Source organism: Dermochelys coriacea, chromosome 8, assembly GCF_009764565.3.
Source record: "Dermochelys coriacea isolate rDerCor1 chromosome 8, rDerCor1.pri.v4, whole genome shotgun sequence".
Taxonomy (NCBI): Eukaryota; Metazoa; Chordata; order Testudines; family Dermochelyidae; genus Dermochelys; species Dermochelys coriacea.
In genome coordinates this window covers 61,320,842-61,609,199 of record NC_050075.1, presented here as the reverse complement: position 1 = coordinate 61,609,199, position 288,358 = coordinate 61,320,842, and the positions used below count along the sequence as shown (strand labels likewise).

At 40.4% G+C, this 288,358-nt stretch overlaps 2 protein-coding genes and 1 long non-coding RNA gene across 3 annotated transcripts; 2 read left to right on the top strand and 1 right to left on the bottom strand.

Moving 5' to 3' along the window:
* Positions 1 to 5,168: 5,168 nt before the first annotated feature.
* LOC122455557 lies at positions 5,169 to 25,009 on the top strand. The gene is made up of 3 exons (XR_006273820.1): positions 5,169 to 5,179; positions 6,759 to 6,764; positions 24,012 to 25,009. It is a non-coding gene; the product is annotated as an uncharacterized LOC122455557 (long non-coding RNA).
* Positions 25,010 to 105,966: 80,957 nt separating this feature from the next.
* CDC73 (cell division cycle 73) lies at positions 105,967 to 280,665 on the bottom strand. Its single transcript, XM_038412685.2, is given in 18 exon segments — positions 105,967 to 116,276; positions 119,133 to 119,274; positions 125,343 to 125,443; positions 127,302 to 127,463; positions 145,457 to 145,544; positions 145,752 to 145,787; positions 150,288 to 150,345; positions 231,226 to 231,290; positions 241,056 to 241,134; positions 242,410 to 242,508; positions 261,346 to 261,562; positions 264,598 to 264,686; positions 267,508 to 267,560; positions 267,650 to 267,712; positions 268,493 to 268,562; positions 272,141 to 272,246; positions 280,489 to 280,555; positions 280,558 to 280,665. Coding segments are annotated over 18 exon segments (1,593 nt in total). The 5' UTR covers positions 280,619 to 280,665; the 3' UTR covers positions 105,967 to 116,239.
* On the top strand, positions 184,666 to 194,623 carry LOC119859880 (beta-1,3-galactosyltransferase 2). Its single transcript, XM_038412686.2, has 2 exons — positions 184,666 to 185,258; positions 190,298 to 194,623. The coding sequence occupies exon 2, from the start codon at positions 190,439 to 190,441 to the stop codon at positions 191,705 to 191,707; it is 1,269 nt and encodes a 422-aa protein (XP_038268614.1). The 5' UTR covers positions 184,666 to 185,258; positions 190,298 to 190,438; the 3' UTR covers positions 191,708 to 194,623.
* Positions 280,666 to 288,358: the final 7,693 nt, after the last annotated feature.

The following is a 288,358-nucleotide window of genomic DNA, read 5'->3' as shown; positions in this document are numbered from 1 at the left end:
TCCAAGGTTGCAGCTTCATGGTGCAAACATGTATTATTTAGTTAGCCCTTTTATAAAAGATTGCATAGGATCAATAAACTGTACATAGGATTTAACTCAGCTCTCCAGAGGTGAAAGGCTGGTTCTATAATCCACTCTGCCACCCACATTCCCATTAAAATGTCATTGATAATCAGCATAAATAGAACACCACATTCCAAAAGACAAGATCATAATGAGATATGCACACCTTAAAGGAGTTCAAACTATGAGAGATTACATGGGCTCAACCTGAAGCCATTCAAAAGAATGGGAGTTTTTCCATTGAACTGAATGGGGTTTGGATCAGACCCTTAAGGTATGATTGTAGTGTTGAGTATCCCTTTAAAATCTCAGATCAACTAACAGGTCAATTCAGGCCCTGAAAAATAAAATGAAGAAACCGAACAATCCGCTCTGTTTCTATGTAGCAACAGTCTGTTTGGGGTTTTTTTTACATAATATTAAAGGAGCATATTCTGATACCCTTACTGATATTGGTTAGAACCTAACTCTTCAAGTAACACCATAGTCTTCAATGGGACCTACTTAAGGAGTAAAATAATATGTCAGGCCAGCAAAGACTTACTCAAAATCCCCTCAATGCTCAAAGGGCCAGATTTTCAGTTGGAGTGAAATGGCATCGACTTCTCTCGGTGGTCAAAACAATGAATATAATATGAATTATCTTGACAGCTGTGGATTTGGCCTACACACTTTATGCTAACCAGCAGGCTAGCTTATCATTCATACAGAGTAGTAACGTGTCGGTTAGGTTTGCTCTGAAGGGAATGTGGAAATTTCAGTCTGAGAGCCAGCAGGACAGGTACATTTGTGCAAGCATGAACTCTTAACTGTGCTGCTGAAATGAAGCATCAAGTTTAGAAGAGATCACTCCATCACTAATGATGTCATTCAGAACACATGCTGCAAGAAGAATCTCATCAGGAAGCCCACTCAAAAGAGGGAAAGATTGGGGCCAAGAGAGATTATGACAAATACAGGATGAAAGTCAGCGCTTTTAGGGAGAATATTTTTCTCCTAGAAGTGTCACATACAGAAAGGAGAATGGATTAAGCCCCCATATGGGACTTTAAGCAAAAAAGAGAAAGTCAGACCTGAAGGACAAAACAGGAAAGTGTGCAGTGGGTCTCCCCCAAAAACACTCTCAAAAGGTTGTCATCAACTCAAAAAGCACATATGGAGTAAAAGTGTATCTACGCTGTTATTAGTAACACCCAAAATACTTCAAATGAAAGCGATTAAAGATTTTTTTCTATTTACTCTGTTTGTTTATGCACTTTGTGGTACAGTCAGTTTTGCTGTTTTCTGTTTCGAGTCACTTAAGATCCAGTCCTGAAAAGGAATCTGCTCACGTCTCTCTTTGTACACCTGAAGTCAGAGAATAGGTGCACTGTATGCATGAAGATAAATATACATAAAATCAGTTAAACTTTAAACTCTTGATCACTGGTTCAAATCCAACTCAGGTCAATGGTGAACAAAAATTACCATGTGATGGCTGTTCAGTGGCCTATGTGAACAAACTTGTTGGTCTAAGTCCAGTTCTCAGTGAACAGGTGTCCACATTTCATTGGAAGTCTCAGGAGAAGCACCAAGGGCTGAAAGTTCATGGAAACTGATCTTACTTCTCTCTCTTTCTCAGAAATGGTTGCCCCAGTTTAGGATTGAAGAACCCTGCACTGTCGCTGTCTTTCTGTTCTGCTTCAGTCTCCTGGTACCTTTCACAAGCATTAAGGCTGAGATTTTCAGAGTAGCCTAAGGGATTTAGACTCATTTCAATGGGAGTTTGTCACCTAATTCCCTTAAGCTCCTTTGAAAATTCCAGCCTAATCACATAAAATTAAAACACACAAATCAAGGTGACAGGAACATTATCAGCAGGGAGCTGGAATGAGCAGGTAATTCAAACCCAGCTCATCTCTAATATTGATGGTGCCTGACCACCCCAAAATTTGGAGAACTACAATATCTCTGGTTCCACATTTGTCTATCTCAGCCACCATTAAGTAGTTTTATTTAGCTCTGCCATCTCCTAACCGTTAAGTAAAACTATTACTAATTAGGATAATTGAATTACTTAATTTAAGTGTGGAACTTGTCACTTCTCTGCAAGTAAATTTGTTTTTGCTTTGCAATAAATTAGACAAGCATTTAAAGTAAATACGTTCATGGTTATGTTTACATCTCTAATTTCAAATAAATTACCTACAAATAACTAGAATTATTGCTTCATTTAAAGTATGAAAAATAAGTGTTTAATAAAACATGCATCTCTTACATGTGCTGCTCTCCTGGCACAGTGCTCGTTAGCCTGCCCAGCCCATTTTCTCCAAGACAAGTACTGCTAGCCTTGTCCTCATATATTTTGTTTGTTTTTGTCATTTGCCATTAACACACTGTGATCTTTGCACCCACATGTATATCTGCTAGAGGAGGTGCAGTGGAGTTCAAAATGGCTGCCACATTTGACTGCATTCTAAGGCCCTAATCCTGCAGAAATCACTGAGTGAAATCCTGTGGCACATGTATGAACCTAGGCATCCCTGTATTGACACCCTACACACTGCTGCAATGATAGTTGTACAAAATATGCCTTGTGAGGTATCATATGAAAGCTAGTAACATGCTGGTAATGAATATCATTGTAAATCACATTGTAAATGTGAAGTTATTAATTCTCTCTGTATAATGTTACTGAAACATGTTTAAGACCAGGTAAAAGTGATAAACAGGCCTGTCCTAGATAAAAGAATGGGGGTTTACTCCTAATATGTAAATTCAAGTAAACAATGCCATCAGACTAAACCAGTAGGGATTATCCTGATCCTCAACTCAAGAGAGAGAATTAACCTGCTCCTGCACCCCAGAGAGACACAAGAGACTGAGAATCCCCAGGAGCCTTCCTGATTTGTAAGTTAAAAGACATCCCTCAGGTAGATAGAGCGATTCCATCTTTATCCTTCACCTTAGAAGACAAAACAAGTCATTTGATATCCCTGATGGTTCCTGGCCAGCAAAAGCTTGAAAGGAGACAGAGAAACCATCTTGAACAAAGACCGTATCTTGCTAGATTAAGTTTTAGACTTTTGGGTGAGTGTTTTCACTTTTATTTGCTTGTAACCATCTCTACCTTTATTTCCTTTACTTGGTATGACCTAATTCATGCTCTTTTGTTAATAAACTTGTTTGGCTTTCATTATAAATCATCAGGACTGTGTAAATTCAGTAAAGTATGTACTTCTAGAAAGCTAACACAATGGAGTGTTTTATGGTCTTCATAAAGAAAGAAACCCTAACACTTTCTCTGAGAGAGTCCAGCGAGAGGGACTGGCCCCTGCAGTAGGATGATTTTGGAGCGAATTTGAGGGCTGGAAGAGTACTACGGTAGGCCTGCAAGGAGTAGCCAAATTGGGCAACACCAGGGTAAGCCTTGTAGTCTGCTGTCAGGTTGTTGGGGTCAGAGCTCTGAACCAAACCTGCACAGCCACAAGACACTTGGGGTTGCAAGGCAGATAGTGACCAAACTACTTACTGGCTAGGCAGATCCCAAAATGACACAGCATGTTATGCAAGTTAGATGAGATTAAGAAATCGGTCCCTTCTAGCCTTAAATCTATGAGTTCTATTAAGGCAGACCCTTATGTTCACACACAGCACCTTCGGCATCTGGCTGTGCAGTGCATCTTGCAGAACCAAGCCCTAAACTGGTGGCATCTCATAGTTCTCTTCTCTTCAATTCACTATCCTCAATTCTCCTATCAAAAATTGTTCAAACCCAAAAACATTTGTTTGCTTTCAGTAAGATATTGCTAATTCAATTATGTCAAACAGTTATGTGTAATGAATTACATGACAGTTTACTAATATAAGTAATTCTATGCTGAAATTACCTCCATTACTTAAGCATAATTACTAGGGTAGCAAGGTTTTCCCCCCCCCCCCTTTCTTCACATGATTTATTTCTTAAATTAAGTAACATTATTTAAATTGACTAAGCTAGCAAAAAATTTCAAGAATATTTTAATGTACTTATGTTTTCTATTAGGTGCTATCTTCATTCCTTTATTATTAAAAAACACAATAATTTAAAAAAATGAATTTAACTTTGTTAGGCTCCTGAAAGGTACCAGCCTATTTAAATCCTGGGATTGGAAGGCAGAGCCCACCAAAGCAATGAAAGGCCTGCGTCCTCAGATGAGGGACAGGCCAAAGAACATAACTGATTATAGGACGCAAAGAATGACAACAAAAAGATGGGGGTACAGATCCAGAATCAAAATGAGGGATCCAGAAAGAAACCCTAAGCAGAGAACCCCAGACTATGCTCCAAGAAGGAATCCAAGGAGTTAGTGGACACTGCCCAGTTGAACTCTGGAAGCCTATTTATTTAGATTCCATGAACAGTGGGCCTAATCCCACCAGGGACAAAAGGCCAATGCCCTCAAACAAAGGAGGAGCCACACAGTCTCAAAATCAAGTGAAGAGGGGGAACCACACACACACACACACACACACACACACACACACACACACACACAGAGGAATGGAAGTCAGGGTCAAATGTATAAAACAAGAGATCCAGAGGGGCCAGAGTTTTCTTGGGGACCAGCTTAAAATTGTTAAATAAACTCCCACAGGAAATAAGGACCATCAGAAACCTCACCACCTTTTGCTCCAAGTGAAAGGTACATTTTGGTGACCATGCCTTCTTTGACAAACATATTGCAATGTACATCTGTCTAGAAAAATTCCAAAATAAAATACTGCCCTGCACACATTTTTCCTCCAAAAACAAGGAGAGGATGAGAAAACAAACACATGACTGATATTAGTGATGTTCCATAACTCACTACTGGAAGATGCTCAGATATTATGGTGATGAGCGTAGTATAAGAACCTGAATAGAACAGAACTGAAGGAGCTATTAAGCCCAGAAAACAATGTATTGTGTGGGACAAAAAGAAAAAGGAAAAAAAAACAGGAACAGGAGTGGACTCAAAGGTTTAAAATGAGATAACCAGATGGCGACACTGATCAGACAACCCCAGACAGCACTCACTGCTCCATGATGCAGTTCAAGGAGTGAGTGGATGTCACCCAGAGGAATTCTGCCAGCTAGACAGTCCTGGAGTCTGAGGTCCTCTGCTTATCTACCTATTCCCTCTCTCAATACTTGCACCTCTGCATAATACAATAATTCAACCACTTTTAAATGAGATAAAAAAAAACTTAATACAAACTTTTACTGGAAGGAAATGCAATACTCTCCCCTTCTCTGGTGCTCTAGCAGATGCCAGACTACAGTACCCTTTGTACAATTATTTAACTAAAGGAGGTCCCAGTCATACTTCCATTGATGTCAACATTTTCTCTTACTTCGGTGGAACCAGGATCTGGCCAAGATTGTGCAAATGCTAAACCAAAGTGCAAGTGCAAACCAAAGAAAGGGCCAAATTCTCTGTGAGCCTTTGAAGCCAATGGAGAGCAGATAATTTGGTCCTACACGTTTAAGTTTTTTTTGCCCTGCTTTTATGCCACTTGAAAACATTAGAACCATTACTGTTTTTCAGAATGTCTGTTTTGCTGGAAAACATTAGCAACATGTATTATCAGTAGCAATTCCCTGCCCTGTGTGGCTGGAAAGCTCTTTGATAATTCATTGCTTCCCAATGATTTTGCCAACTAGACAGGCCTTGATAAATTTCAATTCTGGTCTGAAACAGCATGGTCTGTAAGTAGGTATTGAACAGTGCAATGGTCTTACCTCATTACCTCATTACTCTGAAAAGTCACTCATTAGATAAAGAATTATAGCTTTAACAGCCATTTTTAAGGCAGTTTGGAAATATTACTTCTAAAGGCAAGCATTTTTTGGCAAGATGGTAGTTAGTTTGCTTGGGTTATTGATTCTTTTCAGCATTAACGATCTAAGCAAATGGTTTATTGTCACAGAAATTGTAAACTGTTTTCAACAGTTAACATTAGGCTCCACTGAACAAATAAAATCTTCTGACTGTATTATTAGTCAAACAATTGTTTCTCAGCAGCAGAGAAAAAGACTATTTACAGTTATATCTTTGAAATATCATGCTTAATATATTTGTTGACGATCAGTTGACAAATGAGTAGAGCCCTTTCTTGTTTGCACATTTCATCTTGACGGATAGTATAGTCAACCACACAAACCACCACAGACTGTTGATGTGAAGAGAAGAGGTTAAAAGGTGTTTATTAAGGTCTTCTGAGTTTTATATTTTAGGGCAATTCTACACTACAGTGCTACATCTGCGCAGCTGCACTGATGCAGATGTGCCGCTGAAACACGTCTGGTGAAGACGCACTATGCCGACAGGAGAGAGCTTTCCTGTCGGCATAATTACTCCACCTTAGCAAGAAGTGGAAGCTATGTTGGTGGGAGACGCTCTCCTGCCAACATAGCATCAGTGTGAACAGTTCAAAACTTGCATCACTGGAGTGAGGGGAACCTTTTCACGCCACGGAGCAATGCAAGTTAGATTGATTTAAATGATAGCATAGACCTGCCCATAGTGTTTTGGCTCAGCCAGCCATTATAAAATTACAGGCCATTTGTAAAATTCAAGTCCAGAACAAGGCTTGGATTTCAAACATACAAACATTCCCAAAATGTTGCACTCACAGTTTTGGTCAGAACCCATCTCTAACTTTACTTACAAATACAAGTATGTGCCCAAAAGAACCTAGTTGAGACATTTAATCCTAGTAGTATTTTAATTCATCAGATTAGTGGGACTACATACTCCTCTCTGTCACTGCCTGGGGTTGAGAGGTAGGGGGAGAAGGAACAGTGGAGTAAAACAAGAATACAAATCTATAGTCTTCTTTTCAGTCCAAAGCAAGAACTTGTGACTCAATGGGTCATAAATAATTTTACCCATTCCATATTACATGAAGTCAAATTTACATAGTTCAGAATGAACTGGTTGCAGCTGCCTCTTGTGAAACGGCAATATATTTTGTAATTTAGGTCAAAATATTTTCAGGCACAGATTAAATCCAAATGCAGGGATATATATCAATAAAGTCTGTGTTTTATCTTCCATGCTTCACAGTAATACAGTCAAGGAATGCAGAGCTTGTCTCAGACACCTGTGAAAGACCTTGAGGAAGCTACTAGAATAGGAAATTTTTTGTAACCAATATTAATTGAAACTCAAAAAGACGGGTTTTTTTTCCTATTTCTAAGAAATGGCACAAAAGCATGACTTAAATAGGAACTAAAATGAACACGACTGAAGCTTTAATCTGTCTCCATACTTAACACAGCTGTGGTATAATTTGATTTTCATGATAATGATGCCATTTAGACATGCCCTGCATAGTGAAAAACAGAACACAGTACATAATTATTGATTAGTTATAAACCCGTTGTGTTTTATGTTTATTTCTTCTGGTGCTCATCATCATACATTTGCACTAATTAATCAATCAACTTTTATTATCGGACTGAAAAGGTAACTAGTGTAGTGCTGGGAAGAAAAGCAGGAGGCCTCATAAAGCAGAAGAATTATTTACAATGAACCTAGCTTTTTATTTTAAAGACAGGAATGATTTTTGCAGCTCAAACTTATTTTCTTAGATTTGCTGGTAAAGTACTGTGCAAAACAAGGAGGTACCTATTCTGGAGGGGAATTCTGCAAGCGCCTGTCCTATTTGATGGATATATTGACCTCTTTCTCAACTAATGTTAATACTTTTTTGTTTCATAAACATCTCAAAAAATACTGATCAGGCTTGGATGCATTTCAGAAGTTCCAGAGGAGAAGTTTTGAGTTGGGAGTTGAAGTGCTCAGACCACATGTCACTGACATTGTATTGCAAACTTTGCAAAATAGACCTGCATAAATCATTTTAGACCCAAGTCAGCTCCTAGCATGTGAATTTCAACTAAGGCACATTCCCCTACACCACTCATAGCTAAGATGAACTTTGAACCTTCATTGGTAAGTGATCATGCAACCCGTGCATGAACAGGAGGGGTCTCCTTTGCATAATGTAGTCACACAATGGAGGCAGAGCTAGGGACCATTCCTAAGCACAAACCAGAGATCATTATGCAGCCACGCAAGAATAATGCTTTGTGGGTGAATGGAGAACAAACAAAACAAAAGTATTCACTGTAGCCATAGGATTATTGTTATGTCCTTTACTCTTTGTATACTTGTGTAACATGAAGGAACTGCATGGGCATAACGGGGTCTAAATGGATTTATTAACTATATGCAACATATCATATGTGGACTTGCTACATATGTTGTTGCTCTTGAAGGGTTCTGGTGGCTTCTGGAATGCAGAAAACATCGAGAGCTACTAATACACCTACTGAGAGCATATTTGCAATTATACCTGTTTTTATTTTATTTTAATACATGGTACAAACAGGATCCTAAAACTGTTCTATGCCTTTTCAAAGATTTGGGTTGATATTTTGCTGTCCAACACTTTAGCTACCTGTAGTGGGTGATGGTACCTTTTTTGCCATATTTCCAGTCAACAGCTAGCAGCTAACGGCCAAGTTTCTGTGGGAGTTTGGCCTGAGAGAAAAGTGGCAATTTTGTGTTCTGTTCTGGAATTATTTGATTCAGTGCTTGCTGTTAACCCTTAATGGGGGGGTGGGGGCACAGACCTAGTTGGGGTAGGTGTAAAAGCCAGTCATTAGCATGCACGAGTGCAACAAACAGCTGGCAGCTAACAGGAGAGTTTCTATGGGAGTATAAATAGTGTCTAGAAAGAGAAGACAATGATGGCTACGGAGGCAGCAATAGAAGTGACCCGAGGACAAGAGGAGAGAAAGAAGATGGCCAGATGCAGAAGTTTAGGATGAACTTCATCCTTGAAGGGGTATCTGCTGGAAGCTACTTATGCCTGAAATTTCATCTGATAGAGCTCATGGCAGAGTAGATTCCAGGATTAGAAATGCAGCTGGAGACAATGATGGAATCCAGATGACGATTTGAAGGTGTAATGCCAAAAGAGAGAAGGTGGTACAGACAACTCATGATTTGCAGACACCTGCCAAACAAAAGATCCTAGAGGGAGGACTGCCAGAAGAGGAGGGTGATTGATGGAAGAATGTGACCACAAGGACAAGGCGGAGGAAGATACCAGCTAGCTAGTGGTGGTGAAATCGAATTGAGTAAAAGATTTGCTGCACAGGGGAATGAGGAGGAGAAACAGACAGAAGAAGGGATTATGAGGAAGAAAAGAAAGGAGGCCAGTCCCTGAACTGAAGAAGAAAAGAAGAGATGATGGAGATAGCCAGGAATAGGAGCTTAAGGAAAAGTGGGGATGATATATAGGGGAGAGAGAGAGAGAACACGCAAGCATAAAACAGATTCATACCAATACCAGGAAGAGACAGGTCTATGTGATTCAGGCTTCCATACTCAGAAGAATCAACAGGCCTGTCAGAGCACACCAGATCCAGGGAACAGAAGAGTGTGCTCTCTGCCAGGAGCAAGTATATGAGATGCAGACATGAAGCAGAAGAGGATCCTGATGGGAGTGAGGGAGAAATCCACCAATTATGCTGCATGCTGGGACAAATGACACTGCTAGATTTCCAGGGGAATAGATCAAACACAACTATCCCCAGCTGGGTAAGATACTTAAAGAAGTGGAAGCTCAGGTGACTCCCTGTGGAATACTTCCACTCCCTAGAGAAGGCAGGTGCAGGTGTCACAACGTAATGAAGATCAACAGATGGTTCAGGATTGGTGCTAGGAGGAAGGTTTAGGGATCAGCTATTGGAAGGCATCTACAGAAAGAAGACTTCTTAACTGATGAATGCAGTATTAATTTTTTGTGATTAAGGCTAGAGCTATTGATAAGAAAGGCTTTAAATTAGGACATGCGGGGAGAAAGTTAAGAGAGACTTGTGAAGTCTTCAGGTCTGGTTTCAATTCATGGAAGCAAGAAAATCAGCTAGAAGATGTAATAAAGTATAATGGAATACCACAAGAAATACCACATCCCTTGGCCAGCGCCACTTCCCGCAGCCCCATTGGCCTGGAGCGGCGAACCGCGGCCAGTGGGAGTTGTGATCAACAGAACCTGCGAACATGGCAGGTAAACAAACCACACCGGCCCACCGGGGGCTTACCTTGGCGGGCCACATGCCAAAGGTTGCTGATCCCTGTTCATTATCATCCCCCTTTAACACCAGTGCACTTGGTCCAGTGCAGCTGCAGTTTGGATATGTCCATCTTGTAGAAGTTCTTTTCCTGCATATCCAGAAACTACTTTACTACTGTGATCTCCTCATTATCACCCTTGAAACTCTTCCCACGCAGATCTTCTTTCAACCTAGAGAACAGGTAGAAGTCTGAGGGAGCCAAATCTGGTGGATAGGCTGTATGGGAAGCAGTTGAAAGTCACATTTGGTTGCTGTGGTCACTGTAACCCGAGATGTGTGAGGTGAAGCATTGTCCTGGAGAAGCAGCTCTCCTGTAAAAGCTGAGTTGAGCACTTGTTCTTTATGGCTTCTCGCAAGTGAAGCAGTTCATTAGCATAGTACCCCCTATTCATGGTCTCGCCTCTTGAGACATAGGGAGTCATGATCACCCATTCCTTTCCTGTGCCAAAAACTGTGGCCACGTCCTGACAACTGATGCCATCTTCTTGGATTTCTTGGGAGGTGGAGACCGTGTGTACTTCCAGTGCATGCTCTGCTATTTGGTCTCAGGATCAAAGTAGTCAGCCCATGTCTCATCTTAAGTCACAATTCTGCTCATGGATTTTTGGGGGGTTTGCTTGAACCCTCCCCCTGGAAGTTCCCTGGAAATGTCAAATTGCTCTTTCTTCTGATCAGCACTTAACTTTCTGGGCACCCATCTTCTCTGGCCCAAGTCTTCATTGAGGCTGATGTGCACTGACCCATTGCTGATGCCTATCATTTCAGCTGTATGGCTGACTGTTGATCATCTCTCATTCATCACCATCGTGTGAACTGCATCAACTTGTTCTTGTGAGGTGGCCTCTCTGGAAAATCCTGACCGTGGCTCCATCCTCAGTGCTGATTCTCAGTTGCTTAAGTTAGCAGCCAAGTTTTATCCTATGGCATATGAAGGAGCATCATCCCCCATTGTTGCCACTATGTCCTTATGGATTTCCTTGAGGGTCAAACCCTCCTTATGGAGATTCTTGATCACCGCTCTGATTTCAATCTTTTCTATTTTTCAAACCTTTGGTGACTGACTCACTTCAACACATCCTCATACTAGTTCTGCTGAGATTAAAAATGGCTGCTAACAAAAACAACAAATGTATCAGTACTTTGATCTGTTTAATCTGTTAAATCTATATAAATCTATGGTGTGCAGTAGTGTGTGCACTTTGGTGTACATGGTGTGCACTTTGAGTAGCGTGTCCAGTTTTGGTAACACCATCTCAAAAAAGTTATAGTGGAACTGGAAAATGTTCAAGGAAGGACAACAAAGATTATCAAGGATATATGGAACAGCTTTCATGAGGAAAGATTAAAAAGATGGGGATCAGTACAAGCACTGTAAGATGGATTCAGAATTGGCTAAAGTGGAGAAGGCAATGGGTTGTGCTGAAAGGTGAATTATCAGACTGGTGAGAGATTACTAGTGGAGTTCTTCAAGGATTAATCTTGGGACCAATCTTACACAATCATTTTATTAATGACCTTGGGACAAAAAGTAGGAGTGTGCTAATGAATTAGCTTATGGTGCAAAGTTGGGAGGCATCAAAATTCAATAGTCATACTCTTAGGGTCTAGTAATAAAAATGTCTACCACATCTGGGGCTCATCCACTGTAAGCAACAGAGGAGGCGAGAGATCTGTCTGCGTGAGCATATCACAGAATGACTATGAGCCACCAGCGTGATGCAGCTATGAAAAAGGCAAATGCTATCCTAGGATGCATTAGGCAAGGTATTTCCAGTAGAAATAGAGAAGTGTTAATGCCACTGTACAAGGCACTGGTAAGACCTCACTTGGAATACTGCGTACAATTCTGATCACCCATGTTCCAGAAAGATGAATTTAAACTACAACAGGAGCAGAGAAAAGCTAGTAGGGTGATCAGAGGAATGGAGGGCTTATTTTATGAGAAGAGACTAGAAGAACCTGACTTGTTTAGTCTCTCAAAAAGAAGGCTGAAAGGGTATATGATTGCTCTCTATAAATACATGGGGGGTGCAAATAAAAGGGAGGGTGAAGAGCTGTTTAAGATAAAGGGCAATGCTGGCACAAGGAAAAATGGATATAAATTGACAGTGAAGAAATTCAGGCTGGCAATTAGAAGAAGGTTTCTAACCATCAGAGGGATAAGGTTCTGGAACAGCCTCCCAATAGGAACTCTTGGGGCAACCAATTTATTTAGTATTAAGAGAATGCTGGACAAATTTATGAGTGTGATTGTATGATTGAGGTGTGATGTATGCCCGGCTACATTGTGTGATGGTGGGGGCAGGGCTCAACAACCCTGGGGCTCACCTCTAGTTTATGTCTTATGTTCCTAAATATCATGCATGCTTCACAGTTTCAGCTGGCCACCAGCGGGGGTCAGGAAGGGATCTCCTCCCTCCCCACTGTTTTCTGGAAGGGTTTTTTAATCTCCTTCCCCTGAAGCATCAGAGATAGCTATGGCAAGAAATGGGATATTGGGCAGGGTGGCCCAGAGCTCTGAGCATTCTCCCTCTCTCGTGGTTGGCTGGCTAGTTCTTGCTCACATGCTCAGGATCTAATTGATCCTGCTACATGGGATCGGGAAGGAATTTTCCCTGGGTCAGATTGGCAGTGATCTTGGGGGTGGAGTTTGCCTTCCTCTGCAGCATGTGGGTGAGGGTCATTTGCCAGGATTATCTGCATATGGCTCATTTAAACATTTCCCTGCCATGGCAGGGGCCTCAAGCAATGGTGCACCTCAGTCTTGCCTATTCTCTGCCAGAGGCATAATAATCTAGCCTCCTGTGAGTCTCATTTCCATTACTGGGGTTAGTGTGTGGGTGCTGGCTAGTGGGGAGAGGGGGAAACTGAGATACACAGGTCAGACTAGAGCAGAGGCCCGAGCCGCTTCCAGCAGCTCCCATTGGCCTGGAGCAGCAAACCGCAGCCAATGGGAGCCACGATCGGCCGAACCTGTGGACACAGCAGGTAAACAATCCTGCCCGGCCCAGCAGGGGCTTTCCCTGCACAAGCAGCGGAACAAGTTTGGGAACCACTGGACTAGATGATCCAGTGGTCCCTTCTGGCTTTAATCTCTATGTCTCTAGGAATACTGATCCAAAAATAATGATGAGTGGATTGCATGAGATTCTGCTATTTGGTTTAGCCCTCAAATTCTGGTTTACCTATATCTTGTGTGTGCTTTCATCTCTTTTTCCTATCTTTTCCCTCTCAACTTATTCCCCCTTTCACACTCCCCCTCTAAACTCTGATCCTCCTTCCCCATTGCTTAATGTTCCTTTTCTCATCCACAGGCTATTCCTATTTTCTTTCTATGCCCATTACTTATGGTTAGTTTGTTTTTTACACCATCTCCTTAGTAATGACTCAATAAAGATTTGTTGGCATTCCTAATCTATAGCGAGGTCTCAGGAAACTGATTGTGTCTACTGGAACAAGTGAGACATTAAGACACATTTTCTGAGTTAGAGGCAGACCAAGCCCATAATGCATTACATGCTTCTGATCCAGGGCAGAACAAAGGCATATTAGTTTTGAAAATAGCAGCTGGGTTGGCAGCTGGACCTAGTTTGACACCATCTTGGTTGCTGTGTGAGGCCCAGAGCCTGGATAATGTCTTAGTGACCCTGGAACTGACATCAGTTGTACATGGACAAGGATTTATCTTAATAGAGTTAAGAGTTCAATGTAGCTCTGAATTTGAACATATTCATATTTGTTTTGTGTCTGTACAGCACTTTGAAGTGAAATGCCAAATACTAGTATTGCTGTTTCTAGTGACTATTGCTTTTCAATGATACAAAAAGAGAAGTGAGTTGAGTAATTGTTAAATTCTCACATTTGGATCACCTCTGAACCTTGTCATCAACTGCTCAAACACAGGTTTCAGAGTAGCAGCCGTGTTAGTCTGTATTCGCAAAAAGAAAAGGAGTACTTGTGGCTCCTTAGAGACAGTCTCTAAGGTGCCACAAGTACTCCTTTTCTTTTTGCTCAAACACTACTCAGTAAGGCTATTTCAGTTGTGTTTCTAAACATAAAACACACTCAGCTTTTTCCTATACCTTGTAAATGCTTTAATGCAGTGAGTTTCCTTTTTTGGCTTGTTTTACCTAACAGCAGTCAAAAGAACACACACTGCAGTTATTAGGCAGAGTGGCTGTAGCCATTATCATAACCTTTACTATATCTGCTGATGTTCTAGTTTTGTTCCTAACCTAGATGTCAAGTAAAATGGCAAATATGCTCTCATTAGGTGCATTAGTGTCCAAGAATGCCAACACAATTCAATAAAAGGTCAGCTATTTTGAGAAGGGGACAACATATTTCTAAGTTCTTCAGAGTTCCTACCAGTCTTCCATAAACTAATGTTTTCTCCATGTCCATCTTTTACTGTGCTGAAGTCAAATACAATCTAGTCAACATTTTAAAGTCCTGAGATCGGACAAATTATTTCACACTATTGAAAAACACTTGCTTTAGTCAGGGTAAGTTCAAACATGCTTACAGAATTATAGTAGGTCACCCAAGTGAGTAAGGCCCAAGATGCAGTGTGTGACCATCTAGAACAGGGTGGTGGCGTTTGCCTGAAACACCCTACTAGCAGGCCTAGATCTTACTGGGGAATGTTAAAGAATTTATGCTGACTCACTGAAGCAGGTGGCTTTTTATCCTGACCATACGTAAGAAAGTCAAGTCTCTCTCCAGAGAGAGAAGCAGCAGAGCGTAGGCTAAGCAATCCTGAGATGCAAACCCCAGAATCAATCGAATCAGTGGAAGACTTGAGCTGAACTTTGTTTTATTATTGTTAATTTCTGCATTAATAAAAATCTAACCCAGGAAGAAGGTGAGTTTGGAGTTCTCAAGTGTGGACTGTGAAAAGGAAGTTGTGAACAGCCCCTGGTCCCATTTGTCTAATTCCATTTGGGTTAGGAAATATACTAGGAGATGTGCCTAGCTCTGACATGTGTGGTTCCTGGAGAAGTTAAATTAATAGTCAACAGAAGTTTCTTAAACCAGGAGCAGGGGCAAGCGGGGAGGAGTCAGGGTCAATGCACCAATTGAGACATTTGAGTCTGCATTGACAAAAATAACTTGCACTTTGACATAACTAATTAGTTATGTCATCCCTCGTTACATAAAAATGGGAAGTTGTAATCAGGAATAGAAATGTGCAGAGCTGTGCAGAATGCTTGCATAATATTAGCAAGAGCAAGAAAGAATATAGGCAAGCACAGTCAGATACTTATTTTCATAAGCATTTAAATCTAATATTTAAAAGTAATTATTCCTTGTATGACAGTAGCACTTAGAACCTGCCAGCCAAAATCAGTGCCCCAAGGTGTTAGCCTCTATACAAAACACAGCAAAAGACAGTCTCCACCCTCAAGAGTCTGCAATCTAACTAGAGAGATGGAGAAAGGGTGGGAAAAATAAAATATTATTGTCCCCATTTTTTTCATGTGAGGGAACTGAGGCAGAGAGATTAAAATGACTTGGCCAAGGTCAAAAAGGAAGTTTGTGACAGGGCCAGGAATTGAACCCAGATCTTCTAATAGCCCAATATGTTCACCACAAAGACCATTAGTCTTCCCTTAGAGAGGTATTCTTTCTTAGCTGTAATGAAAAGCCATTTTAAACAACAGAATACTAACAACAGTACCCTCAAAATGAGCTGCCTTGGCAACACCCTGATCTGTAAATAATAAACTGGACCTGGCCATCTGGAGTGGCTGAATTACAGGTTCCATTGACCCTTCAGCAATCTTGTTTGCTGTAGCTAGACTCCCTGATGCTACAATTGTGCCCATACTACACATAAACCCTGGTGTAGTGTTTTAAAGGTGACTGAGGCATATTTTAGGATAAACTTATTTTACTTTAGGACTTGTCTACATGGTCGGGGTGTCATTTCTAAAGCACACTAATGTGTTTCATGTTAATTGATCTGTCTAAACCCTAATGGTGGACTTTAAAGTAGTGCTGTTTGAAACACTGTTAAAGTGCACTACAGAACTTTTAGTGCACACGAACAGGGTCTACATGGCCAATTAATATGCAACACATTAGTTCACTTTAGAAGTCACACCCCATAAAATACATTACCCCACTATGTAGACAAGCTCTTACCGCTCCAACTGTCTAATACACTAGTTCGGTTTTAAAAACAAGACGAGTTTAACAGTCAGGCTACATTTCTGAAGGAAGTCAACTGTTTTGCTGTTCTCCAGGTCAGAAATATTCTTTTATATAAGGCAGAATTCAGCCCATAATACTTAACTATCAGAAAACAAAACGAATGCCACTGATGAACTCCAAAAGGACAACCTGTTCATTCATCAAAGTTGTTGCTGACTACAAGCCTTGGAGATAGAGTATGGATTACTATATGTTTTGAAGGAATATAGTAGAAAGGTTTTATTTATATAGTCATTATATGAATAAGAACACAACCTGGTTAACCAAGCTAAAATTACAAGAAGTACTAACCTTCATATTCTCAGACCTCAGGACATAACATGCTCACTTTCAGGAGTTATGAAAAATAAACCCTATGTTAAAAGTAACATTCAGTTAGGCATGCAATGGGGTGAAATATCTTTTCAAGCATCTGGTTTTCGCCATTTAAAATACAGGACACGAGAATAGATTGCCATACCAAAACAGAACAATGCTTATACAGTTTGATAAAGCAATTTTGTGAACTAAACAAGGTTTTAAAAATAAATATGATTGTATGAGAGAAATATCTAGGCTTCATAAGTTAGTAAACTTGCCTCCAAGAAATTACTACATATCTATTGTGCAGCACCAGCCTACAACATTTTGGCACCCGAGGCGGGGAGCTCAAATGATGGCCCCCTCCGCGCCTTGCTTGGGCCAAAACTTTGAAAGGTCTCAATTCTACTTTCTTCCTGTTCTACTCCTCTCATGGTACTGCCCTGCTACCTACCTCAATAAAGGAGAACTAACAACTTAAAATGCCTTGTTCAAAAATTTTAAGTAACACTTAACTTTCAAATGCCTGAACAGCAAATGTAACTTTTCTTGTCTGCATAGTAAACACTGGCATTTTTATCTGTTTGAATAATCAAAGTAGTGCTTTCCATACCTTCTTGGTTGCAAAGATTTGATCTGCTTCCTGCTGAAGGTCCACAGTCTGGGCCAGCTCATGCTCTATTGAGATGGTTGCAAGGCCAACCAGCCTCTCCTGTGTCATTGTGGAGCATAGATGTGTTTTTATTAACTTCAGCTTGGAAAAGCTGCGTTCTCCACTGGGAACTGTTACAGGAAGTGTTAGAAGTATGCGCAGAGCAACAAAAGCATTTGTGTGTGCATATATTCCAGAAAAGCCTTTGGAGTTGATCCTGCTGAAATGTATCTTGAAAGGGCTTTCAGATCATCACCTAAATCACTCGCATCAATATCACGCATGTCATCATGTGTCACTATCTCTAGTGCCCTGAATTGCTCGTGTAGGTCTTCTTCAGGTATAGTGAGAAGTTTTGGAATATCATACAACATCCCAAATATACTGCTGAGTTCCTTGAGCTGAATGAAACATTCAACTGACTGTACTGCACAATCTAGAATCTGGTTAAAGAATTCAACTTTGAATTGTTTTTTGGGGCTCTCTTATGGGACTATCCTGTGCCTCATAATAAAATTGTCTTCTACTTCGGTGACTCTTGTATTCTTGAATGGGTGGGAAAATAGCTTCAGTGTGAAGTTCCTCTGCCAACTTCTATGCACTCTTCAGAATGTTTTGAAATCCCTCATCTGACTGGTAAGACGGTAAGACTGGTAAGACGATTTTTCTTTGTCCAGTTGTTCCATTGCTCCAGATATATCAAGGTCAACACCTTGGAGTCTCTTGCTTACAACATTTATTTCAAACAGTACGTCATGCCACAACACTAAGCCACACAGAAATTGGAAGTTATGTATGTTTCTGGTAATTCCATTTCCCTCTGCCATTGGTCTCCCATGAACAGTTCCTGTCATAGCATTATCCTCCATAATGGCAACTTTGGCATCATCTATCTTCCCAATTTGGTGTTTGATAAGCTTTATCGCCTCCACTCGACCTTCCCATCATGTGGCACTCAGTGGTTTCAGTGTCAGAGAGGATGTTCCCAGATGTTGCTTCGAAATTTGCCATTGATGAGTTGATGCAGAGAAAAATACATAGATGCTTTGAATTGCATTAAAAAAATTCAGCAGCCTCAATAGAAACTGATGCTGCATCACTGACCACCAAGTCCAATGAATGAGAACTGCATGGAACAAAACACACACAAAAAAAACAAATACAAAAAACAACAGCTCTAGGGTTTAACTCTCGGATCAGTGTCTGCACTCCTCTGTTCTTTCCTCTCATGTTGGCACCATTATCGTAGCCCTGACCTCTCATGTCAGCTATCACAATTCCTCTATCTTCCAGCTTTTTAAGAAGCACATTTGTCGTACCAGCTGCTGTAGTATCATCAATGTCAATACATTCTAGAAAATACTCTCTGACAGTCACCATTGCAGGGATATTTTCACTAGGTTCTCATGGCATGCGATATTTCTAGCCAGACGTTTCCAGTCCTCCAGTCCTGTAGAACACAATGTGGCTGTTTCAGGGTTCCTTCCCCACTCTGAACTCTAGGGTACAGATGTGGGGACCCGCATGAAAGACCCCTTAAGCTTATTTTTACCAGTTTAGGTTAAAAACTTCCCAAAAGGTACAAACTTTGCCTTGTCCTTGAACAGTATGCTGCCACCACCAAGCATTTTAAACAAAGAATGGGGAAAAAAGGCCACTTGGAGACATTTTCCCCCAAAATATCCCCCCCCCAAGCCCGATACACCCCCTTTCCTGGGGAGGCTTGAGAATAATATCCTAACCAATTAGTTACAAAATCATCAAAGACCCAAACCCCTGGATCTTGGAACAATGGAAAAATCAGTCAGGTTCTTAAAAGAAGGATTTTATTTAAAAAAAAAAAAAGTAAAAATCATCTCTGTAAAATCAGGATGGAAAATACTTTACAGGGTATTCAGATTCAAAACACAGAGGATCCACCTCTGGGCAAAACCTTATAGTTACAGAAAACAGGAATAAACTTCCCTCCTAACACAGGGAAAATTCACATAAAACCAAAGATAAACTAATCTGCCTTGCCCGGCCTCTCTCAGTCCCAAGAGAGAACAACCACATAAACAAAGAGCACAAATAAAAGCCTTCCCCACCCCCACCCCACAAGATTTGAAAGTATCTTGTCCCCTTATTGGTCCTTTGGGTCAGGTGCCAGCCAGGTTAGCTGAGCTTCTTAACCCTTTACAGGTAACAGGATGTTGCCTCTGTCCAGGAGGGATTTTATAGCACTGCATACAGAAAGGTGGTTACCCTTTCCTTTATATTTATGACAGGCTGGAATATTAGACTGGAAGAGTTTGCAACCAAAACAGTATTCAGCATTCTGGGTTTTTGAGTACATAAACAATGGCCTCTCCACTTTGTCACTGTTTGGGATTTCACGTCAGTTGGATAGAAACTTCTATTTTCATTGTCTTTGTGGAACATGAAGTTTTTCACTTGCTGTGTCCCATGAGTACAAGGAAGTCCCCCAGGCTACTGCTCAAGTGGGTCCACAGTCCTGGATCATCTAGACTTAAGGAAATCAACTCAGCAGCAGCTGTTTCTTGCGCCTCCACCACACTCTTCTCTGATCTACACTTTTCTTCAGGAACGTGCATGGTTACATCCATTTGAGACGGAGATATGGATGCTGCACTAGCTGCCAGGTCACCTGCACTCTAACTGGAAGATTAGGCATCTCCTCACCATTCACATCCTCACTGGGGCCGGAAGGCTCACCGTGAACATTTTTGTGTCTGTATCAGGAGAGCTCAGTCCTGCTTCGATAGAAAAGCTTCCTTTGTTTTCTTTCTTTTTCTGAATGCTGCCCCAGAGGGGCGATTTCTTCTTTCACTCATGACTACTGTTCTGTGCCAGCTATAATGGCTCTCAACACTCAATTGAAGGGGACAAATAAGCAGGCTGGTAGCAGGGCCTGAGGGGAGGGAAGATACCAGCATCTTATGCTCAAATAAATTTGTTAGTCTCTAAAGTGCCACAAGTACTCCTTTTCTTTTTTGCGAATACAGACTAACACGGCTGTTACTCTGAAACCAGCATTTTAAGGGGTTGACTGTCTGTTCTCCTCAAGTGGGTCCAGGGAAGCAGCAGGGAACAGGAAGCTCCATGAGAAGCTGATGTTAATCAGTCCAGGCCCCTGGGGGTGCCAGAGAGGTACATAAGAGGCTCCTCCTCCTCTCTCTCTCTCCCCCTGCAGGTCCTGCTGCTCTCTGTTATTCCCTCTCACCTTTTCTCCTGCCTGCCTGTTATGTCTCTAGTGCCCTCCTTCCTCCAGCCCAGCACGCCACCATCTCTGTGCATCTAGAGCAGAGAGAATACATATGCACCAGCAGCAGACAAAATTTTCTGCACTCTGGGTCCTAGTGGCGCCCCCACCCCTACAGTCTGACACCTGAGGCGGTGTTTGCCCCATGGTAAGGCCAGCCCTGGTGCTGTGTTTCTAAAGGTAAGTGTGGGGGCATCAGTGATTCCATTCCTGACTATTTCTAGCAATTATCATCACAATTACAGAATGAAAAAGATTTTTAAAAGAAGATAAAATAGCGTCATTCCAATATTGTAGCAGAAAAAAAGTATTCTGTTAGATAAAGATTTAACTTAATTTTCTAAGGATTAAAATTAATGTGGTGGTGTATAGTTCTAGTTTTGTAGCAATCTGTACTCAACTTTTCACTGGGGAGGGATGTTTTGTTTTTGTTGATTGGGAGTTTTTTATTATTTAAGATTAATGGATCAGAGCTTGCTTTACGCAATTTTACTTAACTGAAAAACATCCCTAGATTATTTACTATGTGTAAGTGCTATTATTGACTGTGCCATTACAGGTTTATTATGCTGTTAAAAGTTAATGTTGTAATTGCTTCAGTTTTCCTGAAGCTAAAATGGACCAATGGTGTTAGTAAATAAAAGAGGCCTAAGAGAGTTCTAACAACCTCAGGATGATAGTCACATGTCTGTCAACAAACCTAACCAGGAGACAAAAAATTAAAGTGACTGTAATACATGGGAGCACATATTTAAAAAAACACAACAAGAGGGGATGCATTTCTCACACAGTTTGTGTGCACACATCATAACACACTTATTATAGATAAAATCCACCCCCCAAAAAAATCTTTGTTAAAATGAAGTTATGGTTAAGAAAAAAAATATTACATCTGCTACTTAAGGATAGCAATTTTTTGAGTATACTGAAGCTTAAAAAAATTGAAAAGAAAAACATTCAAAATTAGGTTTCAGAGTTGTAGCCGTGTTAGTCTGTATCAGCAAAAAGAACAAGGAGTTCTTGTGGCACATTAGAGACTAAAATTTATTTGGGCATATGCTTTGGTGAGCTATGACCCACTTCATCAAATGCATGGAGTGTAAATACAGTAGGCAGGTATAAATATACAGCACATGAAAAGATGGGAGTTGCCTTACCACATGTGTGGGGGGGGGGATCAATGCTAACGAGGCCAATTCAATCAAGGTGGATGTGGCCTATTTCCAACAGTTGACAAGAAGGGGTGAATATCAACAGAGGACAAATTACTTTTTTGTAGTTCTAGCACCTTGACTGAATTGGCCTCATTAGCATCGACCCTCTCCCCCCCCCCCCCACTTGGTAAGGCAACTCCCATCTTTTCATGTGCTATATATTTACCACTGCCTACTGTATTTTCACTCCATGCATCTGATGAAATGGGTCATAGCCCATGAAAGCTTATGCCCAAATAAATTTGTTAGTCTCTAAGATACCACAATTATTACTTGTTCTTTTTATTCAAAACTAGGAAATTCCAGTTCTCATCTCCACTGCCTTTTCACCTTGTCTAGTCTTGACTTGGAGACTCATTACTGAAGAGAGGTTATAGGGGGTTCTTCCCTCCTTATTTCCTCATCATTGCCTCACCGAGAGCCACCACTGTGTAACTGAGAAGTACAGTGAGAAATTCTCTGTCTCTGCCTTTCTGCAGCTGCTCAGAAACAACCCCAGTGGCCCCCCACCCCAAGTGAGTGAGACAAACTGAGTTACTGAGCAAAGGTGGCTTTTTGTATATGTGCACATGCGAGAGGAGATAACCACCACAATTGCCCAGAGATTACGTCGAATGTCATCTCAGGTGCAAAACTGCCTAAAGGTAAACACTGAAAACTTGTTTCCAGAAGAATCCACACAGTTCTAAAGCAGTGCAAATACCATTTGTAACGGATACAGGAGTGATTCTGTCTCTCTCTCTAATTCTCCAGTTACTAAAACTTAAGTAACTGTACAAGTTTCAACCTTAACTTCTATTCAGATGAGCAGGTTTTAGACACTATGTATTGTCTTCAGTAGGAAAAAGGTGTATTCTTAATATGATTTGGCAGGTCCAGGGCAAATCTAGGACTCCTCCATTAGCATTTAACTGGAGCTGCTAGCTCATGTGAAAACTAAAAACTGCCTTGTGTTCACTACGATTTTACCCATCGACTAACTCCATAGTGCTCCAGGGCTGGAGCACCCAGGGAAAAAAATAGTGGGTACTCAGCACCCACCGGCAGCTCCACCAATTAACTTCTCCCCATCCCTCCCCAATGTTTCCTGCCCACGCTGATCAGCTGTTCAGTGATGAGCAGGAGGTGCTGGGGAAGAGCGGGGCAGAAAGAGGTAGAATGAGGGTGGGGCACACTTGGAGAAGAGGATGGAACAGGGCTGGAAGGGGCAGGGTGGGGGCAGGACCTGGAGCAGAGTGGGGGTCGAGGGGTACCCCCAGTGCCTCTGATTTTACCTTGTTAGTTAACTCAAGTTAAGATCCATGAGGCAGAACTCTATTTCACACACAAAACAGCAAGAACTTCTGTTCCACTTGCCTTTAAGTTATCTATACAACCTTGAAATCAAACATTTGGGGCCATCAAAGTCAAAATTTGTAAATCAGCAGGATAATTTATGATGAATTACTCTAATATCACCACACTTTAGGTGCATATACAAAGTCCAATTGTGAACCTCACACTCACATGGCTGAGCTTATTTAAGCCAAAAAGGTTATAGGCGTTCTCATGGAGAAACTGCTCGTTAGTTCAACTAAGGGGTCTGTAGCAGGGTGCTGCTGCAAAAGCACCTAATTAGCCCCTGCTCAGCCAGCTCCAATCAAGAGAAATAAATTGGGGCTGGTGTAACAGGTATGATGCCTGGCCTGAGGATTGCCTCCACCTGGGGGCCTGACAAGCCAGCAGTTTTAAAGAGCTGGGAGCCTGTATGAAGGGGAGCTGCCGGAAGAACGCTGACTGCTAGCCAAAGAGGGAACTAACCCTGTAAACAGCTCAACACTGGTGGTGTGAGAACTGTGTGTGTGTAAATAAAGCCACGGGTTCTGTCTAACAGGAAGTCTCTCTGAGCTTTACTGGGGCAATCAGCGGGCCCCAGGAAGAGGGGCAGGCAGAGGATGCTGTTACAGGTTCATATTTGGACATAAAGTTTACAAAACAAATTCACTTGCCTAAAAGTTGCGATGAAACTTGGCTCCTGTGCAGGGTTTATTCCTGCCACACTGTCATTATTTTAAAAATTTCATCTCACTTTGCTAGCTGATGGAATTTTTTTTTTAATTTCCAACAAAAGCAAAAGTGTTATAGTTTTCTCTTCAAATTTTCCACTTACAGGACAGGACCTTTATGATGATAGAACAAGAACTGCCATGCAACCTCACATCCTCCCTTGTCTCTCTGAAAGCCAAGGGAGAACTGGGATGAGAGACTAGGAATCTTCCAAAACATGAGCAGGGGAGAAAGAAAATAGACCAGACTTCCAACCAGTCCATAGGGCTTTCTACATGAAGCATTTTTTTTGTTATTACAAGCCAAAGTGAAATCTAGCTCAGAGCATAGAGTTATCAGCCTCATTGACATGATACTTAAAGCCTACTAGCCGAATGGAATGGCACTAAACTCTTAAAGGAGGCTGCCTCCTCTCCCAGCCACAGGATCAATGTAAAATGAGGAAAGGTATGGATTAAGTAAGGGAGCAGGCAATTGACAATATCTGAGGTTAGACCTGAAGGAGCAGAGGGACTACTTGGCATTTGTCTTTCAGCAGAGCTGTTGTTGCCAGGGAAATACGTTAGAATGCATGAGCGCCTGCACCGTTACAACATATCAAATATTTTTAATTAAAAAACCTACCAAGAATTAAATTAAATTCAGCTCCACAAACAATTTATAAAAATCAATTACAGGGTGAGCTGCTTAAAATGATAACATTGCATATAATGAAGATTCTATAGCTATAATTTAGCATCTTCCCCATTTTCCCAGTTATACAGACTGGAGACAGTCAATAAATTAAATATGTACTGAGACAACATACTTTACCTACATAAACTGCAAGACTTTTATCCCAGGGATCTGTGACTTGGGTGGTCCATATTTTAAGTGTGGAATGCTAAATAGTATGGTAACTTGAAGGCTCTGACAAGAAGGTCAACAGATTCTGCTTAGCATTCTCAAACGTGTAATTAGAAATATATTTATACTGGAAGATTCAGCCTTACTGAATCACACACTGGGACCAAATTAAATTATCTCAAACATGAGAAGCCATTATCAGATTTATGTCTTTTTTCTGCTCAGTCTAGCCTGGCATAACCACAAACAGAGTTTAATCAAGGAATGCTTATTAAACTGCAGGTTTGTGCAGTTTCTGGAAAATATAGAAATAGAAACATTTTCTGTCAGTCAAGAAGGATTATTTTAACTCTGCCACTTATATTTTAAAAAGGTAGAACCAGCCTGAGCTTGAGTAAATACACATGGCGAGCAAATTTACTATGCTTTTGTGCCTTGTTAACTTGCCCTCTTATACTGAAGTTTGTTCTATTTTCCCTGACTGTGTGACCCACCTCTAATACTTTGTCCATTGTTATAGAATGCTAATTATCTTCAGTGATTACATCTATATTATTTACCCTATTCACTGTTCTTCTTAACCTGAGAAATAGGTTTATTTAAAAGCCTTTCAAGTTTGACAAATGGCTAGATTGTCACAGCTCTTACATGGCTGTGCCAGGGAGGAAAAGGGATTAAGGTAGTCTTCCTTGTGCCCCTGTTCAAATTTTGACTTTGGCTATGGTGGGAAGAGCAGACAGAAACAGTGTGGCATTATGTTGGGGAAACACCACCAACAGGATTCATAATACAACCCATGAGCAAAAAACCCACCCCAAGCAAATTGGGGTGTGTCTTTTCCCTTTGGTTCTTGAGTCCAGCAACCCAAAGTCACCCAAAGTCCCACAACCCAAAAGTCTCTGCCCCTGGTCAGTGCAGTGCCAGAGAGTTTGAAAGTTTATCTGTAGTTTTACCTCCCAACCTCGGTGGAGATGGGGGGACGGGGTTTAAGGGGCACCTTACGTAGTCCAAAAGCAAATTTCCCCACCTCTCCATGGGGCTCAGCTCTGCTCCACTCTACTTGCCGTCCCATGAATTGCTCTGCTGTGCCAGCCGCCCCAATGAGCTGCTCCAGCTGTCCCGCAAACTGCTCCGCAATACATCTTCAGGCCCCCTACCCACTACTTAACACAACATTCAGTGATTTCAGCTCTTAGTAAGTTTAGCTCTTTTGTGATTTCAGCTTGTAGTAGGGGAGCCTTAGTGCTGGTGCACCATTGGTCCAAAGTGAATTTAGCTCAGTAGCCTGTAACTAGACTCCTAATAGAATCAAAATTAGCTCTGATATTCAACAGTGGAGAGAGGAGGCAGTGCAATTAGCATGTAAGGCCCTCACCAGGGAGCCCATACCACCAGTATTAATACCTGTCCCCCAGCCTCTCTCAATTTACTGAGTTTTGGAACCCATGTCCCTTGTCTAGAGAGTGCTACTTAGTTGATGGCGAGTCCCTCCATCATAACAAAAGGCCAAGTACAGTTCCACTATCCTTGATTCACATAATCAGGATAACAATTTATTCTTCCTGTCCCAACAACAGAGAAACTGGGGATCCCACAGCAGCCAAAGTGACCATTTGGGCAGCTATGGGCTCATGCTAGGCGGGGTGGGTGTGCCTATGCAAATGAGATCAGCCCCTGAAGTTTTCTTCCACAACTTGCCACAACTCACCACCAAATGTCAGGGTGGAGCTCAGCCTGACTCTGCTTACATGTATATTGGATGGAACAATATAAAGTCATTGTGCACAGCTGCAGCCTTGCTGGGAAAAAAAAAGTCTAGAAGTCTCCCTGGATAGCTCAAAGAAGACATCCATCTACTCAGCATCCATCAGTGCTAAATGGAGAAAACAGAGCATAGGCTGCACTAGGAAGGGGCAATAACAAAATAATCCCTCCTCAAAAAGTGGGTGATGCTAGCTGACACCTGGTGAGTAAAGTTGCCCTCCCCAACAGAAACCCAAATAGAGGGTAGGCAATGAAGACATTATCTGGGCTTCTTCAGGACTGCCAGGCTAAACTCGTAAAATTTATATTTCTGTACTCCTGCAAAAATGAATCTCCCAATCCTCTCCTGCTACTAGAAAACCTAAATAAATGCCCGATCCTGAAGAGAAACACCCTGTGCAGGGTGACACACTAGTAAACTAAGTGCTAGCTTTGGCCAAGGCCATAGGCATTAGCTAAGGACTGACAATCTCTTAGCTGGAAACCAAACTTAGTCTTAGAATAATGTATTTAGATTCTGAAATGCTTGTAAATTGCTACATACATTAATCTCTCAGGTAGTGTCTGTATTCCACTCTACAAGGTAAGATACAAGATTGTTTTATCATCGTAAAAATGCCTGCTCTGAACTTGTGAAATCAGATTGGAATAGCAGTTCCCCCTGCCCATCAACAAGGACTATCAAGACTTAATGGGCTATCTAGGACAAAAAGCTTTGTTGATTGTCCCATCCACCCATGAAGAGGTTACATGCAGGAGCCCTCCTCCCATGTGAGCTTTAGGGGGAGGTCATATAAAGATGCTCACAAGAAGTGAGCTGTAGCTCATGAAAGCTTATGCTCAAATAAATGTGTTAGTTTCTAAGGTGCCACAAGTACTCCTTTTCTTTTTGCGAATACAGACTAACATGGCTGCTACTCTGAAACAAGAAGAAATGGTTCTCTTTGCTATTTGAGCTCTCACAGGGCGAGGGACACTAAACTAAAAAGGTATCCCTGAGTCCACCCTGAAAGACTTTTTAAATTGCCACGTTACTACTACTCTGTTATCTTTAGGAACCATCTGTAAATAACTCATTTATTTTTCCTAGTTAATTTATTACAGGATTGGCTTCCTTCAGGTGTTCTCTTTGGTGTGAGATCTAAGGTACAAGCTGATCTGGGGTAAGTGACTGGTCTCTTGGGGCTTGGAGCAACCTGAATACTTACTGATTTTTGGTGTTAGTGACCATTTATCATTAAATCCAGCTTGCCTTATTGGCAAGATAGATTGGAAAGCCTAAGAGGACTGACTGTGACTACATGGTGAGACTGTTATAAGTGACCCAGGAGTTCACCTTTGGTACTGGGTTGGGAAAATCGGATTCTAGAACATACCACCAGTTTGGGGTGTCTGCTTTGAGATAGGCACTCTCAGTCATGAGCCACTCCAGATAAGGTGTTCGTTGTTTGTCCTCACCCCCTATGCTGCCCATATCAATTAATGTCCTTCAGAATCCTCAACTCTAATTCATCATGTGTCCAACTAGGTGCTGAAACCAGTGACCATTTCACCAGGATCCAGTCAACCTAATTAAAAAAAAAACCAAAAAACAAACAAAAAAAAAAAAAAAACACAAAACCCAAGCAAATAATGCCCATGTTAAAAACCTGGGTCCCTGACCACAGATCCCCAACACAAGGCCTCGGCACCACTTTGGGGCTGTCGCTGTGTCTGCATAGGCAGGTAAAACTGCTATTTGTACCTGAGCTAGAAACCAGGGTAAACTGCACAGGTGCAAATAGCAGCTCTGCCTATCAACCCTAGCATTTGCATCAGTGTAGCGAAACTATTTGCAGGCTGTTTTCAGCGCAGCTCTCTAGTGTACAGGCAAGGCCTAAATTCCACTCAAGCCCTTTGTGGACCCTCATCATAGGGTGAAGCCTGTTGTAACAATAGTGAACTTGGTCTGCTAGAAAATGAGTGAAGTAGGAGTGGGGGGATGGTGATAAAACTAACAGAAAATTCAGTATAAAAATGACCTGGGCTAGAATAATTCCAAAACATGGGAAGTCATTTGTTCCCTCAGCTAGGAAGACAGTCAAGAATTTCTCCTTTGTCATCTCATTTGTAGAGCCAAGGTATTTTAAGCACCACATTTTAAAGCCAGGTGATGCTGTTTGTCAGACAGGACCTTCTTAAAACAAAAAAAAAAGGAAATATAATTGAGAAACTGCAGCTTAACTGTCTGCATGAGTAACAAAATGGTTTGTTTTTGTCTCTTTCTGCTCATTGGGAGATGCTTATTTATCAGAAAATTTAGAGCAGAGGGGCACTAGCAGCATGGTCACATCAACATATTTCTTAAACATTAACATTTTCTCAAAAAAGCCATTTAATTTGTCCTTCTTGTTTCTTGTACAGATGTGCAGCTACCCAGCAACAACAAGATGAGTGGTATTTACTCATTTCCCTTCATCATTTTAACTATCCAGCTTGGCTGCTTATAGTATAATAAAATGTACACGATAATTGCTAGAGTTTACACACAGAATTTTTTCTTTATTCAAACTGTAAAAAGGATAAATTATGCTATGCTTTCCAGCACCAAGACTTCAATCCATTTCTAGTTAAATATTACAAGAAAAATAAACTATAAAGCATCAACTAGTTTAGAAAATGTGTCATTGTTGCATTAAATCCACTGACATCGTCATTGCAACAATTTCATAACTGGGCAGCTAACTTGATTCTCAACTAACCCAATAGATTACAGGCACATATTGAAAATAACATGGCTGCAGTCTGAATGCTGCTCACCTGGAGCCTGAACTTTGAACTCGTACTAATACAAGTAGGCCTTAGGCAGCAGTCCTATTGAAAATGTGGGTTGAAGGTGGAAGACCTAATGGTGCAGAAATACCGGGTCAGTGTATAAGCAGGTCATACCCCTTTGGCCAACATATGCAGCATTGTCAATTCTTGCCATTTTATCATGAATCTTGTGGTATTTTGTTTTCCTTAAATCTCCAGTAGTCATATGATTACATGAGAAATTAATTTTTCATTTAAAGTATATTTCTAGCCCTCATGATTGTAAGGGGAAAAACTTGAAAATATGACCTGAGAGTACATTAAAGTCTCCATAACCGGAAGGCAAAGGAAAAGAACCCAAAATGTATTTTTCTTGAATTTCATGATTGTTCAACACTTGGGACTGAGAATGCTGCATACAGGATTAAAAATATGTTTGGAAAATAAAATGAAATTCATTGTGGAACAATACAACCTAAGACATATGGAGAGAGGGAAATAATTCACAGGCAAAATACCCAGTAGAAAAAGATATACCCAGAAAGCAGTAATATCTATTTTTTGCCAAATGCAACAAGGCAGGGGGGAAAAAGGCCAGTGCAATTTTGGGCGGCAAACAGACAGCATATCAGAAAAAAGGGAGATGTTTGTCCATCTTTTCATATTGCTTTAATGTGCCTGAACCTTGTTATTAATTATGTTCTGGACATCTGATTACCACAAAGATACTGGTAAACTACAGAAGAGCAACAAAATTTTGGGGATGCCTAAGAGACTGAATTATGAGGAATGATTAAATACACACACACACAGAGAATGTGTGCGCGCGCGCGCGCGCGAGCAAGCTTGGGTAAATAACTATGAAGGAGATAGAAAGAAATTATACATTTACACATAAATCTGAAATACCAAGAAAAGGAGAGCAATTTGTGGTATTTGGGGTTATAACTAGGGTTGATGAACTTGAAGGAAGGAGAAATTATAAATATTACAAAAATAATTTGACTAAGCTCTGTTAGGCTGTGAAATTGTTCCCAAAGGGAATTGATGGGGTCCTCTTCACTTAAAACTACACTGAATACTGTGGGGTTGGGGAGGGAGGAAAGCACATCAGGAAACAATCCCTTACAGGTATGAGGATGAACTGCATGATTTAATAGGGCTTTTCAATCTCTAACTTCTAGGATTCCATTAGACTGGATGAGTCTTAGGACCCTTTAGCTTATTTTTCAGCTAGAAAGATGTTCAATGAATTAGAATGTATTTGGATGCCCAACCCAGTGGTATCACATCCAGCCCTATCTTCTACACAACACAAAAAGAAACACTGAAGAGGATGGGAGTAACCAGCATCCATTAGTCACCTCTTGCCCCTACAGTCACAGAATAGAATGTGCAGAACAGATATTACATGCTCACTGGATCCAAATAGATGATCTTTGTTTGATGCTTCATGAAGTGAACTACCAGCTTGCACTGGGGGGACTATTCCTTCCTCACCCCAATTGGGCAATCAGTTTCTCCCCGTGAGATCAATAGCTACACAGACACCTCTTATATACTCCAGGTAGCCATGTGGTCAGCTGATGTAAAACAGCATAAAACCTCTGACCTCGATGGAGCTATTCCAATTTATACCAGCTGAGGATTGGGCCCGATTATTTAGCCCTTGAATTCTAGTGATGTAGAGTCTGAGAATATTTATAAGGCCATAGAAAGAATTTGAGATGGGGGGGGTGGGAAATTGACCATAGTTTCCAACTCCAGTGAGGTAATTAATGAATGTACTTCCTCTCAAAAATAAATCTATCACCAATGTTAACTATGAAACCAATATGTTTCAAGCAGGCTTAAGAGTTAAAAGTAAGCAGCTATAAAAATATCTAGGACAGCCATATCTCTCATCTCCAAAGAAGTGCTCAAGTTCAAAAGAGGCTAGCATTTTTGCTTTTAATTAGTTGCCATTTTGATGTCAACATCTAGACAGCATGAAAGGGCAGATAAAACAAAATCTGAGACATCTCCTTTCCTTCCAAAATTCCTAATCATCTGTGTCGTGTTCAGAATGGTGGGTGAGATTCAAGTAAGTTACAGACTCACTCACTACAAGACTTTTTCTGTCTTTAAAGCTGGAGTGAGTTTGTTCACCAGTGATTTGAGCTCTAGGGAATAAGCCCCACAAAGCTCAATCAGAAAAGCGTATGCACTCCCTGAGATGTGCCCCACAGGTTCGGAGATGAAACATAAGCCTACAAGCTGCTGGCATTTCTATTAAGAGATTCAGCTGGTTTTTTTTTTTTTTTTTTTTTTTTTTTTTTTAACAAGGAGTGAGAGAAATCGAGAAAGAACATTTGTGAGAGCCAAGAAAAAACATACATTTAAGTGCTTTTTGTGGGGAGGAGTGAGAAGGGGAGGGGAGAAGGGAGTTCTTCCTTTTGACTTATTTAAGCTCTCTCCCTGGGCTTATATACTTGGAAAGCTTTTAAAAAGAGAGCAAGAAAAACAGCCAACAGTAGTGTCAGCTGAAGGTAATAAACAGGGGTCAAAGGGGCTACTATAGAGGCATCTAGATAGAGAAAGATGATTGGACAGTGATCAGCTGTATTTGAAGGTAATGAAGGATAGAGAGAGAAAAAGCCAGATACTTCTGCAGAGAGGACTCTGGAGCAGGTAGCCTGAGACAGATGGACTCTAAATCAAGTATGAACCTTGGTGGACTAATCTATAATAGCCTCTGACCAATAGTCATACAAAATATATCAATAATTTTGCTTGAAAGACAAAAAACTGAGTCTAACTGAGTCAAGCTCAGTCTAACAGCTCCAGCCAGGAACTACTAACATACAAATCAGGATCCAGTCACCTTGACCCTTTCGGCTGAATAAGGTATAGGCAAGTTCAAAGGGGCATTTGAAATACTGGATTTTGACAGAAGAAATTGAAAAATACTTGCAGAACAAGTCAGGGGGATTTAGCAGAAATAAGAGAAAATAATCATTGTACAGAGAACATTCCTGTACCCTAGATAGTACACCCGAACATTACACTGTTGAAAAATGTTAATAAGCTTAGCCAGAATGCCTGATGTGATACAATAATGAATTCAAGCAGACTGTAAAGGCCATGGATCTGAGTTGGAGGTAAGATCCAAGACCCTCAAAAGCATAGGCTGTGTCTGTAAGATGGACCCTGTCTAAGGGTACAGAAGGATGTGACTGACAGGCTGGGCAGTCTGAGTTGGGGGGAAGAGGAGTGCTCCTTAGAAATACTATATTGTGTACACACACACACACACACACACACACACACACACACACACACACAGTGGTGTCCCAGTGTAGGCTAGTCCTGATGTGTAGCTGGCCTCACTCAGCCCTACCAACTCTGCCTAGAATATCCAGCCCCAGGTGATGGATTTGGACTTGATCTGGTAGTTAACACCAGGTGACCAGGCATCATGCAACAGTAGCCCAGAGGCAGGGCTTCCTATAAAATGCATATAGATATTCCCATTTAGAGTGTGTGACCAGCATGGGATCCAGCGGGACCAAGGTAGGGAATCTCCACATCAGCTAAATGAGAAGGCCTTGCTGAAGATGCCTGCAGTGAGGGGCATGAGCAAAGCCTTAAGTCAGAAGCTTGAGGAAACACCAAGCAGCAGGATCTGTTGAGCCCACAAGGGGAAGAAGCAACTGTGGAGTGGGAGAAAGACTTATTTTGGTTTTAGTTAACATTTGAACTGTAATGTTTTAATATACCAGACCCAAAGGAGGGGGTCTGAATTTTCATGACGGCCTTATCCCACCCATGGTCACATTTTGCCCTTTACACTGCATTCTTATCCATGCTCAGTCCGTGGTCCCCCATTTGTTCCTTGGATCTCAGTGTAGCAAAAGAAATGCCTTATGGAAGAGGTACTCTAAGTCTGTGCTCTTTTGATTGAGAATCCCATTTCCAGGCATCCTCCTTCCCTAGATCAGAGAAGTTGAAGATTGTTCCACCTCTCCAAGCCAGTCTGCATGAAATTATCAAACAAGAGTCTAGGTTTCAAGTTGTCTAATTAAAAAGAATATTTCAGAGAAGAGACACTCGGATTAAAACAAGAAGAGTCTGTGAAATATAGCTAGCCTGACACAGGTTCCATTTAAGTGTAATTACTGCAAGTTAAAACTGAGCCTCTTACCTTATTAACCTTTCCAAAATGTCACATGGGTTATTTACACTCCCTTTCCATCCATCCAAAGCTGGCCTTTAGCATCCAGGGCCCCAGTCCCTCAATTTCTAGGGAAGGTGATAAACCAATTCACATCTTGAGAAGGGTTGGGTGCCCACACTGTGGCAGATGATGCAAACTCCATTCCAGTTAGGTACCTGCAGCTGAGTCAGCACATCTACTAAACAGGCAGCGTGGTCTTGAGGCACAAGAAAAAGCTCGAGCTGAGCAGTGAGAGGTGGCATGGGCAAGTAGACAAAGCACAGGGCTGAATACAAGGGTTTGGCTTCTAATCCCCACTCTTAATTGTAGCTCCCTCTATACTTTTAGTCAAGTCACTCCAGAAAGAGAGAGAGAGTTTTTCCCCCCCATCTTTAAAGTGTAAGTGAAATGTCATTTTCTCCCATCCCTGAAGGGGGAGGAGGATTCTGATGATTAGTTAATGTCTGTACAGGGCTATGTGTATACTAAAACTCAGGGGAATGCACACAAAAAGTTGAAACCTAGAGACTCTTGAAACCCCCAGTTTTGGCAATTGACCCCTGCAAAAATGTTAATAAAGCCATAAATCCTAGTACTGACAGCAGGGCTCACTTGTCCTGCAGCAGGATATGGTCGAAACTTCATGAACCCTCTCCCCATCTTCTAACATACGATGAGTCAGTTAAGTTTAAGGGTGCCCCAAAGAATAGTCTTGCAGACCTTTCTCAAACTCCAAAGACAGCTCTGCATACAGTGATGTGATCATGATGGACAGTCTTGATATCTTGTAGACTTACCGCTCACACAGACATCTCCATGTCTTCTTCCATGCTGCCCACTCTGGGCATGATCCAAAGCCCACTGAAATCAATGGGAGGCTTTATCTATGGCACAGACAAAATATAATAAAGATCCTATGACAGAAGGAAGACTTATCTGACACCAACGAAAGGAGCAATGTACATGATGCCTCTGCTTCATTAAGCAATCAGCAACAGCATCTTGCAATATGATAGCCATGAATATGATTAGCTGATGAACCTTTGTACTGATGATGTAATTTCCATAATTTGATATCTGACTGGGGAACTCTGCTGGTGTTAAAGGTTTCTGTGGAACCTGACAAAAGTGGATTTCTCCCTACACGTTACCCATACAAATGAATCACACCCCAGTTCAGCAAAGCTCTTAAGCACATTCTTAAATCAGTGGGACAAACGTATGCTTTGCTGATCTGGGGCTTTAATCTCTTACTATTGATAACATATTAGCTTCCAAGCTCTCAGATATGCTATTACACCAGACACAATAAAAATAGAAAGGGAAGAGTTTTAAAGAGTTACAAAAGGAAAGAACAATTTGAATAATCCATGCTTCTGAACCTCTGATACTCACTGAGCATGAGACCCAATGTCAAAGTCTGCTTATAAAAATAGATTAAAAGGAGCAAACTAGCTAGAAAAGCAATTCTGCTAACTCCTCTCATAGAAGATTTTACTGTACTTACCTGGGTTCTCACATTTATTTCATAACTTCCAAAGCCATGTTTCACCTGAAGACAGTCTTTGTCTGCCTTCTCCCCAACCCTCCCCCCCCCCAAAAAAATCAGGAAGATGAGCCTAATACAGCTGTCAATCAATAGTCCATTAATTTAGTTCCAATTTAAACTACACTTCATTTATTGTGATTGCCAACGTTAAGTAAAGTCAACCCTTAGTTTAATTGCAAGAAGCACTAAAGATGAAGAAAACTGGTGCTGCCTTATCATTGTCTTTTATAATAAGACCTCTGTAGGATAATTTACCACCATTAGTGAATTACATAAATAGCAAGAATGGAACCTGTTGTGTAGATCACTGCTATTCCAAACTCCGCTTGCACACACGTTCCTGGATGTTTCCATAAAAAAATATTCATTTTAATTCAGGCAATTACTGTGCCTCACTGTATATTTTAAACATTAATATTCAAGAAAGCCAGTAAACTCTGCAAGAAGTTGTTATTGCAGCATGCGTTGCATTTAAAAGCATGGGACTATTTTCTTCCCAGCAACTGGCAGTGGCTGTAGTAATTTCATGACACCTAACCAAGAATGCCTCATGAGATGCATCTAATGTTGGTTTCTGAGACATCTGTTTCAAAACAATTACACTGAAGAGGTTTCAAATCATCTCATTGCTACTGCTTCTGCCCATTCCCCCACTTGCATTGCATGCCAAGTCTCAGAGCTTCTTAGGTCTGAAATTGATCCACAGTTATTCATTTAGGGCATGCTTTTGTTGCCTGGCTTTGCATAGCCCATATTATGTAACCTTTCCCAGACAAACATGCCTGTGCCCTGTGGTATACATTTCATTAATTTGGAACAGAAAAGTTTGTACAAAACTGCGCCACTGGTCCCTCTTATTATAAAGCAGGTCACTTGGCTGATCTGATGAAGGCCCCACTAATCATTCATGAAGAAATTTGAAATGATTGAGCACAGCCTTAAATGTTTCAGAAATCTGTTTTCCAAAGCAATTGCTAGTATTCTGACAGCTATACTTAGGCTTTATACAATATCTACAGGTAAGTACATTTCCAATATCATTATGGAGTGATCAACAAGAGCCAAACATTGAAAATATTTTATGTATTGGCTGAACTGAATTTCAGTTTGGAAATAACAAGAAAGATTTGTTTAATCATAAATTGACAACATTACTTTGATTTTAAAACAAAGTAAATATTGATTGCTACATTCCACAGCTCCCTACTAATAATTAGTGAAACTAATTTAAAAACAGGTGGACTTTCTCACTTTATTTTTACTGCTTATCCAACATTTCCTGGATTCCAAATGTAAAAGACTGTGCTTGTCATGTCTGTCTGTCAAAATAGAAGATAGTAATAAATGAGACTTTACCCTGCAAGATCACAGCAAGATTTCAGCTTCTTGACTAAAAAATGCAGCTACAATTAGGTCTGCTCATGGCTACTCACATGCCATGGAAGATAAATCTTAAAATACACTAGGTCATAGCCAATTTATAACGCACCAGGCCCACTCCATTAGGCTGTTGCAGTGATTAGTTATTTTGAATGCCTCAGTTTTTGAGTGACCAACTGGGAACACTCTATGGCCTCATAAAATGCCAAACACCTGCCCTCTGAAATATCAGGATCATTAAAACTCTCTCAAACCCCAAACCTAGCCGGGGGAGGGGGGGGAGAGAAGACAGATAAAAGCAAAGAATGGGAGAAACAAAAGCCCCTATGCCCAGTTGTAGTCAATAAATCCATAGCCCTAACGTGAAGGTAAACTGAATAACTAAAATTAAACCAGTGTGTCCATTACACTTTATAAGTTTTAATTTGCTCATATTCAAAATACAAGTAATTAATTCTGATCAGCTGCAACAATCGACCCACTTATGCAAATATTTTTCATTTCTTGAGAATCTTATGCATCAACTGCTATTTACAAAAGCCTTCTATGGACAGACCAAGGTTGTACCTAAAGCAGCTGTCAGAGAGAGAGAGAGAGTACAGAAATTATGTGTTTCAATTATTAGCTCTGAATGAAAAAATTAGTCCGTCATATACAGAATAAAGTTGTTCAAAGTGTATTTTTTTGAGTCGCACGATGTGTGATGAGAGTGATGAGACAGGCTTTTAAAAAAAATCATTCTAATGATCCACTGAAAAGTTTGTGGGTTATTTTAATACAAAATTAGAACTTTTATAGACAAATAATGGAATATTGCTTTTTGATAAGTCACTTCACAGAACAGGGATTAGAATGCAAATTATCGTTATTTACTATAAGTGGTTTTCCATTAGGATTGCATCAATATGAAACATTTTCTTGTTCTTTTCCCATCAAGAGATTTCACGGTATTTCTGTTAAATTAATATACCGTGTTTTAAGTTAACAAAATATATATAATCTTGGGTGTATTATGCATGATTCATTATTTTCCTTTTCTTTGTCAAACCTGTCAATTGATAACATAGCTGCCTCCTTTCATCAAGGTGTCAAATCAGGGTTGCCACGTCTGGCTACAACAAATTATTATAGAAAAATCTAAGTTTTATTAGATGAAAGGACCACACACATTCTTGGGTTCAATAATCCTGAAGTCCTACTAAGGAAAAATTTTGTTAAAGAAAAAAAAAGTTTCTTTAGCTGCTAATTTAGACTATTGATACAGTTTTACCTTCTCTTCCAAGAAAGTGTTAAAGGAATGCTAGCACAATATTGCTGTAGCATGTGGAATATGCAATCAGAAGATTACTGGTGAAAGTTGTTTATGAGGAAAAAACAGAATATATTATCTTATGAACTACCCTTTTCTGCATGAGGTTTAGCCACAAGTCAGATGGAAACTTGAGTATTTTCTGGCTAGATTTTAGTATAGCTTTCAGAGTAGCAGCCGTGTTAGTCTGTATTTGCAAAAAGAAAAGGAGTACTTGTGGCACCTTAGAGACTAACATTTATTTGAGCATAAGCTTTCGTGAGCTACAGCTCACTTCATCGGATGCATCGATATAGTGAGCTGTAGCTCACGAAAGCTTATGCTCAAATAAATTTGTTAGTCTCTAAGGTGCCACAAGTACTCCTTTTCTTTTTAGTATTGCTTTGTGATACCTACAGTGCTGCAGAGCAGTCAGACATAGTGGATCCAAGACTCCTCTCTGCTTAAGGGGATCCCATGATGTAGGAGCCATCAAAGCAGTTACTATATCACCTTTCCTAGTCCCCCAGCCAACATAGGAAGCATAGCTGAGGGAAAGGGGACATAGCCAGGAAATATCTGGGCACTCCAGATATCTCAGGCTGCCAGAATTTGGTACATTTGGGAAGCCAAATGTAAGTTAGATCAGGGCAAAAACCTCTCTAGCTTACACGAGGGACTGGCCTTGTCTACCACTAGCCCTAGGATCAGGGAAGCACAAAAGGTGTCCTCATCTCTCTAAAATTTTGCACTAAGTCATACTTAAGGATCTGAGCCAACACATTCAAAAATATATAATTTAAAGACTACTTTACAAAAAGTAGTAGAAAAACAAGGGTTACCCAGTCATTGTCCCTGACCAACATAAGCATACTCATACTTAGCACATAGGGATAAGGATTCAGTAACAACATACATAGAAAAGACAGAACTAATGATCTGTTTTCTTTTTTTTCAATTCAGGACCAATATAATGATCATATGTAATGGGAAAGGTTTTCTGTCTCTGTCAAATATCGCCACTTACAAGTCATGTGTATTGACCTGCAACCAGTAAACACAGCATTTAACACATTTGGACTGAATTAGTTTTTAAAAAAAAAAAAGTCAAATAAAAAAGAAATCTTTTTACTTTATTATGTTATGTTTCCTTGTCTCAACCCAGTGGATCTGCAGCTTGATGGAAATTCTCAGCACTGTAGCCTGTGAATCACAGTTCTTGGAAGCCATTAGAGCAGTGGTTCTCAACCAGGGGTATGCAGGTCTTCCAGCAGGTACATCAACTCATCTGCATATTTGCCTAGTTTTACAACAGACTACATAAAAAGCACTAGCAAAGTCAGTACAAACTAAAATTTCATACGCCAATGACTTGTTTCTATTGCTCTATATACTGTATGCTGAAATGCAAGTACAATATTTATATTCCAATTGATTTTATGATATGGTAAAAATTAGAAAGTAAGCCATTTTTCAATAGTAATGTGCTGTGACATGTATTTTTATGTCTGATTTTGTAAGCAAGTAGTTTAAGTGAGGTGAAACTTGGGGTATGCAAGACAAAATCAGACTCCTGAAAAAGGTTGAGGGCCCCTACGCTAGAGGGCCCAACAAATACTACAAATGGGAACTTTCCTATGCAAACCTCTCTCAATATATATATATATGGGCAGAGTCTGTAGGGGAATGGTAATCCCATGAAACACTCATAACAATAGTAGGCTAGGAAAAATTGGTGACTATCAATGAAACAAAAGATAATCAAGTAACTGTCCCACTGGAAATGGAACAAACAAGCAGTAGCTGCATCTGCAGAATCAGAATAATCCAGCCAATGTCAGTAAAGTAGCTAGGCCAGACAGACAAGCAAGATGGGGGAATTTTCTACTCTTATCCTACACTGTCGTTACAGAATCAAGAAAAAAGAAAAGGAGTACTTGTGGCACCTTAGAGACTAACTAATTTATTTGAGCATAAGCTTTCGTGAGCTACAGCTCACTTCATCGGATGCATTAATAAGGTGCCACAAGTACTCCTTTTCTTTTTGCAGATACAGACTAACATGGCTGCTATTCTGAAAAAGAATCAAGAAGGGAGATAGGCTATGAGACAAGAAGAAGGATGCCAAAAAAATTAAATTTAAGAATGGTTAGCAGAGGTCAGTTTATTAGTAATTAAGGGAAAATTTCCAAGACAGTGGTCATTATGAACAACTAATTACTCATTATTCATTGTAATTACTCACCCATAAGCCAATCAGCATTAAAAAAAAATCACTGTATGTGGTAATAACTAATCCCCTTGGAACAATGTGTTTTATAAACCATGTTAGCTGGTTTACAACAGCAATCTTGTGCTTTTAAAGATATTGGTGAATGGTCTGCTGAGAAACTGGTCTCTTTCTGCCAGTTGACTATTGATTTTCGCTCCATCCAAAGCGGTATACAATCTTGCAGTCACTTAACATTTTTCCATAATGTTTTGTTAAAATATTGCACATGTATAAAATAGATGAATGTACATTTGAAGTGTCACAAATGGAATCAATGTGAATGACCTTTGAAATCTATATTTTAAATAAAGAGTGGGCTAAATGATTCAAGCCCAGTCTATACTTTAGGGCTTTTACCAGCATAGGTATATCGGTAAAAAAATCACACCCCTAACCAATATCCTATGTGGTAAAAGCCCTAATATAAAAGCCCTTTATTTATGCACTCTTGGGGAAACTGGCATCAGTTATACTAGTATAAGCACTTTTATACCAATATACCTGCACCCATAGTAGAGGGTTTTTGCTAATACAACTATACAGACAAAACCGTACTTGAATAGAAAAGGTCTTGCTCCTTACTCCAGCCAAACTCCTGAAGCCAAATTCTCCACTGGCTTGTGCTTTTTCATTGTCATTTACATCTGTGCACATAAAAATATCAAATCAGAATAGTAGCATTTTATATCCCTTTGCACACGACAATGTAGAGGAAAAGGCAGAACAGAATCCAGCCAGCAGACTTAAGAATTTCCCCCAATATATTTTACATTAGAAAATATTCTAGGACTAATGTAACAAGTATATCTTTACTTCAATGGCAGCAGTATGTATGCATGCAAGCCAGAGCAAAATTTGGCTCAATTATTTAACACTATAAACTTCAGCTAAATAATATACTTGTATCTAAATTGCTCAAGAGCCAAAGATAGAGGCATGTATGCGCGCGCGCGCACACAGACACACACACACACACGTACGTGACAGTGATGAGCAAGAAAGCCCATCCCTCCCAAGTAAACAGTTAGACCTGATCTCACTTGAAAGTCACACTGGTATAATATGTCAATTAGGGGTTTTACTCATACAGTTATAGCAGTACAATCTCTAGTGCACATGCAGTTAGAATGGTATAAAGGTGGCTTATACCCATAGTTAGTCCCCTTGTATACAAGGAAAGGTCTACACTACAAACTTTTGCCAGCATAGCTATGTCAGAGATATGACAACATGTGATCTGTGACCAACATAGCTCTGGCATCAAAAGCCTAGTGTAGATGCAGCTAAACTGGTAAAACTGCTTTTGCCAGTATAGCTTATTGGGCTTGTGGAGGAGGAAGAGAAGCTTTAGAATAAGCTCAGTTTTGCCAGTAGAAGCTGAATCCACACCAGGAGTGATTTCTAATATACTGGTACCCAGAGTGTAGACATGGCCTGAAAATAGCTGTACAGGTATGGAGTACCTTTATACTGTGTGACAAAGTTCCTGTCTACTTTGGTGGGTCTTGCGCTTATTGGCAGATTTGCTCACCTTGGAGCTTCACGGCAGCCCTCAGCTTGGCCATTTTTCTGAATTTACAGTCCAGGTCCACTCCTCCTGTGTCTGACCAGGAGTTGGGGAGGATTTGGGGGGAACCCGGGCCCGCCCTCTACTTCAGGTTCCAGCCCAGGGCCCTGTGGAATGCAGCTGACTAGAGTGCCTCCTGGAACAGCTGGGTGACAGCTACAACTCCCTGGGCTACTTCACCATGGCCTCCTCCCAACATCACAGGACCTTCCTCCTGGTGTCGGATAATGCTTGTACACCTCAGTCCTCCAACAGTATACGTTCTCACTCTCAGCTCCTAGTGCCTCTTGCTCCCAGCTCCTCACACGCACACCACAAACTGAAGTGAGCTCCTTTTAAAAACCCAGGTGCCCTGATTAGCCTGCCTTAATTGATTCTAGCAGCTTCTTGATTGGCTGCAGGTGTTCTAATTAGCCTGTCTTAATTGTCTCCAGAAAGTTCCTGATTGTTCTGGAACCTTCCTTGTTACCTTACCCAGGGAAAAGGGACCTACTTAGCCTGGGGCTAATATATCTGCCTTCTATTACTCTCTTATAGCCATCTGGCCCAACCCTGTCACAACTGATATAGCTGCACCCCCACTGAGGGTAAGCTGCACAGACGCAGCTGTAGCGTGTCTGGTGAAGACACGCTATGCCGATGGGTGAGCGCTCTCACGTCAGCATAATTACTCCACCTCGGCAAGAAGCGTAAGCTATGTCAGTGGGAGAGTGTCTCCTGCTGACACAGCACTGGTGTGGACAGCACAAAAACTTGTGTTGTTCGGGGGAAGGCTTTTTCACACCCCCGACAATGCAAGTTAGATTGACTTATATGGTAGCATAGACCTGCCCTGAGTATGTGGGAGAAAGGCTAGGAAGTGGTTGAAGCTCTATAACTATACCATTATTATTAAAGCAGTACCACTTCCTAGTGTGGACAAGGCCTAAACTATATAATACGTGCCTGGTACAGCATATAAAATGGTTAACGTGTTGACATTTTTCAAACTTTAATTAAACTTCATTTTGTTGTGTCTGCCACATTAATTTGAGAAACATTAAATATGAATGGAAACAATTTGTACGGCTGCACCTGTTTTCCTCTTCTTCACCTGTTTTAGTTGGATACAGCACAGAGCTGTTTCATGATAGCATTAGTAGTTTGAAATGAACTATACCATTGTTCGGGGAGGGAGTGAGAATAAAGTGATTGAACAGCAATTTTGACCACCAGCTCATTCAGTTGCTACTCCTAAAATAATTACCTTTGCTGGTAACCCAGAGGTGGATTCGAATACCCTTACTTACATTGGGTAGCCCCATACTCCAAGAGTGTTCCCACTGTCTTCAAACAGGACCACTCATGGAATAAGGAACTATTCCTCATCAGTAAGATCATCAGAAACTGTCCCATACAAAGACATTGCCTACCACACAATTACCTTATATTATCTGGCTTTTAAGGGATGGAGCTGACCAAGTAACTCTGAGATGTCATCAGAACTACAACAACTCTACAGACTCAGTTTTCTGATGCCAAGTTCTTAGACGTAAACAATTATGAGTGTTTATATTAATATCTACATTAATTTGCAATTTTAAGTGCATTCCTATGTCAGTGGACCAAACTCTGCTCTCTACACATCTAATTAAGCAGAATTAGGTCCAATGATTTCAATGGAATCCTTTAACAATCCCAGCCTAAATCCTGTCCCAATCTACCATGTGCAAGTTTAATTGCAGTTAATTGCCCAATTCTTATTCAGTTTTAAGGGAGCTAGGTGCCAAACTCCCATTATGTGTCTTTACCCATTGTCATGAGCACATAATACCGTTGGAGAGGAAGGGTAGGGAGAGAATTATATTGAAATATCAACTCAGAGCTAAAATAAAAACAGCAGCCTTATGGTGGAGACCAGTATTCTAAAACTTTGCAATATTACAAGGACTTCTCACAGTCAAACTTTTACGTGATTTTTTTTTTTAGTTTCCAATTACAAATGGCACACGTAAGCCCAGTAGTGAAGGAGGCCAGGTTGCTAAAATGTGCTTTAATAACAGAAAAGACTATATTAATGATTAATATTTACAAACTTTGATTCAGTACAAGAACTTATACTGTTAGTACAGTAGATTGTAAAGTAGTTAACATCTTTCATCTCTCACACTGGCACAAGTGACACACTTCAGCAAGATAGCTGTCTCTAACTCTAGAGCCTCGATTCAGCAAAGCACTTAAGCATATGTGTGTTTCATTCAACAAAATGGGACTTAAGCATGTGCTAAACTTCAGTGCTTTGCTCAATCAGCACACACAGACTTAAATGTAAAATACAATGTAAAAACTTTGGGGAGAAAAATACATTTCAGAGCCTGTTTATAGTGACAAGCACTTCTTGCTCTGTAAACTTTTTAGATAAGTTAAGTAAAGCCAGTGCAGTTCTCCTTCCAGAATTTGCATTTCTCAGTTAGAATACAGTTCTTCTTGACATGATAGAACTCTAAAGATGTCAACTTGTTTCCATGTTAAGAGATGCCAAAACCAAGGTCCATGCCAGAAAAAATCATCCAAATGCAACTGGCTTCAAATATGAACCATTCAGCTTCAAGAAGTATCTAGACACACAGAACACTTAACTGAAAAACCTAATTAGGAGGAGGAGGAGGAGGAGATGTGCAGAGAAAGCCACTGCACTTGTCAGACAGAATTACTCTTAATGGAAGAACCAATTGGTCAGACCCCTAAACCCTTGTTTTCAAACACTTTATTGAAGGGCAAAAGTGAAAAGGAAGGAAAATCCCATCCCTAATGCAATGTTTAAGAGAACCAGGAAGAACAATGTCAGACTTTTCGTTTAGTAAAGCACAGCCTGGCTCAACATGCGAGTCACCCTACATGATACATTAAGTGAATCACAAATCACCTCAGGACAGCCAGTGGTAAGAGAACAGATGAGAAATGCAACCAGTCAACTGTGCTACCAAAGGGTGCATGAAAAGACGACAAGACAACTGCAAAAAAGTGGCTGGGAGGGGGAACTTAGGCTTAATACTTAGCAGTGTATTAGAAGAATGAAAAACTGTAAAAGCTTCATCCAGTTAAACCACCAGGACGTTATTTAGAGAGAAGGAAATGAAGAATTCCTGAAGAACAACGCACTGATACATGGCAAGATGAAAACACCAGCTGAGGGCTATCGGCTAGAGAAGCCACCATGGATTACAACTGTGAAGCAGCAAAATTGACACTGTAGTTAAATTCTGAAGTCCTAGTTGCCATACCTGGCAATTGCTGTTGCCAGGGAGGGAGAATGTTGATCACACAGGGTGGAATTTCATTACTATTTTTTAGATAAAATGTCCTGTCAACCTCATACTCCTCTGATTAGTTTGAAATAATTATAGTACCCAGGAGTGCCGTTTTACTACAGCAGCAGTCTTTCCGTTTGTCTCTCACTGCTCCTTATTAGGCTGCCTTTAATAATGATAATTTTACTGTAAATTCCTTTTATTCTGCACTCCTCCATGCAAATTTCACTTGTAATGATAGATAAGCAAATATGCTCCAATAATCTCTATCATATTAGCCATGGGAAGATACTCTCATATGGTGGGAGGCAGACTAAATTCAGGAGAGTCTAATTGTCCACACTAATCTACTAGGAAAAGAGGAACATAAGGGACTTAATGAAGCCAGACAGGTAGGTTTTTAATCTGAAGATTCCCATTGTGACTGACCATATCATTTTGGCATTAAAACTGCATTTTATTCTAAGTTTTGTGACAATCATCTACATGCTAAAAAGGGAATTAAGCCTGAAATAAGGAGGGTTTTTTTTCTGATGATTTAAAGGGGAAAGATAAAGGAAGATTTCCTTTTTACAATTTGAGGAGATTTGATTTATAATCTGCGTTCAAATTTTCCTGCCCTGTTCCTCCCCTCAAGTTATTAACTCACCTGTATGCATTAGTGTGGTAAGTTTATGCAGTAATTTATAAACATAGTGAGACACATTCCTATGTAATGCACATTCCCATGCTAATACATTGTGACTGTGCCCCCTCTAGTAGCAAGACTACAAGATGAGTTTTACAGACACTGTATTGGAGCTATTGGAGTTAGTCCTTTAGCTTCAGCAGTAGAGATCATTTTTTTAGATCCAGACATTCCTTACAGCTGCACCAAAGAATATACAATCTAAAGACCTGACTCCAAGCATGTGCTGAAAATCTACAACTCCCACTGACCTCAGTAGGAGCTCTCTACTCACAGCAGGCGTCTCACACCTCTCAGAATTGGGTCCTAAATAAAATAAAATGACTACAAGGTAAAACATGTGATGGCAACTCACATAAGGAAGGATGGGGGATTATTGATGTGAAGAGGAAGGATATAAGAGAAGGTGAGGAAAAAAGTGTAACAAGTTTTTCATCAGTGGAACATAATCCTTGGGGAGTTTTGCCTTCTAGCATCAGAAAAATGCTATGAGCTTTACTTTAAAAAAAAAGTCTTCCATGTTCTTCATTTTCATCCAGGAAGAGCAGATGTACGAATCTGCCAGGAGGAAACCGAAATGCGCACACTTATTCAGGATGAATGGGAACCAAAGCTGCAACATTTTCCTTCTTTATATAACTGACTTCAGAGTTGATACAATACAGCTGAAATTCTCCATTTATCCACATAACAGGAAATAGCATTGACAGCAGTTGGGCAGTTTTCCCCCATATTGCCACATCCATGGGCTTCAACTTCGACCTGGACAGACTATCACTATGAGGAAAGAGTAAGAACCATATCCTCTTTTGAGGCTGACAGCAGAAGAGCAGCAAAAGTTAGTCAGTCATTTACTTGGCTGCTGGCCTTATCTTATCCATGCACCCAGGACATTCAAGAACCACATTGCTCTGGCCTCCTGGCGTCTTGAATGCCAGCTAATTACCCTTTGCCTTTTAATTTTCTTGTGAGCACAGGCTTCATCAAGTCAGTTGGAGTTTTGGAGTATGCATGACCCCCTCTGTTTGTGTATGTTCGCTTTACTGGGGTAGGAAAATGGTTGAAAGATGCACGGAGGCATGGTAGACTGCTGGAACTTGTGTGTAGATAACATGCTACCCCATACAACCAAATACTATAATCTCTAAAACAAGCCCAATCCTCTGTACCTTTGCTTCACTATTGCCCCCATCCCACATTTTCTGCCTGATGTATCTGAGACTTACCTATTTCGATGCTTCAGTGGTAACACACTGTAGGGAACTGGCTCAGGGCATGATAATCCACACCTCTTCTTGCATTTGATGTAGAGCTCTACTCAGAGATTTTGTTGTAAACTGCAACTAACATATAATACATAAGCAAAGAAAACTACATTTCCTTGGATCTTCCTGTGTGCACTCATGTACAGTTACTTTACTAGAATATCCATGCAACAGCAATGGTACCCTTTTTCATAGACTCACAGTCCTGCAGGCACCCCATCAGGGAGATACTCAACAATACAATAATTCTATCCTGTTTCCTCCTTCAGGCTCCAATAGTCTGGTGACATGGCCCTCTGGCCAGGACACACAATTCCCTCCCAAATTCCAAGTTAACCATGTCCAAACCAAATATCCAAAAAAACAAAAGTAACAAAAAGATTGGAGACTACCCCAGGTGGAGTGGACAGAGTCCAAAGCAAACAAAGGAACCAACTTTACCACCCTTCTTGGGATCCTCTCTCTATAGACTGGGCCTAGGTTCTTCAGATTTCTTTGTTGCTCTTTCATAGACCACCGTCTTCCAGGAGTCCCTGTAGGCCCAGTTCACTTGGAGTTCCTCCCCTTGTTTGCCTCTTCACAGGCTTGATCACATTTGTCTAGCTGGGATTTGGCCTTTTTCCAGGATCCGTCTTCTCCCTTCACAGCTAGCCCCATGAACTCTCCCTCTGAGAGCTCTCCTATCAACTGAACCTACTCCTGCAGCTTTCCGGGAAAATCATTCATCTTTCTCCCAGCTGAGCTGCCTAATTGTCCCAAACCACCAAGTCACCAGATGATCAGAGTCAGCTTGGGAGGGTAGCTGACCCATCCCAGGCATTGCTAAGCCCAACTACCTTTAAGACAGAGGTGGTCAAACTACGGCCCGCGGGACTGTCCTGCCAGCCTTTGTGCACCTGGCCCTTGAGCTCCCAGCCCAGGAGGCTAGCCCCTGGCCCCTCCCACGCAGCCTCAGCTCACCATGCCACCAGTGCTCTGGGTAGCGGGGCTGTGAGCTCCTGCCGTGCAGCGCAGCAGGCTTTGGCCGGACGGTGCAGCTGCCAGTCCTGCTGCTCTAAGCAGCATGGTAAGAGGATGGAGAGTGGGGGGGGGGGTTCTGGGGGGCAGTCAGGGGACAGGAAGTGGGAGGTGGCAGGGGCCAGGCTGTTTGGGGAGGCACAGCCTTCATACAGTTTTGGAATCCCAATGTGGCCTTCAGGCCAAAAAGTTTGCCCACCCCTGCTTTAAGGGCTAGGCAGCTTGACTCACCCCACATACACCCACACTCTCGCGTATACATTAATCTAAAAAAATTATTTTATAAAACCATGAAAATAACGGGCAGCATTATTCATGTGACTGTCATGAGTGCAGCTCTCATTGTGACATATGGAGAAATAGGCACGTAGCCACATGCAATGCTATTCAAAGGAACACTGGGGAATACAAAGATAGAATTCTAACACCACTGTGTATTGTTACACAGGCAGTGAGGAAGACTGTTTAGACCAGCCAAGTCAGAACTACTCCTATTCTTAATTTTGCCCACGATTTGCTCAGTGGTGAATCACAAGTCATAGCTTCTGTGTGCCTTGTTTTCTCTGATCAGAAATTCAATATAATGAATAGTTCAATAGCACATTGTGAATCTTAATGATTTTAAAGCACTTTGAGATGCATGTATGAAAAGCTCACAACTGCAATTATTGTTTATCACAAGGTACATCAAGGAACCTATATTTATACTTTATAATTAATATAGAACATTTGGACACTGATAAAAATGGACAGAGTGACACAAAAACAATGCAGGAAATACGTTTTTCAATAATATACAAAGGAAGTAACACTCAGTACCCAATTTAGGCAAATTTTCTGTGACAAATATTATTTGCTGAAAGAAAAAGGATGACAAGGCTAGGGAAAATCGTATTTAATTTAGGAGACACAGATTGGTTAATTTTAATACTGAAGGTGGGGGGAGAATTGAATGTTATTGTTATGGAAGTAAACAATGAAGGGAGGAGAAAAAATGTGAAAGAAGGCAGTATGAAAAGATGTAGCATTAGCAAGAGCTGGAGTATGAAGAGATGAGAGCAAAGATGTTGGCAGGGAAAGAATCAGGCAGAACCTTGAGAGGAGGACAAAAGGTTTGACAGCAATATGGAAGGAGAAGGAAGGCCAGGTAAAAGAGAGAGATTACACACACATTGGGCATGTCTACATCACAAAAAAGTCAAGTCAACTTTAAGTCGACATCTAGCAGCTGCAGTAATTAAGTCAGTCAGGTGTGTCCCCACCACACATTGTTTCACCAGCAGTGCCTGGATGCATAGATAAGTGCTCCGTGGGTAGCCACAGGGGGCTTTGAGAAAGGTTTGCAATGCCTGATGGGACCAAAACATTGTCACAGGGTGGAACAGGAACATGGCTTTGAACATGCTGCAGTTTCCTCTCTCCCTCCCCTGATATCAAAGGCAAACAACCCATACTTTTTCCATGCCTTTTTTTTGAAAGCCTGGCTTAGCCACACGTATGCCATAGCCCGAGAAGCATGGGCCCTGCTCAGGTGTGCACTCTTTCTCTGAGCATTACAAAACACCTCATGCCTTGGGCTCTGGAAATACTACAGGGTAAGACAGGAGCTGCTGTGTCGAACATTGTGATGTCCTTTAAGCAACCCTGCTGCAATCCATAGAATGAAACAATTCCTCGTTGCTGCTGGCAGTCAGTCACGCAGCAGCTGAACATGGTGGAATGCCTTTTCTGGTCCCGTAAAACAAAGCACTGACTGCTGGGATCGCATCGTTATGCAGTTATAGAATGACTAGCAGTGGCTGCAGAACTTTCCAGTGTGGAAGGCCACTTTCCAGGAACTTCGTTCAGAGCTTTTCCCAGACCTAAAGCACAACAACACTAAAATGAGACCTGCTCTGACTGTGGAGGAGCAACTGGCAATTGCCCTGCAGAAGCTTGCAACACCAGACTGCTACCCATCAGTGGGGCATCAATTTGGAGTTGGTAAATCCACCATAGGAGCTGTTGTGATCCAACTTTGCAGGGCCATTTATCGACTTCTGCTAAGAAGGATAGTGACTCTGGGAAATGTGCAGGACGTAGTGGATGGTTTTGCCATGATGAGGTTCCCTAACTGCAGTGGGGCCACATTTGTGCCTTCCTTGCTCAATGCACAGAAAGCAATAATGTGTGCTCATCCATCTGAGCATCTATCATTACCTCCTTCCAACCACTTCCTGTTTCACTTTTACAAACTGTGAAATAAATTGTACCATCTTAACAACTTTGGAAACGCATATAATCAATTTACTTCTGTGAGAACTGAGCATATTATTCACCTCACCAGAAGCAGTAAGTGCCTGGCAGAATCAAGCCCATACAGATTATCTTCAGAGGCAGATTTAGAAAATGTTTTGTATGTAGGAAAAAGGTGGGTTTGCATATTGGGCACTGAATTAATAACCTGCAGCTTTTTGTTATATAAAGTACTCCATTGTTTTTAATTGTACAAATGAAAATTAACATTTTAACCCATCATCTCCCTTTTTTCTTTTCAAGCTTTTTATTTTATGATTAACAACATACATGAATTTTCCAGAAAGGTATTAACCAATCTTATTCATAATCTGTATTTATCCTTTAAAAAGGGCCATTTGCTTTTGGTCAGCCTCTTATCTGTGTATTTATTTTGTTCCAATTCCAAAAATAAGCATATACACATTATGAAATCTACTGGATCCTGATAAGGTTGTTTGACATATTTTGTATTCTTAAGATTCACCAAATTTTATTTCTCCATGCCTCTAACATTGAGGGATCTATCCTTTTCCAAAAAGGACTATGATACATCTGGCTGCTAGTAGCAACTGTGTTTATCAATGGGTCTTCCCCAGAGTCAATCAACTCCTTAGGAATATTTATGGTTTCCCCTCACCTCCCACCTGCTCGCAAATTTGGGGCTGGAAAAAGAAAGGCTGGATAAGATAAAACTCACTCAGGTTCTTGGTCAGTGCTTGTGAGGAAATAAAACATCCGACATACATTTTCAAATTTGTGTTTCCCCCCCACACACACACATTTGACAGGAAAATAGATAGACAAATTACTAAAATAAAAAAAAAGTACTAATAATTTTGAAAAGGTTATATGGAAATTGTACTAACATCAAGAATCAAACTTGGTTAATTTTATGATAGGATGTTGGATAATTCAAATTTCTTTTCAGAATATTATATAGTTTGTAGAATAAAATATAAAAGTTTTACATTAAATATTACCTTACACATCTTGTTTGGAATCTGTTCAGTCTTTGGCAAGTGAAATGTTAGTAGGCTTCCTTCACAAAGCTACACTGAACTTTAATGATCAGTCTGAAACTGGCTTTTCACAATGGTTCTGAGGAGAGGTGTGTAAAGCTTATCTTGACTAAAGTTACATTCAGAATCTTATACAGAGATCTGAATCACTCCTATAATTGCAACATAAATATTAAAAATATAATTTCTATATCAATTAACTTTGAGGGGAAATACAAACTAGATGTATTGGAACCATTTTCGTCACATTTGTGTATGAAATTAATGGTACAATGAGATGACTCCAGCGCAGCTAAAACATATAATGTTATTAAAACTGAGTGAAAGCAAAACATTAATGAGAATTCATTCACAGAGATGGTCAATGGAAAGGGACTTTTCCCTCTCCTATTTAAAAGGCCATTGTAGTATGAAAATTATTCATTGCATAGTAGAGGTGCAGAAACTATATGCACAAGAAGATTCAGACAGTATACTCTATCAGTAATACATGAGATTCAGATGGAATATTGATAGCATGTCAGACAAGGTGCAAAAATATGCAGAAATATATTAGCAGAAAGAGATAACACATTGCTATATCCACATAATTTAAGAGACAATTGTTAGACCAAGTCACCAAATCTATATACGTTCCCTTTTATCTATTAAACTGTCTCTAGGCATTTATAAAGCACTATTCAGCATGGAGTAAAGGAACACATCCAATTAGAAAAACAAACAAATGATCTGGCATTCTAAAATGACAGAATCTGATGAACTCAAAGTGCTTTAATTTATCCTGAACTCTTCCTAATTTTCATTTTTGAAAGCTAAAACATAAAAGCTTTTTTCCCTTCCCCCAAAAAGGGACAAAAAGTGCAAATGACCTCTGGTGCACTTTATTTATTCTTGTCCATTTTTGCACAACACCAATCTAAATTATATTGCAAGTTCCTCACAGCAGATATATTGTCTTCTAATAAATATGCAAAATCCCATTTACATCTACAGCACTACACAAATTAATACATAATCATAATCAGTTAGCCAAGAAATTCATCAGTATTCAGAAGACAATATAAAATGGTTGACTAGGAGAATAGGTGTGAGAGTATTTAGAAAAGTATAGAAGACAGGATATTGCAAGGAGTGGGGAGGTCCCAGAGTTCTTAGGAAAGAACAGAAGAGTGAGAGTAGGGAAGTTTAACAACATGCGACCAAAGGGGAGCCCAGGGAAGAAATTAAGAGAGAAGGAAAGATAGAAGAGAATAGAAAGTTATAGTGGGAGAAGCAAGAAACACCATCATTGTGGAGGCACAGAGTAGGGGAAGCATGCACGAAGTTGCCACTATACCAGCAGACAGTCATCAAGTACAGCCCTTTCTAATTCTCCTTTTATCCTTCACTTCTGGGTAGTTTTGTGCTTCATTTGTATTTGTTTTTGCTTTCTTGGGGCTTGATACAACAGGAAACTTTCTATTGATATCAAGGGGATTTGGCTCAGGTCCTTGTTTTGTGGCTTCCTCTTACCAGAAGTCAAATCCATTGGTTGCTCCCTAGGCTGCATGTGTTCTTGCAGCTGAACTGGGTGCCAGGAGAATGGAGAAGATGAGTTTATCACCTATGCAACATGAGCAGCTCCTGTAGTTCTCTGTGTTATGGGCTGATGCAAGAGTAGTTTTCAAGAGCCACCCACTCCTATCCACAGCCACAGGAGCACACCTGCATTAGGTCTTGAAGTGAATCTTCAGTCCGGCCACATTTCCCATTGCACAGCTTTCCCTCCACCCCTTCTGCCCTGAACCACCCCAGATTTTCCTGAGCTGTCCCAAGAGAAGCCCTTCTGCAAAGTGGGGCAACACTGTTAAATGGTTTAATACTTGTCCATCAAACTACATTAAAAAAAACAAACTTCCACTCTGCCTTGTCAAAGTCTAACCCCAGTGACCACAGGAAACCTGTTACACTGGCCACAGTTTAGTTTAGACTTCTTGGCATAACCTGTTGTAGCATTAGTCCAGAGTGTAACTCACTCCAGTCTGACACATTGTTCTCTGTACCAGATAATGCTCCCCAGCACAATGCATCCAGTGAAGAAAGATCGAGAAACTTTTCCACACTTTTTTGCACACTGCTTATGCCTGCTTGCATGAACACTTCAGAGTTAACGTGAGGAAATGTTAGGGATTGCACATGTGAACTGACCATCTTCCTTCTTTAAATGCCTGAAGAAGCCAGGACCTAGGCTACCGAAATAAAACAAAATGCCTGAATTAACAATTTAACAAGTTGGATCCATATGCCTAGTGACAGATATGGCAATTTTCTGCACAAATCCTCAGGGGACCCTATTTCATTAAATTTAAGTATAGTCACAGGCCACTTCTCAACTACCTGGTGTATTTCACTACCTAACCTGTTTGTCACCTCCCAGTCACAAACACACCCAAGCGGTTTTCTTTTCACCATAGATACCTTTCATTCCTCTGCTCTTTTACACCCAGAACATAACACAGGCATCTTGTAGGAGAAGCTTCCCACACAGCCTTCCCCTCGGCACAGCTCACCTGAGCTTCTCCCTCTTTGCTCTCCCTTGCCTCCTGTTCCTTCTATTTATATCCTCCCAGTTACATCATTAGTCTATTAATTACCTCACAAGTGCTCAATCCCCCCAACAAAACATGTTTAATTGCTCATAGCTGAGCTGCAGCCTTCAGCATGCTGCAGCAACCTTAGTGATCAGGGTGCTGCTGCTGCTAGCACTCTGTCACAGGTACCTTTGGGGTCCATTGTATTAAATGAATGGTTTATGTATTATTGTGGTCCAGGATGTATGTTATCTCTTGAGGGGGGAGATGTGACAGATGTGAGACTTGAAGGTTCAAAGGACTACACTGAATGGCGTGTCTGACAAGGATGGACTTTTGGAACATGTGATTTTCCTAGAAAATATCTAGGGGGAGGTGAATGCAAATTCCCCACCCCCAGTTATGCAAAATCCCAGCCTGTTGAAGCTATGCCCTGAGGAATGGCCATTGTCTGCTGATCACCTGTTACATGAGGCCAAGTTCAAAGGCACAAACTATACAAGGAAAGACAACTGTTAGTGGCTGTTCTGGTTCTAAATCTGCAGTTGGCCTGAAACTGTGTGTGACACTCACACTCCTTCTCTCTGACTTGTGGACTACCACCATAGGAAAGATCACTTTCATTTTTTACTCCTTCGTTTTCCACATGACAGAAGTTTTAACATTTTTGTTTCCATTAAATGATAGGTCCAAACTAAGCTATAGATCTGGACCCACCTGAACTTTATGAAAATTAAATCCCAGATCTGAACTTTGATGTTTCAGCCCCTCTCTAGCTAACATTCCCCATCAATTAGGTATTGTGGCAGGTGATAATATAACATTAGACAGCAGATTTATTAGGTGCTGACACTATAACTGCAGGTCTTGCTACTTACAGATGCTCCTCTTTCATGAAAAAATATGCAGACAATTTGACAGCAAAGGGATTATTGAAGAGTATAAATGCAGTGTTGCAAACTCTCAGGATATTTGGCACTTTTCCTGTAGCACTTTCCCTCTTAGAATAGGTGACTATGGGAGAATCTCAGCTTCCATTTATTTAAAAAAAAATATTTCTAGCCCTCATGCTTGAAGAAAAAAGCATGAAAAACAGGAACTCTAAAGGCTAAAAAAAATCCAGTACAAAATAAATGTACTGAAAAGCATTTTTAAATCCTTATGATTTTTTTGAGCAAAATTTTTTTTTTTGGTAGGGTTGGGAGTCAGAGTCATAAAAAAAAATTAACACTGAGGTTGATAGTGCTACACTGGTAGAGAAATGTTTCCCTATACATAGTCAAATCTGTAGAATGGTTGGAAAGAGAAATGCCTTTTCAACATTACACATTTAAAAGCGAGAATCGAAAACTATACCTTTCTTTCGGAAGGACACATTTCTGGAAAGATGCTCACCTTATAACTATGTTAGTGGCCTGGTCCTTCTGCTCAGAACCTTTCAAGCCAAGTACATCTCATGAAAAATAAAGCAAGATATTTCCTTAGTTACTTTCTAAACTGGAGATACTGAGAAATCCTGAGAATGAATGCAAAATTTGGTGAAAGACATAGGTGCTGCCTCCATGGGTACTTAGCACCCACCAACCACAGCTGTTCAAGGGCATCGCCAAACAGCTGATCGGCGATGCCACCAAACAGCTCTTTGATTGGTCAGGAAAGGGTATGAGGGAGTACAGAGAGCAGCAAGCGACAGGTGAGGGCCTCGGGGATGGGGTGGAATGGGGACGAGAAGAGGTGGAGAGAATGCAGGGCCTCGGGGGAAGAGGAGCATCTCCAGGGGAAAAAGTACAAGTCAGTACCTATGGTGAAAGATATGTCCAATGAATGCTTTGGGGTCTGTGGGAAAACAAATCAAGCCCTTTAGCAGGTATTTTTGTTTTTGTTTTGGTTAAATGTCTTCCAGGTCTTTTTTTGCATAAGACCCATAAAGAAAATCCATGGAGAAAAAACATGTTCACCTTCTTAGTGCTTTTTTTGCTCACTAATCATTCAATGCTCAGAGAAAACCTAGAGAGTCATTTCAGGTATCTAATTTGATTAGTGACATAATCCACAAGATATCAGCTGGGTCATGGTTAGGTTAGCACCATTAGTAAGAAAGGATGACAGGTTTCAGAGTAGCAGCCGTGTTAGTCTGTATTCGCAAAAAGAAAAGGAGTACTTGTGGCACCTTAGAGACTAACAAATTTATTAGAGCATAAGCTTTCGTGAGCTACAGCTCACTTCATCGGATGCATTTGGTGGATGCATCCGATGAAGTGAGCTGTAGCTCACGAAAGCTTATGCTCTAATAAATTTGTTAGTCTCTAAGGTGCCACAAGTACTCCTTTTCTTTTTAAGAAAGGATGGATTACCAAGGGTAGATATCCTGCCTCCAGACCATCTCTAATGCAGGGGCTACAAAAAGGAAAAACAGATTTCATGGGTTCAAAAAGCAAGAAAGACTTTAAGAAAAAGTATAACACTATAACTCTTTTCAGACTTGACCAAGTCTGAAAACAACTTCTGCTGAACCTTCTGCAAAACTAGTTCTGGAAAAGCATTGACCTCAAAAATTAATTTTACTAAAGCAAGTTAGCATTTTTTTCTCTTCATCTTTGCATGAAGGTCAGCTTTAGACTGACAAATTAAACCCCAGGTGGGGCAATAAAATTTCAAGAGGCTTGTCTTCAGAGGTCAGCTAAGGATAACATTGATATGCTTAGGAAACACTGTTTTTGTTAGGAGGGGAACAAAGATATCAAGATGTCAGAAGAGGCTGTTAAGATGGTTAACTTCCTTTCAGAGGAGTAAAGAAGTTTCAACTGCAAAGTAAATAGATATTCATGAAAGGGATTGGGCCATGGCATGAATTTCTTTGATTAAGACAAGTTTCCAATCCACATTTTGATGAGGCTGTCACCCTAAATATGAGGGAAAGGGCAGGAGATAGAAAGAGGTTTACTATCAGAAAGAGGGGAGAATATTCATGAGAGCCTTTCATACCCCTTTGTTCTTCTAAAGCAGCACTCACTTTCTTTCTGTGGCTGTCAATAAGGAAGAAAATTCTTTCCCATCTCCCCCATATCAAAAACCTTAAAGGAAGATTCAGAGATGCACTTCATGCATGTTTCTTGTCTTGTTTTAACAAAGAACAAAAGTTTCGTGCCTTAAATTTTTGACTCTACAAGAGAGGAAAGATTTTGTCTTTGCCAGCATCCCAAGGGAAGAGGATGCTTTTCACAAAGACTTCTTTTCCCCTTCCCCCTCTAAAAGCCACAGGATTTGAAGAAATATCACAAGGAGTCAGAGTAAAAAAATCTCCTGCTAAAAGAATGGTCAGGGCGGGGGAGGGAGAAGAGGGAGAGAAAGCCCAAGTGTGCATGGGGGCAGGGGGGGAGGAAGTGGTAAGACAGACAGACAGACAATAATATCAAGTTTAAAGAAAAGAAAAAATCAGTTTAGCCAAGACTCTAAATCCATTTGAACAACTTCATGAGAAAAGAAGCTTAGTAAAAAATTTTAAAAATAAAAAAATCAAATAAATATAGTGATAAATGTATGTGTTTCAATGATTGCCTAGTGTAGAGCAATTGCAGGGCAAAAAATGAGAATTATAAAATGTAGGATGTATATGCTAAAATAGGGTACTACAAATTCGTCTCAGAAGTCCTGCTTAGTATTTTCATTTATGCTATTTATCCCTATCAGTTCATTAATTTGAATGAAGTTTAGCATTTTATTTTTATTAGAAGGCTAGATTCTGCCTCCTTCACTGAGGCTGAATAGTAGCTTCCTCTTTGAGCAATCCCATTTATTTCAATGGAACTTACTTACAAAGAAAGGGATTCCTCAGTAGGGGGCAGAAACTGGACCATACATTTTAAGGTTTTGATGGATACAGACAAAATACAGACGAGTGAGTGAGTGAGTGAGTGAATGCATTCATCGCATAAATCATTCTGATTTATCTCATTATAATAGATACTTTGTTACAATGTCCAAAAATGTATAGTACAACTTTTTAAAATCATAATGCATAGAATATTAAAATGAAACAAAGGTTCTGCTCTATGTTGAGGTTTGTGTTTGTCACTGTCCTATTTGTCCAGCTTTTGAGATTAAACAGAGTCTAGAAAGGAGCATCATTTTGATCACCTAGTCTTACTTGCATAACACTGACCATAGAATTTTCTCCCAATAACTTCTGCATCAGGCTTCGTACCTTCTGTCTGAGTACAGTGTTTAGAAAGTTATCCAGTCATGGTTTAAAGATTTCAAGTGATGGAGTATCCACCATATCCCCTGGAGTAAGTTGTTGCAATATTTACTTACTCTCGTCATATAAAATGTGTGATTTCCAGTATGAACGTGCCCGGCTTCAACTTCCAGCCATTGGATCTTGTTAAGCCTCTGTCTGCTAGATTAAAGAGCTTTGGGTGTTGTCTCGTTATTATATATTCCCCTATGGGTATAGGATAAGGTAACAGGATTACCTGGGCCCCATGAAGCTGTTTCAGGCTCAATATTTTCTGATTTTGCTTAAAGTACTCCAAAGCCTTAACTGAATTTAAACACTTACAGTCTCAAATATCAGATATGGGCACCCAGCCTGCAGTATTCTAAGAGTCCCAGTCTCCTATCGGTGTGGGCTGGATTACTCAGGTAGTACTAGGCATAATGGAACAACATTTCAGGAGATAAGCCCCTCCTGGAAGTCTGGGATGATTTCCTGGGGTACCCAGGTTTCTGAGGCACCTTGCTACCACCTGCTCTTAATTTTGCTGTACTCCGTGTTGATTAGAATCACAGAATATCAGGGTTGGAAGGGACCTCAGGAGATCATCTAGTCCAACCCCCTGCTCAAAGCAGGACCAATCCCCAATTTTTGCCCCAAATCCCTAAATGGCCCCCTCAAGGATTGAACTCACAACCCTGGGTTTAGCAAGCCAATGCTCAAACCACTGAGCTATCCCTTCGCGCAAATGACTCTTGCGGCTCATCTCCCTGCCTCCACATACAGGCTCTGCTATGCCTCTGCAGGTTTGCAACAGGCAAACTCCAATCCCCAAGCACTCTGAGCATTCCCAGGAGTGTCCAGACCCTGGTCCACTGGACACTCACAGAATCACTGCTCCCAAAGGAACACTAGATCCGCCAGCTTGCCTGTTACACCTCGGAGCACCACTCGGCATAACACACAGCACTTAGATATGTTTATAGTGAAAAGAAGCAAAATTTTATTTAACAAAAAGAAGAGATTCAAATGGCATCAAGTAGAAATATTAGAAACAAATGGTTACATATTAAATAATAACCTAACACTCATTTGAGAGCCTAGACTTATTTAACTACTTACTGTCCTGTTTTACAGAACAAAAGATCACCTGAAATCCTTCCAGTGTATTACAGTCACACTTGGATGTGACCTTCTATTCATGGGACAAGTCACGCTGTCAGCTTGCCTCCTCTATGGAAAAGATCAACAGCGGTAACACCTCTGCCTTGCAGAATGCTCCTCCAATCCATTGTCTTAACTCATAAAGAGGATCCCCTCCTGCTGTTTTATTTCTACCTGTAAATTTCCTCTTTCAATTAGCATTTTGGCTCCATAGACAAATAGACCTATACTGTGTAGCAGACAATACACAATTCCCAGATAGGGAGATAAGCATATAGTAGTCCCTGTCTGGAAGTAACCGGTGTGAGGCATGTCACCTTCTGTCTACCTGCCTTAACTCCAAGTGCCTGAGAACATAACTGCCAGTAAAGATACATAGCTCCTTAAATATTATGCATCCATACATCTTGAAATGGTTATGTTAACCAAGGAGCTACTGGCTTTTGAGAGCCCTCAGATGCCACCTTTGGTGAATTATTATATATTTATCTGACCCAGGAGATGCCTGTAAAACTCTGTGCATTCCCTGGGCCCTCTGCCAATTGGCATCAGTAGGTCCCTGAGTCACATCATCTTGTTGGATTTTCAGTAAGCCCTACTGAAACCTAAAGGCTTCTCCCAGACTATTTTTTTAAGCTTTACACTTAAAAGGAGGGGGGCAAAGAGCAATAGCTTGTAGAGTTCCCATGGAAGACTGTTTCTAGCTTTCATCATTGTTAATTATGGATTTACCTCCATTCCTTGGGTGGAGGAATTTCCTAAAACAGCCCCTAAAAGCAAAATGCTTAATTAGAGTTACTGCATGAAGTCAAGGATAGTAAAAATTTGGGTGGGATTTTCAGAAGCTTTTGTTGATAATGGTAAAATTCCATTTGGCTTCAGCAGGGGTAGAGAAAGACTTAATGCTGAGTACTTTTGAAAATTCCAGCTTTTATATTCACTGATCACTGTGATAATAGCCGAGTAATTTGCCCCTAGATGGTAACTTCACATCACAATAAATTGAGAAACCAGTAATCTCTAATCTGAGTCTACTTTTGTGGTAAATGTTTTCTGAACAGACTCCCATTCACCTAAATAAATTAGGCCCAAAACACTGGGAATGGGTTTTCCCAGATCTCAGCACTAGTAAATTCAAATGGAATAGCACTTAGCATCAAAATCTCCAGATCACAGAATATCAAGACTAATTATGTTTGCCAGTGTGCCATTTGTCCCAGGTTGAAGAGGCAGCCCATTTCTATTCTGTGTGTTCAGGGAAGTTTTGAATCTTTATCCGCAATGCTGTTGTAAGGGGAGGCTATATTTGCATTGGTCTGATTATAAAGCAATTGCAAGTATGCAGTGTACGTTGGTGAAAATTGGATCGTGAGTGAATATAATTATATTATAAATCAAAGCATGAGAGCTGGCAAGAGGGCAGGCTACTGGGGTGAAGGAAAAGTACCAGTTTAGAATTAAGTTAAACTTCATTTTTTCATGCTGCTGTTGTTACTGTAAGTACTTTTCTCCACAACACTCCAATGGCTGCCAGACAGACAGATGTGGTGCTACTAGATGCAAATCTAACTTGTTTAATTCCCCCAACCCAGACAAATTCCAATAGTAAAATGGACTCCAATATTGTCTGTCAAACAATATCCTCCCCCTCCCACCGCAAAATCACTAGACCTACATAGAAAATTGTGTTTCTTCCACAGTTTCCAGCTGACATTATACTGAGTTGTGCCAGTTCACATCCCACTGAATGAGAACACAGTATGACTGATGTAACCCCACAACAAAATTCATCACAAAACAAAGTACCAGTTAGAAAACCACATAAGCAGCTATTTTCATGGATAATGAACATATAAAAAAGTAATATTTATGTTATTTGCCATGAGACAGCCTTGCAAGCTTTTGCAAACATACCATTTGATTCCATCCCTGACAAATGTCACTGGGCGATTCTTTCTTAGTGAAAGAATTACGATTGAACATCTAGTAGCTTCAGATAATTTCAATGCACAATGTTGTCCAACACTTAATACCAGTGACAGTCTATCCATTTCGAGTGAAGCCTAGGCATGCCCAACCTTAAAAAAAACCCTAAAACTTTACAAAGGGGAAAGAAGTGTCCTTCTCACCATGACAAAAATTTCCAATTTGAAAGCAATTTTTCAGTAACATTGTTTTGCCTTCAAGTGTTAGCCTGTGGCCCATTTACAGTAGTCAAAAAAATTGGTTGGAAAATTTTGAGCTTGTGCCACCCTATGCAACATCTTACATCAACCACTGCCACCATTCTTCAGGCTGTTTTAAAGTACTGGTTGCATCGTGTGCAACCAAGTTTTTAAGCTCAGGTCCAGCTGAACTGATGCAGGCTACAGAGGAAACTCCCGCAAGTGTTAAAGCTGCTCAAATTTAACTGGCCCTTCTAATTCCATTTCATAAGGGTGCCTCAGTTTTGGAAGTTACCAGAAATTCCTTGCTAAAAACAATGCTATGCACTGTGGGGTAGGTGCTTCAGAAATCCTAAAATGAAATGGTACAGTATGGAGTTCAGATCTGCTAAAACAGTTCTGTCAAAAATAGTACCACCAGGTAACATGCCAACAGAGCTACAAGGACAAACGTACCACCTACTGGTCTATACACTATGTTCCTGCAATGGGTTCCTTATGTATGTCCTACCTGGATTGAGGGGGGAAATATTGCATAAATAAGTTCCTACTATAGCAAGTAAGAATTCTGCTGTCTTGTCCTTTGTAATATCACAATATAGATCTTAAGACTTTTGCACCTGAAAAAAGCTGTTCACATGCAATAGGAGCTGGGCATCTCTCTCCCTTAGAACAAGTTGAAATCCCAGCCTCAATTCATAAAATGACAAACTCACAAAATACAGTATATAGAAACAAGTTACAGCTCAATCTATTCAACAGAGTGTGCATTCTCCAATATCAATCTATTTTAATGGACCGTAAAACAATATTCAGTCAAAAAGTGATTTAGTATTTTTCCCCATGGGCTTTATGACAATGACAATATTTACAGCTCACACTTAAGGAAAAGAAGACAGGCAAATTAATCTGCCAAGATAACCTATCCAAAGCTCTTGGTGAACTTGTACGAAAAAAGGCCTATTATGGTATGTTCAATAAACCAGTAAAATACAGGGCCAGATTCTCAACTGGTGAAAATCAGCATAAGTCCATTGACTTCAATGGAGATACCCAGATTTACACCAAGCTGGCCCATAAACTATAACAAAAGTTGCAAACTAATCAGCAACCAACCTATACAGTGCTAGACTTTTTATTAATTCCTACTACCACATACATTCCAATTTTATACTTTGAAGGTCAGTTATTTCAGTCCGTTAAAAAGCAGAAAAAAAATACAAAAAATTGCAATTTCCCCCGCACACACCATTATTATGTCATCTCATATTGAATGTTACAGATTTTCTAGAGACACAACAAGTCCTTCTACCATTTATCCCTGGCAAACAAATACGACGGGATCTCTCAATGCTGCACCATTAGGTTTATAAAAAGCCACATGTGGTGTTTAGATGTTGCTTGTAATTATTAGAATTGAGAGCACTGGCTGTTGGGAGTCTGAAAGGACAGGAAACAGGAAGGAGTGGGGAAGAGTTGAGAGGCTGAGAGAAAGCTACAGAGGGTGCAGCCGCAGCTTGGTAAAGAGGTTTCCACTTTGAAAATAAAGTCCTGTTGTATCAACCAGACAAGGTACTAACAAGCTTCAACACTATCCTAACAAATTCACCCAAAAGTGTGTTACTACAAAGGCTTCATATGATGGGTTTAGATGGGTACTATAGTAAACAGCTTCCAGTTTCAAGATACTATATATTCTCTGACCCCGTGATTGATAGTGTAGCAACCTACTTTCATAAACTCATTCTCAGGTGAGGCCACACTACAACAAACACAAATCAGCATATCTACTGGATTCTTCTCACCACAAAAAAAGGAAGATTAGAGACAACCTTTATGACCATAACCAAGTTATTCAAAGGATGAAATCCTAGAAAAATGCATGAATATTTAAACTGCCTATTTCAACAAAGTATTCAATAATAAATTTGTCACAGTACAGTAATGTTCCTTCATGGATATTGGGATCATTAGGGTGACTTTTAAAGCACTATTTTAATGTAAAAAGGAAGGTAGCCTGCATAGGAACTTCAGAGGCAAATTTCTCCATTGAGGTCAAAGATAGCAGGTGAAAGATAGGATTAAGTAGTGAGTGCTATTGTAGCCTGCAGATTTTAAATTTCTCTATTTTTTTTTTTACAACTACTGTATCTTGAAAAAAATTGGCATAAAAATGTTAAATAAAAATCTAGTGCAAACTTGGACAAAACAGAAGCATTTGGAAGGATTTTGGACATCAAAACAACATTGACACATTTGGGTATAGCTCCATTTCTTCTCTCTGCTGCCTCTGCCCAAACTTTGTTAAAAAGTGAATAGAATTACACCCGAAGATGATTTATTGATTTAGCAACTAAGAGAAGTGAATTTAAAGGCAACTGATCACAATAGACAGTGTAAGAGCCATTTCACCAATCCAGCGGGGGAGGCAATGCAGTACAGTGGTTAGAACAAAGGACCAGGAACCTTGGGTACTAATGCTGGCTCACTGTGTAATCATGGCCAACACAGTTTGACCCCATAGCAAAGATCTTAAACGCATGATTTACTTCAATCATCTGTTTCAGAGTAGCAGCCGTGTTAGTCTGTATTCGCAAAAAGAAAAGGAGTACCCGTGGCACCTTAGAGACTAACAAATTTATTAGAGCATAAGCTTTCGTGAGCTACAGCTCACTTCATCGGATGCATTTGGTGGAAAAAGCAGAGGAGAGATTTATATACACACACACAGAGAACATGAAACAATGGGTTTATCATACACACTGTAAGGAGAGTGATCACTTAAGATAAGCCATCACCAGCAGCAGGGGGCGGGGGAAAGGAGGAAAACCTTTCATTGTGACAAGCAAGGTAGGCTAATTCCAGCAGTTAACAAGAATATCAGAGGAACAGTGGGGGGTGGGGAGGGAGGGAGAAATACCATAGGGAAATAGTTTTACTTTGTGTAATGACTCATCCATTCCCAGTCTCTATTCAAGCCTAAGTTAATTGTATCCAGTTTGCAAATTAATTCCAATTCAGCAGTCTCTCGTTGGAGTCTGTTTTTGAAGCTTTTTTGTTGAAGTATAGCCACTCTTAGGTCTGTGATCGAGTGACCAGAGAGATTGAAGTGTTCTCCAACTGGTTTTTGAATGTTATAATTCTTGACGTCTGATTTGTGTCCATTCATTCTTTTACGTAGAGACTGTCCAGTTTGGCCAATGTACATGGCAGAGGGGCATTGCTGGCACATGATGGCATATATCACATTGGTAGATGCGCAGGTGAACGAGCCTCTGATAGTGTGGCTGATGTGATTAGGCCCTATGATGATATCCCCTGAATAGATATGTGGACAGAGTTGGCAACGGGCTTTGTTGCAAGGATAGGTTCCTGGGTTAGTGGTTCTGTTGTGTGGTTGCTGGTGAGTATTTGCTTCAGATTGGGGGGCTATCTGTAAGCAAGGACTGCACTGTCTCCCAAGATCTGTGAGAGTGATGGGTCGTCCTTCAGGATAGGTTGTAGATCCTTGATGATGCATTGGAGAGATTTTAGTTGGGGGCTGAAGGTGATGGCTAGTGGCGTTCTGTTATTTTCTTTGTTGGGCCTATCCTGTAGTAGGTGACTTCTGGGTACTCTTCTGGCTCTGTCAATCTGTTTCTTCACTTCAGCAGGTGGGTATTGTAGTTGTAGGAATGCATGATAGAGATCTTGTAGGTGTTTGTCTCTGTCTGAGGGGTTGGAGCAAATGCGGTTATATCGTAGCGCTTGGCTGTAGACAATGGATCAAGTGGTATGATCTGGATGAAAGCTAGAGGCATGTAGGTAGGAATAGCGGTCAGTAGGTTTCCGATATAGGGTGGTGTTTATGTGACCATCGCTTATTAGCACCGTAGTGTCCAGGAAGTGGATCTCTTGTGTGGACTGGTCCAGGCTGAGGTTGATGGTGGGATGGAAATTGTTGAAATCATGGTGGAATTCCTCAAGAGCTTCTTTTCCATGGGTCCAGATGATGAAGATGTCATCAATGTAGCGCAAATAGAGTAGGGGCATTAGGGGACGAGAGCTGAGGAAGCGTTGTTCTAAGTCAGCCATAAAAATGTTGGCATACTGTGGGGCCATGCGGGTACCCATCGCAGTGCCGCTGATTTGAAGGTATACATTGTCACCAAATGTGAAATAGTTATGGGTCAGGACAAAGTCACAAAGTTCAGCCACCAGGTTAGCCGTGACAGTATCGGGGATACTGTTCCTGACGGCTCGTAGTCCATCTTTGTGTGGAATGTTGGTGTAGAGGGCTTCTACATCCATAGTGGCTAGGATGGTGTTTTTAGGAAGATCACCAATGGACTGTAGTTTCCTCAGGAAGTCAGTGGTGTCTCGAAGATAGCTGGGAGTGCTGGTAACGAAGGGCCTGAGGAGGGAGTCTACATAGTCAGACAATCCTGCTGTCAGGGTGCCAATGCCTGAGATGATGGGGCGTCCAGGATTTCCAGGTTTATGGATCTTGGGTAGCAGATAGAATACCCCAGGTCGGGGCTCCAGGGGTGTGTCTGTGCGGATTTGTTCTTGTGCTTTTTCAGGGAGTTTCTTGAGCAAATGCTGTAGTTTCTTTTGGTAACTCTCAGTGGGATCAGAGGGTAATGGCTTGTAGAAAGTGGTGTTGGAGAGCTGCCTAGTAGCCTCTTGTTCATACTCCGACCTATTCATGATGACGACAGCACCTCCTTTGTCAGCCTTTTTGATTATGATGTCAGAGTTGTTTCTGAGGCTGTGGATGGCACTGTGTTCTGCATGGCTGAGGTTATGGGGTAAGCGATGCTGCTTTTCCACAATTTCAGCTCGTGCACGTCGGCGGAAGCAGTCTATGTAGAAATCCAGGCTGCTGTTTCGACCTTCAGGAGGAGTCCACCCAGAATCCTTCTTTTTGTAGTGTTGGCAGGAAGGTCTCTGTGGGTTAATATGTTGGTCAGAGGTGTGTTGGAAATATTCCTTGAGTCTGAGACGTCGAAAATAGGATTCTAGGTCACCACAGAACTGTATCATGTTCGTGGGGGTGGAGGGGCAAAAGGAGAGGCCCCGAGATAGCCCAGCAGAAGAATCTGTCCTATCTCGGGGCCTCTCCTTTTGCCCCTCCACCCCCACGAACATGATACAGTTCTGTGGTGACCTAGAATCCTATTTTCGACGTCTCAGACTCAAGGAATATTTCCAACACACCTCTGACCAACATATTAACCCACAGAGACCTTCCTGCCAACACTACAAAAAGAAGGATTCTGGGTGGACTCCTCCTGAAGGTCGAAACAGCAGCCTGGATTTCTACATAGACTGCTTCCGCCGACGTGCACGAGCTGAAATTGTGGAAAAGCAGCATCGCTTACCCCATAACCTCAGCCATGCAGAACACAGTGCCATCCACAGCCTCAGAAACAACTCTGACATCATAATCAAAAAGGCTGACAAAGGAGGTGCTGTCGTCATCATGAATAGGTCGGAGTATGAACAAGAGGCTACTAGGCAGCTCTCCAACACCACTTTCTACAAGCCATTACCCTCTGATCCCACTGAGAGTTACCAAAAGAAACTACAGCATTTGCTCAAGAAACTCCCTGAAAAAGCACAAGAACAAATCCGCACAGACACACCCCTGGAGCCCCGACCTGGGGTATTCTATCTGCTACCCAAGATCCATAAACCTGGAAATCCTGGACGCCCCATCATCTCAGGCATTGGCACCCTGACAGCAGGATTGTCTGACTATGTAGACTCCCTCCTCAGGCCCTTCGTTACCAGCACTCCCAGCTATCTTCGAGACACCACTGACTTCCTGAGGAAACTACAGTCCATTGGTGATCTTCCTAAAAACACCATCCTAGCTACTATGGATGTAGAAGCCCTCTACACCAACATTCCACACAAAGATGGACTACGAGCCGTCAGGAACAGTATCCCCGATACTGTCACGGCTAACCTGGTGGCTGAACTTTGTGACTTTGTCCTGACCCATAACTATTTCACATTTGGTGACAATGTATACCTTCAAATCAGCGGCACTGCGATGGGTACCCGCATGGCCCCACAGTATGCCAACATTTTTATGGCTGACTTAGAACAACGCTTCCTCAGCTCTCGTCCCCTAATGCCCCTACTCTATTTGCGCTACATTGATGACATCTTCATCATCTGGACCCATGGAAAAGAAGCTCTTGAGGAATTCCACCATGATTTCAACAATTTCCATCCCACCATCAACCTCAGCCTGGACCAGTCCACACAAGAGATCCACTTCCTGGACACTACGGTGCTAATAAGCGATGGTCACATAAACACCACCCTATATCGGAAACCTACTGACCGCTATTCCTACCTACATGCCTCTAGCTTTCATCCAGATCATACCACTTGATCCATTGTCTACAGCCAAGCGCTACGATATAACCGCATTTGCTCCAACCCCTCAGACAGAGACAAACACCTACAAGATCTCTATCATGCATTCCTACAACTACAATACCCACCTGCTGAAGTGAAGAAACAGATTGACAGAGCCAGAAGAGTACCCAGAAGTCACCTACTACAGGACAGGCCCAACAAAGAAAATAACAGAACGCCACTAGCCATCACCTTCAGCCCCCAACTAAAATCTCTCCAATGCATCATCAAGGATCTACAACCTATCCTGAAGGACGACCCATCACTCTCACAGATCTTGGGAGACAGTGCAGTCCTTGCTTACAGATAGCCCCCCAATCTGAAGCAAATACTCACCAGCAACCACACAACAGAACCACTAACCCAGGAACCTATCCTTGCAACAAAGCCCGTTGCCAACTCTGTCCACATATCTATTCAGGGGATACCATCATAGGGCCTAATCACATCAGCCACACTATCAGAGGCTCGTTCACCTGCGCATCTACCAATGTGATATATGCCATCATGTGCCAGCAATGCCCCTCTGCCATGTACATTGGCCAAACTGGACAGTCTCTACGTAAAAGAATGAATGGACACAAATCAGACGTCAAGAATTATAACATTCAAAAACCAGTTGGAGAACACTTCAATCTCTCTGGTCACTCGATCACAGACCTAAGAGTGGCTATACTTCAACAAAAAAGCTTCAAAAACAGACTCCAAGGAGAGACTGCTGAATTGGAATTAATTTGCAAACTGGATACAATTAACTGAGGCTTGAATAGAGACTGGGACTGGATGAGTCATTACACAAAGTAAAACTATTTCCCCATGGTATTTCTCCCTCCCACCCCACCCCCCACTGTTCCTCTGATATTCTTAAAAAGAAAAGGAGTACTTGTGGCACCTTAGAGACTAACAAATTTATTAGAGCATAAGCTTTCGTGAGCTACAGCTCACTTCATCGGTACTCCTTTTCTTTTTGCGAATACAGACTAACACGGCTGCTACTCTGAAATCTGATATTCTTGTTAACTGCTGGAATTAGCCTACCTTGCTTGTCACCATGAAAGGTTTTCCTCCTTTCCCCCCCTGCTGCTGGAGATGGCTTATCTTAAGTGATCACTCTCCTTACAGTGTGTATGATAAACCCATTGTTTCATGTTCTCTGTGTGTGTGTGTGTGTATATAAATCTCTCCTCTGCTTTTTCCACCAAATGCATCCGATGAAGTGAGCTGTAGCTCACGAAAGCTTATGCTCTCATAAATTTGTTAGTCTCTAAGGTGCCACGTGTACTCCTTTTCTTTTTTCAATCATCTGATTAGTCCCATTGATTTCAATTAGACTACTTACATACTTCCAGCTAAGCATATGCTTCAGTGGCCTGCTGGATCACATAATCTGAGGCACCAGATCCCCGTCTAGAAAGTGGGTATATTAGCGTCTATTGTACATAACTCGTACCCACTCAGTATGGTACTGTCCCCCCTCTAATGCATAGAGATTGATGCATCTGTTTTAACCTAGGCTAGTAGAATCAGATATTTTAGTGCTGACAGTGCAAAATCATGCGTGGTGATCCAGAAGTTCCAGGTTTGATCTCTGCTGATGATGATCCATTACATGTACCTATTGTACCTCATAGGAGTGTTGTGAGGTTTCACTAAGAATGCCACTCTTCATGTGAATACTCTGATATATCCTACGGATCATCATATGCATACATTATTCTCTCCCTGGCGCTCTCTCATACACTATTTGTTCTTCTCACACATTATTGCGTGTCTTTTGCTTTTCTCAAAACATTTTTGATATACCCTTGGTACTACATGTTTACCTATGAATGTTTGGATTCTTCCTGTCCATCTTCATAATTCCTCAAGATCACTGACTTCTAGTATCATCCCATGTTCACCTCTTAATTTTCTGCATTTCTAAACATTTTCTCTGAAGAAGTCAAAAGGGGAAAGAGCTTGGTAAAAGAGCTTTCAGCTGCAACACTCACACTACAGAAATTCTAAAATTTACAAATATAGTTTATTAATACATTTAGTACAGTCACAAACACCCCAAAGCAGTAAGGTAGATAGAGATACTACTGAACATACATCTGCATATCCATATATTCACACTATCCCTTGCAAAACAACCTGTCATCTTCCTCATCACCATCGGCCATCATTCTGGCACCTCCCAAGGACTAAATCTCTTTCTCCTACTGCCTGTAGGCTGGGATGCAACTTTTATAAGATGAAATGCTGATGCCAGTATATTTGATGCATATTCAGTAGGGGTCCCTTTTTTTTTTTTCTCCTTGTTTGTATATGCTAACTTGACTAATGTTGGAGTGTCCTTCTCATATAGTGTAGTATTTCAATGATCTTCACTTATTATCATATATGTCAATTTGTGCTCTTGTGGTTAGGTATCTGCGGACATAATGTAAAACATAATCTGCAGATGCTATGTAAAATTTTATTGCCCTGACACTCCTGTGGTTGTAGTCAGAACTTACCTTTATACTCTATTTTCAGCTCAAAGTTTATCTGTTCAAAGTTCACAGGTCACAGAGTTTTATGTTAACTTGCCGAAGCTAATGGTTTACAGGATACAGGCCTGTAGGTTCTCTGCATTACTGCCAAATAGAATAAAAGCAGATTATAATGGAAAGCAGTGAATATAATAAAGGCAAGCTAGCCCACTGGGCTACAATCTTTTAACCTTAGTGTGGGGTCTGTAAACCCCATCAAATACCATAACCTAGAAACTGAGAGTGAGCTCTGTATGTTAGGGTGTTTTCCACCATGCTAACAATAGCAGGTTCGAATGGCTATTGCACTAGCTTACTCTTGAGAAAATGGGTCACTTTAAAAACCAAAAGTCGGCCTCTATCCAGCAAAGTATTTAAGCAAGTGCTTAACTTTAAGCATGCAAGTAACGTCATTGAAGTCACTCTCCCCTCCCCCCACACACACATTTTATAAACATAGCACTTGATTTCTTCCGATCACTCTTCCTCTACAGACTTGTAGCTACTTACCAACTACAAAGTAACGAATAGCCCCCCTGCTATGTGGGTGTCCAGAATCTGACTTGCATTCTAAAAATGTAACAATCTGAGCACTCACAAAACCCACTGAAGTCAGCAGCTGCACAGGTACAGCCCTTTTGAAAAATCACATCATTGATGCTTAAATATGTATTTAGGACCCTAACTTTAGGCACCCAAATTTGAAAGTTCTGGCCACAGCATGAAACCAAAATCTGAGACTGGCTGCCCAGGAGGAAAGGTGACATGTAGACTGATAGGGTAATACCTGAGTATCTGCTGTGCAATTAGCATGCTCCTGTCTAGAGAAACTCTCTTTAATGCTCTTTATAAAATTTACTGGAACTGTCTGACAGAGTGAATAAACGAACAAAATAACTGCACTTCCACACCAGGTCTTAGAACCCAATAGCCTGTTTAGGTTGTTTTAAAAAGAGAAACAGTGGTTTTCCAGAAGGATTTATTTTTAGAAGGACATTGTTTAACAAGATGGTTTTTCCACTAGTAAATTGAAAGTCTGTTCATTCTAATCAGTTTATTTTAAATTCTTTTTCTTCAGTTCATAATGCCTACAAACCATCACCTCCCTCCTAACAAGGATCTAGGACTGGCAAAACTGAACTTCAAAAACAGGCTGTTTGACAAGCCTGCCCCATCAACATTCTGCTGAGTCAGCATCCACATGACCAGGCGAGCTGTCTCTGACATCTGCTCCTGTTGCAATACATGGGAATAACCCAAGACCATACATCATCTTCAGCTCCAGCACCATCTTGGCATTGAGTGAACTGGTCAAGAAACAGCCAGCTCATTATGAAAGGCATTGATAATCCAAAATTGGAGAGTATTATTGCAAATGAAACAAACAACTATTAGAGAAAAGATACTGTCATTTTCCTCTAACTTACCAATATATTTTGGATTTTCTAGGGAGCATAAGTAGTCAGAATACACCAAGAGATACAAAGAGACACCTCTATGATTTAAAGGATACAGAATGTGTCATCCCACTGAACAATCTAGAAGCAAACTTGCATGAGGCCAAAAGCTTCAGCAGGGACACCACATTGTGGGTAGTTGTTGCCAGGGAGCCTTTGAATGATGAAAAGGAACTTCCAAGATAGTCATCAAAATAAGGATGAATTTGATAAATGGGAAGTGATATCAACCTAAAGTTAATACCATATAATAATCAAGAAACAACCCAAATGGCAGACTGAAGCAGACTCTGTACAGCAGTACTATTGACAGTTGCCATTTTTCTATTTATGAATACTTTACTGATGAGTTAAATGACAGATTTGAAACTTTCCATAAAATCACCTCTCATTTTATTGTTTTTCTGTCGCTATATATTTCACAATTACAGCTACAGTAAATCTCAGAAGTAAGCCATTTTCCCATATTTACCAGATGATAATCATCAGGTCTCTATTGAGTAGTACCAGAAGCACAGGACATACTGGCAAGGAGAAGCAGCTCTCTCTGAAACCATCACTGAAAAACTGTCCCAATGGGATTCAAAATACGCATAATGCCAAGGATATTTGTCACTTTACCTGTGACTACAGCTCCCTTACTGCACATACCTTCTCCGCTCATTCACCTGAAAAACTTTCAGCACACTACAGTGACCAGAGATTGTTTGAATTAACATCAAGGCTAGTCCATTCATTGAGTTACATTTTGCACTTAAAGCAATGATTCAATCCCTATGTTAGTATGAAAAAAAAAAACCCCCACAGAGTAGCCTCCCCAGGTTAAAGCATTTTTGGGGCATAGAATGAATTTTCTGAGAAATTACAAGTAAATCCATTAATCTACTTGGGAGCTAACATTTTTAAAAAGGTCTTCTGATAAATTTAGCCCTGTATTGGACTTTTTATTTTTGGTCCCTAATGATCCTAACACCAGAATAATGCATTCTTCAAAATTCCTATATAATTAAAATTCACTGAAATATTTTGTGCATAAAATACATTTGGATTAATGGTAATTTTCCATCATTATTCTTCATAATGAAATGAAAGTGTATTCTTAAATCTCTAATGTAGAAGAATGATCCAAAGAAAAACTCTCAAAATGGCTGCCATGTTCTATTGTTTTCATTGGTACTGAGGCCACAAAATGCTCTTAGCAAAGATGACGTTGCCATTCTTCACCTCCTCAGAGTGTTCTCTGCCTCTTGACCCTATAAATGAGCTAACATCTCTCCTCAGGGAAGCTTGGCTTCACTCCTCTGGGGAGGACAGGAGGATTTCATGCGTCTTTAAAATCAATTTTATCTGATCTAGAACTGCAAACACTAAAATAGTCACCACAGAGCAGCGTGTGTGCCCCCTAACTGTACATTTCCCTACTTCGGTTCGTTTGGATTTGTTTTAAATGTAAACCAAACCGAGTTTCCTGGGTTTGTTATGCTTATTGTGAGGATAACTGCATCAATCCTGTGATATATTTAACCCTAAATTAGTGCGATAAACTCTTAATCATAACTTTATTTCAATAAAAAGATAAGAAAAGTCTTATGACTAGAGCTGCACAAAATTTTTTGTCCAGAACTTACTTTCACCAAAAAAATTCAGATTCAAGCTGGCAGACATTCTGTGAATTTGTATCAAAATTTGTTGAATTGTTTGTCAAAAAGAAATCCCTACAAAATCCAAAAACACTTGAAGTTTCAAATCAAAATTGTTTCTCATTTTGAAATTTACTTCAGTTTTATTTAAAACATTTTTAAAAGCCCAAAAATGAAACAATATTTTGTTTGACCAAAAACTTGGGTTTTCCTGATGGCCAGTGAACTGAAAAATCAGTTATTCACCCAGCTCTAATAATGACATTCCTTTATTCTCAGCTCTCCTGTCATTTAATGAATCAGCGTTACCAAATAGTCCGATAGGCCACGAGCTTCCGCTGGCAGCAAAGATTTAGTGCCCTTTAAACTGAAGGGCATCCAAAGACTACTGTGAAATGTAAGGTCATATAAAGTGAAATGTTACACATCTGACCAATTAAAATTTAACCCAACCCAGCTCTGTTTTGACAGATGCTATTTTCACACTCTGATTATTAGCGAATTATTTGATTTTAAAAGGTTTTTCTTGCGGGGAAGGGGGTGAGTAGAAAGAAATATCAGGTGCAAAACCACCACTGGAGCTTATTTAAAAACCAAAACATTGAACTGACTTTGATACTAGATGGCTCTTTAATCTAGTAGACAAAGCTGTTAGAAGATTCAGTCACTGGAACTAGAAGTCAGCAAAGTTCAAACTGGAAATAAGTTGCAAATTTTTAGCAATGAAGATAATCAACCACTGGAATCACTTACCAAGGGACATGATAAATTCGCCATCATTTGGAGTTTTTATATAAAGACTGGATGTCTTTCTAAGAAGGTATGCTCTAGTTCAACTATAGTTGAGCATGACATCAATGGCCTGTGTTATGCAGGAAGTCTAACTAGATGATCACAATGGTCTTTTCTGCCTGTTAAAAATCTATTACTTTATATTAATTTTAATTGAAAGTTAAAGCATCATATTGTTATTAATGGGGCTAATAGTCAGTCATTTCTTTAACAGTTCATAGAAATGTAGGTAAAGGGCCTGATTCTTCACAGCCTTGCATCTTATGTTGCGATTCACACTTCTGCAAAGTTCATGTAAAGAGGGTGAAAATTCTACTTTTCTGATTTACTAGCATTTTACACCCACCTTGTAAGAGATTAGGCAAGATGCAAGCCCATGAAGAATCAGAGCCTGTACCTACATAGCTAATATACTTCAATGGAGTGTAGATCACATTAAGACTGGAGTGCAGATCTGCTCTTACAATTTCACCTCAACTCCATGAGACTTGTTAGATTTTATTTCATTTTACAAAAACACATCATACTTGGTAAGTTATTCAGAAGCATGTCCTGATCCTAGCACGTATGAGAAAACTTAAAGTACAGACAAGAATTAAAGCTGACAAACCATGTAAAGGAACTAAGTGTACTGTCATTTTTGTTTATTGCATCAAAAAAGGACCTCTTTATGCTACTGACACTCTGATTAGAAGGCCTATGTGTCACCAAATGTTTTGTGTTGAATGAATTGCACTGTATCATTGACTCTGAATGAGGGATAATTTATCAGTTCTATGTATTTAAGGATGGATAGACTATAACCTAACAAAGTTAGAGCATCACTCCTCTCTTCCATCCCAAATAAAAGCAATGTAGAGATAAAGTTAGAGAGACTATAACAACATCAAGCTACTTTTACTTGTGAATCATTGGAAAAATATTCCCTTAGTAAATGAGTTACACTGAAAAACATAACTATTGTCCCCATTAGACAGGACGTAACTGCCCTTCTAAGGAGTTCAACACATTAATTTGAACAGAGCAACCAGGCCAGATAAGTATCCTAATTTTACACCTAAGAAAATTTAGCCAACAAAAGGTTGAAGTGTTTTGCCTAAAGTCTCACAGGAAGCCTTTGGCAGGCATGTTTGTAAACACAATATCATTGTTCATCCCAGAACACCTTAAACACCTGTACCTTTGTTGTGGCATATTGTTGTGGCAGATAGGAAATACTGCAGCATAGGTTAAACAATGGAGACTATTTGATCAACCCCCAAATTTCCCACTGCTGGACACCAGCTCCTACTTACCGTTTTCCTGATGAAATCCTTACTTTACCAACCAGAGAAAGGGGACTCTAAGGAAACAGGGCTCCTCCAAATCAGGAAGTAGCAACTCCAGCTTTTCCATTTCGTAGAGGACATGAAGCTAAACTCCCTCCACCCCCCTCTGTAGACCTCACAGCTGGGATTAAATTCTTTGTTGCCATTAATTGAAGTTACAATGTAACCCACGCCTCCTGAGTGTGGTGCTCTGTCCCCTTTAGTGGCACCGAGGCCACTTAGAGATTAAGGAGTCTGCTACAGCCTTAGGCCATGTGGCTTTTAGTTCATACATTTAGCTCCAGAGGTCCCAGGTTCGATCCTGCCCGTGGATAACCAGGGTCTGTGGGTGTTACAATAACACTTGCTCGGAGGATGGGAGAAGAGGAAGGCACAAGAAAGTCAGGTTTTTCAGAACCAGGACAAAATTTTTCCCTGACTGGGTAGATTTTTCAGAAGATCATGAGTAAAGCTGCATTTTACCACAGCTGTCAGATTCCTGGATTGCCATGTTATAAATATCCATGCCTTGATATTCTGGGATATTTGCCTGCAGGTGGATGCTGCAGTATACATAGCTGAACCAGTTCCAGTGAAAGTTGTCAAATTCATTCCTGCTACCTAATGCCTTATTTCAGGGGTCTCAAACACACAGCCCGTGGACCTATGTTCTGCAGCCCCCAGGCCATCCCCAGCATTTACCTAGAGCAGCTCTGGCCCAGTGCGCACCGCAGTTCCCTGTTCCCGGCCAATGGGAGCTGCGGAGGGCAGTGCCTGGAGGCACAGCCAGGGCAACACACAGACCCCTGTGGCCCCCCACTCCCCCAGGTCCCAGCCACTTCCAGGAGCAGTGCGGGGACAGGGCAGGCAGGCAGGGAGCCTGCCCTGCTCCCAGTGTGCGCCGTGTCAGAGCCCGACCCCCGAACCCCTCCTGCAGCCTAACCCCCTGCCGCACCCCACCTGCACCCCGACCCCCCTGCTGCACACTGCACCCCTCCTGTACCCCCTTGGGGCAGGGAGGGGATGGAGTTGGGGTGGGGATTTCAGGGAAAGGATTGGAATGGGGGTAGGGAAGAGATGGGGACTCATGGAAGGGGTGGAGTGGGGACGGGGATGGGGCAGCGGGGGGCAGGGGTCAGTGCTGCAGCCTCAGGCCAATGTACTAGTCCTCATGTGGCCCTTGTGGTCATTTGAATTGGAGACCTCTACCCCATTTGATCTCATCTCTCCCAATCACTTGGCACTTCTGTTCTGTTCCTCTGAGCATTTGCTATAGCTCCAATTTTGGAGGCACAAAAAATTGGACCATATTTGTGTTTACACCACATAACTGCCTGCCAAAGGAAGAGGCTCATTAAACAGGCTTCATTTCTCTTGCGGCAAGCCAAAGAGACAGTGGCACACAAGGGAGCTCTACTTAGAGAGACAAACATGCATGCGATACTTTCTGGAACAGCAAGATCACCTCTTGCTTCATCTGTGTATACATCGTCATTGTCATGGAAACAGCTCTGTAGGCCTGGAAGGATTTCCTGAATTTATGATAGTACAGGATCCTACAGGAATGGCAATGGTGAAAACTGAAGTGTTGGAAAGAATATAAGGTAGTCTACAAAGGAGTTTGAGAACTATTCCACTCATGTTAATGACAGTTGAGGATACTCAACCCCTTGGAAACATGGGATTTTAGGCCAATATGTTCAAAAGAAATTAGTGATTTTTATAGCATTTGATTCTGGGCACTAAAAGAAGAGCCTGATTTTCATAGAGCGCTGAGTATCTGGTCTCTTAAAATTGGGATCCAGCCAGATGTCTCAAACTGGGCATAACTAGTTGTTTTTGAAATGCTCAGCCTTAATTAAGACAGAGGGGCTTCCCTGATCAACAGTCCTCTGTATTCATTATGGGCTCCGGGGGAAACGTTCAAAGGCACAAATGGCAATTTGACACATCAGTTTGCCTTTGAAAGTCTCCCCCTCTTTTAGTCCAAAACAACCCAACCCACTAGTTTAGGATGCCTGCTGATATACAGTCCCAATTACCTGGCTTCATAGGGATCATCTAGATCAGGGGTTCTCAAACTGAGCTCCATTAGGTGGTCCGCGGATAGTTCCCTCTAAGGTGCATGCCTGAGTGACCGCACGTGAGAGAATGAAGGGCCACGCACCTAATTAGTGGAGCCATGCAGGCGTGGCTCCACTAATTAGGTGCCTAGACCCTGGATAAGATGCACATGTAAGGTGAGGTGGTCGGGGAATAGGAGGACTGGGGGGAAATAGGAGGTAGTGGGAGGGGGCAGTGAGGTAAGAAGAAGGGGTGGGGGAATTGGGTCATGCATGGTTGCAACGGCCAGAGAAAGATGACTTTCCCCAGCTCCCAGGCTGCTGCTGCTGGGGAGAGACAGCACTCCTTCCCAGCCCCAGGTCGGGGGCTGCCGCAGCAAGGGAGAGAAGGCACATCCATTGCATTAGAAAGGTAAGACTACTGATATTAAAATATGAGTTGTGTGCTGAAGGGCTAAAATCCATATGCTGTTTATGTTACAACCTGACATGTAGACTGTGTCAGCTCTTTTTACAGGCCCAAAGTCCAGAGTTTGATCAAGAAGACAGAGGCCTAGCGAATAGTTAACAATATTAGCTAAGAAGCAGAATAAACAAAGAACAATCTTTTTTGCTAAGATACGCTTGGTCAGCAAGAAGCTAGGTGGAAATTATCATTGGGGGCTTTATCTCAAAGTTGCAAACAGACCTAAGGAATGAAAGGTTTCTTCTGTAGAAGAGGTGCCTTCCTATACACCAGCCTTGAGTTTATGGAAGAGGTTCAAATATGCCAGTATGAGATACGATATCCTCCCTCTCATAGATGTACACCCCTCCTCCAAGCCATTGCCAGTGCCTGCCTTCCAAACACAAATGAACAACTAAAAGACTGGTTTCAGAGTAGCAGCGTGTTAGTCTGTATTCGCAAAAAGAAAAGGAGTACCCGTGGCACCTTAGAGACTAACAAATTTATTAGAGCATAAGCTTTCGTGAGCTACAGCTCACTTCATCGGATGCATTTGGTGGAAAAAACAGAGGAGAGATTTATACACACACACACACACACACACACACAGAGAACATGAAACAATGGGTTTATCATACACACTGTAAGGAGAGTGATCACTTAAGATAAGCCATCACCAACAGCAGGGGGGGGAAGGAGGAAAACCTTTCATGGTGACAAGCAGGTAGGCTAATTCCAGCAGTTAACAAGAATATCAGAGGAACAGTGGGGGGTGGGGGGGAGAAATACCATGGGGAAATAGTTTTACTTTGTGTAATGACTCATCCATTCCCAGTCTCTATTCAAGCCTAAGTTAATTGTATCCAGTTTGCAAATTAATTCCAATTCAGCAGTCTCTCGTTGGAGTCTGTTTTTGAAGCTTTTTTGTTGAAGTATAGCCACTCTTAGGTCTGTGATCGAGTGACCAGAGAGATTGAAGTGTTCTCCAACTGGTTTTTGAATGTTATAATTCTTGACGTCTGATTTGTGTCCATTCATTCTTTTACGTAGAGACTGTCCAGTTTGGCCAATGTACATGGCAGAGGGGCATTGCTGGCACATGATGGCATATATCACATTGGTAGATGTGCAGGTGAATGAGCCTCTGATAGTGTGGCTGATGTGATTAGGCCCTATGATGGTATCCCCTGAATAGATATGTGGACAGAGTTGGCAACGGGCTTTGTTGCAAGGATAGGTTCCTGGGTTAGTGGTTCTGTTGTGTGGTGTGTGGTTGCTGGTGAGTATTTGCTTCAGATTGGGGGGCTGTCTGTAAGCAAGGACTGGTCTGTCTCCCAAGATCTGTGAGAGCGATGGGTCGTCCTTCAGGATAGGTTGTAGATCCTTGATGATGCGTTGGAGAGGTTTTAGTTGGGGGCTGAAGGTGATGGCTAGTGGCGTTCTGTTGTTTTCTTTGTTGGGCCTGTCCTGTAGTAGGTGACTTCTGGGTACTCTTCTGGCTCTGTCAATCTGTTTCTTCACTTCAGCAGGTGGGTATTGTAGTTGTAGGAATGCATGATAGAGATCTTGTAGGTGTTTGTCTCTGTCTGAGGGGTTGGAGCAAATGCGGTTATATCGTAGCGCTTGGCTGTAGACAATGGATCGAGTGGTATGATCTGGATGAAAGCTAGAGGCATGTAGGTAGGAATAGCGGTCAGTAGGTTTCCGATATAGGGTGGTGTTTATGTGACCATCGCTTATTAGCACCGTAGTGTCCAGGAAGTGGATCTCTTGTGTGGACTGGTCCAGGCTGAGGTTGATGGTGGGATGGAAATTGTTGAAATCATGGTGGAATTCCTCAAGAGCTTCTTTTCCATGGGTCCAGATGATGAAGATGTCATCAATGTAGCGCAAATAGAGTAGGGGCATTAGGGGACGAGAGCTGAGGAAGCGTTGTTCTAAGTCAGCCATAAAAATGTTGGCATACTGTGGGGCCATACGGGTACCCATCGCAGTGCCGCTGATTTGAAGGTATACATTGTCACGAAATGTGAAATAGTTATGTGTCAGGACAAAGTCACAAAGTTCAGCCACCAGGTTAGCCGTGACAGTATCGGGGATACTGTTCCTGACGGCTCGTAGTCCATCTTTGTGTGGAATGTTGGTGTAGAGGGCTTCTACATCCATAGTGGCTAGGATGGTGTTTTTAGGAAGATCACCAATGGACTGTAGTTTCCTCAGGAAGTCAGTGGTGTCTCGAAGATAGCTGGGAGTGCTGGTAACGAAGGGCCTGAGGAGGGAGTCTACATAGTCAGACAATCCTGCTGTCAGGGTGCCAATGCCTGAGATGATGGGGCGTCCAGGATTTCCAGGTTTATGGATCTTGGGTAGCAGATAGAATACCCCAGGTCGGGGCTCCAGGGGTGTGTCTGTGCGGATTTGTTCTTGTGCTTTTTCAGGGAGTTTCTTGAGCAAATGCTGTAGTTTCTTTTGGTAACTCTCAGTGGGATCAGAGGGTAATGGCTTGTAGAAAGTGGTGTTGGAGAGCTGCCTAGTAGCCTCTTGTTCATACTCCGACCTATTCATGATGACGACAGCACCTCCTTTGTCAGCCTTTTTGATTATGATGTCAGAGTTGTTTCTGAGGCTGTGGATGGCACTGTGTTCTGCATGGCTGAGGTTATGGGGTAAGCGATGCTGCTTTTCCACAATTTCAGCTCGTGCACGTCGGCGGAAGCAGTCTATGTAGAAATCCAGGCTGCTGTTTCGACCTTCAGGAGGAGTCCACCCAGAATCCTTCTTTTTGTAGTGTTGGCAGGAAGGTCTCTGTGGGTTAATATGTTGGTCAGAGGTGTGTTGGAAATATTCCTTGAGTCTGAGACGTCGAAAATAGGATTCTAGGTCACCACAGAACTGTATCATGTTCGTGGGGGTGGAGGGGCAAAAGGAGAGGCCCCGAGATAGGACAGATTCTTCTGCTGGGCTAAGAGTATAGTTGGATAGATTAACAATATTGCTGGGTGGGTTACGGGAACCATTGTTGTGGCCCCTTGTGGCATATAGTAGTTTAGATAGCTTAGTGTCCTTTTTCTTTTGTAGAGAAGCAAAGTGTGTTTTGTAAATGGCTTGTCTAGTTTTTGTAAAGTCCAGCCATGAGGAAGTTTGTGTGGAAGGTTGGTTCTTTATGAGAGTATCCAGTTTTGAGAGCTCATTCTTAATCTTTCCCTGTTTGCTGTAGAGGATGTTGATCAAGTGGTTCCGCAGTTTATTAATTTGCAAACTGGATACAATTAACTTAGGCTTGAATAGAGACTGGGAATGGATGAGTCATTACACAAAGTAAAACTATTTCCCCATGGTATTTCTCCCTCCCACCCCACCCCCCACTGTTCCTCTGATATTCTTGTTAACTGCTGGAATTAGCCTACCTTGCTTGTCACCATGAAAGGTTTTCCTCCTTTCCCCCCCCTGCTGCTGGTGATGGCTTATCTTAAGTGATCACTCTCCTTACAGTGTGTATGATGAACCCATTGTTTCATGTTCTCTGTGTGTGTGTATATAAATCTCTCCTCTGTTTTTTCCACCAAATGCATCCGATGAAGTGAGCTGTAGCTCACGAAAGCTTATACTCTAATAAATTTGTTAGTCTCTAAGGTGCCACCGGTACTCCTTTTCTTTTAACTAAAAGACTATCTTTATTGCTATATACTTTTCATTTGTCCTTTTGCTTTAACTCGTAGGTGCGTACCTGTCGGACAATCAGGGGAGCTACTTCATTCCTATGGATCCCAAATCAGAATTCAACATATATATTTTATACTAGCACATTATATATTGTTTAAAGGAAATCACCTGTGTACTAATTCAGTGTCATGTGTTAACCTGCAATCATGGGCGGAGATATTATGTAATCTTTTGACCATTGGCTACTATGCTTATCTTGTCTTGCTGCTAGACCTATCCAGGAGTTCAGGACTGCCTACCCGCCATTTCCCTCTGTCCATGGAAAATCCATATAATCCATTGTAACCAATTGTTTGGAAGTGTCTCTGAGCCTAATAAGCAAGGTGACACTCCGCCAACACTGGGTGTAATAAACCCACGTGCTTGATTCTACACAGTGTCCATATTTTGTTCCTTCACATGCTTTTATTTGTAGAACAAAAACAGTTTATTATTAAAGGGTTTTTTTAATATAGCACTTTTATCCAAAGGGCTTTACAATAGTTAGCTAATGGTATAAACAACATATGGAAAGATCATTAAGTGGTCCGCCAAGACCCTCAGAAATTTTCAAGTGGTCCACGAAAAAGTTTGAGAACCACTGATCTAGATGTCCCCTTCTTCTGACATTAGAGATGTCTTAGTTTTTCATGCAAGTTCAGACACTTCTGAATTTGCAGTATGTACTGTAATTTACATTAATCTGCAGAGACTTCAGAGAAATGTCAAGATAGTACACAGCTTTGGCATTAGGAAGCCACTCCAGTGAAACGTTAATATACCCTATGTATCTAAAGACTAGTTGGAGCAGTAATAAGAATCAGAGCTTTTCACAGTTGTTGCTTAAAGGGAAAACTGCAATAAAATAGCTTCCACTGTTTGCCTAAAATATGAATAAGTCACTACATTATTTATTTAAAAAGCCATTTCATATACTCCTCAAGCTCAGCTCTTATGTTGTCTTTCAGTTTATCTGTGGCTCATACACACGCATCCTTTCTAATTAGGATTGCTAACCCTCCCAGATTGTCTCAAGGAATTAAAGATGAATCTTTAATTAAAGATTGTCATGAGAAGATTGTCAAAATGAGAAGAGTTTGGATGAAGCACCAGGAAATTAGTCCATGTTCACATGACTAGGCCAGTTCAATTACAATTGAAGCAGCTCTGTAAATAGATATGTGATGGGGTTGGGACTCACCACTGCAGCGCTTCCTGTTGGTAACTCTGGGAATTAGCTCAGTCCCTGTGGAGCGCCCTCACTGGCGGTGTCCCATCCATCTCTCACCCTCTGTTGGCATCCAGACCCACGTTGCTCCTTCTCGCAGCATCCTCTTCAGGAGGCTGTCCTCCAGCAGTGCCCCCTAGTCCACGCTCACCCCCTTGTTGGGGGGAGGGGGGAGTTTAGCAGTCTTTTTGCTTCACCCCAGCCGCAGTGACCAACCACATCCCCAAAGTCTAACCCCTTCTATCAGGGGTCAGGCGCAGTCTGTTATGTCCACTTTAACAGCCGGGTGTAGTACAAGGCGGGGAACCAGGCCTGCCCTCTACTCTGGGTCCCAGCCCAGGGACTCTCTGGCTGCAGCCTCCCTGTCCTCCTTCACTCCCCTTGTCCGCCTCTCATCCCTGAACCACTTCCCCTTTGGCCCCCTTGCACCTTGTGGACCCTTCTATCAGGACCTACAGCCTGGCAGATATAGGTATAGGGCTGCAGCTCTCCTCAGCTCCCCCAGCACTGCACTATCTTAGGTACTGGTCTCCTTCACTCAGAAAACAGACCTTCTCCCTTGAAGGTCTGGGAGAGACTGACTGCCTCTTGCCTGGGCAGCCTTTATATAGGGCCTAATCTGGCCCTGATTGCTGCCTGTCCACGCAGCCGCTCTGGCCTGCTGTAGCCCAGTCTGGCCTGGAGGTGGGGCACCACCCCACCACAAGACAATTCGATAAAGAGCCAGTTCAGATTTTTAAAATAAATATATTTCTAGCTCTCTCAACTGCAGAATAAAGCTGAAAAAAGTGAACCTTAAAAACAAACTAGAAGGCAAATAAAAAAGACCTCAAAGGAGGAGGGTATTTGTTTTGTTTTTTAATCTTATGTCTTTAATATAATCTCATGATTATTAGGGGGCCTGACTCATGATTTTCTGAATGCTTGGGGTTGCCAACACAGCACAAGAGAGTCTCAGAGAAATGTCAGAAGAAGGCCCATAGTGTCATAGGATCTGAGAGAAGGCCCACTGTAACAGCAGCAGTCTCCATGTACATCCTAATTATTATGGGCCTGATCCAAAGATCACTGAAGTCAATAGAAAGTGTCAAATATAAAGGGAAGTCTAACCACCTTTAAATCCCTCCTGGCCAGAGGAAAAACCCTTTCACCTGTAACGGGTTAAGAAGCTAAAGATAACCTCACTGGCACCTGACCAAAATGACCAATGAGGAGACAAGATACTTTCAAAGGGAGGGGAAGAAAACAAAGGGTTCTCTCTGTCTGTGTGTCTTTTACCGGGACCAGAGCAGAAATGCAGGTCAGAACTCCTGTAAAGGGCTAATAAGCAATCTAATTAGATATGCATTAGATTCTGTTTTGTTTAAATGGCTGATAAAATGAGTTGTGCTGAATGGAATGTATATTCCTGTTTGTGTGTCTTTTTGTAACAAAGTTTTGCCTAGAGGGATTCTCTATGTTTTGAATCCGATTACCCTGTAAGGTATTTACCATCCTGATTTTACAGAGTTGATTCTTTTACTTTTTCTTCCATTAAATTCTTCTTTTAAGAACCTGATTGCTTTTTCCTTGTTCTTAAGATCCAAGGGTTTGGATCTGTGTTCACCTATGCAAATTGGTGAGGATTTTTAATCAAGCCTTCCCTAGGAAAGGGGGTGTAGGGCTTGGGGGAATTTGGGGGGGAAAGTAGTTTCCAAGTGGACTCTTTCCCAGTTATATTTGTTAGACGCTTGGTGGTGGCAGCAATAAAGTCCAGGGACACAAGGTAAAATAGTTTCAGAGTAGCAGCCGTGTTAGTCTGTATTCGCAAAAAGAAAAGGAGTACTTGTGGCACCTTAGAGACTAACAAATTTATTAGAGCATAAGCTTTCGTGAGCTACAGCTCACTTCATCGGATGCATTTGGTGGAAAATAGTTTGTACCTTAGGGAAGTTTTAACCTAAGCTGGTAAAAATAAGCCTGGGGGTTTTCCTGCTGGTCCCCACATCTCCACTCTAGAGTTCAGAGTGGGGAAGGAACCTTGACAGGAAGACTCATTGATTTTAGATCATGCCTTATTTTATTAACAGTGGGACTTTGGCTTTTTTTCTTCCTAGGTCCTTTTGCATGCTGTCATCTCTTTAAATTTCCCTGTCTTTTAATTCTAATTTGTATTGAGAATTTGACTGCACCTTAAAGGGCCTCAATAAAAGCCATATTGTTAAAAAGCATTTTTCTCTTTTTACTTACTGACTCCTCCAACATCTCAAGGTGATGTTTCTTTTCCAGTTGGATATGTCCTTCAGTTCTACCACTTGTTTGCATATGATAATTTCTATGCAGAATGAGGCTTGTTGACATATCCTAGTATTTCAAGTTCATGTTCACAAACAAGTCAGCATCATATGTTCACATGACTCAACATGAATGAGCTCTCAGGGCTTCCACACTATAGGAACAGGGTATGGGGAAAATCAATTACTCCAATCTACATGCGAGAGAGAAGTGAATAGGAGCAAATATTATTTTGTTATATGGCTGTTAAATACTAGTTGGACAGGAACACCCCTCTCATTCCCTACAGTGCAAATGCAGTGCATCTGTGGATCTCAGCTGACAGTAAGCTCTGCAAGCTGTTTGAATTTTCCTCTGGAACAGTGACACTTTCCCACTTGATCCTGAGTTACTGAATTGCCATCTATAATCGTGGCCAGTCCCTTTCTTTGGCAGTTTCAGCATTTACAGATCTTTTAATACCAAATAATGCTTGGCACCAGTAAAGTCTATATTGCCTGAATCTCTCTAACAATCATTCTTAAGGATATTTGCTTCCAACAGTTTCTACCCACACAAGTAACTATTATTGCATGGTGCCAAAAACATTTGCAGTTTCCTGGTAACAGGGCGACAATGGTACTTGCAACCACTATAGAGGTTTTCGGGAGGTTTCCAACTGCTTATACCGAGCATCCTCCTCTTCTTTTCCTCCATGCTAAGGGACATAGATGTGGTTCCCAGGCCTGCTTTTCTTCCCCTTGACCTATCAGGGAAGGGGTTCTCCAGGCCTGATCATCCTACAGGATTTCTCAAGGAGCAGCTCCTCTCATCTATCTGGAGAAGTTCTACAGTTGGCAGCAGCCCAGACTTAGCAGACATGGGTCTGTGTGCATATGCCCATAGTACTGTGTACTAGAATCTTTAAAACTAAAGTACAACAACAAAGTACCTTGTGTGAGGTACTTACCTGTCACAGCCACAGCACATCTTGGAGCAAAATAAAAACTTAAAATTAATCACAGACAGTGATTCTAAATACACATTGTTGGTAATGGTTAAGGCTCTGTGTTTGTCATGTATTCCATGACTTTGTGACCTCTGACTTCTGCAGCAGCCAGTGTAGCTGGGGCAGCCCCTGGGCCAGTCACAGTGGTTGCTTCTGGGACAGTCTCAGTCACCCTGACCTGCAGCAGCAGGAGTTGGGGGGGGAGGGCTCCTCAGAAGGGCAACAGGAACTCCCATCCCTCAGCTCCTAGCTCCATGTGCTGCTCCGCCCACAAGCACCACCCCCACAGCTCCCACTAGCCATGGTTCCCAGCCAATGGGAGCTGCAGAACGGGGATTTGGGGCAGGGCGGAGGCAGCACCTGGAGCTAGAAGCTGCAGATCCCTGCTTCCAGCACCCATAGTGCCCCCCCCAGGCCACACACACCCCAAGCACCCACAGCACCCCCGGGCCAGTCCTGTCCCTATCATCCCCCCTCCCAGTTTTAGTCAGGAGTCTATAATAAAAGTCATGGACAGGTCATAGTTTACTGCCCATGACTTATCCATGACTTTTACTAAAAATACTATGACTAAAATGTATCCTTAGCAATAAGTACATGGAAGTTGTGGTGTCCCTTTAAATTTTGTAAACACACAGGAAAAATACAAGGGGAAATACTGTAAAGTAAATACTGAAGAAAGCATAAGAGAGAGGAAAAGGCAATTTGAATGTACAGATGAAGTATATTTGATGTGAAATATAACAGTCATACCCACATGCATTTCAAAAAGATCCAGACTCCGGTGCAAAATAGACTTAAATCACTTGTCTGTAGTTCCCTCCAAATTTCCCACTTTTTGCCCCCTACACTGTAGCTGCTTATGCCTGCTGTTTTTATTGTGCTTTGTGTATTTTCCATACATGCATCAGTGCACTTGTAAATCACCCACTGGGAACATGGAACATTTTTACATATTTCTCCAACCATAAAATAAGTAAGCATAGAAGTATTGTTCATAAAATAGAAAAAATTGTTCAAAAACCCAAGGTTTTTATTTCGCATAACTACTTATGTGAAGTATCAGGTTATGAACTAGGAAATGTGTTTGTTATAAATTTTGAGAGAAGCAAGCAACTGATTTACCAAGGTTCTGTACAATAAATGAAAGAATTAGAACAAACTTTTGTTGTAACTTCTTCTCTCATTAGTGATTATGCTATGACTTTGTCTGTGTGTGGGTTTAACAGGCACTATCTTTCAGAAACCTTATCAGTATTTCCAATGTAAATTCTTTATCTAAAAAAGAGAACGTGTTAATGTAAAGCACATTCTATGACCATATTTGACAAAAGATATTGGTCAGATAAAGGTGAAGATACGGTATTGAAAGGTTATTGAAACCAAGACTGGAGAAAGTTATCCTGGACATATAGAACCAACAGTATTCAAACTGTAATAGAATAGGGAATTTGGGATACTTGAAAAAGCAGGATGCTTGAACTAGGCTTGTAAAGTGGGAAAAACTTTTATGCAGGAGCTGACCCTCAAAGTGCCTTCCCTCAAACAAAACCTAACTCGGATTTCATTGGCAGCAGCTTTGTGGTCCTCCAATCCCATGATGCTTTAGCACAGAAAAGCACATAAGATAAGCAATTGCCATTTTAAAAGGTGATTTCTGCTTCAAATATGCCCTTTGTTTAATCTTTCCCTGACAACACTTGAGAGGGAGACCTGAGAGCTAGCTTGACAGTCCTGCAGAACTGAAGAGTGAAGTCCTCTCTTTATCCTCAAAGCAGGGACAACATGGGTAGCTATAGAACTGGGGGGCTCATAACAATCCAAAAACCCAACCTCATCTTCGGAGTAGGCTGCAAATTGTATTTGTCCTGTTTTTAGCTTGCAGATGAGGAGAAATATTTTGAAAAGTTATCAGTGTCTTTGGCTGCCCATCCTGAGATACTGAATAGGGACCTGTTTACCACAAAGTGAGTGCCCAGCACTTTCTGAAAATCAGGGCTATGGGTGTTTCAAATTCCAAAAACTAAATCACCCCAGATCAATAGTCACTTGTGAAAATTGTGGCTTAGACCCTAAAAATCTATCAAATGAACCGTTGGTTTTAGTTCAGGGAGAGGTGAGTCAGCATTGCCATCCAGGTCATGATGCACAAAGTACTATAAGTATTGCCATATGCATGCTGCTAAAGCATTTCCCCTGAAAAAGACCTTTTGCTTCTGAACTGAAAATCACCCTCCATCTCTCTAATGAAGTACAAGTGCACCAACTCCCACTATTTCAACAAGTGACCGCCAGATCCCATTACTGTAAAAGCATGCATTACTTTCCAGTACAAAGGGGAATACAAATGATCATTTACCTCGCCAATCATCTTTGGTCTCAGCTGCTATAGAAGCTCTTTCATCAGTATTCAGATTGTAAACCTCCTCTGACCTGAGTAATCAGCTGCAAAATCACCCTCCATGCAAAATGCCAGCTATATAAAAATCTCCCACAGCAGAGTCAGCTGCAAAATATATATTTTATGTCTGCAATTGGATATTATTGAACTCCCATGGCTTTCTTCAGCTTTGAAACCCACATAGGAACATAGTTCTGCCCCCCATCCACCTTTGACTTCCTCAACAGTCATGCAGAAAATAGAGGCAAGGCTGAATAATCAAAACCAGATTTCAGTCACTGAGAAACAAGATCGGTCAAAGATAGTTTTGAGTCCTTCGCATTTGGCAGTATGTGCTTATATCACTTCAAAGGATCTGGCCCATGCACAGCTCCCATATTTATACACTAAACAATCAGTTTTGGGAAGGGGAGGGGGCTGTTTGCACAGGCAGATGTCATTTGTTTATTAAAAATATCCTCATCTACACTTACGTATTGCTGCATTAAAATACAATTTGGACTTTATTGGGCAGGCATCTTAACATAAAAGTTCTATACAATTTGAAGGAGATCTAACACTCAGCTCAAAATTAGTGACTAGTAATATGCAACCAACTGGCCAGCTTTCACTTAGTTAATGCTAGTTTAAAAGTTCTGGTCCATTCTGAAGCACCGTGTATGCAGTGCCGTATAAATTCACAAACTTCAAACATTTGGGTACTCTCAAGGGGTAAATAACCATATCCAGAGGACTTGCTATGTCCTGAAATACGTCCTACTCATTAAAGGCAGCAAAGTGACAGATTCAGGTGGTTTTTTTCAAGATGCTAAGTACAAAACAAAACACACAAGCATTGAAACATTCACTGATCTTTTAGAATATAATTAGAAATGTTTTGCTTTGGTTTGTGGGTTGTTGTTTTTTTTAGTGTTGCGTACACAGAAATCACAACTGCAAAGATGAGGGTAGCCATCTCTGTATAGTTGTTTTGGCAAATAAGGTTCTTGTCTTTTACCTCTGACCCCACCCCAGTGGCATAGCTAAGAGTGGAAATTTGGGTTGGCCCGGACTTTCGGGTGGACAGGCAATGACAGACTGTGCTAGCTCAGCTTCCCACCCAATGCCATGCCCTCTTCCCCCAGAACAGGGCTTCACCTGCAAAGCTGGGCACGTGCATGCATCACCTTGGGCAATCACCGCCAGCTGCTCCTTCATCGCCAGGCTCAGCTCACCTCTCCTAGGGGCAGCCATGGCACCTCTTTGCCCCGCACTCGCAGAAACCAGCTGCAGTGCTCCGTGTTATTGAATGCAGCAAGGACCCAGTGCAGCACCCCATGTGCCTGCTACCTCCTCCCCGCAGAGCAGCTGCCGGGGAAAGGTGGGGTGGCCACCCCTCACCACACAAGGGGTTGATTTCTGAGCACAGACGGCCCATGCTGCGTTCGGGAGGGCTAAGGTCCTGTGCTTCATATGTCAGGTGGTGGTTCCCATCGCCTGCTTACCAATCCTTCCCGCCCCACTGTTAGTGGCCTGACAGTATGGCCAGGGGAAGGGGTGGCAGAGCAGCTGGGGCACTGATTTGCATCCACGACAGTCCTTTGCTGGTTTATTGTGTGTGGATACTTCATACCCCTGCTCAGATTTGGGAGGGTCTGGATGCTAAGTAGGTGCACCTCAGCCCACCCAGGCCCACCTGTAGCTATGCCCCTGTCCTGCCCCTCTCTAAGAGCGTCACAAATCAAATTAAGTTAGCTCAGTCAGAAACTTAACACACAGCTGAAACTGGTGTCTTGAGGATGAATTGACTTCTGCTCATCGATAGATACTGTGCTCTATTATGGCCAGATACCACAGTACTGTGTGTCACCTCCTCTCACTGAAATTCATGCCTCCACCTTGCCAATGGTATTTCCCAGGTTGATGTTTGGATGATTGTATTAACCAAATGTTAACTTTGAAACCAATTCATTATCTTGTTTAGAGGCAGGATGTATGAGTTCAATTTTTCCATTATTGAACTCTCATCAAGATGTCTGCTCCTTATGAAATATACACTGTTGACACACAGCAGACTCTGTCACACCTTACTTTAGAAGTAGTTCCATTGACTTGGGTATGTTTAGCCAATTAAACTTGTTCCGATGATGTAAATGCTACTATTTTCTGCCTCACTTCTTTTATTTTGTCAGACCCCCTTGCTGTCAAGTGATATCTGCTTGATGCTGAGGGCAGACTCCATTTTTACACATGGTTGAAGCAATTTTTCGTAATTCATAGATTTTAAGGCCACAAGGAAACATTATCTACTCTGACCTCCTGCATAATAGATGATAGAATTTCACCCAGTAATTCATGCATAAAAATTATAACTAACGGCTTGATAAAAAGTCTTTCATTAGAGCTCACTGTCTCTGTGAAATGATCTTGAAGTCTCAGTCCAGCTTCTAGTGCATAGGTGTCTACATTGCAAAAAATGTCATTAAAACTAGCAATCTTAGAAAATGCTAAGAATTGAATTGCTATTGTTTGAGCTGTTCTCTCATGCCTGGAAGCGGTCTCTTCAGCACAGGACTGAAATACATTAGTGGGGAAGAGGTTGGAAGCTTGCACTGCCACTGCCCATGTGTTATACTCTCCCAAACAGTGATAACTGTGGCATTTCATCACCATATATTCAATGAACATATGCTCATTCTTTCCCGTCTCCATCTTTTTTGAAAACACATCAAAGGATACCAGTCTTCCAGGAGAATATGGCACTGCTCATAAAAAGCCACCAAGCCGCGCATCGGCCAATGATACAAAATATCTGACTCATTCAAACAATATCCGTGGTTCATTTAAAACTCTTTTTCCTTTCCTGGTTTACCATTATGCAGTTCAATTGCATAAATTTTCTTAGTCTTAGAGATAAAAATTCTAGGTCAGCACTATCTTCTCTCCCTCATCTTAAAAATAAACTAGTTAGGACTCAGGCTATTGCTGTTTTCTATAAACATTCCTATAAACATAAAATCAGGGATAACTTACATTTACAGTACATAGCTACAACTTCATGGTAAGGCTGATGTCACAATGCCCCTGCAGAGGCCACTGAATGTCCAAAACATGGCAATCACTGCTGCTATATAAGTGTCTACATCTTACAAGTATTATCCAGCACTGTCTAGGGCACTTGCCAAATATTTGACAGCTAACAGCTGCTTGATGTCCCATCTGGACAGGTTAATACCGCACAGAATAATATTGAGCTGGTTGTAGTCTGAAGCTGGAGGATGCTTGATGGTAATGGCCAGAGATTTAGTTTTATTTGGATTAATAATCTGACCAATGTGCTCTGCTTCTTGCCTGATCAGTGATTAGCCTGCAATATAGTGGGCTTGGGTTCAATTCCCTGCTCTACCACCAACTTCCTGTGTGACTTTGGACAAGTCACTTTCCCTCTCTGGACTTCAGTTCCCCACCCCTTAAAAGGGGATAATAATACTTCCTTCCAACACAGAACTGTTGCGATCTCTGAAAATCTGTCCCCAATCAGTGGTGCCGGAATGGAGCGGGGGGGGGGGAAGCAGGGGAAAAAGGGGGCCACTTTTAAAAGTAGTAAGGACTAGCAACAGGGGGAGGGCACAGGGCCTTGGGGGGAGGGGCAGTATCAGGGCAGGGACTCCAGGAGAAGAGGTGGTGCCACGGTTCAGGTGTAAAAAAATGTACCATGAGGTATTTATTGGTTTGAGGAAAAAAAAGAGTTAAAGAAATTGTGAAGAATAAGAAGTCTAGAAGGAGACTGATTATCCATACAATGCTGAGATCAATTTAAGAAAGTTCTCTGCCTCTCACAATTGCACAAAGGAGGAAATAACTAACATTTCCAAGAAATAGCATTAATCCACTTTCTCATGAACATTCTATATTCTGGGACAACCTTGCTTTTAAAATGGATTACAAAAAATAATTTATCTGACTTGAATAGAAAAAAGAAACTATAAGAAAGCAACTCTTTCATAACGTGTTCCTCTGCTTAAGCAGAGATCTGTATTATTAAGTGAACATAATAATTGGCACTATTTACAGTTAGGGAAGATGATCAGATAATAAACCTGATTGCTGATATTTGCATAGGTACATCATCCTGGTTATTACTGGAAGATTAGCTTCAACAACATTTAAATACCCTAATCTTTCACTAAATATAAACCAATTATTTAACCTAAGGAGAACAGACTTGACATGCGATACTTATAAGCAAGTTACAATTTTTAATTTTCCCTTGCCCCTTTTCCCCCCCTCCACTGTGTCTCCATCCCAGACCTCAAGCCCACCATCTGTCAATGCTTATAATCCCTTGTTTACTATAGGGCCTAATTCAACCCATTTTGAAGCCAGTGATTGCTTTGCAATTGACTTCAGTTGGAGCAGGATCAAGGCCTCACATTCTTGGAATATGGATCTTGTGCTATTTTTTACTGTAAAGCATAATGCAAACCTCTGTACTATATAAACCCCCGATTCAGAAAGCTACATAAACATACATCTAACTTTAAGTAAATGAGTAGTCTCACTTACTTCCAGGAGATTACTCATGTGCTTAAAGTTAAAATTTCTTACGGAAATGGCTCTAAATAATGAATGGTAAAACACTTTATTTGCCTCCCAGATACTACAGAGGTGGAAGTATCTTGGCTAGGATAGAAAGTGTTGAGGGAAAAGCTAATATGTGCAGAGCTGGCACCTTTTGGCGCCAGCCACTGTCTGTGCAGCACAGACCGCAGCACATTTGGGGAATCGTTTCAGGCCTTGAAACTGTTGTCCTTCCTGTCTTTGTGGTATGCGAGGCACGTGGTGTAACTGCATGTTCTGTTTTAATGATAAAGCTGTTGACATTCTCAGAACACGAGAAAGCACTCACCAGAGAGTGGCTGAGGATGGGGTGAGGATGGAATTCATTGGTTAAGGGTGCCGATGCACGAGGGCAGCACGCGATGTCAGATGGTATATAAGCTTTGCATAAACTGTATACGGAGTCCCCTCCTGACTAGCGGGGGGGGCACCACACTCGAGCGTAATACATTAAACACAGACTGGAAACTCTGCAGATCTGGACCTGGTTTTTGGTGCCTCAGCCTAAAATCTTGAACCGTGCGTGACCGATCAGGTATAATTCGCAACAGTTTTGGCGACCCAGATGGGACTTTAGGCTCGTCACAAAAGGCGTACTGAGGTCGCGTTCCTCCTCGCAGACAGCTCTAGCCGGCAAAAGGTGAATTTACCTTGGAGAATTCCGACTGGGGGAAACACGAACAGTCGCTCGGACGATAAGGTGGCACATTAGGTGTCTCCTCGGTTGCCCAATTATGGGCTCTGGGCAGAGTATCAAGAAGGGGACCCCTTTGGCGGAAATTCTAGAGAATTGGAAGAATATTTCAGGCGCCCATGGGTTAAAGAAGAAGAAAACTATTGTTTTATGTAAAGTAGAATGGCCAGTAATTCAGGCCCTTCCTCAGGAATCTATGCAATGGCCACCTGACGGGTCATTTGTAGGGGAAATATTGACTGCGTTGAGAAAGAGGCTGGAAGATAAGGCTCCAGCCCAGATGGATTACTGGTATGTATGGGACAATTGGGCTTATGCGCGTGCGAAAGGACGTCCTCTTACTTCTTCTTCTGTTTCTTATCTGTCCCAGGGGTCTTCGGCCCCACCCTATCCTCTGCCTACTTCCTCTCCCTTTCCTCCAGCTTATTCTCAGCCTTCTGATTCATGCCCGCAATCCTCCCGGTCGCAGCCTCCCTGTTTATGTGGACCCATTCTGGATCCACCGATTGCTTTGCAAGCCCCTCTTATTCAGCAACCTCTTGTATCCCGTACGGTGGACGGAGGTGAACAAGTTGTTTTCCCCTATGTGCACCGCCCCTTTGGCCCAGGCGACTTGATAACATGGCAACAGCAGATGCCTCGCCTGCGTGATGATCCGGAACAGGTATTACAAACGATTCGATCTGTGTTTACTGCTTTTAATCCTGCCTGGGGGGATGTTCAGGTCATTTTGGACACACTTTTTACTCCCGATGAGAAGTATTCCATCTTGGATGCCAATAGGCGCTGGGCAGGAGAGGATAACGTCCGTAATGCCTGGCCCCTTGTTGATCCTGGTTGTAACCCTAATGTTTCTGCCCAAATGGACCTCCTTAAAGCAGGCAGGGACGGTCTCTTAGAGGCGGTGCGTAAAGCAGGTAGTAAGTCAGCTAATTGGTCTAAAATTCGTGAATGTCAGCAGGAGGTCACTGAGCATCCCTCTGCCTTCCTAGCCCGCTTGTCGAAACGAGTCCGCATATACGGCGGCGGCGTCGACCCAGAAGCAGAGACAAACCGTCCAATGATGGTTTCTTTTTATGTCGATCAAGCAGCCCCAGACATTAGAAAATATTTCTCTAAACATGTGCCTGATTGGCCAGGGAAACGTCTCCAGGAAGTAGTCCGCTTGGCCACTTTCGTGTTTAATGGCAGGGACGAGGAGAAAGCTAAGGAAAAGCGTAAACAAAAGAAGGAAGAAGTAACTATGTTGGCAGCCGCGTTGCAGGTCCCAGTTGGGAGTCAGAATTGGCGGGAGCATGGCGGGGCGAGAGGCAGGGGGCGGGGACGAACAGAGCCAAGAGGAAATTGGGTAAATACAAAATTTGGCACTTGTAACTACTGCAAACAACCAGGACACTGGAAAAGGGAATGTCCCCTCCGCCCAAAGGGGGCCCCTTGGCAGGAGCCAGTGCACAATGGCCTGTCCGGTTTTTCCCAGACTTCTCAAGGGTATCCTCCCACCAACCCTTTGAATCAAATTGACCCCCAGTGACTGGAGGCAGAGATTTTGGGAACTTTGGAAGAGTTGGAGTGGGACCTGGGAATGCAGTTACAAAATTACCTGCAAATTGGGGAACGTTTAGTGCCTTTCTTGGTAGATACAGGAGCCACCCTTTCCACTATAACGTTTGTGCCAGGGCCCGTGTCTAATACTAAGGTATGGGTGCAAGGTATAGAAGGAAACCCCTGCCCGGCTCGGTTATCTTACCCTATCCCCATTAAGCTTGGTTCTCTAAAGCTATCCCATAGGTTTGTTATTATGCCGGAGGGCCCAGCAAACCTTCTGGGACGAGATGTGCTGGGCAAATTAGGAGCACATATATATTGTGCCCCTGAGGGGCTTCGTCTGATTGTTCCAGATTCGACAGTTGCCTCTCTTACAACATTGACTACGTCTGTTCCCAGCGTACCCTTTGAATTGTCTAGTGTTCCCCATTTTTTATGGAGTACAAATTCCACTGATGTGGGTCTCCTTAAATCTGTGGTTCCGGTGAGTCTAACAACTAAAGATGGGCCGCCCCCTTCCGTGAAGCAGTATCCCTTGCCAAGGGAAGCAGAGGAGAGTATCTCACATGTTATTGACAGCTACTTGGCACAAGGAATTCTGGTTCCTTGTAGTTCACCCTGTAATACGCCCATCCTTCCGGTAAGAAAACCTAAACCAGGAACTGACGGGCACCCGGTTTATCGGTTTGTTCAGGATTTACGCGCTATTAATGACTACGTTATAGCCCCGCATCCAGTTGTTCCTGACCCGAGTACTATTTTGACATTAATTCCTCACTTGGCCACTTGTTTTACTGTAGTCGATTTGTGTGCCGCGTTTTTTAGTATCCCTTTACACCCGGATTCCCAATATCTATTTGCCTTTACCTGGAAAGGTCAGTAATTAACATGGACGCGGCTCCCCCAGGGATTCTCTGGATCCCCTACTATCTTTTCTCGCACTCTCACAGCAGATTTGAAGGACATTGTTTTGCCCGGTTCTTCGGTTTTGGTTCAGTATGTAGATGATTTGTTGATTGCCTTTTTGGACTATAGCACATGTTTAACTGATTCTGTCATTTTACTTACTGCATTAGCGGATAAAGGTCATCGTGCGTCCCCATCCAAGTTACAGCTGTGCCTAAATCAGGTAATTTATCTGGGTTTTGTAATTCGGCCTGGGGAGCGTTTATTATCTCCCGATAGAGTGCGGGCAATCCAGGATTACCCGCCCCGCCAACAAAAAGACAGTTACGGGCTTTCTTAGGGGCTGCTGGCTTTTGTCGACCTTGGATCGTGGGGTTTGGAGAACTGGTAAAACCCCTGGTCCAAGCTACCACGTCATCAACCCTCGACCCGATTTCCTGGACTATGGAGAGGGAGACTGCCTTTACAGCGGTTAAAAAGGCTTTGGTTACGGCGCCCGCCTTGGGATTCCCGGACTACGGTAAACCATTTTTTCTTTTTAGTCATGAACAACAGGGAGTGGCTAGTGGAGTCCTCCTACAATATCTTGGAGACCGCCCATGCCCCATAGCTTATTATTCAGTACAACTGGATTCTGTTGTCCGGGGCTCTGTTTCCTGTGTGCGGTCGATTGCCGCAGCGGCAATCATGGTTGAGCGTTCGCGACCCATAGTTCTGGGACATCCCCTGACTGTTTGGGTCCCCCACAAGGTTGAAATTCTTTTAAAACAGCATTCTACCCAGGCGTTGTCTCCACAACGCGCTCATAAATATGAACTAATTTTGTTGGCCACTGATAACATCACTCTACGCCGCTGCAACACTCTTAATCCAGCGACTTTGTTACCCCTCCCAGAGGATGGCACCCCTCATCATGTGTGTATGGACATCGTCACCCAGAATGGTAAGCCCCGCCCGGATCTAACAGATTCTCCTTTAATGGAGTCCGATCTGCTTCTCTTCACAGATGGGTCCTCATATTATTTAGATGGCTATCGGGTTTCGGGGTATTCAGTGACTTCCCAGACCGATGTTATAGAAGCCGCTCCTTTACCACCATCATTTAGTGCCCAGGGTGCAGAGTTGTATGTGCTCACGAAAGCTTGCTTATTGTCCGCGGGAAAAACTGCTACCATTTACACAGACTCGAGATATGCTTTCGGAGTTTGTCATGCTACAGGCCAGCTTTGGAAACAGCGTGGATTTCTAACTTCATCAGGTGCAAAAATAGCTAATGGTCCCTTGATTGCCGCGTTGCTAGAAGCTATTTTAGTTCCACGCCAGGTGGCAGTGATACATTGCTATGCACACAAGCACTCCGATAGTGCTGTTTCTCAAGGTAACGCGTTAGCTGATTCAGCCGCAAAAGTGGCAGCTTTACAACCTCTTTCTGTGTCGGTTACCCTCCCCTTGGATGGGTCTTTCCCACCTGTGGATTGGACATTAATGTACACTGATGTATCCTTGGAAGAATTGGGCGAGTGGAAACGCTGGGAGGGTGTGGAGGGCGCGGACAAAATTTGGCAAATCGGGGGCAAACCTATTCTTCCCCGTCGTTATTTACTGGCAGCTGCTCATTATTTTCATTCCCTGGGCCATGCTGGTATTCAAGGCACAGTGGCTGCCATACTCCAATCCTGGGCGGCACCACACATTTATCCTGCGGTGAAGCGTATTCTTGGATCCTGTTCAACTTGTTTGGCATTCTCTGCTATGACTCGGTCTGATGCCAGTTCGCGGGGGGGGGGGGGAAATTTGGGCGAATTTTCCATTTCAGCGTCTGCAAATGGATTATGCAGACATGCCCAAGTGTTCAGGATTCCATCACCATCTCGTTATAGTGGACCAGCTATCTGGGTGGCCTGAAGCGGTACCAACGAGGAAAGCAGATGCGAGGTCTGTAGTTAAGTTTCTAATGAAGGATATTGTACCTAGGTTTGGTGTTCCTGAAGTTATAGATACAGATCGAGGCTCGCACTTTACTGCGAAAATTTTGGAGGAACTGTATAAATTTTTGGGAATAACTCGACAATTACATACTCCGTATCACCCTCAGTCTGCTGGTCAGGTGGAACGCATGAACCGAACAGTAAAGACAATGATAGCAAAGTTCTGTAAGGAAACTGGACTTAAATGGCCGGAAATCCTGCCAATCGTCTTATGGCATATAAGGCGGACACCACGCATGCCCCTGGGCCTGTCCCCATTTGAGGTGTTATTTGGTAGACCTGCTTTAATTCCAGGAACCTACGTTCCAGCACATGCTAGTCTCTTGGATGGTGACGAAACTCCGGCCAAATATGTTGCTAGGTTACAAAAGGAGCTGATTGATAATCAATTTAAAGCTCAATTGTGTCAAACTGCACCGTTGGGATTGCAAATTCACTCATTTAAGCCAGGGGATTGGGTTATGGTAAAAAGGATTCCCCGCACAGACCCCTTGGAACCTAGGTCGGAGGGGCCGTATCAAGTTCTGTTATGTACTTATTCTGCTTTAAAGGTTGCAGGAAAGAGCTCGTGGATCCACCACAACTACGTTAAAGCAGCGACAGCGCCTCCCCAGGACCCGAGTGATCCAGCGTACGAGCCATTCCACGGATGAATATTACAACCAACCCGTGGACCAAACCCTCCAATTACTGGAATCTTCACAGCCCACCAGGACTTCTTGTATTTCTCTTTTCGACTTGTATATTGGGAATAGGGGTTTTTGTATGGTACCGGGGCGGATGTTATTATTGGTATGGTTGGCCCGGGGGCTTTTCCCCCTACTCCCAAGTCCAGTACAAGGGTGGGCAGGTAATAGTTTTTTGAATTTGACTCGGGCTATTACGCAGAATATAAATCAAAACACAATGTTGGATATGTATCCATACCCCCACATATATTAGTCAGGGAATTCCATTGGTAGGGGTCCCTATCCCTACTAATCAAACACGGTTGTCTACATTATGGGCTAATACTACCTTTCATTGGAATATCACTATTCAAACATGGTCTATTGACATGGTGGCCCAGGGCAATTATGCAATCTGTGTTAGAAGAAATTGGAATCCTGAAAATGGGAATTTTGTAGGAACTTTTATGGGATGCAATCGTACTATCAAAATTAGTTCGGGGATGGCAACCGTTTCAAATTATTCAAGGGCCCCTTGGCCCATCCCTAAAGGATCAGGGTGGTATTGGTTGTGTAACCACACAGCCTATAAAGTTCTTCCAGTAGGATGGTATGGTACCTGCACCCTAGGAGCAATAATCCCTGCTGTAACAGTTTATCAGAGTCTAACACGAAAAGAAATTCACAATATAGTATGGAGGGATCGGCGAAGTATCCCTTTTAATTCCCTTATTGAGCGGCCCACGGGTTTTGATTCCTTTGCACGATGGTTTCTGCCATGGTTAGGAGTAAGTGAGCTAGAAAAAGCTATAGTTAATATTTCTGCTGCCTTAGAGCAGATGGCCAATGCCACTGCAGATGCTTTATCTGCCCTCCAAACTGAAGTCACACAATTATCTCAAACAACCCTGCAAAATCGCTTAGCATTAGATTACCTCCTCGCTAATCAGGGTGGGGTATGCGCTTTAGTTAACTCCAGCTGTTGTGTTTTTATAAATCAACACCATAGGGTAGAGACTGATATCCATATCCTCAAGCAACAGGCAACTTTATTTCATCATATCAGTCTTGATAATACCAGTACTAGATTGCAGGAAGTATGGAATTGGCTCACATCATGGATGCCGGATCTCGGGGTCTGGGGAAGACGTGCTCTGTAAATGTTCATATTGATTGCTGTTTTCTTTGCCGTGTTATTTGTATGCCTTCAATGTTGTAAAATGTGTTATTCGCAGTTATTAGTCCTTCATCGTGGTTACTCAGCTCCTATATAGTGTTAACTGACGTAATAAAAAAAGTGAGGACTGTTGAGGGAAAAGCTAATATGTGCAGAGCTGGCACCTTTTGGCGCCAGCCACTGTCTGTGCAGCACAGACCGCAGCACATTTGGGGAATCGTTTCGGGCCTTGAAACTGTTGTCCTTCCTGTCTTTGTGGTATGCGAGGCACGTTGTGTAACTGCATGTTCTGTTTTAATGATAAAGCTGTTGACATTCTCAGAACACGAGAAAGCACTCACCAGAGAGTGGCTGAGGATGGGGTGAGGATGGAATTCATTGGTTAAGGGTGCCGATGCACGAGGGCAGCACGTGATGTCAGATGGTATATAAGCTTTGCATAAACTGTATACGGAGTCCCCTCCTGACTAGTGGGGGGGCACCACACTCGAGCGTAATACATTAAACACAGACTGGAAACTCTGCAGATCTGGACCTGGTTTTTGGTGCCTCAGCCTGAAAACTTGAACCGTGCGTGACCGATCAGGTATAATTCGCAACAAAAGTAAAATAATGGATCTGGGACAATTTGTACAACAGTGGATAATCAGCTCAACATGAGCTCCGAGTGTGACACTGGCTGAAATAGCTAATGTGATTCTGGGATGAAGAAACAGGAGAATCTTGAGTAGGAGTAGAGAGGCAATTTTACCTCTATATTTGGGACTAGTGCAACTGCTGCTGGAATATTGCGTCCAGTGCTGGTGCCCAGAATTCAGGAAGGATTGTGATAAAGGGTTCAGAGAAGAGCACAAGAAAGATTAAAGGTTTAGAAAACGTGCCTTATAGCGATAGACGCAAGGAGCTCAATCTATTTCATTTAACAAAGAGAAGGTTAAGGAGTGACTTGATTACACTCTAAGGCTCTTCAATCTAGAAAAAGGGACAATGGCTGGAAGTTGAATTCAGATGGAAAATAAGGTCTAATTTTTAATGGTGAGTAATTAACCATTGGAACAATTTACCAAGGATCGTAGTGGATTCTTCATCACTGACAATTTTTTAAAATTAAGACTGGATGTTTTTCAAAAGCTATGCACCGGGAGTTATTTTGTAGAAGTTCCATGTATTATACAGGAAGTCAGATTAGATGATTACAGTGGTCCCTTCGAGCCTTAGAATTTATGAAAGTTATAGATCTTATACTAAAAGAGCTAGCGAGACATTTAAAATATACTATCATTCAACAAACGAGGGTCTGGGATTCTCAAAAGTAAAATGATTTTGGGTGCCTCCATTTTTGAAAGTCCAATTAGGTACACTTTAAAGAAGCTTGATTTTTCAGATAGTGTTGAACACCACCCTTCTGAAAATCAAGATCCCTTAAGCGTTTCAAGTTGGGTACCCAAAATCACTAATCTCTTTAGCCAAGATTTTCGAAAAAAACAAAAAAAGCTAGAATTTCAAGGACAAAAATGGCAACTTGGGACTGGATTCTCCAGACCTTACTCACAAAGGCAGTCTATCTTTAGGAGAATGGTCCTATTGACATCTGTCTGCCTGCTCATGCAAGTAAAGACATGTATTATTGGCCACTGTAATAACCATTAAGTGTGGATTCATCTGATATAATCATTTCCAGAAGGAATTAACTAAATTAAACTAAACTAAACTTAAATTCTAATTTTCCCACAGATCCAAAAATATTTATAGTTGGAGCATAGCAATGTACCAACAAAGCTTCTTTTATTGCCAAATGACTAAATTCTCAAAAATATTGGAAAGAAAAAGAAAAACAAACACATAAATACAATAAATATAATGGAAAATCAGAGAGGGCTTATAGCCAGCATAGGAGAGTCATATCAGATAAATGAGAAATTTAAAGAAGTTGCATCCTGTTTGCTAGAAATGTACTGTATTTTTGTATTGAAAACACTATCTGTAAATAACACACACATTATCTTATTTTAAGCCAGTGGTTCTCAACCAGAGGTACACATACTGCTCAGGGTATGCAGAGGTCTTCTGGAGTTACATCGACTCATCTAGATATTTGCCTAGTTTTACAACAGGCTACATAAAAAGCACTAGCAAGGTCAGTACAAACTAAAATTTCATGCAGACAGAATGAGAGTGTAAGCAATTTTTCAGTAATAGTGTGCTGTGACATTTGTATTTTTATGTCTGATTTTGTAAGCAAGTAGTTTTTAAATGGAGGTGAATCTTGGGGTTGGCAAGACAAATCAGACTCCTGAAAGGGGTACAGTAGTCTGGAAAGGTTAAGAACCACTGTTTTAAACAAAATACTAATTTATTATTTTATATAAATAAAATACAGAAGTCTCATGAAGGGCCCAATCTTGCAGTGCTTGCTTAGGCAACCCTCCCATTGACCATCGGACGGCCCACTGCAACAAAGCATCAAATGCAGGTGAAGATAAATATTAGTTTTATCAATCTATATTAAGGTTTTGGACTGACACCCATCACCATAGTATTTGAATGTCTTTCACATTAGATTGACAATATCAATCTAAATGACTTTGGAGCCTAAGTCACATTAACTTTCAGTGGACTGTGTGCCACAGCCACTATGGAAAATGTTACTTAAAATCCATTGAGACCTTAATGGAATCCCTGGCTCTTCTCTTTACCTAACCTGTGGCTAGGGCTGTGCGCATGTGGCTGGGGTTGAAACCAGGACTGTGTGCCCCTGCCCATAGCTGCAGCTAGCTCTGGAGTGGGGACTGCACACTCCCACTGGAGCTGGGGCAGTGCCCCCTATGGTGGGGGAAGTCAGAGCTCTGTCCCCCCTACCATGGCGGGGGGGGGGCTCAGACTGTCAGTCCCACCCCCGGGAGTCTAGCTGTCATGCCCTCCCCCTCTCCCTTACCTAGCCCTGCCTCCAGGTTATTTTTAGTGAAGTCACTGACAGGTTACCTGCTCCTGCAAATTTTTGTTTACTCCCTATGATCAGTCCATGACTTACTAAAAATAATAGTGAAAATCTTAACTTTAGTTCTAAGCCCCTTTGCTTTGGTCAGTATCAGTGTGAAGACTAATTTTTTTTCTTTGAAACAAGACTTGAAAATAAAAGTCAAACATGTCACCTATTCTGAAATGAACAGAAAGCTGGAAAAAGAAAATTGCTAGGGGTCTGCCAACTAAGAATAAAATTTGTCCATGTTTAGAGAGTGTTGAATTTACATCGGTTATTTAGAACAAATCACTCACGAGTCATTGACCTTCCAGCTTATGTATTTATTTTACTGTCATTTATTGAAATACTTTCACCAGGTCATGGTGCTGGGCTTCTGCATCTGGTTTTAGAATAAAAACAAAATCAGCATATCTGGTAGCATTAGATATTTTTGGATACTCCATATCCACTGAAGGCATCACTTGCAAAATTGACGGCATAAATCACGGTACAAGCCCAATGATTATGTAAAGGCAAAGGGTTTAAGATGCTCATCTTCATGTTTTATGGCAGAGTGTCAAACATTTGCTGGAATACCAACAGTGACTTAGTATTAATTTTGGCTTTCAGATTGTGAGGATAAGAGCACTGTTAAGACAGTCTGTGTGATGTTCCATATCCATATCCTCATGCTGTTCCTGTCTAAAGCACAGACCATATCAAATCAGTGTCATTTGTAAGCTCTTTCTTAAGATGAAGTTTTGACAAGTATTTGTTCTGTTATAATTCTCATAAGACATTTCTCACTTTGACAAAATGGTCAACAGTGACCATAGTTTTCTTCCATCATCTTCCTGGCCATCTACACTTTCACCTTGAAGGTTTGTACAAGTATTTTGAGAAGCATAGCAAAGAGAGCTACCATCACATGCAATTTTAGATCAGATATAGGTCCTACCCTTGACCCTGATTTTAGACCCCAAATCATCTTCCGCCCATGTGAACTTGGTATTCTATAAATCTCTCAATTTGAGAGTTCTGTACTTTTATCATGATATACTGTAAAAATCATCATACTGCAAAAAAAAAGCTCTGAAGTATGTCTTTCTTTACATTAAAATTCTACTCTTGTAGAAAATCTGCACAATGAATTACGTATTTACAAATATTAACTGAAGATGCATTTGGCTGTATAGGTATTTAGGGGAGTGAGAGGTCTCCGAAGGAAAGACCAGATACTGATCCAGGCCAAAAAGAGAGGAAAATATTCAAAAAAGCCAAATATATATAGAATGATAAATGTTAGAAAAGAAGGTACCCCTTATACCAATGAATCCAGCTGACTGCCATTGTAGGATCACTCTATACAGTGAATTCCCTACGCCCCCAGACAAGGCATTAATCAAATTGTAGGTAAAACATTAGAATATTTGTCCACTAAACACCACAGTGCTTTCCCTAAATAATTTTTAAGTGTTCCAAACAAGTGTCTTAGCCAGGTGTTACTGACAACAAGAAGAGCTGGGCTCAAACATCTAGGAGTTTCTTTTGAAATTAACAAATGCACTCGCTCAAGCCCCATCCCAGAAACCTGGGAAAACCTAGATTGCTTTCTTGAATGGCCATACTGGGTCAGACCAAAGGTCCATCTAGCCCAATAGCCTGCCTTCTGACACTGGCCTGTTCCAGGTGCTTCAGAGGAAATGAACAGAAGAGGTAACTATCAAGTGATCCATCCAGCGTCACCCATTCCCAGCTTCTGGCAAACAGAGGCTAGGGAAATACTTCCCATCATAAACAATGGGTTTGTGTATAAAACAAAGAAACCTTTACTGAGAGAGAGAAAGGCATACTATATTAATTCGGTGAAACAATACGTCAACTTGTCAGTTCATACAGAAAGTAAGACTCCCACCCCCAAATTACCTTTTGTCAGTCCTTTGCCTCAGTTTCCTCACCTGCTGATGTGTGTCGGGTGGACAAGTGTCCCATTGACACATTTCCCCTCACCTCCCACTTTCCTTTCCGTCAATCCCACTCTTGCTTTGGTATCAGTGATTAGTGACGGTCATGTCTACACTACAGACGCTGCAGCTGTGCTGCTGTAGTGCCATAGTGTAGACACTTCCTACATTGACAGAAGGGGTTTTTCCCACTCATAGTTAAACCATCCTCTGAGAGGTAGTAGTTAGATCAACAAAAAATTCATCCATTGGACTCACCGCATCTACGCTGCGGGCTAGGTAGAGCCCAGTACATCGCTCAGGGTATGAAATTTTTCACAGCCCTGAACAACATAGCTTAGTCAATCTAAATATAGACTAGGCCAAAATCCAGAGATGGGGAATTTACCAGCACCGGTCCATCTCCAGCCTCTAGGGGAAAATACGGCCTGACTTCTGCAAAGAGCTGCCCTGCTACTGGCTTGTCACCATTTCCCCATGCAGAGTACTTCACAGCCTGACAATTTCACAGTAGGAAATTTCCCCTGCTGTTCATTCTAAATTTTCCCTTTCTTAATTTCATCACATCATTTTCTTTAGCAACCTCTTATACCATCCTAATTGGTTGTTTGTATGATAGCACCCAAACACCCCTATTTCTATAAAGACTTTATGATGCTAGGTATGTATAGAATAAATGGTGACCCCTACCCTGCAGAGTTTACCATCTAAATTTGAGACATAATACACCTACTGGCTTTAAGCAAACAGCTTAGAGAATGGACAGACCAGGGTAAGATTAAGAATACTGCATAGTTACATACGGCACAGATGAATTGCCTGACAATTACCCTTGGATTCCGGCGAACTAGTAATAGCTTGCTCAATAGCAGGAGCTGGAACCTAACGGTACCTGGCAATCACAGGAACATGGAAGTGATACTAGTCCTTTGGACAACTACCCATTACACTGAGCCTATACTTTGCCTTGGTCACTCGAGGCAAGGATTGTTCTTTGGTAAGAAGTTTGTTTTCCTTTCCTTTCCTTTTTTTGGTCAGTAAGCATAAAAAGGGTTGCCTTGTGGTTAAGGTGATAGACTGGAACTTGGAAGATCTGGGATCAACTCCTGACTCTGACAGATTTCAGGTGGTGCTCAAGCTAATCACTTAAGCTCTATTTGCCATCTTTAAAATGGGAGTGAATAGTTCCTGTCCTTCCCTTTGTCTGTTTTATCTATTTAGAACGTACACTCTAGATGGCAGGGATGGTCTGAGTATGTGTATATATAGCACCTAGCACAACGGGGGCTCTAGCTGCTAATGTAATCCAAATAGTAAGTACTAACAAACAACTTTATTTTAGAACCCTGGCAATGAACATGAAGAGAAGCATGACAAGGTATTTAATATGAGCACATCACTTACACATGCAATGCAACTGTACTGTAATTATTGTCAATGGGCAATTCTCTACCCAACTATCTAGAAACATCAATTTTACAGGTAGCAATAGCAAGTGTTTAGTTTTTTTTAATTTCCAATTTTCCTCAACTGTTAGCTTTAATAAAAAACAATTTACACATAGTAAACCTGAGCACCTCACAACAATCTGCATAGAACATTTAACCATAATGCGTTTTGCTGGACACATCCAGAAGTACAGCCAAACAGATGCATTCTTCTACTCTTGTATATGTATAACCATATCAGAATAAGAGCAAGGAATCCTCTCTGTTTCTAGCACATATAAACAAGGTATTCACACACCTGCATAAAACTGATGAAGTATATCCTGGAACATGGCCTCACACCAAGAGAGTTGCTCTTCTCTGTATTTTAGATGCTCTTTTCAATACAAACCTTTCCACAATGAAGTGCTGAGTTTCACCCTCTTCACAGTAAACTATTTTTATATTCTGCTTGTAATATTCTTCTATTGGTCTTCCAGTGGGATAAAAAACTAACAATTTTTCAGCTTGTGAGCACTTAGACGACCATAAAAAGAAGCTCCTTTGTGAAGAGCCAGTACAGGTCATACAAAAAGCTAACTAATCAATATATAACACGTTGGAGATTAGATTTTGACAACTTGGTCACTGTTTTACCACAACTTCCTAAGCAGTAGCAAGAGTGTCTTTTACTGCTGTCAGTATTGCTTGAAATTCGTATACATATACTCCCAGTGGTCTTTTTTCTCCTGTATGGGAAACACTGCATTTCTTTAGAAAGACAGCAGTTGACTTCTGACTGAGTAAAATGACTCTAACAGGTCACATTAATTGATCCTGATATTCATAAGGCAGAAATAGAGCTTGGGATCAAAGTTATAAATATTGCATGCAAATAGGTAAGTTTACAAGTTCCCATGAATTTCAGTGTACAACTCAATTTTACATTGTGTGCAATGTCTGACAATAGCTCAATTGTTGCAAAAATTTTGGTAATATAACTATTTTTTTAATCAACCAATTTGTTACTATGCATCATTTATCTGAAGCAAATTTTCTATTGCGTTTCAGTGATGTACCCATTCATGCTGTCAAACAAGCTGGTACAGCTTCAGTCCAGATCAGTGTAGGGAGAGTGAGATGTTTCCTTATCTTTGTTCTCCCATCCACAATTTGCAAAGTTCATCCCGAATGTTCATGATGTAGGAAGATATTTGTGCTTTGAAATGGTTATTGGGCATTACTTTTAGCTGAGAAATCTTTAAATTAGTAATTGGATTCTAGCTGGTAAGATGCACATTTTGAAATTCTTTATATTAATGTTAAAAATTAGTAAGCAAGCTTGGATAGTCTATTCTGACTGTAGTATAGTAAAAATGGCAAAAATAACCCAATATGGATGCAGTTATATCACTATATGCTTTTATACTGGCATAGCTGTTTGGGAGAGGGGGAATAATAATTCTGGCGTAAGTAACCTTCACACCAGTATATAAATGTAACCACACATGGGATTTTACCAATATAACTATTTTGAGAATTCACACCCCTCTAACCAAAATAATTACACCAGTACAACTTTCAAAGTCTCAGAAGGTTCTTTTCAGTATCGAATGCGAGTTTTAGTGCTTGTGAAAGGTGCTGGATGTAATAATACAAGTTTTCCTATACCAGTCTGCCAACAAGTCTTAACCCTGACCTGGAGGGACCCCTTCTACGAAGATCAACGTTTCACTTGCATCCCCCAGAGGGAGGTTGGGAATGTTTTACTACCTCTGCCCGTGGAGAGGAAAACCTGGCCAGTCTTATAGGAAGACCACAAACCTAAGTCTATATGTGAGAATTTTTTTTTTTAATATAGCTGGGAGACATGCCACAGTGAAAATTAAACCTGTCAGAATAGATATGTGGACAAATAAAATGTGAAGTGTTACTACATCCTCCACCACCGGCCTGAGGCTACACATCTGACTCTGCAGAGAAACCTAAACATAATGCAGGGACATTTCTGGGAGTGAAAGCTTATCCCAGTCTAGTCAAGGGAAAAAAAAACCAAAAAACAAAACAAAAAAATTGGAGGCCACCTAGTTCCATTCTGGGAGGAATGATTTAATGTACCTCTTCTCAGAAAGGGAGACTGATTTAGGGCCTGAGCCGAAGTCCACAGACTGCAAACTCTTAAAAATAAGAGCGAAATATAACCCTCACATCGCTTGAATGCCAACATAGGCTCTAATTTTCAGTCTAGCTGGTGAGTGCTTATATCTCGGTAGGCAGCAAATGGATAGGTGTCTTAAAGATTAGTACCAGGTCTCAAAATTGGACCCCAAAATGAACAGGCAGCCAGTGGAGGGCATAGCTCTCGGCCATCAGTCTGGCTCAGATAGGTCATGCTTCCTAGGTCCTCATCTAAGATGACAGTGTAGTTCCCTAGCAAGCTGGAAGAGTTGGATAAGGGGCAGGAGGTCCTGAAGGGCAGTCAGGGGGCAGTTGAATGAGGCAGAGGTTGGGGTGGGGGCAGTCAGGAGACAGGGAGCATGGGGGATTGGATGGGGTTGGGGTCCTGGGGGCAGTTAGGCACAGGAGGTCCCAGGAGGGGGCGGTCAGTGGACAAGGGGTGTGTGTGTGGGGGGGGGGGGGTTGGATGGGTCGGGGATTCTGAGGGGACAGCTGGGGGGGGCGGGAGGGGGAAGTGGGAAGGGGCGGATAAGGGACAGGGGCCAGGCTGTTTGCGGAGGCACAGCCTTCCCTACCCAGCCCTCCACACCGTTTTGCAACCCCGATGTGGCCCTCGGACCAAAAAGTTTGCCCACTCCTGCTCTACACTTTGCACTACTTTGACTATCAGAGAACACATGTAGTTAAGGGGAGGGGGAAGGTTAATGCTAATTGATCCAAGTACTTCCTTCTTCCTACCAGATGACTTCAGCCTTTCCAGAGTTAGATGCCCATTATCCAGTTTCACGTCTTGGGGCCATTAATATAGGCAGTGTAAATATCGGTAGAAAAGATGTAAAGCAAATTGGAAGCAGTGTAGTCCTTCAAGTCACACGTCTTCTCAGGAATTTTTATGGATTGTGCGTTAAAAAGAGGAGGGAACTGGCTTGCGTCTTAATCCCCTCAAAGAAATGCAAGAGGAAAGATCAAAAACTTTGTAAAGCTTCTCTATCTACTCCCACTGGCTCACATTTGCATTTCAGGACATAACTAAGCATATAAATCTCGTTATCAAAAGGAACTCCTGTCGTAATTACAACAGGACACAATAGTACAGCTCAGGAATAGAATACCCTCCAAAAAAAGAAACTCAAAGTAAATGAAGCATGCTGTTCCCTGACTGAAAACCAGTAAAATATAAGTGGAATAGTCTTGCACTGAAAGGAAATTACAAATTCTATTCAGATTAAATCCATTAAAGCCTGCACTAAAAAGCAGGTTCTAAGGCAAAACGTTTGTTCATTTGTCTATTGATTGAATAGGATATTAATGATCTGTCTGGTGCTTAATATTTGTGGAGGGCAACACTGATTTAGAGCTGCCTGTAATAATTTATGCATGCTGTATCTTGACCTGGTTATTGGGATAAATTAGTGTACGACTATCTTGGATTAAATCAACTGTTGGGAAAACATCCAGGAAAGCAAGACAGTAACTTGACATAAGACATCCACATACACACTTGGGGGGTTGTTACAAAACACTTGAGACATAATGCAAGGGCCTTTTGGTTTGACTCTCTAGCTCCACCATCTGCACAGTTCAAACTGGTTTGCGGAAGCATATTAAAGCTTGGGAATTTGAGAACAAAAGTTTTGACTGGATTTAATAAGAGCTCCTTAAAGACAGAGGGAGAATGTGTTAAGAGAAGAGACAGATCCAGACTCTCAAAGGTTAGGGAGAGAGAGGCCTGCCTAGGACTCAAGGTAAGAAGCATACATGTAAACACTCTAAGTTATGCTTTGCTGCTACTGTTAAGATTAAACAATGCTTTTGTTTTAAGACAGCTGGTATATCACTATATTCACTGTTGGCCACAGATTCCTGAAGGGAAGAACTGCAGGTGCCAATCTCAATTAGATTAGACAGACGAGCAGAGTTGGTACAGACAGCTGTAGTCCAGGACCCCATCTAAGAGAGTGAGAAATCACCCGATTCCCCCCACCAGGAGAGGTGAAGACATTAGGAATGAGAGTTGAGGGGGTGCCCTAAATGAGTCATAGATGCAGCTAAACCTGTAACAAATCACAGTGTATGTTTAAACATATGCACATGTTTAGATGAGTACATGCATTGGTGTGTGCTAGCGCTATCAAACTACTTGAGAACACACACACTAATCCTGTGAGATTAATAAATACTTGCGTGTCCAATTTTCAAAGACAGCTAACTTCCCCCACCAAGTTAAAACAGACAGCCCGATGTTTTCCTTGTAAGCAACAACAGTACTTCAAGTCCCCTCACCAGTGATGTCACACGACCAGTGCCAAGACTGCATGGTAACCTTTTGGTCACACTTTATATTAAGGTGCCATTTATAAATGGCTAAGAAATTATTCATAGCTGTTATAAAGCATGTTACCAACATCAATAGCATGTTAAAAATGATTCCAAGTACATCAGTAAAAGCTATTACAGATCATAAGATATAGTGGATCATAAAATATAGAATAAAGAAAACTATTGACCAGTTGGACTAACAACTAATCATTTATTAAAATATATAATTGTTTACTAACCCTTTTAAAACCATTTTTGGAACCTTTATACTAAGTGTGATCAATTTTTTTCTAAGATCTAATACAATTGCCCAAGATTCAACCCTTACGCTTCTATAAAATGTCTCCTCCATTCCTACTTGCTACTCTTCATTCCTGGAAGATTCTAGAGAATCTCTCAGTCTTTAAGACATTGGGTAAATCTAGGCCTGAGTGAAATCAGTCAGAGTTTTGCCATTGACTTCTGCGTGGCCAGGATTTCAACCCACCCCACATACAATCTGAGAAGGCAGCAGCTGAAACTGAAAAACTCTAGTTTACATAGGGCCACTCAAGCATTTTCATTAGGCAGGCTGGCCAAACTAGATTTAAGTTAAGCTTCATTTTTTGCTGCCTTCATTGCTTGTTATTTTAGACAAATCTGCACTCAGAACTTCAGGCAATTACAGTTTCAGGAAGATTTACATTTGACAATTTCAGGAATGTACACAAGCATGGTAATCAGGTTTTCTGACTTTGGGAAAAGTGAAGAGTAGATGGAAAGGGAATTTACAGATGCAAATAAAATCCATGAACAGTAATACCTTTTTATAGAGATTTTATACATTACCTCAGAACTTTTCCAGCTTTACATGTAAACTAGTTAATGGATTTAAATTTCAAACATTTCAGAATATTCTCTGGATCTGCACTCATTTACAATTCTTAAAACAACTTCTGTTTAAAGAAAAATGAATGCAGTGAAGTCAACTTGGAAACACTGCCTGTCAGCATTTGCTTCTTACCAAAATATGTTCTGCTTCAATAAATACCCATTTCCTCTGAGTTTACAGCAATTATATTTCTCACCAGCAGAGAGAAAAATGAAAGTCATGGAAGTCAACAGCAGCTCTCCATACAAGTATTCTCTTTACTCATTGGCGCCAAGAAGAGGATTGTTGGACTCAACACACCATGCTTATACTGCCAAAAGGAAGGAGCTTCACTCCAACCTCTTCACATTTTAAATGATTTCCTTCCTCTCCTTATTACCTCAGGATATACATACAATGTTAAAGGTCTTCGGGTGAAGAAAATGACTGCACAGCAAACCAAAAAAATAAATGTGTACTTACAATTTCTAATGAAGCATGTATCTGTCCAGACAAATGAAACTAACAGGACCACAGCTCCTTAAAAACCAGGTGCTACATAATTTACAGAGCTACAATTTGATATTCACAGAATCCAATCTATATGGCACATTTTTCCCACAAATTATTATTTTTATTTTTTTTAGCATTCCAGATGAACTTTAACCTGTTAGGCCAACAATATCTTCAGGCAGGGATTTTTAATTTTTCATGAACCCATTGGTTTAATAAAGTAGTATGCATTAGTTATGGCTTTTGAATTAAAATGAGCACAGCCTCACAACATTAAATTTTAAACCCACCATCTAATCCATTAATTTTGACCAGCTTATTTTTGTACAGTGTTAGCAAGTATTAGCAACTAAGTGCATATTTCATTGGGCATGAGAATGAAAAGTTAGACCAATAAAACATTTTTGAAAGTCATTTAAGAGAACAGTAATATTTTATACACTGATTGAACACAGAATGAAAGCCAAAAACAAATGTGCTGTTCAGATAAACATTTATCTGACATCATATATCGCATTATCCTTGATCATAGGTTCAGCTCCTTATGAACTTAATACATAGTACACTTCCCATATATTACTCCTTATCTGTATTCAAAAATAAGAAGTTTACAGTATTGTTGAATAGTTCTATAAATCATGAAGCTCAAGCACTGGCTTTTAGCACATCCTTGTAGAATTATCTTGATAGAAAAAAAATTCCCTGCCAATAACTTTATAGTAGTTAAGCCTATTCAGTTGAAGGTGCTGATCCGTTATTTCTTCAGGTATAACAAGTCTATTTAAAAAGAAATTATCTCTGCATTGACTAAAGAAATCTGCTTCTGCCACTTTGTTCAGTGCAGCATTCAGAAAGCTCAAGTAGTGTACAGACCGTTCTTGCTTTGTATAAATTATAAAGCAGTAATATTTTTAATATAAATCAGTATTTCAAAAGGTAGCTATAATATTGCTGTAATTTTTTTAAAACGCTGGAGATATGGAACCCTGAATATCACATTGTAAGCTAGTTTCCATCTTGCTTTAGTACTTTTCAAACAATGATAGTAGAGGTGTTATTGTTTAGCTATTTCAAAGCAGTTTTGATTATTAAAACAGTACTACACAGAATAAAGAGGAAACAGTCAATTTGATATTTGAACCCCATACTGCTTGTGTCATTTAACTTTTTAGTAAAATGACACTCAGTAAAATAGCTCACATTCTCACTTATACATTTTAATTTTCAATACAGTTTACACAATTTGTACACATCTCAGCACTGCAAGCTCTTAAAACTGCTCACCAGTAGGAATGCAGCTCACCTAAACAAATGGCATATAGTACAGCTTCTTCCAGTTCCTGGTACCAGTTTTCCTTACAATTCATTAATATGTAGAGAAATTAAGCATAAAGTGATATCAAACACCTGATCTGTTGTAAAATGATGCTTATGGCTAAACTTTAAGTCCAAGTAGTTTCATGATGTGTGTATAAATGTATATAGAGAGACACCCAGGAGAGCTATTCTGTGAGTACCTGATCCAACTCCCAGTGAAGGCAACTAATTGCATGACTTAGATAGCTACCTCACTACCTTGATGAATGAAGAGACCTAAAAGTGCCATCTCCTTCATAAATACGTTTTAGATCGTAATCACATATTTTGCAAATAGAAAATTCCAAAATATTAAAAGTCTGGCTTTGAATCCACAAAAAATGGTACAGTTCGCCCAACAGATTTCACACATTCTGCTTTCCTGTCAGTTTCACACCTGCATCACTCCACTGACTCCAATGGATGTACACCAGTGTAAGTGAAATCAGAATCAGGCCGTCTTCCAGTGTGCCACATTGAGCCTAAGCATTGCAGGGTCTGAGACTGACTGATGAGCTATAACACCATGTGCTTTTAACACGTAATGCAACAAACAGAGGATGGAGAAGAGAAAATGTCAATTGGACTTTCCATATTTTAAAAACAACAGTATAATCTGCAAATTATAATGCATGTGAGCAATATATGTATATACCTAAACCTTGTGGGAAAACTGGCTGCTGCCCATTACAGTAGTCTTTTAAAAACCAAGTATGCTGCCTACATACATTGTACTGACTAACTACAAAATTCCCCAGTTCTGAGCAGCAGAAACAGAAATATTAGATGCCCCACAACTTCAGCAGTATGAAACCCCAAATTATATTGATCATTTCTTCACAGTAAAAGTGCTGCGCTACTGACAATTGTTCCCTAGTTTTATCTCAAGGTTAAGAGATACAAAGAAAGTAAAATTCTGGTTAATTCTGTGAATCAAAATTTAGTGGGAGAGTCAGTGACCTGGATCTGACCAAACCTCTTAAACCCGTTAAAGGAACTTTTCTGAAAGGGATTTTATTTAACTACTTTACAGTCTTGAATTGTTTGCTCTTCCCAGTGATTTTTATATCCATTCAAAACTCCACTCTTAGTACTACTGATGTGGATTTTAACTGCTATGAAAAAATGCGAATTGGGAGGTTTTTATTTTGTGTAGTTTTAAATTTAAAAATTGTAGTCTTAGTACAGTTGAGATGAAAATGTTAAGTATCACCAAAGCCACTGGAACCTCAGAGGCCTGGTATGCCAGTGTGGTTCTAAAACTTCTGTAGGAGCTAGGCTGCCAGTTATATTAAAAAAAAAAAAATGAAGATAAATGTGAAATAAAAGCAAAAGAAAAATGAATATGTAGAACATTTTACTTTTGTCAAACCTCAATTGCAAAGCATAAGAAACATGGTTCAGAATTTTAAGAGCAGAAATATAATATGTATGTTATAGTATTTAATCATTCTATTATATCAACTGGTATACTATATTAAGTTACGTCAAAGTAAGTAGTTACCATAAACTCATACAAATACCAGTGTTTTCTTGCCTTAGTTATACTCAATCTAGATCAAGCAAATGTGTTCTTTGGTAACTGGAGTAGGTTTATTTTCAGTACAAGTGCAGTACTGCCGGAAGGCTCCAGCTGCTCAGATCAGAAAACGGCAACTCCTGGAGACAAGGCTTTGACTACTTTTGTCATAAGGGACAACATAAGAGGTTATCTAAATGTACTGGCATCAAAAGTATTAATTCTGTATGGTGACTTAAAAAAAGCAAACTCTCCCCCGTTCTATTCATTGTTTAGTCTATACAATGTTTGAACTCTCATATATAAAGTATTTGACAGGCGGTAGCGTACACATACACACTAAGTTTTAAATTAAAGGATCTGAATGGAGGATGGACATTCTGTGTTAACTTTACTTGAATGTATTTGTAATAAAGTCTGAAGATTTGGTAAACTGGAATATTATAAGCCCAAAGAAGTGGTTCTTGATTTTTCACCATTCCTTTTTCAACAAAACAGAATGTACAGTACATATACAGGTTGACATTTTGATTTATCCAAAACAATTGTCACTTTGCTTAGTTTTGCAAGTCCTATAGACTAAAACATAATACCATTTACAACAAAATATTTTCAGTAAGTGAAACAATAAAGCAAAGGAAACCAGAGCTAAACTCAGAAGCAAAGTCATTTTGAAAGCCTCATAACACACACACACACACACACACACACACACACACACACACACACACACACACACACACAGAGTAACCTTCAGTGAAGATCAACCTATTTTCTAATGAGGAACAAAAGCATACTGCTTAAAAATTTTCCTAACTTAACAAAATGGGGAAGAAACTGCTGCTATCAAAATATACAATTTGATTTGCAGGCTAGAAGGCTAACATTATTAAAAAAATAGTTTTAAGGAAAACACTTTTGCTTGTAGTAACAGCAGGTATCAACCTGCCATAGCACGAAGCATCCGAACAAGATCTTATAAAAGATTAAGCTGTGACCCTTTCTTCATTTGTAAAGTTCCTGACAAATGCATACAGTGAGAGCCTTCATCTCCAAACTGGAGCATCTTTCATATTTCTCAATCACGTTCCAGGAAATGAATGGCAGCCAGAGGATTCAGAATCTCAAATGGGATTTGTGTTTTACCATGTACCTGCAATGTTAACAAAAAACAGCATTAACAGCGTTTTCTGGTAGTTATAGAAAGTGTTCATTCAAGGAACAATGTTGCACAGTAGGGAAAAAAGAAATTCTTTTAAAACCTAATTCTTAGACCATTAACAAATGTTAAAAGATAGAAAAAGAAAGATTCTTCACGAGTCAAAAGTTCTGTACAATGCTATGTTCCACATGCCTGAAGGAAGAACAGTCAAATGTTTCCTCTCAGGGAACTCTGGCTTGGTTTATAGACCTCAGAAATGCAGGGCCGGAAGAGACCTTGAGAGGTCATCTAGTCCAGTCCCCTCCTCTGAGGCAGGATCAAGTAAACCTAGACCATCCCGCTTACAGGTGTTCGTCTAAACTGTTCTCAAAAACCTCCAATGACAGATTCCACAGCTTCTCTTGGAAGTCTATTCCAAAACTTTATCCTTAAAGTTAAAGTTTTTCCTAATGTATAACCTAAATCTCCCTTGCTGCAGATTAAGCCAATTACTTCTTGTCCTACCTTCAGTGGACATACAGAACAATTGATCACCGTCCTCTTTATAACAGCCCTTAACGTATTTGAAAACATGTCAGATCCATGCCCCATTTTTTTTTTTCTCCCTGAAGACTAAACTTGCCCAGTTTTTCCTCATAAATCAGATTTTCTAAGCCTTTCATCATTTCTGTTGCTCTCCTCTGGACTCTCTCCAGTGTGGTGCCCAAAACTGGATACAGTGCTCCAGCTGAGGCCTCACTAGTGCCAAGTAGAGTGGCACTTCCATGTCTTACTTACAACACCCTAGTTAATGCACCCCAGAATGATATTAGCCTTTTTTGCAACTGCATCACATTGACTTACATTCCATTTGTGATCCACTAACCTACAAATTCTTTTAATCAGTATAACTGCCTAGCCAGTCATTCCCCATTTTGTAATTGTACATTCGATTTTTTTCTTCCCAAGAACAGTACTTTGCACTCATCTTTACTGAATCTCATCTTGTTGATTTCAAAGACCAATTCTCCAATTTGCCACGGTAGTTTTGAATTTTAATCCTGTGTTCTGAAGTACTAGCAATCCCTCCCCTCCTTGATGTCATCCACAAATTATATGGGCATACTCCAATCCATCACACAAGTCATTAATGACAATTTTGAATAGTACTGGACTCAGGACAGACCCCTATGGGACCCCAAGAGATGTATCCCCCCCCCCCAGATTGACAGCACACCATTGATAATTACTCTGAGTACAATCTTTCAAATAGTTTTGTACCCACCTATAGTAATTTAATCTGGAGCACATTTCTGTAATTTGCTTATGAGAATGTCATGTGAGACTGTCAAATACCTTACTGAAGACATTAAATTATATCTGAAGTTATAAGACTATAAGAAAAAGAATCTAAAGTCCACTTTGATCAGTCATTTTTGGGAAGCCTTTAGAAACATTTGTGCAGTTATATCTGGAAGATGTTTGTCAAATATAAAAGGAAAGGTAAAACCTTTAAAATCCCTCCTGGCCAGAGGAAAAACCCTTTTACCTGTTAAGGGTTAAGAAGCTAGGATAACCTCGCTGGCACCTGACCAAAATGACCAATGAGGAGACAAGATACTTTCAAAGCTGGAGGGGGGGGGAGGAAAACAAAGGGTCTTCTCTGTCTGTGTGATGCTTTTGTTGGGAACAGAAAAGGAATGGAGTTTTAGAACTTAGTAAATAATCTAGTTAGATATGCGTTAGATTCTGTTTTGTTTAAATGGCTGATAAAATAAATTGTGCTGAATGGAATGTATATTCCTGTTTGTGTGTCTTTTTGTAACTTAAGGTTTTGCCTAGAAGGATTCTCTATGTTTTGAATCCGATTACCCTGTAAGGTATTTACCATCCTGATTTTACAGAGTTGATTCTTTTACTTTTTCTTCAATTAAAATTCTTCTTTTAAGAACCTGATTGCTTTTTCCTTGTTCTTAAGATCCAAGGTTTGGGTCTGTGTTCTCCTATGCAAATTGGTGAGGATTTTTATCAAGCCTTCCCCAGGAAAGGGGGTGTACGGTTTGGGGAGGATTTTGGGGGGAAAGACTTTCCAAACAGGCTCTTTCCCTGTTATATGTTTGTTAGATGCTTGGTGATGGCAGCAATAAAGTCCAAGGGCAAAAGATAAAATAGTTTGTACCTTGGGGAAGTTTTAACCTAAGCTGGTAAAAATAAGCTTAGGGGGTTTTCATGCAGGTCCCCACATCTGTACCCTAGAGTTCAGAGTGGGGAAGGAATCTTGACAATGTTGATGGGGAGATACAAGAATAAAGTTTGGAAATGAGGTTTTTGGAAATGAAATGGGGTTTTCAGAGAAGCCTGAAGGAATTCTAACTTCAAGGGATTTAGATGCCTTAGGCAGTTTTGAAAATCCCAGTCTTAATTGTTTAAGTATTTTGCTGTTAAACAATCACAAATCAAATGAAACTTACACATTGATACAATAGGCTCATCTGTTTACTTAACGTTTATTGAACTGCCACATGGGAAATTGTTCATAAGACTTGTTCCTCAAGCTCCTTCTCTACATTATGAAAAAACTGTAGGCATGGACTTAGTATTAGTAGATGGTTTAGTAGCAGTTTTACTGTCACACTCTTTTGAATTAAACTGACACTTTTCATTCCAAAAAGATTGGTTATTCCTCCTAGGTCTATCTGTACTTTTTCTGCCCATTTAAGGTAGCTCTGCAGCGCCATAATCATGAATAGCAAGCAGTATTGTGTCTCCAAGCTATTGCTTGGATCTTTCTAAGATATACAATTTCCTTGACACCTTACTCTCCCTCCCCACAAAAAACTCAGAGCAAAAGCTTTTCAGCATATTTACCTGTCCAATGTTTCCCAGAAACGTAGGAATACTGGTCTGTCCAAGTGCCGTTTGTGGTAACTTAATTCTAATACTGTCACATCCCATTTCTGTACATTTGGATCTAGACGTACTTCATCATACTTGAGATGGAAAGCTTTAACTACAGGACACAAGGGAGCAACAGTTAGATTATAATCCTGAGTTTACATTATAGGATCATCCTCATTGGACAAAACAAAAATTCTTCACAGTTAAGAATGCACATTAGAAAACGTAATTAAGGACACAGCCTTGTCTACATATGGGACCCATGACCCAACTCTGTATATATCATAATAGCAATGCTATGATTATGGGTGAGGCGGCAGTCCCTAGTTTTAACACGCATAGATTCTTGGAAAAATAGCTCGTTGAGCTGAATTCAAGTCAAATGCAATTTTTGGGAAGGAACTGACATTCTATTTGGCCATTTCTGAGCTGTCCCAAGATGTAAATCAGTTTGCATAAATTTAACTTTGTATTTTACATAAACAATCCTCTGCACAGTAAATCTATTAGCCTACATGAACGAGTTATTTTGACTCAGTGCAAAAGCATTAATTTTCTGAACACTATAGAGGTCAATAAAATAATCTAAAGAAAGGAAAATAGCATTGCTTTACTCAGTAGCCTGCTAGAATTACTTAAAACAAGGATGCAGATCCAGTAGTAGGATTCTTGTTATGTTCCGTGTTCACATTATTTCCCTCCCAAAAGCAAAATCCTCCTCCTTTTCCTCCTCCTATTACAACTGCTCTGTCTTAGGGTATGTCTATACTACCAGCCAGATAGGAGGGCAGCGATCAATCTAGAGAGTCTCAATTTATCACGTCTAGTCTATAAATTGACTAGATTGGGATAAATTGACCCCCCCGAGCGCTCTCCCGTCGATTCCTGTACTCCAGCGCTGCAAGAAGAGCAGGCAGAGTTGACTGGGAAGCGGCAGCAGTCAACTCACCACAGCGAAGACACCGCGGTGAGTAGGTCTAAGTACATAGACTTCAGCTACGTTTTTCACATAGCTGAAGTTGCATAACTTAGATTGATCCCCCACCCCCAGTGTAGACCAGGCCTGAGTGTGTACATTTGAGGTTGAGTTTTTAACTTCAAATACCACACAAATATATAGTAGGATTCCGCCTCCCTCTCCAGGCTGTTGCCTTCTCTCTAGGCTTGCTTTACTTCTTATTACTGATGTCTACTGAAGACATAATGCAGCGTTTATCAGAGCTGAGACTCTTGGACCCATTACAACACTTTGTTACATTGATGCACAAGTAGTGACCACCAGACCTTTTATTCTGTATTACAGCTGTTGCCCCATCCTGTCAAAGAAGAGTACTGCTCTCACACTGCTGTGGTCGTGGGTAGCCACAGATCTGAATAGTGCTACCCTGTTCAGTATCAGTATTCTTGTGGATGGCTCTTGGCTCCTCATGAACTGAGCACTCTGATAATAGTAGCAAAATAATATTCACTGTTTACATATTAAATCGTATAAATGGTATCTTATGCTGTGATTTCATCAGATCTCAAATTATTTTATGTCAGTCCCAATCAATATTATAATAGAACTCTAAGGTAACCCTAAGGTGCTGCAGGAAGTGTTTTTTAATGTTTCAGCGGCTGACACTTGCCTCTGAGTTGGTACTTGGCTAATGCACCAACATGACATTAAGAGACACTATGCTATTGGAAGTGCTGTCTCTTGGGGATTACATAAAACCTAAGAACTGACCATAGTATTAAATACACACACACACTCTCCATGGTATTATTTTGCAATAGTAGGGAAGTTACCTGACTCTCGGACAAATTCCAATTTAGATATTACATCCAGTCTTTAATATTTAAAATTACCCCTGCAACTTCAACTTGATAAGATATTCTGATGCATTTCCTGTCTTAAATGGTCTAACTTTGCTTTCGTGTTCAACAAATGCTGCACTCCAACCCAGAAGGGAATTAATTTAACTGGGGGTTAGGTACGCGAATGGACAGACACATGGTTTTCATACAGTCTTTGTATACTTTGATATGACAGCAACTAAAGTAACAGTCACTTAGATACAGTATATCTATAGTCTACAAATAGAAAAAGTGAAAACTAACGTTTCAGAATCTACAGTATGCTTCCAGTTCACATTTCTTGGTTTTTCAAGAAGATTTTATAGAATTTGATTTCTTATTTGAAATTACAACTAAAACAAAAAGGCTGTGATTCAGAAAAGAGTTGAGACCATATGAACTGCTTATGCTACACTGGATTAGTGGTCCATTTAGTCTATTATCTTGTTGCCAAAAGTGGAGAGAATGTTGGACCCTTCAGAAAAGCATCAGTCCCTGCCTTCCACCATATATGTAACTGTGGAATACAGGAGCAGAGAAGGGAGATTTCTTAGACATGAGAACTGATAACACAGGTCCAGGATAAAATTACAAGGTTTAACTGTACATGCTACTCAGTTCAAATCTCCAATCTCAAATGCCAAAGATACAATATTTGCCTTAATATCCTGCAGTAGGTAGTTCCACAAACTAATAACGTGCATTGAAGATTACTTCATTCTATTTTATTAAGTGTGCAGCCTTGAGTTATTTTCCATGCTTGTAGTATAGGAGAAGAAAAAGAGGAACATCTGACCAGACTTTTCTATGTAATTATTTTATGTAACTCTAGCTTGCAGTTTTCTTGTCCAGTGCACCAGCCCTTAATCTTTCCTTCCCACCCAAATCTTTAACCAAACTGGATTAGTCATTGTCATTGCCCTCCTCTGTCCAGGGGTCATTCTGTAGCAAGATGTATCTAAGCGCTTGAAAAATGTAAACTTACAACACTAATGTATGCACAAAGTAAGTGTCTCAGGTTGGCCATTTTTGTACAAAAGTTCTCATTTCTTTGTATTAGACAATTAAGAAGTTGCTTCAATAAATAAATCACCTTATGTACGAAATTGTGAAGTCAACTTCAAACCTTTTGAATAAAGACCAAGAATGAATAAAGCTAGTTTTTTCATATCACATGATGCCACGCCTTTCACAATAAGCAGATAAACAGATTAGATAACTGCTTACCAAGGCTATGTATTTACAAAGAAAATCTCGAATGTTAAAGAGAACCTTTGAGTTAAGGTTAAAGATTATTGAACAAAAGTCAACCCACTAAAACTGACCTTCAGGTTCAACAGAAGCGCATTAACATGTTATAGCGGGAAGACCTTTAAAATGGCATTCAAATAAAATATGTATGTAGATTAAAATGGCAAAATATTCAACTTTTAATTTGAAATGTCCATTTATGGATGTAAAGAGTATACAAGTAAGAAAAATGTTATTTTTATGTGAGTGTCAGTCTAAAAATAGAGTCAAAACAGTTTCACAAGAAGGGCCAAAAGCTGTAGATTGAAAAGAATAAAAGGGATAAGGAGAGTAATATTTTAAGCTCCATTCATGAAATTTTACAGGATTTTAACCAGCATAAACTGACAGATAGTAAAACTAGTTTGATGTGATCTGGGTGTAGTCTAATCCATGGTTTACTATATGCATTTAGATCTATTTGCTTAGATTTTATGGCAATCAACTTCTTATTTTCCAAAATTTCAATCTACATTAACCAGCTTTAAATCTCTGTTAATCGTCATTCTGGAAGTGGGCCAGGTTGCCTCTGACAGCTTTTAGCTTCTGTAAATGCTGGCAGATTACAGGTTAGATAATGGACTGGTGCAGAAGCTGCTGATTATATTTAGTTAGGCTATTAAAGAGATTGTGTAAGGGCAAAATGATAAATGGAGCCAGAGTAGTAGGTAGAACCAGCCAGCACTCACTCTTTTGAATAGCCCAGAAAATACTAAGCAGCTTGTTTGAAGATGGAATAAAGCTCTTGTAGGAAAATTCTTTTTCAGAATATTTTTGAAATATCTGGCATGTGAGGCAATGTGGTGCATTTCTAAGGTTAAAAAAAAGTTTGCTTTTCAGAAGCACTTTTATGAGCCAGGGAGAAAAGTAATCGCATTCCCCTTTCGATTTGAACACATGTAGGTCTCTTAGACAGACAGACAACATACTGTATTTTGTACTCTCAGAATCCCATCTTAGTTTGTGCCTTCAGACTAAACTCTTCGGGCCAGGGACATTTTTCTGGCATAGTTTACTGAGTTACTCCTTTTCCTCTTTCATTTTCAGTGCCTACTGTTAACTTGTCCCTTTTTTCGCTTTCACACTTTCCTTTCTCCATAATGAGCACCCTTATGTTCTCAACTCTCATTCCCCTCCCTCAGTCTTGCTTCTTTTTCCTCAACTAGCATCCTCTCCCTCATTTCTCTTCCACCAACTCACTACTCTCTTCTTGCCTCGACTAGGGCAGTGGTAGCAGGACCTAGGGATTTTTAACTGTAGCTCTGAAAACACAGGGAAAGACTGAGTGTATGTGTGTTTAGGGGTGAAGAGGAAGAGGATTCTCAGCCTGAAGGCTGTAGCAACAATGCAGGGCGGATATAAAATCAATGATTTGATTGTTGTTTAAATTATAGTAAGCGTTTCTTTTTAAAAATAAACCTGTTTAAAATGAAATATGAATTTAATATGAAATATTTTAAGGCATAAATTTATAATCTCTTAAAATATTTAAATAAAAAAATAAGTATGCTATCTTGTGTGTTTAACTCCAGCTACCATTCTAATACAACTTGACACAAATCATGAGCAAAGAGTTAATTATCCAGTAAATTATCATTCACCACTTTCTAACGTACTAAAAACACAGTTGTTCAGCATCTGAAAATATTAGTTTATATAATTGCTTAAATAAAAGTATATAGTTATAGTGTTCCCTCCTAGGTACCAAGATGATGTACCAAATCTAGTGTAAAGGCTGTTTTTAGCTGTAAATCAACATGTTTTAACAATTATATCAGCGAATGAGAATGCACCTTTCTGTAGAAAATAACTAAAGTATAAATGAAAATGCTGATTAAAACGGATTTAAATTGAGGTTTTCCACCGCAGATTTAAATCACTTAATCCACCTGCAACAGCAGCAAATGAAATGGGAGTACAGATCAGAAGCAGTGGAGGCCTGGGGAGTTTCCTTAGATGTTACTCCATATGTTGCAGTCAGAAGAGTAAGCATTAGTTTGTGCTTGCCCATGTAAGCAAACAGCACTGGTCTCAAGGCACACTAGGCAAATTCCTGGCCGCACAGGGGTCTAAATCCAGGGCCTGCTATGATCAAATATCAGCAGATTAACTGTCTTTCATCTAGCTTGTATCTCAGAAGTAGCTTTGCCTATATCAGAGCTTAAAGTTTTAGGAAGACATCTTATTTTATACAAATGCTGTGTTTATAAAATACACATAGCAAAATACAAATGGACTTATGCCATCCATGACAAGTATTGGAATTTGGCGGGAGGGGGGTGGGGGGGAAGAGAGGTTGTAACCCTGGAATACTCTACATTTTAGGGTGTTTGTCAGAACAGAAAAAATGCAAAGTTGTGCACTTGTTATATCAGAAACAACTGGTGAGTATTGTGAACTTCATGAAGCAGCTAGATTTCTAGGAGTTGCTGAGTTGGGGTGGAGGGATGTTGCTGGGCTGTCTTGGAGTAAATGAAAAGAGAAGTTATCTGATGGTCCTAGGATGGTCCAGACAGCAAAATGTAAAAATCAGAATGGGGGTGGGGGGGTAATAGAAGGCTATATAAGAAAAAGACCCAAAAATCAGGACATCTGGTGACCCTCAATGGTCCCTGCCTGGGTGAAGGCTAGGAGGAGGAGCAGTTCTGTAACAGCAAACCACCTTCTCAAGGAAGATTCGGAGCTCAAACTTAGTGAACATATGTTATCAGTGTTTCTGGGGGTAAAAGAGAAGCCAGAGAGGTTTGAGCCACCTCAAACAGTGGAACAGAAGCCAATTGCTCTGTAGCAACAGCCCCCTCATCTTCAAGAAATCTACTTTTCTGAAAAACTTGTTTTCCTGAAGAGGTGTGGAAGAAGCCCGGGTGCTAGTTCATTTCCTGGAGGAGAGGGAGCTGCAGAGAGCAAGAGCTATACTTGCCAACGGTGCCAAGGCACTAGCTCCTTACCACATCCAAATCCAATAACACTCACAGCAAAACCTGAACTATTGTTAAGTATGCACTGATGATAAGAACATGTAAGAGCATTTATCTGTAAGTAGAAGCTTACTTTTTGCAAAAATATCAACAGGGGATCCATCGGGCAATAGCCATGGCCAGCCTTTGAACTGCCAAGCAGGACCCTGAACAAACACCGCAACTACACGGTCCCTATAAATAAAGGAGAAGGAGACACACACATTAAAGGACTTAAGCTTTTAGTCACTGTAAATTCCTAAAAGGAAAAAAAAATCTCAATTATTTATATGAGACAGATTGCTGTCAACACTACTGTGAGGAAAGCATCATACATTAACATAGTTTCTCTTTATAATGTCACCATTATAGCACATTAATGACTGCTGTACTTCCAATACAGCTGCTTTTTCCACATGCAAGTCTCTTCAGCTTTAACACACTATTTTTGTACGTAATATTTCTGGACCTCATGTCTGCTTTTAGTTGTATGCAGCTCAATTTCAAATTTTGTATTTATCAGAAAGCAAATCCTGTTCATTTCTTGAGATTACTGTTTAGGGTTTTTTTTTTTTAAATGCTTTGGAATTTAAAAGAAAATCCCCTATGAATTGTATTGTAAACTAAATTAGATGTAGCAATTTAAAAATGCTTATTCAGCACATACTTTAAACTTTTACTACAAAAAGTTCATTGCAACTGGATAGACAGCTGCAACAATTTAACCTACATTTTCAAAGTGCACTTTTTATGAGTATATGCAACTACCACCTGTAGTTTAAGAAAAATCTATTCACTGTTAATACAGAAGATGAAGTTCACAAACAGCAAGTTCTTTGGGACAGGTATTGTCTCTGTTATACATTTGTACAGCAATAGGACTGAGGTCTTAAGCACTAGCACTACCACTACCACTAGGAATTGGATTATGGGATTATTTATTTATAAATTTACATTATTGTAAGGATTTCAAAACCCCAAAGAAGAAAAATAATCAGGTCTCTGAAATGATAAAAACACAAGGTTATACACTTAAAAACATTTCTCACGTTAGCTGTTACAAAGTTGAAACAATAAAATTTTAACATTAATTCCCTATCACTGATTCTACTCTGGGACATCAATCACGAAGACGGCTTTACCGTTGTCAAAAATGTTTACCGTCTACTGAAGATGTAAGCTGCCTTTTGGTACTTCAGCAGCTATTATTGTTTTCTATTTGCCTGCTGCTCCCAATAGAGAATGCCTAATTATCTGGAGTGTTAGATCTTATTTCCTTTTAACATCCTGCTTTGAATGTTACAGACCACTAGGTCTTGTACATGCCTTAAATATTCTTAAACTGGGAGGATAAAGAAAGAATATTGGTTATTTGATTAATCAATACTGAAGGGTTGTCTTATTACAAACCCTCCTGGAGTGTAAAAGTACTGACAGATACCGTTTCATCTTTTTACAGGCCCTCATAAACAGGTCTGCAGGTTAAACAAACAAACCTATGACACATTTGCAAAAAGATTCCCCTTGACTGGCTCTCCCCCTTCACAGAGCTCCATCTTGAAGCTTATGTCATTGTTTCCGACCATTATACACATTAGCTTAAAGCTGATGCAATCTGTTTCTAGCTTCTTTTTTTAAAAATTTACAGTCAGAATTATAAGGCCCCAACATTTTCCCTTCCAAATAAAATTCAGAAAGATTGGCTATATACAAGGATTTTTCTTTCAGAGATGCAACATGTTTGAATGAATTAAGTAATCTAGTAGCTCTGATCCTGAACAACTGGAGTGATACTTTCATACTCCTGGAGGGTTTCAAACAAAAAATATGGGATAAGGCAGGAATATTGTTTATATCATTGAAAGATCTTAACCAGAAAGGAACAAGTTGCTATATAATTGCTATCTAGCCATTTCTACACACATTTGTTAATGTTTTATGCACCAATTAGCTTGGAGTTATTTTATTAGCTCATTTCAAGATCTGTGTTCTTGTTCTGAAAAAGAGAACTAAATGTGTAAAAAAATAATTCAAAATAGCAGCTCTGCTTTACCAATCTTGTGGCATAAGTTTCAGAGGCTGGTCTACCACTCGATAAGGTACAGTAACACTGACTGTTGTGCCCCCAGGCTGCATCTGGTCCTTCCTTCTCTGTATTAAAGTTTCATTTTCTCGTTGACAGCCTTGTTTTTTCTTTTCATCTGATGGTACAAACCTAAGGAACAAAGAGGCACTTAGATCCATGTTATTTGTTTGCTATAGTCAAAAAGGAAAGTAAGCAAACCATAACCTCTTCTAATAATGCAAGTAATCTGACAAGATCACAAGAAGTTTAACAGGGTTAAAACTATTCTTTAACTTGCTATACTTTATCTTTGAAATGCCTCTGTATAGCAGAAGGGCATGATAAGAAAGCTTGATCATTAACTAAATCTCCAATTTTACAATAATTTTCTTGGAACATAGGTGATTTAAGTATTTTTAGTAACAAAAAAAATCGAAGTATTCATATCTGGAGCTTTTGTGCTACATATTTATGGATTTAAGTAAGTATTTAGACAGTTTGTGTCATAAAAAAAAAAGTCTATCAGATCTTTGTCCCAGACATGCAAGAAGACAGATAAGATGCAAGCGCTGTGGTTTAATTAGGCCACAACTTTATTAACGTAACTCATATGGGAAATATCCAGCAATAACTTGTTCAATGCACATCACTACTTCCTTAATCATTTCCACCTATTTAAGAACTGCCATCTGTCACCCACCCAGTACTCCTCCCAGATAGTCTCTAGGATTCCACCACCCTCCTCTTATGTTACCATTAACATCTAGGGGAACAAGGTTGTCTCCCATCCTGTTCCAGACATTAGGAGACCCAACCCCATTTCACAGCGTTCTACGGAAGATGTGAATTTAGGCCTCTAAAATTCTTGAAGACTGAGGCATTAACCCAAAATTCCTTTGAGAATCTACTACATTAATTATACACATCAACAGACAATGGATTATACAAATCTTTGCTGACAGTAGGATAGAACTTTGATATACCACCACCTTGTAAATTTATATTGTGAATTCAAACCATGGAGCCATTATGCTCACCTATCAATACATACTGTAGCACAAAGGGTTCTAACATAAATACTGACCATTTCATTTGAATAAATACCAACATCATAAAGGTCAAATTCAAATTAGATAGAACTTCTTTCCTTCCACTAGTTTTAAATCAGTGCTTGCTGGCAGGATGTGGCCTTCCATGGCCAATGACAGTACAACTAAAGTAATCCAGTAGTTATTGTAACTCCTGAATGAAACAGCAGTCACAGTCTTTGTATTCATGTCAGGATTTTTACGTTTTTGAAAACAGCACTCTTAAAACTACAATTAAATTGCATCTTAAATACAAAGTGCTATTTAAACAATTGTGACCAGTCATGGGTCACCCTATGACACCATCATGAGTTCTTATTTCCTGAAGTACAGATGGTTACTAGCAGTTTAACTAAAGGGAGCAGAGCTGATTTTTAAAAATCGAAGTGTGAGTTATTGCCACACCTCTGAGGCTTGCCCATTTACCTACATGTGATGCTCTGGATAGGAAGTCAGAAAGCCATGGCAACAACAGGGGGACACCAGCAGTTTACCCACAACAAGAATTTAAGTAACATCATTAAGCTTGTTGGTGCAGATTTTATAGCTTTTTGGCTACAAGGACTTGATTCTATCCATCAAAATTATGTCTTAGCAAGGACCAAAAAATTTGGATTTTTATCATAATGCTGAAGTTAAAGATTTTTTTTTTATTTTTCATTTAGTTAGATGGTGAGTACCGATAAGATAGAGATGAATTTTTTAACTCAGTACTACAATTCTGGATTTTTGAATGCCTAGTCTGAGGTTTTGGGGTCCCCCCCCAAAAAATTATGCTCAATTATGCATGAAAAACTAAGATGCTATGATTCTCATGTCTTAGATAATCTCTTGAGAAAATAAATCTTCCTAGCCCCAGTCCTAAAAATGCTCCATACATTTGAAATAGTCTCTATCTTGCTGTTAAATAAAATGCATGGAGCAGTTTGAAGAATTGTGGTCTTAGATCCCAATCAAATAAATAAATGTATATAGTAGTAATATATATATATTATATAGTGCTTTTAATCAGTAGACCCCAACATGCTTTACAAAGGAGGTATCACTGTCCCATCTGGAGATGGGACAACTGAGGCACGGAAGTGAAGTCAGGAGCCTATCCAGAGGCCAGTGACAGAGCTGAGGATAGAACCCAGGTCTCCTAGTCCCAGTGCAGAGCTCTAACTACTAGGAAACATTGCATCTCCAAAATATAAATATTTTATACTAGTAATTACAACAGCTGGGAAAAAAATTTCAGTTTTAAATTTGTCTCCAAAAAATGCATATTTGGGATGATCAAAACATTTTGTGAATTGGTGTCAATTTTGGCAAATTGTTTCTAAGAATTTTTTTCATGCCAAAATGAACCATTTCAACATTTTCAAAATGAAACTTTCAAATTTTTGAACTAGATTCACAAGGAAACTTAAGCCCCTTCACAAAGCCCTGAAAAAGGAAGAGATGGTGGTGGTGCCCCCTTAGACTACATAGTCCAGGCAGCATTCACCTGTGCTGGGGGATGTGAAAGATTAAGATTTTAATCCCACTCTAAAGCAGGAACTTGAACCCACTGCGCCCCAGGTGAGCAGGATGGATAAAAACTGATGATGTTACAAACAGAACAGAAAAATAGATTTTTTTTTTTAAATTTAACCCTATTTAACATTAAATCTATGTTAAGGCCTACATATAAAAATAATTAAAATAAAAACAAAATTTAATATTAAAGCATGTTTGCAGTCAAGCTGGAAAGAAGGGGAAATCCCTGAATGGGTGAAAGTCACTAGCTAAGCACCTGGAATTAGAGTTTGTTGAAGTATTAAACCAGCTTTTGACAGCAACAGACTTCTACAGCTGCAGAGAATATCTTCTTTTCAGTTTATTCAACTAGTTCAGCTCAGTGACTAGTACATTTAAAGTTAAGAAACCAGTTGGGAGTTGAAAAACAGGAAAGCTTACCTTCTTCCAATCTACAAATAAGAAATAGGTGTAAGAGGGTGAGATCTGCTAGTTCTAAAATCTTGAAGGACCTAGTGACCAGAAACAATCAGTTCAAATCACTAGTTGCAAATAATACTTTTCTGGTTTTATAAATCAGTTCCTTTTAAATGTAAACATGTTTTGATAAAAAAATTTCTTAGCATGTAAAGTAGTTTTATTTAATAAAAGTCTAAAATGCTGTTTTGTGCATTTTAATGGAATTTGGATTTCTTTAGAGCTTGAAACAAAATCAGAAGTAAAAAATTATTCTGGTCTAGTAAATAAGAAATTCATTCATTGTTCACCATCTTCTAACATAATAAAAATGGTAAAAACATGATAAAAAAATAAGTATCTGAATAAATGTAAGTTAAGCTATACAACTGCATAAAAGAGCGTATAGACATAGTGCAGCTTCCCAGTTAACAAAAAGCAGCATCAAATTTCATATACAGGCTATATTTAGTTGCAAATGAACATATTGTAATGGTTTTCAACTAATGAAAAAAATCAATTTTTTTTAGGAAAATAACTAAAGTACAAATGCAAAACAAAAGATTAAAATAAATTTAAATCAAGGTTTCCATCTTGACCATTTAAATCATGATTCAAATCTGTGATTAAAAATTGCTTCGACCCTGCAGGTATGTGCTCTAACCACAAGGTATCCTGGGGTAGGGGTCTCAATCTCGCTTGCTGGAGTTGTCCTACTTTGTAGACAAATTTAAATTCCATTGGGCAAGAAAGAGAAAGGATGAGACTCTCAAATAGTGGTTAAAGCAATCACCTGGGATAGAGGACACCCAGGTTCCAGTCCTCACTCCAATTAATATTTACTGCTCATGCCCCCATCCCTTCTCGGTTCTGTGAATGATGCCTAAGGCTATATAACACTGCAATTAGATACCAGCAACTGGCCCATGCCAGCTGACTCAGACTCACAAGGCACCAGCTAAGGGACAGTTCATCTGCAGTGTAGACATTCAGGCTCAGGCTGGAGTTCCCATGTGAATGTAGCCTTGTTTCCAAATTCCCTTTGTTTTTTATTAAAAATGGTGAAAACTTCCCAAAATCAAAACAGAAATCCTTTCAGATTTGCTAAAAGTTGCAAAAAATTTTGGTTTCAGGTTGACCCAAAACTATTTCCCCTTTTCCCCTCAGAACCGCCAACAATCTGAAAAATCAGTAATTCAAATACCTTTAACAGCAATTATGGTTGATGCTGGATTCTTAGTTCCACAGCTAGCGAAATACGTATTTTTTGTGTAATTACAAATCTTTAAAAAAAGAAAATCAGAATGTGTTCCACTTTTAATGCCAAGATAAATTAGAAGTTGTGGTGCCAAATTTTAGAACATATTATCATGTACATAATTAGGAAGATAAATAGCTATCAGAAATAAAGTAACATTTAAAAATGGACTGTACTCTTATTGTTTCATGGTGATAGAAGAATGTTATATAAGTTCAATTTTTTCTCCAGCTTAATTTACCACATTTGAAAAATTAGATCCTGCTTAGATTGGAAGACAGTAACTGTAAATGACTGGAAAACTAGCCAAAAAAGCCAAGATAATGAAAGTTGAAAAACTAAGATGGGAAAAGGATTTTAGTTGGACTGATTATAAATTCTAGCTTTTGTTAATACCTATGTATCTTACCAGTGATCTTCAATGACTAACAGTTTGGAAAAGGAAGTTTGCTTCCAATTCAACATTACCACCTCTTTAATTAGGAAGTGAGAACTAATTTTATGTCTATCTCAGACCCATGAATCTTCCAGCAAAGATTGAATGAATCTTCCAGCAAAATTAGGAAAGATCAGACTTGACTTTTGACGTTTCAAGGAGAAAGTGAAAAAAAAAAAAATCTACCTCATGGCCTTTCAGGACTTCTTTAATACATTTTAAAACTGTAGAAAAAGGGCACAATCCCAATTTTTAAAATGTACTTTGCAGGTCATCTTTAACAGTACTTGATTGTACTGGGTAGTAAAAAGCTGGAAATGACTAAGAATTGGGAAGTAAAATTAAGCAGCATTACAGTGATATTGATAAAAGTGTGATTCATGAGGCACAAGACAAATTATAATTTATTTTATCTTGTCTAACACATGTAACACTATAGAGCACTCTAATCAGAAATGGGGATGCATAAGGCATCCTGGAAAAGCAAAGGACAGATTTTAAAAAGATATCAATTTTTATAAATATCTTTTATACTCCTCCAAATAGTATAAAATATTAAGACATACACATTCTTCTGATATAGGCTCTGAAATGATTAAACAATGTGAAAAGCAATATATTAAAATATATTTTACTCACTACATCTTATAAGGAAGAAAAATATGGCATATTGGACAACACCACCACAGTTCTTTATGGAGCAACTCATGGCAACCATCAAATGCTAGAAATGCATTAATAGGCCTCTGATGCAGCCGCTAAGACATCACCATCAGAATCAGTTCAATTTGATTTAAGTTATTCTGGAGAATGCTAATCAAGTAGGTATTTCTAACGAGAGATCAATGACCACCACAGCCTCAAAGAAAGTGACTGCATCTGAAAATTCCAAGGTGGGAATGAACAGGACCAAGTGGATTCCACAGTGTAGGTTACAATATTTAAAAGTCTGCTGGGCTAAATCAACCATGATTATGAGAGAACATAGCAACCCAACGTAGACGACTTCTACTATTACTGGATATTACTTGAAGTCTACACCTCCTTCTCCTTCCAGAAATGAACGTGAAGCCCACAGGAAATTTGAACACTGAATAAAGATATCACAAGTATACTTGGAGTCCTACTGCAGCCATTGTGTGTTGATCCGCTGATGCAATCTGTCTGTAAAATCCAGTGGATCTGGGCATTGGGAAATCCTCTGGTGACAACAATCACAGCAGCTCTCAATACCAGGCACACAGTTCCTGGGCCCCAGGGTAAAGAGATAGCTGAGAGGCCCTTGCATTCAGCTAATTCCCAGCTGCTGAAGTGACTCCCTCAGGGTTGTGGAAGCCAGCTGCAAATTAGGAGCAGCTTTAATAACCAAGCACTAGCCTGGTCAGTCCCTTCAAGCTACCACCATCTTCCCTTTGCCCCCAGGGCACTGTCAAGCATAGCTCTGCACATCATAGGATCTGGCTCCATATTCCAAATAGTTCCCTAAAAATAAGCCATTAACCATAATACAGCTTTCAAACTAGGGTTGGGCCCAAATGATTGGTCAATTCACCACTCAACCATTGGTGAAATTGTCAAATACCAACAAAGTGGTCAAATATTTTGAAGTACTAATTTATCAGAAGTGTAACAAAAGAATAAGACTATGGCCTCAACTAGGATTAGCATTAGAAAGTTATTTATGCCTAATTACAAAAAAAAGCCACCCTAAATTACTTAACTGAGTTTTTTCAGCTCAGAAAAATGTGAAACAATGAAATGAAGTTCTAAACAATTCTTAGTAATGTTAGGTTAGTATTTAAATGTGAACACTATTCAGGACTGACCTGCTACAAAAAAAAAAGCAAAACGAAATAAAACAGAAAAAAGCAGCAACTATAAAAAAAATTGCATTTGTGCTCAGTAGGCAGCAGGCCAATTCAAGCTCCTTGCTTTTCATTATTATCCTTTACCACCCTCAACTGCTTCATCTATATCATTGTCATCAAATTTAATCAGCATCTCCTCCTTCCTCTTCATCTAATGAAATCAAAATTTTGATGTTGTAAAAAACCAAGTTTGCATGGTGAAAAAGTGATAGATTCCCAAAAGGAATCTTATTACTAACAGGTTTTAAAACAATTCATGGAACAAAACAATTCATGGAACAAAGCCAAACTTCACAACACTGAACTTGAAAGTAAAACTAACTTAGCGGATTTTCATTGTTAAGAGAAATAGAAGAAAGTAAACAGTACATATACAGTAAAACTTTAATTTTAAATTAATTTAGTTAGCAGCATAGGACTTTTTGAACACAAGATACCTTTAGTTTAAGGGTTCATCTTCACCAGGGATCGGCAACCTTTGAAATGCGGCCCGCCGGGGAAAGCCATGAGCGGGCTGGGCCCATTTGTTTACGTGCAGCTTCCTCAGGTTCGGCCGATCGCAGCTCCCACTGGCTGAGGTTCGCCGTCCCAGGCCAATGAGGGCTGCGGGAAGGGCAGCCAGCACATCTCTTGGCCCACATCGCTGCCTGCAGCCCCCATTGGCCTTGGATAGCAAACCGCGGCTAGTGGGAGCTGCAATCAGCTGAACCTATGGACACTGCAGGTAAACAAACAGGCCCAGCTCGGCCCGCCAGCGGCTTTCCCTGGTGGGCTGCATGCCAGAGGTTGCCAATCTCTGATCTACACCATATGGTCACACCACATGGTTCCACGTGGTAATGCAATGGGGTATTATATTGAAAATGCTATGTTAGAAGAACTTTATGGTGGCCAACTCAAGGACTCAAAACTTAGGAAAGGACAGTGAAACCTTAATTCAGCCTCCTTGAGAGAATGCATACAACAATTTTGCCCATCATCACATAGGATGCCCAGTACTGCAAACCCTAAGGATTCCAAAATCTTGCTCTCCAAAATCTTAATTTGGCTTAAAATTCATGACATTTTAAAATATTAATAAATGTTAGGTTCATTTTATCTTTGGTTTGTGAGTCTTTATGGTTCACATTCTCAAAGTTCTCTCCCTAACCATGAGGATCAGGAACTTTTTTTTTTTTAATTTTATTAAACAAAATCTGAGATTCTCACGTAACACGACTGCAGGAACTGATACTAGGAAACACCGCCAAATATTGCGAGACTTGATGTCACAAGAGTTGGCAACACTCAGAGAGAATCTAGCTTTCCTAGGTATTAGTCCAGCCCTTTAAATGCAGAACAAGATTATTTTCTTGCTATACTCTGCCTCATTTACTGTCCAGCCTGTGCACTGATGGAGGCAGGATTCCTGCAGAACAAATGTGTAATCAAATTAAAATAATTACAGACTGTATAAAGCAATTTATATCCAATTGCAGTAACCAGATTCTCATATGGATGGTAATCCAAAGGTCACATTTGCAAATTCAGTTTAGAAGTACCACAGACACCCACACTTACACTTGAAATGTATTGTATGGCAAACTGAAATCCATTTAGAAGACAAACGTTGTCCATCTTTAACACTCCGTTGCTGTACTGTACAATAGTGATCAGTTATTAAATTACTACAAGTTAGATGTATGACAGACAAAGTGTGGTTGAAGCTCCATTCTTAATTCTACTTTTTAGGCCTAAAGATTTCTGTGTTTAACAACTCACTTCAAAATTATTTTAATTGACAGCTCCCCCACAGTTGAAAGTCAGCTGGGCTGTGCTATATAATTAATGCGTAATTGAAAGCCTCCTCAATGGCTGTAACCCCTAGCTTACAGTGGCTTCAAATCAATTTTGATTTAATGTAAATTTGAGTAGTCTCCAATTCATTCCTCCGAGAAACCCATAATGCTGCCTTAATATTCTGAACTACAAAAGAGAAGAGAAGTTAATGGACAACACATACTATACAAACAGAAGAAAAGATGCAGGAAAAATTTAGATCAGACACATACAAGCAGTACATGAATAACTGATATCCTGCAGAATGTTTCTTACAAACACTGCTGAATTCTAAGTGTCTATATCAATGCAACCGTTTTCCAAATCTGATCAAAAGCAAAATAAAATGTGTCAAGTGCATGTCAATTAACTTGCCAAGTTAGTTTTCAGGTTTCAGAGTAGCAGCCGTGTTAGTCTGTATTCGCAAAAAGAAAAGGAGTACTTGTGGCACCTTAGAGACTAACAAATTTATTAGAGCATATTAGAGTTAGTTTTCAGTAACCCTTTACCCAGGCTTTCCAGAAAGTAGCACAAACCCTGTTTCCAGTTATATTCTGAAACAATGATAAAAGTCAGTCAGTCCAAGAATCTACAGCTTTAATTCCTTAGACTTTCATAGCTACATAAGATGTGTTCTATGTCAATGTGGTCCATGCAGAAAGCTGGTACTCGTATACAGACACCAACTTGAAATCTATTTTTTTTTTAAATTAATTAGTTAGATACTATACCTGCCCCAGAACTCCTACCCACACACACACACACACACACACACTTTTGAGACTTTAAAAATCTCATTCCCTCAGCTGTTGCTGTCAGAAATACATACAAAAGGGGTAAATAGCCACAGGGGGAAATCAGTTATACTTCATACTAATATGAAGTGTTGTCAGATGCACAAAACAAACTAAAATATACAGCAAAGTTTTTTTAACATCTGTTACTAACAGCTAAAATGTTAGTTGAAATGAAAGTAATACATTTTCAAAGTGAAGTGCGATTTTTAAGCTGACAAACACTTTAAAACCCTAAGTGTTGGGTAGAAGCATATATCTACAGCCCTGCGCTTAGGACAGTGTTGGAATTAATATTTGAAATTATTAATATTAATATGGAATCCAAACACTTAATTTAACCATAAATTCCTTTATTAAACCTAAAGGACTTATACAATTGCATTAAACATGCTTGAAGAGCCTAAATAAGATATTTACTATATCTGAACAGTAACAAAACATTTATAAGCATTTGTTGAAGATACTTGCAAATGGGCTAAACCCAGGATGCTCAAACTCAGATGGGTTGGCTCCAAAATATTCAGAAAGGTTTAAGCAGTGAACCTTTTAGGAGTTTACTTTTTACACCCTTTAAAAAAACTGATGGCATTGCCAATTATGGATTTCAGCTAAAAATCTATTTGAGACAATTCATCCTTATTTTCAGCCTTAATCCAGATAAGATTTACAACCTCCTTTCTCACCAAGGCCTCCTCCCCTCCTTCTTGCTGACCAACAGTTTGTCTTTTGCACCTGGGTTCACAGAGGCTCTAAATTTTGAGATAACACCGGTGTGTGTGGTGGGAAGGGACATGTTGGCTCATTTTAAGACAGATTTATTTTGTCTTATTCAAAACCATCTGCAGTCACCCCTAGTGGTTAGAGGCCTTCTTTTTAGAAACTATCCCTTATTTTATGAGTTATTCTTTGAACCAGATATACTTTCTACTTCACTCCTTCTGGCCTTTTAATTCATTAGTTTCAAGGCCTTCCTTCTACTTGTAAGTCAGGGCCTTTCTTTATAACACATATTTCCTTAAAATAACCTTAATTCTTTAATCTCGTATGTATGCTTTAGAGAGCATGGTGAGGGACCATTTTATATAAGATGCAAGAGGCACTGTGCTCTAGGATTGTTTAATGGTTCCAGAACCACACTGTAGGCTTGGCACGACATGAATAATTAAACATGGGGGAAGGCTTCATTTTTTAAAAGACAGGATTAGGGAGGTAAGTAAATCAGCAGCCTACAAATGGCATGTGTGTGTTAAATTAAGTAAATGGGTCAGCAAGGCAAAAGACAGAATATCTGAGCAAGCTAGGATAAGAGAGGAAACTCCAAGGGAACCTTTTATTAAAAACAAGAAAATAATGGACAAGAGAAGTTGAGAGCATAAAGATGAGGTAAAGAATAAAGCTGAACATGGACAGGGCATGGACAAAGCATGCTTTACATGGAGATTGGTTCCTGCAAAGTAGCCAAGTCAATCCCAAAACTCGTGATACAATGTATAACGAATGTGATGTGTAAATGTATATGACCGTATGGGGTCTCTGTGTAACTTTGGATGTATATAGTCAACCTTAACGTATGTGCCATCTTTCCCTTCCTTGCCAACTACTACACTTAGTCCAAATTGTGTACTTCAAAGAGCAATGCTATTATATGATGACAAATAATCAAACTTTACATGTGTGGTATACTCTATACCCACCTCTACATTTGAGTCTGATCAACTCAGCATGGCTTTGCTTTATGCCAAATAAAAGAGCCTGAGTGACGAGATTGGAGTCAAACTGAGTTCTTGGGGAATCAAATGGAAGAGATCTCGGAGTCTACTCCAACAGCCGCTTCCAATGCCAGATGAATGGATGATAAGGAAGAGGGAACAGAAAAGACTGTGATGGCCCCACTCTCTTCACAGAAGGTAAGGGCAGCAGCAGAGGCTGTGGGATCCTGGCACTCTTGCCCTTCCTTAGGCACCCAAAAGGAGTGGAGCACTCTTCCCCTACAGGACTGATTTCCAAAACAAAGTATGCACAGGGCCACAGAAACCTATTTTGGAGTGGGCCTGAAAACTGATTATTGGAGAAAGCAAGTTGCATTCTCACAAATACCTGGCATTTTCATCCCACTTTGAAACGACTCAAAAGGAGGCAGCTATGATTAAGTCTCATATTATCATGACTGTACTTTTATAAAATACACCACAATACATTTACTAGTCTACAAAATATCAAAACTAGACTAGACTTGACAATGTAAGTGAGCAAGTGCACCAAACCTGCACATACAAATTACTGTAAGCGGAAATGCATCTTCTTCTGTTTTTGCACGCAAGTATTGCTGGGCTGATGCATCCCCAATTTTGATAATCAGTTCCATGTTTATTATTTTAGTATGACTAGGACTTCAGCTCACTACAGTAGTGGGTGCAGTATAAGAACCTAAACAGAACAAAATAAGAGCAGGACGAGGCAAAGAATCATATATATTCACCAAAGAGAAAACCACAGGAAAATATTAAGTTACTAGCTAGTGAGGGGTCTGGAATGCTTTCGTACTTTTTACTTTAAAAAAAAATATTGTCAGGATAGTCCTTTTCTAATCAATCATTTTTGGTACACTATACATGGGTAGGAACTGGAACAGTAAACTATCAAACTGTTCATAACATTATGCATTTCAATTCTATGGTTTCCTACACTTTTAAAAAATAAACTGCAGATGCGCCTGTCTGCAAATGGAATGTTGGCATCTGAGAAGACTTCCAAGGAAGGTTGTTTTAGTATGCAGACTACACACAAAAATGATGCATATTTTACATATACAAGCTCAATTTTAACTCCAATTTATTACAAGTTTAAATGATTCAGCTTTCAATACAAGAAGTAAAACTAAAATTAGTTCTAAAGTAAAGACTTGGACAGGATCCCTCTGTATGATGACCAAATAGGAAAGGCCTAGCCAAACATTCCTGTACTTACAAACAAACTTAAAAAAAAATCTAAACACTGGATAATGCACTGGATCCTTTTAGGGATTATCTACAAATATACAGTTGTAAGCACAGTTGACTACAGCTTGCAATTGACTAACTTATGTTTGGCCATCCAACATATTAAAAGTCTAACTGTTTTAAAGTTCAGACACACAAGGTGAGAGACATCTTGTCTCTCTAATAATCTGAGACCAACACAGCTACAATATCAGTGTAAACAACATGTTTTAAAAATTGACCATTAATAGTCCCTTTTATGATTTTTCAGTTTTTCCTCCTAGCTTTTTTTGTTTTCGTTTTTTTGTAAATCTAATCAAGAAAGTTAACTCTTCATATCTATTCAGAATCCATCACTCCAAAAATTGGCACACAAAGCAGTCACATAAGTAAGCACTGCGTTTTATTCACAAACTTTTATGAATAAGAGACTAAAATTAATAGAGCTTCATTAATTCTTACTTCAATTGCCAATGCCACTCACGTTCTTACAAAAGCCTGGCACTTTTAGGTCTCATATTATCGTGACTGTACTTTTATAAAATATACCACAACACATTTACTAGTCTACAAAGTATCAAATAAAAACTAAACTAAACTTGACAAAGTGAGTGAGAAGGACATTTTATAATGCATTATCCCTGGGACTTTCTTGCAACCTGTTCACTTAACAGCAAAGTTGTAAAGTTTGATAAGCCACACTCTCTCTCGGTCACTAGTGTGAATTAGTACAGTTCCACTGTAACTAGTAATCACTTCAAAGGCCTTGCTTACACTAGAACTTTAGCACAGATTGAAATGGAGTGGAGACTACTGCTATTTGTGGATTATGATGTTTCTCATCACAGAATCCCAAAGACTGATAGACCAGAGGCCAGTTATGAATCTTCAGGAGTCTACATGTTGGGCATATATACCCTTTATACCTTCATATATTACTTCTTCTAGAGTTGATGCTGTGCATAGTCACTCCCCCATTCTAACACAGTCACTCTCTTTCCCTTCCTTGCCAGCTATTACACTCTAGTCCAAATTTTGTACTTCAAAGTGCAATGCTAAAATTATATGATGGCAACTAAACATTTTTTAGTGAATTATATCAGTGTTAGCATCAAAAATTAACATAATGGTTACACTATGGTCTCCAATTTGCATCTTGCAAATACAATTTTAGTTTCATTTCTGTTCTCTATATCCTGTGGCAAAATCTGGCCTCCAAACATTCTTTAGCATTAGCACTTCTCAACACAGAAAAAAATGGGTTAGAAAGCTGCCAAGGGTAATATTTATGGGTAGCAGATTGAAAAAAAATTAAATACTTGGCACTTATAAATAAGCAGGTGTCCTTTATTATTTCTTCTAAAGAGACATGCTCTCTGCAAAGAATAAAATTAAGCATTGCTAACAGGTGGATACAACATGCGTCTCCAGGTGTCCCTCATGAACAGTTACAGCTCTGATAAGTATGTCCAAACAGATTTCTTGAAAATTAATGAAGCATTTGCACCAGTAACATCCTTCTTGTTTGTAATTACTTTTGTTATTATGTTACTCTTCCCATTTTCCAGTTGTTTATGCAAAACCACCAACAACACTGGTTGACACTGCTTTACTTGATAACTTAGTGATAACTATACATGCTATCAGCTAAAAGATTAAGTTAAACGGAAAACCTTAGCTAGCGACATACATGCTCCCCAGAAAACAAGCAACAACTATGGAACTGAACTCCCCAAGCAACCCTAAAGTACATTAACACTCAACATAATCACCTTTAGAAGAGTTACTATGATTCACAAGCATTATGTGGGAGGAGAGGCTGATTAAACTATTAACTAGAGCAGCATGTCGTTGACCAGTAAATTAAAGTATTGTGCTGTGTGAAAGTAGAGTTCTGGTTAAGTCATTTGTATTAAAATATATGCAAAGGAAGCAAGTGTATCCCACTTTTGCTACAGCTGGTCATCTACAAAATTCAATTGTGACAGACACAGTTACTATGGGTGATGACAGCAATTCTGACTTGGCACTGGATTTAGAAGAGAACACTAAAATGCAATAAAAAAAACTATGAAGATAAAGGAAAGTTATGTAAATGAAGATTTTCCCACATATAAAGGTTAGTTTATAGTTAAAGGTATTAAATACAGACCAATACACTTAAAACCAAGGTTTTTATAAATAGAGATTTCTCAGAAATATTTACACAGGCAGGAATTGCAAAAGTAGGCTTATTTGTGGAACCTTGTCAGGGAGCCTCTATTACCACCCTGAATCAATGTAACTATGCTAAAGAAGTGGGGATGATGGTGCAAGCAGAAGAAGAGGGATCGCTAATGGGAAGAATAAAAAAAAATGCTCAAAATTTATGTGTATGCAACTTCCTCTCCATGCCCTTATAAACCATTTTCTTCTCCACATTCTTATAAACCAAAAGTCAGTATGTAAATGAATCAGATATTGCCATTAGATTCATGCTGTGTACAGCTTTACATTCTAGAATAGTATAAATACCCACCTGCTGAAGTGAAGAAACAGATTGACAGAGCCAGAAGAGTACCCAGAAGTCACCTACTACAGGACAGGCCCAACAAAGAAAACAACAGAACGCCACCACCCGTCACCTTCAGCCCACAACTAAAACCTCTCCAGCGCATCATCGAAGATCTACAACCTATCCTGAAAAATGATCCCTCATTCTCTTCGATCTTGGGAGACAGACCAGTCCTCGCTTACAGACAGCCCCCAAACCTGAAGCAAATACTCACCAGCAACCGCACACCACACAACAAAACCACTAACCTAGGAACCTATCTTTGCAACAAAGCCTGATGCCAACTCTGCCACATATTTATTCAAGTGACACCATCATAGGACCTAATCACATTAGCCACGTCATCAGGGGCTCGTTCACCTGCACATCTACCAATGTGATATATGCCATCATGTGCCAGCAATGCCCCTCTGCCATGTATATTGGCCAGAACGGACAGTCTCTATGTAAAAGAATAAACGAACACAAATCTGACATCAGGAATCATAACAGTCAAAAACCGGTAGGAGAACACTTCAACTCTGGCCACTCAGTAACAGATTTAAAGGTGGCAATTTTGCAAAAGAAAAGCTTCAAAAACAGACTCCAATGAGAAACTGCTGAGCTTGAATTAATATGCAAACTAGATACCATTAACTTGGGTTTGAATAGAGACTAGGAGTGGCTGGGTCATTACACATATTGAATCCATTTCCCCATGTTAAGTATCCTCACATCTTCTTGTCAACTGTCTAAATGGGCCATCTTGATTATGACTGCAAAAGTTTTTTTTCTCCTGCTGATAATAGCTCAACTAATTAGCCTCTCAGTTTGTACGATAACTTCCAACAATATATCTTACTACATGTTCCATTCTATGCATCCGATGAAGTAGGCTGTACCCCACGAAAGCTTATGCTCAAATAAATGTGTTAGTCTCTAAGGTGCCACAAGTACTCCAACTACCTTTACTGTCATTAAGGCAAATTAGTTTGGTTACTGTTTAAAGTTAGAAAAAAATAGGAAGTATGATTTAGACTTTTTTTGAAGTTTACAAAGTGTTAATGTGCAGCCAACGTTTCATTTTACAGTCTTTGATGGCCAGTGGAAGGGCAATAGCTTGGAAAGCTGAAAGTAGTATCAAATTAGCTGAAAAGAGGCTCTGACAGTCACAGCAAATTAAACTGTTTTCTTGAATCCTTTTCTTCCACTTCCAGTTTATAGAATTTGCCTTCTCCCTCAATCTTTTTTTTTTTGGGGGGGGTCCCTTTTATACCCTTTTTAACACTAAGGGCATGGCTACACTTGCAGATGTAGAGCACTTTTAGTTAAACAAACCTTCATAGAGTACAATAGGGAAAGCGCTGCAATCTGTCCACACTGACAGCTACAAGCACACTGCCGTGGCCACATTAGCAGCTCTTGCAACGGCCACAGAGAGCAGTGCATTGTGGTACCTATCCCAGCATGTAAATGGCTGCAACGTGCTTTTCAAATAGGAGGAGTGGGGTGGACTGTGACAGGGAGCGTGTCGTATATGTGGGGGCAGAGAGAGTCGGTTTTTGGGGGTGCTGAGAGCATGTCAGCATGCTGTCTTGTAATGGTTGCTTTGTCTCGGAGCAGATAAGCATGCTGGCTGTCAGAAACGGAACTTTCAAAGGGCATATCCACATTCCTACAGCAAGGTCAAAACAATGAGAATAGTGGCCACTTGACTTAAGGGGATTATGGGACGTTTCCGGAGGCTGATCAGAGCGCAGCAATGCAACACCTCGTTCACACTGACGCCCAGGCATTTCAGCCAAGGCGCAACAAGCATTAATCTTCTCGCCAAGGTGGAGCACCAGGAGCACTCTAGCCGTGGAGTCAGAGTGCTCTACGTCCCTTGCCAGTGTGGATGGTTAGTGAGCTAGGGCACGCGGGGCTGATTTAATGCGTTCTAACTCGCAAGTGTAGCCAAGCCCTTAACCTGTGTTTAACCTCTCCCATTAACCTTCACTTCCTTTACTTCTGTAGAAAGCAGATTGATTGTGCTACGGTATTCAGATTACTCTTAGGGCTGGTTTACTTAGAAAAGTTAAATCATTTTAACTATACTGGTACAGTTGAAGTGGTACAACTGCCCCAGTGCGTACACAGTTATTCCTGCATAAATATGCTTCATACTGATATAGCTATTTCCATACACTATATAAAGACTCCTTTATACCAGTATAACTGGATCCAGACTAAGGACTGTACTGGTATAACTTTTTTCCATTAAAAATCACACCCTCTCTAACCAAAATAGTTCTACCAGTAAAGTACAAGCCTTTAGTCCAGATCCTAGGCTCAGAAAATCCACAGAGTATTTCTACTAGTTGCTGCAACACTTCATAAGAGTTTCTGTAGGTTCACTGCAATGAGACATGCTCCTACTGCATCTTCAATGCCAACTACTTCAGTTCATAAACAAATTCATGTTTGGTTTTCTTCAGTGAGCCGTGACTGGGTACATTTGGAGTTCAGACACCTCAAAGTGCACAATGTAGCCTCAAATGTAGCATCCGAGGGCAACAACTTGCCATGTATAAGCAAGGAAAAAAAATCACTTTTAAAGAACAGAGCATATAATTTATAAAGGGCTCCACTAATGAAGTGTTAATAGTGGGGAAAAAAATGTCCTTTTAATTTTTTTAATAGTTGCTATCAAGCTAATTTATGGAAATACATTTCTAAGTAAAAATTACTACTACTTTTAGACCCACGTAAGTAATGGCTAGTGAGACATATGCAACTTTGCACATTACGATCTACTGATCTATTACTTTAACCAGAAGGGTAGTTAATTACACTGGAATAGCAGTTGGTTCAGCTATGCTGAATTTGATTTTAGACTGTCAGCCGGATGTGCTTCTTTAAGAAACAGCTATCATAATACTATAGCATCATGGTTTGCAGGGTATGAAGATGGGAGAATATATTAGTTCAAACAGTATTTCTATGTGCCAATTTACTTTGCTATAAATATTTCAAATTCTTGTTTTACTTGTATTTTTTTAGAAACACATGAACTCACCCATTCTTTGTGTGAATTACAACTCATTCCTCATTTAGCAATGATTTAAAGAATGGGTAAAATTTACCATTTAAAAACAGAGGAGTGAAAAAGTCTGCCTTTAGAAATTAACACTTCCTTCCTGTCAATGTATTTAGTTAGTTCAGAGGTCATCATTCTTGCAAACAACATTCATGCTAATACTTTTACCTACCACTCAAGGATGCCTATGCTTTCTTTACAATTTGGACTGTAAAATTAAAATTCAGTTGTTAGGAGATAATAGATACTGCTTCTTGAATTACTACTACTCTGGCTATATCTTTATATCTGAAGACAATCTTTTATAAGGCATATTTTAGTCAGCTACTTACTTTAAATCCTGTAGAAGGTCTTTTGCATTAAGCATAGTTATTAAAGAAGTTGTAGCTGCTGGAATAATGATTATGGGTGTTCGAGATCCTGTAGAGAGAGAATAAAAAAAGGCAAATATAATTTTATGCAATTAAATGCAATTAAAAAATTTTATCACTTGCCTTACAGCACAAAATTGTGAAAGAACAACAAAATCCGCTCCACCTTTATCATTCTCTATTCAGGATTAAAAAAAAGTATATTTACATGAAGGTTTGCCTTTATAAAAGGGACTTATAGCTATAGGTAACTCACCTTTTTTCTGGTTTGGAGGTGGTCTTGCTTGGGAAACTGTAAAACAGAAAATATTCATGACTGACTGAATAAGGAGTAACTATCTACGAAGGTGAACAAAGGGTACACAATCTAGCTATTTGTTTTTGGAGGATAAACATCTTTGGTATTAATAAAATAATCCTGAAACAGTTAAATCTACCTGCATCAAAAAGTTTACTGGAACTAATCCATACACTTTTCTCTTACCCCTCCCCATCTCATATAAACAGAACAACACACACTACTAAGGATTTTCAATGGCAGAAAGTTGCATTTCATTGTGTATGATGTGGGACTGAGTTGAGGATCTAAGCATGAAGAAATAATCTTCACAGAGCCTCATCCTTTTATTAGTGGCAGTGGTAGCAAATAGCAGTATGAAAACTTGGTTGCTCTTTAATACAGAGTTCACAATTGTCAAATTTGATTGTCAGGGCACGTTTAGTGTCCCCAACAATCTGGATTGGGTGAGCTCCTCAGATGTCAGGTACAATAAAGCATGGCAGATAGGCATAGCAGCCCTCAGGCTGAAAAGCTGGCCGGAAATCATCAAGAAGATTTAACAAATGCATTATGGTAGAAATCCCTTCAATAGATGGGAACATATTCCCCAAGCTTGGACACAGGGTTTTCTCTTCTTTTTAAACTTTTGTTTTCAGGCTTCCAAGTTCAGTGACCTGCTCACGTGGGAGATATTCTAGTTCAAGTGTGGAGTTATTTCATAGATAGAAAATGCATGCAGCCATGGCTCACTTTAAACAACCTGGTGAAATCATACAAAGAGACCCACTATGAAAGTTTTTCAGTAATGAGCTCTCTTCTAATACATGAGTTTTCTTTGGCCATCTCTTCCAATTATGCCAGCTCAGGTCAAGATACAACAGTGCTGGCCTTGGTACTACGAATGAATAGGTTGGCTTGCTGTTAATTAGTACTCCCATAGATTACTTTTCCGCCAAGAGTCCACAACATTTTCAGGACTCCAAACAAACTTGCTGCTGAGGATGAGAATTCTTATCATAAGGGTTTAGCCTAGTTTAGAAATTAGAGAAGTACAATATACCTTCAAGTAACAACTGGTACTAAGCACAACAAATTTCTTTAATTGATTTCCAGTGTTTTAACACACCTATTCATGCTTATTTATGACCAACTGTTTCAAAACCTAGCTGTGGTACTTAAATATGCACCCCCCCACACCCCTATCATCAGAAGATAGAGATAATTTAAAATATGGTCCCTACCTGACACTGTCAAAACCATGGAAATAATTGGTCACGCCACTTTTAACTATAAGGTCCACAATGGTTTAGTAACTTTGTTAATTAATATTAAAAATCTATGCCATTTTAAATGTTAAAATAATCCCAAATAAATACTGTTTCTTTCTGGAAGGCATAAAGCTGTATTTGTCCACCTGGTTTTAACGTTAAACTATTATATTCAACAAATACACTATAAAAAAATTTAAAATTTAAACAAAAAATCTGAAATGATAGGTCTCTAGCTCAAGTATGACAAAATACTTTCATTTGATGGACTGAGCAAACATTCCTATGCTATAAAAGGACAACATTCTCCTGAAGACATAGTCCTGATACCTGCTCTGCTATTAATCTAATATTTTAAAAAGATGAGGAAACAAGTGTCCCAGAATGGGCATGACATGAATCCATTTTGGAGCAAAAATCCAAGAGACATACTTGCTCCAGATCCTTAATATCTCTGTTCTTAATTCTCTTTGCACCTTACAATATATGGAAGGCTAACTAGGGGGCAACACCAACCTAACCTTTTTTAATATACAAATACACATGTGAAATTTCATCTAGCAGTGTGGCCATGTTGATGACAGTGGTTTATCCATTTGGATTTCTACTCTTGCTATTTCTTTCCTTTTCATATCCTTGTTTGTCAATTCCAAATACATTCATATTCTCAACAGTCCTAGTCAGATAAATATGACAGACAGGGTGACCTTTCTAGCACTGAAACAATTGGGAAGATAAACAAGAACAAAAGGAATCACAATAACACAGCACAAGCTAAAAATGATTTAGAATATTATTCAATATTTAATAAACTTTCATGGGGAAACTATTTTACAAAAGCAAATCTTTAAGCATTACTTTCACTAAAAAGATCCCAAGGAATTAACAAGGTATATACCCACATCTGGTGATCTATCCAGGTCACACAAAGCAGTAGTTTTACATTTTGCTTTAGCAACATCACTATTCACTGCTTAGTGAAAAGCTTAAAAGAGCATCACTAAATTTGACAAAGCTATGAAAAAAATTCTTGCATAACACTTCCCAAAACAATATGGCCTTGGCAAACATCTTCACAGTATCTACACCTGACCAAGTTCTGTAAACAAATTTCCCCCAATCTTTCAAAATTTACTAGTTGTAACAGTCCACTTTTCTCAATGTATGTATTTAACATGAGCAAATCAATGACAACCTCATTATGCTAAGGCACTAGGGAATATCACAGATTATAAAATTAAAGGGGAGAAGAGAAAATAAGTATGGTGTTCCTGGGGGCACTCTGCACCAAAAAAATTAAATTTTGTGCACAATATTTTAAAATTCTGCAAATGTTATTTGTCAAAATACTACATAATCATACCAGTTTCAATTATTTTGGTGATTTATTTCAAGGTACCTGTCAAGTATGTCCGATTCCCTCAGGAGCAGAGAGGAAACCCCTATGACAATGCAGTTCCTGTTTCCCTGCCTCTTTCCCCTCACCAGAGCCCAGCTGCCCCCCACCTGCCCCCAAACCTCCACCATGGGGTCCGCTCAGACCCCACCCGAGTCCCAGGATCCAGAGGGAGAAACATCCTGATGCTTGGTCCCAGGGTTGCACGAAGTTTCCTGCACACTGCCCTTTCCTTCCCTCAGGGCATGCTGGGAACTGCAGCTGCCAGGAACCCTCTAGCTCCCTCCCCCTCCCCCAAGCAGCGTCTTCTATGTGTGAGCTGGGCTCTTCCAGGACCCCTAGTGGTGGCTAGCAGCACTGCAGCCATTTCTGTGGGGGAAAGGAAATTCTGCGGGCCCGTTAATTTCTACAAAATTCTGCATTGCGCAGAGGCGCAGAATTCCCCCAGGAGTAGTATGGTTTTCAGTATAGTGGGGGCCAAGTCTGAGACACTGTACTGTTTGGGTTGGGATAGTTAAATGGCTTCTAGGTATACTTAGTCTTGCCTCAAAATGGGGAGATGTTCTAGATGATCTTTCAAAGTCCCTTCCAGCCCTACATTTTTATGATTCTATGATTTTGATGCACAATATGTTGTGTGTTATGATCACATCAGTAATGATTTGGGGGGGGATTTGGGGGTCCACAATGCTAGTAAGAGTTTTTGCTCCTGCCCCACTACACCAGTTTTCGATTTTAGTCAACACCCTTCCACTATACCTCCACTCCCTGAATCTGTCCTTTTCATCCCCCTTATATCCCTGATTCTTCTCTCAAACCCATCCTCTCCCACTCTCACATTCTCCTGTGCTCTTACTCCTCTCCCATCAATTCCTCTGGTCTCCCAAAACACAAAAGCTGTCTCGGCATGTAAGCCACCAATATTGTAAGATATTCGAAGGAAGCCATGATCTTAGCTGGGGTTCTAAGAACTACCGTAACGCTAATTCTACTACTAATAATATCTGGATAGCACCTATCACATTTTGGGATGCTTAGTGAATGCTTAAGAAAGGGAATTTGTGGAAAGGTTCTTGAAAATTAATAGGAGTGCCCAATGCATGACTAAGAAAAAAAATCATGCCAGGATGGCATTTCTCCCCACCCTTATCACTGGGCCAAGACGAGTGCTTGGAAGAACAATACCATCACTGAACGCATTTGTACCAGTTACAGATTTTTCCTAGCTTTAACAGATGTAGTCATATTGAAACTTAATCATGGAAGTGGTGGTAAATAGAATGACTGCTTGATTTCAACATTTTAGCTGCCAGTCTCAAGAACTACAGAAGAGAAATTTAATACTACACACCATTTCAATGCTGGTATTAAATATTTGCAGAAAGCATAAAGCACAGGGTTTTTTGCTTTAATGGTTCATAAGAAATCAGCTGTTAAATTCAACTCAAAATATCACCCCCACCCCATACAAATACCTTAAGTTTTGGGCACCAGTAGCTCTTGAATTGCTAGGTCTAGAAATTAAAGTTTTATGGTGTGCCAAAGTTGGATTTCAAAGCATTCCAAGAGTATATGGTATTTGATTCTAGCTATGGTAGTTCACAAGAAGTCAGACTGTAAAACTACCACTAGTCCATCAACCTAGCAGTGCTATATCTGTAATAGTTCAGGGTGAGCATAGCTAATCCCAGACCTTGGACCACTGCAACGATAATATGTTAATTAATACACAGTGGCTATATATTTCCAATACATAACTTAAAATGTATAAGGATTTTAGCTACAATCTTGTCCTAACACAAAATGCTTTCATTCCAGATAATACACAAATAAAGCAATTCTGTTTACCTGGTCTTGGCACAGGCTGTGCTGCTGGGGTTTGAGTTTTCCTGGCCGAAGCACCTTCCTTTGAAAAAAAAAAAAAAAAAAAAAAAAGTTAACATTTACATGAATAGCTTTCCTCTTATTCAGATTTCATTTTGGTTAAATGTAAAACAGCTTTTTAATGATGTTTAGGACATAACATTCTACCAACAACTAAATATGGAGAAAACTCTTCACAACCACTGTTTTGGACTTAAAAAGTCTGAAAATTAAAAATAAAACCTCTCTTTGCACATTAATGGTCTATCCAAGGGAGGTCAGTGTCATTAGATAGGGCAACTGAAGCAGAGAGGTGAAGTGACTCAGCTGGTGTCAAATATAAAGGGAAGGGTAAACACCTTTAAAATCCCTCCTGGCCAGAGGAAAAACCCTTTCACCTATAAAGGGTTAAGAAGCTAGCATAACCTCACTGGCACCTGACCAAAATGACCAATGAGGAGACCAGATACTTTCAAAGATGGGGGAGGGGGGGGGGGGAGAAACTGTCTCTGTTCTGTGTGAGGCTTTTGCCGGGAACAGCAAAGGAATGGGGTCTTAAAACTTAGTAATTAATCTAGTTAGATATGCGTTAGATTCTGTTTTGTTTAAATGGCTGATAAAATAAGCTGTGCTGAATGGAATGTAGATCCTGTTTTTGTGTCTTTTTGTAACTTAAGGTTTTGCCTAGAGGGATTCTCTGTGTTTTGAATCTGATTACCCTGTAATGTATTTACCAACCTTATTTTACAGAGGTGATTCTTTTACTTTTTTTTCTTCAATTAAAATTCTTCTTTTAAGAACCTGATTGCTTTTTCCTTGTTCTTAAGATCCAAGGTTTGGGTCTGTGTTCACCTATGCAAATTGGTGAGGATTTTTATCAAGCCTTCCCCAGGAAAGGGGGTGTACGGTTTGGGGAGGATTTTGGGGGGAAAGACTTTCCAAACAGGCTCTTTCCCTGTTATATGTTTGTTAGATGCTTGGTGATGGCAGCAATAAAGTCCAAGGGCAAAAGATAAAATAGTTTGTACCTTGGGGAAGTTTTAACCTAAGCTGGTAAAAATAAGCTTAGGGGGTTTTCATGCAGGTCCCCACATCTGTACCCTAGAGTTCAGAGTGGGGAAGGAACCTTGACAGCTGGGAAATCTTGGTCTAGAAGCAGAGCCAGAAATAGAACCCAGGCCTCCCAAGTCCCAGTGCAGGGCACTGCTCTATCCACTAGCAAACAGTGCTTCTCCTTTTACATACATCACTTGGACAAGATATAATATGTGAATGAAAGTGGATGACTGTCCACATCGAAAACCAAAACTGGTATTATTCTCTGAATCTACTCATGAGATGCTCTGGACTGGAATGTTATGGCCAGGATTTTGAAAGGCATTTCTGTTCTGAAAAGTCTGTATATAAAAACTGTACCTTCTTGCTCAGTACATCTGAGAATGTGAGTCTTCCCTGTCTTATCTGTTTACTTTAACATAGAAAAACAAATCTGTACCGCCACTCTTTACTCCTGTTCACTCTGCAGAGCCAACACATTAGCCAAGAGTGAGCCAATTGTAATTGGTTCTGAATCAACATTACAGTAGTTTCAAATGGAAGGACAAATTCTGTTCTCATTCCTGTGAACCGATATTGGATATAAAATCCTTAGATAATGCACAAATGCAACAAGGACTAGCTTAAGTTTACAGGTCTGACTGAATAATCACTTTTTGATATGTAAACTGATCATACACTTGATCTGGAAATCATTGAGACATTAAAAACACTGAACTGCAAAATACCATTGTTATGCAGTGCTCAGCAACCCTAAATGGGGAATGATTTTCAAAAGAGCTGTATGAAAGGGAGGTCATCACATGATTCCCACATGGCTATGTAAACAAGTAACACTGCTCTGTAACTAAGAAAATTCATCAGTAGGAGACTGAAGACCAGGAGCTACAAGATCAATGACACTTTTAAAGTCACACAAACCCTCTAAATCTTAACATTTCTCCCATGTAAGTTAAACCCAAATCTTGATCTACAAAAAACTGTGATATGAGCACAAGGATGCATCAGTTGTCAACTTTCTAAAAGGCTCAAATTCAGTCAGACACCTCTCCACTGAACTTCAAAAGAAAATGCCTGATTAATTACATATGGGTAGGACTCATCTTAGTATACAGTTAGCTTGTCCAACTTCTAAAGCAACTGCTCTGCTGCTGACCTTGATGCAAGGATTTAACTTCCTTCTTAGAAGAAAAGGATTAATGCTGAATTTCTCTGTGCTGTTTTTGGTTTGTTAAAATACCATGGTCTATGTTGGCTGCTACATTAACTTTTAAAATAATTTTTGCAAGACATGCTGCATCTCTGCTCTGGACAAGCTATTTTTTGCCACTGTCCTTTCAGAGTAATTATTCAACTGCACAGAAATTGATACAAGTCAAATCATTTCATTCTAAGAGCAAAGCAGCAAGCCAAGCTGGCAAGAGCAAAGGATGGCTACCTTAGAGAGATCCCTTGCAACTAAAGAACAGATGGAATGCGAGATTCAACACCCCTCTTCTGTTTCCTGAGAAAGTGAGAAGAAGATTTCCACAGTCCATTTTACAGAAAAGTCAATGTCACGGTCTGCATGAAGATAATGTTGCCACAAAGGGGTTTTAATTGTATATTTTTAATACAACCCTTCATGTTGCCTCCCATAAACTTAATGGGAAAAAAAATCCCAAATTAGTAAATTTCCTGAAAGACATGGATGGGGGTGTGGGGAGAGAATCATAGCAAGCACCCACAGATAAAGACAAAAAGCTCACAAACACAGAAAAAGCCATAGCTACTCAGTTTTAAACAGAATTTTAGATCATACCAGAGCACTATTCTCTGACTTTGTACAGAAGTCCATACTGTTTGATTTTCAGAGAGTAAAGTCAGTCATATTTATACCACGTAGCCCTTCCTCAAATTGTTGCCTTGTTTCCCCTATCGTATGAATATAATTTAATTATTAATTGAAAAACTTTTTAAAATACCAGCTAACCAACCTGAAAAAGTCATCTGTTTGTGCATAAGAACATACAGCTCTTCTGATCCACCTGCTAAAACATGGCAATAGAAGTAGTGGAAGGTGGAGAGGAAAGAGTACAGGAATGCAGATGCGACATGCCAAGTTGAAGAAGAAGTCTGCAACCCTCCAGACACATTCTAGCATGAGAGCAGAGTGCAGAGTTTCAGCATTTTGTGACTAAGTTTGAGGAAAATCACTAGACTTCCACCCACAGGACTGGGCAAGGCATACTACATTCTTTGTCCCTGCGATATGCTGAACAACTTGAGTACTTCCAGCCAAATATACAGGAAAAAAAAAAAAAAGGAACTACGTGTAGTAAACTACTCCCATTCATCTTAAGTGTGTGTTAACTCTGAAGCCTAACAAATACTAACATTGCCAACTATGTTCACTGCTAGTCATTTTAGCAGAAGCTTCCAGCTAATGGAAAAGGAGGAAAAGGGAGTTAGACTCCCAATTCCCATTCAGTGAGATTTGGTTACCTAACCTCCTTTGGCTGGCATTTTCAAGGGACAATACATGTTTATGCATTGTAGTTGGATATTAAAAAGTCAGAGAGAGATGGGAGACAATGTCTGAGAGGAGAAATGTCTCTACTACATCATTAGAGTAGTTAAGTGAAAAAAGCCCAACAAAACCTGGAAAGCAGCATCCTATACTGAAATGGATTTGGAATGTATGACAAGAGGCACAATTAGCTCTCATCTGACTATATGTTAATGCTACAAGTGATCACTCAATAGCAGAAAGATAAGAAGTTATTTCCTAGAGTATGAAGCCCCTTTTATACCATGCAATAACATTCGCTAATCTTCCACATTTTAAAGAACCACCATTTAAGCTGCATGGGGAAAATTATGAAACCTGGACGAACACTATACAAGAAAGGACCCGTAAGAAAGCAGTACATACTTGAAATCTTAGATACTACACAGGACAAGCAAAAAGGAAGTCACCTATTCATTAAATAATCACTCTTCTAGTATTAGCACTGGTTAAGGAGGCAATGAGGCATTGCTATCCACACAGCTCCATTCTCCGACATCCCAATTTCACACCTTGTTCTACGAGCCCTGAGCAAATCCTCACTACACAAACGTTATGTTGTAGTTGTCATACTTCTAGCTAGGTTAGACAGGATGGAACTCTTCAATAAAACCACTCCTTAAATCAGTTGTAGGAGCCACTAGAGAGAGGGCACACTCAATCCCAAGGTCTGAGAGCAATGACAGCACCTGCCAGCTACACAGGGTGGAGAAGGGAGATTAGGAATCTAACAGTCAGGCTTGCAAGGCAGTGCTGAGAACTAGCACAAGGCCAGCTCCTAAAAATCCCTCTCCAAGCTACCCTGGATAAATCACTTGTACTTAATGTTAAAACCATATGGCACATTTCCAAAGGACACAGCTAATTCATATTTACTGTAGAACATTATACACCACCTTCGAAGGCTAAAAAATAATTTTTATGATAAATTGTTGTTTTGAACAGCATGCTGTCTCATAGCATCTGTTTTCTGATGGGTAGCACACAGAAATTGGCACTAAGAAGAATTGTACATCTGATTATCTTAGTTTTGTGGTCTTGGCATTATGAATTATAATGGCAAACTTTTGTTCTGTAAAACATTTTTTGTAGTTTATATGTACGTGTGGTTTCTTTCTTCAATAGAATATACATACAATGCCAGAACAACATGTATACAAAACTATCCTGAGGATATTATAATTTCCAAGGGGCACATGTTTTTCCCTGAATTTTCATCTTTATTGTAGAGCAAACCAATGATCAATGATTCACACCTGAAGTCAAAGGAAAAATATAAATACCACCAAATAACTAGAAAATGGAAGCATTTAAAACTGTGAAGTGTCAAGATATCTGATTAGTTGTGCTGTAGCAAATAATTTCAACAATTCTATTTAAATGAATGGATAATATACAAAAGGTGACCAGCATCTGGGACAGGAAAAATATTTGGACTCTTCAGAGAAATGAAGAAAAAAGAATTAAGGTCAAAGTAAGGATTGTAATGAAGGAGAGAAAAGAAGCACAAAGAGGAGTTCAACCACGATTCAAAAAGCCATCAGCAAGCTGAAGATTCATGCATGAAGTAGTACAGAAATACATGGCTAGGAGAGGAAAAGCAGCACTTTTCCCATCGAGTAACAGAAAAAGCCAAGAACATTTTGTGAAATTGTCTTATTCAAAACAATGAAGGAATAAAACTGAACAATAAGCAACTGAGACTCTCCTCAGAGTATGGGATCATCGACAGGAAGATGATGGATGAAATTTACTTTAGACAGCTTACAAAGATCCATCACACCAAGCATTCCAACTTTTCAGTAAAAACAGCTAATGAATTGTTGACAACTGATAAATACTCCTATAAAAAGAAAAGGAGTATTTGTGGCACCTTTTCTTTTTGCAGATATAGACTACATGGCTGCTACCCTACTCCTATAAAGGCATCTTACTTCAAAATTGCTTTATTCCACCTCTTTTCCCTTTAAGATTACTGATGATTTAATCTTTCTGACCCTCACATTAAAAACTGTGCAAACCATGTAGTAGGAGGATTATTAATAACTGTTTAATGAGTACAAGATTTCTTGTACTACTTGTTTAAAATTTCCTGCAATGAGACAAATATATCATCAAGTTGGAGAAAAATACATACTGGCACAAAAGTCATACGCATGATAATTTTGTTGCCCTGAAAAAAAAAAAAGTTGCTGATTTTAAGTAGAGAATAAATAGAATAATAGAATATCAGGATTGGAAGGGACCTCAGGACATCATCTAGTACAACCCCGGCTCAAAGCAAGACCAATCCCCAATTTTTGCCCCAGATCCCTAAATGGCCCCCTCAAGGATTGAACTCACAACCCTGGTTTAGCAGGCCAATGTTCAAACCACTGAGCTATCCCTCCCCCACAAAGGTATTGTGCTCTCCATCAGGGAATCAACCCCAGTCTCCCACGTGACAGGCGGGGAAACTCACCACTAACGGGCAAAGGGGCAGGACCACGCACATTTCAGTTGTTTGCAAGTAAAGGTAAAGATTCTAATGTTCATTGGCTGGAGTTCAGTTTATATGTCAACAATCACTACAGATACGTACTGTAATACTACAGTTTTCCGGGGGGAAGGGGAGAGGCGCTAACTTGAAAAATGTACTTGATATAGTAAGCATCACGTGAAGTAGCAATGATCGCACCTATTGAACGAATTACCCTCATTGCCTCATAAAAGTTTCTGAATAACATGGAACGTTTTTGCTCAAAGGATGACATACCTAATTCTTATGCATTAACTGTCAGATTGGTAAAAAGATTATGAATATTCATAAACAAATTCAGTAATTAGTCACAAAACCTGTATTTTTAAAAGCACAAATCTTCCTTAGACAGACTTCTTCCACAATATTTTAATCACAAACAAGTTAGTTTAGTCTTCCTAATTTACCTTGCAACATTGTATTTTGCCAACTCACGACTTAATCAGCTTTCATTATCTGTTTTCCTGCTCCCAGGTAACTACCATTTCGCTTTTAGGTGTGAGTATCAACCTCATTTATTATTATATATTCAGATACGCAATAACAGCATCCAATGTATGTGTTTTCAGTAAAGAGTCATTAATTCCATTTCAATACTCTTTGCTCCTGTAGTATCAGACTAAACTCAAAATATGCATCAAGGGAACTTTAATCTTAAAGCATATTTCTCACAAACTTCAACTACGTAACAGAGCCTCTGGTGAATGGGCACTGTTGTATAAATTTAGATGTAATAAATGACCAAAGGTGTTAACATAACCCAGTCAATGTCCAACATTAAACTATGTTAAACAAGGTTCAGAGTTTGGTATACAGAGACCTCAGCCTGCTTGGAACTGTGGCAAACACACCATTGAAATCCTTTTAAACTTTTATTAAAGGTACAGAAAAGATGGAGAAACAGTTAAGTATTAAGTAAGGCTTTCATTTTAACATTTCTTTTCCCTTTTAGCTGGAGAGAATTGTAGAAGGGAAAAAAACCCTTGTTTGAGAGCCTCTTAGTGGTATCAAAGATGACAACAACTGTCCTTTTTGGGAAAAGAGAAGTATTAAGTTGAGATGAACTGGAGCTGTTGCTGTTAAAATGTGAAACCCAAGTGGTGTATGGGATTCAGCTGGAGCTGGTAGAGGTGGCAGTATTATCTGCGTCCCTCTTTCTGGTCCAGTCTGGTCAGGACATCTCTCAGGATTAGGATTAAAAAGGAGTAGCGGCCTCAGGTAGCAGCCACGATGGTGAAGTTTGCTTCAGTAGCCTCAATCTGTTCTTCTGTGTCTCCCCCGCCCCAGTCTCTTTCTTTAAAGGACACACAAAGGGAGTGATGAGTAAAATAGCCCATCCACTCATTATTCCCTCCACCAGTTAGGCTTAATATCTGACTCATCAATTTTGGTTCATTAATTAATTGACAGTTTCCTGTCTTCTGTTTTTACCAAGCCTGATTACAACAGAGTTCTTGAATTATATCAATATGGTCTTTTTATTTGGACTAATACAGTCTGTCTGGTTCTCTTAATAACATTCATTATTGAGAGTAACTTGACCTATCTTGTCATCTTTTGTTATTATAAATTGTTTTATAAACGTTTACATACTTTTTACAATTGAGCTCACAAAGTAAATTTATTGGCTTAATTATCACAACAGACCTGTATCACTGGCATAAATACAAAATACAATACATCTAAAAATTTGACTCTTTGCACATAATCAAAGAAAACAAAAGATAATTTCTGATATTCTTACATGTCCTTGAAATTAAGTTTTTTGTTATATTCTACTCAGCTCTTGCTTTTTCAGATATTTTTCTATTTTGGCTTTAAAACTTCCTAAACTACAACCAGTCTCTCATCAATCATCATATGGTACATTCCATTTTCACAGTAAGATTCTGGAACTAGAAGTTAGCTAGTGAGTGAAACTTTCAAAATTTGCATACATTATATCGATGCTCATCGGATTTCTATATGAAAATCCACAATCTGACTGCACTGTTTGCTACTTTTTGAAGAAAACAATTTTAGCAGCAAGGGACAGAGACTTAAATCTAGCTATGCATAAAGCTATTGTTTCTATCTTTAAAAACCATCAAACCTATAAATTGTGCATGAAACCTGTACACACAACTACACCTTCCTGTCAACGTAACTCTATCTTGTCTTCCTCCGATAGTTACACTGCCTTGCTGATCTTATTTTAAGAGATACTAAGTTCTTTAGACAGTCTCTTACTATGCATCTGTACAGCACTCAGCACAATGTGGCCCCAATCTGACTTACTTTAATACTAGTCAATATACTGAGTAGCTAGAAATTTTGAAAAATAATCGTATTTGGGGAATATTTTGCAGTACAACATCACAGTTTATCATTAAGGCTGCAAGTTTGTCACGGAAGTCTCAGATTCTGTGATTTTCCGAGACCTCTGTGACTTTTGCAGTGACCACTAGGGGCGGTCTCGGGCCACCGCACCCCCATCCCCAGAAGCAGAAGGAGTTTGGGTGTGGGAAGGGCTTGGGGCAGCACTTATCTCTAGGGGCTCCCCGGAAGCGGCAACATGTCCTTCCCTCGTCTCCTAGATGAAGGCATGGCAAGCCAGGAGGCTCTGTGCACTGCCTCTGCCTGCAAGCACCGCCCACACAGTTCCCACTGGACTTGGTTCCTGGCCAATGGGAGGTGCAGAGCAGGTAATCGGGCACCTCCGCCTCGGGGCTGCAGAGACATGCCAGCTGCTTCTTGGAGCCACGCAGAGCCGGGAAGGAAGCCTACCAGCCCCCACCCCCACCCTAGAGCACCCGCCAGCCCCCCGAGCCACCGCCCTCCTCAAGCACCCGTGGTGCCCCGGGCTGCCTCCTGCCCCAGAGCACCCAAGTTTTAGTCAGGGATATATAGTACAAGTCATGGACAGGTCATGGGCCATGAATTTTTGTTTACTGCCTGTGACCTGTCCATGACTTTTACTAAAAATACCCGTGACGAAAACGTTACCTTACTTATCCTCACAAAAGCAACAGGGAGTTTCCCAGCTGTCACAGATTTAACCAACTCTAGTCATATTAACTTTTATGAAGGATACTATTTTTCCTCATATTCCTTAATTTAAAATTGTCATAAGTGAATTAAATATTTTGTGATGCATTATTCTTGCTTTTTTGCTGAAATAATTTGCAAAATTCAGTAACTGTCAATGGAATTCCCTGTCTTTAGTCAGGTCCCACTGTACACTTAAATACTGACTATTTCTAAAGTCTGAAGGAGCATTAACATTCAGAGTTTGAATTATATCAATTGACTGGTGAATTGACAAAGTAATTTTCTTTAAGTCTGGTATTGCCATAACATAAATCATTACTACAATTTGGGAAAATACCCCTAAGACTATAGGACAGATATACACTGTGTTGTACAACCTTTTCCCAAGAAGCATATTCTATTTTTCCTTGGAGGAATCTTTTGTGCATACAAGTTAGCTTACACTCTAATGTAGTGCAATTTGGGTGGGGGCTGATTATTTAAAAAGAAATTGCTTATTGCTGCTATTTAAGTCATGAATTACAGCAGAGAGTGAAGCTTTCAAAATTTGTATGCCTTATATCGCTGCTCATCCGCTACCCAAATGGTTTCTATATGAAAATATCACAAACTGATTGCACTGTTTTCTGACCTTTTGAAGGAAACAGTTTTAGCAGCAAGGGACAGAATTGACAATTTGATGCCATCTTGTGGCTTTCCTAATTGTGGGAGTTTAATTCTCAGTCTGATCCTTTCAACATTTTTGCCCTTTATCGCATTTAAAAATAAACTTGTGCTAGAGTTTTACTCAGAAACAAAATTTAAAATACTTCCACACTATTGAAATATAACGCAAGTGCAGATAAAGAGGATAACTTGACAACAGTAAAGAATAATAATTTGCATGGTCCATCTTCAGCCTGGATATATACAATGTAAAACAGTTTTCCATATTACTGTCACGATAGCAAGCCTTATAATTCAACATTTCATTATTAAGTTTTTCTACTTATTAAAAGTTTTGGAATTTCAATCATGGGCAAGAATAAAACACTTCATCTGACAGTAAACTTGCAAACTCCATAAATATTAATGAGGAACATTTACCTATTCAATTTCAGGGAGAACAATGTATAAATACCTGATTTGAAACTACGACAGTATTATGATGGGAAAGCTGTACAAAGGCGCGTGGTAGCAATGACCAGAAAAACTAGAGAACCAAACAAATCAAATCTAGAACTATTGTTGAATGAGCTTCTGTACTTTGAGAAAGTGAGGGTTTACAGTCTATATCAAGTATACATTTTTGTATAAATTAAGTTGTATGCGCTTTAAATTACTATAAAAAAAGAGATACACAATAAAAGGTGTAAAGACAAAAATTGAAAAGACTTAGAGGTGGTAAACATGTGGCCTGCTTGAGACATCCACCCCATCCCATATTAATGATTCAGATTCTGTGAAATGCAAGATGTCATTAAAAAAAAAATAGTTTCTTGTCCTTATATCTGTGGGGGGGAAAAAACCCCATTTTAAGTATGAACCAAGCACAAACAACTCAAATGTAAACTGCCCCCATTCATCTCAGTGGTGTGTTCTCTGTTAAGTCAAATGATTCTGTCAACCACATGATTTTTAAATATTTGGGGAGTGCAACTTACATAGCTTGTCTGTACAGTTCTGTGCAAACAACTTGCATGTGCATGTAGTCAAAGGGCTGAAATAAATTCAAGTCAGAAAATGCCTACCATAATTTTACATTATATTTTTCTACTGAATCCACCGTTTTTTTTTGTTGTTTTTTTTTTTTTTAGTTGTATTCAGGTTCTTAGGCCAGTCTCCTTACTGTGGTAACTGAATGCAATTGGCTAGGGGTGGCCAAACTTATTGGCTCTTCTAGCCGCATCTGATAATCTTCAGAAATCAGAGTGCCGGATGCGCCTGCTGGGGCTCAGGGGTTCAGCCCCGCTCCTGCTGAAGCCCTGAGACACCACTCCCTCCCCAGAGGGCTGAAGCTCCTAGCCCTGTCACCCTGCTGCAGGGCACAAGCCCTGAGCTTTCCCCCACTCAAGTTTGGTAGGTAGAGAATGGGGTGAGGGTATGGGGGGGTGCACAGGTAGATACCACTAAACAATTTATACAATTTCTTCCTGTTCAGATCAGTAATTCAAAGATAGATTTCAAGACTATTACCTGACAATAGACAAGGCGTTTGACATAATTTCAATTAGAGAGCCATCAAAAGTTTGTTTCATCTTTGTCAAAATGCAGATAAGTGGCAACACAATGCTCTGCTTAGCATAGCACACTGAAAGTTTATTTATATATTCTAAGTAGAATTCATGTGATGTATGAATAAAATCTTCAATTGGAATGTGCATAATGAATTCATTGCAATCTTCTGGCTAGCAGTGGGTAATATTAAAACTCCATGTTTGTGCATGGATTTGTGGTTCGAAAACCACCTGTGACTGCAGCAGGGATTGAATAGAAATGCGTATAACAGTGCAGTTTAATGCAGAAGCCTCACAGGAGATAGGCAGGCTAAAATAAAAAAATTAAGACATCTGTTTAACTAGACATCTCTAACACTGTGGATTAAAAAAAAAGTTACAAAATAAATGCCACACTTATTTCCTTTTTTACTGGAGTTTAAGAAAGGGAAAGCTCCATCTTAATTATAAAGGACATACAAATTTAAATACTTTTTATTCAAGTTTTAAAATTAGTTTCAGAGACTGATATTTGTCATGACAGGATATAAATTATCCTTTTGTTTTTGGTATTTTACTCGACTTCTGGAAAGAAGTGGGAACATTCCAATTATATAGTGTGACAATGTTCCTGCTCTACCTTGGTGGGTCTTGCACTTATTGGTGGATTTGCTCACCTTGGAGTTTCACGGCAGCCCTCAGCTTGGCCGTTTTTCTGAATTCACAGTCCAGGTCGACGACTCCTGTGTCTGACCAGGAGTTGGGAGGATTTGGGGGGAACCCGGGCCCGCCCTCTACTCCAGGTTCCAGCCCAGGGCCCTGTGGAATGCAGCTGACTAGAGTGCCTCCTGGAACAGCTGGGTGACAGCTACAACTCTCTGGGCTAGTTCCCCATGGCCTCCTCCCAACACCTTCTTTATCCTCACCATAGAACCTTCTTCCTGGTGTCTGATAATGCTTATACTCCTCAGTCCTCCAACAGTCTGCATTCTCACTCTCAGCTCCTCACATGCACACCACAAACTGAAATGAGCTTTTTTAAAACCCAGGTGCCCTGATTAGCCTGCCTTAATTGATTCTAGCAGCTTCTTGATTGGCTGCAGGTGTTCTAATCAGCCTGTCTTGTCTCCAGAAGGTTCCTGATTGTTCTGGAACCTTCCCTGTTACTTTACCCAGGGAAAAGGGACCTACTTAGCCAGGGGCTAATATATCTGCCTCTTATAGCCATCTGGCCCAACCCTGTCACAATAGACAAATAATATTAAAATTTGATCACATTTTGCAAATGTTATTTAAAACTTTTATTAAAGGGAAGAGTGATAGCATGTTCAAAACAATGTAATTACAGTGAGGGGCAACTGTAAGCTCCCCTTCACACTAGTATGCAATGAATTTGTGCAGGAAGAAGCACTACAAGATTTACTCCAAAAAGGAGCACTTGTAACTGTACTGTAAAGACCTGTGACATATCAGCAATTCTGAGTGTGCCTGAGCATATCTATAAGCATAGCAGATGCTTAAACTGGTGGAGATGGACCTTTAGTATGTGATAAAAAAAAGGAAAAATGTTATTTTTGGAAGAAGTTATAGAATTAAGTTTAAATAGATTTGGAGTCCATTGTACAATAAATGCAAATTTCATGCGTTATTGTGGAATTGTATGTAACATTTAGGGTGACCAGATGTCCCGATTTTATAGGGACAGTCCCGATATTCGAGGCTCTCTCTTATATAGATGCCTAATTGCCACTCCAACTTTTCACACTTTTTATCTGGTCACCCTGGTAACTTTTCTAGGGGGGAGATGTGTCCAGTGTGAAGGCCTGTTGAGGCAGTCTGGCTTGCTGGGAAACTCATAATGCAGGGAGAGTACAGTACAACCTGGAAAAGTCCCACTTAGGAGGGAAAGAGACAAGTCTCACCCCAAAAGAAGTGAGGGCTGAGAAGCCAGGATCCTTCAATGGGTGCCCTCGCAGGACCATAGAGGGGAAGGACAGACGCAGTTGTCCTGAACACTGACAGGGTTATTTAAAAAGTCTCAAAAGAAAAGAGCAAAGACTCCCTTTCCAGTTTCTCCTTAGAGATTCAAAAATGTACTTCCAATACTGTGGTATGCAAAATAATAAAAATTCTGAGACACAATAAGTCATATAAAACCCCCATTTTTCTCCATTTACTTTCTGAATAAATTATCTACCACAATACTTTAAAAAATAATTTTACATCCAGTCTTCTCTCCCGTTCACTGGAAAAATTTCATTTAACTTTATTCATCTATACCTTATTGTTTGAGCAACCCTAGATCAAAATGATTTTATCCTTGTGGTGACAGAAGAACACAACTTCATGGGTGGTCAGGGTCACAGAGTTGGAGGCAGTTTTCCAGATAATCACCTTGGAAAGCTCTGAATATCAGAACCAAGCCCTTGATTATGTTTCTATATTCCTTGAGGAGCCAATGCACAGAGCAGAGCACTGGGGTGAGGTGCTCTCAGCCTGTGTTGCCAAGTAGAATATTCCCCTATGGTTTTTGAATGCTTTGCTTTTCAGCCTCACCTACTGGAAAGCTGCTGCATTCTGATTACAATCCATTACAATCTACATACCACACAGACTATGCTGACAGCTTGTGCCACACACTCTCAAGGAAACTGCGGAACCACCTGATCAACATCCTCTACAGCAAACAGGGAAAGATTAAGAATGAGCTCTCAAAACTGGATACTCTCATAAAGAACCAACCTTCCACACAAACTTCCTCGTGGCTGGACTTTACAAAAACTAGACAAGCCATTTACAAAACACACTTTGATTCTCTACAAAAGAAAAAGGACACTAAGCTATCTAAACTACTATATGCCACAAGGGGCCACAACAATGGTTCCCGTAACCCACCCAGCAATATTGTTAATCTATCCAACTATACTCTTAGCCCAGCGGAAGAATCTGTCCTATCTCGGGGCCTCTCCTTTTGCCCCTCCACCCCCACGAACATGATACAGTTCTGTGGTGACCTAGAATCCTATTTTCGACGTCTCAGACTCAAGGAATATTTCCAACACACCTCTGACCAACATATTAACCCACAGAGACCTTCCTGCCAACACTACAAAAAGAAGGATTCTAGGTGGACTCCTCCTGAAGGTCGAAACAGCAGCCTGGATTTCTACATAGACTGCTTCCGCCGACGTGCACGAGCTGAAATTGTGGAAAAGCAGCATCGCTTACCCCATAACCTCAGCCATGCAGAACACAGGGCCATCCACAGCCTCAGAAACAACTCTGACATCATAATCAAAAAGGCTGACAAAGGAGGTGCTGTCGTCATCATGAATAGGTCAGAGTATGAACAAGAGGCTACTAGGCAGCTCTCCAACACCACTTTCTACAAGCCATTACCCTCTGATCCCACTGAGAGTTACCAAAAGAAACTACAGCATTTGTTCAAGAAACTCCCTGAAAAAGCACAAGAACAAATCCGCACAGACACACCCCTGGAGCCAGGACCTGGGGTATTCTATCTGCTACCCAAGATCCATAAACCTGGAAATCCTGGACGCCCCATCATCTCAGGCATTGGCACCCTGACAGCAGGATTGTCTGGCTATGCAGACTCCCTCCTCAGGCCCTTCGTTACCAGCACTCCCAGCTATCTTCGAGACACCACCGATTTCCTGAGGAAACTACAGTCCATTGGTGATCTTCCTAAAAACACCATCCTAGCCACTATGGATGTAGAAGCCCTCTACACCAACATTCCACACAAAGATGGACTACGAGCCGTCAGGAACAGTATCCCCGATACTGTCACGGCTAACCTGGTGGCAGAACTTTGTGACTTTGTCCTGACCCATAACTATTTCACATTTGGTGACAATGTATACCTTCAAATCAGCGGCACTGCGATGGGTACCCGCATGGCCCCACAGTATGCCAACATTTTTATGGCTGACTTAGAACAACGCTTCCTCAGCTCTCGTTCCCTAATGCCCCTACTCTACTTGCGCTACATTGATGACATCTTCATCATCTGGACCCATGGAAAAGAAGCTCTTGAGGAATTCCACCATGATTTCAACAATTTCCATCCCACCATCAACCTCAGCCTGGACCAGTCCACACAAGAGATCCACTTCCTGGACACTACGGTGCTAATAAGCGATGGTCACATAAACACCACCCTATATCGGAAACCTACTGACCGCTATTCCTACCTACATGCCTCTAGCTTTCATCCAGATCATACCACTCGATCCATTGTCTACAGCCAAGCGCTACGATATAACCGCATTTGCTCCAACCCCTCAGACAGAGACAAACACCTACAAGATCTCTATCATGCATTCCTACAACTACAGTACCCACCTGCTGAAGTGAAGAAACAGATTGACAGAGCCAGAAGAGTACCCAGAAGTCACCTACTACAGGACAGGCCCAACAAAGAAAACAACAGAACGCCATTAGCCATCACCTTCAGCCCCCAACTAAAACCCCTCCAACGCATCATCAAGGATCTACAACCTATCCTGAAGGACGAGCCATCGCTCTCTCAGATCTTGGGAGACAGACCAGTCCTTGCTTACAGACAGCCCCCCAATCTGAAGCAAATACTCACCAGCAACCACACACCACACAACAGAACCACTAACCCAGGAACCTATCCTTGCAACAAAGCCCGTTGCCAACTCTGTCCACATATCTATTCAGGGGATACCATCATAGGGCCTAATCACATCAGCCACACTATCAGAGGCTCGTTCACCTGCGCATCTACCAATGTGATATATGCCATCATGTGCCAGCAATGCCCCTCTGCCATGTACATTGGCCAAACTGGACAGTCTCTACGTAAAAGAATGAATGGACACAAATCAGACGTCAAGAATTATAACATTCAAAAACCAGTTGGAGAACACTTCAATCTCTCTGGTCACTCGATCACAGACCTAAGAGTGGCTATACTTCAACAAAAAAGCTTCAAAAACAGACTCCAACGAGAGACTGCTGAATTGGAATTAATTTGCAAACTGGATACAATTAACTTAGGCTTGAATAGAGACTGGGAATGGATGAGTCATTACACAAAGTAAAACTATTTCCCCATGGTATTTCTCCCTCCCACCCCACCCCCCACTGTTCCTCTGATATTCTTAAAAAGAAAAGGAGTACTTGTGGCACCTTAGAGACTAACAAATTTATTAGAGCATAAGCTTTCGTGAGCTACAGCTCACTTCATCTACTCTGAAACCTCTGATATTCTTGTTAACTGCTGGAATTAGCCTACCTGCTTGTCACCATGAAAGGTTTTCCTCCTTCCCCCCCCCTGCTGTTGGTGATGGCTTATCTTAAGTGATCACTCTCCTTACAGTGTGTATGATAAACCCATTGTTTCATGTTCTCTGTGTGTGTGTATATAAATCTCTCCTCTGTTTTTTCCACCAAATGCATCCGATGAAGTGAGCTGTAGCTCACGAAAGCTTATGCTCTAATAAATTTGTTAGTCTCTAAGGTGCCACAAGTACTCCTTTTCTTTTTGCGAATACAGACTAACACGGCTGCTACTCTGAAACCTGCATTCTGATTGAACATTAGCTTTTTCAGGCTCAAAAGCTTTATCCATAGATATTATCAATTTCAATAAATCCTAGAAGTGTTTGTATCATTGTGATCAAATCAGAATATGATGGGCTATGGGAGAGTCTTCTGGCCAGCCATCTCTGGCAATAGATGTTTTTAGACAGCCAGAGATAAAGAACAGTGAAGACTCCTGAAGAACTCCAAGACTGCAGATTCTCTTGATAATTGGGGAGCAAACACTCAGTGAATAATAATATTCTAGACATGGTGAGTACTTGATAGTTCCTGGTGAGGGAAGCATTTTAATCACCCTCTACCTTGGATCAGTTGTAAAGCACTAGTGGGGACAGGATGCCATTACTGCTTGAGGATAAATAAGCATAGAGCTGGCTGTTACCCACGTAACACTTGGCAGTTGCAGTTTATGCTACCGTAGGATATCCTCCAATGGTTTCACACAGATCAGATGTTCTCAAACTTTAGTGTGGGCTACACCTTGAGAGAGAGAGGGTTATGGAGAATGTCTCCTGCTATTACCAGTCACATCACACATTCCATTTCCAATTCCTTAGCATTTATGTGGAAATTACAGCAATTGCTTATCTGTAAAAGTTATACTTGGAAGAAGTAATGTGCTTTTATCTGACTTTCTGGGCAACTTGAAAACCAGCACCATGTGACCCATCAAGGCACTCACATCACCAATAAGTAGCCTATGAGTATCCAGCAGTCCAGAAGCCAGTTTGAGACCTACCGATAAAGATAATGAACAAGACATCAGGGGTGGGGATGACAGATTTGTGGGATTTCACACATGAAAGCCACAGAGACTGATGAATAGTTCTTTGCCACAAGTTTCTGTGTCTGGTCTCAGATGTACAAGAGCCACCTCAAAGCATTTCTATTCTGATATGACAACTATTTTATTTCCGGTAATCTCTGGGCCTATATACAGAGCCAGTCACATATTAGGATTTGTTCAGGCTATATGTGGACAGGGGCATGGCAAAAACTATTATGCCCTGGTTATTATGGGATTCTTACTCTAACTAGGAATAGGGAGAACTTTCCATCTTCAAACAAAGTTTGTACCACTGTGGTCTGCCCCAGGAAGCTTACAGACCCATCTTAAATTCTAACCCATACTCAAAGAAAACACCACATAGTCAAACAAGGAATGAAAGAACTGGAGACATATTTCAACCACTAACTGCTAATACTATTGTGAAACCAGGTGCCCACCCACTTCCATTACACCACAGATCTCCTTGGTCTTTTGATAGCCTATATCAAAAGCAGCAGAAAGGAAAAAAAAAAATTTACTACCACTGATGCTCATGAGTGGACCAAGTTAGAATATGACATAAGGAATTGTTACAGAGAAACACAAGACCTTGTATTTATTTCTCTGCCATAATGGCAGCAAAGTCATGCCTCAGAAAAGGTGAGGGAACAATTTTAAAATTTTATTCCCCTATGGTTTTTGAATCTTTTGTTTTTCAGCCTCACATACAGTTAGTACCAGATATTAGCAAAATGCCAGGCACTATATATGTATAAGTATGCGAATATGCAAAAATAACTACCCCTTTAGACAAAGCTGTTAGTCTGAAATGAAAATAATATTAGCTGTTAAGGGAAAAATAAGTTAACTGATAAATTGCTGTTAGACCAGTTTCTTCCCCCACACTCCTCTAATATGTAACACTTCAACACTCCTTGACAACAAATTAGTAGTGTATTCAGAGTAACAGATCTACTCGATTGAAAGTTTTAACAATTAAGCACAAAAAAATCTAATCCATAATAAGACACACAGGAAAGTCACTTGTCATTTAGTGAGCAAATCTCATTAAAAACACCTATGTCAGACAAAGACTGACTGTTCTCAAATAAATTAAACATACCATAGTTTGAACCTACCTGATGCAGGCTTATTTTGTCACAACTGGGGGGCGGGAGATCTCTATTTTTGAAAACAAACACATTGATACTTGGTTACCATGCTAATGTGTTCCTCTACCTGTCCAAATGAAGTATGAACCAGAAAATAGAAAGTCCTTTGTTTGTTTTCAATCAAATGGAAGACAAGAAAAACAAATCCAAGTCTGTCAAGATGAAAAATCAGTCTAAACATTCAATTTATTGTAATCATGTAACTTTAATAGCGTTGCAAACTAAAATGCTATATCTTATCTGTAGGTTTCAGAGTAGCAGCCGTGTTAGTCTGTATTCGCAAAAAGAAAAGGAGTACTTGTGGCACCTTAGAGACTAACAAATTTATTAGAGCATAAGCTTTCGTGAGCTACAGCTCACTTCATCGGATGCATTTGGTGGAAAAAACAGAGGAGAGATTTATATACACACACACAGAGAACATGAAACAATGGGTTTATCATACACACTGTAAGGAGAGTGATCACTTAAGATAAGCCATCACCAGCAGCAGGGGGGGGGGGGGGGGGAGGAAAACCTTTCATGGTGACAAGCAGGTAGGCTAATTCCAGCAGTTAACAAGAATATCAGAGGAACAGTGGGGGGTGGGGTGGGAGGGAGAAATACCATGGGCAAATAGTTTTACTTTGTGTAATGACTCATCCATTCCCAGTCTCTATTCAAGCCTAAATTAATTGTATCCAGTTGCAAATTAATTCCAAATCAGCAGTCTCTCGTTGGAGTCTGTTTTTGAAGCTTTTTTGTTGAAGTATAGCCACTCTTAGGTCTGTGATCGAGTGACCAGAGAGATTGAAGTGTTCTCCAACTGGTTTTTGAATGTTATAATTCTTGACGTCTGATTTGTGTCCATTCATTCCTCTACGCAGAGACTGTCCAGCTCGGCCAATGTACATGGCAGAGGGGCATTGCTGGCACATGATGGCATATATCACATTGGTAGATGCGCAGGTGAACGAGCCTCTGATAGTGTGGCTGATGTGATTAGGCCCTATGATGGTATCCCCCGAATAGATATGTGGACAGAGTTGACAACGGGCCTCGTTGCAAGGATAGGCTCCTGGGTTAGTGGTTCCGTTGTGTGGTGTGTGGTTGCTGGTGAGTATTTGCTTCAGATTGGGGGGCTGTCTGTAAGCAAGGACCGGTCCGCCCCCCAAGATCTGAGAGAGCGATGGCTCGCCCCTCAGGACAGGCCGCAGACCCTTGATGATGCTTTGGAGGGGTTTTAGTTGGGGGCTGAAGGTGATGGCTAATGGCGTTCTGTTGTTTTCTTTGTTGGGCCTGCCCTGCAGCAGGTGACTTCTGGGTACTCCTCTGGCTCTGTCAATCTGTATCTTATCTGTATCGAGCATAACATGATTGCCTATTAACTTGTTAAGAGGTAGGTTAATTCTTTGCTACTAAGAATTGGTTAGAAATACATAAATACGAACATTTTCAATGTTATTTCTATGCATGAATCTTCAAGATTGCGGACCACAATCAAACTGAGATTATAATAAATTTCTGGGCATGTACCTGGGTACTAGACACCTATGGAAGAGACAATTCATTGTTCTAAACTATGAAAGAGGCATATAGTGATCATTATGATTTTAACCACAAAAAATTTTAGCAAGAGAAAATAGATATCCTAGTAAGTTATTTAAAGCTACCGTGAGCAATGAAATGGAAAAAAAAATACTGGATGATAGAGAGGCAATTAAGAATGACAACACAATCTCCAATTTGCCTGAAAGTTATATTTTTGTTTACCAGAAGTAGAGAAGACGACCATGTTAGCATCTCAGGGAACATCTAATACTGCAATAAAAACCCCATAGTACTGAGTAGTCAGTGCCCAGGTCAACTGACGTGGGCTCTTGGAGCTCGGGCTCTGAGCACCTCCCCATCGTGGAGTTTCAGAGTCTGGACTTTAGCCCAAGCCTGAATGCCTACACTGCAATTTTTGGCCCCACAGCCTGAGCCCCACAAGCCCCAGTCAGCTGACCAGGGCCAATCACGGCCATGCTGTGGGTCTTTTACTGCAGCATAGACATACCTTCAGAAAACAGCAAAGAGTCAGGTTTTGCCTGGAGAGGAAAGGCAATTCAACTGATGTCACACAGAATTGATCAATAATACAAACATGAAAGCTGATGCAGATATACGATAATGACCAGTAAATAAAGCCTAGGAAATGCTGTGGTAAAAATAACTGATTCTACACAGATTAACATTTTAGAAGTTAATGCTAGAGCACTTATTTCTGGATTATAAAAAATTTAAAAATTCAAGTAACTTTTGACAGAATACTTACTGTTTAAAATTATGAACGCTGAAAAAATTCTTCTCAATTTAGAGCAACAAGGAACACATCATTCTGAAAAAATCACTTGTATTTGGTGTAGTCTTGGAAACTTTGTTTCTTTATAGACGTTGCAGCAATATTATTAGGATTAGTGCGCTCACTGTACTAATAAAATACCCATTCACTTATTCCCCATTTACAATTAGATTGTGTGGCCTATCCCCAACTAGTTTTTAATCCATTAAGTGTGCGCCATATTGATTTTGAATCAATCCAGTTTATTAATCAAAGTGTTGTGCAGTACCAAGTCAAACAACTTACAGAAGTTTAGCATATATTACATCAACACGATTACCTTGATCAATTAAACTTGTAAACTTGTATTAAAAAGAAAAAAAACAAGTTAGTTTGATAGAATTTATTTTTTATACACCCATTTTGACTAGCATTAATAATACAGAATTACTAAAGAATTAAATTAGGGTTGTATTGGTCATTTTGTTATTTTGTCTGGGACTGAAGTCAGGCTGATAGCACTATAAATTACCCATGTCATGCTGTTTACTCTTTTTAAATATTGCCAAAGTACTAGCTTTCTTCCAGTTCTCTGGAACTTCCCCAGTGTTCTAAGACATACTGAAAACACAGCAAGATCCTCAGCCAGCTCTTTTAAAATTCTTGGATGCAAGTAATCTGGACTTTCAGATTTAAAAATATCTAGCCTTTGTAGTTGCTGATTAGCATTCTCCTGAGTTACACTTGGAATGGAAAGTGTTTCATCATAATAATATGCTATGACTACATCTGTCTTTTCCCCAAATATTTATTTCTGCCTTTTCTGCATTATTACTGATATTTCTACCACTTCCACCTAGTAATGGACCAATACCATTGTTGGGATTCTTTTTGTTCCTAATATACTTCAACTCCTCATTGTTCTCAACTCCACTGGCCATAGACGACTTCTTGTTTGCTTTCACTTTCCCATATCAATTCCTAGCTTCCGATTTATATTAATTTCTATCAACTTTCACTTTCTTCCACTTATTTATATGCGCACACACACACGGTTATCCTATTTATATTACATACCTATCTACCTATATGTCTGTGTGTAAGTACATTTTTATGGCTGCTTGCACTTCCCGTTTAAGTCAGGTTGGTTTCTGACCAGTGTGGCCTTCTCTTTAGATTGTAGCTTTTGGGGCATTTGGTAAAATGTTTTAAAGCAGTTGCCAATTGTCATTCCTATTTAATCAATTTACTGAAAACTTAAGACTGCATATGTAAAACATGCCCATGACTATCACTGCAAGCATAAAATTTGCATTTCTTGACTAGTGTAACCTTTTCCATCTTAACATTGTAATAAAATAATTCTTACACTCAGTATGTGCAGAGCTAACAGTTGTGTAATACTATAGGAAAAGAACATACATACATACATACATTTAACTCTCTCCATTGTTGGAAAAAATGCTAATGTTTGCATTTGTTTTATTTACACATGCATTTTTATTAAAATTCAGATTTAAAATTCTTGGTTTGTATTCTGAATACATACATCGTTCATGACATGACAATTAGATACAAGGCTGTCACTCAATTTTATAAGGATTTATCCAAGTACTATAATGATGAAGTTACTCAGCTGTTAAACAGGCTATAAATATGTGAAAGTATTTTGGCCACATAAACCACATGAAAAGAGTGTTTCCACTGAGTCCTCTGCCTCCATTTTCAGCTTCCTTTGGTATTACTTCTAGGCTCCCAATTATTCTGCACTCCTCCACAGTGAAGTGTGAAGAAGATTAAATTAAGAACTTCTGAAAGCAGTGAGAAGATGACATGCTACTTTTATTATTCATGCCATGTATGATTCACATGCTAGATGGCTTTCCCCTAAGCTTCTGTGCAACTGTATCAGGGGGTCCAGTTATAGCACTGTTTTTGAAATGGTCAGTGCACAGCTGCATTTTGTAGCTCAGACAGTCTTTGTAAGTGAAGGTCAACAGTAAGTGGATACTCCGATCAGAGGCATTAGGGCCCTGCTATTTAAAGAGACTCAAACAGGAAGGTAGCACAGGAGAACAGCAACAGACTTAGTTCTCTTAGGACTTCCATATCCGTCACAATGTGTCATCTATTATTGTAGAAAAAAACAGAATGGTAACAACCTGAACAGGATAAAAAGTTTAAATATGTGCCGTTTTAAAAACAGTTTTAGTAATTCTGTATCTTATTTACAAAAAAGAGGTTTTACAACTTTAAGTTCAAGATTAAGTGGTAATGCCCACCTATCACTCAGCGGCTGAAATTATTGTTGATGAGCCTGGAGTTATCAGCGAAGAAATATCTGTTAGTGCTGCTAGAATTTTAGCAGAATTCCAGTTGTCACTAACAACCCCCTGGATTTTACAATAAACCTGAAGGGAATGAAATAGCAGAATCTCTCCTTTAGAATTTCACTCCTAGGACATCTGTCCTGATAACTTTGAGCAGTTAGATGGTGGCTACTAAGAAGTGAAAGAAAATTTGGAGTCAGGCGGGCAATAATATTTTCCCAAAGAGTAACATTTTCAGTGCCAAAATGGATTTTATTGACAACCACCAACACGTGACTTCCTGGAGCTTTGTCCACAGCGCACATAAAACCTGTTAGAGGCTCCAGGAACTTGTCCACTGTTATCCTTACTTCACTTTGTTTTGATTTTTTTTTTAAAAGTATGTCAGCATTCTCTTTTGACCATGTTCCTTAGAAAGGGACAGCAAATTAGATCAATATGCAGCTAGAAAGCCTAGTAATATCCTCTACAAAAAACATACATTTATTTATTCCTCTACTCTTGCTAAAATACAGGTTTTGGTTAATTTAAAAATAAGAATGCAGGCCCCAATGTCATACTACTTTTATTCTTTATTCCTAAACGTTCAAGATTTAGGATTGTATACATGTACATGGATGGCCATAAAACAGAACTAATAATCTGGGTTATGGTTTTGAATTTAAAAGTCTAAAATATACTTTACCATCAGTCAAAAGGAAAGAAAGACTTCACCTCTGTAATAAATGTATCTTGAAGACTAGACCACTAAAAGGTAAAGTTTTATTTGTTGAACAGTGTCAACGCACTGAGATCGGTTGAGTCTACACAGTACTAAAAACATTCGGGGGGGGGGGAGAGAGGGGGAAATCACATTTTTAATTTGGTTGCCAAGTATGAATATCTCCCTGAGGAAACGTGTGAAACCAAAATCATTACAACACGCAAGTAGGGAAGACCGGTTGATATTTGGAGCAGCTAAACTCGTTTGTGAATGTTGTTCTAAGTACTAGTTAACTCCTATAACGAAGCTGCTCTATGCAGAGTAGGTTAAATTTATCTGATAGCATTATCTGCTCCACAATAAGAGGACCATAAATGTGCTTTACTTGGTTTGAACAAAGGCACAACTATAATCAACTCTCTTTTAAGACTAAGAGGATGTATTTGATTGGGTCAAGAGATTTATTTATTTCAAACCCTAAACAAAACATTTAAATTATAGTTTAAAATAATGTATAAAAATCAAGAAAAAATAAGCTCCTAATGGTCCCATTTGTCCCTTTAAAACTTAGATGGACAGGACAGACATCCGCTGATGCTTCTTAGTGCACAACATGCCTCAGGTGGCACGCAACCAGGATTCATCACCGAATTTGGTACGCTGGTTGGATCATTAGCTTCCCCGGCTTGGTCTGGGGACTGATGGGGAGTGTGGCGAGTTTGCAGATATGCTAATTGACTGCAAGTAACAGAAAGTTATGGGATGAGGATAGCATACCATACCACAGATATCTGCTGGGTGGGCCCAATTATACAAAGAGGGTGAAATGGCAAGAAATATGCCCTTTTCCCACAGCAAAAAGTACCCTTTAAAGATTTAGGGATCTATAACCTCAAAAATTAGGAGATTATTTTACTGAAAAAGTAAAAAAAGACGTATAAGAATGGAAACTCCTTACTGTCAGCTGGCTAAGCAGAACAGATGTAATAATTATTAGCAAGTCATCCCTTGGCTCATTCCACTCTCTCAATATCATGATTCCCATTAATTGACTGATACTTTAAAAAAAGCTTACTGATCTAATAAAAACTTTCATTTGGGGAGGAAACAGTCAGTAATATGGGACCGCCAAAAAACAGAGGCCTGCCTCTTCCAAAATTAAATGTTATTGCCAGGCTTTTATGCCTTGCAAAATGTGTAGACCGTCAGCATAAGCCAACAAAGTAACAATGAAAAGTACACTTGGATACATAAAAAGAAAAGGAGTACCCGTGGCACCTTAGAGACTAACAAATTTATTAGAGCATAAGCTTTCGTGAGCTACAGCTCACTTCATCGGATGCATTTGGTGGAAAAAACAGAGGAGAGATTTATATACACAAACACAGAGAACATGAAACAATGGGTTTACCATGTACATTGGTCAAACTGGACAGTCTCTACGTAAAAGAATGAATGGACACAAATCAGATGTAGGCTTGCTAACAAATGGCACCATTATGCAGTCAAAAAACGAAGACTGTCACCTACATCAGGGCATTCTTGCTGGAATATCTGACAATATTTTACCATAGGCCAACACGTGGTTAACTGACTATCTGACTGGTCAACTGACTGGCTTGCGACATCTATCCTATCCACGTAAGTGCAAATTGATCTCAATGAGAATTTACATACATAAAATCAAGATGAAGTTAATTCATGAGGAGCTGGGAGGCAAGTGTAGTACATTACTTCAGTGGTGGCTTTGACTTCTAAACAGTGAATTATGGAGAAAAATTAAATCCTTAGGATCACAAAAGTAAACTGAAACCTAAAAATGTATTCAATAGTCTTCCACCTACCACACCAGGAGTCAGATATGCTGGGAATTATGTACTCCATTATGGGTGCAAAAAAAAGAAAAATAAGAAAGACATTGCACCCCATGTTCTTCAGTGATACGATTATAGCATCTGGGTAACACCCACTAGACAAGATAAACGGTGGGGAAGGGCCTATTCAGGGCAACAAGCCATTAGGAAATCAAGAGGCCTTAGAAGAAGCTTATCCCCCACCTCGTGAGCCTTCCTGCGAACACTACAGAGAGCCTGTGAGTAATGGCTACTTTGATGCTACAAGGCTATGTGACCAGGCCACATGATGCTAGACTCCATCTTGCGATGTCAGTATTTTTGCACAAACTGGTCTGGGCACCAAGTTTTGAAACAAAGGGATACCGCAATATGCTAAATTTATATAAAGGCAGGGATCTGTGATTCTTCTCTCCCCACACAAGAACACCTGAGGAACAAAGATTGATCTCGGGGAAGTGGTGGACCCAGGCTAAAGGGATTTCTAACCTGTGTATGAAACACCTGGGGATTCCAAGCTGCAAAGCAAGTGTAGCTTGTGCCTTAAGAATCTACAAGTCTGCCTGTACCATCAGTTACGTTGAGAGTCTGCTATTCATATCCAATCTATTTAGTATATTAAGCTTAGCTTGCATTTTTTGTTTATCGGCTAGGTAATCTGCTTTGATCTGTTAGATTTTAAGTGATAAGTAATAACCATTTTCTGCAGTTAATAAACTTGTTTTTATTTTAATCTAAACCAGCGAGCTTTGACCTGAGTGCCTGGGGAAAATCTCTGCTTCGTTACCAGAAGTGTGCATTGTCCTCTTTATATTGAGGGAAGAGGCAGACCGGGTATTAAACTCATCTAGTGGCCAGATTTGACCAGGGTAGGATGGTACTACTCTAGGGTCCTAGGTTGCGAAGCTGGTGGTTAGAGAGTCTGAGTATAACTGCAGGTGGGTGTGCCCCTTCCTGTGTGAATGCTGGAGAAAGTGCAGGCTTTGTAACTTGTCACAGCAGTACAGTGTAAAAGGGAGCACAGGCTGGTGGTTCAAGAGAGCTCAGTGGCACCCCAGGGGGAACCTGTCACAACATGAAATTGGAAAAAAATCCATGAGCTGATTTTAATCAACAAGATGCAAAATTTTGGGGAGTCTGTACTTTCACAAAAGATGATCAAAGCTATTCCAGCCAGGGTATATTTTAAGGGCTCTGAAGCATAGTATATGCAATGTTGCCAAACTTACAAGTTTCACAATGTTTGGTGTTTCCAAGACTCAGTTCCTGGAGTCATGTAACTCAGGAAGAATCCTAGGTTTCATAAAAAAGGAAATGTGTAGCACTCATGATCATGGAGAACAAACAACAAAAAAACGTTTAGAACGTGAACCTTAGGTGGTCAAAGGAATGGGAAAAAAATAAAGTAAATAAGAAGAATCCAAAAATTTTTTTTTTTTTAAATCTCATTATCTTGGAGGGCTTGAATCATGATTTTTGAATGCCTGAGATGGCAATATTGTACCAGCAAGTGGTTAAAATGTGCACCTCTGCTCATTAAATTATTGCTTCACCTTTAAAAAAAAAAAGAACTTCTCTTGAAAAAAATCTCCACTGCAAGTTCTAGACATTCACACAGTATACATTATTTCATGGTGATGGTGTTACCATGCTTAATATCATTAGTGATCAAAAGTCACCGATGTTCCAGTTGTGTTCCATTTTATTTACCAGGTTTTCCCTCTTCCTACTTTATCAAGTAATACAAACAGATGTAGCATAAAAGTTGTTACCTTGGGGAATGAGTTTAATTTCACAATTTTCTATTTAACTGTTTGAAAATGTTCAGTTCTGCTGCAGGTTAGCCTTCTCTCCCCTCCTGTGCTGAATCAAAGCCTCAAAGCACAGATCCTTTTAGAAAGCAAAAGCAGCCATCATGACAAGCAGGAAGCACTACTTCCCAATATATCAGTGCAGCAGGGAAGTGCTGCACAAGCCACAATATTGCACAAAGCAAATGAAACTATGCTACTCACTCCCTAATGAAAATGTACTTTAAACACTCATTAACACTGGCAAGAATGAGGCATGGTCTACTCTAGAAACCATATAGCTATGTTTCTCCACGGTATGAAAAATCCCCCTCCAAGAGATGTAGTTATATCAAACTAATCCCCAGTGAAGCCACTGCTAGGTCAATGGATGAATTCTTCTGTTGACCTAACAACTGCCTCTCAAGGAGATGGATTACCTATGCCGACGAGAGAACCCCTTCTTTCAGCGTAGCCAGTGTCTATACTGAGATGCTACAGCAGTGCACCTGTAATGTTTTAAGTGCAGACATACCCTTAGATACAAGGCTCAAAGGGAAAAGTAGTGAAAATTTAAAGAGTAGAAAAAAAGGGAGATGAGATAAAGAGGGGGAAAAAGCAATGGATTATTCAGGGAGACCCAAGAGTAGCTCTGTATGTTGCATTTACTTATAACACAAGAGCAAATAGAGAAGTATGCAGGCCAGCATGTGTTTTGCTGCTCAGGCTTTGGCTTCCCCCACCCCGCCTCAAGGTGGTGGGGCTCAGGCTTCTCCTCCCTCCCCACCCCCCACGTCAGTGGGGCTCTGGCTATAGTCCCGCCTCGTGGGGTCATATAGTAATTTTTGTTGTCAGAAGGTGATCACGGTGCAATGAAGTTTCAGAACCAATGCTCTAATTGCTCTAATTTTATTATTTTTTTTCCAAACTTTTCAAATTTTAAGGTTTTTTTGTATGCATCCTGTGGTAAAGTAAAGTACTGATCCAACTGCTGTTTGGTATTTTACAAATTCATTTGCTCTACACAAGCCAAAACTGAATCTACATAACTATGAACCATTCCCCATTGATAGTTTTTAATGATTTACATGACAAAGGTGCTGGATAATTTAGCAAGTCACCTGGAGCAATATAAGCAGTATATTTTCTGACCTTAAAAGAACAAGGCCTTTTCTGTTTCTCAGGTTTCTTAAGGTTTGCCTTGGTATCATTTACCATCAAGTATAGAAAGAGTGCACAACTGTGATAACTGATTAAGAATGGAAGGAAAAAAAAACAACATGGTCCAAATACCAAAAGCACCTGCTGATCTGTGCTCAACATCATAGTTTTAATTCCTCTAGTATTATTGCTATACTTCTATTAGTCATGTAATAAACTCACAAGTTAATGTAAACATTAAAATCTGTAGATTAGCTGTAGTATAGGAGAGGCAAAATTCCAAAATTGCTTTTAGAAAAAATTAACCAATATAATGTATGTGAAGCAATTAAGCAACAGTGAATGTCTGAGAAGGAAAATAAGGAAGACAACACTGACACTTGTGGTCATTTCTAGATTTCCATTTTTCATTCAGTTAAGAAAATGCTGGGATACTAAATTATGCACCTGGGTTCTGAGCATAAAATAAACCACAAGTAAAACATTCCAACACTAGCTACAATACAAACTGGGTAATTTCTTTATTTAAAACAAAGAACAGTTGCTAGTATATGAATAAATGCTTATATGCAGAGAGTTTAAGATACAGAATTGTCTAACTTAATTAGAACTAAAGAGAATTAAATATATTTCTGAAAAACAGTTACACTTGTGTAAGTAAATCTGTACCAGAATGGGAAAAACAATGTCTATAGATCTAGGGACTGAGTTGTTCACAAGATTTAACTTAGGCCAAAACAATAAAGGTGAAAACTATGCCATTTGCTATATTTAAATTGTTCATTGTAATACGCTGAAAACTCTACATTTTGGAATAGCATCATCTCACATACAGCTCTGTAGAGCAACTTCAGCCTTTTCAGCCACATATACCTGGATTTAGAAGCTAAACTATTCCATCCTCAAAGCTGTCTATTCCATACCTTCCACATACAGACTTGCACAGCCTGCCATTATTCTGTTTTAACAGCTATCAGTATTTAATTGCATGACAGAAGTGTTTTTAACCCAAAACATAAAATTTAACAGAAGTAAAAACAAAGTATACAAAATTATTCTAAATTATGCTGTGCTATGCAGCAGCATGCAAAGTAAAGCAGTTAAAATTGAGAAGCAGAAGTATACTGCAAGTTAAATGCTCAGATGGGTAGCCAGGAATACGAGCGAAATAACATTGATGGCCGTAAAGCCACAAGTTCAAAAATGTGCCAATATTTCTTTTGACGGAAACATTTCAAACATTTCAATTACAATGCACAAATGTTTCTGACAGTACACGTAGGCCAGAGAGGCCATATTCACTCCAAAAGTTAAGTGGGCTCTGTTTTGCCCACACACACACCCACCCACCCCCCGGCAGGCCGCAGGCCAAAGGCTGCCGATCCCTGATAGACAGGCACCACCACCAAGTGACTGAAACGCTGATCAAAGGCAAGAGCCCGGCTGAAGAGCAACCAGCCAGCCTGTGGTGAGAAGCATCTAAGTTTGTAAGAGCACTGAAAGCGTTAAGATCAGCTTTAAAAGCAAAGAGCATTCTTTTCATTTGACCAAATCTGACTTGTTGTGCTTTGACTTCTAGTCACTGAAAATCTCTCTTTTGTAGTAAATAAATTTGTTTATTCTACCTGAAGAAGTGCATTTGGTTTGAAGTGTGTCAGAGACTCCCCTTGGGATGACAAGCCTGATGCATGTCAAGTTCTCACCCATAAGCACTAAGTGGTCACTAACCAAAAACAGTATCAAAATTTAGCCTTCATAAGTGGACTTCTTATATTTTTGTATATATCTTAATAAAGCATTTACAGACAAATACTGGGATCGTCATGCATTATAGCACTTAGGCACATATTGGAATATAAAGCCTTTCATAGATTTTTTGCCATGCCCAAAACAAATGAAAGTAAATAAAAATGGTAAATGGATTTCAGTGAGCTATCCCACACTTGCTGGTCCACTTCAGATAAGTCCATTTTTCCAAGCATGCAGTTTAATATCAGCAAATTCAACAAAAAAATTAGCAGCCTTCAGATTGATATTCAAAAGCATTGCCTATGTAAATCACTATCAGTAAATTAATTTTTTGATTTTCCAGGAAATACTTCAGAAAACAGCAGGTTGGCTTTCAACTGGTGTAATCTGTTACTATACATATACAAATTATGGGCTTGACTACACTTACAGCACTGCAGTGGTGCTGCTGCAGTACTTAGTGAAGATGATACATTAGAACCTCAGAGTTACAAACACAGAGTTACAAACTGACCAGTCAACCACACACCTCATTGGAACCAGAAATACGCAATCAGGCAGCAGCAGAGACGAAAGAGACCAAATACAGTACAGTACTGTGTTAAACTACTAAAAAAATAAAATAGAGAGGGAAAGTAGCATTCTTCTTTTGCATAGTAAAATTTCAAAGCTGTATTAAGTCAATATTCAATTTAAAGACCAACCATAATGTTTTGTTCAGAGTAACAAACATTTCAGAGTTACGAACACTCTCCACTACTAAGGTGCTCGTAAATGAGGTTCTACTGTACCTACACCAACAGAAGAGGTGTAGTTAATCCACCTCAGAGAGGAGGAAGCTACGTCTATGAGAGAAGCTCTCCCATCGACCTGCTTTCTACACCAAGCGTTAGGTTTGTATAGCTGCTTTACTCCAGGTGGTGGATTTTTCACACCCCTAAGTAACAGTTAAACTGATGTAAGGTGGTAGTGTAGACCAAGCCTTAATATATTTAAGTTTTGGAAGAAGGGGAGGATAAGTCATATATGTCCCAAAGTTTGAATAGACACGTCAGTAGTCAGGCAGGAGGCACACACACTTTTCTCAATACTGATGCTTAATTATTTATAGTGCACTTTGGGCAGTACAGTTACCGTCTACAATAACTCATCCTTTTGGTTTTTTTAAAACCACTATTTTAGACCAAAGCAGATACAAGTCTTTACCAATATATAGTAACTCCTCACTTAACTTTGTCCCAGTTAACATTGTTTCATTGTTACGTTGCTGATCAATTAGAGAATATGCTCGTTTAAAGTTGCGCAATGCTCCCTTATAATGTTGTTTGGCAGCTGCCTACTTTGTCCACTACTTGCAGAAAGAGCAGCCTGTTGCAGTGAGCTGGTGGGGGCTTGGAACCAGAGTGGACCAGCAGCCCCCCACCATCAGCCCCACAAGTTCCCTGTGCGGCAGCTGCCCAGGCTATCAATTGCCAGCAGTTCAGCTGTCCCTCCCCCCTCTGCCTTGGAGCTGCTCCCGGGAGCCTCCTGCTTTCTGTGCAGGGGGAGAGGGAAGAGAGAAGAAGGGTATTGTCATCGTGTCCCGCTCCCCCCCACTCATGTACCCAAGTATTCACAGAGCAGGGGAGGAGGGGACAACAGGGCTCAAGACAGAGGGAGCTTCCTAGCATCAGGAGCTGTCTTAACTTGCCGATCTACTTAAAAAGGCAGTGTACTTAGAGTGGGGTCAGCATACTTAAAGGGGCAATGCGCGCATCTCTCTCTCTCTCACACACACACACACACACACACACACACACACACGTCTGTCTCTCTCTGCCATGCTGTCTCTCCTCCCTCCATTCCTATTGCCTTGTAGAGTGTGAGGCTACGTTAACAACGTGTTAACTCTTGAGGGCTCAGCCGAGTGCTAGTTCATCATTTAGCACTAATGACAGGTTTCAGAGTAGCAGCCGTGTTAGTCTGTATTCGCAAAAAGAAAAGGAGTACTTGTGGCACCTTAGAGACTAACAAATTTATTAGAGCATAAGCTTTCGTGAGCTACAGCTCACTTCATCGGATGCATTTAGCACTAAGGCATTCTCTGGGAAATATCCCACCCTCTGACTCCACCACCTCAATCAAGCTTCACAATCATCATTGCTGTGCACAGTATTAAAATTGTTTAAAATGAGAGAGCACGAGAGCGTGTGTGGTGTATTTGGTCTGGTGAAAAAGAGTTCCCTGGAACCTAACCCCTCCCTCCCCCATTTACATTAATTCTTATGGGGAAATTGGATTCATTTAACATAGTTTCGCTTAAAGTAGCATTTTTTAGGAACATAACGTTAAGTGAGGAGTTACTGTATATAGTACCTCAAAGAGGGTAACAGGGTTTACACAAATTGTAATTAGGATTGGAAATATAGACTGAAAAAAGGTCATCCTAATTAACATGTTGGACTTTTATACATTGGTATTTTCGGAAAAATAGGTACATCTTTGATTAAATAGTTTTTGTAAGTTATCAGAACATGCAACTGGAATAGTAAACCACATTCACTGCACCTGGGGAAGCATGAATTGTTATTTAAGTTCCATTACAGCAGGTACTTGCCCAGTGGACTACAGAAGTCAGAGGTAGCATATGATATGGTAGTCCAATGAAGAAATTCTCAATCTTAGTCAATGGCTAGTCCCATTAGAAGTGTATCATAAATGAAAAATCAGTGGACCTTTTCAAAGGACGAGATGGATAAATACTCAAATATTCATTCTTCATTACAATTGTGTTCCCTATAATTGAGTAAAATCTTTTGAGTTTTTGCTTATGTACTGCATACATCACATAATTTACTATGATACTATGCCATAAAAGGACCTGGTTGTTGAAATGAGAGAAAATAAAATTTAATGCAAATTCTATTAAGAATATCAAGACAAATTATATAGCGTAGACATTTCAAAGAAAAAAATTATAAAAATATCAGGGTCTCTTAGAGTCATTCAATTTCCCTATTTCTTCAATGCTGAACTTTGACCTCTACTAATGAAGGAAACCACTAATGGCTGAATGCGTTGGTATTTGTACATTAGCTGCTGCCAACTGCTTTGACTAAATTAAGATCATGAAGAGGAGTTTCCACATGAACAGTCATGGATGTAGGGAATAAAGGTGGGGGCATTCTATTTTTATTTTAATATTATAATATAGTAAGACATATGTCCTATTTTACACAGAATAACCAGGCATGTTCACAGAGCAGTGAAGGGGTTAATCAAAGCTAATGTATTTAAAAGCTTATAGCTCTTATCCTCTGCTGAAGTATATCCAGAGTAAGAAAATGGAATGTCTAACATTAAAAAAAACATTAGAGAATTGTAAATTATGGCACTGAAGATAAGGGAATACAATTTGAAAAACGAACTGAATCATTCATTTAATAATCATCCCATTTTCATATTATTCACTCAGCACTACACTTGTACTGAATATGTATCATTTATCAAATAGAAGTAAAAACCTGTAAGCTTTCTGTCTGCCTTAGGATTTAGTCAAAATGAATGCAAACAATCACGTGGGAGTCAGCCAAGCAATGACGTTAAATTCTGCTCTGTCAGAAGACAGCATCTGTCAAAGCCCACATTTAAACTGCTGCCTGCCTGTGCAGCAGCTGAAGAACTATGGAATGGATTTTATAGACCAAAACCCTTAGTTCAAATTGCTCAAAACCTTTTTAGTTACTGCCTAGCAACAAAAGGTGGAAGGACGGAAGAAGTAAACCACATTATTGAATGCAACAACCACTACACTCTAGCACTTGCTGCTTCACCTTAATCGCTACAAATATGGATACTGAGAAGAGAATACAGCACTGCATTGTCCAACAAGGGAAATGCCAGATGTAAAAGCTTCAATGCATCAATTGTCAGGAGCAGACAACCCTCCTCGGAACACAAGCAAGAGCTACTGTTCTTTTGTTTGAAAGATGAACAAAAGACCCCAAGAAATGGACACTTATAAGCAAAGAAGGTAACAGCAACGAGCAGACAGATGGACAGACTGGGTACTGTGAAAAGCAATCGCAGGAAGCAGACGTTTGGGGGATGTGCGCATGTTCGATAGCATCTTTTTTGCTGAAGCGATGCGTGCCAAAACTATTTTCAGTGGCAATAATCCTCTCAACATAAATGGCCTAACCAAGGAAGGTATGTCTAAACCATGTGTGAGATATTCATTCAATTGTCTATTACTTTTGCATCCTATAGGTATAGATCACAGCCAGCCTATAGTTCCCAGAGATAACATTTCCATGATCAGTGGAAAAAGAATTCCAGCAATTCCTCCCCGCAGCACCAACACAACAGAGAACAAATGTCACTACTGCTTTACTTCTTAGTTAAATATGTTTCTCACAGTCAACTGAGGGTTAAGGGTAGGGAAAAGGGATTATGGGGATAATGTAGCTATCTATGGTTATTGTATTTGAGAAATTAAACTTAACCTCCTGTTTTAAAAAAAAAATCCGTTAAATCTGACCCAAGTTTGAGAGGATGGTTAATCCTTATCTGAAGTAATCTTAAAGCCCTGGTAAAATGGCTATGTGTGACACATGCTGAGAGTCCTGAAGCGTCAAAACAGACCATGCAGTTAAATTATATTAGTTAAGTAGTACCTTCAATCCTTTTTGAATTTTCTATATAGTGCTCTTAACCACAAACAAAATGTCAGATTAAATATTATCAGCATGCCTAATTTAGGACTAAAAAAGCATGCAAAAGAATGGACATGATTTATCTAACAGAAGTACAATTAACCACCACATTTACAAGTAGTCTCAGGCTCCACTGAGATCCCCAAAGGAAACCTTAATATACTGGTATCACTCAGGATGGTGAGCATGTAATTTACATCATGTCATCATTACAATTTATCTGCTTAATATGTAACACATTGATTGTTTAACTCTGACTATAAAAAAAGGTACCACGATAGAAATGATTGAAAAATCAGTTTATCTAGTGTTTAAGCTCGGTAACCTTAAAATAATTTATTGATAAAAAACAGACAGGAACCTCACATTACTATCTGCAATAAAAATAAAAGACCTGAATCTATAATAATCTTATAGAGCTACAGAGTGAACATCCTTATCTGCAAAATCTATCAATAAAATACAATAAATGATTAAAGAGTGTTATATAGAAGTGCTTACTTTGTCCCAGGTAATTCTAACATATGATAAAACTAATGCAACTGTGGACAAAGTCTGCATGTTTAATTTAACAAAAGATACAGCAAGATGATGTAACTTGAAAACTGAATGGCACCTTAACAAAACAAAACATAACTCGTATTAAGTTTGTCCAAAACATTTTGTAAAAGAATCACTGAAAAAAAAAATGTAATCTCAGCAAATGTGCCGATGAGTGATAGTTAATTTTGTGAATTTCGTTATTTAAAAGTATTGGATTTTAACAAGCAGAAAAGAAACAGTTTGAGCATAGTCCATTTTGTGCAAAGGATTAATGGAGTTAATGTCAACACAGATATTAGGCCCTGCATATAGTGCTTAAACCCTGGTGCTATTTACCACCAGTACACCAATTCTCAGGTTGCCTTCCCAACTTTTCCCTCTAATTAAGGGTTTGTCCACAGAGCTAATCAAAATATGAAAATCCAGGATATATAAATGCAGAGCTGAAACTAAAGCTTCAATCTGCAGAGCCATAATTATTGAGCACTACTGGAAATAGAAGGAGCTGAAACACAAGCACGGCAAAGACCAAAAATAAAACATTCAAGAGGCATCCTACAGTCGAACTTGGTCTATTCACAATACATCAATCACTGCACATTCAAGTGTTGAGAAATAAATAAATAGAGCTTTTATAAATAAATATGCTTAAAATGCACAGCTGCATACTATAGCATTCAAAGGACAAGGTGACTATTCGACTCTCTAGGTAGGTTCAGTCCCACTTACCAGTAACACAGGATGTGTTAATTCTAAGCTTTTTTAAAAAATATAGCTTAATATCACTGACTGAACAAGTGTTTGATAATACTCTACCTAATAAAACAGTCAAAGTCGCAGGAAACAAATCCATTAATGTTTTTCATAATGTACATTGCCAACTTCTCACAGTCTGTTAAACATTAGGCAAATGTTATTAGCTAATACTTTTTTTTCCTCCAAAAAAGGACAATTACTACTATACTTAGAGATAAAATTCTTAATTTCCTTCACGCATTTTAAAATGTTTTGAACCACAATTACAAATGACATAACAAAGACATCAAGTTTTAATTTAGTCTTCTAGTAAATATTTTCACAAGCCTAGAGAAAACATTTTTAAACACAAGAAATATTATACAATTTTTGAATATACGATTTTATGAACATCCATGACAATCAAGAAACATTTGAAGAAATCACCTCATTTTTATGAAGTTTTGAGTTGAGGATAGGCTTAATATATTAAGAAATTTAAACAGACCACATAAGCATGCAGATTCTAAATAAGCTTCAGCTTTTAAAATCCTCTATTCCTATATTTTCTTGTGAAAATTAATTGAAAATAAGTTTTCAGAAGTTCATTGTACATGAAATAGTCTTCAGTACTTTCAAGTTCCTCTAACTAAAAATGGGTGCACAGAAAAAAAAGTTACATCAATTAAATATTGAAATATTTACAGCTACCAATGTAAAATTCACTGAAATCTTTTGCATTTAATAAGAGGAAGTTGTAGTAGTGGAGTTATTCAGTGTGGCTACAAAGTTAAACTAAACTGCAGTTGCTATCCTTTATTCAGCTTTCAAGAAATTCTGTATTTTACCTTTCTGAAATCTACATGAGCCTACATACATATGTAATGGAGTAACTATGTTTTACCAAATATATTCCCACCCTCAGAAGCTGACATTAAATATTCATTGAACTGAGAGATGTTGGCTGAACAGACTTATTTGAAGTAAGACTGTTGTATTTACTTTTATGTAAAATTTTTCAAAACTGAAACCACCGATTTTTCACATAAAATGCACGGTCAGCGTTAGATATTTCTCTCTCTCTCCTCAGACAGACAGACACCCACACCCACACCCACCCCCCCAAATTCATGAATAGGCAGATCAGCTCAAAATTAAATCCTGAGGGATTTATTTCCTCCTACATAGACAATTTCAGGTTATTTCTCAAATTAAATATTTTTATCACTTACAACTTTAACCTCTATGTTACAGCTACGCATTGTGTACATTCTAAAATAGTTTTAGAGGCAGCTCAATATCAAGTAAATGACATGAGCCACTAAATTTCAACTTCAGACAAAGCTATTTCAATTCAGTGGGTTGAGGCACTGCATACAATAGAAAATGTTCATATAGAAGAATTTAACATATCACTTAGTACATATTTTACTGTTTCAGAAGCAGAGTTTTGGAACCCTACAGCCTTTTCAGATACTTTTACATTGTTTCAAATCATGGTTAAAATCCCCACTTACTTGCTCCTCCTAGTGGAGGTTAATAAGATAGACAAAGTATAGCTTTCATTCAGTAAGATAATACTTCCAGCACTTCCAGCAAACCAAATATTTTGAATGAGCTTTCCTCTGCATAAAGATCCATTCATTTTTTCACTTTAAATTTAAATTTAGTTTGACATATGGCCTCTTTTTAAAAAATTCTACATAAAGTTTTTATAATCATTTTTATTTTTTCTACATGTTTCGGGCACAGATTTGTAGGCTATACATATATATTTTCACACACACACACACGTACGTGTGTTTGGGGGAGTAAGTAAAGATTTTTAATCTTTAACCATAGTATGATTTAATAAATTATCTCTGCCAAGCTTTCAAATTACATCTTTACAGTTTAAATCTTGTAATTATCCATGTAACATGTCACTACCTTTTTTAAAATGAAGAATTAATGCAAATATTGGCTTTGGAAGATAGCGAAGTAATTAAATAAATTACTCATTTACATAAAAGAAGTGTTTTCCATGGGACTCCAACAAGATGGGGAAAAAAAAGCCTAACTCAAAACCCTAGAGTCTAGAAATGAATTAGAGCAAATTGAAAATCACAAACAAATTTGTGCTGTGCAATGAAAGGCTCATTTATGAGATGATGTGATCAGCTTTTAATATGCAACATCATGAAGCTGCCATATTGACTCTGCTCTTGAATCTAAAATAAATTTATGAGGCGATGGGAAGTGATGCTGTAAAGCTAAGTTAACAAATTTTCTATAGTTGCAGCTGCTAGTACAATTTTGTCTCAACTGTAACATTGTATCAGAAGCATACAAGTTAGTTACTATAAAAAACAATGAAAGTAATAATCTGTGGTTTACTATAAAAATTGAGATTACTGTGTAATTTTACTGTGTACACACAACTGAACTCTCCATGACTATAGTAAATATTTAATTTTAAAATTAACCACAGAAGATTCAGGTAAGGAAAATGTTCTCTTCAACCCCTCATTGTGGAACAAAAGGTTAAAGATGAGTCGAAGACGAACAAATGCATTCATCATTTATCATGCAATGAGGTTACTGGACCCCGAAAATTAATTTGACAGGTGCAACTTCTCACTGAGTTTCTGAACACAGCAGGGGACAATGGAAACATGCCAACGAGTGTACTGTGACTAACAGAACTCTGCTATAATCAACCTTGCACTGTCTGTCCCACTACCCAAACATGACCACTTTACAAAAAGTCTGACTGTGAGCCATACTACCCAGTGCATGTCAAATCCATTTTAATTAATGCCAATAAACCTTCCCATCTGGTATCAAGGCCTTTTCACTTGGCCTTTCTCAAGAACAGTAGAACAGTTTTACATTCACTATACATAGAGCTGATTTAAGTCAGCTTCAGACTTTCTTGTCCAGAGTTGAACAAGCTACCTTTTATTGCACAGTGGGAAGAAGACGACAAATCATTAGTATCTAGGATACACTACCCATATAAAGCAAAGTTTTTTGTAATTTATAAAGCACTATAACTTTTCCCAAATGCTAATGCATCAAGTATATTTAAACCTAAAAAAATTAAGTTTGCTTTTTAGTGTGGAATTCAACTTTATTTAGATAATTTCACTGGGACTAATTTTATCATTAAAATTCAAATTTTATTTGCTTCTTATTTCTCACTGTAACTTTAGATTATAAAAAACCTGATCTTAAGGTGAATTGTAAAAGATTGTTATTTTTTCACCTATGCAGCAGAGTGACCCATTTGCAGAGAATTACCCAATGTGAATACAAGAGAAGATGAATACCAAAGAATAGCAGTGGATTCAGAAGGAAAGGAAAAAGCATTTTCTTCAACCATTATCTCACATCCCATTGTTGGATACGTACAACATGCTTCAGTGGAGAAGACGACACTGCTGTTTTGCAAAAATGACGTGGAATACCAAAAGGTCTCTGTTTCGCACCCATCTTATTGGTCTGCTTTCTCTCGTGTTTCTTTTTGCTATGTTTCTGTTCTTTAATCATCATGACTGGCTGCCAGGCAAGGCTGGATTCAAAGAAAATCCTGTGGCTTACACTATTCGAGGATTTAAGTCTACAAAAAGTGAGACAAACCACAGTTCTCTGAGGAACATTTGGAAGGATACAGTCCCTCAGACTCTTAGGCCTCAGACAGTCACTAATTCCAACAACACTGACCTTTCACCACAAGGAGTAACTGGTTTAGAGAATACACTTAGTGCCAATGGAAGTATTTACAATGAGAAAGGTACTGGACACCTAACTTCATATCATTTTAAGTATATAATAAATGAGCCGGAAAAATGCCAGGAGAAAAGTCCTTTTCTAATACTACTCATAGCTGCAGAACCAGGCCAAGTGGAAGCTAGACAAGCTATTCGGCAAACGTGGGGTAATGAAAGCATGGCACCAGGTATCCAAATTGTTCGAATTTTTTTGCTGGGCTTAAGCATTAAACTAAATGGATACCTCCAACGTGCCATACTGGAGGAAAGCAGACAATACCATGACGTTATTCAACAAGAATATTTAGACACTTATTATAACTTAACCATTAAAACTCTTATGGGGATGAACTGGGTTGCCACCTACTGTCCAAATGTTCCCTATGTTATGAAAACGGACAGTGATATGTTTGTCAATACTGAGTATTTAATACATAAGCTTCTGAAGCCAGAACTGCCTCCAAGGCACAAGTATTTTACAGGTTACCTAATGAGAGGGTATGCACCTAATAGGAACAAGGATAGCAAGTGGTATATGCCACCTGATCTGTATCCAAGTGAGCGTTACCCTGTATTCTGCTCAGGAACTGGTTATGTTTTTTCTGGAGATTTGGCAGAAAAGGTATTTAAAGTCTCTTTAAGCATCAGACGCTTGCACTTAGAGGATGTGTATGTGGGCATCTGTCTTGCCAAGTTGCGAATTGACCCTATGCCCCCACCCAATGAGTTCGTCTTCAATCACTGGCGAGTTTCTTATTCCAGCTGTAAATATAGCCACCTAATTACCTCCCATCAGTTCCAGCCTAGTGAACTGATCAAATACTGGAACCACTTACAACAAAATAAGCACAATGCCTGTGCCAATGCAGCAAAAGAAAAATCTGGCAGGTATCGCCATCGTAAACTGCATTAAAAAGGACAATATTCCCTCTATAAAAGTATCCCATGTGCAATTTGTAAATATTGCTGAAAGCATGTACAGTGAAAACAGATGAGTTTAATGGGACAGTCTTTAGTTAAGCCCTCATATAATGGAGTTTGAAAATTATTTTTTTAATTTTAGAAGAGTATAATTCTTGAAGATAGTAATATTATGAAACTATAACCAAAAGGGTTTCCAAACAAATTTGAGGAAAAAGATGGTATACAAGGATTTTTCTGTGTTAATGTGCAATAATAAGCATGAACACTTTGGTGGTACAATTGATATTTTATGTGCCAATAAAATATAATTGAGCATATTTTCCACACTTTTTTTTAAATGCACATACTGCTCTAATTCAAAAAATTCTTTCCTCTTCAGCCATTAATGATTTCATTCCGTTGTCTAGAACTGTTGTAAATAAAACTATCCATGTTAAGTTAAGGACATTTTGTAATTTTAGAAAGTTTTCTTCCCTAACTTCAGAACCATATTAAAAAGTGATTACACAGCTGTTTCACAGGCAATCTGAGTTTAGTAATGTGACATTTACAATTTGAGAAGAAACTATCAATGAATTTTAAAGCACTGAGCACATACTTTACTACAGTAAGACAAACAAAACTCGAAGTTTAGAAGGCTGCTATTTTGTGGTGTGACAGCTTGTGAACTGAGTTTTAGATTAAAATTTAAATTGAGAAATCACTGAAGGTTATTTCAAACTCTGAATTATATTCGGAGGATAACACCATAATCTCGGTGTCAAAGAGCATCCTCTTCTAATATACTACTCACCATGCAAGTCCATTATATCTGCTATTGCATTCACTTTCTTTGAGGTAGTTAAAGATACATGAAAAATGCAAAACTCAAAACCTTTGATCTGGTCTCAAAAATGGTCCAATTTGGGGGGGGAGGGGGGCGCACAGACTGCAGTTCCCCTCCCCTCTCAAAAATACTATTAACTAAGTGAAATTGTCGCTTGAGCAAAGTAAGCCAAAAATCTTTTTTCACAAAGGTGATATGGAAGTGATAATTTAGCAAAACTTATATTTCTGGATAATAAGATGGTTTAAAAAAAATAAAATAAAAAAACCACAAGTGCGATGAAAGTCACTCCTGTGTTCCACTGAAAGTGAAAGGTAAAAATATAGATTTATAGGTTTTCACTCTACCAATGCACATATTTAGAAAGCTCATTTCCCAATAGGTTGCTGCCTCCTAATACTAGATATTCTAAGTCACTGTTTGTTGTCACAGTGCCAGGTTTACAGCCATATACCTTTGCTTTAGTAGAAAACCGTCCTGCAACCTCCAATAGTACCTTTACTGAGCAAAAAAAAAAAAAAATGCTTGATACATTTTGGTAATAGTTATATTATTTGATTCACTTTTATTTATTTTAATAAAAACAGACTATATCTACGGTCACTCAAACCTTCCTTTACAGGGAGGTTACTCAGAAGGTAATGGTTAGTCAGCTTCTGCATTTTTTAAGATTTCTCTGGTTTCCCCTAACCTTTATTGCAGTGGGTTTTCAAACTATGTTAGGCACAGAGACTGTATTGATATTTTTGGTTGCTCTTCAGGTAATAATGGAAAGACATCATGAGTCCATACAGACACTGTTTACTCTTAGCCACCTTTGATATGATTGACCACAAGTCAAGTACTAATAGGTATGAACAAGCTGCATTACAGTAGTTGTGTTTTTTCCCCTCCCATGAAACCCTGAGCTCTTTGGTAACATGAGCAATTTGATTTTAGAGGTCTCTCTCGCCACCTTTCTGTATTTAATTTAACTACTCAGATGGTACCACAACCACAGTGTATGAGCATCTTCAAAATATTAAACAGAACAATCTCTCTTCTTCCCAGGCCTGTAGGAAAAATTGCTTGACTAGTTTATGATATTTGCATGAGAGAGTGGATATGTTGCTTGGATTAAGCAAAAGCTGCACTGAAGAAATAAATCTTATTTGTTCTGAAAATGACGACGTCCATAGCCATTCCCTCTTCCTGTACATGAAGGTGACTGAGGGAAACAAACTTTGGGGCTGTTGCTTTACCACTGTGCTGATACCCATTTTTGGTCTTCCTTCAAATTCAGATCCAACAGTTTGCTTTCCAGTTGATACTTGTCAGAGATAGCATTCTGGATGAAAGCTAGACAAGATGGAAATAATGCTGCTGGTTATTGGGAAGACATCTGGAGAGATGGTTGGGGGCAGAATGTTCAAGGAACTGCATACATCCTTAATGGAGTGATTATGTGATATGCTATCATGGGTTCATAATGTATTCAGCACTGGTCCCTGATGTTCAGTCAAGAGCTATGGCTCAAGATGCCTTCCCCAATCAACAGCTGACCCAAAGAATACAGCCCTTCCTCTCTGAGTAGGGCCTCAATACTTAACCATACCTTTGGCACTTCCAGGCTGGACCACTGTAATATACTTTTTATTTGAGTTATTCAGAAGTTTCAGCTAGTCCAGAATATTGTTTAACAAGTGTGAACAAGACATACACAGCACATAACGCATCTCTGTACTGGAATTCTGCTTGCTGAAGGGTTAAATCCAAGGGGTTAATAGCTAAACTCTATGTGGCTTGACACTTGAACTCTAGGATTTGGCAGTAAGGTATCCTCTAACAGACTCATCTTTGGAACTTGTTCCTCCTTAAAGTCTGCCCAAGTTCAGCAGTTTAGGACAGGTTGCAACATCCATCAGTTTAGTCTGACACTAACTGGCAGAGGATTTGTTAGTGATCAGGTGGGGAGAGAGAGAGGCTTACTTTTATAAGCCATATTGAGAGTCCATCATAGTTTTTAAAAAATTTTATTAGTGCCTATATGTAACTTGAAGGCACTTTATAAATACAAAAATGAATATTTGGACTATAAACTAGATAGCCAGTCTACTGAAGTTTTTTCGCCTCTGAACACTGTTCTTTTTTCCCTTGTTCAGAACAAACTTTAAGAAGTGAAGGGGGCCTTGTACACCGAAAGACAATTACAGGATGAAATAGTAAAATCTTTTCCCCTTTAAAAAAAATAAAAATTGCTTTCCATTTCTCTATGTTGTGTTTAGACACCACTTAGTTTCTGATCACCCTAGTACAAAATAAGAAAGCATTAGTTCATGTTTTAAAATAATGCAACAATTTATGCTACAAATTGTTTACTTTTTGTTTTGTTTATAATGTTTCACTTACAATATTCTCTTCACAAGAAGAAAAAGATGTTTTGAGTTTTACATTGTCACCTTTCCAAACTAAGATGGACAGAAACTATATTTTTCCTAAATGTAGTTTGAGCATTTGTGGCTAAAGATAAAGAATCTGTTCTATGGTATGTTCCTACAATACACATGTACCTACAACTCAATATATACCTCAACTGCCAACGTTAAATGAAATATTTTCATTTATTTTTTTTGGTTGTAAGATGAGAAAAAGAACAAATGGAATCAAACTATAAGATGACAGTTATGTTATCAAGTAGATATAAGGGAAGGGAATACAGTTAAGAGCAGTCTTAAATGATGAGAACAATGGGTCAGTGGGTTATCAGCAGGGAACGTTCATGATTTTTGGCTAACAATTGATACTTCCTCAGCTAACAACATGTATACAAAATAACTGCAATCCAGAATGTAACTGTTGAAAACAGGCATGATCTGACAATATAACTAACTGTTTCCTGTGCATCTTCAGCTAAGCAAGCGAGCTAGGTTCCTTGCCAGCTCAAACATCAATACCCCTTCTCCGTGGAAAAACGAGGTCTTATGGCTAACAGCACGGGGTTGGGAAACAGGAGCAATTCTGGTAGATTTCCTGTATGATCTCGACCTCTCTCTCTACTTCCACATGCAAAATAAGGATAAAAATACTTCTCAGCCTCTAGTGGTGCTTTGGGGAGAAATTCAATGTCTGTAAGATGCTTTTGAGACTTAAATGGAAGATATTATAGAAGAGCAAAATGTTCTTAACTAAGTTCAAAGTTATTAACTCAATTTTTCATGGCTGTTTGTTGTGCTGTATGTAACTGCTAACTTTCAGATCCTAGGCTGAAGGCGACATGCTGGTAAATATTTCAGCATCTTACCTCAAAAACTGACCACATTTTCCTCAGTACATGTCTACACTAAAGACTTAAGTTGACCTATGTTAGGTCCACTTACAGCCGCCACAGTAATTTTGTCAGTGGCTGATGTTTGCGCTACCTTCCTTCTGCCAGTGGTGTGCGTCCTCACCAGTAGTGCTTCCACTGACTGAAGAGGGGCAGTGTAGGGGGCTGAAAGCCAGGGCAGCTTCCACACAGTTCCCTGCTGGGAGCAGGGGATGCAACCACCTAGGCATCTCACTTTCCTGAGTGGGGAAGCCAGTAGCAGCAGGACTCAGGCTTCCTGGCTTTCTTGTCCATTTCTCAGCTCCAGCATGGAGCCCTGAAATTGATAAGACAGCCAACAGCCCATGTAAGTAACACAGTGTATACACAGACATTGTGTTGCCCTAACTACACTGACATAACCTCTATGCCTCCCATGGAGGTGGATTTCTTATCTTGATGTAGTAGAGCACTTACATAGTTGGAACAAGGCTGTCGTATGTACATTGACATAATTAGGTCGACTTAAGCTGCCTTACATCAACCTGCATAGTGGAGACCAGGCCATAGTAAACTTTAAAAATCCATCTGATATTGTGAGGAGGTAAACATGGAATCTCACATATTTTACAAGTTATGTTTCAGAGTATATCCATACTAAACCCAGCATTATATTCCAGTATCCTTACTATTCTAAGCATTTTTATCTAAAAAAGTGTAAAAGTGCAGCTAAAAAAAAATCCCTACTCTCAAGGGGCTCTTTTTCCCCCACCTATTTTCCTAATATGCACTAACCCAGCCCAAGCCTCAGACATGTGCCAGTATGAAATAGTTGGAGAAATTGGCAATGCGATTAAAAATTTAGAGCCATAAGTATGTGAAAACTTGAGTGAAAAGAGAAGGTAACATAAAAACACCAGTTCCCTTCACATTTCTTGTGAAGGGTAAATACCAATGTATAGTTGAATCCATAACTCAGTTTTTTTTTAAATGACTACAATAAATAATACATTTGCCAAACTCAGAAAACATTGCTTTTCTTAATTCTCCATTTTGATGCATGTCATGTAGAAATATTTTATGCCCTTAAAAGAACAGTATATTTAGCTACAGGCTGAGTGAATGGAGGACAATTACAGTTGAAAACAAACGATGGTATCTTCCCTTAAATTTCACTGGATGTAGATAGCCCAAAGAGGATTTTACAAGGATAGTGACTCAGACAACGTCTTCCAAAACAGTCTCTGTTATAACTGGTATGTGCAAATGCCTTGGAAAACTGAAGTGACTCAAGTCTATAAGCCATAGTTTAGGAATGTAGTATTTACTGTACTATTGCAGGTCAGATCTTCGGTATTTCAGCTTCCTACCTCAACATTGATCATCAATATCTATTTTTGCCTGCTAAGCTATTAACATATGCGTCTAGCAAGCTGTACAATGATGCACAAAGGAGGCAAAGAGAAGGCAAGACAGACACCTTTATTCTGTATCCAAGGCAAAAATAAAGTCACAGGTGTAAGGAATAAAGATGGGTACTTAGTCACCTCAGTTAAAACAATATCTAGTTGTCAGACTACAAAGATGAAATTGTCAGGCACTACAAATGAGGCAGCTAACCAAACGCTATATTCAGGTTGAAAAAATAGGACACTTAAATAATGTTAAGGAATTTTTTAAAAAGGAGGACAAACTAGAAAATGTTTGAATCTATAGTTAGAAAGGCCTACATAGCTGTCCATTCTGAAAGAAAGTACAAAGCAGGGGGTAGCTCCATTTCTGTCAAAATTTCAAGTCATTTTGCAATTACAAAGGCACGCTTTTTAAGAGTTGTACCTTGATCAAAGGTAATCTTAGAGAAAGTGACATGAAAGCATATCAGGAGGTCACTAACTCCAGAGGTAATCTTTTCCATAGATGGCTGTCAGTGACTATTCAAAACAAAGGGTATCTAAAATTTAGAGAGTTTATTTACCATGAAATTATTAATTACTGTTCTCTTTTGATTAGTGCAGTAATAAATGAAAACTAATCTGGCTACAGAATGGCACTTTCCTTTCACAGTTAAATTACTACAAAAGGATTCAGCTGAACATGGATATAGATGAAAACTACCATGTTGCCTTCCTGATATTACCATGGCAACAGTTACAAGAGCTCTCTCCTAAGTATTTAAATCTGACAGTTTCACAGTAACACCAACACTAACAGAATGATGGTGATGCTGTATTTTGCTTTACGAGCTAACTGCTCAAATCACAGTATATGAACCATTTTCTTCATACTTTTCAAGAATTAACTCTTGGTCAGAATACTGAGACTAATCTTGAATGACTTTTTTATCTTTAAAAAAAAAAAAAAAAAAAAGAGAGTGTCCCTCCAGCGTAAGAAACACTCATAGCTATGCCTTTATGTAGTCTCAAAGATTCCACCTAAACTACTTATGTTAACCTTTGTTGGTGTAAAGTTGAAGTCAGTAAGGCTAAAATTGGATAGATTTTCTCTCAAAGAGTTATATTCTTGGAATAACTGGGCAAGAAAGTAATAAGTATGTTTGAGAAAAGGAGTTGTCTGTCTAAATAGAGAATTGAATTTCTGTGTATACCAAGGTGGATAATCATCAACTATTTTAAAAAATAACGAAAAAAATCGACCATTTTTATTTAAATCTGATTTTTTTTATATAAAATGTTTTGAGGAAAATACCTATCTAAAAGATAGTTTTAATTAAGATATCTTTGAGCTATAATGCATCTCATCATGGAATACGAATTATACATTCTAATTCTATATTATGAGAATATATTCATGTCATGTTTAAGAAAAGTTTTGTAAATGAGTTCCAATAGTTCATGGATTAGGAACCCAATTTTATGGGGTTCCAGGGGCTTCTGTATAGATTTAGGTTAATCTTTTTATCTACCCAATGGGACTCTGTGCTCAGTCTAGAAGGTACTATCAGAGATGTTTAGTTTTGCAGTTCTCAAACTGTGGATTTGTGTCTCCAGAGAGAACATGCCTATTAACAGCAAAAATGTTTTAAAATAAATAAATAAATATATATATAGAGGTGAGAAACAACAACCCTCAACCCTATTGTCCCTCTGCAAATTTGTGTACACAGAATCAATCCCTTATCTCTCTCTAAAAGTGCAAAGTCTCAGAAAGTTCGATGAATAGAAGATTGTTGGGGATGGAATAGATCTGGACAAAGAAGAAGCCTGGAGATAAATGTGAGAAGGGAGGGACAGGCAGGAGAAATAAAAGTGAAACTGTTTGAGCAGCATATTCCAGAAGTCTTGAGGTCTTTCTGAGTGTAGCCTTCATTGATTTGAGATCTACCATACCATTCTCTCATTAGAACAGAAAACCTATAATGGCAGCAAGCCGTAAAAGAGACCCAGTTTGGGAATAAGAACCATTCAAGAAATATATGTTTGCTGATTAAGTTTTAAAGAAAGTCTCACAAGTGAACTGGTGGAAGTCACTTACGCACTTGGATTCAGAGACTGTTGAAGTGATAATCTCACTTTTAACAGCCATACCTTCTTCTGCTGGTGTATAAAAGCATTTTTTTTTCTTTTGGACTAATTCATTCCAAATTGAGAAATCGTTTGGGACCTGAAAAAGCAGGAAAGCTTGTTTTTTCTTTTCCAGGTTATGAGCAAACAGGAAAATGAAGGTGAAGACGACCGAGTTAGCTGTAGAAGCCAATATTTTAAGTTTCTCATGTTGACCTGGCTGACTGTCTATTTTTAATATTTCATTTAACTATTTTAGTTTAACAATTTTAACAAAAACAAACCTGATTTTAAAAAACTTCAACGTTTAACTAAACTCAAAAATTCATATTCTGTTTTGTTAAAATATGTGTTTGCTGTTAAAGAAAAAAATACAGAATACATAATGTTGATTTAGTTAAATAAAACAATTTAAATGTCTGTCTGGTGATGTTCTCCTCCTAATACAGCAGGCAAGAAAATCATCCAAATATTAATGGATTAACCTGTTGAACTGGAGATAGTTCACCTCCCAATGACTGAAATAACCAATCATTCATTTCTGATATAGCTGTAAAACTAATCTGAAAAGTTTTCAAAATAAGTCACCTAACAAATGTATAGTGTGTACCTTCTAAAAGTGAAACCTACATCTATCTCTGAATTGTGAAGAATATGTATTAAGGTTATAACAACCAACAAGAATGCACTTTTATGTAGAAATCCATTATTAAATAGAGGCTTCCTGACTAGTGATTTAAATCATGATTTAAATCAAATGCACCCTGGTGTATACCTTGGGGGGAAAAAAACAAACAAACAAAAAACACCACTACTTGAGAGCAGGAGGATAGACCCACAACCTTTTCCAATCTTAAACTGTATGCACACTACCATTTTCATCAAGTTGTAGGTAATCTTAACTCACTGGAAAAAGAAAAAGGAGTAGTTGTGGCACTTTAGAGACTAACAGATTTATTTGAGCATAAGCTTTTGTGAGCATTACGTACAGACTGTCCAGTTTGGCCAATGTACATGGCAGAGGGGCACTGCTGGCACATGATGGCATATATCACATTGGTAGATGTGCAGGTGAACGACGTAAAAAAATAAATGGACACAAATCAGACATCAAGGATTAGAACATTCAAAAACCAGTTGGAGAACACTTCAATCTCTTTGGTCATTCGATTACAGACCTAAAAGTGGCAATTCTTCACCAAAAAACTTCAAAAACAGACTCCAAGGAGAGACTGCTGAATTGGAATTAATTTGCAAACTGGATACAATTAACTTAGGCTTGAAAAAAAGACTGGGAATGGATGGGTCATTACACAAACAAACTAGCTATTTCCCCATGTTTATTTCCCTCCCCCCGTGGTTCTTCAGACGTTCTTGTCAACTGCTGGAAAATGCCCAACTTGATTATCACTACAGAAGATTCCCCCCCCCCCCCGCTCTCCTGCCGGTAATAGCTCACCTTACCTGATCACTCTCCTTACCCTGTGTATGGTAACACCCATTGTTTCATGTTCTCTGTGTATATAAATCTCCACACTATATTTTCTACTGCATGCATCCGATGAAGTGAGCTGTAGCTCACGATAAATAAATATTAGTCTCTAAGGTGCCACAAAGACTCCTTTTCTTTTTGCAGATACAGACTAACAGCTGCTACTCTGAAACTTAACTCACTGGGTACATCAAAGGATATTAAAGGCAAGTGCATAAATCGGCATAATTGAAACACTTCCACCTCCAAAAAAGAGGAAGTCTTCAAAACGTTTCACACCTACAAGAGCGCAATAGATTAAATAAGTATTCTAGCTTTTTTTGGTCTTTAATCATGAAGTTAACTATGATAGGATACTTCAGTGGTCAATTGTCAAGACACTATTTAGTATGTATGCTAAAAAGAAAACCGATATTTACAACAACTAAGCAATTCTCTGAATAGCAATTACAGATATCTGAAATGGAACTGCACGGTAACCACAAACACTATTAGAAGCTTGCAAGAAAGTAATACATTTCATTTTGCCAACACAAAAGATAGAGTTAAGTATCCCCTCCTGTTAACACTTTTCAAAACGTCATACTAGGTTACAAGTCAGTATGATGCCTTGGTTCATAAAACCACTAAATACTCCAGCTCTTTTAAAAAACAGCTCTTCTTGTGAAAACACCAAGTGCTCCCGTGCCTCAGTTTGTTTCAGGCTTTAATTAACAAAAACTCTGAACAAAAAAAAGGCTTTGCTAATAAAATACTGAATACCTTTGTCCACAGGAAAGCACACTTTACTGAACTGTCTTAATTAAATATTTCATATGTGCTGCATTTGAGGAAGTGGAGTTGTAAGAAACATTTGAGAGAGAGATTCGATGTCCCTTGTATGATTTCCATGAAGCACACATCGCCTCCAATACAGATGTGAACTTTGGTATATGAAATGAGCCTCAGCATTAACAGCCACTGTTACTACAGTTCACAGGCGGTATAGCACAGTAAAGCAAGACAGAACCACTGTGGAAATAGCCATCTGGGAATCTCTCTAAAATTTTATGTCAAATGTTAGTACTTCCACTTAATGCGAATGTCAGTCTTCTTATAGACATCCTCTGAAGTCCACCTAGACATTGATTTTTGACAGAAAAATTCAACTCAATTAGCTAACCTTGTGACAGGTTTCAGAGTAGCAGCCGTGTTAGTCTGTATTCGCAAAAAGAAAAGGAGTACTTGTGGCACCTTAGAGACTAACAAATTTATTAGAGCATAAGCTTTCGTGAGCTACAGCTCACTTCATCAGATGGAAACACTAATTTACCCCTGTATCATCTTTGAATAATGTAAATAATGTGTGTTCTTATAGACTGTTCTTTTATGTAGAAGAAGGTAGCATTTTTATGTTCCAATCATTTAAAGGAACAAGGATATAGTTCAGTTGTGCTCTTAACATTACTTAATTCAGATGCCAAACGAAGTCAGGGGTTCTCAAACTTCATTGCACCGTGACCCCGCTTCTGACAATACAATTACTACATGACCCAGGAGGGAGTCAGAGCAAGATCCCTGACACCCTGAGTGCGGGGAAAGGGAGCTGCAGGCCAAGCCCTGACACCCTGGAGGGGGGCGGGGGGGGAGAGGGCTGTAGCCCGACCCCCATTGCCCCAGATGCAGATGGAGGTGGGGGTGGAGCTCAGGCTTCTGCTTCAGCCCTGGGTCCCAGCAAGTCTAATGATGGCCCTGGGAACTCCACTTAAAATGGGGTCAGGACCCACTTTGGGGTCCTGATTCACAGGTTGAAGACCACTATGAGTCTATCCAATATAAAAGCTGATGGGACAACTGATATACCTGGTGCTGAAAAAGCAAAATTCTAAAGCCTATTCTGTAAACGCATGGATACATATAAAAATTAAAGTTGCTCTTGAAATAATAGATACATCTACATTAAATATTCTCTAATAATTCTTCATTATGTCAACAGGACTCTTCTCAGTATTTTTTTTGAGAGATTTTAAAGTGTATACAAAAGATACATTTTACTATTTTACCACATCCAAAAAACACAAAAGAAATTTTTAAACTTCTAAAACAGAAGAAGCATTTTATCTACTAAATATTAGGAGTTTAAAAGTTAACTCTGTTCTTCCCCACTTTTTCAAAATATGATAATGGATTGATAATTAGAGTATGGTCACAAATCTATGAAAGCATAATTCAATATTGGTGCTATCACAAGAGTTAAGACTCGTATCATTTGTTCAAGTTTAAAAGACACAAAAGTTTCCATCTATTTTTAACATTTAGACGTCAGTAATGGGTGAATCACTTTTCTTCCTTTCACAGACTGACAGACAGACAAGCTGCTTTCTACATCCAAGATGTGATTTTCTGTCCAGTCAATTGTGAAGATTGATGTTGCAAACCTGTTATGCCCAACTTTCATTAATGTTAGTAACTAAAATCAAGGTAAGGACATGAGAGCTCAATTAAAAATTGCAGGATTTAAATCTGAGTAAAGAATAAAAGTATTGCCGTGTTCATTATCCACATACCAGATGGGACTACTATCTTTTTTTTTTCTTTAAAGCATTACCTCACTTCCTACTCCTACAGCCAAATGACTACAGTGATTTATTGTCTGAATTCGCACTAGTAGAGCAGAATGGAAAAGCTAACAAAATGTATGATCCAAGAAACTATTTCTTCCCCATCTTTCCTTCTGTTCATCTGAAAAAAAAAAAAAAAAAAAAAAAAAAAAAAAAAAAAAAAAAAAAAAAAAAAAACAGGGCACGCTTGGTAATTATATAAAGTGTATATTCATGTCTTCCAGAGAAATCTAAAAACCAAGCATTTTTGAAAAACTGTGTTGCATAAAAAGCCTGTGTTTTGAAAGATTGTGTTGCATAAAAAGCCCGTCTCATGACAGCCAAATAATATACCTATATTTCAGCACTTCTAATTCTGTACAAGAAAGGAATCTGTCAATTATAATAGTAAGCATTTTCATTAAGAAAATTATTCTACATCACCCTTCTCCTATCTTGCCATGGTTTAAATCAAAAGCTTGGTTTACACCAGCAACTTATGCCAGTATTATTACATCACTCCATGTATGGAAAATCCACACCCTGGAGTGATGCAGTCAAACTGACCCAATTCCTGGTTGGAGCTATGTTGACTGGAGGACTTCTATCGTCGACATACCAACCGCCTCTCAAGGAGCTGGAGTACCTACTGCAACAGGAGAAACCATCCCATCCTCACAAGTAGAGTCTCCTCTGAAGTACTACAGCAGTGCCGCTGCGGCATTTTAAGTGCAAACAAGCCCAAAGGCATATGAACACACCCACCCACAAACAAAATATATATACATCTTGCATATTCACAAGGCTTTGTACCACTGAGAACCAACAGGTTATTCTTATTCAGATAATCCCTAAATGGAATAAATATATATGAAGTCTTGACTTAGTTTCATTCAATTGTAAAAACAGGACAGTCTTCCATTAGCACTGAACAATGGGAATGAAAACATGAAGGAAACAAGCATACCCAAAATGTAACAGATCAAAAATTAACAGCAACAATGATCAATTCCTAAAAATACAAGTTACATTGGAAAATGTCATGGACTTTAAAAAATACATACAGCATAGTATTTGGGTTGATAAACAGAAGGCCCTATTATCTGGTAAGTTATAAATGAAGACTGAAATAGCCATGAAAACCAGAAGAGATTGAATTCCACACTTTTGGAAAACATGGACTCCATAGTCTAATGATTTACAGCATAGGATGAAGAGTTGAGATACCTGAATTCAATTTCTGGGTATGGCATGAATTAAATGTGTAAACTTGTGCGCACTGCATAACCTCTTTGTCCCCACTTGAGAAATGGGGATAATATTCACCTTTCTCAGGCTAATCTAAAGCTTAATTTTTATGTTCGTAATTGTTTTGGAAGTCTTGGTTTGAAAATTCTATTTGGAAAATGAGTCTGCATCAACATTAAGAGTAAATTATACCAGAAGCTGATCTCTACCTCTAACTTTTATAATAGAAAGACTAACTTTCTCTGAGAACCTTACGCGTTCATCGTTTGTAGCAGTACTATGAAATTTTGCAGTGAGAAAAAGCCCTTGGACTAGAGAAATCTGTTTTCTAAGTTCCACAAAATTCCAGTCAGGTTTACCCAAGTTATAAAACAGGGGTGGACAAACTTTTAGGCCTGAGGGCCATATTGGGGTTCCAAAACTATGGAGGGCCGGTGTAGCGTACTTACAGCTGCTAGTCGTGGAGCTCCGTCAGTAGCACATTCCAACAGGGAGCAATTTAATACACTGGTGGCTCTCGCAGCTCTGCTGACCGGCAGGACCTCACAGCTCCACCGCCCAGAGCCCTGGTGGCGTGGCAAGCCGAGGCTGCAGGGGAGGGGCCAAGGGCTAGGATCCCCGGTCAGGAGCTCAAGGGCTGAGCAGGACAGTCCCGCGAGCCACTCCAGTTTGCCCACCTCTGTTATAAAACTATTGAAAGTCACCATTTTGTTTCTCTCAATTGTGTTCCTGAGGAAATTATGGCAGCCTCCCAAATAACTGACCCCGAACATTCTCAAGAGCTAGACCTGCCAACAAAGAAGCAGCAGCACTGTCAGCTCACTGTGAACTGGGAATGCCTGGGAACTGCTGAAGCAACTATGGGATATGGAGGTGAGAGAGACCGAAAAGAACTAGGTCAGGTCCTCATACTTCAGGACCTAGCATATGGCTCCCAAATACCATCCTGCTCTCTGGGAACAATACATGGCAAAGTATGCCCCTCACCTCCCTGGGGGCAAGGGAGAGAGCAAGAGCTGGGCCAGGGTCCCTGTGAACAACTTTGAAAACCCTGGAGGAGTGGGATAATAGCCTTCTCCTGCTGTCTGCTATGTAGCTAGCCCTGTAGCTCAGAGTTCAGAATTCAATTCCTTCTGGAAGATATGCGATGGGGATTGTTACAGTTGTGCATTTGGATTTACCTCTTTTTATAAAGAGGAGGAAAAAGCCGAGGAAAGTTTGGGAATGTCAGATTTATGTCAGATATATGCATTAGGGGGCAGTTTAATTATATTTTCTCCTTCAGACTCTCATTCAGTGCAGAGGTTGGATGAAAAGGGGGTAGAATAAAAGCAGTATTGGCAACTATAAACCTGACAATTCCTAACTTGGTGTCCCATTGTGCTGGGTGCTAAGTCAGGCAGTGGCTAGTCACTGGTTTGAAGAGAAAAAGAAGTTAGCAAGTCCAGCATGTCTACACATCCACCACACATCCATTCAAGTCCAGGTCTCTGATTAATAGACCCTGGGTTTTTGTACTGATCAGAGCATAAAATGAGCAAAATGGAACAAGGGTTGCACATACTGTGAATAAATGACAGAACACTCACTCAGGAACAGAGTTAAGTAGGAAAGGCATGTGTCAAAGTTCATGGTTTCCAGTTTTATGTTAAGAAATCTGCATATGCTTCATGGGGTCTTCTACTGTATACTATGCAGTAGATTGCACCATCCTTCTTCTATTAAGGAGATAGGATGGGGCACCTCAGTGTCTGTCCTTAAAACAGAAGAGCTACTAAGAACCATCAACAATTGAATAACCTTGCCCTAGCAGGACAATGGAGACTACTGGCCAAACACTTAACATGCTAAGGAATTGTCTACATTTACAGTGCTGCAGCTTCTCCCCATGCAGGTACTCCACATTCCCAAAAGGCAGTAGCTATGTCAACAGGAGAAACCCTCCCGTGGACATAGTGCTGTCCACACCAGGAGCTTGGTCAGTACAACTTTGTCACCTAGCCCTGGTCTACACTAGGCGTTTAGGTCAAATTTAGCAGCGTTAAATCGATGTAACCCTGCATCCCTCCCCATGACGAAGCCCTTTTTTTCGACTTAAAAGGCTCTTAAAATCGATTTCCTTACTCCACCCACGACAAGGAGATTAGCGCTGAAATAGGTTTTGCTGGGTCGAATTTGGGGTACTGTGGACGCAATTAGATGGTATTGGCCTCCAGGAGCTATCCCATAGTGCTCCATTGTGACCGCTCTGGACAGCATTCTCAACTCAGATGCACTGACGAGGTAGACAGGAAAAGGCCCGCGAACTTTTGAATTTCAATTTCCTGTTTGGCCAGCGTGGCAAGCTGCAGGTGACCATGCAGAGCTCATCAGCAGAGGTGATCATGATGGAGTCCCAGAATCGCAAAAGAGCTCCAGCATGGGCCGAACGGGAGATACAGGATCTGATTGCTGTATGGGTAAAGGAATCCGTGCCATCAGAACTACATTCCACTTTTCGAATTGCCAAAACGTTTGTGAAAATCTCCCAGGGCATGAAGGACAGAGAACATAACAGGGACCCGAAGCAGTGCTGCGTGAAATTTAAGGAGCTGAGGCAAGCCTACCCCAAACATGCTGCTTCTATGATGAGCTGCATGCTATTTTAGGGGGTTCCGCCACCACTACCTGAGCCGTGTTGTTTGACTCCTTCAATGGAGATGGAGGCAACATGGAAGCAGGTTTTGGGGACGAGGAAGACGATGATGAGGAGGCTGTAGATAGCTCACAGCAAACAAGCGGAGAAACCAGTTTTCCAGACAGCCAGGAACTGTTTCTCACCCTGGACCTGGAGCCAGTACCCCCAGAACCCACCCAAGGCTGCCTCCCGGACCCACCAGGCAGAGAAAGGAGCTCTGGTGAGTGTACCTTTTAAAATACTATACAAGGTTTAAAAGCCAGCATGTTTAATGATTAATTTGCCCTGGCATTCGCGGCTCTCCTGGATATACTCCCAAAGCCTTAGCAAAAAGTTTCTGGAGAGGGCAGCCTTATTCCTTCCACCATGGTAGGACACTTTACTACTCCAGGCCAGTAGCACGTACTCGGTAATCATTGTAGAACAAAGCATTGCAGTGTATGTTTGCTGGCGTTCAAACACCATCCGTTCTTTATCTCTCTGTTATCCTCAGGAGAGTGATATCATTCATGGTCACCTGGTTGAAATAGGGTGCTTTTCTTAAGGGGACATTCAGAGGTGCCCGTTCCTGCTGGGCTGTTTGCCTATGGCTGAACAGAAATGTTGCCCGCTGTTAGCCATGCGGTGGGGGGAGGCAAAATGCGACCTTGTAACGAAAGCACATGTGCTATGTATGTAATGTTAACAGCAAGGTTTACCATGAAAGAGTATACCCATTGTTCTATAAAATGTCTTTTTAAATACCACTGTCCCTTTCTTTTTCTCCACCAGCTGCACGTGTTTCAAGGATCACAGGATCTTCTCCTTCCCAGAGGCTAGCGAAGATTAGAAAGTGAAAAAAAATGCACTTGCGATGAAATGTTCTCTGAGCTCATGCTGTCCTCCCACACTGACAGAGCACAGACGAATGCATGGAGGCAGTCAATGTCAGAGTGCAGGAAAGCACAAAATGACCGGGAGGAGAGGTGGCGGGCTGAGCAAAAGGCTGAAGCTGAAAGGTGGCAGCAGCATGATGAGAGGAGACAGGATGCAATGCTGAGGCTGCTGGAGGATCAAACTAATATGCTCCAGCATATGGTTGAGCTGCAGGAAAGGCAGCAGGAGTGCAGACCACCGCTACAGTCCCTGTGTAACCAACCGCCCTCCTCCCCAAGTTCCATAGCCTCCTCACCCAGATGCCCAAGAACACGGTGTGGGGCCTCTGGCCACCCAGCCACTCCACCCAGAGGATTGCCCAAGTAACAGAAGGCTGGCATTCAATAAGTTTTAAACTTTTAAAGTGCTGTGTGGCCTTGTCCTTCCCTCCTCCACCACCCCTCCTGGGCTACCTTGGTAATTATCCCCCTATTTGTGTGATGAATTAATAAAGAATGCATGAATGTGAAGCAACAATGACTTTATTGCCTCTGCAAGTGGTGATCGAAGGGAGGTGGAGAGGGTGGTTAGCTTACAGGGAAGTAGGGTGAACCAAGGGGTGGGGGATTTCATCAAGGAGAAACAAACAGAACTTTCACACCGTAGCCTGGCCAATCATGAAACTGGTTTTCCAAGCTTCTCTGATGCGCACGGCACCCTCCTGTGCTCTAACCGCCCTGGTGTCTGGCTGTGCGTAACCAGCAGCCAGGAAATTTGCCTCAACCTCCCACCCTGACATAAACATCTCCCCCTTACTCTCACAGATATTGTGGAGCGCACAACAAGCAGTAATAACAGTGGGAATATTGGTTTTGCTGAGGTCTAACCGAGTCAGGAAAGTGCGCCAGTGCGCTTTTAAATATCCAATGCACATTGTCACCATTCTGCACTTGCTCAGCCTGTAGTTGAACAGCTCCTGACTACTCTCCAGGCTGCCTATGTATGGCTTCATGAGCCATGGCATTAAGGGGTAGGCTGGGTCCCCAAGGATAACTATAGGCATTTCAACATCCCCATCGGTTATTTTCTGGTCTGTGAAGAAAGTCCCTTCCTGCTGCTTTTGAAACAGACCAGAGTTCCTGAAGATGCGAGCGTCATGTAGCTTTCCCGGCCATCCCACATTGATGTTGGTGAAACGTCCCTTGTGATCCACCAGTGCTTGCAGCACTATTGAAAAGTACCCCTTGTGGTTTATGTACTCGCTGGCTTGGTGCTCCGGTGCCAAGATAGGGATATGGGTTCCGTCTATGGCCCCACCACAGTTAGGGAATCCCATTGAGCAAAGCCATCCACTATGACCTGCACATTTCCCAGGGTCACTACCCTTGATATCAGCAGATCTTTGACTGTGTTGGCTACTTGCATCACAGCAGACCCCACAGTACATTTGCCCACTCCAAATTGATTCCTGACTGACCGGTAGCTCTCTGGTGTTGCAAGCTTCCACAGGGCTATTGCCACTCACTTCTCAACTGTGAGGGCTGCTCTCATCTCGGTATTCTTGCGCCTCAGGGCAGGGAAAGCAAGTCAAAGTTCCATGGAAGTGCCCTTATGCATGCGAAAGTTTCGCAGCTACTGGGAATCGTCCTAGACCTGCAACACTATGTGGTCCCACCAGTCTGTGCTTGTTTCCCGAGCCCAGAATTGGCGTTCCACCACATGAACCTGTCCCATTAGCACCATAATGCCCACATTGCCAGGGCCCGTGCTTTGAGAGAAGTTTGTGTCCATGTACTCATCACTCTCGTCACCACGCTGACATCGCCTACTCGCCTGGTTTTGCTTTGCAGGGTTCTGGTGCTGCATATACTGCTGGATAATGCGTGTGGTGTTTAATGTGCTCCTAATTGCCAAAGTGATCTGAATGGGCTCCATGCTTGCAGTGGAATGGCGTCTGCACAGAAAAAAGGCGCGGAACGATAGTCTGCTGTTGCCCTGACGGAGGGAGGGGCGACTGACGACATGGCTTACAGGGTTGGCTTACAGGGAATTAAAATCAACGAAGGGGGTAGCTTTGCGAGAAACTCAATGGCCACCTCAAGGAAAGAATTCAAAACTGGGTTTAGCAGGCCGTCGATTTCACAGATGGAGGGAGGAGAAAATGAATACAAAATAAATCTGGTCTATTTCTTGTTTTGAGCCACTTCATCTATCTTTATACATCATGCTGGCAGCAGACTGTGCAGTACGACCGCTAGCCATCGTCACCTCCTGGGTGCTCGGCAGAAGACTGTGCAGTATGACTACTGGCCATCGTCTTCTGCTAGCTGCAGATTAAAGGACAGTGCACTGCCGGTAGGACTCAATCGCCATGAGACGAAGCAAGCGAAATGACCTGGCTGAGTCACTCCCATGTTTGCCCAGGCGCCCGGTTAAAAGAGCACCCAGGACTACATCATCGACGGCTACCAATCATACTGCACTGTCTGCTGCTAAAAGGCAATAAACTGCTGCTGTGTAGCAATGCAGTACCGTGTCCGCCAGCACCCAGGAGACATACGGTGACCGTTAGCTGAGCGGGCTCCATGCTTGCCGTGGTATGGCGTCTGCACAGCTAACTCAAGAAAAAAAGGTGCAAAACGATCTTCTGCCCTTGCTTTTACGGAGGGAGGGAGGGAACAGGGGCCTGACAATATGTACCTAGAACCATCCACGACAATGTTTTAACCCCATCAGGCACTGGGATTTCTACCCAGAATTCAAATGGGCGGTGGAGACTGTGGGAACTGTGGGATAGCTACCCACAGCGCAAAGCTCCGGAAGTCGACTGTTGCCTCAGTATTGTGGACACAGTCCGCCGACTACATGCACTTAGAGCATTTGTGTGGGGACACACACACTCGACTGTATAAAAATGCTTTCTACAAAACCAACTTCTATAAATTTGACCTAATTTCATAGTGTAGACATACCCTTAGGGATATGGATTTTCCACACCCCTACGCGATGTAGTTATACCAACATAAATTTGTAGTGCAGTCAAGGGCGAAGACTCAACACCTGTAACCAACAAGAGGACAGCTGCAGCCCATACAGTATTAGTGAGTGTAACAGCCGCAAACTGAGAGGACATTGGCTGCCACAGCTTATAGAGGGTCAGAGAGGAGGAAAAGACAAGGAAAACAATATGTTCAAATCTGTTTTTAAAAGACTCTAGTATAGAGAGACCAGACCAGAATCAGAAGAGAAGGCTGGGCAGGATAAGAGAAGGCTGTCAGGAGGAGAGGGGATGCCAAGAACCTTGGACTCTGGAAGGACATTGACTCCAAGACCCAAAAACAGCTCTCAGGAGGGGTAAGGAAACTCAGCTATGGCCTTGCCCACAGGTTTGTTATTTTTCCATAGATCTATATATTTCTTGTGCTTTGTCTCTGAGAAAAAGTATGGTTTTTAAGTGCCTTCAGAAAGTCAGTGCCTTACTGTAAACTGGAGTGTCTACTGGGTTGGCAGTCTGAGGAGGTCATACTTCAGCGAGAGAGAGATTTTGGGAGGTCAGAACTGGTTTTTGGGTCTAGGGCATCTGGACTTTAAGGTTCCGCACACCACAAAGGGGTACAAGCATTAAATTCTGTACCATGGGAGTGTGCCTGAAATACCAGACTCAGAGATAGTGTCTGGAGACTACTCAGACTCAGCAGGTTTAAAAGCACGCGACCCAAATTATTGGTCACTTACAGCAGCCTGGAGACCATCCACAAGTAGGAGCTCAGCCAGGCCTGTACCAGCATACACAAGAGTAACAACACTAAAAGAAAAAACTATAGAGAAAGACCTGGAAAAGAAATTGATATACCGACTCAGACTAAATATCCAGAAAAAGCCTACTTAGAAAATCCATCTAATTAAGCGCTATCAGAGTAAGATGGTTATAAAACAAAATAAAATATACAGTAACAAGCCTAAGTTTACATTAATGTAAAACAAATTCACTATGGATTGAGCAGCAAAGTGAGTAAACAATGTGGAAAACAGAAGAAAGAAAAGAAATCATACTGTTCAAAAGAGAAAACAGGAGCTTTAAAAACAACTCAGAAAACTAATATTCGTTCTACAAAAAAAAAGTACAGAAGATTTTTGGTGGAGAGCAGGCCATCTGAAGAGACAATATTTTGAGAATGTAAATGGTTCTAACCCTCTTTAGGTTGGCCATTGAAATACCATCCGGCCACTTACAGATGTGAGAGTACACACAGTTTCCCTTTCCTCCAACTTCAATTCCAACAACAGATAACTGCTTTGAATTTGACTGATGTTAAAGAAAAATGTTTGTACACCAACAAAAAAAATTTCAACTGAATTTCCCACAGAGTACTAATAACAAGCAACCTCTTTTTTAAATATTTAAATTACTAGTGGGAGAAAACAGTAAGTTTTCTACATCTGGGCAACTCTAGTTGAAAACACAGCAAGCTCTGTCAGCCAAGCACAAGAGTCGGTAGTTAGGTTCTCACAAAACTTAACAGTATATTACTGAAATAAAAAAGTGTGAACATTTAGATGTTTGGAATATGATGTAGGATTATCAATGTATCTGCATACAGAAAACACATTTCAATATGGTATATATATGATGAGTTTGCTTAATAATGAAGTGGATTTTTCAAACAAGATGCAGCATTAGAAAGTTTATGTGAAGAAACCATGAAGTGTTAAGTATCAGACATGATAATAGTGTTAAATCGTTGAAGTCTCAACATAGTCTTACATATATTTGCTTAAATATATACACAGCCATAGCTAAAATGGCCTTCACAAAACATTGTATACCAACCACCTCTGTTTAATAAGGTTAAGAAATTCTTGACTTGCTCATTTGGAACACAGTAGAAATAGTTGATACTCATCTTAACTGATGCATTTAACACTTGACATAATTAAACAAACAGTTTTCTGGATCTTGTACAACATTTCCATTTAAGAAGCATCAATATATTTTACATATTAAGATGTATTCTCATCATGCAGATTTTTTTTAATTATACACATTATAATGACCATATGGAATTACTATTCATATGTAAATTAATTTAACTTTAATTAAGGGCAGGTAGCCTTAAAGTAAAACTGCAGTAAGACCCCAAACAAGATTCTATCCAATGAAAAAGATAGGAAAGGAGTCTGCTGGAATGAAAGAACATATCCAAAATTCAGCCTAGGGCACTTTCTGACTTTTCACTGGCCTGACTGCATTTCTGTTAGGCAGTGCAAATAGACATGCATATGAAATCTGGCCTTGATAAATACTTATGTACCATAATCATAGTGGAACAAGATTTTTGAAGGTACTTTCTTTTCATGCAATTTGCACCTAACTTAACTTGTTCTCTTTTGAATTACAGGTACTCTTGAATATTGTGCCTGTAAACCCAATTGAGGCAAGTATTCTCATTTCCAGATTTGAAAAGTGAAATTTGTAAGAACTAGAAGAAATTATTGGAAAAAGACCAGCCCTTTCAAGCAGGCTGAAAATAAGGCAATATGCTGAATAAGTTTGGGATTTATTGTTATCTATTGTTTTTACTGCTTTAATACACGTGATTTTCTGTATATCTTTCCGTCCAAGTCTAGACACATTTTGAATTTTTTTCAATGCAGTAAAGCATAAAGTGAGATTTTCAGGATCTGAAATTCTTTAAGTTATACTGTACTGTACCACCAGGTAACACCACACTAAATTACAAGGTAATTTATATGCCTGCATGAGGTAACTGTATATATTATCAGCAGTTAGTTAAATTAACAAGAACACAAGCAATAGAATATTAGGCAGAAAGTGCATTATAAAACACATTTTTCCCAGAAGTATTCCACTGAGTTTAATAAATAAAAATAGAAACAACATGTTAAGCAAACAACTCATTTTCTTAAGATAAATGGATTGACAACACTCTAATGTTGCAATTCGTTTGTCCCCATTAGCTCCCCAACATTAACTAGATTAAAATGAACTGAAATGCAGTGCACGCTCCAGATTCCTTGCTCTAGAATATACAGGGAGGGAGACTTGTGTTGAAAAGAAAGAAGTAAAATGAGAAACTGAGTGGATCAAAATTTAAAAATAATAATAAAATTACTTTGACACTTCTCTCAGTAAGTAGTAGTTTCTAGGAATGGTCTTAAAGTTTAAAGTCCTCCACAGCACATATCACTAACACTTTGTTAGTCATACTGAAGTTCCCCAAGGACATTTTACATGAATGTTAAAGAATATTTATTCCATATATTTTTATCTTATGAATAGGGCCCTACCAAAATTCATGGTCCATTTTGGTCAATTTCATGGTGATAGAATTTTAAAAACATTGTAAATGTCATGCTTCCGGAGATTTAAACTGAAATTTCACAGTATTGTAAGCGTGGGGGTCCCGATCGTGGGCGGCGGGGAAAAAGGTTGCAAGGCTATTATAGGGGGGTCGTGGGACTGCCACCCTTACTTCTGCACAGTATACTTCTGCACAGCTGCTAGTGATGCTTCAGAGCTGGGCATCCAGAGAGCAGCGGCTGCTGGCCAGGCACCCAGCTCTAAAGCAACGCCTCTGCTAGGAGTAACACAGAAGCGAGGGTGGTATGGTATAAGCCACCCTCACTTCTGCTGGCTACTGGTAGGGGGGCAGAAGTAAAAATGGCAATACCATATCATGCCACCCTTACTTCTGCACTGCTGCTGGCGGCAATGCTGCCTTTAGAGCTGGGCACCTGGCATAAAATGGAGGGTAGCATATCCTGAAACAAATGAGTTTCAAGAATTAAGAAGATGAGACAATGAGATACTTCAATATGTAATTTATTTCTGCCCAGAATACAATTACTGTTTTGTAAAACAGAACCATCTTGTCTATTCTACTCATTAAAATAGGACAGTTACCAATATGGTAACAAAACACTCCATAAAAGAGCACTCTCTTGGAGCAGATACACCACTTTGCACACTTCCCTTCATTACTGGTTCTTCAGAAGGCCAGAGCTTCAGGAGCTTCAGCTTCCCAAGTTCAAGCTATAAGCCATATCTTTGTGAGTATGGTATTTTTAGCTTTAGACACACAATCCCAACAGATCCAATCATCTCCACCATAAAACTGTCTCACTTAGCAGTTGTCCTACATTTACTACAATCATCACTACCTTACCAAAAAGTCACCTCGTTTTTGTCCTCCTAATCTTTGCCCTCACTTTCTTATACATGTCCCCTGTCCTGACACCCCTCCCTCCAATCTAGCCTCCTGACTCCCTCTACACTACATTCTTTCACTACAATTCCCTTCCCATTTAAATGATTTTGAGCCATCACACTGTGTTGATTTCTGGTTTATGTAACCACAGGATCCACACCACAGTTACCCTCTAATTCTCTCCTACTGTTTGCTACACTTTATCTTGTCTTGAATTACATTGTAAAGTCTTCGGGGCAGAGACTCTGGGTATGTCTACACTGGAGTTGGAAGTGTAATTTCCAACTCTGGTGGACAAACTATGCTAGCTCCGATCAACCTGGCAAACTAAATACAGCAGTGTAGTCCCAGCAGCACAAGCAGTGGGACAGGTTAGCCATACCAACTATATACTTAAAGATTCATATGGGATAGTACTTAGGGCAGGAAACCCATTCTACTGCTCATGCCATTGCAGCTACATTACTATTTTTAGCATGCTAGCTGGATCTGAGCTAGTGCAGCTATGTCTATCCTAACTGGAAATTATACTTCCAGCTACAGTATGGACATGTTCTGTCTTCCTATATGTTGGTTCAGTAGCTAGTAACTGGGGCTGAGTTTGACTGAAGCCCATTGATACTACTGCTAGATAATTTTAAAAGCCACAGCAATATGGGTAATTACCTCCAATTTGTTAAAGCACTTCATAAAACTGCCATGTGAATTATAATTTATATTTCAACTAATATACTGTAAGCAATAGCCCCATGTGTACTTAGAAATAAATTACTGATTTCATGCGTTTCTCATAGAAAATGTTAAACATTTCACAGTGACGACTGTTAGATGGGAATAAGAAAGATGCTACAAATATACTCACATCTAAGCGTTTTCTGAAACTGTAAGTCAAAAACTACAGATTGTATCAGAACAGAAAATTTAGAATGAATCAGTACACTGCAGGATATCCAAGCTCTTCTTTCCCTGCCTTTTCTGTTAGATATTTAACTCTCTGACAAATACCTGCCATATGAAGACAGAGCTATTCTGAAGGAGGAAAGGTAACTTGTAGGGGAAAATACGCTGACAAGAAGGTTTACCAGTTAAGCCATATGAACTACATGTGATTCAACTACAGAAGTTACTTTTTTAAAATTTGTAAGTAGCTCAAGTTCAAGGGATACTCTAAATGAATGTTTTATATACACATCACTCTAAATATTAACATTTCTACAAGATGATCATAACTATTTGGGGTCAGAGAAAAATCAACCAGCACTGAAATTTTGCAAAATAACCGTCTGAAAGCCTTCCCAGTATATTTTTCTATTCTTGGAAAACCAAAACTACTAAGCCTTTATGAAAAAAAAGTTAAATCTACACCACACACATTATGTATTTATATAAGATACCTGTTACAGCTTCAAGGTTACTGCACCAATATATCCCTCCGACCTCCCTCGAGGGCACACACTTAAAGGTCCCTGGTTCCCAGACATCACCTCATGGGCAGAGATCTGCACCTCTCCCCCTCCTGACTTGGATTTTCCAGGCTGCATGGTACCCTGCCTAGACTATGATTCTCCCAGCAGCTCAACACCTAAACAGACCAGCATCTGTGCTTTGCTTTCTCTCCAAAAGGGTATGAATAGCGTATTGCCTGCAATTATACTACAGGAAACAGCTCTTTGTAAGCAAGCACCCTTATTCTTAAGGTGAAAGCATTAGAGAATGCTAAAAAGCTTACCAGATGGTAGGTTTCAGTTCTTCAAAAAAAACAAAATCAAACAAGTCTTTTTCCCTGTGGCTACAGGTGCATAACTATCTGATCCAGAACAATAAATTACAGCTGGATAGATAAGCTGTTTGTACGGCTCAGGCCTTTAATCTTCAGTCTCTTGGAAAAGGTCATCAGCAGACAAAGACCTATGGCCAGGGTGTAGTTTCAAAAGGCAGAGTTTTTGCATAACCAGAGGAGCATATGTGTAAGGGAATTTACATTAATCTCCCTCCTAGGAAATCCACTTAACATGTTCCAAAAGTCCATACTCAATTTAGTCACATTTTCAGTACAGTCCTTTGAACTTCCAAGTCTGACATCATTTCTCCCCCCTAGAGAAGTTGCATGCAATCCCAGCCAGTAACAGTACATAAACTTGGAATTTAAAATAATGGACCCCAAACATACTTAAATTCAATAAGGTCTTGCAAGGATATGCAGGAAACTGCCATATCTGTCAACACCCATTTTGGACTAGTGGAGATCTGCAAATTCATATAACAATTATCTCAAAATAAAATGCATCCCATTTTGAGGAATAAAACAAACAGCACTATTGTGTGATGTAGTGCACTGGCACCAAGCCAAAACAGTAGCCCAACACCAAATGCCTTGGCACATCTATACGCGATTTGAAAGCTACCCTACATGAAAATTCATGGACTGCATTATTCAACTTTTAACTAACTTTCTTCTAAACACCTGCATATGCTGCTGCTTCATCTTATTGAACAACTTAAAAACACAATTGCCTGTTTGAGTGCATCCTAGCTAAAAGAAAACCTGTTCATATAATCTGACATCCACAGAACCATAACACTATTTCCAATTACCTAGTCTTGGGAAAGCTAAAAATACTGTGAGAACAATGAGAAACTTCAGGACTTTATTACAGGATGTGAATTTACTGAAGGTAGTTGCATCTAACTTTACAAAAATTATTCTGGTTACCAGGAACATTATGGTTGTCATGGGAAACATTTGAAAAGCAGGCTCAAAAAGAAAAAGTTTGGAGCTTGACAAGTCCCTGGGAAGAGTAAAACTGTCTGTCCAATCTCTGGGCCTCTCCTTTTGTCCCTCCAGGCCCACAAACATGATACAGTTCTGTGGTGACCTAGAATCCTACTTTCAACATCTCCAACTCAAGGAATATTTCCAACACACCTCTGAACAACTAACCCACAGAATCCTTCCTACCAACACTACAAAAAGAAGGATTCTGCGTGAACTCCTCCTGAAGGTCAAAACAACAGACTGGACTTCTACATAGATTGCTTCTGTCGATGTGAACGGGCTGAAATTGTGGAAAAGCAGCATCACTTGCCCCATAACCTCAGCCGTGCTGAACGCAACACCATCAACCGCCTCAGGAACAACTCTGACATCATAATCAAAAAGGTGACAAAGGAGGTGCTGTCATCATCATGAATAAGTTGGAATATGAACAAGAGGCTGCTAGGCAGCTCTCTAACTCCACATTCTATAGGCCATTATCCTCTGATCCCACTGAGGATTACCAAAAGAAACTACACCATCTGCTCAAGAAACTCCCTGAAAAAGCACAAGAACAGATCTGTGCAGATACATGCCTAGAACCCCGACCAAGGATATTCTATCTGCTTCCCAAGATCCATAAACCTGGGAATCCTGGAAGCCCCATCATCTCAGGCATTGGCACCCTGACAGCAGTACTGTCTGGCTATGTGGACTCTCTCCTCAGGCCCTAAGCTACCAGCACTCCCAGCTATCTTCGAGACACCACTGACTTCCTGAGGAAACTTCAATCCATCGGTGATCTTCTAGGAAACACCCTCCTGGACACTATGGATGTAGAAGCCCTCTACAACATTCCACACAAAGATGGACTACAAACTATCAGAAACAGTATCCCCAATAATGTCAAAGCAAACTTGCTGGCTGACCTGTGTGACTTTGTCCTCAAACAACTATTTCACATTTGGGGACAATATATACCTTCAAGTCAGCAGCACTGCTATGGGTACCCACATGCTAACATTTTTATGGCTGACTTAGAACACTTCCTTAGCTCTCGTCCCCTAACACCCGTTCTCTACTTGCGCTACATTGATGACATCATCATCTGGACCCATGGAAAAGAAGCCCTTGAAGAATTCCACCATCATTTCAACAATTTCCATCCCACCATCAACCTTAGCCTAGACTAATCCACACAAGCGGTCCATTTCCTGAACATAACTGTGCTAGTAAGCGTTGGTCACATAACCACCACCCAATACCGGAAACCTACTGACTGCTATACTTCCCTACATGCCTCCAGCTTCCATCCAGGACACACCACACGATCCATTGTCTACAGCCAAGCTCTAAGATGTAACCGCATTTGCTCCAATCCCTGAGACAGAGAAACACCTACAAGATCTCTATCATGCATTTCTACAACTACAATACCCACCTGCTGAAGTGAAGAAACAGATTGACAGAGCCAGAAGAGTACCCAGAAGTCACCTACTACAGGACAGGCCCAACAAAGAAAAACAAACAGAACGCCACTACCCGTCACCTTCAGCCCACAACTAAAACCTCTCCAGCGCATCATCGAAGATCTACAACCTATCCTGAAAAATGATCCTTCACTCTCACAGATCTTGGGAGACTGACCAGTCCTTGCTTTCAGACAGCCCCCCAACCTGAAGCAAATGCTCTTCAGCAACCACACAACAAAACACACTAACCCAGGAACCTATCCTTGCAACAAAGCCCAGTGCCAACTCTACCACATATTCATTCAAGTGACACCATCACAGGACCTAATCACATTAGCCACGCCATCAGGGGCTCGTTCACCTGCACATTTACCAATGTGATATGCCATCATGTGCCAGCAATGCCCCTCTGCCATGTACATTGGCCAAACGGACAGACTCTACAAAAGAATAAATGTACACAAATCTGACATCAGGAATCATAACAGTCAAAAACCGGTGGGAGAACTCTTCAACCTCTCTGGCCACTCAGTAAAAGATTTAAGGGTGGCAATTTTGCAACAGAAAAGCTTCAAAAACAGACTCCAAGGAGAAACTGCTGTGCTTGAATTAATATGCAAACTAGATACCATTAACTTGGGTTTAAATAGAGACTGGGAGTGGCTGGGTCATTACACATATTGAATCTACTTCCTTAAGTTAAGTATCCTCACAACTTCTTGTCAACTGTCTAAATGGGCCATCTTGATCATCACTACAAACGGTTTTTTTCTCCTGCTGATAATAGCTCATCAGCCCCCCCAGTCTGTATGGTAACTTCCAACTTCTGTGTGTAAGTATGTGTCTTACTATATGTTCCATTCTATGCATCCGATGAAGTGAGCTGTAGCCCACGAAAGCTTATGCTCTAAAAAATGTGTTAGTCTCTAAGGTGCCACAAGTACTCCTTTTCTTTTTGTGGATACAGACTAACACGGCTGCTACTCTGAAATCTGTCCAATACTGTGGCTATTTGCTCTGAAGATTAAGATCCGATCTGCATGGGGTGCTTTCACTTGATTCTGATAAAATCTGAGAACGGCAAAGTCTATTGAACACTCCTATTTAGTCTCAATGCATTTTCATTTATAGCAGGGGTGGGCAAACTGCAGCCCGCAAGCTGTTTTAAGCTGGCCTGCGAGCTCTCACTGGGGAGTGCGGTCTGGACCTTGCCCCACTCCAGCTCTCCAGCTATGGCACTGGGTCGGGGGCGCCCGCACACTGCGGCTCGGCCCTGCTCCGGCACTCCAGCCAGAGCACAGGGTCAGGGACTGCACCATGCAACTCCTGGAAGCCGCGGCATGGGCCCACTCCGGTTCCTATGTACTCCAATGGCCCCCTCTGGCACTCCAGTGGGAGCTGCTGGGGTGGTGCCTGCGGATGGGGCAGCCTGCAGAGCCGCCTGTCTGAGCCGGAACTGGAGGAGGGACATGCCACTGCTTCCGAGAGACACTTGAGGTAAGCACTGCTCGGAGCCTGCACCCTTGAGCCTCTCTCCATGCCCAGTCCTGATCCCCCTCCCACTCTCCAAACCCCTTGATCCCAGCCTGGAGAACCCTCCTGCACCCCAAACCTCTCATACTCAGCCCCACCGCAGAGCCCGCACCCCACAGCCTGGTCCCAGCCCTAATCCCTCTCAGTCCCAGCCCAGAGTACCCTCCTACACTCCAAACTGCTCATTCCCAGACCCACCCCAGAGCCCACATCTCCAACCAGAGCCCTCACGCCCCCACCACCCCATCCCAATTTTGTGAGCATTCATGGCCCGCCACACAATTTCTTCTCCCCGATGTGGCCCTCAGGCCAAAAAGTTTGCCAACCCCTGATTTACAGAAACAAAAAATGTTACAGTATATTACTTTGTGAATTGATGGTTCACTTGCCAGAATATAAAAATGGTCTGCTACAGTTTTCTCTTCTGAGTTATAGAGAAGCAATTCGTTTAGGTTTATATTTGAAAGGCAATCTTGTCCAATAGATAAGCAAATGTACAATCCCCAGCTCCACCCAATGCTCTGTCCCATAACCTTGAGCAAGATCCTATTTGCCCTCCTACTCTTTGACTTTTGTATTTAAACTGTACACTTTGGGGCAGGGCTTGCCTTATACATTTTTGTACTAGGCATTTTATAATTCTAAACTGATCTAAGTTGGGGTTTCTAGGCATTCCTTTCATCCAAGTCAGAAGTAGTGCCAAAAGAACTTTGTTGTACCTTTTCTATTCTCCTTTTTTAGTTAAGTCATCTGGCACATAAAATTGTACATAAAGAAATTTAAATGAAGAAAAAGAATTTTCATTAGGCTATGTTTTCATTTTTAAAAAGATACCCAAAACCTATACTATGGGCCTGACCTATATAACCATGCACCTTTATATACCATTCTGCCACTCAATGATTGTTTTCTCCTGTTTCTATGGTTAAACTTGACTAATGCAGGACAAAAAATGCTACACTTACAAAACAGGTTACCATTATGTCCACACTAGGTAATTTACAGAACACAGTTCACCACACACAAGAGAGACTGGACTGAGGTTATACTTGTACAGAGAATAACGACCAGTCTGTTATGTAGAGATCGCATGCCAACTGTGCTTAATTTCAGTGAGAAGACAGCAAAACATCTATTGTTTAATGGCCCATTCTTTCAGTCTTCCTCCCCCATCGTCGCAACCCTTTTTACAATATAAAAAGAGTGGGTAACCCACGTGCAAATAGTTTTGTAAGTGGCTATTCCTTTTCTAGCATTAAACACTAACTTCAGTGGCAGATTTAGAGTTAGTCAGGCCCAGTGTGCAGCTTCATTTTCAGGGGCCCCCGTCAGGACCCAGCCAAGGAGAACAGTCTCATCTTCCCCCTACCCCCATTTTTCCATTCTTTTTTCCCCCCTTCATCCTCCTTATAATATAGAAGTAATGGGAAGTAAATGAAAATAAAGTGAGGTAACCTTGATTGGGGAAGGGGGTTGGGTGCAGGAGGGAGTGCAGGGGGCAGGCTCTGGGAGGAAGTTTGGGTGCTGGGTGAGCGCTCTAGGCTGGGACAGGGGGTTGGGGTGTGGGTCAGGCTCTGGGCTGGGGCAGGTGTGCGGGAGCTAGGCAGTGCTTACGTCGGGCGGCGCAGCTCCCAAAGCAACCAGCACACGCCGCCCCCACAGCTTCCATGGGCCACGGTTCCCGGCCCATGGGAGCTGCAGAGTCAGCGCTTGGGGCGGGAGCAGCACATGTAGAAACTCTCCCCCCCCCCCCCCCACAGGGGCTGCAGGGACATGCAGGCTGCTTCCGGGAGCAAAGTGGCACAGAGGAAGGAAGGGAGGCAGAGCAAGCAGGGAGCCGCCTTAGCCCTGCTGCTGGCGCATCTCTACGCGCCTCTTGAGGGGAAGGGGACAGTGGGTCTCTGTGCGCTGCCTGGGATGGGGGCAGTGCGCCAAGCCACCTCCCTCCTACCCCCCTACCAGGGCGCGCAGAGACATGCCAGCAGCTAGCCGCTTCCGGGAGCGGCGTGGGGCCACTAGCCATGACAGGCAGGCAGGCAGCCTGACTGCATGAGCCCTGCCACACCGCCGGCTGGGACTCAGAGGCAGGTTGTCAGATATTTGTCCTGCATTTTGAGGGGCCCCCTGTCATTGGGGGTCCTGTGAAACATTTGTTTCATGGAAAATCCGTTCCTGACTACTTTTAAAAGCAATCTGAGGAAGGTGCTATAATCTACCCATTTATTTGAAATATGTAAAAATAATACCAAACAAAATCCCACCAAATGCTTCTCTCATGCAGTTTTAAGTACCTGCAAGCAGCTAATGGGTTAATTTACCTACATTCAATCCACTCACATGCACGAGATCTTGCACAGGGCACAATTCTAATTTTAAAACTCAAGTTTAAAAAAGCTTGTATTGCCCTCTGGGTTGAAGCTAACAATTTTATAAAAATGTGATGAGGATGATTTGTATCCTTTTGATTATATTTCTGAAAATCCAGCATAATTGTTTGTTTTGTGGCAGAGAGGCTAACAGCATAGTCCTGTTTAATTGCTTTTGCGCTGCTGGGGAGCACTACAGCTTGCCTTTTTGATAGGCAGCAACAGCTGAGAGCTTGCATCATGCTGGGTGGCCTCTTCTGGGGAGCAATGCCTGGAAGCAGTAGTTTTAATTTAATTTGTGGATTTTTAAAGTCACATATGCAATGAAAACTAAATTACACATATTTACATTTCTACACCACTACAGTCCTAAATCCAACTGATGGCAATACTTCAATTCAGACAGGCATCTAGTCTCTGTTTTGGTACTGAGAAACATTGTGTTCTCTTATTTCCTCTGAATACTTCCTTTTAATTAAGTGACCAGCATCTTGTGATTTACTCAAAAAGGTGCACCTCAATTATCCAAATCTTCCATGCAAAGTCTGTGTGTGCACATGATATTGCACCTCTTCCCCTAACCTCACTGACCCCTCACTCGCCAGCCTTAGAGAATCCAGTAGCTCCTCTTTTGACTTACTTTATCCCACCACATAATAATCCATCAGGGAGACATTGCAATGCCCTACTTATTGGATCTTCAGATAACCTCTGTTAGGTGGATTTTGTATAATTGAGATTCTACTATATTACGAAGTTGGGGATTTTTTTTTTTTTTTTTGGAAGGAAGGACACCAAAATCTTTTCATTATTTAAATCTTAACTTAGTCAAGTCTCAGCTCTTGAACATTAAACTCAGACTGATCTAAAAATGCTTCCGAATGTAGTGGAGTTCATCCAATATTCAGATTCTCCCAGAGTAACTGTCAGAAGTGTGGTTTACCTACCCGTTCATGTTTATCCTAAAGTGATTTCTTTTTCCCTGTATAGACTGTATAATGTACTAACTTCATTTTGAAAACATTACCTGTGGACCAAAATCTCTATTTGGGTAACTTTAGTCTTTGACAGTAGTCAAATGAATATCACAACTGGACTTTCAACTATCAATAACTTCCAAAAAAAATCTTTAAAAATATGTATCTCTTTTGCACCAACTACCTTAATCTGGAAAATTGGACGCTAGCCTGCCAGCACTGGAAAAATCATTTTTAAAAGAATTTAGAAGCTTTAAAAAGAAGGCTTCCCTTTCTACAAACTAGGATTTCTTAAGTGTAGAACGTATATATTTGGCAACACTACAGAGGTTTATATTTTAGTTTGCTATTAGCAAAATAGCCCAAACTGACTAAAACCTAGTTAGCCAACAGGACTTGTGTACAACCAGTTCAACTGACCAAGTGTCTCATATCAAGGACATGTAGACAAATCCGATGGACAAATCCATGCCTTCTGGCAAAGGTTCCCAAAGGAGAGGAGTGTTAATGATGGTTGTAGCTGAATATGACCTTCAGTGACAGCCTCCATACCAGCAGTCAAAATAAACATTATCTATGCTTCACAAGCTGTGATTTCCAAAGGAAAACAGAAGCATTAAGCCACAGCTTCCTAAAATCTGAGAAAGGCAAAAAGTAGAATCTGTTACACCCACTATGAAAACAAACATGCAGGACTTATCTGCCTATAGAAAAATTGAAAACCATGTCTCAGTTCAGGATGGGCAAACTATGGCCTGGGGGCCACATCTGGCCTTCCATCCAGCCCTCAAGCTCCTGCTGGGAATTGGGGTCTGGGGCTTGTCCTGCTCCCGCGCTCCAGCTAGGGAGTGGGGTCCATGGCTGCTCCATGCGCACATACCAAGGCTCCTGGAAGCAGCAGCATGTCCCCCCTCTGGCTCCTATGCTTAGGGGCAGCCAGGGGACTGCATGCGCTGCCCCCACCCCAAGCGCCAACGCCGCAGCTCCGACTGGCCAGAAACTGTGACTAATGGGAGCTGCAGGGGCAGCGCCTGTGGACAGGGCAGCGTGCAGAGCCATCTCGCCGCATCTCCGCATAGGAGCCAGAGGCAGGACATGCCACTTCTTCCAGGAGCTGCTTCAGGTAAGCGCACCTGGAGCCTGCACTCGACCCTCTCCCATGCCCCAACCCCCTGCCCCAGCCCAGAGCCCCCTCCTGCACCCTAAACTCCTCATTTATGACCCCAGCGCAGAGTCCACACCCCAGCCAGAGCCCTCACGCACAATGCCCTGACCTCCCTCCCACCCTCTGAACCCCTTGGTCACATCCTAGAGCACCCTCCTACACCCCAAATCCCTCATCCCCAGCCTCACCTGAGAGCCTGCTCCTCCCAAAGCCAGAGCCTTTCCCCCACACCCTAGCCCCCTGCCCCAGCCCCTTCCCACACCCTGAACTCCTCATTTCTGACCCCACCCCAGAGCCCGCACCCCCCAGACACCCCCCCCTACACCCCAACTCCAATTTTGTGAGCATTCATGGCCCATATACAATTTTCATACCAAGATGTGGCCCTCTGGCCAAAAGGTTTGCCCACCCCCATCTCAGATGGTGGTACTGATAAGGAGATACAGTTTAGACCCTTGCCACTCCAGTTATTGCAACTGCTACATTTGAAAGAGAAGATTATTTGATACAGGATTATACAATTTACCAATACACCTATGTGAAGGGAAGGAGAAAACCTAGGACACAGGAGAAGAAAAATATAGTGGCATGGAAGTCAGCTATAAGTAAAATCTTAGGTAAGTGTTCTTTATATATTGTTACCAAGTTCCTCCTCTATCATGGTGGGTCTTGCATTTATTGGTGGATTTGCTCCCCTTGGAGCTTCATGGCAGCCCTCAGTTTGGCCATTTTCGTGAACCCACAGTCCAGGTCAACTGCTCTTGTGTCTGCCCAGGAGTTGGGAGGTCTGGAGGGAACCCAGGCCACCCTCTACTCTGGGTTCCAGCCCAGGGCCCTGTGGAATGCAGCCATCTACAGTGCCTCCTGGAACAGCTGAGTGACAGCTACAACTCCCTGGGCTACTTCCCCATGGCCTCCTCCTAACCCCTTCTTTATTCTCACCTTAGGACCTTCCTCCTGGTGTCTGATAATGCTTGTACTCCTCAGTCCTCCAACAGTACACGTTCTCACCTCTCAGCTCCCAGCTTCTCACATGCGCACCACCAACTGAAGTGGGCTCCTTTTTAAACCCAGGTGCCCTGATTAGCCTGCCTTAGCAGGCTTCTTGATTGGCTGCAGGTGTTCTAATCAGCCTGTCTTAATTATCTCCAGAATTATTATTTATTATTTTTATTATTATTATTATCTCCTGATTGTTCTGGAACATTCCCTGTTACCTTACCCAGGAAAATGGGACCTACTTAACCTGGGGCTAATATATCTGCCTTCTGTTACTCTCCGGTAGCCATCTGGCCCGACCCTGTCACAATATACATATAGTAAATACAGAGCACGACCTCACCAAGGGAAAAGCAAAAGCCAACTTTATTGTACATGCAAATCACAAGCAACTTCTCATTACTCCAATATTCCAAGATGAGTCATTGGACAGCTCATTTGTGCTGACCTTTACAATCATGTCAAGCTGTGGAGACAGCTAAGGGCTTCATGTTTTCTAGTTACATCCAGGATTCAGTTTCATTATGTCTAATGCAACGTAAGTCACACTATCATTTAGGTTCTCACTAGATGGCACTAGCTTGGCTTTCAGCTGAGCATTCTTCCTTTAACAAGGTCAGAATAAAAAAGCATCAGGTATATTTTATTTGTGTCCATTTTAAACAAGTATGTTTGTACTCTTAATAGTACAGGTTAAAAATGTGGGAAATTTTTCCTCAGCATTCACTGAGAGAACAAATGCTAGCTATCATCCAACATTGTATACGTGATATACGAGTAGGACTACCAATATGATCATCTTCCATATTCACATTTCCACTGACCCTGACAGTGAGCATTCCCATTTTAAAATGAAAAAAATAATAATAAAACCAGTACATGAGATTATGGTTTGCAGTGAAACCTATAGGTAGGATGGAAGGTCATGTGTTTCTAGGACACAATGAAGATGCCGTCCAGTTTGCAGTATAAACTGCTGGGTAACTAAATAGCATAATGATAATACCAGTTGTTCACTGGTTCATCAATTATAACCATCCCAGCAAAATGGGGAGATGTGGCAGGTAAAAGAAAGGATCACTCTTGAGGAAGTTCTGTTACTGTAATCAGTTCACCTACTTCATCATTTAGCAATCAAAATTTGTTACAGTAAGTTAGTTTTCTAAAGTGACTAATTTCAGAGTAGCAGCCGTGTTAGTCTGTATTCGCAAAAAGAAAAGGAGTACTTGTGGCACCTTAGTCTCTAAGGTGCCACAAGTACTCCTTTTCTTAAAGTGACTAAGTATTCCAAACTTCCCTACTGCAAGAACAAACAGCCAGCAGCACAGATTATTTTAGCTGACATTACTTCAAAAAAAACCCACTATTCACAATCTATTGTTACAAATTTTGAATTCCAATGGAACTTCTAACACCACATACAAAGCAGCAGTTAAAATGTAGTTTTGTTTGTAGAAAAATGCAAGCACCAGTCTCTAAATATCCAGAGAGCAGTTTCTCCAGTTTCAATATATTCATACTTGATAGTTTTGAGAGTTTCATATAAATCAATGCAAACCAGTTACAGTAGGAAGATGAGAGCAGGTGCGAGACACAAACCAAGAGACACTCAAAGTTTGTAGTAGTAAGAAGTCTATGAGAAAACTGGATAACTGTGTATGGATTACAAGCAGCACAGAAAAGGTAGGATTTTAAGCTGCATTTCTAAAATGTCAGAGGAGGGCAGATTACTACAGATAGCTGGGTTCCACATTATGGCCCAGGAACAACCAGAATTCTGTCAACACCTTTACAGTTGTCTGTGAAATGAAAATTGCTGGGAACTAATACCACCGGGGATAGAAAAAGAAAGTGTTGGTATTAAAGTGGTTCACAGAATGAAAAAGTTCGAGAATCTGAAGAGAAGGAACGGAGGAAATTCTATTTGGCTGCATCAAGGATTAAAGAACAAAACCATGAGGAGTGTGCCCAACTCACCCACTTAGCGCTTGATAAATCAAAGTTAGAACATGTAGTCAGTGTTCAACACCCAGTTTGCTCAGAGAGCCAACAGGAGGAACAATCTTCCCCAAGGTAGTCAGTGATCTCCTCCATTCCAAAAACAAATGATGTAGAAGCCAGAATAGAAACAATCAAGGATGCTATGAGTGAAGAGAATCATCTACCTTGCCTTTACATCAGATTTCAGCATTTTTCCCCGAAGTGACGACTGACCAAGTATTCTAATGCATAGTCATTACTTTTTCATTCAACTTGTTGGGAGCAAATTACTGCATTAGTTTCTTTTTTAAATGTGCAGAATATGTTGCAATTCCCTAACCGTCTGATTTCTTCCAGTACTGTGTCAAAAATAGAAGATATAGGACTGAAAAGAAAAAGTGTGAAACTCAAAAGAAGTGAGAAACTTGATACTATGGACAGGTTGTCTGACTGCGGGTATCGTTACCATCTCCTTCAAACCATGCCAATCACTTAACTGAAATCAAGCTTGGAGAGCGAGATGCATACAGCAAGATTTCTGCACCACTTAAGTAACAATTCTTTCCTCCATATCCATAACAGAAAGCCAAGATTGCACCAAACTGTCGGATTCGGCTTTTAAATCTTCATTTATTAATGAAAAGTCTGACATTTCTGGTGGAAAACAAGTTTCTAAAAGTAGCACAGAACTTGATTTTTAGATGGAGTAATTCTAAAATGGTAGATGAGATTTTATCGTTTCTCATGGAGCTATAAAGATGTTATGCGTAGTAACATTTTAAGAAAACATAACATTTTAAGAAAACAGATTATTATTATTCTAAAAGGTTCTAATCATATTAAGAACCAGTTTTAGTTTCATAATTAGGTTTTTTTGTTTTGTTTCGTTTTGTTTTTTTAAAACGGTGACACTTTTTTCTTCAATGGAAGAGCTTGTAGGGGAAAAGAAAAATCAAAGGAATCCAATTTAGCAACTTCTATACAAAATTTCAGTTCAAAGTATTTTAAAACTATAGATCCTGTGTTGTAAGGTGTGGTTATCGGGGCGGAGGGGGGGGGGGGTGGAAGAGAGGAGGAAATGCCTGAAACTTTTGGATGCAGAACTTCGATATGAAGCCATGCAAAGCTATTTCTAGAGTCACTTTCCTGACTAATTGCACTTTAAGATATTTTTCATTTTAATTAAGCCTAGTTTAGCTAAAGCTTTGAACAACATAATAGAAACTCATTTTTTGCCACAGGACAACATGCAGGCAAAGTGTTTGCCAAGTCACAACATGAGAATTTGTAACAGACATTACACCCTGAAAAATCTGTGTTTAGTAACCTAGTGCTGGCTAGATCCTTCACTGGAGCTAACCTAACAAGCACCACTGTAATACATGGCCTTTGATTCAAGCAGCCACATTTTTCCCCTTAATTCTACACACCAGTGCATTTTGAATTCATCTAAAAGGCAGACTTTTGGCACCAAATGGATTCGTTACTTAACTATTAAAAAATGAACTGGGTGCCAGTGTTTTCCAATTAGAGGAGGGCAATGGCAAGACAGTTATTAGACAAAGGAAAAAGTTCAAATAAAAACCAATTAGTTTTGAAACATTTACATTCTAGGCATTATTTTATGTTCAAATTAGGAGTGCACAGTAGCAATAGGTGCACAGATTTAGAAGAATGTTTAGTGCTTTCTATTCAGATATATATAGGTATACAGATGGCAAAAGTCTTAATGAGGCCTTTATGTTAGTTTTGTAGCATCTATCCTACTTGTAAACAGATCAAAACAGCATTTGTTTGAAAATGTTCAACCACCTTCCATATAAAGCAGACAACTTAAGACCAACATGAAATAGAAGTCTGGTTGAGAGTCTCTGCTCTCTCATCAGTATGTATAGCAATCCACATTAAAAAAAAAGATAAATCAAGTCATTTGGTACGAACGGTCATCAATCTCACCAGACTAGATGGAGGAAAAAGCTTAGATAATACTGCAGAGGTCAATGAACTCTACCATCACTAAATTAAACCCAAACAGAAAGTTGGACGTGAGGCAATATTCCAAGTCTACAGTTCAAAGTTTTGCTGACATGTTACACCACTAACCAACATAGCTATGCTAGCTAAAGTCTTCAGGTAGACACACTTAGACGGACAAAAAAGAACCTTTTGCTGGTATAAGCTCATTTCATTATAGGAGCCAGGATAAGCAATACTGGCCAAAGAATTCTTGAGGATATCATCTGCATCTCCAGTAGGACCGTTTGCTGGTATAGCTATATTGGAAAAACCTTTCTAATGTAGGCAAAGTGTTAGCCTCTACCCAGGGTTACAAACATCTAAAGAAGAGAAGAGAAAAGAGGAGAGAGAAAGCTCTTCAATTTATACCCACAACCAGTGCATTCCCCAGATTTTAAAATCAGACATTGGCTTCTCATTAATGCTGCTAACAAACAGACAACCTTGTTGACAGGCACAAGCCAAGTAAACCTGAAGCATTTATATATGCTGCCAGTGAGGCATACTACATTTCAGAAACGCTTTTTAACTTACCGTTACAGACTTCAAAGTCATTCCATGGTAGGTTCCCATAGTGTCAATTTTGAAGCCTTCCGTCTCTGTAAAGTAAAAGAGCGTCTTGTAAGTCATTCCACATGCAAGCATCAGAATAAAGCCCATGTTTAAACTGGCAGGATAGGGGAAATTCCTTTACAGTCACTTTTGGGAGGAAAAATGCCTTCCTGCTGGTACAGTATTTTAAGCCCTGTATACACACTAACTTTTAACTACACCAGTTACAGTCACTATCCTGGTTGGCTCTAAATATGGCCTATGACTGGTTAGGTGAAATCCTGGTCTCACTGAGGTCCCAAGGAGTTTAGTCAAACTTCAATGAAGGCCAGGAATGCTCTCTTTACATTTAACACTGGTTAAAAACATGGATAGTAATCACGGATATAGCTCAGAGTGTTTTGCTTTAGGCAGATGACTACTTTTGCATATTTGTTTTCCTGTAAACAGTTTTCCTATATGGAGTTCAGAATACTTTACTGCTACATGGACAACACTCCTCTACCCATGCTTGTGTATCCACTTTGATTTGTCTTCCTTTCTCTCATCTCATTGCAACAGTGCACTGCTCTATATGCTGCTCTAAATATGCATCCTCATACACTCATCGGGCTAGATTAAGACAGGACAGTGGCTCAGAATATGAACTGAGAATAAGACTTGTAATTGCACTATTTGGCCCTTAAATTTGGTTCTGATATCCTGACATGCATGTTAGTTTTACAACTCAACTTCCTTGAATACTCAAAGGAAGCCTGATAGAGAATTTTAAAACTGGGATTTTAGTACAATAGCAAAATATAAATTCACTCAAGCATGTTCACCTTTAAATACAATAAAAGTATTCAATTTTAAAACATTCTAACAGAGGAAGACGACCCAGTTATGCAACTAAAAGCAGCACTCCTAACATACAGTCTCATGATCCACACTGTACACACCGTAGATGTGTAGGCAAATAAAATTAGTTTTAACTCACACACACACCCCCCTCTAAAACCACCATAAGCCAAGAAATGTGTTAAAGATTAGACATTTATTTGAATACAATAGTAACTGTGGTTACACTAATAGCATAAACATGTTAATAACTAATGAATATTTATTCTTCAGGGCATAAGCTGATCTCCAGTAAGAATAGGATGAAGTTTTCCCTACCACTCCTCACTGGGTACATTGTGGAGGAAGCGGGGTGAGCTAACAACATCCCCTGAGAGTATGTGGCAGTAACCACTGTTAGAAAATTGTAACAAACCGTAAGTCAAATATACATACTAACTAGAGAAATTATTATAAAAAAGAAAATATCAAGCAATGTTTGCATTTTGTATGTCTCTGCTGATGCAGCATTTCAGAACTTAGGGGAAACAGCTTCAGGATTGTATAAACCATGAAACCTGGTTTCTCTCTCTTATTTGTAAAAACCTTTGACTGTGTAAACAGCAGAGTGTCAAGCTCCAGGTGTACCGCCTCTCCCGCAACAAGAAAAAACCCAAGGTCATAAAAAAAAAAATAGATCAGTAAAGAGAATAACTATTATAAGACAAGAACTGGATAAAGCCAGTGGGGAGGATAGTAAAGAATAGATGACAGAAGCAGACATAAAAGAAAGTTTTAGCAGGATAAGCAAAAATGTCTTAGTTTAGGTTAGGTATTGTGATTAATAGACGCAGACTTTAAGGTCAGAAGGGACCATCATGATCTAGCCTGATCTCCTGCACATTGCAGATCATAGAACCTCGCCCATCCACTCCTGTAATAGACCCATAACCTCTGGCTGAGTTACCGAAGTCCTTAAAGCACGACTTAAAGACTTCAAATTACAGAGAATTCGCCCTTTACACTAGTTTAAACCTGTGCCCCATGGCGGAGTGGAAGGCAAAAAACACACCCAGGGTCTCTGCCAATGTAACTCGGGGGGAAATTTCTTCCTGACGTCAAATACGGTGATCGGTTAGACTGAGCATGTGGGCACCACCCACCAGACACACACCTGGGAAAGAATTTGCTGTAGTAACTGCGGGCCCTCCTCATCTAGCGTCCCAATACCGGCCATTGCAGATATTTGGTGCTAGCAGTCGCAGATCAGCTACATGCCATTGCAGGCACTCTCATCATTCCATCCCCTCCATGCATGAGAATGTTTTAATTAAACAAACAGTTGAGGTAACTTGGTAAACAGATTCTGCACAAAGCTACACACCAAGGGCTAAAAGATATGTGATTGACAACAAGAGTGTGTAGAAGACAGGGAAAAACAGAAACCAGAGATTTGAAAAAAGTTCCTCTATCCCTAGGAGACCGAACTTGATTGATTATCTTTCTTGCCTTATCTGGTTTTGCATGTATGCATCATTCATAGGTGATAACAGTATTGTCTTAAAATGTACAAAATAAAGGCTAAAATAAACTGTTTATGCCTAAATTGAAGCGGATCTCATTTTTCACCCAACCCCACTGATATGAGAAACCTAACTAGCTGGATCGTTGTCTGTTATGGTATAACAATTCCCATGTTGTAGCCTAACAGATGGTTCAATAACCCAGCATGTGTCAAATTTTTTTATACTGTGGACTTCAGAAACCTTAGACCACCTTCCTTCTCAGCCTCACTCTGCAGCAAACACCATGCCTGGTTCCATTTAAAAGGACTAGGCCCCAAAGTGAAAGTAAACCAATATACTGAAGTGAGTTTTTCGCTCTGATTACATTCCACCTCTACAATTTGTATGCATGCTCTTTATTTCCACTCACCAGGTAGATTTTACATTTTTAGTACCCAAAGTTCTCTCTCATTGCTTACAAGCCCCACTGTTCTAACCATTCCAGGTCAATCTACAGTTTGTTTCCATGTCCCTTTTGTTGGCTATTCAACCAGTGTTGAGCCCTCAGTAAATCTGATCATGGTTGAATTTACATCAAAGTAAAAGTGACAGAAAAAGACTTAACAGACTTTAGTTCCTGGGAAGGAACCCAAACAGGCAAAGGCAGCACAAGGGAGCACTGCTAGGAATACAAAACAGCTCTGGTTGAAGGCTGATTCATCCATACCTACAATGAAGACTGTATACCACTTCCCATTTCAGTAGTACATGTGTTATTACTGATGGCAGAAGCTCTTTGGACTATCTGGAAGTGGTCCACTAATCTGTTTTAAGGACCACTATGCTAATGAAGTCAAACAACTTCTTTGGAGTGAAATTTGGTGTAACACTTTCCTCTTTACTAGCAGTCGAATCAAAAACAAAGGGCTCCATGCAACATTTTCTAAACTAATTAACAAAATAACGGAATTGTATAAAATACATCAGATATAAAGAGAGATTGTTTATAAATCCCCTAGCCCATAATCACTTATCAAATAGTTCAATAATCTCACAACTGGAAGATCATGCTGAGTTCTGTTTAACAGCCTCTCAATAACAACCTGACCATAGTAACTGAAGTTTTATTTGCAAATATTAATTTTATAGTCTAATACTCAGACACAAGTATCACCCAGCTCACCCACACCAGGCTGGAAAAACATGAAGACATGTGATAGCCTGTATTTCTTCAAATCAAAATTTGTGATTGCATATTGCAATCTTGCATATTTATTCTCTATTATTAACATTCATTTTTTGATTGTAGGATTCTATTTCTAAAGAGAAATTTAATTCTAAGCACAACACTAAAATCTGGGCATGGAGTATAATTAAAATTTAGAATTTTGGTAGAAAATTATACATCTACAAGATAGCAGCTCTTAAAATCTCATGACAAGACAAAAAATACATTTATATTACAACTTCATTGATAGCCTGGTTCTGATGATAACCAATTTGCTTAGTACCTGCAAAAGCAGCCTCAAGCTTAGAAACTGGAGACTCCCCCATCTATTTCATAAATTTGCTGTTCAAAAGAAGTGGCAAGTAGGCAATCTGAGCATATTAATTTGAGTAAATACAACTGTACTTAAACATGAAGCAAAATTACAGGTGTGAGTGAAAGACTGATGCCCACACTAAGTCCAACAGCAAGCCTTTCAGTTAAAGCATGGGAAAACATTTAGATGTGGTAAAGACGACACTGTAGCCTGTAATGACAGAAAGAATACTGTCAGATGGCTGTCCTGAAAATCTCTCTCTAGTTTATACTAGATGGGATCACAAGTAGCGTCTGTTCTGATAGCAATTCATTTTTTGAATACGGTCACCTTGGTGGCAGTCTCAGCAGAGAAACAAAGGCCAACATTTCACTTCTGAAGGTAGCCCCTCAAGTGAGGGAGAAGGCGTTGCTGGGAAAGTTTATATTGCTACCACCTGTGCTGAACATGTTGATAGGCAAGATCATGCAAATCTTCTGGGCTATCATTTCAGCACTTTTCACATGCTAACATCACTTTAAAAGTGGGGTTGATGAAAAGCAGGCAAAGCAGTCTAAAAAGGTCAGCAGAGAACAATTTAGCTACTGCTTTTAAAGCAGTTTATTACTTCAATATCCTACAGAACAAAAAAATACCCTTTCACACATTAGCTCAGTGGTCAAGCATGTCACTGGCTAAATTAATTACACACTGTGTTCAAAATGAAGGACTAAGCCTTGATATAAGAGAGAAGGGCGCCAGATATGCTGCTCAAAAAGGGCATTACTGCTGTTTCAGAAGCAGTTATGAATCAAAAATATAGCTTGTTATATTGCCAAAATAGATGCGACAGGTTAGGGGTTAGAAAGAGGTGGTCCATGAAAATGATGCCATGCATGAAGTTCTTACCTTCTTAATGCCCAGTCAAAATTAAAATGAGTTAAACATAAAGGGTAAGGAGAAAATCTAGTATGCAAGTTTATTTTGTATTGTTAAAGAACGTGTGCTGCTCACTAGTAATTTGAAAGCCACAAAGTCAGAAGTGAGGAAATAATGGCTGGGTAAAGTAATTGCAGTGTGTTTGCCTTAACAGCTTGACTGTTTGGAGGGGATGGGATGGGACTGGCCAGGTGTACAGCCAGGTAACATGATCTTCCATGGCGAGGACAGATAGACCATTTTATGATGAATAGAGCTATAAGACACATTCTAACATGTTTAATGTGACGTACAATTTAAGTTTTAAGACAAGACAATTTTTCTCCTTTTAATCATAGCTGGAATAATAAAAAGTATGCTTGAGAATAAGCACTGGTCTGTGTCTACTACAGGACTGCTAAAGCAGTTGAATTTACTGCGGATATAATAGTTTTGTTCTTTACTCTCAAAGAATAGTACTTATCTAAAAACTCATTTACCGTTGCAGCTACCTTAACTAATAGAACTTGTCCTATTTGGCATAGAGACTGTAAGGCAAGCCACCTAGGTGAGCAAACTGATACCACCTTCTGAGTAACTATCCATCCCAGGTCATACAGAAACTTGGCTGCAGCTCAGCAGTCTCCTTACCATATCTTGCCAGGTTAAAGTGGTTTAACCCATTATCTTACATCTACATGTTTTAAATTGCTTATGTTAACAAGCATACTAAGCCATTCCCATACTAAGCCAACATACTGAAATATCCAAGGTAGAAACAAACCCACATAAGCAAGTAATTTCCTAATTAAGACTGCCATGGATAATACTGTAGTAAAATTGAGATTAAAAGACTAAGTCCATGCTTAGCCATACTTATGCAGTAATTGTTAGTTTAATACTATGAAACCCTTCTAATGTTGTAAGATCCTCTGATAGAAGAGCTAAAATGACTGCACACACTATTTTTGTGGCAAGTTGTACATATAATTTAGTTCCAGTTTTTAACAGGTTATTCAGGACAGCATAGGTAATGCTTTTTGGTATGTTATCCTTATATCTGTTCGTTATTGAGGAAAATTCAGTGAGCTTTCCTGTTACTCTCAAATGCCAATAGCATACTGAATGTTAAGATCAGAAGGAACTACTATGATAATCTGACTCCCTACATATCATAGGTGCTAGAATTTCACCCAGTGATTATCTGCTGAGGCAGAGATTTTCAAAAAAAGTGATTAATGATTTTGGGTGCCCAACATGAGATTTGTTAGAGGGGCCTCATTTTCAGAGGGTTGGCACTTCAGCATCTTCTTAAAAAAAAAAAAAGGCTCCCTTGAGGTGTCAAAAGTTGAACACACAAGTCCTAGTCACTTTTGAAAATCTTGGGCTTATAGTTCTTTAACAACCCTAGTGAATTTGCTAAAATATTAACAATGTGGTACAAAAATAAAAAAAAATGGTAAATGATAAATTTGAAAAAGTTTTAACTTAGTATCAACATGGTATCAGGAGAACTAGAAATATTTAAAAATAAATGCTGTACTAATATATTTCATGTAAAGAATTCTTCTCCCTTAACTCTGTCCTATACTCCACAGGCTGCAGCAGGAGTTGCAGAGTAGCTGCACAAGTTCCAGCTTCAGGCTGAGGATACACCTCTGCCCCCATTTTGCAAGCCTTTGCATTATGTTCCCAATAGGTTCTGTACTCTGCCTTTGTACAGGGTATGAAAATGTAGTGCTTAATGGGGTGATAAGTAGTTGCTTTTCCAATAATGTTCTAAAATACTCTGTATATTGTGCAGAGCCCCAAAAAACCCTAGAATGTGTCTTATTATTAACGTAAGATTTCACTAGATAAAACTCAACCCAAGCCTTCTCTCTAGAGTTAGTGGTTTCTAGAATTCCTACTCCAGGATTACCCAGCCCAAACACAAGGTTCTTTTTCCCTCTCGGGTACAGAACTACTCCCCACCTCTCTAAGTCCACACTGTATCCACACACAAAAACAAAACACACACTAAAATGTACCTTATTTATTTTTAAACTTAATTGTATTTTGTGGGTGCTCCCCCAAATTTAGCACAAATTTAGAACACAAATTTAGCAATGAGGCAAACCGCTCGAGCCATCCACGTATAACAAGCATCAGAACCACATTATCTCCCCCCTGAAAAACACTGATTTTTCCCCTCCCTACATTTTATACCATGTGGAAATCAAATAGTAGCTATAGTCTTTCCAAGAAGTGCACATTGCATGGCTGACACAGGTTTCAAATTGTAAAAGCAGATATATAAAATATGACAAGCAACTGACAAGAAATCTGTACAGTTGGGAGAACTTTGTAGTTTAAAAGATCCTGGCCTGGTGAAATGAAAGTGCCCTCACCAGATTTGAGCACACTGCACTCCTCTTTCTATAATCAATTATTACATTGTCTTTTTCTAAAAGAGAGTTACCATATTAAAGGCAACCCTACAAAAATTAATCCTGTTGGTAACAAGAATGAATGCATGAAGAGCTGAATATGTAGTGTGGCAAGACAACTTGCTTTCTTCTGCTTTCTTTTTCAAGACCGGCATTAGTGCCCAATCTGATTTACTCTCACCCAGGCCAATTGATCTTCCAAATGCATTTCACTATGCCAGTGGTTCTCAAACTTCATTGCACGCAACCCATTTCTGAGAACAAAAATTACTACATGACCCCAGGAGGGGGGATTGAAGCCTGAGCCCACTGGAGCCCTGCGCGGGGGACCAAAGTTGAAGCCCAAGGGTTCAGGCCTGGGTGAAAGGGCCCAAAGCCGAAGCCCCAAGGTTCGGCCCTAGGCGGTGTGGCTCGGATTTCATGTTCAGCCCCAGCAAGTCTAACCCCAGCCTGGTGACCCCATTAAAATGTGGTCCTGACCCACACTTTGAGAACCGCTGCACTATGCATTCATTTAGATGTGTAGCATCCAAGTTTTCATCTGTGACTTCATCCACAAAATGAATAGATATGCAATAGAAAAAAATATGAATATGCAAGTCTATTGTTTTTTATTTTTAATAAAATCGAATTGTTAAAGGTCAGCTGTCAGACTTAATTTGTTAAAAACAAGACAGAATCATACAAGTTTAAAGGATGGCATGAAAGCTGCTTGACCTGCAGAATATTAAGGAGAAACTACAGAGAAAAAGACTGAGGGCAATAGACATTTAGCAGCTGATGGTTATGAGGTGTTACTGTTTTTGCAGCTTAAACTTATTTTCCACTTGAACGTTCGGTACCTCATACATTGAAGGTTATTATTTTTATCAGATGGTTACCATTTCTAAAAATTATTTGCACTTTGTCAAAGGCTGATGTGTTCTGCTTAAAGGTTTGTCAGTGTTTATTGCCATGCTCTGCTAAACCCACAGGGCTTTTTGTTTTTAAAGATGTGAAGCCATGGCTTCTATTATCTTTGAGAACATGAAATAGTTTTAGGAATAAAAATGTGAACATTTCCTTTTTACAAAACTATGGGTACCTGAAAATCCACCATGAGTCTCAATCTCACCCAATCAAAAAGAAGCCATACAGAGAATATATTATAGAACCCACATAGGTTGGAACCTTTGAATGCAGAGGACCCAGGTTTGTCTCAATTATTAATCACCACTGATAATGGAAGTTACATGGTTCAGGTACTGAGAGTTACTGTGCCTCAAGCCAAGTAATAAGCCCTCTTTTCCTTAAAATCTTTCCCAGAATCCCAAATTCCAAAAGATCTCCATAAAAAGAGAACCATAGGCAATCCTAACAACTTGATAGCTTTATTGTATCTGCTTTTGTCTTTAGATTATAAGCACTTCAGAGCAGGGGCTCACAGTCTCATATTAAATGTACCACTGCAGTATACATAAATACATTATAATATGAAGAACTGTGGGATTTGATTTTAAGACAGACAGACACACAAATATGGTACAGGAAAAAAAATGCATTCCTAATTTGTAATGAAAACTACAGTGGATCTACTAATTATCTTTAGTCTCTGCTGTTTAGTATACAAAAACCACAGCTCCTCCAGCCCTACATGGGTTTTAATTAGATTACATTCCTCCCAAATTTTTCAAAATTTTGTACGCTTTAAAAAAAAAAAAAAAAAAAAAAACCACACCACAGACAGACACAGACACAAACACACTCAGTGCCCAAGTCGTCAAAAGAAATTGCTGACTAGCAGTCCCCCACTGTGGATTCATGGCTAGGGAAGAGATTCACAGGTGTTCCCTTAGCCCTCTCCTAAGAAATTTGAAGGCAGCTACTGGCTGACTTTATAAAGTTATTGAGGCAATTTCCACGAACACTACACCACTCTTTATGAATTAATATTGCCATTTAAAAATTGTTAAATTAAAAAAAAAAAAGAGCACCAGTGCAGTATCGAGGTATGTACCAGTGCCTCTGAAAAGTACAGGTTGGCATATCTCCATTCTTTCAACCAACTCCCTCCCTTCCAGGGAAGGGGAAAGAAGAATGGACCTGAGTATATTATGTACTTGGCTCAAAATATCTGAGGCATTCATTAGAAACAGAAGAACCTTCACCTTTATTTTTTTTTAATTATTATTATTAGTAGTAGTATTATTATTATTAAAAGATTTGTTTTCCCCTTTAATTTCAGGACATGCTATTTAAAAGATGCTCTATCAGATTTTTTTTTAATTAGCACTGAAGTTGACTATTGGCTTGAATATCTGTACATACCCAGGCCCTATGAGTTGAAACTACTTACACTGTCTCTGCCTTGAAAGTGAACAAAAAAGTGTTTAACATGCAAGTTTTGTTTTCAACTAGACAGTTTCTTAAGTTATGGCAAAATCATCATTTTTAATAAATAAGATTCCTAGCTTGTGTTACTACCAGAGACTACATGTGAAGACATTTCAGTCATCATTTATGGACTTATACTTTGCACTTTATTCAGCTTTGACAATGAAACAGACTAGTCAGTTTCACTTTTCAGTTCTCAAATGCTGTGTTTCCTTAATGCTAATTAGTATTTGAGATCAACTTACCTTCCTTTCCTTTAAATCTTTCCTGATCATATCTGTTGTAGGCAGCCGGAATAGACTGCTTAGTCCGTAAAGTGGGATCCTATAACAAATTAGCAAACATGATATTCCACTGCATCTCAAAACATATGTTGATTAACACATTTTAGTTTCTGAACTTTGGAAAATATTGTATTTAAAACTGACTTTACAGTTTTGGGCAATTATATAGGTGGAAGTTTTCAGACAGTTTGTACTTTTAATTAATATACTTCATTTTAACCTCTTATTGAAATGGTAGGTTTTAAAGAAATACTTAATGACATGCAAATCTAGAGAACTGACAACATTCAGAAGCAAGACAAAAGTAACAGAAAGCCATGTTAACTGAGCAAAATGAATGAAATCCAATTCCCATTCATTTGCTAACATCTTGGGGCTCAAGAATGAATTGTCATCTGACAACATACAGCTGGTCCTTCAGCCACATGCACAGAAGACTCCACCAGAAATCTGATTAAGCTAAAGAGGTGCTAAACCTACAGAACAAGATTAAATTGGGAGGGAAAAAAAAGGCAGATTTAAAATGCGTTTTCAAAATGCTGCCAATCTAATGATGCACTAAATATCAATTAATGCATCTTTTTCATGGGTGACTTAGTAACACAGTTACAATCATTCCAAACAGTATGTCTAAGTAGTCCCATGAACAATTTATGAAATTCAGCATACAGCAAGCATTTAAATGTTGAAATTCATCTTGCTACTCCAATCTAGTACATTGGCATATAATACAGAGGTATCAAAATAAGCTGAAGTAAGACTAACTGACTTTCATAGCAGATTACCATTAGGAGTTCAAGAATTTAGTTATTAAGTTTAATAAAACAGTAAACATCACAATTCAAAACCATTGCTTTTCTAATGCCTAGATAGACCTGAATAATAAAAATGTAAATTAGTCTTTGAGGTGATACAGGCATAGGACAGCTGGTTCAATCTGTTGCTGCTCATGAGTCATGTTCCAGCTTCTTAAACATTTTACTACTTTATCTGTCAAAAAATACAGTTAGCAAGGCATTTTGCTGGAAATGGCGATAGTCTCATCTAATATACTTCTTCCAAGTAGCTGCAGAATGCTAGTGAGTGTTCGGTACATACAGTAGTTGGCACTAACTGTTCAGTCTATAAGTAGCAAACGAAGCGTATTCTCTCTTCCAATACCACTATATACAGTTTTGATCTAAGGAAAAATTCTGCATGTAATTTATTTAATTAGAACCAAACAAAATGAAGAATTCTTGCCATTATTTACTCAATTCAACCTCAGCTATGGAGCCACGACCAGCAGGTCCATAATAAGAAGAGTTATTCTTACCGCTGGTGCTGTATTTGGTGCAGGCCTCTGTTCAGGTGCACGACCTTCTTCTCTGGCTTTTACTGACTGAAGAATCGCAAAAATATTCTTGGCAAAGTTCTGGAAAGCAAGTTAGACACTAATGAATCCCACAGACCATCAAAGCTGGTTGGAGCACTAGAAATACAGCTAGAACACATTTTTGAGTCAACACGTGTGCTTCAAAGAATGTATGCCTACTTGTAAACACAGAGACAACTGCAGACAAATTAGAGAGACTTTGTTCACTCCTCTTTGGGAGTGTCTGAAGAACTGAATCATTGTGCCAGGACTCACACCCCTCATGGATTTCCATCACATCACCCTATCTGTTCAATGTAGGTGAGGCCTCTCGGAGATATGGAGACACCGAAGTTCAGCAATCATTAGCCTGTCACTACCAAACACTACTATCTTGATTGAAACCAGATTTTAAGATTTTCTTCCTTTCCATAACAGAGCTCTGGATGAAAAACAGCCATCAAACTCAATACAAAGGTGACATATTATGTACAGACCCCAGCTAGACTGACTAGTGGTCTGGCCTGATGTGGCAATTTCTATTATGCTGGTAGGAAAGGGAAAGCTATCTGATTACGATTGCTACTTCAACAGAGATAGTATGGCTTCTCTTATCTCAATGCTTTGAAATCAAAGGAGTTTAGTGGACCCATTGGTGTTCCTAGATTTCCAGGTGGCAGCAGCAGTATAAAAGTGCCTTCCCATCTTTGGCTGGCCCAGATATTCTAACTCCTTCAATGCATCCTCTCCTGTAGTGCTGTCACCTCCAGGCTGGAGTATTTTAAGAAGTGCTCAGCCTACAGCAAAACTACTCAAACTTTAGTTATGGAAGAATACCCCCTCTTCTGAGAGGTAAGCCACTAAGAATACAATGCTTGTTTCACCAGCTCTGAGCTGGCTCTCATTCTGCTTCCGAGTATAATACAAGATGTTGATTGTATGTAAAGCCCTAACCAACCCTCTGAATACAGCTGTTTGAAACCACCTCAGCCCATTTGTCATAACAGTTTCAAGTAGCCAGAATGCGGTCTGTCCTAAAAATAAAACTGCCAGGGCAGAGCAGAGCATTTTTGACAAGCAAAGGGAGGTGTCTACTCAGGAATCATTTTCTTCTGGAGGAAGCATCACAGCCCATGTCTATAGCTTTAAAAAAAAAATATGTAGAAGTGTTCCAGTTACGTTAGCTGTGCAGATGAGAGCAGATTCAGATCATAAAGACAGGATTTTTTTTTAAATATTTAATTTTGAATTGGCACCTAGTTACTACTGTGATGAGTAACAAGAAATCTCTGAATTAGTTTCCATGGACTGAATATAGGAAGGCAGGTAACGAAAATTATATTAAAAAGGCCTTTGAATCTCTCTACTCAAAGATCTCATTCTAATAATTTTAGTTCATTAACATGTCATGTACCCTAGCCCCTAATTTACTATTGGGCAGGTTTTCTATTCTGTTTTATCCAGTGTTTTCAGAAGTCCTGTGCTAAATATTGCTAGGATTATTTTCTGTTTTTCCAAATAAAAATATAAATGCTAATTTAGCACCTACTTAACACTTTGCATCAACAGTCGAGATGCACTTCAAGTTAAGCAAATGACATATGTACACAACAGATGTCCTTCCTTACTGAGAATTATCAGTAATGATTGCCAAAGTAAAAGCAACTTCCTACAAACAATTTATAGCACATGATGGCTTTCCCCTATTCATCATAGAAATGTTAAGGTATTAAATAAAAGTAATAAATTAAAAATCCCAGTAGATTTTCCCACAGTAATGTATAGTTCTAGGTCAAGATATTTCACATTAATACTAACAACTGGATTTCCAATCAAGACAGAGCAAGAACGGGAATCAATCTGTACAAAATCACCTAAATGAGAGGTTGAAGAACAAAACACTAATGCAAAATCTTTTCCAATTTAATTTACCTGGCTCTAGTAAATAGGTTGTCAGTTAACTCCAATGCTTCCTCTCCAGAAAGCTGTTCTTAGGATTAAAGGATTTCCTTCAACTGAAATAGTTGTTTTGAAAGAAAAAGTTTAAAGAAACTTAGCTCTAGATTTGAAATTCTTTTGGGTTGAGAAATCTTAGCAGAAACCTTAATAAATGGACTACAAGGTTGACACTCAAATTTGGATCTATTAAGAAAAAATAATTCCAACTAAACATTTTTCGCTGGGCTTCAGAGAATTTCCCAGCTTCTAAGATGGGTGACCTAGCAACCACCAATCCTGGAGCACTGTGGGTTTGTCTGTCAATGCAATCATTCACCAATCACACTGTCCTACTCAAAGAGCCTGGAGAACTTGAGACTCCTGCTTCAATTAGAACAATGCTGGCCTGCTTAAGCCTTGGTTTTGCCCCATCTAAAAAAAAAAAAAAAAAAAAGAAATAAAAAAAGAAAAAAGTGACTAATAATTCGAGCTGGTCAAAAAATGAAATTAAAATATTTGCGAATCATTTTATGTGGAAATTTTAATTCTAGCTGGTTAGAAAGCAAGGAGGAGTAATTCGTAGAAAATTTACATATGAAATTGAAGCTTTTGAGACTTTTTTTTTTTCCTTTTTAAAACACAACCAGCTCTACTAACAATACAAGAGTAGTCTGGAATGGATGCAGCCTGAGCACCAAAGCAAAGCTGCTGGGTATTTATGGTATTTATTCTGAAAACCTATCCTTTTAAACTGGGGAATACTCAGCCATTTATGACTGCAAAGATACCTGCGTGTAGATGCTACAGCAGGGGTGGGAAAACTACGGCCCACGTCCGGCCTTTTAATCTAGCCCTCAAGCTCCATTGCCAGGCTCTGTCACTGCCGCCGGGGAACGAGGTTGGGGGCTGCCGTGCTCTGGCGCTACAGCCAGGGAGCGGAGTTGGGGGCTTGTCCTGCTCCTCCATCTGCCTGGCGAGCCCAGTGTGTTCAGGACCTGAATGACAGCATGCACATTACTCCGGCTGCACAACTCATACACGCCATGAGAGCCTGGAATGTGCAAGCCCACGGGCCTACTACTTGTTAGCTTAGGTGACTGATTTTTGTAGTGTTAATTTTCCATTGTTGAGGATAAACAAAGTAGTTGGCCAGGGAGTGCTCAGTGGCAGTTTTCAAAATTGTGGGCTGTCGGGACCTGTGTGGGAGGAGATTTCTGAGAGCAGAGGGCTGGTGAATCTCAATGAGTTCCAACAACTGGAAGCTGAAGCCTGACAAATCCAGGCTAGAGAGAAAGGACATGGAAAGGGGGTAAGTTTAGTTTAATTACTGAAATATGTTATTATGATGGTATATTTATAATGGTAAGTAAGGTTTTATATTTATTTCCACTAAAATGTATTTTTATTAAATAAAGTTTATTTGAATATCTCTGAATTGTTAATTTCGTGAGCATTCATGGCCCGCCACACAATTTCCATATCCAAATGTGGCCCTCAGGCCAAAAAGTTTGCTCTCCCCTGTGCTACAGTCTATTTAAATATAGATTAGAACAGTTTCTTTAAAAAGAAGTTGCAGTGGAATATAGCTTTCAGTAACATGATCCAGTATAAAAAACATGACTAAATCACCTTTTCTTTAGATACGGGACAAGCAGCTGCTGCATATTGTCAGCCTGACAACATGTATAGAGACATGACTATCAAAGATGCAGTCAGAAACCTAGGGAACAGCAGGAGATTTCCACAGATCTCTAAGTTCTGAACTTGGGGAAGAGAGGGTGGAGAGGAAAGGGAGGGAGGCACAACTCTTCAGCTGGGCTTAGCTTCTGCAGAAGGACATTTAAAACTCACCCACAGAGATGCTTAAAGTCAGTTAAGTTTGGGGTGCACTGCAAAGGATCATCTGGCTATTCAGTCTCAAAATGATCAGACCAGCTCTGCATACAGTGGTGTGATGGTACACAAGAATTAGTTTTGTTGGGGGATAAGAGATGGCAACACACACACACACAATAAAGTCAGACCTACTTCTTATGATTTTCAGTCCTGGCTGCAGCTTTGTTAGCTACTGCGTGCTGAGGCAACTGCAGATTATAAGTATTTTGGCTTTGGCCATAGCAGCTACTGCATTGGGAATTCCCCTCCTGCATCCTTAACCAGCACCTCTACAAACAATCCCTCCCACTGGCTGTTTTATCAGGGCATGAAGAGGAAAGGTGGTAGGGCTAAACTTCTGTACTGAACCAAGGTTCTGAAAATAAGGCAGCCTACCTTTTCTGTCCAATGATATCTGCCTGCCCAGACCCAGCAATGAGGGGAAGCCTGGAGACCTGCTCCCCATTGTAACTCGAGCACTACCAGACAAACCCACTGCCCAAAACCAGTTGGGAGCAGCAGTTTACACCTAACTCCCTACACCAGAAAAGGGAGAGGATTCCTCCATTTGCAAGGAAGACTGCCAGCTGTGAGAGCTGCCCACCTCGGAAACAAAAATGGATTCAATCTCTGACTGACCATCCACCCCAACTCTCCAGTGTACCTGCTCCTCACCTAACCCTCCCCTCCCCTCCCCCCTCACACACACAAAGGGTATCCATTCCCAACCCTGGCAGCAAAGGCACAGGTAGGAGAAGCACCTAGAAGAGCATCTGAAATGCTGGGGAAGATAGATACCGAGATACTAGGATATGAATGGAAGCGTGTGGGAGGAGTGATGGATTGTTTGGTGGGGTAGGAAGGGGAAAGTATTTGTCAGGCCATACCATGTGTATCGTCTATGGAATCAATTTGAGGGAGCCTCTTTTTAAAATTTTGTCAACATCACTAGTTGCCTTCATGCCTTAGTTTCCTTGCTCTTCACCATATACTGCATCTTGGGTAGATTGAACACCACGTTAATCCCTTCTGAAATCCAGGAGGTAGAACTGGATATGCTGAGACGGGAGGAATTTAGGTAAGTAGTAGTCTGGGTAGAAATAATTTCTTCTGCCATTTATCGGAAACTAAATGCAGTGTTCATTTCAACCCTAGATCAGACACACCAATTAGCCAATATGTGAAGGATTTTTAAGGGAAAGTTGACAGTTTCTCAACTGGTAGCAAGTTAAAATTTCATGAGTCTGGACCAGATTTTTGGTTTAGCATGCAGACAAACAATAAGATTTCTCCTAGACTGCTTACTTAAGTTATATTCCAAGTCAATAAAACGCACAACTATAAAATGTTTGCACTGAGGTTTCAACAGTGTGAAAAAGTAGGTTCCCAAGACCAAAACTAATACTTAACTATATCTCTTTAGTCCTATATCTATATTAAGAGTAAACATCCAGAAATAAGGATCCAGAAATGTTGTCTGTGGGCTCATTCTGGAACGCAAAATTACAATCTTTTGACAGAAAAAAAAAGACCGAGTCAGAAAGTCAGTATTGCAACCAGCTGACTTATGTAGCTAGTGCTTCCTCAAAGTCCTGAAAGGTAGAAGCAACATTAAGCTTTCATTGTCCATCTCTACACACACTTGTCTGAAAATCCCTCTAGCTTCTGCTCCAGATTTAGCTTAAATACTAAATTGTGCACTTTCAGATTACTAAAATTCCCCCATTTGGGGGCATAAACTAACAATGGCTTCTTTGGGTAATTTGAAAAGTACTTTAAAGAACCACTGACTACATGGAAATCCCATCTTGTGTCATTTCTCTGTCTGGTTACTACCATCAGTCATGTGGAAGCTATTCTGGTTGCTTCCGAGTCCATCTGTACTGCTATTTATTCATTATGGTATATGGACAAACTTGTTTTCAAGTACAAAAGTTAATGAGAAATTTCCATTTACTCTTTAAAAAACCCTGAAGTCACCAAAATATCAAATCAAAGGGGAAAAAAAATCTGCTGGGAAGGGAAAAGCGTGGGAGAGAACAGGACAGCAGCTGATGGGGAGCAAGGAAAATACAAAAAAGTCACGGAAATAAAATTAATCATTTTCTTTTAAGTCGTCATTTTTTTTAAAATTATCCATTTGTTTTTTAAATGACATGGGGAAGTGCAAATGTTGCCCAATTGGTGCCAACTCAGGCATCATTTCTACAAGTTACAAGATGGGCACCAGTGCCTGCACAGAGCTAACCGCAGAATGAAAGTCTCAGGTGGCAAGTGAGAAGAAGGTCAAACTTCATCCTAACCCAAACCCACCACAAATGTTGGATCCAGGTCAGGTCAAATGAGAAAACAACCAGACCATCCCTGGCTTGGATCAGGTCGGTTCTCCTCCTCGCCAATGGGATTGGCACTGCAACATCTGAGTACCCGGCTCCTGGCAGCCAGCCGCCACCACATCACTGTTCTGCATGTGCAGCAGGGTGAGCATGCTGATGAGTTGCAGCACCTCTCAATCCACAGCATGCTGTGACAGGGTCAGGCCAGATGGCTACAGGAGAGTGATAGAAGGCAGATATATTAGCCCCAGGTTAAGTAGGTCCCTTTTCCCTGGGTAAGGTAACAGGGAAGGTTCCAGAACAATCAGGAATTTTCTGGACACAATTAAGGCAGACAGGCTGATTAGAACACCTGCATAATCAAGAAGCTGCTAGAATCAATTAAGGCAGGCTAATCAGGGCACCTGGGTTTAAAAAGGAGCTCTCTTCACTTTGTGGTGCGCGAGAGGAGCTGAGAGTGAGAAGGCATACAGCTGGAGAGCGGAGGAGTACGAGCAGTAACAGACACCAAGAGAAGGTCCTATGGTGAGGATAAAGAGGGTGTTGGGAGGAGGTCATCGGGAAGTAGCTCAGGGAGTTGTAGCTGTCGCACAGCTGTTCCAGGAGGCACTCTAGACCAGGGCCCTGGCTGGAACTCGGAGTAGAGGGTGGGCCTGGGTTCCCCCCAAACCTTCCAACTCCTGATTAGACACAGGAGGAGTTGACCAGGACTGCGAGTTCACGAAAACAGCCAAACTCAGGGCTGCCATCAATCTCCGAGGCGAGCAAATCCGCCAATAAGCGCAGGACCCACCAAGGTAGAGGAGGAACTTGTCACGATGCGCAGTGCAATCAGGGGCAGGGCAGACAGTCGCCAGCACATACAGCCACTGCCATTCCAAAACCACAGGCAGGAAATGGAGATACTGGCTCAGGCTTGGTGGGTAGAAAAGAGGTTTGGATTGGAAAATGACTCCACCCTCTGATTCAGATCCTGCCAGGCCTAAAAATTAAGCCTAAGCAGATCTCTGTCAAACTATATTACATGCAGATTTTGTCTGTACTGAGGCTTACCACCATCTGGTAGATGGACTTCCAATATCATTTGAATTCAAGTAATACCCACATTTAACCCATCTTTTTAGTTGGGCTTTTAAGACAGAAGTAGACTGAGTGACTGACACTAAGTTCTACTGGTCTGTGGTTAGGTTAGTGTGCATGAGATTTATTATGGGACACTGCAGTAATTAATACATTTTAAGCTTGTGGGAGATGTTTAAAGAACATGAAATGATTAGAGGCTGAATTAAATTCTGTAGAAGTCTAAATACAACAGCCACACACTACCTTTCACAAACAGCTGCTCTTTGAATCAAGTATTTGCTTCCTAGGTTCTAATTAGACGTTTCCAGCAGTTCTATAGTGTACTATACTCTGTACAGAAAATGCAGATAGATATTTCCATTAAATTGTGTGGATTATGTTTTGCAGAACAGATTTCACACCTCATTTGTTCTGCATTATTACACTTTATTCCACTAGTATTTTATATTAAAAAGGGTACTACATGAAAAAGATTTAAAATATCTTATGTGAAAGAAGAAATAATTCAGGAGTTTGAAACCGCTATAAACATTACAATATGTCAAAGAGACAATGACTAAAACTGCATAAGAAGTCCATTTCTATATTTTTCCTATAGATACTTCTATGGAAAATGGACTCTTCCTTCAAGGTTTCCATGAGCCTGTTCTACACAGGAAAGCTGTTGTGAAATAAGCAAGGGTATGAATTTAAAATGCAATAGCTATTTAATATGCAGTTCTGTCTGGACACACTTATTCTGCACTAAAAGTGCCTTTGTGCAGTTTAGCTTAATCCACTTTGGAAGCAGACTAACCTTAACTGCACAATGGCACTCAATGTACAGTAAGCATTCACATGGAGAGCCATTTCACAATAGCTATTCAGGTAAGGAAACTAAGGCATGAAGGCAACCCCCCAGTTTAGACAAGCTCTTGTTAGAAATGCTGCTCCTGTGTGATGGATTATTTAGAACCCAATTTCAAAACCCCTATTCAAACAGTAGTACTGTACTTCACAAGTAGTCCCAAATAATTCAATGGAATTATTTGTGGAGTAAAGTTGAACAGTATTTTACGTGAGCAAAGCTATAGGAATCTGGCCCTTAATTGCAGGTAACACACATACTGGGGATGTTTTATACAGAACAAAAAACTTACGATACAAAATATGTATGCTGATCTCAGTTACAAATACTAATGTAATATAAGTAAACGCCCATAAAGATGAAATGGGGATTGGGATCATAAAATAAAACTACCATCAGATTTGCATTGTTGTAGCCATGTTGGTCCCAGAATACATTAACTCCTCACTTAAAATCATCCTGGTTAATTGTGTTTCGTTGCTGATCAATTAGAGAACATGCTCATTTAAAGTTGCGCAATGCTCCCTTATAACATTGTTTGGCAGCCACCTTCTTTGTCCACTGCTTGCGGAAGAGCAGCCAGTTGGAGCTTGCTGGTGGGGGCTTGGAACCAGGGTGGACCAGCAGCCCCCCCTATCAGCTCCCCGCCTCCTTAAGTTTCCTGTGCAGCAGCCACCCAGCAGGCTATCAATTGCCAGGTAGTTCAGTGTCCCTCCCAGCACTGCCCTGTGCTGCTCCTGCCCTCTGCCTTGGAACTGCTCCCTGGAGCCTCCCATTTTCTGTGTCCGGGGCTGGGAGAGGGAAGAGGGGTGCTAATGTCAGGGTGTCCCCCTCCCCCCCCAGCTCCTTTACCCCAACTCTATAGAGTGGTGGGGTGGGGAGAAGAATGGGAGGACAGGGCTCAGGATGGAGGGAGCTTGCTGGCAGCAGCTGCTGTCTCAACTTGCTGATCTACTTTAAAAGGCAGTGTACTTAGAGTGGGGTCAGCATACTTAAAGTAGCCATGAGCGTCTCTCTCTCTCTCTCTCTCACACACACACACACACACACACACACAGAGTGAGCGTATGTCTGTCTCTCTCTGCCATGCTGCTGACTCCCCTCCCTCCATCCGTGCTGCCTTGTAGAGTATGAGACTATATTAACAATGTGTTAACCCTTGAGAGCTCAGCTGAGTGATAGTTCATCGTTTAGCAGTAAGGCATTCCCTGGAAAATATGCCACCCTCTGACTCCACCAACTCAACCAAGCTTCACAATCATCATTGCTGTGTACAGTATTAAATTGTTTAATGCTTATGCTGTGTTCGCGCGTGCGTGTGCAATATATATAGTCTTTTGTCATCGTGAAAAAATTTCCGTGGAACCTAACCGCCCCCCCCCCCCATTTACATTAATTCTTATGGGGAAACGGATTTGCTTAAAGTATCATTTTTCAGGAACATAACAACAACATTAAGTGAGGAGTTACTGTATTACAGACACAAGGTGGGTGAGGTAAAAATCTCACATTCATACTGTTAGTCATCATTTTTAAACCACAAATGTATTCAGTTTGAACAAGCTAGTAACAAGGATACTAGCTCCTAATTTAACTGGCATACCTCACCCTAAAAGATTGCTTCAGATATCAAGTTCACTGCAAGAGCTATGAATTTCAGGAGCACAGAACAATTCTGCCACCTAGAGCTCATACACAAAATTGCCTTTTACATTCAAAGAACAAAAATATTTTTCTTTACATTTCCAAGCTTTATCTCACAACCTTAAAGAGGTTGTATTAAAAAGTACTACAGTACCAGCAGTCTACTCAGATACAGGTATATAGAACCTTTAATTTAAGAATATAATTGAAAAATTACAGAATATTAAATTTCTCAAGTTATTATACCATTGTGGGGATGGTTGGAGAGTGTATTCCCTTCATGTGTAAATAACTCCACCAGCTAGGAACATTTTTAAAAATAGTTAAAATGACAAATCAAGGAATTTCAGTGAAAGCCACTTGGTCTTAATTCAAAGTCTCCTAATTTCTAATCACAAATTGCATCACTTCAAGATAGGGGCAAGTACCATGAGCCAAGAATCTCCTGAGTTCTTAAAAAGATGCAATGAAATTTGTAAATGATACGAAATTGGAAGTACACACAAATAAGATTCACAGAAAACCAGAAATATTGGCAAGCACAACATGGTACTGTTAATTAATGATGCTCTGCGGGGCGGGGCAGGAAAGGAAATAGTTAATACCTGTGCAATGGGAGGGAGAAATCTGGAAAACAATAATGTTGGAAGGTACCTAGGCATGATAGATATCCACTAGACAAGTGTGCAGCGCAATAGAAAAACACAGTAATGTAGTTGTGTGCTGTACACACACACACACAAAGCTACAGCTAGGAAAGCATTAATCCCGCTCTATACAGTCCAAGTGTGACCATCTCTGGAATATCTCATTCAGTTCTAGGCACCTCATTACCTCCTCCCCCCCCACACACAGTTCAGAGAAAAAAAAAACTGAGAAGTGGACTGATTTATGAATAAAGATTAGAGTTCAATACATGCATCTTATTTAAGGGTGTCTTACAATGAAAAAAAGTGGGGTGTGCCAATTTGCCTCAAATGACAAAAATGTTTTGTTTTTTTTTTTTTTTAAAAAGTGCAACAATATTACATACTGTCTACCCTATTTTCCAAAGAAGACTATAGATAACGGAGGGATTAGTAGAACATCACAAGTTAAAGGAGAAAAATTTTAGACAGTTTAAAACCCTGTGTTGAAATACATTCCTAATACTTGGGAACAAACCTCTAGTTAAAAATCCAAACACTTCCATCCCTTCAACTGAGGGTTGAGAAAACACCTGCTCCATTGCACCAATTCTGAGAATTCTCCAGCTAGAGCAGGGAAGATGAAAATAGACAGTGAATTCTTAAGGCAGAAAACAAGCAGGAGTTTTATTTGTTGAGGGTTTTATAACCTCTTTCAGGTCTTCTTTATACATCATAATAAAAACAAAGGGCAGTCTTTTTTTTTTTTCCTTTGAAAGTTCTTCTTAGGGACTGCAAGTAAAATAAACTTACTATACATAATATTTGAAAGGTGAAAACATCCACAATGGAGAGGATGGTGAAAGACAGGGGCATAGCTAGCAATGATAGAATGAAATTTTCCCTTCCTAAATGTATGATGAGTATCAGAATCAGATGATTTGATAGTCTCCCAAGCAAAGTGAGAGCCTCAGTGCTTCCAACATTTATATCTGGTTGGACAAAGCACTGGTAAGTGTTCTGAAGGGAACAATCCTGCATTGGCAAGGAGATAGTCATTTCCACCTGTAAACTTGCATCAATTTATAATATGTAGCCTCCAAAAGGACTTTACATAATTGTGATCATGTAACAAGTTGTAATATTGTAAGAATTGTTCTGGGTGTTATATGCGCAAGGCGTCTTAAATTCTTACATTCTTGAATTTGTACAAAGCTACTTCCCTTTGGGCAAAGTTTTAACTCAGATCCACATTTCCCATCTCTAATTTCTACAGTTTCTACTCCAATGCTCTGTTCTCCCTGCAGATTTCCCCACAGACAACAGAAATTCAGTACAGGGAGGCAAAGCATAATATCTGAAATGATCTGTTATTCAAATCCAAGCGAGTAATCTTTTCTCCTGTATGCAGTGTAGTTGTAGCCATGTTAGGCCTAGGATATTAAAGAGACAAGGTAGGTGAGGTAATATCTTTTAGTGGACCAACTTCTGCTGTTGAGAGAAGCTTTCGAGCAAGAGAAGAAGTTGGTCCAATAAAAGATATTACCTCACCTACCCTGTCTCTCAGCCTTCTGCTGCCTTATGGTGAACTCACCAGGTCCACAGGGTTGGTGTGAGGCCCTTCTGTGTCACTTAAAACTCATATTAGGGCCATTTGGTGCCACATCCAGGTCTCCAGAGAGAGAGAGAGAGAGAGAGAGAGACTTGGAACAGATATAGCAATTTCCTGAAATATCTTTGGAGATCCAACATTATCACTGGCGGCCAGGGATCATATGCAATTCCATGGCAGAGAGTAACCACAGCTCCTCCAGGAACTAACCGTGGAGAGTGTCTAGGCAAATTCACTCATGTTCTAACACCTATAGAGACACTCCACCTCCTGGGGAGACTTGCCTACCTCCTTCAAAGTGGATTCTCCAGAGGCCAACAGACAAAGAAAGGTTAAACAGCCTGAGTTTAAACTGACTCGGGACTTTTCTTTCTGATCCAGCAAGGGGAGAGCCCCAATTCTTAGGGAAGGGCTGGAAGAAACTGACCACTTACCAGAGGCCTTGTGGAGATTGGAGGGGATCTCTAGTATGCATGTGTGTAGGTTCTTTTACTATTTTTAAATGTTTTCTCTGTAATGCTTTTACCCTAAGAATAAAGATGCTTGCTTACAATAAGCTGAGTGGTAACTTAAAACCACAGGCAGTTACCTTATTCATTGCTTTGCTTTCTCTTTGAAGGCTGAGATGCTGGCCTGTTTAGGAAGTCTGTCTTGATTGGGTTATCACAGTACACACACACACACACACACCACACACACACAACACAGCCAGGAACCTATCCTTGCAACAAAGTCTGTTGCCAACCCTGTCCACATATCTATTCGAGGGACACCATCATAGGACCTAATCACATCAGTACACTATCAGAGGCTCGTTCACCAGCACATCTACCAACATGATATGTGCCAGCAATGCCCCTCTGCCATGTACATTGGCCAAACAGGACAGTCTCTATGAAAAAGACTAAATGGACACAAATCAGATGTCAAGAATTATAACATTCAAAAACCAGTCAGAGAACACTTCAACCTCTCTGGACACTCAATTACAGACCTAAAAGTCACAATTATTCAACAAAAAAACTTCAAAAACAGACTCCAATGAAAAACTGCAGAACTGGAATTAATTTGCAAACTGGACACCATTAAATTAGGCTTGAATAAAAGACTTGGCATGGATGAATCATTACACAAACTAAAAACTAATTTCCCCATGCTAATTTTCCCCCTACTGTCACTCACACCTTCTTGTCAACTGTTAGAAATTGGCCATCCCGATCATCACTACAAAAGGTTTTTCTCTCCTGCTGATAACAGCTCACCTTAATTGGATTAGTCTCATTAGAGTTGGTAAGGCAACCCACATTTTTTCATGTTCTCTTTGTGTATAGATCGAGATCTCTCTATCTTCCTACTGTATTTTCCACTGTATGCATCTGATGAAGTGGGCTTTAGCCCACAAAAGCTTATGCTCAAATGAACGCGTTAGTCTCCAAGGTGCCACAAGTACTCCTCGTTCTTTCTGCTGATACAGAATAACACGGCAACCATTCTGAAATGGTATAGGCAGCGAACTGTGAGGTCTGGAAATACCCCAGTCACGAGGGAGTGCGATGCCTCTCTGCCCAAGAGAGGTGCAGCTTGGAAGCTGGAAGTCTGAGAATGGATGCCCTTGTTGGACTAGGGAGATGAAATATGGGTGCAGTTGTCCTGAACTGTGACAGCACCATCCCCAAAGAGCCCAACAAAGAAGAGATTTAGGTGCACGTCAAGAGATGAGCCATGAAGTCAACAAAGCCAGCATAAGCATCATAAAAATGGATATAGCAACCATTCCAGCTTGTTGGTTAATATGGAGACCATGGAAGGACTGTGGTGCAGTCCTTCCAGTCTTCCCAGAGGTTGGGTGGGATGGGGAAAGAATGGGGCTTGCTAAGGTTCCCTCAGTCCTGTGTGTATGACTCAATCTCATGTAGAAAAAGTAACTTTGAAACATCCTATATTTAGATTGTGGAAAAATATTCCACAATAAAACATGAATCAAAAGCTCTCACTGTAGTTAATGTTGGAGTTCATTGTTTGCAGTACATTTGGAAATAGTTCTAGACTGAAAAGGATAAAAAACATGGAAGAGGTCAGGAAGTTCTCAAAAAACCTTGCTCCAAGGAGAATGGAGGTTTACTTCAAAAAGTACATAAATACACAAGCATAATCATAGGGCATTTGTTAGATTTCAATTCTGAGATTTTTCCTCACAAAACTCTCACATGTTCAACCCAACCTACTGAGTTACCACACTGCTTAGTATCTGAGAAATATTTCTGGGCATGCTGTGAGAAAAGGTTTTTAAACTAGATACATCAAAAACCAGTGAGATGGAAAGACCTCCTGCCGATATTCCTGTGAACTCGGCAGCTCTTCCTTCCAGCTCCAGCACAAACTTATTTAATTTGTTATAAAGGAAGAATAAGTGCCATTAACCCTCTCATGGTACAGCCTGAACAAAGGAAATGCTCTTTGCTTACAGACTGGTCACTGAAATCTGCTGTGGGCAGAATTCAAATGCTCAATTGTCACAGGCAACTTTAGAAGGGGGGGAAAATGGGGTGAAAGGAAGGAATTAATTAAGGAATAACTGTTTCAGCAGGAGTTTCCTCATGTGTTCAGCTCTTTGTTTAACAAAATGAAGTTCAGACACCTGAAATCAAGTTTCCCTTCTTGGCTGGTTTACTGCTGGGGGAATACTACAGCACTGCACATGCACAGAACTCATGTCTCCTGCAGACTTTTTTTTTCTCCCCTCTGAAGAAAACATATTCCGTCCAAGAGGTGGTGCAGTTGTGCCTTTAACCCAGCTGGGACTATTTTGGCACCAGAACAGAGGGCAGCCAGCTCAACAGCAGCTATGGAGGAAGGAAGGAGAGAAGCCTGCATACCTCACAGTGCCCTGCCCACAGGGCCAAACAAAGACACACAGGATATGCGGGGGGGGGGGGGGGGGGGAGGGGGACAGAGCAGGGCACACAGAGATGCAGTGGGGCCACAGATTGGAGTTCAGAAGGGCTAGTGCATGGGGACAGACTGGAGCAGGGAATGAATAAGAGTGGGGGCGAGGGGCCATATGGGGATAGGGGTGCATGGGGATGGCTGAGTGGGAGTGCAGGGACACATGACGGGAGGAAATGTGCCTGACTGAATGGGAAAAAGCTAGAGGTCAGAGTCTGCATGGGGAAGGCTCCACAATTCCCTAACAATCCCACCCCACCCAAAAACCCATACTTCTCTCACCCATAGCCAACAACCCTCCGGGTTCACTCCCAGGTTCCTTCTCTCTCCCTCAGCTCCATTACCCCTGACTCCCCCAAGCCTTGGAAGCGCTTCTATGGGGTGCAGATTTCTGGATTGTAGTTTAAATGAATTACTCCTCAAAGTCTGTATTAATATGCCTACTAAGGAATCTATCTTTTTTGTTGTCTGCATTGTTACAGACATACTTGCTGACAAACATTTTGAAATAAATTACCAAATAATTGAAACTGGCATGATTATATTGTTTATTTTGGCAAATAAAATGTGCACAATTTTTAATTTTTTAGCACAGAATTCCCCCAGGAGTATGGTATACGTCCTTTGGAGCAGGAAAACACCATTATTCTCAATGTTTTATTCTGTAGCTGTTCTATTTAGAGGTCCAATCTTAGATTATCTTCGACAGAGTATATATCCACTCTGGTAAAAAAAAAAAAATGTTTTCTAGCTGAAGAATTTAAAAATGGAATTTTTTCCGAACATTTGTAGCATTAAAAAATGTAAATATCACTTCTGGCATATCTGAACCAATCAAAGTTTCAGTTCAAATTGTTTGTAATTATATAAACATCTGACAAGACAAGTCTAACCTTCTCTCTAGAAATAGATTTAGTTGTCAATAAAAGTGACTACAACGGCAAGACCTCATGCCACCTGATTTGGTGAATGTCAAATCTCTTTGGCAAGGAAAATGCTGTTTACTATCACTGAAGTAGAAGCAAGATCTACAGTAGCAAGACTTGTCCAAATTAAGGGAAAGGTTGATCTACACATCCCTAATCTAATTAGAAATAAACGTACATATTTCACTTCTGTTGAAAAACAAACAAACAGTTTTAACTACTATTTCAGTAATACCTAGATTTACTATACCTGAAAAAAATAGTGATTTCCTCTAATACTTCTGTTTACTTTATGCATTTGACAGTACTTTGCATACAGTTTCTACTTTGTGTTGGTCTTTCACACAAAGTTGAGAAAAGTGCCTTAAAATAGGAAATTGTGGCTGTAAAAAAAAATTCAAACACTTGTAAAGCAATTGAGAAGTACATGTAATATTGGAAACTAGTCAACTTGTAAAAGACAGATTAAGTAAAGTTCAAGATGGTAGTGTCCCTTTAAGACAAGTCAACTGTGTTCCCAGTTAGATGCTTTCACTCTAATCTGAAGATATGCAACACTGCAAAACTGCTTCTAAACAATCTCTCTTCCAAAATAGTTCCAAAAGTGAGCTGCTTTAAAGGAAAAATAGGCTAAATAACTGATATCACAAAGTGTGGTTTAGCTCTGAAAAAAGTGATTATACAAAAATGGCACCTACTTAACAAATCTGTTCTTTTGTGTATTCAGTCATATCTGCCAACTTCTATGACTAAAGTTATTACAGTTTTTTACTCCTGTTAGCTTACCAGAAGAAAATGCAGCAAAGACTGAATGAACCAAATTCTATTCCAATTCCCACAGAATTCTTCACTGAGGGCAGGTCTACACTACAGCCGGGATTGACCTCTGAGATCAATCCACCGGCAGTCGATTTAGTGGGTCTAGCAAAGACCCGCCAAATCAGCTGCAGATTGCTCTCCAGTCGACCCCTGTACTCTCTGCCTGACAAGAAGAGTAAGGTAAGTTGACATGAGATTTTCTCCTATCAACCCCCCGCGGTGTAGCTGGAGTTACATAGCATAGGTTGACTTACCACAATAGCGTAGACATTGCCTAAATTGCAATCATTTAAACTTTTGTAAACTAATTGGAGGAATCAGAGTTGCACAGAACCTATATTACTGGCAATGATGCTCAATATTCAGAGCCCAGGGAGAATGATCATATTTGATCTAACAACTGTGGACACACTATAATCATGGAAGACCATACTACCATTTTTACACCATCACTTTTCCAAGCCCAAGCACAATCACAAATTTAGCAGGGTATTTTTGCTCATTTCTATGATGTGGTTACTTTCATTTCATGTTCAGTTGGTAAAGCCAAGTAACCTTCTTTTTAGTTGATTATTTCTCACACCTGCATAGTGCACCTTGAGCTACTGATAGAACAAGGAAGGCCCAAAACCTGCACTGAGGGTCCTGGGAAGAGATCAGTTTCTCTGCCCTTCCATCACTGCTCCCTATGCCCCAAGAGGTCCTAAGATTTGATCAGTCTCTATTACTGCCCTCAGTAATCTACTGCTCTCCCCTGGTTCCTATGGGTAGATTGGAAGTTAAGAATCTCTCATCATCCTCTTCTCTTCTACAGATTGGTCGCAAAATTGTCCCATGGAGAAGAGCAAGCTTAGTGACAACCCATATGCCTCATCCTCTCTCTAACCCTTACCTTTGTGGAGAGGCCTGTACTAGAATCTGCCAAACTCCACTATTCCCTGACTCCCTCCCACAGCAGAGCTTCTGGGGTGGGACTCCCATCTCCTTCCCTAACCCGGCTCAATGTGGTTCCTGTCGAAGTCACATGCTAAGGATGAGGATGCCCCATCTAGCTCAGTGCAGGACTCTGGGGGAAGGGAAAAGCCACCAAGGCTCCTGCAGTTTCTATGTGTTTTCTGTGACAACTGCTAAATTTTGAATATTCAAGATTTTAATTTTGTTTAGTAAGAAAGACTGAACCTGGCTGGGATTAGCAACAAACAGCAGCAGGAACATGACTAGCTCTAACAATATTCTTTCAGCAAGACAGTGTTTAGGCAGGAAAGCCTGAAGTGAAGCTCCATCACCCTTACCAATGACAATATCATTGTTTATTCCTCTGAGTTTTCCCCTCCTTGTAAGCCCCAGCACCTAGATCCAAAGTCTAAGGCCACGTCTACACTACCACTTATGTTGGCAAAACTTATGTCCAGGGGTGTGAAAAAACACCTCCATAACCGACCTAAGTTTTGCTGGCATAAGTGGTAGTATGCACAGTGCTATGTCGGTAGGATCGCGTCTCCCGCCAACATAGCTACCACCACTTGTTGATATCATTTTATGTCAACAGGAGAGCTCTCTCCTGCCAGCATAGAGCAGCTACATGATCGATCTTACAGCAGCGCAGCTGTATCAGTACAGCTGTGCCACTGTAAGCTTGCTAGAGTAGACATGGCCTAAATCATCAAGCAAATTACAAGGCCCAGTGTAATGAAGATGATCATCTCTCTCAGCTGAGCTTTTTCCAGGTATGCCAGCAGCCCTTCAGCATATTGTTTTCCCACCACACTGTGTTTTGTTAATCTTACAATTTCTTTCAATCAAATCTCTTTCCATTGTGCGTGTGTGCTAGGCACTACCCATAGAGTTTAGGGCACAAAAGGTTGGGCAAGAGGGTAGAAATTGATTTAGCAATCCATTACAGAAATTCTTCAGAATTTTTTTTTTTATCCTATCTTTAAATCCTACAAGTGACATGAGCAAGAAGTCTAGTTATTTAAAAAAAAAATGGTAAAAAGATCTGAGCAGCAGTAACTTCAGTTACTATTTGTAGCTGTCAAGACAGAAGGGGTGGCAAAGAAAATTACAAAGATGAAAAGAGAATGAAATGGTTGTTACCTAGGTGTTATATTTGTATTAATTAATACATGTTAATATTTTGTTCAACTTAAAAAACATAAGAAGTTTTTTCCTCAACTACTCAACACAGACAATGCATTTAGCCTCTAAATGCTGGTTCCAAAAAATTGATAACTAAAAGTATTACCTTGCCTGTGCTTTGCAAAATTGTAGTTCTTGTCCTCCACACTCTCTCTCTGCTGACAATGTCTCTGGTTACATCTACCTCCGCATCAACAAAACTTCTTTGTTTAAGAGCAGTTATGTCATCATCCAGATCTGTCTTGATTGTGGATCTTTTCTTCGCCATGATTTTTGCTTTGATAGCAGCAATTTTTTCCACAGACATGGCTTCAGACAAGGATCTAAACAAGAATATCAGAGGAGGCAGAGTAAAGGCATAAATCAGTTATAAGTTTTGTGTTCTGAATTACATATGAACAATCAGCCTTGATTTCCTCCCAAACTACTAGAAGTTTACATCTGTGCCATACATCATCAAGTGGTCTCCATAGAGACATCAGCACTGCTACTTTGGCCAGTAGAGCCATTCCCTGACAGATGACTTCCCACGTAATTTAAAAACACCACAAGAAAACTGATACAATAGACAGAGAGAGAGAGAGAGGGAGGGAGGGAAGAGGGGCGCCAATGCTTATGAAATGTACAGCCCTGGGACTAAAGGCTTCAGGTTACTGTATGGACAACAATTGTCCCTCTGTTACCAACAAATGAATATAGTTCAAGTTAGCTGTCTAGTCAATCCTTGGCCACAGCTTGTGTTGGTAAAAAAAGAGCATAGTTTGGTACCAGCTATGGTAGTGGTCTTGTTATGCTGACACTTTTCCACTAAGAAGTGGACCAACATTACCAATTCATTTCACCCAGACAAAATAATCAAGATGGCATTAAACTTTGTGGCTATGAACCTGTGCTGCATTTCAAAGAGTTCTTCTTGACCCAGTATTACGCCATCCTATATTTTTTAAGTTGCATACATGTGTTTATGTTTAAATGTGAACCAAATGAAACTCAGTTACTTGACAGCCTAACTCCAATTCAGATACTATCATTCTCAAGGTGAACTTCAGAATAAAATGTAAATTGAGTTAGTCAAAGAAGTCTGGGTAAGTCAATTTCATTTTATTTTGCAATTCACACTGAAAAGAGTCTATCTAATGAAAAAGTAATTGGAAAGCATTCTATTTATGAAAGTATGCTATGTAGAAAGGGGTCTTTTTTTTGTGTAGTTTGTTTTTTGTAGTAGCTTAACTAATTTAACAGGTATGCACACGCTTTAATACCTTTAAATATTATGTTACTTGCATTTTAAAAGAGAATGACTTTTGTACTATTAAAAAAATTTAAAAAAGACATGAGATACAAAAATAATAATGAATAATCCGCAATCCTCATTGCGGCATTGCCTGGTACTCCACAGAACAATAAAGGCAGTCTGTGAAGCCATCCGAACATCAGGGACACCACAACCCTCAGTGACCTGACTCCGTTCAAAGAGTAGGTCACTACATTTTTGAAGTTAGACGGACAGTGATTAAGAACTCTTATTGCAATTAGCCTTTAATTGCACCTATGCAGTTGGCAGTCTCCTTTATCAATGAAAGTATGTTTTATTCTGGATTTAGGTGATATTTGTGGATTCTAGACCATCACTTCACCAGGCTCTGAAAGTTCTTTCAAAGCTAGTGGTTAAGATAAATGTACAAATAGTAACAAGTGAGGCCTCCCTATCACACTGTCTGTACAGTCTGAAAAAATTTCACTTGATCGTGAAGAGATATTTGCTGAAGTCTTGTTCACTGTGGCATTCAAAACAGTATCTGAGCTCCTCACAGACTAATTCATCCACCACATCCCCTTCAGATTTGGAAGTGTTATCCCCCATTTTGCAGCTGGGAAACTGAGGCACAGAAGAGATTAAGTGACTTGCACACGGTCACCCAAGAGGTCTGTGGCAGAGATAATTGAGTCTCAGTGCAGAGCCTTAATAAGACCATTCATTTGTCCATTTGCTTTTCTATATAAGCTGACATAGAATGTGTTTAGAGTACAACTCTGACATTCTCAATTACTGAATTCTTCAGGATGAAGGGACAGACAGAGAAATGATATACCTTTTTGTTCCACAAACTGGGACTGCTCCAATTAGAGCTCTAGGCTTTTTTGAATAGTTGGTTCAAAAGTATTTTAGGGGAAAAGAGGTATTTTGTAATTTTTCAGAATGCTTTTCTTACTAAGAGCTCACCACTTCTAGAAACATTCTGCCTGGCTCTGAAGTGGACTGTTTGCTCTAGAACAGCTTGGGACCTTTTTAATTCTTTCACAGTTGAGAAGTGCTAGAATGAAGAGACATCTAAATGCTCTGTCCCTTCCCCCAAGTCTCTTGAGTTTTCTTATTCAATTAGCATCTGACATTCTCAAATGTCAAACCCAAGATGTTTGGAAATATATAGAATCTTTGCTCCATGCTTTAGCAATCTGTTCTATGGAGCTAGGATGGGCCAAGGACAGAACTTGGAGGCATCCTGGGGTAATAAAAAAGGAAAGGTCTAAGCAAGGAGAAAGAAGGTGGAGAGAAATGATGGGCAGTTATGCCCACAAAACCTACGGCCTTTACATCAGCCAGGCTCTGCCATGGGTTCATCAGCTTCTCTACCCAGCTTTGGGGAAATCCAGTTTAAGGCTCCGAAGGATGTTCATCTGTGTCCCTACAGAATTTTGTAGAGGCACAAAGGAAAAGGAAACTCCTGAGCTATTTGAATCCTTAAGATGCTGATGACTTCTTGTGGCAATGAAAGTGCACTGTCCTCCAGTTGTTGCATTATTCCTTCCTTCTCTGTACGTTTAGCAGAGCTTCATCTACACATATTATGGAAGAGCAATCAAATTTAGAGAGCCAATAGGAGACTCATCTGCCCCTCAGCTTGCTAGGTTTTCCTTCTTCTAGATGCAAAGTAGACACACACATTCCTCAAGAACTTTGGGTGTTTTAAATGCAGGAGATAAAGGAAAGCTTCTGTCCTCTATGGTGTTTCCCATTTTATTAGCCCATCTATATAATACTGTGGCAGAAACAGAAGGAAAAAGAAAATACCAGTCAGTGAGACAAACCAACAGCCTGATCACTTCTGGGTGCTGACTGATCAGTCACTGCTGTGAAGTTACCCCTCCAAAACAGGAGTCTGACCTCCAATCACATGAAGCTCTGCCACAGTCTGATGGCAGACATTTTTTCCACAGACAGTTTTTCTGCAGAAATCAAGGGAACCCCTCAATGGAGCTGCTGGACATACACTTGGGAACAGTTGAAATAACTGGTCTGCTTTACAGTCCTTAAAACTAGCAACTACTACCCCAGGAGTGAAATAAGATTTCTTACCTGATCTGCTCTGTCTGCACAATACCTTCTTTATGCCCCTCCAACCGAGCTGCCAGCCGCTCCTTGTCAAGACGCACACACTCTTCATCCTAGTAGCAATAGCAATGTTTATTTGTAAAGCAGCTTCAGTACAATCTCTCTGCCCTCTCTGAAAGTGAGCAAGATTAAAACAAACTTCACAGAAATCAGCATGTTTAACTTTTTGTGACTAAAGAAATTCCTTGCCAATCTGGTGTAGTTTTCTAGCCATGCTGCACGGATGGATTGCTGAGTGGTAGACCACTAAAAACTGACTCTTGAAAGAGCACTGAGTAGTTAAAAACTAAAGAAAGCTACAAGTCACCTCTTGAAAGTCAGACAATTTAGAGAATGACTTTTATGTTGGCTGCCAGAGCACATATTTCTTGAAATAAGGAATCCCATCACCTCACTTCCCCTTCCAAACAAAATTTAAGTGGTTTTAAAATTTGCACAGATATTTAAGTGATGTATTAGCACAGAGAAAGTCAAATTTAGTCTATATCTCGATGCAGATCCTCTCCATGGCACTCCCAAAACAAATTAAAGTAATTAACTAGTGTTAAAAAAAAAAGCTAGATTCTCTTGTTTAACTGTGCTTAAGGCAGAAATGTAGTGGGAAGAGGCAGCAAAGGTGGACTTATGCCATCTTTTCAGCTTTTTGAACAGCTTCTCATGCCACTGCCCCCAAACACAAACCATGCTCCAATAAAATGTCGGTCTATTGAAAAACAGAAGTGTTTGCAAAGACTAGCTCCTTCTGAGACGCAAATCCATAGTGACAGCTGTAAACTGATGTGGCAGCTCCCTGTTTTTTTACAAATAATTGCAAGGCATAAATGCTAATTGAAAAAGGGGCTCCCAGATGTTAGTGTGAATTAATGAGGTTGTACTGTATGCTGCCTGTTAGAAGGTGAAGAACTGAAGTTAAATATCTGTGAAAAATGTTAACATACTGATGTGGGCCCCTTAGCTGAAGATGTTTATCCAAGAAAGCAACAACAGAAACACAGCAGAGAAACATACATTTTAAAAAACAGGTACTTCTCTGCCCCGCCCCAGTTAATTTAAAATGTGTCTAATTGATTTTTCAAAAAGATTATTTGCATCCATCAAGTTGCACCCAACAAATTATTTGCATTGACCACTAATCAGCACTGGTTAGCCTTAAATTAATTAGCTTTTAAGTATTTTGTTATTCAAAAAGACCAATAAGGGTTCATCAGAGGGATCGGTAAACCGAGCAATCACACGAAACAGCTAGGCCACAGGAAAGAATGAGGACAGAAAGGCTCTATCTATATAGTGCAAGAACCACTTTTCAGAGGACCTGGTTACAGAATTGTCTCCTGAAGGTAAAAAACAGCTGCACAGACCAAGACTGCAGCATGGTTCTAGAATATACTTAAACCAGAGTTTAGTCTACACAAGCCAGAACTGTGTCTGGAGATTACTGGGTGCCCATACTGTGCTGCACAGGTCTTGGTCTGTCCAATCTTGTTTTAACTATATCACAACATGCTTGTGATGTAAACATAAAAAATGGGCAAAATTGTGGCATTAGCACAGACAAGCCCTTAAAGTGAAGCTATGTTGTATGCTTTTCTACATACATCTGTAAATGAAGCAAAAATTGGTAAAGAGACTGTTAGTAAGTCATATACTCAATTACTGATATTAGTGCTGCTTGAAATCACTCATCTAAGCAGCATCAGGCTAGTGAAAGAGTGAAGAGGTGGAATAATTTGTAGTAGCTTCACTGATGGTGAGCACATCTAATCCACTTTATCAGCAATGGCACCACCCCTCCTAAATCTTTTGAGGATGATTGTACTGTAAGACAATTACTTTTTGTGGTAAAATAATGGACAAAGCCATTACATTTCCACAGCAAAATGGTAAAAGTAAGTCATGGTTTTAGTTTAAAATAGGACAAGTGACATTACAATATTGTAATTGTTTGCTATGAGAAATAATAAATATTTTTTTTAAAATAGTAGGAATATTTAACTGGTAGTTTCAAACCACCTAAAAAGAAACCTATAATACACAGGACATATGTACAGCCAATTTCATAGAGGAATCTTAGCAACCAACTGACCAGGATGACACAAAACGGTAATGGGGGGGGGAGAGAAGAGGAATCAGATTGTCACAGAATCATGGTCTTGGACTGTAAGTAATGCTAATCACCTCCTAATTGAATAAATAAATTATATATTGCTTTGAAGATGCACTCGTGTAAGTACACCATTAAATGAACTACCAGGATATCGGGCCAGACTAATGGTAACAATGGGGGACTGTAGTTTCACATGTTACCAAGAGCACTGCAGTATCAGAACAGGTAAACCAAGTATGAGAAGGATCCATTAACAAACACACCTAGAATAAATGATAGAAAGACGTAAATTAAATGTCAAATGCTTTGGCCTTGAATGGGGAAGTAGGAGTAGCTACATGTTAAGAGGGTGAAATGTGCCTAGGTTTTTTTTCCTTTCAGTAAATAGGATTTAGGTCCCAATCCTTCAGTCCTTATTCAAGCAACTAGACTAACTTCCAAACATGTAATACAAAATATACATCCATGATCTATAAAGTTGCAGATTTCCCCTCTTATACTACAGACCACTTAAGTGTGTTAGAATTTAAAGCCAGAAAAGTCAAATATCAAAGTTCAAAGGAGAGGCTGAAATTCCTACTAAGTCCTGGTGCACAGTCTCCGTTTAATTCACATAAGCAACTCCCATTCACATTTATGGGAGAAGTATGTGAACCTACAGGAAAGGAATTTTACCTAAATTACAATTTCAGATTAAAAAAAAAAAAAAAAAAACAAACTAGTTAGCCCCAGAAGAAACACAGATGGATGACATTAGTCATTTACATTACCTCTATTCTTGGTTTCTTTGCTTCTGCTAATATTTCATCTGCTGCTCTTTTAACTAAAGGAAGAAAAAGGTAATTAAAAATGCAAGATTGTGGTGGGCTTTCATAAAATTCATGTCAACACTGCTTAGCAGTTAAATCATACCTTGAGTGGATCGCTGAAGACCAATTTCAAGTGGTGCACTTCTGTCTATACTTGATGACGTTGCTAAGGTTCAAACACAAAATTTTATGTAAGTATTCAAAGATGTGAGCACAGGAAGCAAACAGCACCGCAACGGTAACAAATATTTTGTAATCTGGAATCAAGCATCTCTAAAATTCACTTACATTTGTAAGAGAAAATTAAACTAATGGCAAGTTTGAAATAAAAGCATGCTTATCATACATATCACAAAAAGTGAGTAGCCTCAAATTCCAATTTATTAAAAAAAATACTACAAGAAAAACTACAGAGAAAATATTGAAAGCAACATGCATTAGTATTCATCTACAGACATGCTAACATCTTCAAACACCTCTCTTCTCTGACTACCGGTAACCTAGATTTTAATGCTGGAAGACCATATAAATTGCTATGTTGCTAATGAATAAGTGTTAGCATGTAATATATCATATTTTAGCATACTGTAGGACTCACTCTCAATTCTGGTATAGTACATGTGTGGTATTACTGAATAGGTCTTTGTCACACTCTAGGAAAAGGTAAATGCACATCCCTACCACACAGCAGCATTAACATCTGAAGCTGTTGGCCCAGCTCAGTTTGTTTTATCATATAGCTACTAATGACACACAGAGATAGACAAGTGAAATTTAGAACAAAGAGATGGAAGAACACCTGTAATCCCATTTGAACAAGCCTCATGTACTCCAACATATATACAGGTTCATATATCAACTCTGGTTTAATCTCCCCCTCCCCACTGCAAAAAGTGAAGCAATAAAATGCAGTATAGCTGTGCTAAAAAGGAAGAACTTCACTCACATGTTTCCCCATTGAGGTATGCAAGTAGATCTTTTCTGTCAGGTCTTCTTACCACAGGAATGTTTTCAGTCTGAAAAGAATTGAAGATTTTATTTTAGATAAATCACATCCAAAAACAGGATGACTCTGAACAAAACCCTAAATAATATGACATGTATAAAGTTTGTGGGGAAGCCATTTCCTTTATTTAGAAGTTGCTGTTCACAGATACACAAATTATATTGTAAATAAATTGTAAGATCTGTTAGAAATGGAGAGCTGGAGAATCCTCATCTACTAGGTTTTCTAACAACTTTACCCATAGTGCTTAGTAACTACACAACCACATGCAAGCTGTTTTTGTGAAAGACTGATGCTGGCAACACATGACAAAACAGAACCACTAAGTGTCGTGTCTTTTTTCTTTTAAATTGTTCACAAGAATGATCCTATTTTTCAAAAGATTTTTTTTTCCACACCACACACAGTAAATCTGTTGATTATTTGAGTTTAAAATTAAGCATTTGCACATAAAGCAGTGCTTCATCAGGAAATGAATTATTTCATAAAATGAACCAAGTGAGGAAGGCTTTTCTCTTAGCACTTGCCATAGTTCCTGCATGGTTACACAGTAAACCGTAAGCTAAAATAGGAAGAAGAGAAATGGCTATTAAGCTTTATCTCCAGCCTACCCAAACGCTTTCAATAACATATTAAAAAATACAGCTAGCTCCACTTAAATGCGTAACAGTAAGTGTGACACCAATGTACTGTCCAGGTCAGCAGCCAACATCTTGCAATTACTTTTCAAGCATCCAGGAATGTACTAGGTACATTACAAAATAAATGTTAGGTAGCTGCTCAGCATTGGTGGATACATAAATTTATTTAAGCTGCTTTCAAAATTCAAGTTGCACATGCTATTCTCAAATTAATTACTTCTGATAAATCAACGGCAAGACTGGGCATAGCATTTAACATCTTGGCTCTTTTCTGGGGTCATCTATGCCACCTCAAGTAAAATTCTGGTTGACAGATTTAATTCTAAATGTGCTAGAATTTCAGACTAATCTATTATTTTAGGCACCTGAGCATTTTGTTCCAATTTACAGAACAGCAAATAGCTACTATTTGGATTTGGGTGTAGTTCTTTTGCATGCAGTATGTTGAGGCAGTCTTATGATTATGTTCCTAAGCAGAGCGTAGGATAAACTAAAATTACCTTCAAGTAAAGTCTACTAGATGGAAATACTCTGCAGGTAAGCAAATGTTTAGCCTAAAATCTTTAAAGTATCTCTTTCAGTTTAGTTGGTTTGTCACAAACATAGGCTATCTGAAAAAAAAACATTTAAGTTATAGCTAATCAAGAACACATATCTGATCCTACATTTTTGCAGGGTCAGCCTTGCCCATTTTCATTTCAAGTTACAAAACACCATTTATATTTCTCCTACTAAATCAACTGCAAGTTACAGTTAAGCGGTTAAAAAAATCTTAAAGATGCTGTAAGTAAAAGACTGATCTTCAAAAGGAGCAAAAGAAAGAAGACTGCTTTTAATGTACAAATATTAGTGCTAATCTGGTTCTTTAGATGTATTAAATAGAAATTTTCTGAAGAGATAAGACCATATGTAACCAAAAGCCCATGTTCCGATAGCTTTCAATACCAGGGTTTAAACCAGGGTAGGCAAACTTTTTGGCCAGAGGGCAACATCTGGGTGGGGAAATTGCATAGAAAGCCATGAATGTAGGGCTGGGGAAGGGAGCTGGGGTGCAGGAAGGAGTGCAGTGTGCAAGAAGGGGCTCAGGGCAAGGGGTTAGGGCAGAGGAGGGAGTGCAGAGTGCGGGAGGGGGCTCAGGGCCGGGGTGCAGGAGAAGTTTAGGGTGCAGGCTCCAGCCCAGCACCACTTACCTGGAGCGGGTCCGGGGTGACAGTGGCATGCAGCAAGGCTAAGACAGGCTGGCTGCCTGCCTGACCCGGCCCCGCGCCACTCCAAGAAGCAGCCAGCACCACGTGCCTGCGGCCCCGGGGGAGGGGCAGAGGGCTCCGCATGCTGCTCTTGCCTGCGGTACCTCCCCCAGAGCTCCCATTGGCTGCGATTCCCCATTCCTGGCCAATGGGAGCTGCGGGGTGTAATGCCTGCAGGTGAGAGCAGTGCGTGGAGCCCTCTTCCCCCACAGAGGCCACAAGGATGTGGTGCTGGCCGCTTCCGGAATCGGTGCAGGGCCTGCGGGCAGTTGTTTGCCCACCCTAGTTTAAAACTATCAGTAAGCACATAGCAGTGATGCTATGCTTCAACTGAGACACAGATTAATGAACCAATAAAACTTATCTTTCTGCTTAGTTTTGTCATTGACTTAAGAAAAAAAAAAGCTTTTTAAAATGTTAAAATATACCAAGCAATTCCTAGCTGCAAGACTAAGAATGGCAAAAAAAATCCTGTTTTCAAACTTACAAATAAATGTAAAATAATCTATTACTACTTAACTCCCTCTTCTCACCTGAGTTCATAATAGGAGAAGGATGTGTGCCACTCAGTTGCCATAACCAGTACTGCTTCTGATTAACATGCTATCCTTTAGTATTATGCCTACTTTTTCACGATTTTGTAATCTTCTCTCATAAATTCTCTTTAAAACAATGTCAAAGTCTACATTAAGTCCAGTACTCAGTGTGTTAGGCATTATAATTACTGTAAACAGTGACTCAATTTCATTCTCCTCATTCAATAAGAAAATTAAGAGCAGGTGTCAATGATTTTAGACACAAGGTGGGTGAGGTGTTGGTGAAAGACAAGCTTTTGAGCTTCACAGAGATATTCTTCAGGTCAAAGATTTTAGTCAATTTCAGTACTTCAGACTAACAGGTGCTAACAGCATACAAATATTGTACTAACTTGGATCAATCTTAATGCTTATGAAGTATTCAGGAAAGAAGGTACAGGTGACAAAGTGATTTAATTGTACTGTCAATATTGAAGTATTAAAACAACAAGTGCACAAGATGACAGCCTTTTTCAGCAATATAGTGATGATGATGAAACATATTCTATGCTCTCTTTACTAGTCCTGTATTGTTTTCCCTCATGCTACCCCAACCTCAGTCAACAAGTGCTTTTTATGAGGGGTGGGGAGGGGGGACTTCAGAGAGCATGTGTGAACAGGCTATAAACAACTTACCTCATCACTGTTGAAAAAGTATATAAAGCATCAAGGGAAGAACTAAGAGTACTAAAACTGTTCTACACAAGTCTTGAGTCGACATTTGTCAGAAAATGATGGAGATGTTTCAATATAAAAATGCAGATGGTTTTGATTTTTCAAAAGAGAGGGGACTATTACTGAACACTCGTCTACCTAAAATTAGCTCGGCTGTACCAATCAAGTAACAATTCCAGTTAGGTGAGGAGTGAAAACAATAATGAAAGTCACTAAAAACTGCACTTATTGAAGTTATTATGTTTTTACTGTTGTTCATGATTAAAACTATGCCATACCATATTGTTAGCAAAGTAACTATCAAGAATCAGCTGAGTATTTGTAAGTATGTTAGTTAATGTCACAGCAACTGTTCTCATTTCCTGAAAATACTAACGAACACAAAAATTAGCTCTCAAGCATGCATTCTCCAACATTATTAAGGAACAAAGTTCCATGTGATCTACTTACTGCAGCACGCCGGACATAAACAGGATGTGAAAGGTGCACATTATTCAGCAGGAACAAGATAGAGTCCAAAGTGTAGTATTCCCTGGGCTGGCCCTCTTTCCCTGTCCTGTAACATCAAGAAATAGATTTTATTTAGAACCATATTTCCTCACACATATACTCCTCAATCTCATTTGATATACCAAGCTATTTTTTAAATAATTGAAAAGCCAATGATCACATTTGTCAGCATGAGTACAATAGATATTTTATCAATCACTACTCGCATACCTACAGCCTCTACATGGAATGGATTCAAAACTCCAAAAGTGTCTGGAGTAATTAGATGTAAGAGAAGAGGCCAACTAATAAAAGTATATAGATATCAAGAATTTTAACTATAAGATTAACATTTGTTTCTCTTTTAAAAAGTTTTGGAAATCACACCACTACTTCATGTTTATTCCCCTAATTTTCCAAAGAGCTGCAATAACTTACTCATACCTTTGGAGACGGGGGAAGAGGGCTGAGGAGATTTTCAACATCCATTGGAAAATAATTTAAAGTGTTCTCCAGAAGACTTGCTCTGGAGATAGACATGTAAAATCTCTACTGTAAAATCTATGTTAGTGAAGAGCTCAGAAACTTCACAAACCGAGTGTATCCTAAACATCTGAAGCGCAAGAGAGTCTGGATACAAGCAAAATTTTATAAAGGAATCCTCATAAGGAACATGATAGGAAGTTATTCAGAAGATAAACCAGTAAGAAGGAAATAGATTTACAAATTTATACAGGACTCCCAGATTGCTGGGATCAACACAGCTGCAAAAAGCACATTAGGAGTTCAGCCTGATCTTCTAAGTAACGCCTCTTCTGCACAAGCATAAACCACTTTTCCAGCATATCTAAAAAAGCCATAAATAACTTTTCCTGTGCCTTGTGACCATCAACCAACCATGAAGGTAGCACCTAGGGCTTGAAAACTCCACCCAGAAGCAGCACACTTACCAAGAGAAGATGTGGGCATAAGACACCATCTGCAGAATTTTAGCTTATTGAGCCTTTATGCTTTAAAGAGCACCTACCAAATATGAAACAAGTGTAAATCAATGTAATGTGGTCCCAATATTCCAGACACCTGTGCCTCTACAGGTACTATAACTGTTGCTTTATTAACTAACAGTAGAGTGAAATTAACCAGACTGGTCAGTTTCAATGATACTATCCAGAACCACAGATCAGCCGCCAAGCTATCAAGAACCATATTGGTGGGGGAAAGAGGAGAGAGAGAGAGAGGTGTACAGCTTCAAATTGGTTAGACACATACTAGCCAAGAACTGGTTTTAAAGCTAGTGCCCACAAAACCAGGTTTTGGGATCGGCACCCTGGTAGAAATCCCAGCAATCAGCCACCCCCAAAAGCTGCTGATGTTGAGAGGGAGGGAATGGACCCAAGTCACTGCCCCAGCAGCTTACTGATAGGGCCCCTCATACTTTTTTTTTTTTTAAAGCCATTAGGTAGTAGATGTCTAGAAAATGTCTTGAGTCCTGGTAGTAATGAAAGCTCTTCCTTCATTCAACATCCCCCAGAAGTGATGGCATCCACAACAAATACCTGGTTTGTGCAGTAGTGCTAGCACTTTTTTTTTTTAAAATCATTTTAGATTGTCCCATTGTTTCTTTGAACTACCCTTTATTTCTATGTGATCAGGCATAATAGGCATTTTAGTCTGAGTTTGAAACTGATCAATAAAAAGAAAAAAACTGCTAGACCTCTATTACTACTCTGGCTGAGGATATGGTGTTACAAGACCACATTCTGACTTGCTAAATAGGCTATTTCGATGATCTAATAGCCATCACCAACTCGCAACAGTGCAGTTCTGGTACTTCACTGGTTAACCCCCAAGAAAAATTCCTACTCCCATTATGGGTGATGGGAAAGTTAATACAGAGCAAGGACATTAAGATAAGTCACATTAACGGGAGGTAGGAGAAAAGGAGGTAGGTAGATGAGCAAGGAAAACCAGTCTGAACAGCACTGAGATGGAAGGGCAAAAAAACGTCATTCAAGCAGCAGTTCTTAGTCCTTTTAGCCACTTCAGATTCACTTTGTAGCCCAAAAGCCAAATGGTCAATAAGCAAAGTATATAAATTAAAAATGAGTTCAAAGTGGCTGTTGGGTCACAAGCTACTGCTGAAAGAGCAAGCAAGTCAAAACAACACAGGGACCTTGAGAGAAAAAAAGGTTAGAAATGTATAATTTTCCATACCGTTATCACTTATCCTTTTTATAGGCACAACTTCTCATAGTAGAAGGATGTTACATAAACCCCACAATGTTTTTTTTTTCAAAACATTTCCTTAAATGAACAGAAATTAGCCACCCCAGGGTATGCATTAGTAAATTAACAGTGCACTTCTTGGGCAGTTGAAGGCATTTGGACCCAGGTCTTACAATGCATCTAGGTGGTTTAACAGTCTACCACCACCTCAATAAACCATGCCAGGGTATGCAACTGAATACATGCCAAGATTTTGCCTAAAAACAATAGTTAAATTTTAATTCCTTTGAAAGTCCGTTCCTCTCCTGGCTTACATGTCAGGACCTAAACTGAGGGTAGCTTGCTGCAGTTGATATCAAAAACCCCAGCACAGCTCAAGGACTAATCCATCTTCTACTTTTGGTGTTAGTAATGCCATCAAGTGTTTCAAAAGAAACAAAAAGTCCTGAATTTAGGCCTGTACAAATACAGTATTTTTATTCACCTTGTGCATCTCTCCACTTACATGCAATTCCAGATTAACAATTTCATGCCATATTAGTAAAAGAAGCATTTGCAATAAGCAAGAGCAAAAAGTAGTAGTTTTGTTTTTTGTTTTGTTTTTTAAACAACCAAACACTTGCATTTCCAGTTCATCCATTTACCCTCAAATCTGTAGATGCTAAGAGTTCATTAAGCCACTGAACTATTTCCTATTCTCTTTCACACTGGAAGATGTGAAAGATACTGATTTTTATTGGAGTGCTTAGTGTAAAATGTATCCATCATGCACAAAAAGAAAGCAGTAACATGGACAGCCCATTACTTGAAGAGAAGGATCTTCAGAAATACACACATGCAAAGATAACATGTACACTGTCTATTACAAATTACAGCAACAGTGAACTAGCTGTTCACTATTCACTAACCTCAACTATAGAGATCGCCCCTTCTGCTGGCTAAGTAGACTGCATAAAGGTCTTTCTCTGGATCTACTTGTCTGCTCCTTGGCTCAGCCTTGGCTCTGTAGTTGCCTTTCAGGAACAACAAATACCAACTAGCAGATCAAAGGCCAAGAAACAACTTTTTTAAATTTTTATATATTTTTTATATTTTATATATATAATATATATATATATATATATATATTATATATATATATATATATATATATATTATATATATACACACACACACACACACACACACACACACACACACAGTTTACTAACCATGTGAGTGTAATCTACTTAGCACTGAAAGAATAGTAAAAGCAATTTTAAAAGAGAGTGTCCTGTGTCCACTGAGAAAAAAAAAAAAATACCACAATTGGCTTTAGAAGACAGCTAGAGAAAGGATTTTAGAGCAAATGTAATCCTTTGGAAAAGTGCTGAATTACTGGAAGTGAAAGCTCTATTTATCCACAGAACATATACAGTAGCAACAGAAGCTTCCCCATATTATCTTGATACCGAACCTAAACTTAATTTTAAGGCTCACAGAATAGTTTTGTCTCCGTGATTATGCAGTTTTTGACCCCTCTGTCCAGAGTGCAAGGAGGGCAATTAAGTGAGGGCCAACACCTACTACATATTGGACTGAAACCACACACCCTTTTCACAGTCAGGCATTAAGAACTATGAACAGGGACTGAATTCTCTCCAGTAACCTAGACGTAAAAAGACGTAAAAATAATCCTATTACTAATGTTCTAAGCCAAGTGGATCCCACTCACCTACAAGAATTGGACAGTTACATGAATAATTATTTAGTCTAAACAAAGATTTGAAAAGTTTACTGGACTCCTTCCACCAAGGCTGATATAAAAGATAGGGAAAGAACACCCCCAAGAAGATCCAGAAGTAACATCAAATCCTCACACTGCTCAGAAAAAAAACTGATTCTCCCCATGGGGCTATCCTTGGACCCTGCTCAAAGCACCTTCTTTTGGATCAGCCTCCCCTCCTGTCTCCCAAAAGACGTTTTTTCAGACAACCAAAAACGCTTGGTTCTCCCTTTCACACCCGGAGCACCTCGTCCACAACTCTTCTTCCCTCAGCCCCACAACTACAGCGAGAAATAGAACTTTCCTATTGGGTGTGAAATTGGTTGACAGATCGTACTCAACGAATAATCATCAAGAAGTTGATGTGAAACTGGACAGGCTGTATGTAGTGGGGTTCAGGAAACATCAGTCTTGGGTCTGGTGCTATTCAATAATTTCATAAATGACTTGGATAATGGAGTAGAAAGTACGCTTATAAAAAACTGTGGATGACACCAGCTTGAGAGGGTTGCAAGCACTTCGGAAGACAAGATTAGAATTCAAAACTACCTTGACAAATTGGAGAATTGGTCTGAATTCAACCAGATGAAATTCAATGAAGACAAGTGCAATGTACTACTCTTAGGAGGGAAACAAATAAATGTACAACTATAAAATGGGAATGACTGGTTAGGCAGTTGTACTTCTGAAAAGGGTTAAAATGGATCACAAATTGAATACGAGTCAAAACATGATGCAGTTGTGAAAAGGCTAATATCACTGGGTATATTAACAGGAATATTGTATGTAAGAAAAGGGAGATAATTGTCCTGCTCTGCTCAGTGCTGGGGAGGCCTCAACTGGAATACTTTGTCCAGTTTTGGGTGCCACACTTTAAAATGAGGACAAATTGGAGAGAGTCCAGAGAAGAGATACAAAAATGATACAAGGTTTAGAAAACCTGACCTGTGAGGAAAGGTTAAAAAAACCTGGATATGTTTAATCTAGAGGAAAAAAAAAGATATCAGGTCCCGCCTCAAAGTCTTCAAATAAATTAAGGTCTATTACAAAGAGGATGGTGATCAATTGTTCTCCAGGTCCACTGAAGGTAGGACAAGAAGTAATGGGCCTAATCTTTAGCAAAGGAAATTTTGCTTAGATATTAGAATAACCCTTGTAACTATAGGGATAATTAAAAACTGGGTGAGGCTTCTAAGGGAGGTTGCAGAATACGCATCACTGAAGGCTTCTACAAACAGGTTGGACAAACATCTGTCAGCGATGATCTAGGTTTACCTGATCCTGCCTCAGAGCAGTGAACAGGACCAGATGACCCCTCAAGGTCCCTTCCAGCCCTACATTTCTATGATGTTAGCTTCTCTGCTCCCCAACACAGTTCTGAATAACAGTAATGAAAATGACCAGTCTTGTTAAATTTTACTGGTTGCTATTCTGGAAAACTCTGAGCAGGAGACACCGCAAAGCTGTCTCCATGCTTGCTCAAGAAAACAGCACTAAAAAAATTACTATTTGGAAAGATATCTAAAGCAACCTCCCTTCAACTAGGAATTATCCATTTTGGCAGAATTTATATGAGGAGAGAAGAGGAGGGAAGTGAATATACAACTCAAGTAGATTTTTGAACACCCTGAAAGAAGGGTAATAAAAAGTCACATACTTCAGCTTATAAACTGACTAGTTGAAAGGGTCAGAAAAATCCCTAACTCTAACCCCAAATTAATAGGAAAGAACAATTTGCTAGCTGCATTGTGCTTTGGAGGCTAGGATTAAAATCCAAAATGATCTGGACAAACTGGAGAAATGGTCAAAGTAAACAGGAAGAAATTCAATAAGGACAAATGCAAAGTACTCCACTTAGGAAGGAACAATCAGTTGCACACATACAAAATGGGAAATGACTGCCTAGGAAGGAGTACTATGGAAAGGGATCTGGGGGTCACTGTGGACCACAAGCTAAAGTACAAGTCTACAATGTAACGCTGTGGCAAAAAAAAAAAAAAAAAAAAAAAAAAAAGAACAACATCATTCTGGGATGTATTAACAGGAGCGTTGTAAACAAGACACAAAAGTAATTCTTCCGCTTTACTCCCGCTGATTAGGGCTCAACTGGAGCACTGTGTCCAGTTCTGGATGCCACATTTCAGGAAGGATGTGGATAAATTATAGAGAGTCCAGAGAAGAGCAGCAAAAATGATTAAAGGTCTAGAGAACATGACCTATGAGGGAAGACTGAAAAAATTGGGTTGGATTAGTCTGGAAAAGAGAAGACAGAGGAGACATGATAACAGTTTTCAAGTATGTAAAAGGTTGTTACAAGGAGGAGGAGGAAAAATTGTTCTTCTTAACCTCTGAGGATAGAACAAGAAGCAATGGGCTTCAATTGCAGCAAGGGAGGTTTAGGTTGGACATTAGAAAAAACTTCCTGTCAGGGTGGTTAAGCACTGGAATAAATCGCTTAGGGAGGTTGTGGAATTTCCATCATTGGAGATTTTAAGAGCACAGTAGATAAACACCTGTCAGGAATGGTCTAGATAATTAGTCCTGCCATGAGTGCAGGGACTGGACTAGATGATCTCTCAAGGTCCCTTCCAGTTCTATGATTGTGGTGGTTATTTTTGACTTCTTCTGAAAGTTAGGGCCACCATTATAAACAGAATACTGGACCACAGGTCTGAGCCAGTTAACAAATCTAATGTTCTTACCCTAATTCGGAAGATCTTTAATAATACCCCAGACTTCAGATGACCAGCTGAAAAATCCTTGACTGTGTTGTTGCCTCCCCTTTCCCTGCCTATGGAGCTTCTTTGGGAAAATTATTTTCCCTTTGATCTCCAGCTTTCTCAGCACCATTGTTTTTGGAGAAATTGAATGTTTTACTACAATTTAATAACAGTTAATAAAGTCCAACTAAAAATCAAAGATTCCAGGCACTCATTTTTAAGGAGTATAGGAGAAAGAGGAAAAAGCAACCCCTTGGCTTTTAGACAATACAACTGTTGGGCTAAAAAATGTATACAGTACAAAGAACAACATTTTGAAAGTTCACTTTAAAAAATTAACACACCCTCTTTCTATCTGAGGAAGTATTCGCATTGTGAATGTACTTGTTTACAATACGTTGTCTCCGAGAAAAGTTGGGAGACAAACTATATTAGTATTACAGCAAAGAGTGGGCCCCACTAAGGATAGGCCTGTTTGGCCCCATAGAAACTTCAGCCAAGTTCACAGGTGGTCAGATCAGGAATTTCTATCTGGACCCAACTATACTCCCTACAAAAGGAGAGTTTAGAAACACAGGTTTCAGAGTAGCAGCCGTGTTAGTCTGTATTCGCAAAAAAAAGGAGTACTTGTGGCACCTTAGAGACTAACAAATTTATTAGAGCATAAGCTTTCGTGAGCTACAGCTCACTTCATCAGACGCATTTCGATGCATCCGATGAAGTGAGCTGTAGCTCACGAAAGCTTATGCTCAAATAAATTTGTTAGTCTCTAAGGTGCCACAAGTACTCCTTTTCTTTTTAGAAACACAGCCTCACGAAAGGGTAATTAACAAAGTGAGCAAACAACAGGGGAAACTTAGTACCTCCTACTGAAAGGAAGTGACAAGTATCCTAGAAACTGTTTTACTACTAACCATCTAGCTAAGTCAGAAAAAACAACTCTCAGTCCAGCCACCCGTGCTCATCTATAACATCCCCTCTTTAGAGCAGAGGTCTAAAACCCCAACACCTGAAATGGACATAACCCTCTTGCCAGCTTCCGCGGCAGGAAAGAAATCACCGTCTTTCCTTTGAGGGACTGGATCTGCTCTCTCCAGCTGGCTGAATCTCAGAGCTGGGGGAAGCCAGGCTCCTCCCAAAAGGAAGAAAAGAGACTTCGCTGTTTGACTTGAGATCACGGCTCCCAGGGTGACAGAAAAGCAACAGGCGCGATCCTCCCCACCAAGGGACACACACCGGTACAGCCCACCCTCGGCTCCCGCTGGCCCCCCCCGCGCTCTTCCAGCCGGGACGCGCTCCCCTTTGGACGCTGCTGCAGGAAACAAGGGGCCACGTCCAGCCCCGGCCACCCGGGAGCCTCCCGAGGAGGCAACAAACAAACAACGGCCAGTCCCGGGCAGGGGAACCGGGCTCCCAGCACATGGCAGAGCCCGCAGGGGAGACGGGACGGCCGAGGACCCCGGAGGGGGGGGGCCGGGATCCCCCCCCCCCACGCACGCACCTGCTCCCCCGCCCTGCTCAGCAATAGCAACTTCGGGGCAGTTTCCACCCCCTGCCCGCATGCGGGGGAGGGGGGCTGCAGCGGCCGCGCGACTCACCCCCAGATGACATAGTTGGTCTTGACGTTCTTGGGCCAGGAGAACTCGCCGAAGATCACCTCGTCCCTTTCACCACGATCTCCTTCTTCTGCGTGTTGTACTGCCGCAGCACGCTCAGCACGTCCGCCATCTTCGCGCCGGGCCGCCGCCGCTCCGCCCGGCCCGGCCCGCTCGGCCCCCGCCGCCAGCCGCGTGAGGACCCCGCCGCCAGCCGCTAGGGCCCCGCCGGGCTGCCCGTGCCGAACGCCTGAGCGAGCCGCCCACGCCGCCTGCCCCCCCTATGTGCCCCTCGCCGCCTCTGCCTCGGCTCCGTGCTTCTGCCCCTCCCTCGCCCCCAGTCCGCCTGGCTAGCGTGGCCGTGCACGTCCGCTTTTGGCCGGGACAGTCCCCCTTTTTAAGCCCTGTCCCGGATGCCCTGACTTTTTGGCCAAACTGGGCTCTTGCCCCGTCTCCTTTTGCCAGGTGCAAGTTGCTCTGACCAGTGGGAAGAGCAAATGGCACGTGTCCAGTTTTGTCAAACTAATGGCTTGGTTGCGCCCCTTTGCGGGGGGTCATGGAGGGACGGGGGCTGCGGGGCTCGGGCTCAGCCCTGCGCGGGGCTCAGGCGGCCTGGTGCTCGGGTAGTCAGTCCCACCCCAGTCCTGGGCAGCGCAAGGCTCGGGCGGTCAGCCCAGAGCAGGGCGGGGCTTGGGTGGTCAACCCCAGTCCTGGGTAGTGCGGGGCTCAGGTGAGCAGCAACACCAGGTGGCTTGGGAGAGCCCTGAGTCGGGGGCTCAGGCAGGCAGGCAGCTCAGGCCTGCCCCACGTGGGGTCCCGCTTTTACTTTGGTAAATATGGTCACCCTACCCCTGTCCCCAACCCCCAATGCCCAGGGCTGCCTTCCCCTCTGCCCCTTCCCTTCCCTGTTGCCTTTCATCCTCGGTATTGCCAACCCCAAATGTTCAAAGATCATGAGTCAGGCTCACAGAAAATCCTGTGCTTGGCTTTAAAATCACAAGATTATGTAAAAATAATAGATTTGTATTTGCCTTCTAACATTTGGAGATGCGTTGTGGATGCATCCTTCAGGATGCATTGTGGTCACTTTTGAAGCTTTCTCCACAGCCACAAGGGCTAGAAACTTACTTTTTCTTTAAGAATGAAGGCTGGAATCATCACATATGACTTGACTCCAGGAGCTGGGGTTTTAAGGAGAAGGGTAATTATCACAAGACTCATGACAGAATCATGAGAGATGGCAACACTGCACTCCGCCCCACAGGTCTGCGTAGGGTTACCACCTTTCAAATGTAAAAAAATGGTACTCCACCACCACCACAAGGCAACGCTGCCACAACCCCAGCCGCAAGGCAACTCCGCAACCCATCCCCTTCAAAAGCCACTTATAATATGCAGAGAGATAACACATATAGATAAGATTGATAATATCATTGATAACAAATGGATGTTTGTTTTATCAGCACATTTTGCCAGCCAGCTTTTGTAGTCTGTTTCATTTAGCCAGTTCTCTGAATGTGCAGTTTCTGATGCGAGCTTTTTTTTCGGAGGTGCAGTAGAATCACACGCACCATCACCCTGATCTTCCATTATTTCATGTGCCTTGCATGTCTCCTCACTCTCACCTTCTCACGTGACAAAAACTGTCTTTCACGCACATGAGCACTGCGCTTGTGTGTTGGTGGGCAGACAGCTGCTGTATTTTCAACAGTTTTGATCGATTATTGCTTAAACTTCAGAAGTGGGAACTCTGCAACATCTTTAGCTGGACACAGAAACTTTTAACATTAGATATCCCAGTGTATTGTGATAATGCAAATCTTTAGATCCACAAAAATCCACAAAAACTGTCTTTCACGCACATGAGCACTGCGCTTGTGTGTTGGTGGGCAGACAGCTGCTGTATTTTCAACAGTTTTGATCGATTATTGCTTAAACTGCAGAAGTGGGAACACTGCAACATCTTTAGCTGGACACAGAAACTTTTAACATTAGATATCCCAGTGTATTGTGATAATGCAAATCTTTAGATCCACAAAAAATCCACAAATGGCAGATTAAATTGTTTTTCTGGCAACTGGCAAATTCACTAAAAAAATGGCAAGGCTGGTCAAATACCAGCCAGGTGGTAACCCTTATCCTGCAGGAGGGGAGCAGCCATTCCCTGCAGCCTGGGAGCCAGTCTTGGGTTTACACAAGGTTGCTTAGTCTGTCCAGCCAAGCACCAGCCAGCACCAAGCTATAAGCCCAGCTGCCATCTGGGAAGCGCATTAATCTTGTGTTATAGAAGAGCTGTACATGTAGAGAGAGACCGGGGAAGGTTGTCCCTTTTATTGGACCAACTTTTGTTGCAGAGAGAGACAAGCTCTTCAAGCCTGGTGTATTTGATCTCCTGCCCTTGAGTTCTTAACAAGTTAATAATACAGGCCTTGGTATCATCAATGGCGGGCCCGGGGCTCACGGAATTACAGCAACTAGGATGGAGTTTTAAGATTCTAAGGCCTCTTTTCTGAACCTCTTATAGGCCCTTATAAAGTATCTGTTCTGAGGGTATATCCTGAGAGCATACATGCACATAGGATTACCAACTTTGTTATATTTAAAAACAGAACACTCCAGCAGGAGTGCCAGAACCTCCCTTCCTCACCCCTTCCCCCTGAGGACCTGCCCCTGCCCACCCCTTCCGCCCAGGCCTCACTCCTGTCCCGTCTTTCCCTTGAGGTCCTGCTCCGGCCCTGTGCCTTTCCCCTCAGGCCCCCCCCCCCATCCTCTTTCCCCTTCCCTCTGTCACTCGCTGCTTTTTCCACTCTGCCCCCTTCCCTGCATGGGTCGGGAGTACTCGCCCACCAAACTGGGGCTGGGAGCTGCAGCAACCCGATGCAGATAGGTGGTGGTCCTGGCTAAGTAGAGGTTGGGCGGGTGATGACTCAGCGCATCTCTGCCTCCCCTGCCCACAGTAGCTGGACTTTGAGCGTCCAGTCAATAGAGCTGACTGGACACTGTCAGGTCCCCTTTTTGACCAGACTTTCTGGTCAAAAACAGGATACCTGGCCACCATATGATGCACACCTCGCACCCCCTAACTCATGCATCTGGTGTACATTGTATCCCTGCTTGTATTGCTTAGGCCCAGGGCCTTGTTTGGTGTATTGCAAACATCCCTAGCTGCACACCACAGTCATGAGGTAACTGTGTTCTATCAATACAGGTCTACAAATCAGGAACTGCAGCTCCAGAAATAAAGGCCTGAACCCAGAAAGCTGAATGAACCAATTAGAGGCCATATCTACACTACAGGAGCTACAGCTGCAGAGCTACGATGCTATAGCTATGCTGCTGTAGCACCATACTGTAGACATACACTACAGCAGCATCAAGAGTTTTTCCGTTGTTGTAGTAACTCCACCTCCCCGAGTGATGTTGACAGAAGCATTCTTCCATTGAGCTAGCTGTGTCTACATCTGGGGATTAGGCTGCCATAGCTGCAGCACGCAGGTGTGGATTTTTCCCACTCAAGTACCAGGGCTAGGTCAACCTAAATTTTAAGTGTAAACCAGGCTTCACTCCAGCAAAGGGAAGTAATTCACTTATAAGGGTATGTCTACACTATGAAATTAGGTCGATTTTATAGAAGTCAATTTTTAGAAATCGATTATACAGTAGATTGCGTATGTCCACACTAAGCCCGTTAAGTCGGCGGAGTGCGTCCTCACTACCATGGCTAGCATTGATTTACAGAGCGGTGCACTGTGGGTAGCTATCCCACAGTTCCCGCAGTCTCCACCGCCCATTGGAATTCTGGGTTAAGCTCCCAATGCCTGATGGGGCAAAAACATTGTCGCGGGTGGTTTTGGGAATACATGTCGTCAGTCACCTCCCTCCGTGAAAGCAACGGCAGATAATCGTTTCACGCCCTTTTTCCGCGCAGAAGCCATAACACAGCAAGCATGCTGCCGCTGAGCTCAGCTCAGCGCCACTATTGTGTCCTGGGTGCTGCTGGCAACAGACGGTGCAGTAGGACTGCTAAGCATCATCATACACCACTTCCGGTGCAACTCTGCTCTGCTGCTATTGTCTCAATAGCGAATTTCTCCATGTTGTCTGTCATGGGCTCCTGGGTATGTGTGTTCTTCCTCAGGAAATGTGCGCGGTGCTAACTGTCATCCTCCACTGCTTCCGCTGCAACTCTGCTCTCCTGCTCTCATGAATCCACTTCTTCATTCTCTATAAATATCTATTCTCGTGGCATCCGTCATCAGCCACCACTTCAGCTGCAACTTTGCTGTCTTGCAGATGCCATACCACGGCAAGCATGGAGCCCGCTCAGATCACCACGGCAGTTATGAGCATTGTAAACATCTCGCACATTATCCTGCAGTATGTGCAAAATCAGAACCTGCAAAAGCAGGCGAGGAGGTGACAGCAACACAGTGACGAGAGTGATGAGGACATGGACACAGACTTCTCTCAAAGCACGTGCCCTGGTAATTTGGAGATCCTGGTGGCAATGGGGCAGACTCGTGCCGTGGAATGCCGATTCTGGGCCCGGGAAACAAGCACAGATTGATGGGACTGCATAGTGTTGCAGGTCTGGGATGATTCCCAGTGGCTGCGAAACTTTCATGGAACTTTGTGACTTGCTTTCCCCTGCCCTGAAACACAAGAATACCAAGATGAGTTCAGCCCTCACAGTTCACAAGTGAATGGCAGTAGCCTTCTGGAAGCTTGCAATGCCAGACAGCTACCAGTCAGTCGGGAATCAATTTGGAGTGGGCACATCTACTGTAGGGGCTGCTGTGATCCAAGTAGCCAACACAATCACTGAGCTGCTGCTACCAATGGTAGTGACTCTGGGAAATGGTCAGGTCATAGTGGCTGGCTTTGCTGCAATGGGATTCGCCTCTGGTGGGGCGATAGACGGAATGCATATCCCTATCCTGGGACCGGACCACCGTGGCAGCCGGTACATAAACCGCAAAGGGTATTTTTCAATGGTGCTGCAAGCACTGGTGGATCACAAGGGATGTTTCATCGACATCAAAATGGGATGGCTGGGAGAGGTACATGACACTCACATCTTCAGGAACTCTGGTCTGTTTGAACAGCTGCAGGAAGGGACTTGCTTCCCGGACCAAAAAATAACTGTTGGGGATGTTGAAATGCCTATAGTTGTCCTTGGGGACCCAGCCTACCCCTTAATGCCATACACAGGCACCAAGGACAGTAGCAAGGAGATGTTCAACTATAGGCTGAGCAAGTGCAGAATGCTGGTAGAGTGTGCATTTGGACATTTAAAAGCACGCTGACGCAGTTTACTGACTCGGTTAGAGCTCAGCGAAACCAATATTCCCATTGTTATTGCTGCTTGCTGTGTGCTCCACAATATCTGTGAGAGTAAGGGAGAGATATTTATGGCAGGGTGGGAGGTTGAGGCAAATCATCTGGCCACTGATTATGACCAGCCAGACATCATGGTGATTAGAAGAGCAAACAGGGCACACTGCGCATCAGAGAAGCTTTGAAAACCAGTTTCATGATTGGCCAGGCTATGGTGTGACAGTTCTGTTTGTTTCTCCTTGATGAAAACCCGTCCCCTTGGTTCACTCTACTTTCCTGAAAGCCAACCGCCCTCCCCACTTCGATCACTGTTTGCAGAGGCAATAAAGTCATTGTTGTTTCAAAATCATGCATTCTTTATTAATTCATCACACAAATAGGGGGACAACTGCCAAGGTAGCCCGGGAGGGATGGGGGAGGAGTGAAGCACCAGTTGGGGTGGTGGATGAGGGGATGAGAGAAGGACAAGGCCATACTGCACTTCAAAACTTATTGAATGCCAGCCTTCTGTTGCTTAGGCAGTCCTCTGGGGTGGAGTGGTTGGGTGCCCAGAGCGCCCCCTCCCCCACCGTGTTCTTGGGCATCTGGGTGAGGAGGCTATGGAACTTGGGGAGGAGGGCGGGCGGTTACACAGTGGCTGCAGCGGTGGTCTGTGCTCCTGCTGCATTTCCTGCAGCTCCACCAGACGCCGGAGCATATCAGTTTGATCCCCCAGTAGCCTCAGCGTTGCATCCTGCCTCCTCTCATCGCACTGCCGCCACCTCTCATCTTGTTCCCACCACCTCTCATCTTGCTCGTCCCTCCTGTCCTCGCATTCATTTTCTGCTTTCCTGGACTCTGACATTGTTTGCCTCCACGCATTCTGCTGAGCTCTTTCAGTGCCGAAGGACTGCATGAGCTCAGAGAACATTTAATCGCAAGTGCATTTTTTTCGCCTTCTTATCTGTGCTAGCCTCTGGAACAGAGATGATAGGGGGAGTGTTGAAACATTTGCAGCTACAGGAGGAAAAAAAGGGAGAGTAGTATTTAAAAAGACACATTTTAGAGAACAATGGTTAGACTCTTTCACGGTGAACCAAGCTATTAACATTACATAGCACATGTGCTTTCGGTACAAGGTCGCATTTTGCCTCTTATATTGAGGGCCTGCTGGTTTGGTGGGAGAGATCACACACGCAGGGCCGGGCAACAGAATTCGGCTTGCAGGTATCCATGGTAAGCCACAGTCTTTTGGTTTCTTCAACCTTCATAACATATGGGAATGGTTGTAACAGCAGCGCCCCCCTTTCCCATATCAAGCACCCGTTGGGTTGGCCATTTAAATGGAGGGGCTGCGGTTTTCGGGTTAACGTGCAGCACAAACCCAACTAACCCCCCACACCCAATTTTCTGGGATGATCACTCTCCTGAGGATAACACAGAGAGATAAAGAACAGATGTTGCTTGAATGCCACCAAACACTGGAACCAAACGCTGCCATGCTTTGTTATGCAATGATTCCAGACGACGTGCTACTGGCCTGGCATGGTAAAGTGTCCTACCATGGAGGATGGAATAAGGCTGCCCTCCCCAGAAACCTTTTGCAAAGGCTTTGGGCATACCTCCAGGAGAGCTTCCTGGAGATGTCCCTGGAGGATTTCCGCTCCATCCCCAGACACGTTATCAGATTTTTCCAGTAGCTGTACTGGCTGCAAATGCATCCCAAGTCTTCAGGGCAAATTAATCATTAAACACGCTTGCTTTTAAACCATGTATTATATTTACAAAGGTACATTCACCAGAGGTGCCTTCTCTGGCTTCATGGTCCGGGAGCCCACCTTGGGAGGGTTGGAAGGGTATTGGCTCCAGGGTGATAAACAGTTCCTGGCTGTCGGGGAGAACAGTTTCTCCGCTTGCCTGCTGTGCACTGTCCTCCTCATCAGAATCTTCCTCATCCCCAAAATCCTCATCCCTGTTGCATGAGACTCCCCCCTTGCAGGTGTCCACAGACAGGGGTGGGGTAGTGGTAGGGCGCCCCCCCCCCGAATTGCATGCAACTCATCATAGAAGCGGCATGTCTGGGCCTCTGACCCGAAGTGGCCATTTGCCTCTTTGGTTTTTTGGTAGGCTTGCCTGAGCTCCTTAATTTTCATGCGGCACTGCTGTGGGTCTCTGTTGAAGCCTCTGTCCATCATGCCCTTGGAGATTTTTGCAAATATTTTGGCATTTCGTCTTTTGGAACGGAGTTCTGATAGGACGGATTCATGTCCCCATACAGCGATCAGATCCAGTACCTCCTGTTCCATCCACGCTGGGGCTTTTTTGCAATTCTGGGACTGCATGGTCACCTGTGCTGATGAGCTCACCACACTGGCCAAACAGGAAATGAAATTGAAAAGTTTTCAGGGCTTTTCCTGTGTACCTGGCTAGTGCATTTGAATTGAAAGTGCTGTCCAGAGCGGTCACAATGAAGCACTCTGGGATAGCTCCCGGAGGCCAGTACTGTCAAATTGCGTCCACACTACCCCAAATTCGACCCAGCGATGTTGATTTCAGC

Excerpts from the sequence above, each read along its gene's own strand:
- LOC119859880 (XM_038412686.2), top strand. The coding sequence starts at position 190,439 with ATGCTTCAGTGGAGAAGACGACACTGCTGTTTTGCAAAAATGACGTGG.